General features: G+C 43.6%; 1 protein-coding gene across 2 annotated transcripts; it reads left to right on the forward strand.

The window, feature by feature from the left end:
* The first annotated feature begins 21,162 nt into the window (after positions 1-21,162).
* GNAO1 (G protein subunit alpha o1) lies at positions 21,163-227,467 on the forward strand. 2 transcript variants are annotated; one of them, XM_066583831.1, is made up of 8 exons: positions 21,163-21,539; positions 21,860-21,902; positions 114,936-115,077; positions 180,967-181,127; positions 192,425-192,553; positions 196,831-196,960; positions 216,375-216,528; positions 225,346-227,467. In XM_066583831.1, exons 1-8 carry the CDS (start codon positions 21,422-21,424, stop codon positions 225,531-225,533), a joined length of 1,065 nt encoding a protein of 354 aa, XP_066439928.1. In that variant the 5' UTR covers positions 21,163-21,421; the 3' UTR covers positions 225,534-227,467. The 2 variants fall into 2 exon arrangements, with proteins under 2 accessions (XP_066439928.1, XP_066439927.1); XM_066583830.1 differs by lacking the exons at positions 216,375-216,528; positions 225,346-227,467 and adding exons at positions 207,115-207,268; positions 210,072-211,316.
* The last annotated feature ends 37,719 nt before the right edge of the window (positions 227,468-265,186 follow it).

Below are 265,186 nucleotides of genomic sequence, written 5' to 3' on the forward strand. Positions count from 1 at the left end.
CCGCTGAGGTAACATGAAAGCTGTGCTGTGATTGGTTGCAATTTCTTATACTGCTGAGGTAACATGAAAGCTGCGCTGTGATTGGTTGCTATTTCTTATACTGCTGAGGTAAAATGAAAGCTGCGCTGTGATTGGTTGCTATTTCTTATACTGCTGAGGTAACATGAAACCTGTGCTGTGATTGGTTGCTATACATTATACTGCTGAGGTAATATGAAAGCTGCGCTGTGATTGGTTGCTATTTCTTATATTGCTGAGGCAGAATAAAAGCTGCGCTGTGATTGGTTGCTATTTCTTATACTGCTGAGATAACATAAGAGATGCGCTGTGATTGGTTGTTGTATATTATACTGCTGAGGTAAAATTTAAGCTGCGCTGTGATTGGTTGCTATATACTATACTGCTGAGATAAAATAAAAGCTGTGCTGTGATTAGTTGTTATATATTATACCGTTGAGGTAACATGAAAGCTGCGCTGTGATTGGTTGCTATATATTATACTGCAGAGGTAACATAAAAGCTGCGCTGTCATTGGTTGCTGTATATTATACCGCTAAGGTAAAATGAATGCTGTGCTGTGATTGGTTGCTGTTTCTTATATTGCTGAGGCAGAATAAAAGCTGTGCTGTGATTGGTTGCTATTTCTTATACTGCTGAGGTAACATGAAAGCTGCGCTGTGATTGGTTGTTATATATTATAAAGCTGAGGTAAAATGTAAGCTGCGCAGCGATTGGTTGTTATATATTATACCTCTGAGGAAACATGAAAGCTGCGCTGTGATTGGTTCTTATATATATATATATAAAAATGAATGTATGTCTGTCTGTCTGTCTTCGCAGCTACGCGCAACGGGTAAGCTAGTACTTGATATAAGACGTCTACTATTGATCGGTACCATTAAATATTAATAATCCCAATTGCTATAATAAATAATGGGTATGTCAGTGGCTTTCCTCAGCATCGGGTGACTAAACTCCCAGCAGCCTTTGCTGTCTTTCCTTAACCCTTTCCAATCCAATTTGGATCCTGGTTTCCTAGGGGGCTTGCTCTTTTTCTGCTGTTATACAATGGCGCTATCTGCTGGCTAAAGCCAGTACTGCAGGAGGTGACACGTTGGATAGGCTCCGACAGCAGAGAGGCTGGCAATATACAGTAAGAGAACCCCGACGGACGTCTTCCAATATCAGAGCTTAAATCATAATGTCTTTAGGCCTCATGTCCACGGGCAAAAGAAGAATTAAAATCCGCAGCGGATTTTAACTCTTCTCCTGCCCGCGGATCCGCATCCCATAGGGATGCATTGACCACCCGCGGGTAGATAAATACCCGCGGATGGTCAATAAAAGTGATTTTAAAAAAATGGAGCATGAAAAAATCTGGACCATGCTCCATTTTCGTGCGGGTCTCCCGCGGGGACGGCTCCCGCGGGCTTCTATTGAAGCCTATGGAAGCCGTCCGGATCCGCGGGAGACCAAAATAGGAATTTACTCACCTGCTCCGGATCTTCCCTTCGCCGCGGCTTCATCTTCTCTCCGTCGCAGCCGGATCTTTTTTCTTCGGGACGGCACATGCGCGGGGCACGTAACCGAAGAAAGAAGATTCGGCCGCGACGGAGAAAAGATGAAGCCGCGGCGAACGGAAGATCCGGAGCGTGCGAGAGGTGAGTAAATTCTTATTTTTATGTCTCATGTCCGCGGGGCAGGATGGACCCGCTACAGATTCTACATGGAGAATCCGTAGCGGGCCTGATTTTCCCCGTGGACATGAGACCTTAGAAGTCAAACAGTGGATTGGAAAGGGTTAATCCCATGATCTAGGTATGGCTCATGGGCTGCAGACATCATTATCTCTGTTATTGCCTGCTTTGGATAGCTAGGTCGCATACACTAGGTTGAAAACTTAGTCCGTAGAGCAAATGTTCTTAGAAACAATTCTCAGCACTGACTAACGGGTGAGGGTCCTGAACAGAAGATTCCACTTTAACTTAATGACCCCTTTTATTAAATACCAGTTTGCATGCTGTGGACACCAGTGGCTGGTAGTATGGAAACAGTTGAACTGGTAGTTCTACTTTGTTTTTGTCGGCCTCACAGAAGTGAATGGGAGTTATGTAAACAGCATAGCACCGGGAGCCACGCTATTTCTGGAACTTCTGAAATGAGGAAACAGTCACTGTCCTTGGCTGTTTACACTGCTGCTATAAACTTCTTCTGGAGTTATGGAAACAGCATAGAATGGCCAGTTCAGGTTTTTCCATAATCCCAGTTACCTCAGATAGTGGAGAGCAGACAGAGGTGAGCCGGGAAGGAGTAGTGGGGGGCACTTCTGGAGATCCAGTATGTATGGGCCTGATGTGGTCTGCATCTATGTGTATGGAAGGAATATATCACCTCTATCCCTTTAATTCGTAACAGATGCGTAGAGGTATTCAACATACGCCCATAGTTTGGAAAGCGCTTATTACACCTAGCACTGGTTAACACTTAAGAAAACATGTCTTAACCCCTTAAGGACATGGCCCTTCTTTTCCCATTTTCGTGTTTTCCGTCCCCCATTTTAAAAAAGCGCATTGCTGGCTTTTTTTTTTTAACGCAGAGTAAATAACGCGTTACTTTGATGGATGGACTTTCACGGATGCAGCAATACCAAATCTGTATTTTTGTTTTATTATTTAGATTGTTTTACTATAAATATGGCAAGAGGTTTTTTTTTTATTTTTGCATTTTTTTTAAATTATTTTTAATGTTTAGTAAAACTTTATTAAATGTTATTTTTACTTTTTTTTTCTTGCTACCCAGAGGGGACAACAACTTGCAATGCTTTGATCGCTCCTGCAGTATGATGGTATACTACGTTCGGGCAGGCATTCTATCAAGCCACCCCACGAGCATGGCTTGAGATAGGCATTCTGCCATGACAGCCCTGGGGCCTTTCAGAAGGCCCATGGCTGCCATGACACTCGCACGGCTCCCTGCGATCTCATCGCGGGTGGCCCTATATGGGACCCCTGAAAATTGGCTAGGGGGTTTAAATGCCACTGTCAGAATTGCCAGCGGCATTTAAATGGTTAACAGCTCCGATGAGCCACGCAGATGGCAGACTGAATGGCCATAAAATGTCTCATTGACTAATTTCATAGGCCCATGATAGAGAAAATCAATATTCAGGGAAACATTCATGCCCGATCATTGGCCCACGTAAAAGGGGCTTTAGACTAGAACAATCTCCAGTTATATATTTATCTGCCACAGTACTGTGCAAAAGTTTTAGACCTCCTGTCCACGGGCAATATCTTGCGGCAGATCTCCGCCACGGGAGCCGTCGCCGGAGAGCAGGGGAGAGCTGACGGATCTCCGCGGTGAGCCTATATGACAGATAATATGATAGATAGTGTGATCTTGGAGAATTGTGGCAAATTGCAGCATGCTGTGATTTAAATCCCGCGAGTGGAGAATCGCTACGATTGTCCGCTCGTGGACAGGGGGCTATGCTTTCCATAGTAACGCTATGGAAAGCATTCACTGCGTTTCTCGCAGCCGGATTATTGTCGAGGGAAACGCAGTGAAAAATCGCCCGTGCACAGGAGGCCTTAGGCAGGTGTGGAAAAAGGCTGCACAGTAAGAATGGTGTGACCGCACTTTGCCTTCAAAACAGCATCAATTCTTCTAGTTACGCTTATACAAAGTCAGGGATTTTGTAGTATTAGAGTCAGGTGTATAATTAACCCCTTAGTGACCAAGCCTGTTTGCGACTTAATGGCCAGGCCAAATTTTGGAAATCTGTTATGTGTCCCTTTAACCTAGAATAAATCCATAAAAGTTTTGCATATCCGAGTGATTGTGACGTTGTTTTTTCTCCACATATTGCACTTCATTTCTGTGGTAAAAATTGATCGATAGAATTTGTGTATATTTAATAAAAGCGCCAAAAATGGGAAAATCTTGAAAAAATTGTCATTTTTTGACATTTTCAACTGTAATATCTCAAATATGTGCAAACATACTGTATAAATTTTTGATGAGACATATATATTTCCATCTGTCTACTTTATTCTGGAAGCACATTGGAAAAAACTTATGTACACATTTAACATTGATTAACATTTTGAGGAAACTTTTGTTTTCCTACACCAAGTCAAGATTGCAAAGGCTCATAGGTATCAGACTGATACCCCCACAAATTAACCTATTTTTAAAAATACACATTTTAGTGTATTCACTGAGGGGTATCATGAGTGTTTTGACCCCACAGTTTTTTTTAGGAATTAATGCAATTTAGAGGAGAAAAAAATAAAATGTGATATTTTTGAAAATATGTAATTTTAAAGACAGGGCCCATAGCATACTGGTAGAGCCCTTGAGTGGCCAAAACAACAAAGAACCCCCACAAATGACCCCATTTTGACAACTAGACCCCTTAACAAATTAATCTAGGGGTGTACTGCGTATTTTGACCCCACAGTTTTTGAATGAACCTAAGAAAAGTGGAAGCAAAAATTACGATTTTCATTTTTTTTGGCAATTGTGTAATTTTAAAAACAGTTTTTTTTGTACAACACACATAGGAATGAAGACTGGCACCCCAAAATGGATACCCCTGTTTGTCCTGTGTTCAGAAACATACCCATTGTGGCCCTAATCTTATGTCCGTATGCACAACGAGGCCCAAACCTAAAGGAGCATTACACTACAACTGTTTAACTTTTACATTGGATAATGGCGATCATGTCTCTGGAGACTGCTCACCACGGCCACTGCTACAGGCTCTCGGCTACCTTTAGTAGCAAGGAGATTGTAAATTTTCTGGGCCCTCCCCAGCTTCTGCACTTGCACCCGCCATTTTGGCAATGGACCCATGCGCCGAAGCTGAGCAAAGGTCTGCGGATAAGGAACCCATCGAGGGACATTGCCAGAGCCCACAGGTAAGTAATTTCACTGCCCCTCACGGTTCGGATCCGTGACGGGAGGTGAAACTTTAGCTTTTTTTTAACTTTCACGTGATCACCGTTATACATTTGACAACGGCAACCACGTCACCAAGAACCGCGTATTACAGCCCCCTGTGAGATCTCCAGGCTCCCTCGGCTAGGTTTTGTAGCCAGGAGCAGGGAGATACAAATTACTCCGACAATCTGCGGCTTTTGCGCATGCGTCTACCACTTTGGCGACTGGCGCGTGCACAGAAGTCATGGTAAGGTCCATAGATAAATCCGGTGGCCTTAGGTATGCAATTTCATCTTCTGTCAAATGAAACATAAACTTTTTTTTAACACATTTTTAAACTTTATAATGATCGCTGTTATTCATTGGATAACAGCGATCATGTGACCGGAACTGCATACAGCGGTCCCCGGTGATATTTTTCTCCTCTCGGCCACACATGCTAGCCGGGAGCAATTTCACGGGGTACAAGTCCTTCTGTGCACGCACCTGCCAAATGACATCACAGGACATCGCGAGGACGGGGGTGAGAATTTTCCAATCTGATCCATGAGGCCAGCTGAATCTTTAACTTTTATTTACTTTTTTTATGCGATCGCCGGTACCTGGTGGATACATGCGATCGTGTGACCAGGGGTCCCCCCATCCACAGCCCACGTGACTTTAATCCCCAGAGCGAGCGTTTTTTTACGGCCCTGAAGATTAAAGCCCACTAAACCAGGATGTAAAAAGATTATGGTGTGATCACCAAAGCGTTACCAAACAGGTGATAATGATCATCATTTTCATATGTAAGTTGAAATACAGTCATTAACTGAAACAACTGTGTAGGAAGCTTCAAACTGGATGAGGAACAGTCAAACAGCTACAAAGGTGAGGTTGTGGAAGACAGTTTCATGTCACAGTTCATATACCATGGCACGAATGTGCACAGCAACAAGACACAAGGTAGTTCTACTGCATCATCAAGGTAAAGATTTCAAAGCAGACCAGGGTTTCAAAATGTGGTGTTCAAGCTCTTTCGAAGAAGCACAAAGAAATCAGCAATGCTGAGGACCATAGATGCAGAGATCGGACAAGAAAATGTAGTTCAGCAGATGAATTACACATCATGCTGACTTATCTTCAAAATTGGAGGATGTCTAGTAATATCATCAGTTCAGAACTGGCAGAAACCAGTGGGACCTGAGTACACCCATCTACTGTTTAGAAAAGTCTGTCAAGGAATGTTCTTCATGGAAAAATTGCAGGCAAAAAGCCACGGCTTCTACATAGTAACAAGGCCAAGTGTCTCAACTATGCATGAAAACAGGAACTGGGGTGCAGAAAAATGGCAGCAGGTGCTCTGGACTGATGAGTCAAAATATGGAATTTTTGGCTGTAATAGAAGGCAGCTTGAAGGACTGGAGAGCAGGACAATAATGAGTGTCTGCAGGCAGCAGTGAAGCAAGGTGGAGAGCAGAACAATAATGAGTGTTCTGCAGGCAGCAGTGAAGCAAGGTGGAGAGCTATACAATAATGAGTGCCTGCAGGCAGCAGTGAAGCAAGGTGGAGAGCGGTACAATAATGAGTGTCTGCAGGCAGCAGTGAACCCTGGTGGAGAGCGGTACAATAATGAGTGTCTGCAGGCAGCAGTGAACCCTGGTGGATGCTCCTTGTAAGTTTGGGGCTGCATTTCAGCAAATGCAGTTGGGGATTTGGTCAGGATTAATGGTGTCCTCGATGCTGAGAAATACCATGAGGAAGGCGTCTGATTGGCTCCAGATTTATTCTACAGCAGGACAACAACCCCAAGCATCCAGCCGATGTCATTAAGAACTAGCTTCTAAAAAAGAAGGAGTTCTGGAAGTGCTGATATGGCCTCCATAGAGCCCTGATCACAACATCTTTGAGTCTGTCTGAGATTACTGAAAAGATAGAAGAATTTGAGCTAGTCTACATCTACAGAAGATCTGTGGTTAGTTCCTCAAGATGTTTGGAACAACCTCCCTACCGAGTTCCTTTAAAAACTGTGTGCAAGTGTACCTAAGAGAATTGCTGCTGTTTATAAGGCAACAAGTAGTTACACCAAATAGTGATTGGATTTACATTTCTCTTTTGTTCTTTCACTTTGAATTTTGTTTACAAAATTAAACTACCGTATATTCCGGCATATAAAACGACCTTTTAACTCCGAAAAATCTGCTCTGCAGTCGGCAGTCATCTTATACGCCAGGTATACAATAAAAAAGTGTCAAAAAAATAAAAGCAGTGCTCATCTTCCACGTCATTCTGCGGCGCTGCTGCAGGCTGTCGCTCCCTCCTCTTCTCCGACAGAGCATTGCTTTCTGGATGCAGGGGTTGAAATCCCCGCCTCCAAAAAGCTAATGTTGTGATTGGCTAACTCATGCGGCGTCAGCCAATCACAGCCATTCAATGGCATCAATGAATGGCTGTGATTGGCTGATGCCGCGTGAGTTAGCCAATCACAGCCATTCAATGATGTCATTGAATGGCTGTGATTGGCTGATGCCGCGTGATTTAGCCAATCACAGCCATTCAATGATGTCATTGAATGGCTGTGATTGGCTGATGCCGCGTGAGTTAGCCAATCACAGCCATTCAATGATGTCATTGAATGGCTGTGATTGGCTGACGCCGCGTGAGTTAGCCAATCACAGCATTAGCTTTCTGGAGGCAGGGATTTAAATCCCCGCATGAAAAGCAATGCTCTGTCGGGGACAAGGAGGGAGCGACCGCCTGCAGCAGTGCCGCAGAACGCCGGCGGAGGTCAGTACTGCTTTTTTTTTTTTAACACCATATTCCGGGCGTATAAGGCGACAGTTGGGGGGTCATTTTATATGCCCAGTCGCCTTATACGCCGGAATATACGGTATTAACACTTCTATTTGTTAAAATGTTCTTACTTTGCAGCATTTTTTATACACCTGTCTAAAACTTCTGCCCAGTCCTGTATTTAAGCAATCTATCATCTAATGTTTAACAGGGAAACACTTTTATGTCAATTATGTAATTCCTAAGATCAATGGGATTCCATCATCTGGAACCCCACTGGCTCTAGGAACAAAGAACTCCCATTGACTATTATTAGTGGATAGGTGCCTTTTAATGCTTCGCTGCTCTGCTATGAGATGGAGAATCATGGGATCAGCTAGTTACATAACTGTAATCAGTCATGAGCACCATTATTATAAAACCATTAAAACACAAGTGTTACTGTTACAAAGTGAAGTGAGTGAGGTGGCTTCCTATCTAATCTACAGTAGTGCCTAATACAGAGGACTTCGCAGTTCTGCTCCTCATAAAGGCTTTCCTATCTCTGTATACCGGATGACAGTTCAGAGGACTCTGTCCATGGTACTGAATGCAGATAAAACCACAATATTGATTCCGATACAATAAGCGCGTGTTACACCCTAAACTGTACAGCCGGCCCTAAGGCTGTAGTTACACAGGTGAGAAACTCAAATAAGTTCCATCCGATGTGATATAGACGGAACTGGCATGGGTTTAAAAAACATTATTTTCAATGGGTTTGCACATATGGGCGATTATTTTCTCGGGATGAGAGTCTGAGATAGAGAAATCACTGCATGTCCTATTTTTTTCATGCGCGTGAAAATCGCCTACCCAGCGACGCTATGTGGTTTTAAAGCCAAAATGCATCGAAATCGCTGAAAAATTGCAGGTTTACAAGTTCGATGTCATTCTGATTTTCTCAGACCAATATCGTGCTCGCCCGTGTAAATACAGCCTAACACAACACTTTATTGCACAACCAGAAATTCCCTAATACACTTTTACTAGCAGAGACTATTGTATTGCTAGAAAAAGTCATTTTTTTCTGGTTAACCCTTAACTCACTTGGTGGGGGTCAAAAAGTACCAAAGTATAGTACCAAAAGATAAGGCTGATTCATGTAAGCTCCAGTTATCAGGTAGAGAAATGTCGGCTTTTTTGTGTAAGTTTATACATTTTGTTTAGATTTTTCTAGACAGATATAGGTAAAGATAAACTTCCCTGGTGCGAGCACCAAGTCGTGACTGACTTCTAAGGTGACGTCACATCATGACGTTTTCTTGGCAGACTGTTTTGCCATTGCCTTCCCCAGTCATCTTTACCCACCATCTTTATCTTTGGGATGGAAGGCTGAGTCAACCTTGAGCCGGCTACCTGAACCAAGCGGGAAAAGATAGATATAAGTATTGTTAAAGGTGGTTTCACACCAGTGTTGGGGATTCTGGCTTTCCTTCCCCATTCGGGGAGCAGAGAAGGGTAATCCCTGTAGCTGAATGGCTCTGTCTCTGGACAGAACCGAACAGCACCGGACAGACCCACTGACTACAATGGGGTCGCTCCGCTTTGCAACATGCAGCACTTTTTCTTCCGGTATTTTGAGCCATGACAAAATAGGCGGGCGGGAGCCATGGCGGGAGGTTCAGACGCAGATGTGCAACCGGCCTTATTTGGTGTAACCAATGTATACGCTATTTGATTATTTAGTGTTAAGATATTAGACCCCAAGTGCAATGCCTAAAAAAACTTTAGAAAATGTGATGTTCTGATTTTGAGACCGTTGTTGATTATGATTTCCTAACATATTAGAATTGTTATTTATGGAGAATGCAGGCATTTACTGAAAATAAGAATGTCCCGGAGAGCTGATAGGTCCCTATTGTTTTAAAGGGGGATTTCACCTTTAAGCATCTTATGCCACGAATGAGCAGGAGGTGACCATGCTATGACAAGGCACACCCGGTGGTTATAAGGGCTTGATAAATCAGGCCCACTGAATGTAAAACGACTGGAGGTAGTCTAATTATTCAGGTAAATAAAGGTAAAAGCAGACATGAACCTTATACAATATATCAGGTATAGAAAAGAGGATATACTCACCATAGGGCAGGTGTTTTAAAGGGTTATTCCAGGCATTGACTGCTGGTGACTTATCCTCAGGATAGGTCATTGATAGTTGATCGGTGGGGATGCACCACTCAGGATCGGCACTGATCAGATGATCCTCCAGTCTGCTGTTAGTGGAGGAGGGGCGGACATAGTCATCAGTGGTCCGGGTTGGAAGTGTAGTAGATGGCTTCACTCACATTGATATCAATAGGAGCAATGTCTTCTATTACACTTCTGGCTTCTCACTGCAATCAGAGCCAGAAGTGTATTAAAAGGCATCACTTCCATTGACTTTAATGGGAGTGAAGGCGCCTATTATACTTTCAGCACTGATCACTGATGTCTGGCCCTACTACAATGACAGCGGGCCAAATGATCAGCTGATTATCAGGGATTCTAAGCCGCGGATCCCTGCTGATCAATTATTGATACCTTATTCTAACGATAGGGCATCAATAGTAAGTGCTCAGAATACCTTTAAAGGGCTCAGTCAGATGAGCGTGTGTTTTGCGCGAGCCTAATGCACGGTTCAAAAAGAACCAATGGATTCTTATAGAAGCGTTTATATGCGAGGAATTAGTGGCGCAAAGCACCGCGCATCTAAAAAAGATAGAACATTTTCTATCTTTGGTGCGGGTTTTGCAGGAGTTTCCGTTGAATCCTATGGGAGGAGGAGTTAATGGAAACTCCTGCACTGGCAACAGATTCCCCGCTGCTTACAGCAGGGCATTTAAAAGGTGCTTCTGGCCGTCCCGCTGTTAAATCCTGTTAGTACCCGCGGGGATGAGGGGACTCCCCGAGGGTTCCGTCAATGATTGAATGGTTGTGATTGGTCCCTCTGCTCAGCCAATCAGAGGCAGCGCTTGCAGGAGGCAGCGATTTTTCAATCCCCGGCCGGAAGAAATGAAGAACAGTACTAGGTAGGGAACAAGCGCCGGAGCCAGACAGCGCTTTTAGGTGATGTTTTTTTTAAATTGTTTTTTTTCATGCAGCTAGGGCTTATTTTTGGGGTAGGGCTTGTATTTCAAGCGCTTCCCGAAAATCCCTGCAGGGGTTGCCTTCATCCCATTGCTGTCAATGGAGCAGCAGCAGTGCCTGTCCAATCGAAAGCAATGGTAGATGATCACAGCTGTGACAGCTGTGGCAGGGGATTCTTTTGTCCCCGTGGGGAGTCCTATCATCACTGAACACTGTGACAGTGCTGTCACAGTGTTCAGTGATGAGGGGACCTTCATGGAGCAGCTGTGCTTCTCCATGCAAAACTGCTCCAGTAAACGGGCAAAGTCTCATGCGCTGCGCAAATGAAACTTTGCCTGTTTCCTCATTTTCAACGAATGCAAGCAGCGCATTTTTTTCGTGCACATATGCGCGTTAAGAACACGCTCGTCTGACCTTGTAACAACACTTTAAACGTGTGAAAATACCACCCATGTCACACATTTCTATGCTATGATTAAAAATAGTTGTGTATGAAACGCAGAAGTTCTGTTGCCTTGCAACGTTATTCTAGATAAGAAATAAAGTTTTGGGGATTTCAGTTCTCATATGCCGGACCATTCATGTTTTATACTAGAAGTAGAGATGAGCGAGTATACTCGCTAAGGCACATTACTTGAGCGAGTAGTGCCTTAGTCGAGTATCTCTCCGCTCGTCTCTAAAGATTCGGGGGCCGGCGGGGGAGAGCGGGGAGGAATGGAGGGGAGATCTCTCACTCCCACTCCCCCCCCCCCCCCCCCCCCGCTCCCCGCCACAACTCGCCTGTCACCCGCGCTGGCCCCCAAATCTTTAGAGACGAGCGGGGAGACACTCGGGTAAGGCACTACTCGCTCAAGTAATGTGCCTTAGCGAGTATACTCGCTCATCTCTAATCATAAGCATAACTATAACATAAAGGAGGCAGCAATCACCTTTGTTAAAAGGTCTGTATAGAGGTCTATGGAATATACTAATACACTACTATACTGTACCTCTATTAACTGTATTGGCATGAGCAACGGCAATTTGATTTTCCGTAACAGTGACAAACTGTAACGGTGCATGCATAGCAACAACCGAACACGACACGGGGGACCAAAGGGCCAATAAAAGATTAATAACTTTATAATTCATCATTAAAAAGTACATATAAATAAATTAAAAACCACGTCTACACATAAAAAGAAGAAAAAGAGCGTCCAACCTGGTGAAAATAATGTATAAAGAATCGGGGCTCGTCTCTGGCAGAGAAATTGCCAGTGTAAGGGCTCCTGCACACCTGCGTTTTTTTAACACTGCGATATCGTTGTGTTTTTTTCACGCGATTGTCATTGGGACTTTCTAATATTAAAAACGCATCGCAAGTTTGTGCTTTTTTTGCGATGTGTTTTTAACATAAGAAAGTCCCATTGACAATCGCGTGAAAAAAACGCAAGTGGGTAAGAGCCCTAAAAGGGCCTCTACCCACTGGTTTTCTTTTTTTCTGTGTGCAGACTCAAGTTTTTATTACTTTATATGTACATTTTTAATGATCAATTAGTTTTCTTAACTTTTTAAAAGTTTTACATTGCATACTTTTTGCTGCGGTAGTGTATTGCATGAGATAGGCAACTGCTCATCATGTTCCCGGGGATAATTTAAAGGAGTAATCCTATGTGGAAAACTCTTTCCCTAAGCGAGGACCTAATGGAGCGAAGAAGCGGCAGTGGCCGCTGCAGGATAAATGTGGTAGTTTGTGGCATCCATTCACATAAATGAGTGCAAGAAGCTCTCTTTTGTGGTGGTTACCCACTGTTGCTAATAAGGAAAAACCCCGAGCATGTGACCCTTCTATGAGGCCTATGCGCTTCTAGGTTATGTGCAGACATTATGGATATTTTCTAAATCCACATTAAAATCTGTAAAGAAATCTGCTCGTCTTTACTCATTGCATTGCAAGTAATCAAATCTGAGGTGGAAATACACGGCATTTCCGTGACGGGGCGCGATGTGGATTTGAGTGAGTTAAAGGGCTTGTACCAGAATTTCAAGTTACCCCCTATTCCCAGGAGCAAGGTAACGTCCTATGGCGTTAAGTACCACGTGGCCATGATGTACCCTTATGTCCTGTGGCGTTGAGTACCATGTGGCCATGACGTAACCTTATGTCCTGTGGCGTTGAGTACCACGTGGCCATGACGTAACCTTATGTCCTGTGGCGTTGAGTACCATGTGGCCATGACGTAACCTTATGTCCTGTGGCGTTGAGTACCACGTGGCCATGACGTAACCTTATGTCCTGTGGCGTTGAGTACCACGTGGCCATGACGTAACCTTATGTCCTGTGGCGTTGAGTACCACGTGGCCATGACGTAACCTTATGTCCTGTGGCGTTGACTACCACGTGGCCATGACGTAACCTTATGTCCTGTGGCGTTGAGTACCACGTGGCCATGACGTAACCTTGTGTCCTGTGGCGTTGACTACCACGTGGCCATGATGTAACCTTATGTCCTGTGGCGTTGAGAGGTTAAGAGAGGCATAGGGGTGAGGGACGAGAACATTATCCTCCCACTATATAAGGCACTTGTCAGGCCTCACATAGAATAATGCATACAGTTCTGGTCACCGGTGCTCAGGAAGGATGTTACAGTGCTGGAGGGGGTTCAAAGAAGGGCAACTAAACTAATACATGGAATGACGGGACTGGAATACCCAGAGAGGCATCAAAATTGGGATTATTTACCCTGGAAAAAAGATGATCAAATAACCATGTATAAATACATGAGGGGACAATACAAGGATCTCTCCCAGGATCTGTTTATAAACAGGACTGCAACGGTACCGAGAGGGCATCCACTACGTCTAGAGGAAAGCAGGTTTCATCAACAACATAGAAGGGGGTTCTTTACTGTAAGAGCAGTGAGACTGTGGAACTCTCTGCCTGAGGATGTGGTGATGGCAAAATCGATAGAACATATCAAGAGGGAACTAGATGTCTTTCTAGAGCGCTACGATATTACAGGATATAGACATTAAGTAATCAGAAGGGTTGTTGATCCGGGGATCGTCTGACTGCCGGACTTGGAGTCCGGAAGAAAGCTTCTCTGAAGAATGATGATCCAGGGATTATTCTGTCATTATGGATTTGGGAAGGACTTCCCCCCCCCAGGAAGAGTAAATTGGCTTTTGTCTCATAGTTTTTTTTGCCTTGCTCTGGATCAACATGTGGGGGTGGAAACAGGCTGAACAAGATTGGACACTGTCCTTTTCGGCCTAACATACTATGTTACTATGTATGATATGACACTAACTGATGAACACGGATGGGTCACAGCAGGGATCACATGGTGACGGTACACCCTGAGAGGTCCTGGAGTATCTTCTGAATGGATTAATGTTCATGTGGGGCATTTCGTGCAACAGCACCTTTTTTGAAATGTATAAATGAGCTTCCTAAAATTTGACTTTGTGCCCTATTGGAAACAAATTTTTGGCTGACTCATCTGACTAGAAGGAGGGGAACATCCGCAGTTTCACAGTAGCAGTAAAGCAGGTGAGAGTTAAACAAATCGCATCCATAAACTACAGAAAACCTTTGCAGGAAATTCTCGCAGAAACTGTCCTGTGGTGCGGATAGAAAACCCAGAGCGTGTCAATTTATACTGCAGGTTTCATGGTGGATTTCGCCATCTGCAATAATACAGGCTGTCCTTACTTGTCGCGTACTGGTTTCACTTGTTGCGTACTGTCTTCTCTTGTTGCGTACTGGTTTCACTTGTTGCGCACTGATTTCTCTTGTCGCGTACTGGTTTCTCTTGTTGTGTACTGGTTACTCTTGTTGCTTACTGGTTTCTCTTGTTGTGTACTGGTTTCTCTTGTTGCGTACTGGTTTCTCTTGTCGCGTACTGTCTTCTCTTGTCGCGTACTGGTTTCTCTTGTCGCGTACTGTCTTCTCTTGTCGCGTACTGTCTTCTCTTGTCGCGCACTGTCTTCTCTTGTCGCGTACTGGTTTCTCTTGTCGCGTACTGGTTTCTCTTGTCGCGTACTGGTTTCTCTTGTCGCGTACTGGTTTCTCTTGTCGTGTACTGGTTTCACTTGTTGCGTACTGGTTTCTCTTGTTGCGTACTATTTTCACCTGTTGCGCACTGGTTTCTCTTGTTGCGCGCTGGTTTCTCTTGTTGCGTACTGGTTTCGCTTGTTGCGCACTGTCTTCTCTTGTTGCGTACTGGTTTCTCTTGTTGCGCACTGTCTTCTCTTGTTGCGTACTGGTTTCTCTTGTTGCGCACTGTCTTCTTTTGTCGCGTACTGGTTTCTCTTGTCGCGTACTGTCTTCTCTTGTCGCGTACTGTCTTCTCTTGTCGCGTACTGTCTTCTCTTGTCGCGTACTGTCTTCTCTTGTCGCGTACTGTCTTCTCTTGTCGCGCACTGGTTTCTCTTGTTGTGTACTGGTTTCTCTTGTTGCGCACTGGTTTCTCTTGTTGTGTACTGGTTTCTCTTGTTGCGTACTATTTTCACTTGTTGCGTACTGGTTTCTCTTGTTGCGTACTGTCTTCTCTTGTCGCGTACTGTCTTCTCTTGTCGCGCACTGTCTTCTCTTGTCGCGCACTGTCTTCTCTTGTCGCGTACTGGTTTCTCTTGTCGCGTACTGGTTTCTCTTGTCGCGTACTGGTTTCTCTTGTCGCGTACTGGTTTCTCTTGTCGTGTACTGGTTTCTCTTGTTGCGTACTGGTTTCTCTTGTTGCGTACTATTTTCACCTGTTGCGCACTGGTTTCTCTTGTTGCGCGCTGGTTTCGCTTGTTGCGCACTGTCTTCTCTTGTTGCGTACTGGTTTCTCTTGTTGCGCACTGTCTTCTTTTGTCGCGTACTGGTTTCTCTTGTCGCGTACTGTCTTCTCTTGTCGCGTACTGTCTTCTCTTGTCGCGTACTGTCTTCTCTTGTCGCGCACTGGTTTCTCTTGTTGTGTACTGGTTTCTCTTGTTGCGCACTGGTTTCTCTTGTTGTGTACTGGTTTCTCTTGTTGCGTACTATTTTCACTTGTTGCGTACTGGTTTCTCTTGTTGCGTACTGTCTTCTCTTGTTGCGTACTGTCTTCTCTTGTCGCGTACTGTCTTCTCTTGTTGCGTACTGTCTTCTCTTGTTGCGTACTGGTTTCTCTTGTTGCGTACTGGTTTCTCTTGTTGCGCACTGGTTTCTCTTGTTGCGTACTATTTTCACTTGTTGCGTACTGGTTTCTCTTGTTGCATACTGGTTTCTCTTGTTGCATACTGGTTTCTCTTGTTGCATACTGGTTTCTCTTGTTGCCTACTGGTTTCTCTTGTTGCCTACTGGTTTCTCTTGTTGCCTACTGGTTTCTCTTGTTGCCTACTGGTTTCTCTTGTTGCCTACTGGTTACTCTTGTTGCGCACTGGTTACTCTTGTTGCGCACTGGTTTCTCTTGTTGCGCACTGGTTTCTCTTGTTGCGTACTGGTTTCTCTTGTTGCGTACTATTTTCACTTGTTGCGTACTGGTTTCTCTTGTTGCGTACTGGTTTCTCTTGTTGCGCACTGGTTTCTCTTGTTGCGCACTAGTTTCTCTTGTTGTGTACTGGTTTCTCTTGTTGCATACTGGTTTCTCTTGTTGCATACTGGTTTCTCTTGTTGCCTACTGGTTTCTCTTGTTGCCTACTGGTTTCTCTTGTTGCCTACTGGTTTCTCTTGTTGCCTACTGGTTTCTCTTGTTGCCTACTGGTTTCTCTTGTTGCCTACTGGTTTCTCTTGTTGCCTACTGGTTACTCTTGTTGCTTACTGGTTTCTCTTGTTGTGTACTGGTTACTCTTGTTGCTTACTGGTTTCTCTTGTTGTGTACTGGTTTCTCTTGTTGCGTACTGGTTTCTCTTGTTGCGTACTGGTTTCTCTTGTTGCGTACTATTTTCACTTGTTGCGTACTGGTTTCTCTTGTTGCGTACTGGTTTCTCTTGTTGCGCACTGGTTTCTCTTGTTGCGCACTGGTTTCTCTTGTTGCGCACTGGTTTCTCTTGTTGTGTACTGTTTTCTCTTGTTGTGTACTGGTTTCTCTTGTTGCGTACTATTTTCACTTGTTGCGTACTGGTTTCTCTTGTTGCCCACTGGTTTCTCTTGTTGCCTACTGGTTTCTCTTGTTGCCTACTGGTTTCTCTTGTTGCCTACTGGTTTCTCTTGTTGCCTACTGGTTACTCTTGTTGCTTACTGGTTTCTCTTGTTGTGTACTGGTTACTCTTGTTGCTTACTGGTTTCTCTTGTTGTGTACTGGTTTCTCTTGTTGCGCACTGGTTTCTCTTGTTGCGTACTGGTTTCTCTTGTTGCGTACTATTTTCACTTGTTGCGTACTGGTTTCTCTTGTTGCGTACTGGTTTCTCTTGTTGCGCACTGGTTTCTCTTGTTGCGCACTGGTTTCTCTTGTTGCGCACTGGTTTCTCTTGTTGTGTACTGGTTTCTCTTGTTGTGTACTGGTTTCTCTTGTTGTGTACTGGTTTCTCTTGTTGTGTACTGGTTTCTCTTGTTGCGTACTATTTTCACTTGTTGCATACTGGTTTCTCTTGTTGCGCACTGGTTTCTCTTGTTGCGCACTGGTTTCTCTTGTTGCGCACTGGTTTCTCTTGTTGCGCACTGGTTTCTCTTGTTGCGCACTGGTTTCTCTTGTTGCGCACTGGTTTCTCTTGTTGCGCACTGGTTTCTCTTGTTGTGTACTGGTTTCTCTTGTTGCGCACTGGTTTCTCTTGTTGTGTACTGGTTTCTCTTGTTGCGTACTATTTTCACTTGTTGCGCACTGGTTTCTCTTGTTGCGTACTGGTTTCTCTTGTTGCGCACTGGTTTCTCTTGTTGCGCACTGGTTTCTCTTGTTGCGCACTGGTTTCTCTTGTTGTGTACTGGTTTCTCTTGTTGTGTACTGGTTTCTCTTGTTGCGTACTATTTTCACTTGTTGCATACTGGTTTCTCTTGTTGCTTACTGGTTTCTCTTGTTGCGCACTGGTTTCTCTTGTTGCGCACTGGTTTCTCTTGTTGCGCACTGGTTTCTCTTGTTGTGTACTGGTTTCTCTTGTTGCGCACTGGTTTCTCTTGTTGTGTACTGGTTTCTCTTGTTGCGTACTATTTTCACTTGTTGCGCACTGGTTTCTCTTGTTGCGCAGTGGTTTCTCTTGTTGCGCACTGGTTTCTCTTGTTGCGCACTGGTTTCTCTTGTTGCGTACTATTTTCACTTGTTGCATACTGGTTTCTCTTGTTGCTTACTGGTTTCACTTGTTGCGTACTGGTTTCTCTTGTTGCGCACTGGCTTCTCTTGTTGCGCACTGGTTTCTCTTGTTGCGCACTGGTTTCTCTTGTTGCGTACTGGTTTCTCTTGTTGCGCACTGGTTTCACTTGTTGCGTACTGGTTTCTCTTGTTGCTTACTGGTTTCACGTGTTGCGTACTGGTTTCACGTGTTGCGTACTGGTTTCACGTGTTGCGTACTGGTTTCACGTGTTGCGTACTGGTTTCACGTGTTGCGTACTGGTTTCACGTGTTGCGTACTGGTTTCAGTTGTTGCGCACCAGTTTCAGAATCCACACTGAAATGCAACAACACAATACCGTACAGTTAGCGAATGTCATATTAACAAACCCCATTCTCTCACATCGGAAAAAAATCCACAGCAGATACTCGGCGTGCCGCGCATTTTCCATTCCATGGCACTTCCTATATTTGCAGAAACGCTGCAGACTTTTACTGTGATGCAGTGAATGAAATCTGCAGCTAAATTTTGCATCAAGAGCGCAAACCTCCCCCGCATGGAGCACGGGATTTGGGTTTGGAAATTTAGTCCAGATTGATAGTGTCATTAAGCTGTATGTAAAGTAGACTGAGGGCTTCTCCCCGCCAGCGGTTTGTTTATCGCTGCGTGTTTTTAAAATGGGACTTTCTAATGTTAAAATCGCACAAAAATCGCAAAAGCACAAACTTGCGATTTTTGTGCAATGCGATTTTAACATTAGAAAGTCCCATTGAAAAAAATGCAGCGATATCACAGCGCTAAAAAACAAACACTAGTGGGTAAAAGCCCTGGGGGTACGTTTACACGGGGCGGAAATCCTGCGGGATGTTCGCAGCGAAATTCTGCAGCAAATTCCACAGCATTTCCGCATCCAAAACAGAGTCAACATCAGCATTGTTGGCGTGGATTTTGACTTGAAATCAACTGCGTCCCCGCAGCTGGTGTCAGGATACACTGCGCTCACATCTGAAGTCTGCCAGCACTTCCTTCATCTGGTACCCGGCGACCTCCAGTGAGCGCCGCTGGCCAGGTGAAGCGGAAGTGACCAGCGGTGCCGCGCTCAGTAGAGGCCACTGGGTAGAGGGTAAAGGAAGTGCTTATGCTATGCGGGCAACAGATCGCAGCATGTTCTATGTTGTGTGTGCCCCTGCTGATTTTGTGCGTAAGCAGGCAGCGAATACGCAGCTTTCAGGCATCTCCTGCATATTTATGCCCAACCATTGATTTCGGTGCACACTTCACACCAAGATAAGAAGGCGCGTGAAAGATACGATAAGGTGAACGAACCCAATCAATGGGCCTTATTCACTGCGGATTACGTGCACAGCGGCTTCCTCACACCACCGGATTTAGCGCATGGAAGATATAGACGCGCATCGTGCAGAGAAGAGAACCCATCGATGTCAATGGAGTCACTCTAATAATCGTGTCTCGCGGGCGGAAAAATGATTGCTGCTCTATTTTCCAGTGTATTTGTACACCATGGGCCCCATAGACGTCTATGGGAGGTGCGCAGATACGCAGTATGACCGCACATGCTCAGTATGCTGCACAATTCTGTGGAAAAAAAGAAAACCGTCTAGACATCATTAGGCTAAAAAGCCTTTTAATCCACGGAAGGGATGCGTGGCGCGTGCGGGTGACCTGGCGCTGCGTGAGCGAAAAGTACAGGACTATACGCAGATATGCGCAAATCTACCTCATCAACCTCAATTACTGCGCAGGTCCGTTGCGCTGAGGCGAGTGTATCTGTGCGTATACTCGTCTGAAGCTGCCCTGATATATATGCGCATAATACGCCACGCATGAAAGAGCCCTTAGGACTCATTCGCACGACGGTACGTGCGCAGCGTATTCCACGTGCAATGTTTGTGTAATACGCAGTGAATGGATTCCATGTATTTCAATGGGTTCGTTCGTCGGACGTATCGATGTGCGGCTGCGCTCGCTGTTACGGAGCGTAGTTGTGCACTCGGCGCCGTGCATATTTTCGCCCCTCCCATAGACTTCTATGGGACGTTTGCTGCATGAATGAGGCTAATGTCACACAGGCGAGCGTGATATTGGGACGTGAAACTCGGGCCGATATTTCGCTTGCCGACGTGCAATTTTCCCGCAGATGTAAAGCATTTTTGCGTCAGAAACGCCTTGCGTCACTTCGTAGCAGTAGCGATCCTCCGCCGCGGCTTTTAGTCACGTTGGAGAATCACGGAATGTTTCCCATTGTTGTCAGTGAGGTACCTGGCATCGCACTCGCGGGCACCGCATAGGCCATACGATGCTGCGCCATTCCCAATGAAGACAGCGGGCGATACGTTCCGAGGGAACGCCCAAAGATAGGCCGTGCGCCATTTTTCCCGCACTGTTGAATAAAATAAATACATTTTTAAAATAAATCGCTCGTGTGTGACCCTGTTCAAAAGAATGCGGTTCGTATGCGCTGTGCCTCTTGCAACACGCAAATCTTGCGCAATTTTCTAAGGTGTGCGAAAGCGGATGAAGATTTAAGCTGCTTTAGTATCCAGCGTATTTGCGCACCAAGGACCCCATAGAAGTCTATAGAAGCGCAAATACGCACTCAAATGCTCAACGCACTGCGCAATTCTGGGAAAAAAGACACATCCCGACCTCATAAGACTAGACGGGTGCGTCGCACGTGGGAACTGGCTCTGCGTGCGCAAAACGTATGCCGCTACACACAAACGTGCGCAAATCTACCTTATTGACTGCGCAAATACATTGCGCTGCGGCAAGCATATATTCACGCTCGTGTGGAGCCGCACGTAAGGCTTCTTCAGACGACCGTATTTGCGTGCGACGGCCCCACGCGAAAATATTAATGTCAACGAACCCATTAAAACCAATGGCTTCTATCCCCTGCGTCCGCCTGGGGGCGCCCTATTGGACTTGCTGCGTTTTGTCACGCCTGTAGCACACGTATGAAAAAACCGCGCCCGTCTGAACGGTACAGCGCCGCCGGCTTCTCCTTTCATCCCTCCCAGCATCCCCTCACGTGACGCGGGCTGGAGCGGTGGGCGTGGCCTCCCGTGGCTCCTGCGCGCTCCCGCCCTCTCCTGTGTCTGGCCGCTCCCGCGGACACGCGCCTTGTGACGTCAGAGCGGCAGCGGAGAGACAGAGCCGGGAGATAGCGGGAGGGATACACCGGACGGACCGACGGACAGAGAGATAACGGCGCCGTACGTAGCGGGATAGTCTCCCTGCCGCCGCCGCTGCTCCAAGGAACACTGACCCACCTCCTCCCGTCTCACTCATCATCCGCCGGGGGAAAAAAAAAAGGTACTCGGGACTCCTCCGCCCCGCTCCCGCCGGACCCGGGACCCCCCGAGCAGTCATGGGCTGCACCCTGAGCGCGGAGGAGAGAGCTGCGCTGGAGAGAAGCAAACAGATCGAGAAGAACCTGAAGGAGGACGGGATCAGCGCGGCCAAGGATGTCAAGCTGCTGCTGCTGGGTGAGCGCGACCCTCCTGTGCTGTGTGCGACCCCCGGCATGTGTGCTACATACATGTGCATGCCTGTCAACCTGCGATCCGGCCAGCCTGGATCCATAGCTGCAGATCTGACAGTGTACCCCCAGACAGATAGACTCCCCCCATTCTCTGCAAGCCCGGCTGCTGCCTGCTGATGCATCTGTGTGCAGCAGCGCCTGCATGCAATCATCTGTGTGCAGCAGCGCCTGCATGCAATCATCTGTGTGCAGCAGTCCTTGCATGCAATCAGCTGGCTGCCAGAGCTATTCATCCTCATAGAAAGTCTTTTTTTTCCTCTCCAGGGGCCGGGGAATCTGGGAAGAGCACCATTGTGAAGCAGATGAAGTAAGTGGCCTCCTCCTCCCTCCCCCCTCTCTAATGCTGTGCGAGCCGCCATGTTTGCCTGGCCCTGTGCACTGATTGCAGGGAGCTGTTCACAGCTTGTAGTGCTGAACCCAGTAATGCAGATGTCAAGTGATGATGATGATGGTGGTTGAACTTCTCTGATGTACTTTTATCTTTTTGCAACGTATCATTTGCCACTCTGTGACTCCTTTCTATGTCCTCAGTGATTTCTGTGCTACAATGTAGCTGATGAAATGATTCCTCCTCCCAGGGATTTCCAAGCAGTCTCCATCATTGATCCCGTGGGTGCCCAGCAGGGGGAGACAGTGCAGGGTGTGGATGCTTTGGAGTTCTAGTTTTATGGGTTGATCATCCTAAATAAATAATGCCTCCATGGTTACAGTCTGGGATGTGGAGGTTATGTGGCCTATATATTCATCTGTAGGCGAGATGGTGGAGCAGCTGCAGTGCCATCACTCATCTGCCCGGTTACTGCATGCACGTTGGCATCTAACAGTTATACATGGCTAGCAGCACGCCTGTTACAGCTGTATCTGCTCTATGTAGACCATACACCACTGTATGTGACCACTGCAAAGGACAGATCCTGCCTGCTGGTGTCCTACATGATGGGGCTCTATAGTATTAGCAGCTATGGGTGGGCGATCTGTATGCTGTGTATAGACACGAGTATACAGATATACATGTGCTTTGTAAGTGCATTGCAATCTAGCCCCCTAATTGCATTGTCATCTAGCCCCCAAATAGATGTCCATGTAGCCCCCGAATTGCATTCTAGCCCCCATATGCATTTCCATCTAGCTCCGCCCCCCAAGTGCATTGCACACCCAGCCCCCTAAGTGCATTGCAATATAGCTCCCCCATATGCATTTCCATCCAGCCCCCTTAGTGTACTGCAATCTAGCCTCCCAAATACATTCCATCCAGCCCCCTAATTACATTGCATTCTACCCCCCCCTTAATACATTTCCATCTAGCCCCCCAGGTGCATTGCACATCCAGCCCCCCAGATGCATTTCCATCCAGCCCCCTAATTGCATTGCAATCTACCCCCCCCCCATATGCATTTCCATCCAGCCCCCTTAGTGTACTGCAATCTAGCCTCCTAAATACATTCCATCCAGCCCCCTAATTACATTGCATTCTACCCCCCCCCTTAATACATTTCCATCTAGCCCCCCAGGTGCATTGCACATCCAGCCCCCCAGATGCATTTCCATCCAGCCCCCTAATTGCATTGCAATCTACCCCCCCCCATATGCATTTCCATCCAGCCCCCTTAGTGTACTGCAATCTAGCCTCCCAAATACATTTCCATCCAGCCCCCTAATTACATTGCATTCTACCCCCCCCCCCCCCCTAATACATTTCCATCTAGCCCCCCAGGTGCATTGCACACCCAGCCCCCCCTCCTCCTCCCCCGTGAATTGCAATCTCGCCCGCCCCAGTGCATGTATGTTTGCACTATGCTGATCTCTCTCCGCTCTGTGTTGCTGGCTGGGTTGACAGCTGAGCCGCTAAATCCCAGTAATTTGATGGCCTTATTAAAGATGGCTGCCCTATATGTCGCTCCATCCCTTCTCCTGCGCTCGTGTAGCAGGCATGGGATAATCCCGGTGCTGCAGGGATGATTGCACGGAGTGGGGGAGCCGGGAAGCGACGGTCTGATGATGTGATCACGCCCGATCTGCAACCCTCTCTATGAAGGTGTGCTGGCCGGTACACGGATGCCGGGTGTTTGCGCTGTCCTGCCGTTGCCGTCTTCCCCCGTTCCCACGCTCCGTGCTGAAGCGGTTCAGGAGGTGGACAGCGCCCAACAGGGATTCCGAAGTGTTGTGGGCGGGGCGGAGCGCTCGGCTGCGCTCGTGCATTTACGACAGACGCTTCGGGAGCAGCTGCTGCACTTCGGCTATTTCCGGCTACGATCGGAAAGACTCGGCACTGTAGCCCTGTCACTGTTGTACCCGGTAATTGTCGCATCTGGCACAGCATTTTTGGCAATTGTCGGACGTTTCTGCTGAGATGATTCTCTGATGAGCTGGGGTTCATAGAGATTTTTTTTTGCCTGTTTTTATTGTGATTATGTATATTTTTGCTGTTTCTTTATTAATTGGATGATTATTCAGTCGTTTGCATTGGATTTTTTTAGGGCTCTTTCTTTGCACTAAGCTAATTGGTGGGCGGAGGGATTTATTAATGCCCAACTTACGGATCCCCCCCAAATTTTTTTTATGGAAATAACGCCTATTATTTTGAATGGTAATGTTCACACATGCAATTTTTTAAAATGAGACAAATGTTCAGAGCATAAAATAATGGCGGCACGTCCTATTTTTTTGGTGAGATTTTTTTTTTTTTTTTTAAGAAAATTGGACATTCAAATCTGTGGGTGCGATTAATAAAGCGGACTGCACTTGTTTGATGCGATTGCAAAGTTTTTATCACACATAACTATGGCAACCATTAAAAAAAAAAAAAAAGAAAAAAAAAGTTCCATGCAGAACCACTAATTGTATTATTTGGTCTATCATGTGTTTTTTTTTTTCCTAAAAAAAATTTAGTTATGCACATAAAAATCAGATGCAAACTGGATGAAAATCACAGAAATGCTAAAAAGTCACCTGAAAAATTGGTCCCAATTTTTCACGTTTGGAAAAAAAAAAAGTGTGAATAAACCAGTCGGGTTCCTTCTCACGAGTGTAAGCGTGTTTGTTTGCACCTTAGCGCTGCGGTTTTTCTGTTGAACGAACAATGCATTTTTGGGCGCGTATTGGCTTTTCCCATCCGCAGGGCACATTCATTTACGTGCGGCAAACAAGACCCACTGCTTGAAATGGCTGCTGTGTTCCAGATGTGCTCGTTTCCCAGCGGAATTGCGCAGTGGTTCACATTTTTCTTTGCGTATTACGTGCGCTTTTGTGCAGCTCCCATTAGTTTCTTTAGTGCTCAAATGTGCAGAAAAGCCGAGCATGCTGCGTTTTTTTCCCCCTCTTTTATAACCAAAATGCACGTGGAAAATTTAAGGAAATGGGATCAAACCCATTAAAATTGACGGGTTCTATCCTCTGGGTATCGGATTGTAAAATTTACGCGCACAAATCCGCCCGTGTGAAGGAGTCTGTAGGCTGTGTTTACACGCAAGATTTCTGAGCTTTGTGATAATGGCGGCAAAATCTCATGTGAACACAAACCTCTATCCTCAGGGAGGGTATTTAGGCTTTCTGTCTCTTGCAGCGATTCTTTGGGATAGGAAAATCGTTGCACACCCCATTATTTTTATTTTTTTTGGGGGGGGGGTAATATTGCCCTTTATTATCGCTGAGAGAAAAAATTGCATCGCGCTCACATGCAGGTGCAGCTTCAATGTGAACGCGATGCAATTTACATGTCTAGGAGCACCATAGCCGTCAAAATTTCTCAGGCGGGGCGGAGGCGCAGGGGAGAGTGAGAGATCTCTCTCTCTTCCTCCCGATCCCCCCGCGGCCTCCCGGAATCTTCAGGGACGAGCCAGCAGTTACTTGAAAAAGGCGATGCTCTCTCGAGTAAATCACCTTACCGAGTATGCTCGCTCATCTCTAGTATGAACCCATTGAAATCAATGGGTTCTATTTTCTGCTTATCGCGCGCGCAAATTTTTTGTGTGGAAATAGGTTTGTGTGAATCCGGCCGTACCGCAAGGTCATCATAAAGTGCAAATGCTGCAATATTGGATATTGTCGTAGAAGTCATACAATAAAATCACCTGAACCTTCCATAAATATCCTATATTCATCCCCTCCCGCGTGGTGGTGGTATTCGCGCGCACTTGCAGTTTACCTAATATGTCATTGTTTTTTATTGTCATATTGTTCATGGAGTGGGTATTATTAACCCTTAAGGATGCCTTTTTACTAATTCGATTTTTGTTCTTTCCTCCCCACTTTCAACTTTTTTATGTTTCATTGCCGTAGATGTCTGAGGGATGTTTTTGGCGGGACGAGTCGTCCTTTTTAATGGGACGATTTCACATACCATATAATGGACTCAAAAAATTGTTCAGTAAAAAGGAAAAGAAAAACATAAATTTTGCCTGCTTTAGGGGGGCATGTATTGTCTTTATGGCATTCATACTGCAGCCAAATGATAAAAACGTTATTCTATAAATCAGTATGATCACGACAGTACCCAATTTTAGGGTTTTTTTTGCTAAAGGCCCAATGTACTGGTGGATTTCATATGCGAAATCCGTGTGGGGCACCCGCAAATCAAGCCACCAATGGACGTCCGCACTGGTATTAAAGCATGCGGATTTGTCTTGACGACCTTCTTGGTCCAGAAAACAAACCGCGGCATACTTCATTTTTGTGCAGTTCCCACATTAATGGCTTCCATTGAAGTCAATGGAAGCCGTATGATCCGCGGGAAAGCAGGAGATTAAAAAAACAAACAAACTGTACTGCGCATGTCTGATGGCGCACCGTGTGGACTATCTGCAGTACAGATAACCTGGAAGTGGAGAGGTCGGTGGGGCCGCCGCCTGCCCGTACAGGCACATAGGGCCCTTGGCCGCAGACAGGGTGGGACTCCGCTGCGGGCTCCGACACGCCCATGGGCACGAGGCCTTACTATTTAGAAACCCTTTTTTCTTTCCGTTAATGGTGCTACGTAAGGGCTTTTATTTATTTATTTTTTCGTGATGGTCTTTGGTCTCTATTGTTACCATTCTGGTACACACACATTTTTGATTGCCTTTTATCGAATTTCTTTTCTTACAGAATGACCAAAAAAAAGTGTAGTTCTGGCAGCCTGCATTTACTGTTTTTCTCACGGCGTTCACCATTTGTGATAAAGAGTTATTTTCATAGATCAGACTTTTATGGACGCAGCGATTTCAAATATGTCTTTTTTTGTTTGTTTTGATTTCTCTATTTTAATAAAGTATGGCATTTTTTAATTTTAATATCCTTTTATTTATTTTTAATTAAAAAGGCAAACATGTTAAAAAATTTTTTTTACTTCCCTAAGGGGACTTGAACTCGCAATCTGATGCAATACCGTAGCATTGTGTTATACTGTATTCTGACAGGCAAGATAAGTATTTGCACATTGCAGCTCTGGAGGCCTTCAAAAGGTCCTGTGCTGCCATGGTAACTGAATGGTACCCCGTAATCTCATCGCGAGGGGGCTGATCGGCGCATTTTAAGGTTTAACAGCCATTGGTTTGCATTTGTTGGTTTTTGGCTTATTACTTCTTTTTACGCATTGATCCTATGTATGACCAAAGTACGGGGTTTTATATTCTTCTTCAGTGTGTATAGTCCAGCCCTATTTCCTTTTGCCTGGTGGTTTAGTACTGTGTGCTGATGGATCTCTTATGGATTGGGAGAGTCGTCTTCTTGGGTTTGGTGTATATAGTGCATACATATTCACAGCGCTGTACACGAGTGACATTTGTGGGCCCACATGCCATATCTGGTAATGAGCACATGTGATGGATATCCAGTATGTCCCTCTTCTTGGCTAATGTACAACTCTGTGACTATGTGGGGGAATTGGCTATTCTTCCATCTTTGATAGGACTGGTTGTCACCGGTGAATTCTCCTGCAATACCTCTGGCATGGGTAGTTGGGGGAACATGATCACTATACATGATCTTGGCAATATGGCCGCATAACGGCTGCTTCGGGGCTGACGCTGTTTTGTTTTGGGGGGGGGTTGGACTCCTGCAAGCATTATTTTTATTGCTGTAATGTATATAAAACCACTGTGCGAATAGTCCTGGTATATCCTACGCTGTGTTTCCTGATATTCTGATCATATTCTTTTCCATATGACTCTCAGGCCAATTTCACACAGGTGAGTGCGTGAAAATTGGCAAAAACGCCTCCCATCACTACAGGAAAGAAGCGATCCTGGAAGCCGTGCCGGAAGATCGGCAAGTGTTTCCCATTGTTTTCAATGGGAAACCTCACGTCGCACTCGCGTGTACATCACACAGCGTGCAATGTTTACTCAGACCCCATTGAAAACAATGGGCGAGGCATTCCAAGGGAACGCCCAAAGATAGGACGCGCCTCAAATTTTTTCATGCAATGTGGAAAAAAACCCCACTTCTTTATATGACCCCATTCAAAAGAATGGGTTTTCATATTTGTGCGTCTCGCAACGCACAAATCTCCCACGATTCTTTCAGCCACGTGAAATCCGCCTTAGGGTAGTGGAAATTCTGTGGATTTTCTGCAAAAACATTCCCAGCATTTCTGCATAAGAAACAGTAAAAATCTGCACCGTCATATTTTAATTTCAGCAGCTTCAGCGCTCCGCCTCATCGCGCAATTCTTTGCACTGTCAGTGCATCCCCTTATCCGGCACCATCTAGTGAGTGCAGAACCGCTGGTCAGGTGATGCAGAAGTGGGATCCCCTTGACCAGCCGCACTGCTCTCACTAGAGGCCACCGGGTGAAGGGATGCGCTGACAATGAGGAGGAGCGCTGTACCTGCTGAAATCAAATCCCGATGCTGCGGATTTTGACTTGTTTCTTTAGTGTAAATGCTCTGGACATGAGGCCTTAGTCTGATCCCATGCAGATTCACAAGAGCTGGATACACAACAATTGGATAAGTTCAGTCAAGAATATTTGCAAAGTTGCTTCATTTTTTTAACACATTGACTGCTATGCGAATTGTATTTAACTTATGCTAGTTTTGCACCTGGGGCCTCGAGGAGAATATACCCAATTTCCCCCCAAAATTAACACAGGGTCTTATATTAATTTTTGCTCCAAAAGCTTTTACTTTTTTACATGTATAGCTGTCTGGATACGATTATATTGACTTTTTCTTATTGGCTGTCACTAGGACTTATTTTTGGAGTTGGGCATATATTTCAGGCATCCTCAAAAACCCTAAAAATCATGCTGCATCCTCAAAAATCCTGAAAAATCATGCTAGGGCTTATTTTCGGGGTAGGTCTTATTTTCAGGGAAACAGGGTAAACCTTCTTTTGACTTTGGGGGCTGCATGGTACGCAGGCAACTCGCACTACCATGGGGTAACATTCATGTTACCAGATGGGTGGTGCCTGAGCAACATTGATTACGTATTTTGCCTTGAACTTTTGCCTGACGGCTCTTCGAACAAAATGAATAGTATGCGGCAGCGTGAGGTTGTTGCACATACTTAGAGGTTGTCCTCAAGGTCCACCCCAGATACAACGAAATACTTGAATGACAAAAGACTCAATTCTCAGAAACACATTCGATAAGTATTTTGAGTCACCTGCAACTAATGTGGCTTGCAGTGTGAGAACTGATTGTAGCGCCATGTGAGCTGCATATAACTCACACACAGGTAACAAGAAAAAACTGCTCGGGGGAGGAGCGGGGGGAGAGAAAGATCTCTCTCACTCTATCCCTCGCTACCCCCTACTATACCCCCCCCCCCCCCCCCCGAGCACGCTCGGACAAGAATGCAGATACTCGAAAAGAGCGAGGCTCGCTCGAGTAACTGACTTATCCGAGCCTGCTCGCTCATCTCTACTCATGATGTTGATAAGTTTAAATTCCTTTTCCAAGAACTCTTACTTTGATGGATATCCATATAGGCATCTCTAAGAGAAAACGGATCCGTGTAGACTTATCCCAAAATGGGGAAGAATTGGCATTTAGGGCCATAATTGTGCAAAGTTTGAGCGCTTTGGGGCATATTTACTAATACTCTCTAAAAGTTCAACAGTCTTAAAATGTGCCACATTGATCACAGCTGGATGGGGAATCGATTGAAGTTCAAGACTGTCTAGTCGAAGTTTATACCAACTATTAGATGTCTTAGTTTACTGCAAAAATTAAGCCAAAATGTTGGCAGAATCGTTAAGACAAGTCGGAAAAAGCGTCTGAAAGTATCTAAAAGCACAAAACAAATGTGTGCGGCGCATGTAAGACCGTTTTTTATAGTGTATGTTGAATAGTAAGTCCCCCCCTACGTGTTCACCCCTCCAAAAACTTTTGTGGCTTTTTAAGTTGGACCGGCGCAAACCGTGAGATTGCTGTTACTTCTATTCTCATAACTTGTTGAAATTCATGAAATAGACGGGAACCGACACCCCTCCCCATTTGCTGGGTGTGCGAGCTGCAGTGGTCCAGGGTAATTGGGGAGGTGCTGCTTCTCTGGGGTATCTCATTACTCCTTTCACTCCGCTCTCACTGGATGGGGTTTGCATGTAATTATTCATCCATTTTTAAGCCTCAAATAGGAAATGTGAAAAGCAATTTTCTGTCTGTCCGGCTTGCAGGTGCCATGTAATGCACGGAGGCCTGCTAGCCGCCCTCTTCAGTATTAATAGAGGGGTTGATCTAAAGCCTGGTCTGCTTGCAGCCTGCTATGCCTTGTAAATATAATGGACATGCATTCTTCCTCTGGAGAATAATGCTTAATGGTCTAGAGAAGAACAAATGGAGGGATGTGGTTCAGCGGTGCTCCTAAAGGGAACGTGTCATCAGGAAATGATGACGCATAATAAAACTCAGGATTTCATATCCGCATATTTTTTTTTCATTAATTTTTGGTAATCTAGAATATATTTTTAATTTTCAATGTCAGTCTTTATTAAAAATCCTAATATCTTGCTTTTTTCACACTGACACTAAGCTTAATAATAGTCTGATACTTTCTGTTCTATAGAAAATACTTTTCAGCAGTCTTCTCTTTATTATCACTGGCAGGATTACCATGACAGGTAACACCTCTATATAGATAACACAGGATCCATCATCCTTAAATGGTGGTCACAGCTCACCTCCTCCTACTTTGTACACGGTGAATTCTGCACATGTCACAGATAATATCTATAATGCCTCTATATAGATAATACAGGATCCATCATTCATAATAGGTGGTGTTCACAGCTCACCTCCTCCTCTGCACATGTCACAGATCATATCTGTAACGCTTTTATATGAATAACACAGGATCCATCGTTCATAATAGGTGGTGGTCACAGCTCACCTCCTCCTCCTCTGCACATGTCACAGAGCATATCCATAACACACTCCCATAGCAGTCAGTGGGCCCCTTCCTGTCCATTGTGTCAATGGCCCATGATGCTGCTGTAAAGCTTACACTAACCTACTGAAAGTAACTGGACAACTGAGCAAGAATCAAAACTAGTATTTATTTACATGTTAATACTTCCTTGCTTTATCCTTTTGGCCCTAATGATGTTGGATACTCTCCGTGACATACAATACTTTCTACTAAAGCTTGATCCACTTTAGCCGGTATTTCTCTCCATTCATCCTGCAGGCATCTGCTGAGTTCTCTCATTGAAGATGGTTGCTATTCATATTTCCTGACCCAATGTTCCAGTTTGTCCCAAAGATGTTCAGTCGGGTTCAGGTTGGGACTCTGTGCGGCCGGTCCAATCGTGGGACATCAATGTTCTCAAACCAATGTAAAACAGTGTTGGATTTGTGACAAGGCACGTTGTCTTGTTGGAAGTATTGTCGGCAGCACATTATTGTCTAGAACGTCAGGGTACATACCCATGTTCGTGGTACAACCAATAGAACGAGACCATCATGCCACGTAAAACATCCCCAGTCCCTAACGGAACCTCCGCCATACTTAACCGTTGGCACAACACACTCGGGCAGAAGGTGTTCCTCAAGATCCTCCCCAACCAGAATCCTCCATCTGTTCCGACGATGGAGTAGTGTGATTCATCACTCCATATAACGTTCTTACATTACTCAACTGTCCAATGACGATGCTCCTTCCACCATTGTAGACTGGCCAATGCAAAGCGTTCCATGATGGCATAACCCGTAGATCCAATAGCGCGCCGTTCCCAAATTATAGCCAACTCCTCCAAGCGTCTGTATCTTATATGCATGGTTAAGGGCATGCAACAAGCTAATAAGACACAATACATCCTATTGGTAGGACTGTCCAAATATGTCTGGTAGGATAGAGTATCTGTAAACTGCAGCCAAGATGGCCGCCCCATGGTAATGTATAGACAACAGAATACAAGAAAATCTATAGTCAGACAATAAAAACATTAGAAAAAATTGAAAATATTTTCAGTACATGGTTTTAATTAAAAAAATCTATATAATCTGTAGGTGATACATTTCCTTTAACCACGGTCTTGTCTTTTATTGCGTTCCCTCGGAATGCATGTTATGCCCATCTATTTGTTCCTTTTATCAGATGTAGCCTTTCGTTTGCTCGCCAAAAAAACAGTTGGAGCCATATAGAAAGAAGAGTGTGGGATGTAGCAATGTACATTCCTAGTAGGACAGCTGATGCCGAGGCGCCATTTTCCTGCTATAATGGGTTATAACTCCCTTGTCTCTAATTTATAGTAAAACGCAATAACAACAGGAGATGCACTCCAATATGACTTTCATCTTAGGAGTTCCTGCTGTATAATGTCCTCCTTCCTCCGCCATTTCCTTCCCATGTTCTTGCTATGTAAACTCATATGTGTATTTTGCACCGTGTGTTCGTTGATTGGGTTTTCTCATAGGGATTCTCACTAAGGTCCAAACAAAGCAATCATCCTCAGAGATAAAATCATGTAAGGCCGGCTTCACACAACCGTCTGCAATATGGATCCGTATAATGGACCTGTTCCAGATGACATTACAACCGTACGTTCACCAGTACTCATATGCATATATATATATATATAATTAATTGGTTTTGGTTTGTGTTTTTTTTGTTTTTTTTTACTGAGCAAGTACTGATCAAAATTTCCCCAATAGAATTGAACAGTAAAGCGGAGTCAAAAACGCAGTTAAAATGTGACCATAAAAAATACGGCCCTGTGAATAGATACATAAATTTAGAGGCCCCCAAAACAGACCAAATACGGAGTTAGTCAGCCTAATGAGGACTAGCACTTTGTATTTTGCTGGGATGGGAAAAAGGTGTCTTGCCAAACATCTCCCCAGATCAGCTGTGACTACTTTCCCCCGGTTATGAATCATCTGGACGTTTGTAAAATTAGGCCCTTTGTTGCCAATCAGAAATTGGCTTCCACTTTCCTTAAGATTATAGGTAGCCATTTGGTGGGTAAGAGCGCCGCCGGAGCCGGCAGAACAGCTGTCTCCAGGGGGTTCAGACAACAGGTGCTCCTTTTACATGTAAATGGGATAGTGCCAAATATGTAATAACCGCTCAACTTCCACCGCGTGGAGAAGAATGTCACGCCTTGAGAAAATAACAGGGTCTTTAATGATAGGCTGGGGTTTTGTCGGCTGGAGTGTTAGATTTGCGTGGTAACGGAGAAGGTATTAAATGCCAGGGTTTAGAGCACAAACACGTCTACTGCCAGCTTCAGGGTATGGGCATTCTTGTTGCTTTTCTTTTTTTAGGCTGTCGTTTCTATAATGGTTGCAATACACAATATTTATGGAAAAACAAAAAAATGTGATTCTGAAAAGCACTGAAAAGTGTTAGAATAACTGATGCAAATAATAACACCCCTTTAGTATGTGATCACATGGTCTTAGGTGGGGTACCACCAGGCTCTGCCCTGGGCCCAGGGTTCAACATTTTTGTAAATGATCTAAATGAGAGAATTGAGGGACAACTGATCAACTTTGTAGGCGATACAAGGCTAGGAGGGATGGATAACCCGGGAGAAGAGAAAGAGAGGGTTCAAAAAGATAAGACGGCTTCACACGGGCGTATCGGTGCATTTATTTCAAGGCGTCCGTTCTCATTTCCTCCTTTTGCGCGGGCGCAGCATGCTCTACTTTTGTGCATGTTTGCGAACCACAGCTCCCCTTAGAAGTCTATGAGGGATATGCAAGTGCGCACACAATGTGCAGCGGGACGCTCGCTGTGAGACAAAATAACTCCTCCAGAACTCATTAGGCTAAAAAGACATTTAAATCAGGGCGTGATGGTGTCTCATGCCTTAAGAGCGCAAAAAGTGCAGCAAAAACCCTCAGTGCATGGCGCAAATGCGTTGGGCTGCATAAAAACACATGCCGTGTGAAGCCGCAACAATATGAAAGTGGTTTCTGAGAAAAAGCAGCCTTGTTGCCCGTAGCAAGCAGTTACCTTTCCCTGCAGAAATTGCAAATGAATGTTAAAAAAAAAAAAGTCATGTCCTACTTTGGAATAAACAGAGGGGAGATGAGCGACTGCCTGAGGGGTGACTATTGTCCAAAAAGTCGCTCAATAGATGAATGTAAATACTGTTCTGTGTAAACACGGCCACCAACCTGGTGACGACCCGGAATTCGTTTCATGAATCGCTTTGTTTTGGCTCACCTAAAAATAGTCGCTCGATGACTATCTGGGGTGGAACAGGAAATTGTTATCTCTCAAAAACCAGCCAGCAACTTTGCAGAGAGGCGTGTGCGTGTTCTGCATGCACCTCCTACCATTTAACGCTAGTTGGTTCCCAAAAAAAGTACCACTATTCGCAAGTGATTCTCAACTGAACAGTCCCTGCTGGACTTCAATGAAGCAGCCTCTGTTACCATCTCTGGCTGGTTTCAGCCCAGCGAAAGACTGCAGTGATGAGTATTCCCTCAAAGACCGCTCTCACGTATTTATGTGCTTTCATTGGACTCTGTAACCAATAATAATGCATCGGGGAGGGGTCAAAATTTCAAATACATGCCCGCCAAAGAATCTCACGCCCCCTAATTAGTCGTCTAACGATATTTTGGCCCATGGAAATACTTCCAACAATTCGTTCAGCAATCATAAGTGATCAAGAAGGGAACAGTCGATCTGTGTAGAGGCACAGAGGGGTTCATAAGCTATAGGAATTATTTGGACAATAGTTGACCCGTGGAAGTCACCCTAACCCATTCGTGCCACTTTTTTGCCAGGAATAATTCAACCACCTGAAATAATAATTTCCATGATTCCGGGCACCGGCGCTCCTATAGACACCGGTAAAACCTCTGTAGCATTGGCTCGGCGTGGTACAGGGCACATTATGCACTTATACAGTTATAAATGGCCCCTTTCTGTGTTTTGCAGCTCAGGTCCACCTGGTAGACAATTTGGTGTTGGGTGAATCTGCCGTCATCAATTCTCTCATGATCAACAGTGACAATTAAGTCCTCTAAGTGCAATTAGCGCAATTATCTAGTGGCAAGCCCGAACAAGATCATGGAAATCAATGTTAACATAATCAGGCGTTTTGTGGAAAGTAACGTTATCGTAAAATGTTTAGAGACCTCTTCACCAGCCGCCTGATTTCCAGGAGCATCTACTAGAGCGGGGGCTTCCTAAGCTCCAAGCCATGAGTCACCCTAATGATGATGTTGGCACGTAATGCCGCGTGTGCTTAGCCTGGCAGGTTGTACTGGGCGGCGCACCGTCCCTGAGCACCGGCACTTGGAAGTGTATTATTTAGTACTTTGGATTTGCCTGAAGGCACAACAGTACTTTGAAAAACAATGTATTTCTATTGATGTAATTGAAGGGTTAATAAGTGGTGTTTGTGACAGAAGGGGATGTGCCATTGATTTGTGTTCAGGATGTAGTTCAGCTATAGCGTGGAGGGCACTCGCTTTGATCTGTCATGTTCCTACTACGGCGGTCTATTGCAGGGGAGTCAGGAGAGTGCACTGCTGATGAGGCGGTTTTGGCAGTAGATTGGGCTCTAGTACATATATTAGCTTTAAATCGCCTGGCAAGGATGATGAATGATTTTATTAGAGGGAATTTCGCATTGCTGCACATTTTAGTATCTTCTTATAGAGTTCTTCGATGCTCATTACAAGTTTCCGCTGCTTTCTCTGCACATCCTGAAATGTACCTTATACAGACTGTAACTCCTATAACTTCTCAAACTATGCATGCACCGTATCTGGTCAAGCTTGTATCACTGATCAAGAAGGAATGCCGTATTGCATATCTAACCATATCCCTATTCGTGTCCCAGAAATTATGTAGTTTACTCCTAAATTGAAATTTTTGGCCAAAATAGTTCTACATGTGGACAATTAAAGGGGTATCAGTAGTCATAGTAACATAGTATTTAAGGCTGTAATAGACATGGGTCCATTCAGTTCAGCCTCTTAAGGTGGTTTTACATCTGCGCTTGGAATTCCGCTTTTCTGTTCCGTCCAGGGAGCAGAAAAGGGGAATCCCTGCGGCCGAACGGACGGAACCGAACAGCGCTTGACAGACCCCGTTGGCTATAATAGGTCTATCTGCTTTTCACCCAGCTCCTGAGCCAGATCTGCGACCGCAGGTTCCAACGCAGATGGTAAAACCAGCCCTATCTTGCAATGTTGATCCAGAAGAAAGCAAAAAAAAAAAACTCTTGAGGTAGAAGCCAATTTTCCTCAACTTAGGGGGAAAAAAAATTCCTTCCCAACTTCAAATCCAGCATTCAGAATAATTCCTGGGATTAACAACCCTTCTGAAGTAATTAGTGACTATAATATATAATATTGTAACGCTGAAGAAAGGCATCCAGGCCCCTCTTGTACTCTTTTAGTGAGTTCACCAACACAATTACATCCTCAGGCAGAGAGCTCCATTGTCTCACTGCTCTTACAGTAAAGAACCCCTTTCTAGGTTGGTTCAAAAATTGGCAAAGGCAGCGCTCCAAGGGTGAAGTGAAGGAAAGGAGTCATACATACATCATAGATATCCTATGAAGGGTGAGAAATATTAAATTATATAACTCGTTCTATCATGCCTGGGCCCCCTGGACAGGGAAGGTCCGGCACGCCTCAAATCCAAGTAAGCCGTATGGTCAGGGTATTTTAGTGTATCTGTCCCGGTCCGACGGACATCCACACAGGTAGAGCATCAAGGGGAGGCCCAGAATGAAAAGATCGGGGAATATATGTGAAACAACAATATCAGTCAAGCCGTAGAAAAATTTCCCCAGCACTCCCGGATATAAATACAGCCAGTACAAAGCATCCAATAAGAGCAAAATGGCAAAGAAGTAACTTACTTCACAGGGGGTGTCTCGATTAGAGAACACCCCTGATCCAGAATAGCAGTTTCTTGCCCCGTACAGGGTTTCCAGTATCCAGGGGTATCCCACATAAGATCCAAATGGTAGTGGTGGAAACAATCAATCTTCTTGTTTATTTATACTAAACAACAGATATATAACACTGCAACGCGTTTTGACCCTTCAAGGGTCTTTTTCTGGATATTGGAAACCCTGTAAGGGGCAAGAAACTGCTATTTAGGATCAGGGGTTTTCTCTAATCGAAGTAAGTTACTTCTTTGCTATTTTGCTTTTATTGGCTGCTTAGTACTGGCTGTATTTATATGCTGGAGCCCTGGGGAAATTTTTCTACGGCTTGACCGATATTGTTTTTTCCTTCTATGTCGGTGTAGAAACCTTTTTTTTTTCTAGACGTAGAGGGCGCCCCCTTGTAACCGTCACAGTCCTGGGTATAAATAGATGATGGGAGAGATCTCTGTATTGTCCTCTGATATTTTTATACATAGTTATTAGGTCGCCCCTCAACCGTCTTTTTTTCTAAACTAAATAACCCTAGTTTTGATAATCGCTCCATGTAGTCCACCCATTCCATTTATTACTTTAGTTGCCCACCTTTGAACCCCCTTATTCTCCAATGTCGGTCTTGAGTGCTGGTGCCCAAAATTGTTAACAGTATTGCATGTTAATGTAAGGCTGATCTCATTTTGACTCTTGTACTTTATCCCCAAGTCACCTCTATGTGCTGCTACTGCATATGCCCATTCATTTTGGACACTCGTGCATGAGCCAACAGGCAAGGAAATAGACTTTGAATGGACTACATCTAAGATGAACACTTTAAAGGGCCAGTCCAGTGTAAACACATTTTTCCACCCCTGCACCCCACACCTGATTACTTGTAACACTCCGGAGGTCTCCTTTTGTATATTGCGGTCACTTCTATGCTGTGCAGCCTCCTGTCTGATGCTTATCGGGCACCATCTTGATATTACTTTCACATCAATCCCCTGATGCCACTTCACAGCATTACATGATCTGTTTAGAGCTTATACTACCTCTGCAACACTACCATAACCTTATGTATTCTATATTCACCTAAATAATCTACAAACCATAAGTTTACAGTCAGAAGGATGAGCTATGATCTCCTCTATTACATTTGTGTGACAGGTGCTGTGTGATCATCATCATCGATACCTGTGATAGGAGTGTCTGTATTCCCCTCTAGACAGTTTCTGTGATGCACTGCATGTAATATCACATAGACTGAGAAAGTGACTAGAAACTGACCACATAACCCAAAGTAGATCTCAGCTGGTCACAATGAGATCACATGACCACCTGAGGAAAAGGACCAGAGATAGAAATGAGGAATAACCAAGGTAACACTTGCTGGCTTATATATGCTGGGGGACTAGCTACATAATGAGAAGAAAAAAAATCAGCGGTGTCCCTTTAAAGCACCTTTACATTGGAACTAAATCACAATGTAAATGATTGTCTGCAGTTATATGGACTGCGGGTACTCAACACTTACAGGGCCACATCTGAGCAGCTCAGCTAACTATGAAATAAAGATCAGAACACAAAATTACCATATGGGTTGAGGCCACAGCATTTATTTTGACCGAAGAGGACCTTGTATGTCATTAGATTAAAAAGACCTTAGCGTGTACCAGGACGCCAGACCACCGCTCCAGCTGCAGGCATGTGCTTGATTTTATGTCTTCATGACTCGACTGATGACTCCATCTTGCCAAGCCAGCTCCTTCCAGGCTCTGAGATTTCTACAATGAAATAACAATATTACAAAGAGTAATACAAATTAACATGTGCATAACATTAAAAACAATTGTGTAAGAGGCGGGTGTGAGGGGCACTAAAACTAAATCTCGGTCCACCAGGCTGGGCAAAGATCCGAATAGGAAGTGCCACACCATAGGCTGTTGGTTTTATAAACTCCTTAGCTCCTCCCCCTCACGTCTCTAAACCAATAGGAGTACTGTACTAAGGGCGGCTAGTGGCTATTATTAACCCCTACGCTTCCTTTTATAAAGCTCCGACTCTCCAGATATCTTTTTCTGGAGAGTTCCGCCTATTCACCAGCTTTTCCTTCTTTAGATTTTCGCACATGTGGCGTGCCCACCAGTGGTGGCTCTTCTGACTGGTAGCACCTCCACAGTTCATTCAATTTTTGCAGCCCTGTCTAATGCTTTTTGGTCTCTAGACATTCATCTGGAACCAAAGCTTTCTATACCACTGGGTTTGCTCCACCCCTCTTCCTTCCTACTTCTTTTTTAAAGTTCCCCCACTTCACCTTCCCATCCCCACCCAGGAGGCACACAAATGAGAGCGCAATTTGGACCCCCCCCCCTTTTTTTTTTAAGAGCGGTTACCTTTTTGTTAACCCTATGGAAGGCAGCTTGATCTCCGAGTTGGTTCAACTCTTCCTTGTTTGCCAAGATTGGGGTGCTTGTGAAGGCGAGGGGCCCCTTACAGGTTGACTCCAGACACATGAGGATATATGAGCTCCATGGCTGCCTCTATGCAGTTCTGTCTTTCTACTATTGTATAGCGTGTGAGCGGACCTTAATAGCAGTACTGGGGTGAGGCGATTATAGGAACACACGCTTCGGCTGGCTTAGATGGCAGTGCATTAGTTACCCTCTCTAATTGTAATCAGTGTGTGCATTAGGGTATGAAATACAGGCTTGGGGGTATGTGGTGAATATGTCCTAATGCAGTATAATACTTGCTGAGCGCTTTTGTGTAATGCAGCCATATTGTTCTAGCAGTTGGTGTATCCTTGTAATGCACACACATGGTAAGAGGATTACAGAGCGGTGTCTGATGGATGTCTGTGTTACTGCACATGTGCATTATGTGGATGCTATTGCTATCATGTAGACCGATGCAGTAACTTAGTGTACGTTCAGACGTCCCTGATTTCCTGCAGGTTTTGGTGCAAATCTGCAGCAGGTTTTACCTTTTCAATTTAAATGCATTTGAAAGGGTGAGACCTGCTGCAGATCCCCACCAAAATCTACAGTGAAGAGCCGAGCAGATTGATATATAGTTTTATGGGGGGAAAGACTCAGTATAACTTGTATTTTATTCATTTATATCTCTAAGCAGAATAGTCCAATGGGCGGAGCTATCAGTGATCGACAGCTACTCCTCTATGTACAGTCATACACAGCTGTCAATCACTGATAGCTCCGCCCACTGGACTGTTAAGCTCAGAATGTGCAGAGATATAAATGAATAAAATACAAGTTATACTGAGTCTTTCCCCATAAAACTATATATCGATCTGCTCAGCTCCTCCTGCTCTATTACATGATGCCTATAGTTTAGACAACATGTTTAAGCTGACAGATTCCCTGAAGGTAGGACATCAATAGAAATAGCCCAGAAACCCCCTTTAACAATACTTTGTGAATCCTTATGAATCTTAGCATCTCCGGTCCTGTTGAAATTTGAAAGTTTGGACTACTTTATATAACCAGTTGACCTCCAATAGGATTACCTTTGATGGTCTCAATTTTTATACTTTTTTTTTTAATATTGAAGCTTGCGTAGATCTGGATACACCTGCAGACACGATAAATTGTATATAACTAATATCAATAGATTGCAGAATTGGTCAAAATTTGTGCACATATAGTAATATTTTCCTTGGGAGACAGTGGAACTGAATGGGAAAATCTGTATGGTGCGGTTTTGCATAAACTGTCTGTGGAAGGAGTAGAGCCCCCTAAAATTGTGGAACCAATGTGGTCTTATAGACCCTACCCAGTTTTAAGCCCCCAAAGTCATTCGAGTTCAAGGGTCAAATGAAGCCCTTTATGCAGCCCCTGCGGTGGGTCTTGCTTTCTGTGGCGCTTAATAAGCACTTTCGGGCAGTTGTACTATACCTCTCTAGGTATATGGGGCATTCTATAAACTAGGAGAGGGACTCGGATAGGATGACAAGTTCCTGTTATTATTTTCATTAGCAGTTTATTTATTTATATATATATATATATATATATATATATATATATAATAGCTTCACAACTTTTTATCAGATTATTAATATAGGCCTGTAGACGTCTGCAAGAAAGACATCCAGATACGTCCAACAAATAAATTAAATGCAAAGACGCACATAAGCCCCGGCTGTGACAAATACAGTAACCGAAACACGTACTTTACCACTCATACACATGGGCAATTTTATTCAAATATTACAACTGTTTAGAATAACTCATTGAAAAAAGGATGGTTCTTAGGACACAATCTTGATCAAAACATGTGGGCACATCCACCACGTCCAGATGAGCTTTACTAGATGGGTTCCTAACTCTGTAGACATTTCTGTTTGGGCAAAAAGCCTCCAAATGAATGGTAAAGTTGGATACCTGACTATATGCTCTCTTTGACGCACCTAGGACAGATGGGTGATTGGAGTGCATGGCAAAAGTGTAGGCATCCACTCCCAACAGAAAGGCAGATGCAACAAAAAACAAAGTCAACACTTCAAACAAATAAATTAAATGTGAATGCGCAAATGAGCCATGGCTGTGGCAAATACAGTAGTAGCAAATAAACAACACGGGCGGGCACCACTCAATAAGCTAAAATGAGGTGCTAAACTACACAAAAAATGGAAATTCACACCCTTGTAAAAGACAAACTTATATAAGCTTTACAATTCTGTGACCATACATAGGGTCACGACCGGCCTCACAGCTGTAATCTACTGCGGGAGACCCACAACGCATTCCGCTTATGGCCGTGTGAGCCCGGCCTTAGGAACCCATCTAATAAGGTTTTCCTGGATGTGGTGGAAGGACCTACGTGCTTTGATAAAAGGTGGGCGCTAAGAATCTTGCATTTTTTTATGCAGTTAGTATAGACAATACTTGTGCAATTTTATTCAGATATTAAATGGGACCTATCATCAGGATAGGTCATCAATAGTTGATCAGCTGGGGTCCGTCACTCAGAACCCTGACCAATCAGCTGTGTGGATGCATGCTGTCTACACCGCAAATACAGAAATTGGAGGTGGAAGCCTCCACGCTGACCTCCTTATAGTGTCCGGCGCTTGTAACTGAAATCAATGGGAGCCGTGCCTGCAGTTACAAGCACCGACCACTATGAGGACCTCGGCTTGGAGGCTTTCACTCCGACCTATGTGTTATTGCAGCGCTAAAAGCATGCACCCGCTCAGCTGATCGGCCGGGGTCCCAAACGGCAGACCCCGGCCGATCAACTATTGATGACCTCTTCTGATGATAGGTCCTCAAGAGTATTTCACTGTTTCAGATACATCCAACCCGTCATCTTCAGCCTAGCCCTTTATCTTGCGTTTTTGATACTAACCACAGAATCTATGGCTCCATGACATGACTTTTAGAAAGGCTCTACAGAAGCGCTCTACATTCTGTATTTAGAAGTCGGTCTACAAAAGCACCACCATATATTTGTATCACTACAGAAGGGAAATCCCAACTCCCCAGAGCTAGGATCAATTCCAAGCATTAACAAAATATGTCTATTTGAAACACTATGGTCAATTAAAACGGATCGATACAACTAAATAAGGCCTGAACGTCAAAGATCGATGACCATTACATTTGCTCACTATTTGCTAATGATATGACTGATGCCACGCTGTAGAATGTAAGCACTCAGCTAGTTTTAGTAATGGTCCGCTTAACGGAGTCTACAGTCAGGTGAAGTTGTATACCAACAGTAAAGATGTCGTCCTATTAGCATTTTGCAAACTTATTTATATCAAGGTTAATTATTATTTGTGAGTAGGAAGACCACACCCTAAATTCATTCAGACCCGTGACCCCCAAACAAATACCTAAAATGTTATTCTGACCCTTGAGTAGACCCCTAAAATTAATTTGGACACCAGATACCATAAAATTAATTCAGCACCTCAGACCCAACATAAAGGTAAGACATCTATATGTACCACTCCTGGGTTGCCCCCGCAAAGAAGGTTCTGACATTGGCCTGCATCAAGAACTAGTATGGCAGGCCCTGTTGATAGTTGTGTTCCTTACGTCAGACCTGATCTCCAGGAGACCTTGCCTTACTCCAGTATGTTCCACCAGTTGAGGACCACTGCTGTTAGAAAATATCTTGCAACACTTTGATATGGTTTTATTATGTACTTTGTTAGTGGTCTTTCTTTTCTTAATAAATACGGTAATTAGATTGGAGAAGACCAGTTCTAAGGACTATAACTGCTGCCCTAATTATAGTAGGCCAAGGTCCTCACTCAAGCAGCTGCCTTGGACCTGGTTACAGGCAAGAAGTCTCCATGACCTCTTAGCAAGTATATGGACTTGGTAGTGATTGGCATAGTCCCTCATAGTACTATAGATCTCTCTATGATCAGTGGTTTGCAGTAGTTTCCAATTACATTTTATGGCTATATAAGGGTATATGTATTGATACTGATAGTTTCAAGCTCTAAATCTGTCGCAAGGCATACCTAACTTTTCAGGTAACTTTTCATTATAATCTTATTACATGAGAAATAACACAATTCTTGGCAATTACATCAGTGGGTACTTTGCACTTTTTTTGAGCTTTTTCCTCTGCAAACTCCTTCTCTAGTTCTCCGTTTTCCTTGAGCTCGAGGCAGTAGACTGGCTGCTATGATGTCCCACATAAGCAAGGAAGAAGTTCCAGTAACTCAAATGTAAGAAAATAACTTTATTCCAAGTGCATAATTAAAGAGTAAAACTGTGCGTTGCATATAAAGTTCTTGCGCATTTCGAGCAAAGCTCCTAATTATAGCATACCATGATTGATAGCTTTGCTCGAAACGTGTAGCGGTAATATTTCCTTGCACTGTTTTTGGTTACACAGCATATAGGGGAGCAGGATTTTCTCTCTGACTATATCTCACATGCAGAGAAGCAGCAGCTGTATGGATGGTATTATGTAGCAGTACTCAGTGGTGTAGATGTGAAGCCAGTAGCTGTGAGACAGTAAAACACTATTAGCTGAAAGCACCATCTCTCTGTGTATCTGTTGGTTTCCTTCTTTTGGCTCTTCCTCCCTCTGCCCACCTCCCCTCTCCATAGACTTTTATGGGTAGCACGTAACCTGATCTGTCAGTGCGCTGTTATTCATTCTTGTCCACCAAGACTGATTTTAATAGTATGTTAGAGTGAGTGAGCAGTTTAGGGGAGAATGGAGGAGAAAAGGAGCCTAACAAGTGGAGAAAGAAGCATTTTTCTCTCATAGGATATATTACAAATTTTCTTGTAATACTCAGTGACCATATTACTTTTATCCTGTACATAAACCCACCATTTTGCTGCCTATACCAATATATATTGCTCTGCACCATGTGACCTTCTAGCGTCCTGCTTTATCAGCTTCTGAATATTTATGATGATCTTTGTATATACTGCTGGTGGCATTACCCTTGCTATATTTGCAGGAAGGGTACGCTATACGTGTAATTCTATATCCATCCAGTAATTGGCTGGCAATTTACTGCATATTATAAACTTCTGATAATTTGGCATGCAGAAAAATAGTTCTGTGCCAGAGTAATCTGATACAACAGTACTCCGAGGGACCGCAGCGTGTATTTTGCTGGCTCACCATGTTGGTATATAGCGTCTGATTCTTCGGAACATCTAATAATTGGGCGCCTCAACAGTTCTGATCCTATCTAACATAAGTGTTTTAAATAGTTGAAGCAAATTATATTGCGCATATTATATATTATATTCCTAGTTTCTGTGCTTCAGTTAGCCATTCAATCCAATACATCTGATACATCTGATCTTAGCAATTATTGTAAATGTTTTCTATTGTTCTTGTTTGACGTATAGATGATACTTGTGGATAATATTCCCTTGGGGGCAGAAAAGCAGTTTTGACCAAAGCGTTCTGCACGTCTGTAAGGGAGTGTATAACAATGATGTACCCGCACCGTCAGCATATATGATTGGTGTCTGTAAGTATGTAGGTGTCATATTTGCTGCAGTGGTTCTATGTGTCACTTTGCATGTGTCAATGCTCTAGCACCAGACACCCACTCTGTGACTTGTCAATGGCAACCTGTAGGCGGTTCTTGCTTTTACTTCATCCTGTAGGAGTGATGTGATGATTGATAGCGCTGTTACGCTTCTACACATCTGTCAGTGACTACACAAATGGTCATTTTATTCCTATAGTATCATAGCATTAGTTCTACCATATTTAGAGATGTGTCATTACTTCCCTTAATGTTCAGTTCATGTTGTATGAATTATAGGGCTGGATAAAGGTGTAGTATCATCTCATGTAATAAGCTGCCATGTGTGTACATGAGGAATAGCACTAGATCTTGCTATTATATGACTTGGTATTTTTTACTAGTTTTCCCCTCTGCAGGCTACATCCCTAATTTTCAGTTTTCCCTCAGCTAGTGGATGCAGACTAGCTGCCATGATGTCTCCATGCACTGTATACATACAGAAGAGATTCCGCTCCCCTATTTCCCTGTATGACATCCTTAGAAGGACATTGTACAGCAGTACTAAGCATTGTAGTTGTGAATCAAGGACAGCGGTGAGATTATAAACTTTTTAGATGCTGCAGCAGCATCTCTTTGTGTAAAGGCTCTTTTACACACAACGATTATAGCTCAAAATTCATCCGAACGGCTGAAAATGAGCGATAATCGTTACATATAAACGCAGGCATCGGGCTCTTTTTGTTTCAGTGATTAGATTTGGTTACTTTAAAAAATAAATAAATAAATAAAAAATGTTTTTTTGCTGAAAGACTGAGCAAATACATTCCATTAATTTTGTGAATCATTTACCTTTTCCAAATATCGCCCGTTTGGCACTCTGGCAGCATGTCACATGACCCATGACGTCATTGGTTCTTCTAGCTTCAGTGATATCCTGTATATAGCAAATCCTACGGGCTGGCAGATATTAGGCCAAATATAGTATATGGGACGTCACTGATGACACTTTGGGGTATGCAGTTGGCAGGTCATTGGTTGCAGGAGGAGAGGAGAGGATTGTGTCGCTGAAGCAGCAGGCAGGATAAACCTGGTAAGTACTTCTTTATTTTTTATTTAATTTTTTCTCTTCATTTAGAACAGTCCGTCCCAGTGCCACAGTTTGTACAGAAATTGGGCAACTTCTTTAACTCTTTTCAATCTAGTGTCGGCCGTCATCCGACTTCAAGCTTTCCTTGCATAGCTCCCGTGTTCTGCATATGCATGCAACAATATACAGGAGAGATCTCTGACATCCGGAGCACTGTCCTGCATAATGTCAGAAATGCGTTGGCCCTCGTCGGACATCTGAACTATGCAGGCAAACCTTAATATCAGACAAGGGCAGACACTGGATATGAAAGGGTTAATTTTCATGAAATTGCTAATAAAATCATCATGACAATACATTTTTATGTGCTTCTATTGAGTATTCCAAGTAATCCACAATGCGCTTTCCCACCCAAAATACATAAGAGCTGGGGAGTGTGCAAGTGGCAGAGAAATTGGATTGGATAGGGATAAAACAACTGTCTGGCCAGAGACCAGAGATGAGGAGGTATATCACTTGGTTCAGTTGTTTTCCTCATGTGGCGCAGAGTGTCAACGCAGCAGAATGCAGTCCTTGGCTCTCACTCATGACCTGAAGGTTGTGAATTCAATCCTCGCTTGGTTCAGGTAGCCGGCTCAAGGTGGACTCAGCCTTCCATCCTTCCAAGGTCGGTAAAATGAGTACCCAGCTTGCTGGGGGGTAATAAGTAGGTAAGCAGCACTGGCCAATCAGGAAGCAGCATGCACTGTCTGACTACCAAGGAACAGTAGTAACATGAGCCATCTTGGTCATATGAACAGGGCTGCAGGAGCAGGTGAATCAACAGCAGAACTGGGAAAAGGGTGGCACCTATTGGCTTCTTCTCTTGGGGTTTTTTGCCTTCCTCTGGATCAACAAAACAGGAGGCTAGACAGGCTGGACTAGATGGACATTGTCTTCATTCAGCCATACGAACTATGTTACTATGTCACCTGGTAATATAACTTCCCCACTACAGTCCCTGAACAAATTTGATCCTGTTACCTGAGGGTCCTTTTAATGCATTAAACTGTTAAGGACCAAGCGCCATAAATATACGGCTCTTGGTCCTCGGTTTAATCCCCCACCATAGTAAAAATATGACAACAGATTAAAATTCCTGCAATCTAGCAGGAGCAGGTTGGGTACATGTCTGTCAGAGACAGCCGAGGACCCAGAGGACAAGACAGATGCGGTTTCTAACAGCTTCTGCCTTCTCATTTGCAGGCTACATAGTGCTCAACGAGTGCTATGTAGAAAATACAGGAAGCGGCAATGTCATCTCCTCTATGGGACCTGGTGATCACTTGATCGTTGGTGGCCCCTAACATGTCAGAGCTGTAGTGTCTTAGCAGACCCCAGCACAGCTCTGCAATAACTACTGTAACACTAAGGGGATGTTTCCCCCTGCAATTGGGGTTCCTATGGATGCCAAAGTTGTGAATGTCCCCCAGAGTTCTTATATAATGTTGTGGAGCATATAAATCTTTAAAAAAGTACCCCTAATGAAAGAGAAAAATGGGAAAAATTATTTGAAAAAAGGTGCTGTATGCAACGGGGAAAAAAAAAAAAACTCGACAAAAAGTTTTGGCAACCAAAGAAAAATAATAGGGCCATAAAACCACCACATACAAAAAATCACCAAAAAGTGTCGGGTTCTTGTAGGACCGGTACACTCTTGCCTTTAAGGGGTTGCAAATATAGTAATTAACGCAAAAAAACTGAAGAGAAGTAAACTCCCGTAATAAACCACTATGTCTGGTGTTCACCACTTCCAGAAACTACTGAAGAAATACCCTAGTTTTAGTTGTACAGCCTGAAATTAGAATGACAGGTCTTCTTCTCCGTTCACCACTAAAGCTGTTGCAGAGGCCTGCAGTTGAGAATCTCTGGTCTATAGGCATGAATGGGAGGTGCAGGAATAGCCGAGCACGGTCACTTGCTTGTTTCTGTATCTGTGAGTCATTTCAGCAAACTTGTCACCCACATAGTTATAGTAAACCTGACGGTGCGGTGGCATTTAGTGCCAATGAGGGTACCAGGCACATCCTTGCCCATACATTTGGCACTGCTGTTTCTGAGAGCAGATTGTTTCCGTCCACATTGCAGGTATCATCTATCAACAGAGAATAATAACCTTTTATGTAAATTTTGGTAATATAAACCCTCAGCAGTCTGTTAACCGCTGCCATTTGTCACATTGCGCCTGCTGTCAGCAGTTGTATGACGCACTATTGTCAAGGGTGAGGATTGATGGCTGTTTATATCAGTTCGATGAAAACGTACAATCACGCTCCACGTCAGAAGACTTCATGCTTCGGATCAATATATAAGATTCCCAAGGCCTATTTAACATTTACTGTTTATTAGAATTATAAAATTGGCTAGGTTTTTATTAAAAACGTATATTTATTTTCCAGACTAACTTGGGCCTGTAGAAGGCGATTGGCAATTCTGCCACTTCAAAATAACCCAAAAGTAGAAGGAATGCCTGAGGAAGACCCAGCTCCAGGGTTGAAACGTGTAGAATTATTTTTACTTTTTTAACCAATAAAAACAAACTTCTATTTGGAGTGAGTCTAGCATTACATCTGTCAATGCGTTGGGAGGGTAGTTTTGCTTTGGAGAATAAGGCTTCACAGAAGGGCTTCAGATACTTGGGTTTTCTTTACCTTTTGGCCCCAAGCTCTCCATCAGGAAAGCTGGATAAAGACTAAACGTGCCCATACAGTTTCAACAACTGTCAGACGAATGATCATTTAACAGCTGTACTCTCTAGCTCCCTTGTATATTTGAATGTATGGCTCAACTGAACATTCATGTATTTAGGGAGGTAAGCTGCAGCCCAATAGCTTATCTCTCAGGGAACAATAGGATTGGGCTTCCAAGTTAAACACCTCCAAGGCTTCTTTCCCTCAACATCATTTTTTGAGGGAAACAAGGCAGCAGTCTCCATACAGGAGATGGTTGTTCGGCTCCGCGGATTCGGGCAATTAAACTCTTAATGTGTATGTGGGTCGTAAATGAAGATGCAGATGAGCAAAGCTTTCACAGCTGTTTCCAGAACTTGCACACATTTTAAATGGCATCTGTCATCACCTTTTGAGCCCCATAAACTACGTAATGAGGGGATGGTGGGCTGCACTTGACCCTTTCCAGTGCGGTGTCCCCAAGAAATCAGTGCGCAGCATGTCTCTTTTTACAAGGCAGTGTGTGCGCAGTCTGCCATAGAGATGAATTGGAGAGTGTGCTCACACAGCCCTGTGAAAAGGGACAAGCTGATATTCTATTGGCACAGCACTAGAATGGCGGACCTAGTGAGTATAAGCAACATTACGGGTCTGGTGATTATAGATAACCCCTTCAGCGGCAGGTTTATTATTACCATGTCATGCCTCACAGGGCAGATTTTTTTAAATGATTCAACAATGCAATTAAAACCAGAAGATTTCAGATAACAGCTCAGTGCTCTGCACATTTCAGCACTAGAGCTGTCCACGGAAATCTTCTGCTGCTTAGGCCTCGTTCACACGGGCGACAAAGTCCTGCGATTTTGTAGCGTTGCTACAATGCTACAAATCGATCACAGAAAATGGCCGTTACTTACTGAGTGAGGAGTGCATATAGATGCATCCTCTCACCGTGCAGGTTGCTGACTACCAAATCGCATGTATGTGAAGCCCATGCTTTCTTATGGGTTCCTTCACACATGCGATGTTTTGTAGCATGCAGCAACCCGACACAAAAACCTCACGGGTCCCGCTATATGCATGCGACTCGTGAGGTTTTGTAGTCCATGTTTCTCTATGGAGCCTTCCTCCCTGTTGCATTTGCATCGCATCGCACGAAAACGCGATTTTCATGCGATGCAACTTTGACAGTAGAAAATCCTACTGTCAAAGCTAAAATTTAAGCCCTGGCTGCAGAATAAAGAACAAAAAACACACATACATCACCTCTCTCGCACTGTCATCCCGGCCGCATATTCTCCCAGGGTCCCCGGCAGTGATCTTCTCCTCTTCTGGACGGGGATTCAAAAATCCCGCCTTCTGGAAGCGCTGGCTGTGATTGGCTAAGCATCAGCCAATCACAGACAGCGCTCAATGAATGGCAGTGATTGAACCAATCACAGCCATTCATCGAGTGCTGGCTGTGATTGGCTGATGCTTTGCCAATCACAGCCAGCACTCGATGAATGGCTGTGATTGGTTCAATCATTGCCATTCATCGAGCGCTGGCTGTGATTGGCTAAGTGTCAGCCAATCACAGCCAGCGCTTCCAGGAGGCCGGGATTTTTGAATCCCCAGCCAGAAGAGAAGAAGATGATCTGTGCCCGGGACCTGGGAAGAAGATGTGGCGGGGCTGACAGCACGGGACATGTGATGTATGTGTGTTTTAGTTTTTTGTTTTTTTTCTTCTTCAGCTATGGTGTATTTTTAGGGAATGGCTTATATTTCAAGCCTCCCCTGAAAATCCTCTCATGTGGTGCTACAAAGTCGCGCGACTTTGTAGCACCACATGCGACTTTGTAGCGCTACAAAGTCGGGGTATCACCGCGAGAAATAGCGATATCGCACGGACCAGCAATGCAATATCGCTGCGATTTTTCTCGCAGCGATGCTGTGTCGCCTGTGTGAACGAGGCCTTAACTTCATGGTCAGTGCAGCAAGCCCCAGAGATTTTCCGGGTGTGCCACTAAAGAGGTTAATAGGGAGTGCTACATAGTCACCTCTACATTTAGTCTCTATGCATGTTTTTGCATAGTTGTTGGTAAATTCATTGTATCATGTCCTGATCCAGTGTGTCAGCTCTTATTATATTCCAGAGCTGCATTAACAAATCTGCTGATTCCAGAGCTGAAATCTCTGTGTGTCTGCACAGAGTTTGTTCTGGTGATTTGTATTCAGGAAACAGATTAATAATTGCTTTTATAGATGGGTGGCACAAAATCTTCAGCATGTTTTATCCTCCCTTTCTTGTTAGTACTGTGATATAAGCAAAGCATTTCCGTAATGAGAATAGAGAGAACGTGAGCCTGTCTCCTGCTCTCCACGGCATCACCATCCTTTGCAGAAGCCGCCTTAATGGCATGTATACCCTTACGTTGATCAGTACTGTCGGCAAAGACAGACAGAACAGACTCCATATTTCATGCAGCTTTTTAATTAGGACTCGTCCTTTGCAGATCTCCTTGATGTTTATACACATAAGCAATAAATTTGGCTTTCCTCCTCCCCGCTCTTCAGAACGTCTCCGTTTTCAGACACCTTTGCTTGCTTGAAATGCATTGCGAATGAAAGGAGAGTTGAAGGATGAGGACTTCACGTTTGCATTGTCCAGACATGGGCATTTGACATTCGCAATGTTCTTCTCCGTAGCCAATTAAGGCTTATGAAATTAATGTTGTTGGATATTGTGCAGCTCATTGTCCAACATGTATCTCCTCTGTGCTCGTCGGCTTTGCTACATTAGGATTATTGTTTCTTTGGCGTTTACTTATATCTGACACATGTCAATCATATATAAATGCACCTGGAAAACATGATAAAGTCTGAATGGTTTCAGCAGCTCAGTGTGAGTGACGGATACATTCCAAGTGGGCAAATCCTGTCACTAAAGTTAGGCATAGACATTAGGTTAGGTCATATATCCTTCAAAAAAAAAAAAAGGACACCTGAGTAGTATTTATTCACATATGTTAATACCTAGTGGGGCTGATTTGGCGCTAATAACATCAGATCCTATCCGTGACATACTTTATACTAATGTCTGATACACTTCAGCTCGTATTTCCCTCCAGTCATCCTGCAAACTTCTCTTAAACAATATCCAAGAGTGTCATTATTAGACAGTTGAGCAATGGAAGAACGTTCTATTGAGGGACAAATCTCACTACTTAATCTTTAAATCCGATGGAGATACCTGGGTGTGGAGGATGCAATGGGAGCACCTTTTACCTGAGTGTGTTATACCAAAATTTAAGTATGACAGAGGCTCCATTATGGTCTGGGGCTGTTTTGCGTGGAATGGTCTCAGTCCATTGATTGTAGTGGCAAGAACCATGAACATGGACGTGATCTTCTAGACAATAATTTGCTGTCAACAATGTGGCAATACTCTGGCAATGGCCAGCAATACTTCTAACAAGACCACGCACCTTGTCACAAATCCAGCGCTGTTTTATGTTGATTTGAGGATATGGATATACCACGATTGGACTGGCTGCACAGAGTCCCGTGCCTGAACCCTACTGAACATTTTTGGGATGAAGTGGAGTGTCTGGTCAAAAAACATACAGCGTCCATCTTGTTTGAGAGAACACACCAGATGTTTGCAGGATGACTGGAGGGAAATACCAGCTGAAGTGTGTCAGATGTTAGTAGAAAGTATTCCACAGAGCGTATCCAATGTCATTAGGGCTAAAAGAGCGCCAATAAGTATTAACACATGAACATAAACACTACTTTTGATTGACTCTTTTGTTCAATTACTTTTGGTAGGATAGTGTACATGGGCTTTTAGCGATCCAAATACTTATTTTGCCTGACATTACCTATCGGGCCAACGCCATACATATTAGATTTTCAAGGACTTCAGCTGACACTGAAGGGGTATTCCCAGATTTTACACTTATTAGATATCTGCAGCATAGGTGATAGAACTGATCAGTGGGGGTCTCATTGATAGGACTCCCACCAATCACAAGAACAGAGGTCCCATGTCTCCCTCCCTTCACCCCCTGCAGTAAGAAGGAACTTGAATGAAGCCGTGGGCTGAGCATGCACCATGCCACTCTGTTCAACTCTATGGGACTGCCAGATATAGCCAAACACTTGTATTCTGCTATCTCCAGAAGTCCCTTTGAAATGACTGCAGCGACAACAGGCATGCTCGGGTGCCGCACCATTTAAGCCCTCCCCATGCAGGGTTGCAGTGAGGGGGACACCCAAGATCCTTATTCTTATTATCAGTGGGGGTCCCAGCGGTGGGATTAACACTGATCAGACTTCTAGCACCGATCCAGCAGAGAGGTGATAAAAGTGGATACTGAGAATCCTCTTCTAATCACATATGTAGGATTGTCTGAAGGAACTGATGGTTGAAGGTGGTTGCACATTGCCGGTTAGACCAATAAAGGAGTTCCTCTATTCCTATGAGAACAAATGCCTCGAGTTCTGCCAGAGCGCCTGTAGACATTGCACATTGGCAGATTATGCCAGTTTTAAAGATCTAAGGGCATCTTTAACATAAGCAAGGAGCAAATGTAACAAATGCCCATTAGATTAGGTTGGGTTTGTAAGCATTGGGTTGGGTTAAGACACGGGTTGTGTTATGATGAAACAGTGATTGTTGTTGTCCTTTCATAAGATTACCTCCATGGCAACTAAATATGTGCCACGTCTGCTGAGGATGAGCAGCTGTCGCCATCATCCCCATACATGTTATAGTGCTAGCAGGTCTATTAAAAATGGCAGCATCCAGGATTTTTTGTGTTTGGGGTATTTCAAGTGTTTTTTCTTGCAGTCTTCAGTAAACATGAAATAGAACTTGTTATAGGAAATTGCATTCTATTGTGGCTAAAATATTGTGTAATATTCACCTGCAATGCAACATTGTAGTGCAGGTGACAGATGTGACCATGTAGCCCTTGACTTTATGCTATAGGTGCTACTACTTTACCAAACCCTTTATGCTCTTAGTAGAAAAAGTCAAGTCTGCCTCTTGACTACTGAAACTACGCTGCTGTCCACTAGCAATCCAGATTGTCTGAAGTATCGGAGCAGGAGGAAATGATGTACTCTCATATATTCTATCCAGCTATCTGATGAAGAGGTCTCCATTCCTCGAAACGACTTATGTGCAGCTTCTAAATAAAGTGTTCCTGCTTAGGTCAGCTTCTACAGTTTTTTTGTTTTATTTTTTTTAACTGTGGCCCATTTGCAATGTTAATAGTGTATGGGCTGCGGGTCGGACGGCCTCCATTGACTTCAATGTAGGCCATCTGCAGCAAAATAGAGCATGCTGTGATTTTCTTTTTTTCCTCCGCTTGCGGAATATGCAATTTGTATCCGCAGTAGTGAAGGAAAAATTGAAAATGCATGCTTTTCAATGTCCATGTTTTGCTGTGGATCTTCCCTGTGGATTCCGATCGTGGATTCCTCAGTTGGAATCATTCCCATGTGAAGCGGGCCTTAGACCCTTGTCATCAGTTTCACTCCTTCTTAAATAATTCTCAACAGACCCTGCCAGAACCTCAGATCCTGTTACAACCCTTTCCATCAGTACAGCGCTTTCACACTGCACACAAGCCTGGCAGTACGTGGCATGCAGTGGTGCTTGCCATAATACTTGCACAGGGAGGTAGATCAGGAACCCATGGAGTTAACACATGCAATGTCCGTTATTGTCTTGTCCTGGGATAAAGTCAGTAGGGCTGGCTCCATAGCCCTACAGTCACAACCCCACTGACTCTAACCATGTTCTCTCACCCCTTCTCCCATACTTGCATCCCTTTACCTGGCTGGGCTGCACTTGGTCTTGGCCCCTCGCGTGTGTCAGGTGGGTGCTCTCCACAACTCGCTATCAATGGATGACGCTGGATTTGCACCCAATGACAGTGAGTGGCGGGGACTAACCACTTGATGCAGTCAGCATCGGGAGCTGGACCCAAGAAGAGCCCATGCAGATAAATTGAAGTCAACCGAAAAAAAACAAACTGGAAGAGAGTCAACCAGGTCGTGATTGCAAAGCTATGCGGCCAACCCCGCTGACACTATGCTGTGACAGATCCTCTTTAAATGTGCATTTTTTTAACCCAGAAGCATTTACAATCCTATCCACTGGATACTTATTAAATGCTAGATTGTTGGGTGTCCAACTGCTGTGTCCTCCACTGATTACCCGGACAGAGGAGCTGCGTTCCCTATTCCCTGTGGCTAGGAGGAGTTTGGATGTAGCGGTAGCTGAGCATGCACAGTGACGGAACTGGATCAGCAGTCGGGCCCCCATCAATCAGTTATCCCTTTTTGTGCATGTACCATATACCTAACCATTTCAAGGCATTTCATGACGCTGTAAGTTTCCCACGATCATCTGGGTTAGCATGAAGAAAAAAAAATCCTGTATTTTATCAGACTCTGATTTTTTTTTTTTCTTCTTGTCAGCCATTGCAGTTACCATATTCTGCTACTGGTGATTGTGTGAGACGGAATAAAATTGAATCATTAACTCTCAATTCGTCTTCAGGGTATTATAAAATGATCCATTTCATTTCCATTTTTCCCACAGTTATCACATTGACAACACAGCCAAAACACTGAGGTCGTAGCCCTGCTTTGTCAAGATGTGTGTGGCGTGGCCATAAGCCAGAGGGCGGTAGAACTTGTTTTCATAGTGTAATCGCTGTAATGTATAATTAGAACCAACATACATACATGTGATCAGGCATTCCAGACTGTCATTGGTGTACTTTAAATTTAAAAAAAGATAAAAAGACACCTTGGACAGTCGTTTTAGATGCCCGTACACATTAGACTACATTTCATTAAAGAGATTCTGTCACCAGGTTCAATAATTTGACTCGGAGCTGAGGTCCGAGTCACGGAGGTAGGTCGTGCCAATACTCCGCGCCCACATCATGCGGGCTGACATCTCTCTTCCTTTTTTGGGTATAGGGAGATGGTTGTCACTCTGCAAAGTGCATACGGGGGAGAGGCCAACATGGCCCACCTCTGGGACTCAGAGTCAAGCTTCATGAACCTGGTGGCAGTAATTCCCTTTAAAAAAGAATATAGAATTTCAACCAAAACAGTCGTTTGACAGGTGAAATTTAACAATGAATAATTTGCTTCGGTCAACCAATGGCAATTGTCGCCAGGAAGGTAGTAGACCACGTTTGAAGTTTGGGACCTCTTGAGATAGTTGAGTTGGCTATCTATGGTGATCCCCATGATGTGAATAGAATAGTGGTGAGCATATGTGGCCACTTGCTGCCATTCACTGCGGAACTGAGCCACGGCTTGGGTGTTTGCATGAGCAGTTAAACCTGTTGTGCAATGCTTAAAAGAAGCCACAAGTCTCATTGAAATCAACGCGCTATCCACGTAAAGCAAAAATGCTTTTTTTTTTTTTTTTTTGGAGCTCCATCCCATGATGTACCACTGATGTTTTCTGGCCAAGAAGGCAGATCCTATAGGTCCGTAATTCATAGTGACTTCAGTGTGCCTCTGTACAGGATCTGTGTATGTTGCTTGCCATGTGCAACCACAACACTGGGATATGTACATTTTAGATTAAGTGCTCCAATCACACAGTGTAAAGGAAAAATAAAACTGGTTACCCGCCTGTGCTGGGATCACAGTATTAATGAACCGCGCACATGTTGCCTTCAACCAGAACAGTCGTTACTGATCAGCGGTACAGTCACTTTACCTTGGCACACGGTTTCAGGCCGTTGTAATATTTTCAGATACTTTGGCAATGCAGCCCGTAGACGATGGAATCTTGACAACTCTGTATCAGCATGCTGGCCCTTACAGAATCAAGGACAATTTCCTAACTGCGCAGGATTCTCCTGCTACACGAACACGGTCTCTAATACTTGTGGCACACACTCTGCTTTACTGCCCGCGTGGGATATGTCAGTCTCTTTATATTCTCAGTTCCTTAGTCACTTATCAGGCCATGCGTCACTGCATAGACCCTCAACAGATGACAATAGTTGGCGCTGAATGATGGTCTTCCTCTTTTACTGTTTCCGTAACACAGTAGGTCACCATCTGTATCTCTGGACGCTCCGTTCAGACCTCTTCCATAGTAGGTGTTCCAGAGCTCCTCTCTTGGCTTATGAGTGCAGGCTGAACCAAACTTCACCACTGCGCAAATACTTATACAACTTGCATCCCACATCCGGCTTTTTATACCTCAGGGACCACCCTACAGTGTGAAATGTGCCTTACCATTCATCCATCAAACACGTATGCCCTGCCCAGCACAATACCAAATTATGAACACCTTAGCCCCTTGAGGAAATGTCCATTTTTCAGTTTTTTTCTTTTTTTTTTTTAAGTGGAAAAAGCACAATTCCTCCATTTTTGTAGAAATGTGTTTTTACCAAGTACATTTTCAAAATGGCAATACCAAATTATATATATTTTTTTATTACTTTTAAAAACAAAATATCGTTAAAGTACTTTGTCAATATATTCTGACCACAACTTTATTTTTCCTGTCGACAGGGTTTTATGAAGGCTTATTTTTTGCAGGGCGACTTGTAGTTTCTATTGGTCATATTTTGGGATACATACAGCTTTTTTATAATTGCTTTTTCTAAAAGTTTTTCTTTATTGGAGACTGGGTCCTAAAAAAATGCAAATACCGGTAAGCACTTTTTTTTCTTCTCTTTTTGCCTTACAATGTTAACCCTGTGGCATAAATAATGTGTTATGCTATTGGATCAAACTTTAAAAGATGCAGCAATACCAAATATGGCTTTTCTTTGTTAAAAATGGGAAAAGGTGTGTTTTTGTTTTTTTTTTGTTTTTTTAATTACAATTTTCTTTGTATTTGTCATTTCACTTTTTTACATTTTTTTTTTTTTAATTCCCCATGCGGGTGTTGAACTAGCTATTGTTTGACCACTTGTACAATATACTACAATACTTCAGTATTGCAGTAAATTGCATTTTGCCTGGTGTCCTTTTACTCCATGCCACAGGCAGGACCTAATAGGCAAACAACCATGTCAGCTTTTACGAATCCCGAGCCTGCCATGATGTAGAAACTGTTACACTTGATCTCATCGTGGGCTAGCTGTTTGGGTGGGATGCCCCCTCCCTCTCTCGGGCCAGAGTTGACAGTGGTATGTATATGATTAATGGCTGTATTTACACAGAGCGATGATCGCTCAAATGACAGTTTGAGTGACAGCTTTGAGCGATCATTTTGTATAAACTATTAAGTAGCTACTCAGCTACTTAATAGCTTATTAGCGTGCAAATGAAGCCTTAGCTGAATGCTGGTAATAGCCGGAGGGCTCTTATCTGCATTCAGTTCCTTTGTTCTCCGATGGGGTAAATAGCTGAAACAATGCTATCAGCATTACCCATAGAGTTCTCAGCTGATTTTTAGGCTAGCTTGAATTTAACAGTGACCTAGCAGTACACGAAAAGTGCAGGATGGCCACACGTTTAGACGCAGCGATTATTGCTCAAAAGATCGCTTTTGAGCGATTTTTGAGCGATCATCGCTCCGTGTAAATGGGTCTTTACTGCCTATCACAGCTTCTGTGACCTGGTGTCAGCTGTGAAAAGCAGCCAACCCTCAATGTGTATGGAACCTCTCTATAGCAATCTCCCTCAATCAATACTTTTATACCACTTTGCCATTAAACTCTAGCATGGTATGACATTTCTCTATGTCATCTCTTCAAATATACCCCAGCACTACCGTGTTTCCCAGAGAATAAGACCTACCCCTAAAATAAGCCATGCACTGATTTCAAGAGTGGTGAGGCTTGAAATATAAGCCCTACCCCAAAAATAGGCCCTAGCTACACTACATTAAAAAAAAAGCAATACATTACCTAACAGGTGCCATCCGAGATCCCTCCCACACTTGCTTGCAGTCCTCAGCCACTGATAGAAGATTACGTGCTGGTAACTGGGTTCATTAACCCCGCCTCCAGCAAACGATGGCTCTGATTGGCTGTGCCGCAGCGCTCGAGAACCAATTAATGCAGCGCTTGATGAACCAATGTGATGGCTGTGATTGGTTCTTCGTGTACTACATTGTTTGGCTGGCTGAGCCGCGGCGCTCAAAAACCAATCAGAGCCGTCGCTTCTTGGACCCGGGGTTTACGAACCCCGTTTCCAGTAAGCGATCTACTGTCGGCGAATGAGGACTGCAAGCAAGCTTGGTGGAACTCTGGAGACCAGGAAAGTAGAAGACATCCCCCGAAAATAAAACCCTGAACCTCTTTTGGGGCAAAACGTATTATAAGACAGGTTCTTATTTTGGGGGAAACACGGTAGTAGCATTTGACTAGCTCCTTTTAGGTTAATTTTCTCGTCCCCTTGGATATTACCATATAGCCAGGGTCCAAGACAAAACCAAACATATATATTGCAGTATAGGCTAATCTCTACTACCCCATTGATAGTGTTCATTGCTTGCAGACATAATACCTCTACATACAGCATTTAGTCATTTACTGTTGAAGTAGGAAATAAAGCTATAATTTTTAGGCGTTTGCGACTTATATATGTATCCATTTTTTTTTTTTTTTTTTTTTTTTAAGCTTTGCAACTGCAACATTCTACAGACTGAACACTCCTGTTTGATGATATACCAACATTTCATTAATTATGCAAGCTGAGGAAGTGCAGTTATGAACCCGGCTGAAGTGCAGAATGATAACTCAGATTACTGTTCCTTTATAGAATCCCTCATGCCTCTTAGAAATGTCCTGGAAGACCTTGTGGATTTGTAATATCTTGATAATGGTTATCTTCCTGTGTATATATGAGAAGCATTCTCTAAAAGGGAGAGAGGGATAAGCTGCTGCCAGATTGCTGGCAGCAGCTTATCTCCCCTAAGAACAAATGGTCTGGCCTGTTGAAATCCAACATGATCCTTTTTGAACCCAACATCTGCTGTTGGGGAAGAAATAAGACACCTCCATCCACATTGTAGATAGGTGGGAGAAATTGGGGGGTTTGGCTGACTCACATGTAATGTTTATGGGCACCTTAACCCATTTCCTGACATGCACAGTACATGTTCCTGTGTATGGCCCAGAAGTTGAGCCTGCTCCACAGCAGATGTTGGCCATCTTGGACTGACAACACTGGCCGGCTACGTCACTGTGAATTCTGACAGTAGCATTTAAATGAGCCAGTCAGCGTTCATGTGTCCCGAATGCCCCCACCATAGATTATGGACAGCCATCTGAGTAATATGGCAGCCGGGGGGCCTTCTTAAGGCCTGCCATGAATAATTGCCTTGATAGACACCTTGAAGATTGCCTTAATATATTGCCAGTCAGAATACAGTACACTGCAATACTATAGCATTGCGTTACGCTGTATGGGTGATTAAACGACTGCAAGTTCACGTTCCCTTTGGGGACTCAAGAAAAATGTAAAAATAAATATAATACACTTTTTTTAATTATTAAATAATTAATGATATTAAAGAATTTTCCGGGGTTTGAAAAAATTACATAAATAAAGGCTTACAATTAAAAAAAGGTGAATGCCTGCCTAACCCAGTGGCTCCCCGTATAATCGGTGAGCTATCATGTGCCGTACATTGTGCACGTTACTACTCACCGGCTTCAGCGGCCATAGAGCCTGTGACTGCCTGAGTGGTCATGGGCACAGTGAACGGCATGTGACCATCTGTTGCTTCTTCAGGGATTCTATGTGCTGTGCACCATGGCTGCAGCACTGGACGGGGAGCTGCGGCATAGGTGAGTGTACGATTTTTTTTTCTCATTTGAAGTCCTTTTTAGCTTTTCTTTTTTTTCTTTTAAAGTCTCGAAAACCCCTTTAGGTGGTTCGTTCACGTATATTTTCACGCAATGTGCAATTGTGTGTAAAGTACGCAAAATCACTTACCTTGTGCGCATTGGCGCACCACAAGATCCCCTAAGACTTCTGATGACTCTCGTAACCTCGTACACGTACAGATATTCTGCTGTGCTTGGAACAGTTTTCTCCTGGAACATCACTTCATGCTCCTGAATTACCTCCTCGAGGGACGCTTTCTGTTAATTAACCATGAAATCCAATTACTGCTGCATCTGGGAATAAGGGACAAGTATACGTTTTTTTGACTGGGGTCGCATGTACCATAAAATCAGTGCTTGCAACTGCTATGGGGTCCCTCGCGGAGGGTCGGCTGCATCCTTGAGCTGGATATTCTCTACAGGTCCTTCAACCTTAACAAGCAATCGTGTTGGGAATTTACCCAAGGACGATGGAAAGAAGGTGGTGGTGGGGATACACGGATACCAAGTGCTCCTGGTTTATAACAGAAGACGAATCACTGAACATGTCTGCTTGCTCACGACCTGAAGGTTGCGGGTTCAGTTCCTCTATGGTTCAGGTAGCCGGCTAAAGGTTGACTCAGCTTTCCATCCTTCTGAGGTCGGTAAAATGAGTCCCCAGATTGCGTATAAAAAAATTTACCTGAAAACGCTCCGGAATAAGTTGGCGCTATACAGAGGCGTAACTAAAGGCTATGGGGGCCCTGATGCAAAACGTGAGCTGGGGCCCCTTCTCTATCTGTATCTGTACCCGTACCCATACCTAAACCATGCTGCACAAAGACATAACTTGAAGATTCTGGGCCCCAATGCACAAACTGTAACAGGGCCCCCAACTATAATGATTTATTCATAGTACTGGGCTCCCTATATGGAGAAGAGAGGTCTTATGGGCCCCCCAAGGCTCCTGGGCCCGGGTTAAACCGCATCCCCTGCACCCTCTATAGTTACGCCCTTGGCGCTATACAAATAACAAGCCCCTCTTCCTGTTTGTCTCTGTGTCCCATTTTTGTCCATCTAGGATGGCTGTCCTAATTTTCTATCCAGTGCACACTGCACTGCTATCTGATTAGCCAGCATTGATCATATGAGCAGCCCTGGTCAATCAGAGAGCAGGTATAGTTCATTGGTAGTCTAACACTACTACAAGTGCACTGTGGGGATTAGGTAGTCTGCAGATTGTGTTGCACATCTTAGATGGCCAAAAACAGGACCTAGGGCTGACCATAAAGAACAATTGCAAGTAATATACTCCCTTCTTCCTCCAGAATTTTGTTCTAAAGCCGGATGGTGACTTGAACAGCGAATGTGATCAACCTTTTAAATTTGATTGTGTAAGTCTAGGTATGCCAGGACTGGGCAACTCTTCAATGGGGTTTCCAGCTTTCAACCATTCAGGAGAGGTCAGTTAATAGTTGGTGGGGTCCGCCTTCCAGGATTCACCGGGCCGCTGCCCTAGTGTATGGAGCCGATATGTTGACAGAAACTCACAGCTCTGTACTCGCTGCAGTGACCAAGAATGGTATTGCAGGCAGAGTTCGCATTCACTTAAAGAGATTAGAAAAAAAGGTCAGTTTTTCTTTTTCCCCTCCAGAAACAGCGCCATTCTTGTCCTTCTGGATGTTACTGGTACTACAGTTCAGTCACATTGAAGTAATAAAAGTCACGTAGTGGTCTCATTGTCTCCTAAAACCTGCAGTATTTGGTCCAGACCTGTTATTTCGTATATTTTAATCCTTGGGGATATATTTATATCCTCTGTGTCCCAGTTTAGGGCTCGCTTTATATTCTACATGTATTTGAAGCAAAGTGAATAACCTTTTTTTCATCTTCTATGCCCCAGATGATTTCTTCTGAGGCCTCTGGCCCTGACATGCTATAAATGGTTTTCCTCTTCCTCAAGTCACACTGATTTTGCGTTTATCTCTGTCCTTATCAGGCTTGTCTTGCACAATGAATTGAAGTCATTAGCTAAACCAATTTGGTGTGAGTGGACTACCAGCCTCCTAGACTGATAACGGCGGCCGCTGCTTAGGTTGGCTTTCCTTTCATCGGCGTTCGAGATGATCTGTCAGACCAGTATTGCGAACTGAAAGAAATTGTTCTGTGTTCCTTACCATTCATAAAGATCGAGTCGCAGTTTCATTTGCTGCAGCATTTAGAAGTCCTATTTAAAGGGGCAGTTGGGGGGGAAACAAAAATGAAATTGAAAGCTTCTTAATGCTATAAAAAAAAACATAAGAAAAGTCATACCTGCCCCGATCCACCGCAGTTACTTTTCCGGTGGTGCCTGCTCATGTTTTTGCTCCAGCCATGACTTTTTCGTCACACGACATGTGACCGCTGCAGTTGTATCTAATTCAAAATCAGCTAGTAATTGGCTGCAGCGGTCACATGTCCCTGTGATGGGTCATCATCATTGGGGCCGTAAGAAGAGTGTAGTGGGGGATTAGTGAGCATGAATGTTTTGTACAGCACTAAGAAGATTATAATGTATTTTCTCCCCAGACTATACCTTTTAAATGTGTTAGAACATGGATATCTTAAAGGGGATGTCCATTTGGACAGTTGCTTTTTAATTAGAACAGTTGCCCAAGCATAAGCTAGTCAAAAGAGAGTCCTGTTGCCGGTATCACCCATGATCAGCGCTTATATGTGAAGGAACCCTGCAGCAAGTGTTCAAATTCCCTGCAGTGCCACCAACAGGGAAAATGAAGCATTACATAGTTCCCATTGATATTATTGGGCTGTCAGTGTCATGCATTAATGGACCTGCTCTGCAGAGGAAGAAACACTTTTTCTAGTTGATTGGAACTTTGGCTAAGTTTATTTCTTTTATTTTGTATAGCGCTCACATTCAATTATCACCTAACATCCCTCTCTGCAATATGATTGACGATCTAAGGCCGAATGCACGCGGCCGGGTTGGATCCCGCAGCGGAATCGGATTCTTTGCCGGCCGGTGATCCCCCTCGTACCTGCACAGATCGCTCTTCTGTGTGCTGCAGATGTCCCGGCCCGGCCTACATGCACAGTGCAGAAATGTCGTGCCGACGATAAAGCGGATTCGCAGCGATCTCGACATTTCAGAATCCCTGCGGATTGCACCGCTTCCATTGACGGCATTTGAAGCCGTCCATGCGTGTCCCATACGAAAATAGGGGTCAGAAACGCTATCTTTTCTCCTTAGGGAGAGCACCTAGACGGTGAGTGAGGAGACTCAAATGGCCATTCATGCTCCTCTGGGTAATACCTGGAGGAATCCCTACAAAGACGGGGAGAACATACAGTGTCCATGCAAATATTGTTCTAGGTTGGATTTAAAGGTTTTCCCACTATAAAACGTCTGGCGGCACGGTGCGCAGAATGTGAGCGCTGTTGTTAGGAGTTTGAATGGGGACGTTGCAGCCTCACATTGGCTGCAGTGGTCACCTGACTTCCGCCAGATGTATATACCAGGAGCCGGAGCCGCTTAGCTGTTTTCCACGGGGCTGAAGATAAACAAATATTGTCTCATATTTTATTTTATGCCATGCCCAGCTGTTAGAATTTTTTATAGTAGGACAACCCCTTTGAGCTCAGGACCACCACCTAATTCATCTGGAAACACTCTGGAACCCCAGTCTAGTGATTGGTGGGTTACCCAGCAGTCAGACCCCCCACACATCAGACTCTTATCCTCTAGTCTGTGGATAGGGAATAAGTACCTTTTGGTAGAGAACCCCTTTAAGGAAAACAGCATGTGTACAATAGAAAATACAACCAAAAACTTTTTTTAAAAAAGGACTTTTTAAAAGAAGCCTAATAATGGATATTTTTTGAGTCGAGGTGAAAATGTATTTGAACACCTTAAAGACCAAGGACAGTAAATTTACGGCACTTGGTCTTTAATCCTGACCCTTAGTAAAAATATGGCGTGGTATTAAAACTCCTGCAATATTGCTGGAGCAGACACAGCCAAGGGCCTGGAGGAGAAGACCGGAGCGGTTTTTAAACTACTTCTGCCTTCTCTCTTGCAGACTACATAGTGCTCAATGAGTGTTACTTCCAGTATTTGACCCGTCGATCACGTGACCGCTGGGTGCCCCTGTCACAGCAGAGCTGCAGGTGATATAAATGACCCCCAGAGATCTTATATGAGATCATGAGACACATAGATGTTAAGAAAACGGTTATAAAATAAGTAAAAAAAAAAATAAATGAATTAAAGAATAAAATAAAAATATATCTATTAAAAGAAAAAAAAAGACACGACACAAACCAAAACAATCACCATATGCGACCTGTAATCCGAGACTATCAAACCATCCGAAACTGTACTTTATTTTAGCGTTAATATGCAAATTTTAAAAATAAAATATAAATTTAAGAAAAAAGGTTGTTGTTTTTTTTACTAAATTAAACTAAAAAACTGAAAAAAAAGTCAGTGAGATAAAAAAAAAAAAACCTTTGTCATAGAATAAAAAATGTGACAAAAATAATTTTTGTAGTGAAGAAAAAAATAGGGCAGTAAAAGCACCACATGGGTAAAATCCCTAAAAAATGTCTGGTCCTTTTAGGACCAAAACCCCCTGGTCCTTAAGGGGTTAACCATAAAACATATGTTCGTAACTGTGTAACTTTGTCTGACACTTAAAAGTCTAGTTCCTTTCAGCAACTGCTACTCCTAAGGAAGACTTGATGAAAAGTTGTAGGGTTAGGAAAAACCGTTATCTGAGTCTCCAACGCCATCCATAAAAGGCCTGACAGTCTACAAGGAATCTCCGAGCTGCTTGGAGACCTTACAACGTTCTGTTGATATCTCGTAGTCTTAGAGCAACACATAATCAGCTCCCTGCCAGATATTGTGAGCAGAGAGTCCTGTCATGTGTTGATAAGTGGAGTGTGAATGAAGAGCACAGAGTTTGCTCCACAATCCACCATAAAGTCTCCATCGTACATGAATAATACTTAAAGGGAAACTCCAAGAATCACTAAAAGGTTCTCCCATAAGTGTATGTTCGCTGGGGGCTCCCAGCTATCTCAAGAACGGTGGTCCCCAAGTCTAATTTGCAACCATGACTCCATTTACCTCTATGGGACAGGTGGAGATGGCTATCTCTATAGACGGAGCATGCTGTGGATTTGGACATCTGCAGTATGTCTACTTTCTGCTGTAAGTGAATGGGGTCTGCACTAACATGGTACTGTACATTGCTGAAGAATTTTGACGCAGCACTTCTGCTGTGTGTGAACTTGCCCTTAAAATCCCATGATGCATTTCAGTAGCTTAAATCTTTCCTTTTAAATTAGGTACTGCTACATGACAATATCCACCCACATTAGATTTGCTTTGCATAACCCCTACTCATTAGAAAGGTCCCTCAACTATAAGCTGGATATAAAGAGTCCTCCTGCTTGAACCTCAAGTGAACCGCTCTAGTCTGGGAGGAAACCTGTCAGGAAGTGTTCAATTTTCCTGCAGCACCACCACAGGCGAAGAGAAGCATTACACAGTGCCCATTCACATCAATAGGTTGTCCATGTAATGCAGGACAGCACAGGTCTTCCAGAAGGTGAGACACTCTTGTGGCCAAGAGATGGACATCCTCATCAGAGGACCCCCACCACTATCCTTCTTAATCTGTCCGGATACTAGTGGTTTTCCAGTAGCATCCTAGTTTTTTTTGCTGAACATCAACTCCCATAAGCATCAATTGGCCCAACGTCTGCCGGCAGCGGGCAAGACATATGTATAATTTGTACTTCTCACAAGGGCACCACAATTGCAAACTCTGGGCGTAAATCATTATTTTACTCCGTGTCACGATGGGGGTAGACCTACTGATTAGAGGTCTTGGCAGGCTGGTGGTTTTCTTGCTTTTATATTATCATGATTGCTCAATAAATCTGCAGTAAAATGTAGATCATTTCCACATTAGGAATACATTGATTTGTGAGTTAAATTTCTTGCTGATGCAGCTCATGTAGAAGCAAACATCAGCTCAGGTCCAGCGGGTGAAACCACAGAGCCGACCAGAGACCTTGTTAATATTCATAGCGGAGCAGCAGTCGGCGGAGCTGCCTGTATAACGCTCTGCTGACTGATTGCATACCTTACAGACTTTGTACTGGTTTAACGGCTGAGAGATTATTCTTACTTTCTTAGTAGGCCTCTTTACTAAATAGCAAACCTTGAAGGCCATGCCTGGAACCGGTCATTCATGATAGAATTTAGGCTTCAGAAAAAACAAAATAAAAAAGGGCGAGCAACAAAGTAAATGGCGCCCTTAAGACTGCCGTATTCTGAGATTAGAGGGGAACATGGCTGCTTACTTTCTGTTACCTTGCCAGTCTGCTGTTGAAGTGAGGAACCGTGAATGCAGCTAAGTTGCGTAAGGGACTCCTCTAAAAGGTTGCTATGGAGGTGGACTGTAAAGTGCACCAAAAATCTGCATGCGCCAAATTTTAAATTCAGCAGAACTGAGCATGCTCAAAGGACACTTTCTGATTGGCTGAGATCTGGGGAGAAAAAAGAGACCATTTTTGCTGTGCAACAGGAGAGCACAGAGACTAAGAGTGGTGTAAAGGAGCTGCTGACTGCGAGGTGTGAAAGAAGAGACCATGTTAGACAACAGACAAGAGGCAACCAGGAGACTGCTGGCCACAAAATACAGAGACAGATGACCTGGGAGATAGTGACGGACCATCGCTGATGAGGAAACTGTCAGAGAGATGGAGAGGAGCGCTCCTGACCCCTAAATACACTCTAGGATTGCCTGGGTTGGTAGAAGCTGTAACTCCCATGCGTTAAACCATAAGTGAGGCCGACCTCACTAAAGATGCTAGGTATATACACTGATAAGAACAGGGATTGAGTACTTGGCAGGCCTGCTGCTGCATGTGTAGATAACAATAAGGATACCGGACTGAAAGAGAAATGCTTGTTGCTGCGCAAATTCTTTATTTGTGGACTGAGAAAATTAGAAACCGGTAATAGAGGTGAAGGAGTGTTAACATCAGGACGCTGCCTATTATATTCAGTGATCTGTATTCGTCCAACGTTCTCAATATTGTTTGAGGTATTCCAGTGATTACAGATTGCTCACAAGCCTACGGTTTAGAAGTAGTTAGTGCCCAGGCGCTCGAAGGTTAAAGTTCAGTTGCCTAATCTTTATTATTCCATTGTTCACTTTATTGCTGTGTTCTCAAATACTGTATATCTTTGTTACTCCATTAGCTACTTTGTGAGTTCTGTGTTGCTTCCCCGACAGTTGCAGTAGCACACGCGGCCTTTAGACAAGAGTGGCGCCGTTTCTTAAGAATGCTAAAAGACCTTTTTTTTTAAATGCCATAAACTCCTTTTTAAGATTGAAACCGTTTTTCCTACATACAAGACAGTGCTTACAGATCCTGATTTGTGCCTCATTTAAGGAAATTAGGGAAACACAGCTATGTAATAGGATATTCTGCTGTTGTCGAAACTCAAGCAAACTGAATGTTCACAGATTCACTCATCTCTGATCTTGTCATTGTTGTCTATGGGTTTAGTGGGTGCAGTTGGCAACTCTACCGCAGTGCCACTGGGTAATTGTAAAGTATCAGCTCAGACTTGGCTTCATGGCTTCCGTTTACATGTAATGAGGTCTGACAAGATTCTATTGGGGCAAGAGTAGCGCTGCAGAATATCCTAGAAATCCTAGGACCCCTGATAGAAAGGGGAGGGATGTAATGCGGACACAACTTTTTACTGGCTTAGGTAGGCATTGGCCTAGTTTTGCAGCAGGAAGAAGTCCATAGTTTTTTCATACTATTGCATCTGCACATGGGAAATTAAAGCTGAAAATGTTTTTAAAAGATGGCAGCAAATGTTTTTAAATAAAAAAACCTCTACTTGCCTCCTCTATTCTCTGGTGAACCAGTGCTGAAGTTTCGGTAGTGGCCCTGAGTTTTGTTTGCAGACTGCTAGCGCTTGGCCCTGGCAGTCATGTGCCAGACTACTGACATCACCACTATGCGATGGGCATCATGATGCCAATAGTACAGCACATGACCGCTGCAGCGTTCACAATCTAGCTCTAAACAAACCCCAGTAGGACCTCCAGAACTTCAGCGCTGGATCTCCGGGAAAAAAGGCATCAGTAGTGTTTATTTTTATTATTTTAGAACATTTGCAGCGGTTTATCACAACTTTTTCGCCATGCTTTTCATAAAGTAAGGCTGGGTCCACATGGGGCTGATTTGTAGCGGAATGTAAGCAGCGGGCATTACGCAGCAGCAGAAGACCTGCATCCAAGCCCGCACTATTTGAAGCTGATTTTATCACGTATTCTTATGTGGAATTCACCCCCTTTTTGAGAAGCCCCAATAGCAAAAAATGTGGGTTGTCGTTAGTTCCTGGCAGGAAATCCCCCATTGTAAAAAATCCTTAAAGGGGTTTTCTAAGACTACACTATTAATGACCTAACTTCAGGATAAGTCAATAGTTTGTTGGCGGGATCCACCGCTCCATATCGGGCATACCTGGTGTTCAATGGAAGCCGTTTGTGTGGGAAACCGCAGAAAATGGAGCATGTTGTGGGTGTTTTTCCACGCATGCAATCTGCGGACCTGTGGATGCCCAATGAGTGTCTACTGGCATATTGAACTGCGGATCATCCGCATGTTGCGGAAACGCTGCTGATTTGTTGCAAAATTTTCACAGACGATCCCCAGCAAATCCATCGGGCAATTTCTATACCGGGATAAAGCAGCAAAGTGGACAGGATTTGAAAAAAATCTCATCCACACGCTGCAGAGAAGCCGTTGCGGCCAAGCCGCGATTAAACTGACATGCCACACGGAATTCAAAGCCGCGGAATGTCAATTTTAGCGGCGTCTCTGCTGCGGTCATCTCTCCTTTCTAGGCGGAGAGATGGCTGCAGAGGAATGCAGGCGGCAAAGCCACCTCAAACCCTGCGCCGAATGGAGCGAGTTTTAAAGCTGCATTTCTACTGTGGAAATCTTGCAGTATTTCCATGCGGTCATTCCGCGAGATTTCCATGGGATTTCCACCCTGTGTGAACTGAGCCTTAAAGTTACACTACAATTACCGTAGAAAATCCACAGCAGTTTTAAAAAAAATTTTTTTACTCTACATGTGAAGAGGATTTGTTTTTAATTCTATTCACCTTGATAGTAAACATTCCCGCCACTGTTTTTTTTGCAGCCTTTCCGCAACCTGGGAATGCACCCTTAGGCCCCCTGCCAGCGGTCGAGGCGGAATAACGCTAGCGACACAAGTCTATAATGAGCTAGATTCAGACAGTACACTCACCTGTTTTGGGCGGATAGCCAGAAATCATGCGTGCCCTAGTCTGGTCCGTTATCATGGCTGAGCATATGACATGCAATGTGTGGAGCTCGGTGAACAGACAATGTTCGTCTGCGGTCCGATGTTTTTTTGCACACAGGCACTGCTGTCACTGTACAGTCTGTCATGGTTTTGCAGCAAATATTGGGATAAAACATGGCAAAATTTTGTTTTCTTAACCCTTTCCAATCCACTGTCTGACCTCTGAAGACATTATGATTTACGGCTGTACAGCTCTGATGTTGGAAGACGTCCGTCAGGATTCTCTTACTGTATATTGCCAGCCTCTCTTCTGTCAGAGCCTATCCAATGTGTCACCTCATGCAGTACTGGCTTTAGCCAGCATATAGCGCTGTTGTATAACAGCAGAAAAAGAGTAAGCCCCCCTAGGAAAACCAGGATACAAATTGGATTGGAAAGGGTTAATTTAAAAGAAATTAAGGAAAAATGCTGTGTAATGTTTAGTCTATTGTATTTACTGTTCGGAGAATTGGTTTATTATATTTATGTGGTTCTATCCATGAAAATGTAAGAGGCCAAAAATAAAATGGTCCTATAGCTATACTAGAAATTCTATCATTACATTGATGTGGATTTGCATTAATGCTTATTGCTCAGCCAGATGTAAAATATGAACAGACACAGAAAGCACCGGAGAAGAGTCCTACGTCGTCTTCTGAATTGACTTAACAATTGCCTATTGTTGGGTTGCTGCAGTGATCACGGTCCCTGTAGATCAGCATAGCTCCGTACCGCTGCACATCACATCCTGGCTCGTCTGCTGCGGCCTCTTTTTTTTTTTTTCCTCTTCTCTTTTGTCTGGATGTTGGGTGTGTCTCTTCTTTGTCCCTTCGTAGAAGCACAGATTGTTCTTGTCTCGTATGTCTCAGAGGTTGGCGCTGAAGGGCGCCGTTGGTGTCTCCCCGATACTAATCGGCCCCCTTCAGCCACATAGGAGCACATAGGCTTTGTGTTGGTTGCTGCTGTATTCTTGAATGGTCCTAGATTTAATACATGCAGAAGTAATAACCTATTTCCTTCTCTTACTTATTATATTAATGCAGAAATTAGGCCACATTGTTAGTGGTAATGTATTGGTTGTGATTATGACTTCATGTCCAGTCATGGCCTGCTGCGGTGACTTCACTACGAATACTACAGAGATTCGAGGAGCCATTTGTTAGGAACAGGTCCTCAAAGGGGTTTTCCAGGGAGATACTATTGATGACCTATCCTCAGAATAGGTCATCAATAGTTGATTGGCTGGGGTAGGCCACTTTAGAGTCCGGCCTATCAGCTTATCTGGCACCCGTTGCCATCAGCGCCACACAGAGAAGTACGAAGTGGAATTTGCTGCTTCGACCACTGTTGATCAACTATTGATGACCTATTCTAAGGATAGCTCAACAATAGTATTTCCCCAGTATACCCCCTTTAAATGTGATGTCCCAGAAGGAAATTAAAGGGGTTTACTGATATCCGTGGCAGAGGAGGGAATTATGAAGAATTTTTTAAAAGGGAAAAAAAATTACCTCCAGGAATCTTCTACATTGGTTCCCCCTCCCCCCTGGATTTTTGACAACCTCAAAATAAGCTCAGGTAGCAAAGAAAGCAAGTACGATGCTCCACTGTATAACTAGAGATATTACTAGTAGAAAGAAGGAGATTGTGATCCTGCTGTGTAATGCTATGGCGAGACCACATATGGAATACTATGTTCAGATCTGGAGACCGCAACTACAGAAAGACAGTGATAAAACAGAAGTACAAAGACTGGAGCAAAGAAGAGAGAGGGGGTGATTATGGAAACCTTTATATATGTTGTAAGAGGAAGGAATGGAGAAGGGGGACATGATGGAAACCATATGTTGTAGAAGGACAGAAGGGAGTCGGCAGACATGATGGAAACCTTTATTGTAGGAGGACTAAAGGCAGAGGGGGTCATGAAAGAAACTGTTATATGTTACTGGAGGAGAGAAAGGAGAGTGGGCACATGATGAAAGATTTTTAGGAGGAAGAAGAGAGCATAGAAGGAAGAGGATGACATGATATGTAACAGGAGGAAGGACAGGAGAGAGGAAGGACATGATGGAAACCTTTATATATGTTACAGGAGGAAGAAGAGCGAGGAAGGACATGATGGAAACCTTTATATATGTTACAGGATAAAAGAAGGGAGAGGAAGGACATGATGGTAACCTTTATATATGTTACAGGAGGAGAGAAGGGAGAGGAAGGACATGATGGAAACATTTATATATGTTACAGGAAGAGAGAAGGGAGAGGAGGACATGATGGAACCCTTTATATATGTTCCAGGAGGAGAGAAGAGAGATGGGAACATGGTGGAACCCTTTATATATGTTACAGGATAAGAGAAGGGAGAGGGGGACATGATGGAAACCTTTATATATATCTTACAGAAGGACAGAAAGAAGAGGGGAACATGATGGAAACCTTTATATATGTTACAGGAGGAGAGAAGGGAGAGGGAGACATGGTGGAACCCTTTATATATGTTTCAGGAGGAGAGAGGAGAGATGGGAACATGGTGGAACCCTTTATATATGTTACAGGATAAGAGAAGGGAGAGGGGGACATGATGGAAACCTTTATATATGTTAAAGGAGAAAAGAAGGGAGAGGGGGACATGGTGGAAACCTTTATATATGTTCCAGGAGGAGAGAAGAGAGATGGGAACATAGTGGAACCCTTTATATATGTTCCAGGAGGAGAAGGGAGAGGAGGGAAATGATGGAAACCTTTATATATGTTATAGGAGAAAAGAAAAGAGGGGGGGACATGATGGAACCCTTTTAGGAGGAAGAAGAGAGAAGGGGACATGGTGGGAACCTTTATATATGTTACAGGAGAGAAGGGAGAGGGAGACCTGATAGCCTTTACATATGCTACAGGAGGAGAGCAGAGAGATGGGAACATGGTGGAACCCTTTATATATGTTACAGAATAAGAGAAGGGAGAGGAGGACATGATGGAAACCTTTTTGTATGCTACAAGAGGAAAGAAGAGAGGGGAGATATGATGAAAACCTTTTATATATGTTACAGCAGGAGAGAGGGGAGACATGATGGAAACCTTTTATATATGGTAAAGGTGTAAACGAAGGTCAGGAGGGAAGTGTATTTATTAGGAAGCTAAACACTAGAACAAGAGGGCTCAATCTGAGTTTAGTTGGAAAACATAAGAAACAACGTCAGGAAATATTTTACTGAAAGAGTAGTAGATGCTTGGAACAAACTTCCAGCAGACGTGGTTGGAGAACCAATAATGGCTTCCAGCTGTCTGGGATAAGTATAGATCTATCCTAAGAGCGGAATAAAAGGGAACCAATACAAGGACAGATTAGATGGACTAGGGGGTCTTTTTCTGCCATCAATTTTCTGTTTCTGATGTTGTATGTTCTGATTTGACTTTACACAAGGTCTCCATGACAACTCTGCACCTGATCGAATTCAGAGCGGACATATTTTCATCCGACTCTCTCGGTAATGCAGTCTTTGGCCTTCAGTTTGTAGCTTCAGATATTTATTTCTCTGCATCGTTGTAAGATATTAACAAATAGGCTTCACATTTTTAATGCACATTGAAGGCTCTCTTTTCTTCTGGTATGTTTTTGCAATTCGCAGCCCTCTGTAGAGGTGGTACGGAGTTGCGGCACACATGTTGGGCTGCCGCTCCTTGCAAACTGCTCCTCACCCACAGTTATGAGAAAAAATAGACTGTCGTACAAGTGGTCGTACCACACAATAAAATTTATCTCCTAGTCAATGGTAGGTGATAAATGTTCCTTGCTGGAATGCCTCTTTAGGGGGTCTGTTCACACATAATGGAAAATACGCACCAAAATTGTCGTCATTTACATGTCAAAAACTACATTAATATCTGTACCACTGTTGCAGATCCGCGGAAGACTTCCTTGAAAGGGTTAAATCAGTTGCAGGTCCGCACCAAAATTCCATGGATTTTTCTGCTGTGTGGATTTTCATTCTTAGAATCATATCATAGAATCCTAGAATGGTAGAGTTGGAAGGGACATCCAGGGTCATCGGATCCAGCCCCCTGCTCAGTGCAGGGTTCACATTCGCAGCACCCCTTTTTCTTTTTCTATTGACAAACTATCCTAAGGATAGGTCCTCAATATCCAGTCGCTCACACCTTTTCAGCACATTTTTTTTTGTGCTGAAAAAGACCGCCTCGGCTTATACTTGAGTGAAGTTAAAAAACAAACAAAAAAAAACAAAAACGCAATACTGACCTCCCAGCTGACGTCTGTGTCCCCTGCCCGATACTCGCTGAATGGCTGTGACTGGTTTATCGAGCATCGGCTGTGATTGGATGGCGCTCGATCCAATCACAGCTCTTCCTCACACAGCACTGACAGTGGGGGAATTCAAAACCGAGCCAGGGAGATGACAGTGGGGAGAAGTCTGAAGCAGCTTGCTGTACTGCCGGGGAGAGTATCGCGCTGGGGACACAGAAACCGGCTGGGAGTTGAGTATAGCTAGGCTTATACTCGATTCAATAAGTTTTTACCAGTTTTTTGTGGTAAAACTTATTGACTCGACTTATACTTGGATCGGCTAATACACGAGTATATACGGTAATTTGTTAAAGTGCACCTGCACTTTTATTCTTCCTCATAATCTGACCATCCGGCATTGTTAGACTCCCAACTGTATCGGGCTGGGATAGTATCATGCATGGGTTTAATCCTAATTAATTGGACCTGTGCACTATGTTCTCCGAGTGTGGTACAACTGCCACAGCAACTTTAATCTATAGCCCAATGTGCAGTAATATCGAATCACACCTGATGGTCGGATCACTGAAAGTGTAGATGCACTTTAAATCTGACTGGTAAGAAACACAGAGCATGACAATCGGTGGATCTGCCGTGACAAAACCGTTCCAATAGTTAGAAATCTATGCAATTAGTTGGCAAAATTAAGTGCCTTCTACATTGGTCAATAATTATATAATCTCGGGACTCTGTAAAGTGTAAATGTGTGCAGCGAGCAAACGATCGGCAATAATTCGCTCTGTCGTCACTGACTGCATTTTTTTTTGCTGATCTGAAAATGATCATTTTTTTGCAGTACATCCTGTCATGTAAATGGGCATCTCTACCTGTCATTTGTGATGGAACCAGCATGAGCGGAGGAATGACAAGTGATTGCCGTTACGAAAAAAGAAATCACGATTTTTGTAGCGTTTTGGGAACATTGACGACTTGCAATCTGTCATCCTTTTAGCAGAATATTGGTCAGCTCAAAGTTACAGTTTTGGCAATATATTTGCAGAAAATTTATTAAAGATCAACTGAGATCTGTATCCTAATCCCTTCTCACTTGACTATAGATAAGCTGGGGTGGGATTTAGCTTGAAAGGTGGGGCTTAGTTTGTCATCCCATTTCTTCTCATTGCTCCTATTCTTCCTCCCATTTCTACCCATTGCTCCTATTCCTCCTCCCTTTTCTACCCATTGCTCCTATTCCTCCTCCCTTTTCTCCCCATTGCTCCTATTCCTCCTCCCTTTTCTCCCCATTGCTTCTATTCCTCCTCCCTTTTCTCCCCATTGCTCCTATTCCTCCTCCCTTTTCTCCCCATTGCTCCTATTCCTCCTCCCTTTTCTCCCCATTGCTCCTATTCCTCCTCCCTTTTCTCCCCATTGCTCCTATTCCTCCTCCCTTTTCTCCCCATTGCTCCTATTCCTCCTCCCTTTTCTCCCCATTGCTCCTATTCCTCCTCCCTTTTCTCCCCATTGCTCCTATTCCTCCTCCCTTTTCTCCCCATTGCTCCTATTCCTCCTCCCTTTTCTCCCCATTGCTCCTATTCCTCCTCCCTTTTCTCCCCATTGCTCCTATTCCTCCTCCCTTTTCTCCCCATTGCTCCTATTCCACTGCTTTCCAGATACTAGGCATATTAGAAGTAGGATGACTTTGGCACATATCTAGTTTAGTTTTTTTTTTTTTTTTCATCTTTTGGATTATAATTTGGCAAAACAACCAAATTTACCACAGTTCTACGGAATCAAACTTTACAGCTCTCTACATCGGTATGGGTGCTATAAGTTCAGTTCCATATGTTTCATCTGGAATACAGAATAGTACCGGTATAATGCAGCTGTCAGAATTGGCCGTGTTGCATGTATCATTTTTGTTTCTTGATTTATTTTATTTTTTTAGCTTTTGTTACATTTTGTTTTTGGATCTTATGTATATGTAGAACTTCCCCAGTGCACGGTTTCCATTTACAGACTTTTTTGTTTTTTTTTACGTCTATCACAGTGCTTTGTTCTGTACATCCACATCTGGCTGCAATATTTGAGCTTCTATACTTGCTAACTTCAATATTCCGGAGGGCTTCATCTTAGACATTTTCAGTTGAATCCCAGGCATAAATGTTTTTGTGCACACATGGCACATATTACATAGACCGTAGCTTAAAAACCATAAAACCCCCAATTTCTGTTGCGAATCAGAGTGGTAAAAAGAATTATTCGAATGTAAAACCCAGGCCAAAAAATTATATTCACCATGATGTGTAGAAATGCAAGCTTTGTGGCCATTTTGGCTATAACCCGTTTACATATTCCTATAACATACTACTTGCTCCAAAAAAATAGTGACCCCCACAGTGATACCACTAAAGGGCTGTTCCCATCTCAGCTTTTCATAGCCGAGATGGGAAACTCTTGTCAAGCTTCCCGCCACCTGACGTGAGTTGGTGAAAAAGGATTAGAGCGCTAAGAAAAGCGCAGTTTCCATAGCTCTCAGTGAAGTGAAGAGGAGCTTTGAAATAGAGTAGCACAACGCACCACACTGTTTCCAGAACTCCCGGAGTTACAATAATGGTTTCCATAGCTCCCATTCACTTCAATGAGAGATATGGAAAAACCGCCTGGCTGAAGCACGCGACTCTTTCCAACAGGTGGTTGGCATGGAGGGCTGGGTGTTCAACTTTTTGCCCATGAAAAGCCAAGATGGCAGATTTGGTATCTGAAAGGAATTTTTTTGCTTTTTAAATGAGAAAAATTGGCTTCTACCTCATTGGGTTTTTTTTTTTTGCCTTTCTCTGGATCAACATTGGGAGGAGTGAGAATAGGCTGAACGGGATGGACAAACGCCTGTCTTCGGCCTAACATATTATATTAAATACCCCTTTAAGTGGTTAGGTTATATAACAAGAATTTTACTAAACACCTTCGTTTTCTTCTAAATCTCACTCCCATCATTCCCCAGAACAGACCACAAATTTTTTCAGTTTCCACAGAACTCTAGTTGGACAAAACTGCCCTATCTGAGGCATGAATTGATGCTACTAGGTCCAAATGCGAAATATGTAGAAGATGCCCAAACTGTATTTATATGGCGCAAAGGCTTCTTAGAGCCCTGTGTAGGCTCCAGTGTCTAGGTGTGACCGCGGTCTGTCCATCCCATCTATGACCCTGCTGTCCTATTTAATAATGTCATAGGGACGTATCAGAAGATATATATGCAGTATATTTGCATCCTCCACCAATTGTTAAAACACAAGGCACACAGAAGTGAAAAATGCTACTTAAATTATTAAAGAGACAAAAAGCCCCGGGCTCAGAAGGCTGTACAGGGAACTTTTTGTTGAATATTAAAAAGTCAGATATCCCCTCACTTATTTATTTAACAGCTATCTGCAGGGAAAGGAGATACCAAGCCACACAAACACTGCATATATCAAAATGATTCCTAAACCAGGAAGAGACATTACCCAGGCCGCCTCGTTCAGGCCCATCTCTTTCATAAACCTCTGTCTGGAACTGATGTAGAAAATGATGGCAGACAGCGTTCCAGACATACATCCCCTAATTCTGTCTTCTTCTGGGGTGAGATTTGTTTAGGGCAGCTCAGCAGTGACCAATATGTGCAAAGATTCAGTAAAGACGCACCTTTTGGCAATGTCTTATGGAGATGGATGGTATAGTGCTCGAAAGATTTGGGGTGGTAGGCCCTTTTTGCACATAAATCAATTTGTTTTACAGGCAACCCGCAGCTCAAGTTCACACCCTGGGTTTTCTCTCCTCCCCATTATTATTGTAGAAGTGGGCTCGCTGTGGGCACCCTCTATCTCCCTTTCTCTTTAACCCTTTTCAATCCACTGTCTTACGTCAGAAGACATTGATTTAAGGCTGTACAGCTCCGATGTTGGAAGACGTCCGTCGGGTTTCTCTTATTGTATATTGCCAGCCTCTCTGCTGTCAGAGCCTATCCAACATGTCACCTCATGCAGTACTGGCTTTACCCAGCAGATAGTGCCGTTGTATGACGGCAGAAAAAGAGTAAGCCCCCTAGGAAAACCAGGATACAAATTGGATTGGACAGGGTTAATATTTTGATAGGACTTCTATTTAGAACTTTGGAGCTGAAACTAGAGGTGTAGAGCATCGGCATGGTCAACTGCCAGTTTAAAGGCACCCTTTTTTTTGCATGACTTATTACATTTTTGGACTAAACCCCAGAGAAATCTGCTATAGATATTGGACATTTTGTAGGCATTTGGATGTGAATCTGATTTCACGGTGAATATAACCAAATGTTCAATGTCCAATATAAGTGTATATATGCAATGTCCTATGTTGCCTCATCCAGCTCTTGACAAATAGAAATACCTAGCCATCCCGGTTGAAATTGCTCAATCTTCAGTAAAGTATCTTGGAATCCACATAGGGAAATACCCAGTATCCGTTTACTATCTGAATGCCCCCTCCCCGGGAACATAAAATTATATCTGAACTGAAAGGATGGAATCGCCTCCACTTATCATTGCTAGTTATCATTTTTATTAAAGCACGCTGATATAAATAACTGATATAGATCTTTTGGGAGATTTGTATGGAATATGGTCTCTTGACTGACCAATTTCTGTCATATGGCCAAGTTATGGGGGTTTTAAGATGAAGACTCTTGGATTTCCCTGGAGAGCATATGTCTAATGCCATGAATTTCTTAACCCTTTGCAATCCAATTTTGGATTCAGGGTTTCCTACGGGGCTTTCTCTTTCTGCCATTTTACAATGGCACCATCTGCTGGCTAAAGCCAGTACTGCAGTATGTGACATGCCGGAGAGGCCCCAGACAACAGAGCAGCCAGTAATCTACAGTAAGAATACCCTGCTGGACGTCTTTTGACATCGGAAGCTGTACAGCCTTCAATCAAAATGTCTTTAGACATCAGCCAGTGGATTGGAAAGGGTTAATATATCAGCTAGGCCTGCCAGGTAAGACTGAGAGGCATGACTTATTTCAAGTCATGGGAAAGGCAATATTACACTAAAATACTGGAGGGTGGACTTTTGAACATAAAGTAGTAATAAATGAAACATCGCAAACATCTCATTATAAGCTAATTTACAACGCAATGGGTTTAATATTCTGCAACACCCAGCGGCATCCGATAAGTTACTTGCCTGTACGATATGTCACACCCCAAGAACCAACCACTGCATTTTGGCTTGTAGAACAAGTCAGAATGTTTGGAGAACAGTAGTTTCTTTAGGGTGGCTTTACATGGGACAACTATGGCTCGTCCCATATAAAGACACCCTAAGGCTTCTTTCACACGAGCGCATAAACGGCGACGGCATTTTTACGTTTTAATGCCCGCTCCGTATCAGCACCTGAAAGGGCGTTTTTCCACAATCACAGCCAGTGTTTTCGCGTCCGTTCGCACGACTGTGAGCGTCGTTTTTAGCGAAAAAAATAAGCCGCACCCTGTAAACCCCTCGCTCTGCCATAATCTTTGGGATGCCTTCCAATGCCTATATAGAGGCACCTGTAAGCTTTTCGGAGCGTTGGACCCTGCATAAATGCCTCCCCCTCCCTTCTCTTTCCCTGCTCTCATAGGAGTCTACAGGACCCGCCAGCATATATTGGCCAAAGGATAGCTCCAGAACTATCTTTTGGCTGAGCGTATATGCGCCGGCAGCGTATATGTTCTATTTTTCATGCTGCTGGCGTATTTACGTGCCATATATTCGCCTGTGTGACCTAATGCATTGAAAATCAATGCCTCTCATGGGCACGTATATACGCCCCGGCGTAAAACCGCGCCGTTTATGCGCTCGTGTGAAAGAAGCCTAAGTCTGTCATACTTGGTGGATTACATTGCCTTTTGAACCCCAAACTCATCTGATTTTTGGGCAAGAGATGAAAAACTACCAGTAATTACCCATGCACTCCTGATGGCAAAGCGCTGCCCTCTCTTTGAGTGGACCCAACCAACATCGCCCTCCACTACTGAGTTAATTCAGCAACTAAACGTTGCCTCGGTATGGATAGGCTTGAGACCGAGAGAATCAAAAAAAGTGGGAAGTTAGTAGTCAATTCCTAAATAAAAGTGAGATAAAACGCCGACTGGCCCCCTTCCGCTACATCTCATGGTATTTAACATCTAATTTGGCAGGCTCTATGGGTAACCTACGGATATTGATGGAGCAACAAGTTATTAAGATATCCTATTGTTCCAATTCTCTTTTGATCAGCATTGGGATTGAAATTTAATTAATGTGGTATCCATGGGACCAGAGGAGGGGAGGGGGGATACTTCATTGAATTTCCTTTGCCTCATTCTGTTCAGATGTGATAAGTGTATGTATGCAAAACTCCTTTGACAATGTACTATAATTGTCGATTCTTTTATGTTTTAGAAGAAAATACAAATTCAGGGAAAAAAACGGGTTGCTCTGTGTCTTATTAACGCCAACCACCCCTACATTGTTGCTGTTTGTCATGAGTACCAATTATACATAGTACCCTGTTTCCCTGAAAATAAGACATACCCTGAAAATAAGACCTAGCATGATTTTCCAGAATTTTTGCGGATGCAAAATGATTTTTCAGGCTTTTTGAGGATGCTTGAAATATAAGCCCTACTCCAAAATTAAGCCCTGCTAACAGTTAATTAAAAAAGTCAATTTAAATAGTGTCCAGGCAGCTATACATGTAAAAAAGTGAAACCTTTTTGGACAAAAATTAATATAAGACACTGTCTTATTTTCGGGGAAACACGGTAGGTACTTCCATATCAATATGAATATTTTAGTAATGTGTTAATAAACATAAGATATCCAGGTGTTAATGGACCAATCTAACCTAGGTATTCAACAAGTCCTAATGATATCCTCTAGCAGCAGCCTGCTTGTTGATGGTTTCCAGCTCTTATCTACATTAGCTAAGATTAAAGACACACACACATATATATTATTAGCAATATGCTTGATTTTGCATGTAATATTTTACATAAAACAGACGTGTAAGTAGTGGTTAAAATTGACCTTAAAATGAATTGGATTCAATCGGGTGTAACTATAGAGGGTGCAGGGGATGCGGTTGCACCCAGGCCCAGGAGCCTTAGGGGGCCCATAAGGCCTCTCTTCTCCATATAGGGAACCCAGTACTATGAATAAAGCATTATAGTTGGGGGCCCTGTTACAGGTTTTGCATGGGGCCCAGAAGCTTCAAGTTATGTCTCTGTGCAGCATGGTTTAGGTATGGGTACGGGTACAGATAGAGGGGGGGCCCCAGCTCACGTTTTGCATCAGGGCCCCTGAGCCTTTAGTTACGCCCCTGGATTCAATGTATAGTGTTATAAATTATCCATTTTCCCCCTTTTAATATTTTCAGTATTTAGCAGCACAGCGTTCTCCCAGTGTAATGCGGCAATATCAGTCTGTAGTACGAAAGTGCTCACACAGCTGGGATGGTTTTTGCATCCAAGCGTATAAAGCTTCTGACCCCATAATTATGTTCTGGCAACCGCAGTCACATAGTATGAACGAATTCTATACATTCATCACCCTCCAGGCCACATTATAATGCCATTGTCATGGGTCAGTGATGCTTGAAATAAGGGGGTTTATAAGATGCCCATAAGGAATTAAACCAATATAGTATCCAGAAACCTAATAGTCCTGAAATTTCACTGCGTAATTGGACTTATAATTATAATTAGACTTTTGAATCCTTGATTTGTAACTGGGTTTACTCCGATCTGATCTAGGTAGCCAGTTACGGTCGTTGCAGAAAGCCGGATGTTTTAGATTTAGACTGTTACTGTTTGTTTTATCCATTATATAGTGCCAACATGTTCTGCAGCACTGACGAGATTGGCATCACTCACATTGGTCCCTGTCCCCTTGGGGCACACACTCTAAAGGTGCCCATGTGCATTAGACTAAAGTTGATGAAAATGGATGATTTCAACCAAAGTGCCCATTTATCTAAGAGCAAATGATGGTTTTAGCCAATTGATGATAGACCGTCATCATCTGGAAAGAAGTCGGTCGGGTTTTAAAACTGTGTAAACTGGCCATTGTTCATCTCTCATCGATGGCCTTTCTACTGTAAACGGAGGTGAGTAGGCTGGAACGATCTCTGGCCTGCTCTGCTTCCATTCAATCAACGGTCGTTGGTCCTGTGTGAAAGCGCAAAAGCAATTATCACTGCAATGATTGTCAAGCACTGAAGCGCGCCGCACGGTCGTCCTGTGCAAAAGAACTATGGTATATTCCTAGAAAGATCTTCGTCCATCTCCCATTGGTGTTAAACATGTTGGACCGGTTTAAATAACCGTGATGGCCAACATGGGCTAAAATTTGTATGGCTGGCACTGCAGAACAACTGTTTGTCAAATAACTGTTGAATAAATGATTGTCAGGTGATCAACCTACAGGGGGTGGACAGAAATATGGAAACCCCATACAAAATGCATGGGAGTTTAATCATTAGTTGCCCTTTTAACCCCTGCTTGGCTGTGAGCTTTCCCAACAAATTTGTGTTTACTTCACCTCTTGCCCTGCTCTGGGTGGTTTTGGGAGCCAGCTGGTAACAGTAGCTGAGTGGCTTAAACTCCTGACCAATTATTGCTCGGGCCAATGTTCACTTTTGCCCAGCAGCATCATATTTCCTCCACTTAAAATTGGTCTTCACATGTCTAATTGAATTATGATTCATAACCCATTGTAATTTAAGGCATGCATTTTGTATGGTGTTTCCATATTTTTGTCCACCGCCTGTGTATGGTCACTTTTTTTAATTCCAACTTACCATTTATGTTTTTTGAGTATCGGAGAAAATCCATGCAATCACTGTTGTTGGCATTTCCACATGTATCTTATAAATGGACCATTCGCACAGCGGTTGCGGCGTTTTCTATGACAATGACCCGAACTGGACCGTCAGTTTAATACATTTTCCTCGATGGGCTTTTTTTTAGATGAGTGCCATTTAACCTAGCTTTTCCTTCCCAGGTCCCCAGGCAGTGGTTTTATCTTCTGTTGTCACCTTTAGCATGTAAATGTATGACCTTTTTTAAAGGACGCAAGACGCGAACATGAATAATCCTGTGGATTCTGGTGTATTCCTACAATTGCAGATGGTATAGGCTGACCAGGGTAATATTACGAACCGCCAGGACGGACTCGTAGAATATAACGGCTCTCGTGTCATGTGAAACTCGATCCGGGCCTGGATTAGAACAGACTCTTGTTGAGATTGTCTCTGTGCAATATGTCTGCACTGACCTATTTTCCTCCTTCTCTTCCTCTCTCGGGAGCTATGGGAGGGGAATGTCCGCGCTAATGGCCGTGTTAACCCCTCGAGCTCTGGGCACAGCAGGTTCCTGGCAAAGACGATTGGCTTCTGTCCTTCTGGCTGGTGCAGGCTTAACAGATCGCAAACGAATTATCCAGAATTTATGTTGGCCAAGGTATTAAGAGGACAGCAGGGAAACTCATGTTTGAACATGCCACAGACGCATTCCAGGGAATGGCCGTCTCACTTCTGTCAAGCATCCAGGTCGCCCTGTAACACAAAGGAATTGTCCGGGAGCATGGAGGTTGTACTCAGAGAGATGTCCGGTTCTAGATATGTTCTATACAATGGAGGGGAGCACTACTATCTGTATAGCCGATGCCGATAGCCCATGGAATACATCTTAGGCCTCATGCACACGGGCGGATCTTTGCTGCAGAATCCGGAACGGCCAGCCACCTCCAGATTCCGCAGCAATAACCCTCTATAGCATGCAATGCAAAAAAGATTCTTCATGCACACGAGTGGAAACCGACTGCGCTTTCCACTCGCAGATGAAAAATCGCAGCATAGTCCATTTTGCACGCACGGCTTCCAGTGATGTCAATGAAAGCCATTCGACCCGCGGCCCATCTGCAATTGACATTGCAGACGGGCCGTCGATTCCACGGGAGTTTAAAAAATAATTATCTGTACTGCCCATGTCCGACAGCGAGCTGTGCGGACCATCCGCAGTACAGAGAACCCGGAAGGAGAGAGGTCCGTGTGGATGCCACCTGCACACACAGGTATGCAGGGTCACCCGCCACGGTCAGGGCCCGATTCCGTGCAGGATTCCGCAGGTGTAATCCGGACCTGCCATGTGCATGAAGCCTTGCTGATCAGAAGAAGTCAAGATGTAATGATTCAGAGACCACGATACAAAATGAGTGAGTCCGATATAGAACCGCCTGACAAGCACCTCTTGTTAGCTACTCTCCAACATTTTTAAAATGTAAAAATTGCCCCCTCTAAAACACAACAGTAAGGGCCCGTTCACATGAGCGGATTTATGCCGTGTATTATGCACGCAATTTTTGTGCACGGGATACGCAGTGATTTCAATGGGTTCGTTAACGTGAGCATATTTTTGCACAAAACCTATGCGCTTTTGCACGTTCTTTTTTTCCTGTGCAAATACGCAGTGCATAAAAACTATGCCAGAGTAGGCGGGATACTCGGGCAGCAGAAAATGTGCTCACGCCCCGTGTGAATGTGCCCTAGGTGCCCTTCTGCACTGTCTGATTTTCTGCTTGTAACTAGCGCTGATTGATGATATTAGCATGTCAATTGGCACTGCTTGTTTGCAATTACATGGAGCAACCATTGCAACCGACCAATCATTTGTATGATCGTTCTCATATAAAATCAGTAGCATATCCTTGTTTACACAGGAAGATGTGCTGCTGACCAACCAGCATTTACTTATGTTTACATGGGCCAAAGATCAGGCGTTAATGTCCATCCTGCAATCATGGATCTACATAAAAGGGCCTTAAGGGGTTGTCAGAGATGCAGCTTCTTTATAAAAACACAGGTCTCTCGTGTGCAAAACATAATGGAGCTCATATTCGCTGCCCCCTCCACTCATCCCCGCAGGCGGCTCCGGGTGTTCCTGCTGATGTTTTGTTTACAGGCTGCTGCAGCCAATGACAGAGCTCGGTAATCATCGCTGAGTCCTGTCATTGGCTGCAGCAGCAGGTCTATGTGACGTCACAGGCAGCCTGTAAACAATACTTCACCAGGAAGACCTGAAGCTGCTGAAGAAGCCGGAGCAGCGAGTATTATGTGTTGCATACACAGGGAATGCATTGTAATAAGGAAGCTGTATCTCAGGTAACCCCTTTTCAAAGCTCCAATCACATTTAGGCCATACATTTGATATATAAATTTGCACTAGTAGAAAGCCAGTCCCAGAATGATGACATATATAATTACAAACTCCAATGAAGTTTGTTGTACAGGGTGGGCCCCAGCATTATATGAAGTTTAAAGCTGTGCCGTGATTGGTTGCTACAGGGCAACAAAGACAGGTTTTCTCCTAGACAGTTTTTATAAGAGTGTGGTGGCAGCCTACTTTTCCGTGGCCCACCCGATAGATGCTATGGTGATGATGAGCGAGTGTGAGGCATAGCTTGTAGTTACATAATGCGCAGAGGAGTTTTGATAGCAGACCGCGCCACATCAGGCTAAGATGTGTATACATAAAGTTATTAACGGGTTATTCCCTTTTTGGCTTTTCATGGCAAAGATGGGAAAACCCGGCCACTCGGTTATGCTGTGCCAGGCCGGTTCCATAGCTCCCATTCACTTCAACGAGTGCTACAGGAACAGCTAAGCACTCCACTCTTTCCATAGGCTCCGGCTGGCTGGTGGGAGCCGTTTCCCATCTCAGATCCGAAAAGCTAAGCGGAGAATACCCCATACAGATGAACAACAAGTGAATCATTGCTAATTATTCGCTCGTCGCACGTGTTTACAATAGATAGTCGTTTGGAACTTCTGATCTATCTAATGATTTTTCAGATGACGATTCCCCATGTAGAAGGTCTTTTACAAGGAATTTCTAACTGTCTTATGTCCTTAGGGTTCACTCACACGAGTGTCTGTGTCACGTATATTATGCGTGTATCATTCATGTACGTACAAATATGCAATACACAGCAAATATGCATATACGTGCCTACATGCTACATTTATTATATCCCCATAGCTTATATTGGTGTGTAATGCGCACAAAATAGTTTTTTTCTTTCACGCATTTAAATAGCTAATTTAGACTAATAAGCGTTTTGCGCACCCCCATTGGGGTCTATGGGGACCTTTGGTGCGCAAATCCGCTGGAAAATGTAGCATGCTGCATTTTTTTCGTGCAATCAAAATGTGCAAGAAAAATACGTGTGTGTGAATGATCCCACTGAAGCGAATGGTTTCTATTCTCTGCTTATTGCGCGCGTCAGTTTTGTGTGTGCTAATATGTCCGTGTAAATCTAGCCTAAATTTTACAACTAGCAGTCACCAGCTTTCCTTTTCTGGCACCTGCCTGGTCTCTGCCAGCAGTCTACAGGGCGTACACATGCCCACACTAAAGCCAGAGCGCTCCTTGTAAATCTTCCCTAACCAGTCTTGCGGTACCCTTGTCTATACTGCCCCTTTTTCTAATAGTCCGGCTGCAGTTTGTTTTGAATGTTTTTGTAAAATCATCCTAAAGGCTAATGCCCACGGACGGATTATTGCTGCAAATTCCACAGCAATGTCTGTCCACAGACATGCTGTGTTAGATGATTCTCCCCTGTCCACGAGCGAAATCAACAGCGACGTTTCCCCCCCACCCCCCCGCTCACGGCAGAGGAATCGCAGCATGTTCTATTCTATGCGGAAAAACGCACTGATGGCTTCCATTGCAGTTAATTGAAGCAGTATGTCCCTCGATACTTCCACTGTGAACATAGTAGAAGAACTGCAACAATCCGTGTCGCCACCTAGCGCCGGCGCATCATGCACTGCGCATGTACGCTGGCTCACTGAACAGGACACTCGCGGCGGATCCGGACAGGTGACTATAGGGTCTCTGGGGGGCGCCGGGTCTGATTCTGCTGCGATATTTCGCAGGCGGAATCCGACCCGGCCTTGGGCATGAGCCCTAAATTTTTGTTCTCATGTTCGTCAGTTATGCAAACTTTTTATATTTTGTTTATCATTTTGGTTTTAATTGTATTATTTTTCAAACAAGGTAACTAAACAAGCTGATCCAATTGAAAGTTAGAGGGTAGCTGGACTATTATGAAAAGGGGTAGCATTGGACATCCTTTCCCTATGAAGAGTGTCCAAGTTTGTGGTCTGTGGTCCTGCTTAAAAGGAACTAGACCTCTATGGCCGTGTGTGTGTACAGCGGTCTGCGGTCTAAAAAAAGAGTGCGATTTTCAGACAGTGTGCGGACTTCTCCAGCGGGACAGCTCAGAAACTGGGAAGGAGGTGAGTTTAACCAATACATCCCCCAGCCCCCTGCGACTACCCCAAACAGTGCTATAGTTTATGATGCTGTTTGGTGGTGACAAGTTACTTTGAACTGCTATTCAAATGTATTTTGATTCTCCACTGCCTGACTTTGGCTATTCCTGACTTCTTCTTTCTCCACCACCAACCCTTTTGTTATACTGACCACGCTACTGTCTGCTGCCACCCCAACTTCTGGTTTTTGAACCATGCTGAACCGATTCTGTGTATCCTAACTGTGGTTTGTTCCTCGTTTTGAAATGACACTGTCTTCTTCAGCCCGGATTGTCTGACCGTGCTCCTGTCCACATCCTCAGGTACCACACCTTGGTCAACAGTAGTGTCAGCATAGTAATGGCGTGAGGACCCCGCAACGAAGTCCACATCGTACGTGGTGGGGTTAAAGGGTGAAAACCAGGGTTCCTCAGGTGTCTCCTCTAGATTTGGCCCTAATGTGTGGTAGAGTGGATCTACACTGAACCTGACCGTAAATGACACGGGAATCTCGGGACCTAATGGGGCTAACGAGTGCAACTCTGAAGTTTGTCAGTTGGTTGCAACTAATCTTGAATAGACATCTGTTTTTGTTTATAGGGATGCCTCTTGTTGTATATGGTGGTTTGTATTACTGGGGTGTAAGTACGTCAAATACAGTATGAGTGATGGCTCTGAGATCTAAGTCTAGGGCTAGGGTCACATGACTGTATTGGATTTGTGTATTACGTGGGCTTAGTACGCCCATGTGATATCTGGTAGCTCACAGGCAATCCATTACATTGCCTTATGCAGTTCCGCTTACATAGGTGTGTCAGAATTGCGTAATCCGTGAGCGCAAAATAGAACGCATCATGTTCTATTTTGCCGCATATATACACAAGATGGAGCCCATTGTTCTCTATTGGCACGTATATACCCGCAGTCCATACGCAATTACATTGTGGGTGGGCTATGGGTATACGCGTCATCCCTAAAGCTAAAGAATTCTGAATATTTTGACATGGAAGAATGTGCAACCCTCCATCACAGAAAACCTAGTTTTGTGGAGTGTACAGGAGTTTATGCTAAAGTAGAGTAAACCATAGAGATTAGCCGCATTTTCCTCAGTAACTCTTAACCCTTTGCAATCCAATTTTGGACACAGGGTTTCCTTGGGCGCTTTCTCTTTCTGCCACTATACAATGGTGCCATCTGCTGGCTAGAGCCAGTACTGCGGTATGGGACATGCTGGAGAGGCCCCCGACAACAGAGCGGCCAGTAATCTACAGTAGGAATACCCTGCCGGATGTCTTCCAACATTGGAGCTGTACAGCCTTCAATCAGAATGTCTTTAGACGTCAGACAATGGATTGGAAAGGGTTAATGGTCTTCTTGGCAAATCTAAGCATGCGGTGTTCCTACAACATGTATGTTGTTGATTTAAAAGTTACCGATCATGGTCTATTGTTGCCATGTAATTAGTTTTGCATTGTTATATTGGAGATCAGTTGTTGTCCCTACCATCCCTGCCCTTGGCAGTGAACTTTTGCAATCGTAGCTCTTGGGCATGTGCATTATTGTTTTATGAGACACCTGCCTAATTGTACCTGGGGAGCAACGATACGGATCCCAAGGTCCCTCTCTATCATGGGATGTGCCATTAGGGACTCTTATCTTCCCACGAGAGGCTCAAAAGGTGCCTGAGCCCGAGGTACAGAAGGTCTTGAGGGAGCTATAGGATGACATCAACAACACAAGCCTAGTCATGCAGCTACTGTACAAAACCATTATGGGGAGGGAGTTACTTACCTGTTAGAAGTGGAGGATACTGTGGGCATAAAATTCATGTAGACCACACACATGCCTCTCCATTTATTATTCAAAAACCTTATGATGATCAAGAAATAACTTGAGGCACTTCTGGTGGATGCATAGAAGCAAATTAGATTTTTTTTTTACGGGCACAATGCCACTGTATATGCATATATTGCCCATTGACTGCCATTGCAGAAAAATATATGTTGTGTAACATGTGGTCTTTTTGCAATGGCCATCTGTATAGTAAAGCAAAGTTAGCTGTGCTTTCCTACACAATTTAAAAAAAAAAGGAGGTATGCCAACATATTGCACCCTGATGGGCCAAAAGGGCACTCTTTTTACTTCCATTGGGTGAATCAGGGCCTATGGATTTAACATATACAACGGAAGCTTTTCCTGCCCTATACGCTAAGCATAGGGCTCAGATGCAATGTGAACTGTACAATGCTTGCCACATTCATTCATTCATTCATTCATTCATTCTATAGAAGAAATTGGCAAAGACTTAAAGGGGTGTTTTGGGCTTTTACTATTGATGATCTATGCTCAGGTTAGGTCATTAATAGTTGATCGGTAGGGATCCGGCGCTCGGGATCCCTGCCAATCAGCTGATTCTCCGGGGTGTTGTAATTTCAGCGGGCCTGGACGTTATGGATGGACAGTGTCGGATGTATAATAGACTGCTTCACGCCTATTAAAATCAAAGGGAGCGATGCCTCCTATTACACTTCTGGCTCCTCATTGCGATGAGAGCCGGGAATATAATGGAAGGAGCCATCTATTTCACTTCCATCCCTGACCTCTGATATCTGTGTCTGGCCTTGCTGCATCAACAGGGGACCAGAAGATAAGCTGAACAGCGGAGATTGTAAGCAGTAGACCCCCATCAATTAACTATTGATGACCTATCCTGCGGATACCCCTTTAATTAAACAGGGTATCCAGTTTATTAGCTACACCAACCTGGCATTGAATAGGTCTTCCATGTTTGTATGCCCCTATTATGGAATATTCCTGATGCAGAGAGTCAAGAAATATTTCAATGAAATACTCCCCCTTAACGTCCAGAACTAAAGCTGGTAAGGCACTAAGATGAGAGTTCATTCATCGTGACAAAGTGCTGACTGGTCTGTGACTAGATGGAACAAGAACATCATGAGGGCGAAGAGGGTATTAGTTTTACTCCATGACCAATACGTTTTAACCTGAATGTTGGGTAGCCAGATCATGATAAATATAGTTAGTCACCTTTCTGTAAGCTGTAGAACATCTCAGCTAACTTCTATGGACCATTAATTTCTGCATTACACCTCTGGGGTTTGTCTCATTGAGGCTGCTACTTCACAAATACAACCATAATCAGTAGATTGCCATGGATCAGTTTCTGGAACCACACAAATCAACTTCCATCACCAGAGAGCCCTGCTTTGTTATACAGAGATAGTCCTTTACTATATAGAGATTACTTTATGTGGCCTCTTCACTGAAGATATATAGTATTACATATCAGACATTTACATATATATTTTTCCAAATAAGCATCTATACTCGTGTTTAGTCAATAATGGTTGTCAGTCTTTGGAACTGGCCATAGATGTTCAATGATGGTGGACAACGGATGAAGGCTCTTTCATCTAAATATCAAATGCAAATTTCGAACGTGGTTGACTTCTTGCCGGACAATAATTGTCTGTCTCCGTCTGGCTGAACCTATCATTCGTTAAATTTCTCCTGAAGAACCATTGTTTAGGTTGAAACTGTCTAGTTTTATAATTTTTTGTTATTTTGTATGGGTACCTTCTATGGTGTTTTAATATAGAGCTCTGACCGACAATCTATAATGTCCAGGGTTGTATCTGGTATTTCATCTCAGCTCCCATTCACTTCAATGGAGTTGAACTGCAATACCACACACAAACCTATGGATAAGGGTGGCGCTGTGTTTGGGAAAAATGCGGCCATGTTTTTCTAACATGTTTGGACAACCCCTTTTAAGTGGTTCTTGCTTGGGCAGATGATCAAAAGTATGAAGATAAATGATTGTTACTGTGATCGTTGGTCCCCGTGCAGATTGCATTCGTAACAGCACATCTTTCTGTTTTATATGGATGGATATTCTGCCAAGGAGCAAGACTTTAGGAAAAAAGGTCCAATCAGATGACAAACAAGCAATTTACTTCCTCAATAGCTGATTCTGGGCATGTTCAGGTGGGCCAGTGATCAGTAATATGAACGTTTCTGCAAATGTTTATTCTTATTTTTAGTGTCTCCCCACTCTGGCACATAGAGATGCTTCTATCTTCTGTGATATTTATATGCTCATTTGTAAAGGGGTTGTCTTAAGTATATTCAAAATTTGAACTGGTTTCTTAATAATTACTACAGATGAACCAAGGTGACCTGTTGCTTATGAGTAGTACTCTAACTTCTATAGCACAATGCTGATGGACTTAGATGGTTAAGGGAACCTTTTGTGTGTGAAAAATCTAGACACATATATCTAACGAAGTCTCTGCAGAAAAAAATGATGCACTTTTATTTGTATTGAGTTTTCCTTCTTATGGATTTAGAAAGCCTTGAACTTGGTTTGCAGATTCTTCTACATTCTGGTTTTTGGCTCATGGGCATTCTCAGCACTGACTAGCTGGTCTCTCTCAGTGCTCAGTTCTTCCTCCCCTTCTCTCTTTCAGAGGCTGTGTAGCATAACCTCGCCCACTCAATACTACACAGATATTTCTCTGCCTTCTTTCTGAGTAACTGCTGGTATTTTCCCCCGCATTGCTTGTAAGAGCAGAGAATTCGCCCAGAGGGACTTACAGCCTTCTCTAATAGTAGTAGCTTTTTCTTCCCTGGCCTCCTGATCTCCTCTATTATTCCCCAAGCACTGTCATACAGCCATCTCTAATAGCTGAGTGGAAAGGCAGTGAATGTGCCTTTACAAGAGGGGAACCAGTATGGGAGGGCTGAGAAACAACCTGTCAGTTTAGTTACAGTTCAGAAACCATGTTCACCTTCACCACATTGCAGATTGTAGTAGTTGCTGCTGTAAAATACCAAAGTTGCATGGATAAACTACCGCTAGCTTAATGGCTTGTACACCGCTCCAGAAAGCAAAAAAACAAGCAACTTGACCATGAGATAAAATGTAAGACTTTTTTTCATTAGGTATCAAAAATATTTAAGAAAATATGTAGCCATGATCACTGTTTACCTACGTGTTTCTGATGGTACATCCTAGCTAGCCACAAGAAAGGGTCGCAGCCACAGCAGAAGATAGTGATCTTCTGCCGTTAATCTCAATGGGGCCGACAGCAGCAGCGCCAACCCCATTGAAATCAATGGGAGATGCTTGCGATCCTCTGCCACTGCTGTAACAGCAGTAGGGGGGGCTTGAAATATAAGCCGTACCCCGAAAACAATCAATAACTGTAGAAAAGAAAAAAAAATACATCACCTTAGTGACGGACCGGCACGTCTTCTTGCAGGTCCGCGGCACTCTTCTTCTGTGTCTCTGCTGCTCTTCTGGACAGGGATTGAAAATCCCCGCCTCCTGAAGCACTGTGTCTGATTGGTCACAGCGCTCATACAATCAGAGGCAGCGCTCAACTGTCATTCAAAGCTGAGCGCTGCCTCAGATTGGTCACAGCGCTCAGCCAATCAGAGGCAGCGCTTTCAGGAGGCGGGGATTTTCAATCCTCTGCCAGAAGAGAAGCAGAAGAGGCATGTCGTGGACCTGCAAGAAGCCGCACCAGAGATCACAGCGCTACTAAAGTGATGTAGTCTTTTTTCTACAGTTATTCATTATTTTGGGGTGTGGTCAGGTGGGGGTGGGTTCTTTTATTTCAAGCCTTTCCCCCCGAAAATCCTTGTCCAGAGGATCGCGACCCTCCTGCCGCTGGCCCCATTGGGAACAATGAGCGAGATCGCAAAAAGAATGGTACATTCTGCAATTTTGTTTTAACGCTGCATCACGTTAAAACATCGCAAATGTGCACAGAGCTTTAGAAAGCCATTGGCTTCATAATTTTATTATTTCTCGCAGTGCTGGGAAATCGTGAGATTCCCTTGCCAGCGTAAAGCCACCTTAAAGTCTTGAATTTTATTCCACTGTCAAGTTACTCGATTTTTCTTCTTTCTGGAACCTGTCCGCTTGCCTGACAGAATTTGTGAAGAATTCAGTTCTCCAGTCTGCAATGCCTTGGGAAACAATACAAGCATACAAAGCCATCAGAAAATTTTAATGAAAACCCACTTACAAAAATTCTCTGTTTTTAAAATAAGCAAGCAAAGGTGTACATGGCCTATGACCTACATGCAGAGCTGCATTACCGGGCCTGTTGAGGTGTTAGAAATATACCAACTTCTGCTTCAAAATAAACCAGAAATCTTTATATTCATATATAAAAATCCCAATATTACCATTTTACTACAGCAAAGTTGCAATTACTAGTTAGGATAAACAATTGATGAGGGAGTCAAAGTTGGAAGTTTGGTTTGCCGACTCCTCCAACCCTGATGATTCTAGTTGGGTTTTAGGCAATTTACCTTTGGGATTATCTATCAAAGCTGAGGAACAATTGTTCTAGTATCAAAACCCTATTCAGCATTTCTTGGTCTTATTCTAGACGACGTGTTGATGTTACAGTTCAAATTAATAGTGTTTTCCTGCTCGCTGGCACCTTGCCACAAAATGCTTCTGTTATCCCTCTGTAGGCCGTTGGCGTGTTGGTGATAATCACATGCCATAAACTGCCTGAATCCTAAAAGCTCCCATATAATGGCTGCCTGGAAGCTTTTGCGGTCTGCTCCGCTCGCTTAATGTCTCTTAGTATTACCGGGAAACTCTGAAATCAGCCTCCCAGCACTGACAAAATCTGTTCCTCTTTATGGATTTCTGTTTATGGGAGGAAGGCATTAAACACTTTTACTACCTCGCAGAATCAAAACAATGAGCTGTCCGCATGAGAGGGCTTTATATCTGGAAGTCTGGGAGTGCCCCGGCCTACGTGTCTTATAGACGCTGTATTTACATCAGCTTCCACCACATCATCTTACACAATACCCTTTAAAACCGTACAACGTGGGAGGGAGTTAAAGGTTCAGGATGGTATCGAGAGCCGACCGTGCACTGGATTAAAACAATTCTCTTTCCTTATAACTCAATTAAGTTTCATGTTGTATAGTTTACAGCATTCCCCAAATATTTCAGAAGACTTGTTTTTCATGCAGTTAACGAGGATTTCCATCCAAAACTTAAAATGGGGAATATTTTACTATATTAGGAGTTAGAGAGCTTTATGATATATTCTAATTTTTGTATCCTGTTACATTTTTATATACGTTTTTTAACAACTGATTGCAAACTGTTACTTCATCAGGATGTACTGATATAAAGGCCCATTTAGACACAACGATTATCGCTCAAAATTCGCTCAAAACCGCCTTTTGAGCGATAATCGTTGTGTGTAATTGCACTGACAACGTGCAGTTTTTGTTAAGCCGTCGCTCATCGTTGTCTTTCAGCGTGCTGTAAGACAACGATGAGGCTTATTAGGGATTCACAGCGGGATACAGCTGATACTATTATTTCAGCTGTATCCCGCTCTCTGATGACAGACTGGGTATGAAGAACAGAGCGGTCCAGCTCTGTTCTCCATCCCCCGCACGGAGCGCTCGGCTGTATGACAGCCGGGCGCTCCATGCAGAAAACAGCTGGATGCAGAAGAAAACAGCTTCTGCATCCTCCGCTCCCAGCGCTCGACTGTATAGCAGCCAGGCGCTCTGAGCGGGAAACAGCTTTATGCAGAAGGCAAGCGGGGACACCCTGCTTGTCTTCTGCATCCTCCGCTCCCAGCGCTCGACTGTATAACAGCCGGGCGCTCTGAGCGGGAAACAGCTTTATGCAGAAGAGAAGCAAGGACACCCCGCTTGTCTTCTGCATCCTCCGCTCCGAGCGCTTGGCTCTATAACAGCTGGGCGTTCAAAGCAGGGAACAGCTTTATGCAGAACAGAAGGCAAGCGGGGACATCCCGCTTGTCTTCTGCATCCTCCGCTCGCAGCGCAAGGTGATCGCTCATCTTGAGCGATCATGTTGCGCTGTAAATGACACAGCGATTATTGCTCAAAAGTAATTTAAAAGACCTCTTTTGAGCCATAATCATTGTGTCTAAATGGGCCTTAAGTGTTCTCCTCTTCAGACAATCCTTATACTTAGATGTGCCCCTTAATGATAGGCTGATCATCGGGCGTGCAGCTGCAGGGGGGCCTCCAGCAACCAGTTGTAATCCACTTCAAGGGGTTGTACCAAAATCAGCTCTTATTACCTATCCATAGGTGATAAAATTCTGATCGGTGGGGTTCTCACCACAGAGACCTCCACTGATCCCAAGAAAGGGGTCCTATGACCTCCTCTTCTCACTGCAGGCTTGTTCCATCCAATCTCTAATAAAAAGATTGGATGGAGCAGCGTTCGCACATGCACAGCCTCACTCCATTTCAGTAGGGCTGACGAAAATGGTGGAGTACAAGAGCTCGGCTTTCTCCAGCAGTTCCATTGACAATGAATACAGTGGCCCTGTGCATGCTCAATTGCCGCTCCATTCAATCTCCTCCTCTCTTTGCCTCATAAAGCACCCTCTGCTCCAGCACCACCGCTCAGTTCTTCCGCACCGGTCTGTTTACGTTGGCTGTAGCGGTGACGTGCCTGTATACCCATGTAACTACTGCAACCAATCTCCTGCTAAGTGGCAGAAAATGACCAGTGACATCCCGTATGCAATGCTGGGTTATCAATGCCAATAGCTCATTGATTTCTATAGGGCCATTCACAACAGCATTTTTTTCGCATGCCTCATAGCTCAAAAAAAATCTCAGCATACTCTATTACTCTATTTTGGCACATATTACACTTGCATACTTGCCAAGATAGTGCATGGGGATTGGCAGCACACAGTAAGTACACATGTCATTGAGTTGGATCACCCTTTTCAGGGTAGGAACCCTGCAGTTAAGCAGGTACAAGTAAAGGGTGTTATCAGGGATAGTGTGCCAATATTTTGTCCTGCCAGATTTTCTGCTTGATTATCATAAAGATCATTTTGATTTTTGTCAATTCCCTTGGATATTTTTTGGATTCTACTAATCGTGACTTACTGTTGGTATACCTTTATTTTTGTGGATCCATTGAAGGGCTATTATTTTTGTGACTAATTTAGTTAATATTGATTATATTCAATGCATTTGGAAAGTCCCCTTCACTTTCATTACATGTTGTGGCCTCGTGAAAATAAGAAAATCATGTTTTTCTCCTTCATTCTGCACTCAATACCCCTTAATGACAAAGTGAAACCAGAATGTTCAAAAGCCTAATACATTTTTCAAAAATGAAAAACTGACATTAGCATCACTTTTTGACATCAGGCAGTGACATAAGTATTCACACCCTGTACTCAGTACTTAGTTGAAGCACCTTTGGCAGCGATTACAGTCTTCTAGAGTATGATGCCACAAGGTTTGCACACCTGGATTTGGGGATTTTCTGCCATTCTTCTCTGCAGATCATCTAAAACTCTATCAGGTTGGATGGAGACGTCTGTGGACAGCCATTTTCAGGTCTCTCCAGTGATGTTCAATTAGGTTGAAGTCAAGTTCCTGGCTGGGCAACTAAAGGACATTCACAGAGTTGTCCCGCCAGCCGCTCTTGTCTTGGCTGTGTGCTTAGACTCATTGTCTTGTTGGAAGGTGAACCTTCTATCCAGTCTGGATCAGATTATCATTAAGAATATCTCTGTACTTTGCTCCATTCAGTTTTCCATCCACCCTGACCGGTCTCCCTGTTCCCCAGCATGAGGCTGCCACCACTATGCTTCAATGTACGAATGGTATTGGGCAGGTAATGAGCAGAGCCTGGTGTAAGGTCTTACCGGCACTGGATTGGAGTCCAGATGTAGTAGCCAAGCCAGACTGGAGAGTAGTCGGGAGGAAGCCGGGTCGTTAGCAGGTGGTCAAGGTTGCAGTACAGAGGATGAGGCAGGAATCGTAGTCAAGTGGAAGCCTGGTCGTTAGCAGGTGATCACAGGAAGCAGGAACTTGGTGGCTGGGGAATACAGAACAAGGCTAGGTTTTCTGCAAGGGATGTCCGTAGCCTAGTGGAGAGAGCTGCCGACTGGAATGCAAGTGGTTGTGGGTTTGAGCCCTGACACCTGGTTTCCTCCAGATATAATGCTTAGAATTGAGGCCAAAAAGTTTAATCTTGGTTTCACCAGACCAGAGAATCTTGTTTCTCACAGTCCAAGAGTCCTTTAGGTGCTTTTTAGAAAACTCCAAGTCAACTTTCATGTGTCTGCCTTCACATCTGTGCTGAAATCTGCGTCGGAGGTTTTGTCTCAAATCCTGCACAAAATACCAGAAGAAATAGCACGGCATGCAGCACCTTTTCTTTTAGTAAAATGCTGAGTACCTGAGCAGAAACCGAATAGTCAGTGGGGTCCGTTCAGCACTGTTCGGTTTTGTCATAAGACAGACTCATTCGGTCAGGGGATGTCCCTTTCCCGCTACCGGAACAGAGCAGGTAAACTGAACCCCGAGCGCAGATGTGAAAGCAGCCTTGCCAAGGAGAGGCTTCTTTCTAGTCACTCTGCCATTATGGCGGAGGGCTGTGGTGATGGTTGACCTTCTGGGTGTTTCTGCCATCTGCACACGGGATCTTTGACGCTCAGCCAGAGTGACCATTGGGTTCTTGGATCTCCTCTCTTACCACGGCCCTTCTCCCCCAATTACTTAGTTTGGTAGGTCAGCAGCTCTAGGATAAGTCCTGGTTGTTCCAAACTTCTTCCATGTAAGAATTATGGAGGCCACTGGGCTCTTGGGAACTTTCAGTGCAACAGAAACTTTTTGTAGCTTTTCCAGATCTTTACCTCCACACAATCGTGCTTCTGAGCTCTACAGGTAGTTCTTTCCTCCTCATGGATTGGTTTTGGCTCCGATATGCATTGTGAGCTGTGAGACCTTATATAAACTGAGTGGTGTCTTTTTAATATGATGTTCAATCATCCAAATTTACCTCAGGTGACTCAAATCATGGTGAAGAAACCTCTCAAAGATCATTATGAGAATCAAGAGGCCCCCAGAGGTAAATTTCAAGGGTAATGCCAAAGGGTCTGAAGACGTAAGTCAATACAAAATGTTAGTTTTTCATTTTTTTTAAACAATTGCAGATTTCTAATATTCTGTTTTTTACTTTCTTATTATGGGGTATTCAGTGAAGACTAAAGGGGAAAAGCATGATTTTTTTTTTAACATTTACACAAGGCCACAACACAATGTAAAAAAGTAAAAGGGTCTGAAGACTTTCAGAATGCATTATATATGCACTTTAATCCTTTGAGCCCGGTTATATTCGCCTTTGTATATTTGATGTATTTGTTTTGGGGTGTATTTAATGAAGTATTAATAAAATGTTTTAATATAGGGATATTTTGCAGTGATCTAATGTATCTCGTCATGTTGTTGGCCGTCACTGACATAGGAGCCATCATCTGAGTGTTACGGATGGCTCCCTGTGCTCCGGCCCTAAGTGATAGTTGTGCTCCCCTACATATCTAAGGTTCTGCACTCCCCTGAGCCGCCTCCACTACCCTTTCTACCTTGTCATATTTCAAAAAGCACCTAAATCTTTGCACTCACTCTACTGAAAATATTAGAAAATTGCAAGAATGGCAATTGCATAATATAATGCTATTAGGTGACTTACTCCTCTAAGCCATGAGAACAATCCAAATATAGAGCGCTGCAGCCATGGGAATGTCTGATTTCCCACAGTTACACTGTGTTTCCCTCTGCATGCTAGACTGTTTATAGCACATAGGACTCTCGTATAATGTGCTTTAGGCAGTCTTCACCGTCTTGTTTCATTGCGTTGATGAGATCCTTCATGTCCGGTTTGGTTCCGTAAATTTCTGCTCCCATGAATCCTTCATCTGCTGTTATCTGTGTCCTAGATAATCTTTTGACCATGTTATATGTGATTCACCATTGCCTTTGTTATCCCAGCATGTCTGCAATTATTTATGCTTCATATAACCTTGTAACCAAAATATGGTTCTCCTCATTGGCCTTGTGGTCTATGTATTCTTGGACGGCATTCTTGTGGCCGTGTCATATGCTTTATATCACTCTCTATTTGGCTTTAAGTCAGCATGCCTGTTTTAGTAAATACTTGTATTCCCCATAAAATTACTATTCAGAAGCATTTTGATGTAATTATGTGGCCATTGACAATCCGTTTGATAAGCACAATGACTGTATCACGGCCGCCATTGCTTATGGCTTTCCACTTATTTCCCCTGAAAAGGTTTGTATTAATTGAGACCGGGGTATTACCTGTCCCCTTGTTAATAGTGTGTCTCTATACTGTCCAATCAGTGCTGGCAATGCCAGATTGTGTTGGGACACACCTTATTGACAAGGGGAACAGTAACACCCTGTTGTTAATACATACGTTTCCAGGAAGAATAAAAGAGGATTGGTCATCAGTATCTGATTGGTTGGGGTTTGACTTCTGGAACTTATCCCGATTTAACGGTTTAAAGAGGCCCTGGTACTCTGGCAAGCACTGTGGCCTCTTTATTATGCTAGTATGCCAGACATGGCACCATACGTTGCATAGTGGCGGTGCCTGATATTGCAGCTTATTCCCATTCACTTGAATAGAACCGAGCTGCACAAAGCTTACATGGCTATGACTTCCATAAACCAACGTAGAGGCAGTGGACTGTGACAAGCGCCGCCTCTTCTACCCCACCTTGTTTCGTCATGTTCAAACATCTGATAAAAAATCTTGTTAAAATTAAAATAAATCTTGTTATTTGTATAGTGCCAAATTATTCCGCAGCGCTTTCAAGTAATTTATTTATTACTCCCCACCAAGCTGGGTACTCATTTTACCGACCACAGAGGGATGGAAGGCGGAGTCAACCTTGAGCCGGCTACCTGAACCAAGCAGGGATTGAACTTGCAACCTTCAGGTCGTGACTGAGAGCTTAGGACTGCATTTCTACTGCCTTAACACTCTGCGCCTGTGAGAGTGCCAGGAGTCGGACTTGTATCAGTCTGATATTAAGGATTTAGGATAGATCATCAAGCTATTTACACTATCCTACCAAAAGCATTGGACACCCATATCAGTAGACTGGATCTTGTCTTCTTAACATGTCACGTGTCCTAAACATATGATGCAGCCCCTTGGATGTGTTTTCCATAGTTGGTGACAGGAACTGCATGCTATTGGATTCACGGGTTATGTAGCTGCACACAATTTGGCCATCATGAAGTGCAATGCATCAGCCTATCTAAAGGTGTACAAGGTGCATTGTCATCGGACAGTTGAGCAATGGAAGAACATTCTATAGAGTGGTGGATCATACTACTCCATCTTCAGACCTGATGGATGTACCTGCGTGAGAAGGATGCCTGAGGAACACCTTTTACCTGAGTGTGTTGTGCCAACCGATAAGTACGCGGATGATCTGGGTATGTTTTACATGGCATGGCCTTGGTCCATTAGTTGTAGTTACAAGAACCATGAACATGAAGGTGTACCTTGATATTCTAGACAACAATGTGGCAATAATCTGGAAACTGTCAGCCATACTCCCAACAAGACAACATACCTTGTCACATATCCAACGCTGTTTTATGTTGGTTTGAGGACATTGATGTTCCACAATTGGACCGGCTTTACAGAGTCCCAACCTGAACCCGTCTGAACATCTGTGGAATGAACTGGAACGTTTGGTCAGGAAATATGAACTTGCCAGACATTTGCAGGATGACTAAAGGGAATTATCAGTTTAAGTGTACCAGACATAAGTAAAAAGTACGTCATGGAGACTACCCAACATCATTAAGGCCAAAGGAGGCCCCACTAAGTATTAATGCCACCAGTGTTCTCTTGCGCATGTACTGTGCTTCAGGTTTCTTACAGATCCCGTTCTATTTTGGGTGTGATTGTAGGAAATTTAGTAATTACTACGCAGCTATTGAATGTTTCCTGAAAGCCAGTCTATCTTCCTTATGTTACAATATATTTTTGTGTTTTATGAAAAAATCCAAACAGAAAAAAAATCTTCTTGCAGAGAATCTGTAAATGATGCAGCATAGCATTTAACAGTCGGAGTGGTTTAGCCTAATTCTTTTCAGCATTTCACTGATGATTTTGTTAATGTAGTGTTTGGCTGAATGTCAACTATCCTATTTGCAAAAAAAATACAAAGTTTCCATTATGACCTAAGATGGTAGAGAACTGCTTCGCTCATGAAATCTAGAAGCGTTGACCTGGCCTGCGGTCTGGGGTGGAGCATTAGTGACTAGTACAGTTTATGTTCACAGCAAGGGATGAAATACATCCTCCTCCTCCTTACCGTGAAGTCGGTGTCACTGATACTGTTGTGTCAGAGATCTGCATTTTAACCCAACTTGGAAACGGCTGATGATCTGAAACCTCGAGGCTTCAGTTCTGCAGACTCCTGCGGAAGTATCCGTATAATGTGTTTAAGGAGAAAACATTGCACTAGAGAATCTAATCTGCCTGTACTATATATATAGCGCGGAATATAAATAGCCCTGCGGAATTCCTCTGCAAAGTGCAAGTTTGATAAAGCCACCGCGTGCCGCTGGATCTTCCGTCCGCCACTGCAGCTATGCCTGGCGTTGCTGCGGGGACGTACCTAGAGAACACGTTACGTAACTTATTATTCAGTGCTACAGTATATATTTTTAAAGTGAACCTGTATCCATAAAAACATTAGTAAAATTCTGTTTATTATGTGTTTTTGGCTTCTTCTGGCTCTGTTACTGTTTGTAACACACAAAGACATAACAGCATCATAAAGGACATTGTACCCCAAGATTGAGCAGTAAAACTGTGAATAAGCAACAGCACATAGCTCACCATTAGCTCCAGCAGACATCTGTGTCTCTCCCTCCTCCTCCCTTTTGCTCTCATAGACTTAGTTCTCATTCACACCACCGTAGGCGTGAAACGCTACGGGTGGTTCCATGACGTTTTACTGATCTGTGTGATGCAACAGCGTGCTCTGCGCATGACCGCGTATCTTATGCGCAATATGACCTTTTTTTCCCTAATTTCTCGCCCTGTTTTATAGCGGGGGATGCGCATGTATCACCGCCCATACGCAATGTACTGCATATGGACAGCGTTACATACGATGCTCATAGAAAGGAATAGGGCTCCCACTACTTGGTATGTTGAGTAATAAAGCATGCTGCGATCTTTTTCTCGCATGTATCTACATGCTATTGTGAATGGATCAGTAAAAATCCATTTACCTTCGTTGATTCCAATCACCGCGTATCACGTGGCTGTACATCGGATGTGTAATATGTGCCAAAAACACAGTTATGTGAATGAGCCCTTAGGTGTGTACAATGACTCCTCCTCTTCCACCACTTTCTGTTCGGTGGTTCTGCCCACTCCAGTAACACCTATAGTTAGTAGGAAGGGAAGACAGCACTATAGAGCGTCTACAGAGTTTGTGGTTGCTCTCCTTAAGGAGAGACGACACCCCCTCTTGACCCACGTTACAGGCCTCTCACCAGTCAAGCCAGAAACCTACTGCACACTGATTGGGGCAAACTCCCCGAAACAGCTGTCTGTGTATGGTCTTCGGGCTTGGTCTTCTATCCGCAATCATTGTTTTACAGACTTGTTAAAGAGTCGTACATTGATTTGAAGGAATGCTGCTATCCAATAGGTGGCGCTGCAGAGGTATTGTTCCATCTTCCTTATTTGCATAAATTACCCAGGGGAGCATGCAGTGCCTTATAAGTCTCCTCACTCACCTGTTATTGGGGAGAGACGTTGCCCCCACCCCCTAGGTATCTCCACACACTTTTTGGGTGCTATCCTTAAGGAGAGACGATATCCCTCTTGACCCAGATTCGGCATAGAAATGTAATTTTAGGGAAAAATAAAAGTAAATAGCCAGTATAGTAGCTAGCAATACTGCTATCACATAAGAAAGCATTTGACAAGTTAATGACCATTTAAGCCCTGCCTGTTAATAAAATGGCAGTGGCAGGCAGAATGTGAATCTTGGAGGACATTTTCCTGCCATGTAGGGGTTCACTTAATCCTTTCTCATATTGTACCTAATTCAATCTTTTTTTTAACTTTTAACGCTTAATCCAATTTAATTAAAGGGCTTCACCAATTTAATGAATTCACTAACCCATATGCCAAACAGATTTTCAGAAGAACCATTGAGTATTTTGCAGATGATTCTGAATCTTTTGCATCCATGTATAGCTGCACCTCATCATCAAGTTGTGGTTTTATCAGATTGTTTCATCATTGCAATTGGTTTTCTAAGTACCGTATATACTCGAGTATTAGCCGATCCGAGTATAAGCCGAGACAATAAATTTCACCACCAAAAACTGGGAAAACTTATTGACGCGAGTATAAGCTGAGCTATACTCGAGTATATACTTGGTAAAAGAAAAACCCTCCATTCTCACCTCTGTCTGTGTTTGTGCAACAAGCTGCTTGAATTTTCCCCGCTGTCATCCCCCGCCATCCTCTCTGCTTGGCTCTGTCAGTGCTGTGTAAGTAAGCACTGTGATTGGATTGAGCGCCAGCCAATCACAGCTGGCGCTCGATCCAATCACAGCGCTTGCTTATGCAGCACTGACGGCAGAGGATTTGAAAGCCGTGCAGGGAGATGACAGCAGGGAGAATTCTAAAGCAGCTTGATTGGCTGTGAATTATCGAGCATCAGCTGTGATTGGCTGATGCTCGATCCAATCACAGCTCTTACTTACAAAGCGCTGACGGCGGGGGATGGCCGAGCAAAGAGGACGGTGGGGGATGACAGTGGAGAGAATTCAAGCAGCCTGCCGCACCGCCGCCGGAGACACAGACACCGGCTGGGAGGTTAGTATGGAGGGGGGGTTTTTAAGCCTTCCCTGACTCGAGTATAAGCCGAGGGGGGCTTTCAGCACAAAAAATGTACTAAAAACTAGGCTTATACTCGAGTATATACAGTACTTATTTGTAGACCACCTTGCTTGGGAAAGATGTGCAAAAGGATGCCCTGTGATTGGGCAGTGATAATGTTAATGAGTTCATGTTTCAAACCTGTTGATTACCTACAGAATGCATTCTGTGACCTTCATCGTCCTTCGGGTCAGGGTGAACTATCGATTGTCTGTATGATGAAACGTTTTATATGGATTCTTACTCTTTAGCCTAACGGTCTGCAGAGCTGTAGTAGGCTACCCCGACAAATCCTTAGGGTTACTGTAAGGAGACCTTACTTATGTAAAGAGCCACCTACAGTACTGTGCAGATGTTTTAGGCAAGTGTGGAAAAATGCTGCAACGTAAGAACGCTTTTACAAATACAAGTGTTAATAGTTTTTTCATCAAATAACAAAATACTAAGTGAATAAACAAAAACAAAATCTAAACCAAATCAATATTTGGTGTAACTCCCTTGCTTTCAAAACCACATCAATTTTTCTAGATACACTTGCACACAGTTTTTGAAGGAATGTGGCAGGGTATTATTTTTTTAGACCTCCTGGAGAACTGACCACAGACAAATCTTCTATAGATGTAGACTTGCTCAAATCTTTCTGATGATTAGATCAGGGCTCTCTGCAGCCATATCATCACTTCCGGGACCCCTTGTTCTTCTTTATGCTGCAGATACTTCTTAAAGACGGTATTAGTGTATCTTGACGTCACCTGAAGCTAGGGGTTTGACAGGAGGAACGCCCCTGACACACCCCCAGCTCACGATAGGCTCAAGACACTAAAATCCTAGCAGCGTGTAGATTGATTTTAGGTGTCCCTGCAGGTTTAGGATGAAGCTTACTTCTCCAGTTAGGCTTACATTATGAGCTGTAAATGCTGGCATGTTACCGGTGTAACATGGCCGCATGGTAAACGAATAATATAAGCCTAAGAAGAGAAACAACCCTCACCCTAAAGCAGCCGGGTCACCTAAAATCAATTCAGGCGCTGCAGTCCTCCCCGTCCCCCTCACTGTGACCCAGCGCTCCTACAGCCTTCCCCAGAACCTCCCGTCCCCTCTCTCTGTGGAACCCATCGCGGCAGTCGCTCCCTCACTGTCCACCGCCGTCGCTGTTCCGCTACGACGTTCTGGCAGTGCAGGGAGGTGGTTTAGCAGCTTTCTGTGTGTGCTCTCACCACTGTTGGCTCCCGGCCGCCGATGTTACAGTAACCAGGGGGGCGGCGCCCGGCCACTCCAACGGCAAGCCAACGTACAAGTGCCCTGGGGGTGCTGCGCCCCACCGATGTTCAGTCCTGCGCAAGTTTACTGTGACGGGGTAGTTTAAAGTCACTGGGTGGGGGGGCCGCCCATCTGCCAGGCCGCCACATGCTGCTGTGGAAGCCCTGCTGCATACCCCGACTCCGCTTCCCTTGCACATGGATTGCACATGGAGCTGCGTGGCTGCAGCTGGGTCCGCGGTCAGAAATTGGAAGGATACATTTCTTAGACTGCTGTCTGCAATTTCCATATAAACTTTAGTGGCTGTGCAACCAATGAGGTCTAGGGCGGGCGTCACCCCCTGTCAATCTTGACTCCAGCAGGAGTTCCTGGTGGTGTCAAGATACACTAATACCCTTAATGACATTGGCTCCAAATTTATTCTGAAGCAGGACACTGACCCCAAACATCCATCAAAGTGATGCCTTCTGTTTCTTTAAAAATCTTACTTTGCAGCATTCTGTCTACACCTGCCTAAAACTTTTGCACAGTACTGTACATAGATCAATGCAATGGTCATGGCTTGAATAGCTTGAATATGGAGTCTGAGAGAGAAACATTGTGGCATGCACAACTCAAGTCATATTAAGGAGGTATTGTCCCTAGAATCATTGCTTCTAGAGAATACAGTGCCTCCATGGGTCTTTAATATGTATGCCACCATACAGGATCCTCACATGTAGCAATGCTATATGCCTTTACTCTTAGGGATGATCTGCCCTTACTTCTATTAGGTAATTAAAGATGACCCTTCCACCAGATCCCCGTATGTCATAGAGTTTATATAGTTGCTCTGTTTAATTCATAGCTCTATTTCTGCATGCTTGGTTGCTATGTCACACATCGCCGGCCGTGTTGGATCAGAATTGGGGTAACGTTACGGTGTCCGCCTCAGTCAATGTGATTCACACACCAGTGCATGTTCAATGTCATTTACGTGTTAAACGTCAAACTGAGCACTTCTCTATTGGTGTGTGGATGGAGTGGTTGGCTAGGAGTTATGTGTCCCAACCGACCAATCAACACCTGTCTGTACACCTTTTTTCCGACCCCTCCTAATTGAGGATGCCGGTTATACTTCTGATCTAAAGGTGTTTCTGGTCTGGTCGGTGGCCCCTGTCTTGTTCTACAGTCTGTTTGGTGTTAAGGATATTGAAGGGTCTTGAAACGTCTATCTCCTGACTAGTTACTATTTCTGCCTTGGTATTTAATCTGGTTTGTTGCGTGATTATTTAACATCTGTACTACATATATTATTTATTGTAGTAACAGTAGCCCTGTTTTCCATACAGAGAGAGTTAAGCTTGCCTCAGGTTCCTGATGTGGGGTCGCACTCATCAGGGTGAGTGCGCCACTTTTAGGTATAGTGTCATTGTATTAGTAGGTTAGGGTCAGATTTCCGAATCCCCCACTTGTTTTTATTATAAATGTTTTGTGTTCTTCACGTTTTAGAAAATTGTTTGTATATCCATCCTTTCAGGACGACAAATCACGTGTGATCTGGGCAAGGCTTTTTGTGTCTGGCTAGGACGTTACAAGCCACTTACACCCTAAAAATTCAAACTTCCATGGCTAGGAAGCTTTAGAATATTTTGGGGTAGGACAGTTACATATTTTTTTGATTTTTATATTGTGGTCAGAATATAATCTCTGAGCTCCTTGGTTGAACAGGAAAAGGAAGTTCTATAGATATTGTACAGGAGCTTGCCTATAAACCGCTATGGTGTGCAGCTGGTTAGCATTGGAACGGGAGCAGGGGGGATCGGTAAGGTGAATAGGACTCTGTTTTTGCTTTTACACCAATCTAACACTGTGATCAACTGGACAAGCCCTTTAAGAAGACCACAGAAGAGGAAGTTTAATTTGATAGCTGCCGGCTCTCCTCATCAGTCTGTAACATATAGAAATAGGCCTTTTGTTTGATAAAATGTGTGCAGGTTTTGGGAAATAGCTACAGGGATGAGAAATGATCGTTCAGCAGGATCCGAGCCGCCTCTGTTCTCCGGCAATCATTTTATATTGTCTTAGTTGTGTGCAGCAAATCAGCTTTCAATTCATTGACTACAGAGTTCCCAGCTCTGAATAAAGAGACTTGTGAATTAAAATCTTGTTTGGGGTACAATAAAAAAATATACATTAGAAAACTGCTTTGTCCAATAGGATTTGAAGAGGGAATCGAGCCAGCTTTTTGTATTGATAGTCATGGGGGTGGTTGGATGATTGTAGGTTTGGAGGGAGTTTTATTTGGCTTCAGATAACCACTTGAGAACCTGCCTTTTGGCATTCATTCGATTTGTGTTTTGGTGCCATTCCATTCACACGTAGCAGATTTTGTACTTCTCTGCACCAAACAATGAAGCCCGCCGAGGAGCCGGGGCACAATCCATGTCAATGGTGTAGATTTTGCCTCAATTTTTTGCCACTAAATGTCATGTGGTTTTTTGGTGCATATTTTCCACTGTGCAAAATCGGAATCAATTACCCTACATGTGAATGTACCCTTAGGGGATTCTCGCACGATCCGATTTTGAATTGCAGATTCTGCGATTGCCATCCTTCTGAAAGATACGTTTTAAAACGTGGCGATTGAAAGGTATGTACTTTTAAATTTTCCTCCACACTCGCAGGTACGAATTGTGTTTTCTGTGAGTGATTAGAAAAATCGCAGCATGCTCTATTTTAGTGCGGATTCCGCACAGCAGCCTCAATAGATGTCTATGGATGCGAGCGATCCGCGCCCAATGCGAGCGATCTGCACCCATACGCAATTAACATTGCATATGAGCGGCGGAAACGCTTGCAACTTGATAGAAAACTAGAAAAGGGGGAGAGAGATCTTCCTCGTGGACGATACACTATGCATACGTGTGCATCTGAGATTTTCCACAATCATTTGTGGAATCACAGGTCTTCTGCTCAAGAAATCAGCATGCGGAATCCAACCTGTTCATGTGAGCCCGGCCTTACACTGGAAAATTGAAAGGTTTTTCCAGTACCATCCCTACTACTAGGATTCCTTAATTCAATGTTCATCAGTCACTTGGCCTTTCTGTAGCTAAGTTCCATTCAAGTGAATGGGATAGAGCTGAAATACAAGGCACAACTTCTATACTTTGTACATTGCTATGCCTAATATACAATGAAGAGGCTATAATGCTCACTCGCCCCATCAATTAGCTGATTAGTAGGGGTTGCATTAATTTTAACAATGCCTGTTTTAATAGCAGCCTTAAGGAAAATTACTCAACTTTTTTTAAATCCTGGAAAACCCCTTTTAATTTATAAAATTCTGGCAGCCCCCACTAGTTGGTGCCTATTAGAGATGAGCGAACTTACTCGTTTAGGGCGTTTTTGCACTCAAGCACCGCTTTTTCCGAGTAACTGACTACTCAAGCGAAAAGATTCGAGTGGCGTCGGGGGTGAGCGGGGGGTTGCAGAGGGGAGTGGGGGGGGGGGGGGAGAGCTCCCCCGTTCCCCACTGCTCCACCACGCCGCCCCCCCCCCTGAATCTTTTTGTCCGAGAAGCCAATTACTCGGAAAAAGCGGTGCTCGAGTGCAAAAACGCCCTAAACGAGTAAGTTTGCTCATCTCTAGTGCCTACTGCATACTTGTTTTTCATTGACCCCAATAATAAAATAGTATACAGCTAGCTCCCTCTAATGGTGGTTGCAGGCTACCAAAATTTTATCATTAATTCTGACTTCAAAAAAACCCTGAGTGTCAACTGCTGTAAAGGTATTAAGAAATAGAAAAGAATGTTGGGGCGAAAAATGATGCCACGGTGTTAAAAAGATTCCATTTTGGCAATTGAACAATCTGCCTAGCATATTGATGTTGGAATACTGCAAGCATTCCTCAACTGATACCCAAATACTAAAGTAATCACTAATGTCATAAGAAGTAATGAGCATCCGGTGTAGCGTCTGCAGCTTCCTAATTACTTAGACAGCAGCTTTTTCCATGCAGTTTATTTGCTGTAAACCCCCTGAGCTCGGTCTTTTATTTGCAGCGATAACTGCTTACCACAGATGCAGTAAAGCTGTTCATGTAGTATTTAAATCACACATACTGTTCATCATCCTTAAGTCGTATGTCCAGCGATGCCCCCGAAACGCGCCTTGGAAGAGCATCGTTTGTGTCACATTTGCATGATGCACACAAGAAGTGAGGCATTTTAGATTGCTGGATTAACATTTAGATTAAGGCAGTGTATGTTAATCGTTGTTTAATTATCTGAAATGCAGTCAATCCAGAATGATTACGTGCAGGTGCCGGTATACATTAGATTTCCAATGGCACATGTCGAATTTTTGCTCGTATTGTGGAGGCTCTGGCTAGAACTTTCCTGGTGACAGATGATTGGGAAAGCTTATCTATGTCTTTTCTGTAACAAAAACTAAAAGCCTATAAACCCAGCTCCCTTCTTACAGCGAGATTTCTATCCATGTCTGCTTAATCCAGCTCCCAATTTTCTGGCTGTATGCTATTCAAGCCCTATCAATCCTCTAAAGCCTTTTCCTCTATCAATCCCTCCCAGTTCTGCTATTATCCACAGCCTACTGCCCAAACCGCCATACTTTGCCGTTTTTCTCCCACCCCCAACTATAGAGCATATCCATTAACAACCTCCTCTGTGTACAGTAGTTTTTGTCACCACATTGAAGACACTTGCTTGCCTGGATTCATGACAAACTAGATTCCACTGGATTTGTGACTGGCTGGACTCGTGGCCGGCTGGATTCCGCTGGACTCGTGGCCGGCTGGATTCCGCTGGACTCGTGGCCGGCTGGATTCCGCTGGGCTCGTGGCCGGCTGGATTCCGCTGGGCTCGTGGCCGGCTGGATTCCGCTGGGCTCGTGGCCGGCTGGATTCCGCTGGGCTCGTGGCCGGCTGGATTCCGCTGGGCTCGTGGCCGGCTGGATTCCGCTGGGCTCGTGGCCGGCTGGATTCCGCTGGGCTCGTGGCCGGCTGGATTCCGCTGGGCTCGTGGCCGGCTGGATTCCGCTGGGCTCGTGGCCGGCTGGATTCCGCTGGGCTCGTGGCCGGCTGGATTCCGCTGGGCTCGTGGCCGGCTGGATTCCGCTGGGCTCGTGGCCGGCTGGATTCCGCTGGGCTCGTGGCCGGCTGGATTCCGCTGGGCTCGTGGCCGGCTGGATTCCGCTGGGCTCGTGGCCGGCTGGATTCCGCTGGGCTCGTGGCCGGCTGGATTCCGCTGGGCTCGTGGCCGGCTGGATTCCGCTGGGCTCGTGGCCGGCTGGATTCCGCTGGGCTCGTGGCCGGCTGGATTCCGCTGGGCTCGTGGCCGGCTGGATTCCGCTGGGCTCGTGGCCGGCTGGATTCCGCTGGGCTCGTGGCCGGCTGGATTCCGCTGGGCTCGTGGCCGGCTGGATTCCGCTGGGCTCGTGGCCGGCTGGATTCCGCTGGGCTCGTGGCCGGCTGGATCCCGCTGGGCTCGTGGCCGGCTGGATTCCACTTTGTTTTGCGATACAAAAGTGGCCAGATAATGGCTTTTTTTGGACCATTGCTGACCTGTGAGAATAGCTAGCATAAATGCATTGGTGAAGTCTGAGTAAAGTCACTGACCTTTATGCTTTTCTTTGATAAAAAGGCTTTACCTTGCTAACATGGTGTTGCATTCGCTATTGACATTTTTTGATAGGGGTATTGGCTGCATACATGTATTGTTTGACGTGGGAATGTGTTAGAGCTGGACTCCATTTCTTAACAGCTGGGAATTCCACTCAAAACATTCCATGAAAATTTAAACTTTTCAGCAATAATAATGAAGATTCAGCATTCACAGGGTTAATGCATTGCTAGGCAAAGCTGAGACATGCTTGTATAAGGTCGTATTTACACAACTGATAGCTAGTCACTATAGAGATTCTTGGGAGCAACCCGCATCGCACAGCACATGGACACGCCATCCATGTACGGTGCGATGTGTGGGACACTATACATTTACATGTACTACCCTCGTGCATGAAAATAGGACACGCTGCGATTGTTGTGTCTAGCAACATCACTGCAAGAGAAAAATTGCCCATGTAAACAGACCCATTGCAAACAATGGAGTCTCTTTTTGTGCAAATTTTGTTTGTCTCGCAACACACAAAACTGACTGGAGAATATCGGCCATATAAATACAGCCTAAGAGGCAGAAAGATGGATAGATGTTAATTTAATGCCATGTCTAACTGCCCAGACACTTGGCCAATTCCCAACTTACCGATCCCCACCACTTCCTCTCTGATGCTTAATGGGGCCCCCTAGTAGTTTCTGCACTTCTTAGTCCTTATTGACACAGACATGTGGCCACTACAGCCAGCCAAACAACCAATTACTGGTTGTAGCAAGTCACCATTGTGGTCAGTGATTGGCTGGAGCAGTCACATGTCCTTGTCAGCAGGAATCGAGAAGTAGAGAGATCAGTGGGGGACCTCAAGAAGCAACAGATTGGGAGTGTTGGGGAGATCAGTAAGGCCCAGTTCACCTGGCCATATATTTATACCACTTATTCCATGGACAGCACACAGCCCTATTATAGTCTACGAGGCGGTGTGGAAAATCGCTGCGTGTCCTGTTTTCATCCATTTTCACAGATAAGGATAAGATATGCTATATCCGTAGAGATCGGACAGTACTCAGACGAGTGTCGGTGTGCTGTCTGATGCTAGTTGCTTGCAATCTTCTTAGGCCCAACATGCCTATCCGCCCTAGGTGCATATTGCTACTTTTATCAATTTAAAGCATTCTAAGTGGTTTTATAAATATTTTAAGTGGCTGGACAACCCCTTTAAGCTCAATCACCATGTAGAGCCCCACTCTTATATCCACGCTGGTTCCTTCTTGTCTAAGACTTTACCCATAAGGACAACCAGCCCTTTTTTGAGTGATACTTCAGCCTATACACAGTGGACCTAGAAGCTGGGGCTTTCAGTTATCACCAGGATAGAATCCTTTATAATTGGGCATCTTTTGCAATTGCACCTACTTAATGGGCCACAAAAGTGTCCATCAGAAGGAAACTTTAGATATATAGATGAATATTTGTGGCGGCTCCTTTTCTTACAGGGATCCCTTCATTGATAGGACCTGCGTGAAATACAGCTGGACTCAGTTGTCATTTAAAGAGGGCCTACCATCTCTCCTGATTTGTCTATTTTAGTAAATACTCGTATTCATGAAATGACAATTCTGGAGCATCTTTTCTTAGAACTGTAGCTTGTGCCGTTCCCCTGTTAGGCGCACCAGATCTCTGAATCCAAGGTGGCATCGCTCCCTCTGCCAAGCGCTGGCCGCATCTGTCAAGGAAAGTGGAGAGCCGGTCCTGCATTAAGCAGGGGGTTGGACCAGATGACCCTGGAGGTCCCATCCAACTCTACCATTCTAGGATTCTGCGTTCGGACCTAATAAAGTGACTAGTAAAGGGCCGGATTGGCTTTTTTACGTCTTGGGCTACCTCGTTTTTTTTTTTTCTTTTTCTTCACCTTTATAAAATGACAGTAGTGCATTAAAAATGCAAAAGCTGAACAGAAACTGATCTAAAATTCATAAAGCATTTTTCACTGGCCGAAATTGTACTCGTCCATGTGATTAAGGCCTAAGGGCTCATTCACATGGGCACATGCAATTGTGTAGAAAATGCACCACTTTCATTGTGTGTGTGTGTGTGTGTTTTGGTGTGTGACTGTATTTTTTCTTAATGTCCTTGTTGCATCTAAATCTTCTAATTTTCACGCGCGTGCGAAAAAAAAATATGCAAGAATGTCCCAATCAGTTTGGTCACAACCCATAGAAAAAGGTTACGCCCCCAAAAATGGCAGTGAACAATGATGCAAATATGTCTTTGCCGCATTTTTTTTGTGTAGCTATAGATTTTAATGGCAATTTTGGTCTGTGAATATGGACCACAGTAGGACATACTGCGATTTGCTTTTTTTTTTTTTAATTAAAGGGGTTGTCCCGCGGCAGCAAGTGGGTCTATACACTTCTGTATGGCCATATTAATACACTTTGTAATGTACATTGTGCATTAATTATGAGCCATACAGAAGTTATAAAAAGTTTTATACTTACCTGCTCCGTTGCTGGCATCCTCGTTCCCATGGTGCCGACTAATTTTCGGCCTCCGATGGCCAAATTAGCCGCGCTTGCGCAGTCCGGGTCTTCTGCTGTCTTCAATGGGGCCGCTCGTGCAGAATGCCGGCTCCGTGTAGCTCCGCCCCGTCACGTGCCGATTCCAGCCAATCAGGAGGCTGGAATCGGCAATGGACCGCACAGAAGAGCTGCGGTCCACGGAGGAAGAGGATCCCGGCGGCCATCTTCAGCCGGTAAGTATAGAAGTCACCGGAGCGCGGGGATTAAGGTAAGCGCTGAGCGGTTTTTTTTTTTATGTCCCTGCATCGGGGTTGTCTCGCGCCGAACGGGGGGGGGGGGTTGAAAAAAAAAAAAAACCGTTTCGGCGCGGGACAACCCCTTTAATGCATAGCATCAGTCCATGTGAAAAAATATGCATGTCTGAATACGACAATTTACTTCAATGGGTCTGTGGGCTTTTCACATTCACTGAGTAAAAAAACAAGAACTGAATGCGGACAAAAAAATACGGCCGTGCGAATGGGCCCTTAGGCCGATAGATTGGGAATGGTGATGAAATCGAGCAATCTGCTGAAATGATTTATCAGGCTGCCGGTCTTCCCTTGTTTCTTCGTAACTTTCAATGCTACTCCTCATTTCTTGATCTGATTCTGTTGGCTTTCTTCGTTTGGCTCTTTCATTCCGTCTCTTGCTGGTGTCACCCCTATAACATCCTATAAGAGATTGGTCCATCAGTTTCCTGCCGTCTCCTCTGAGTATTGTCTGAACTCCACATATGATCGTATGATTTCTCCTACATCTCCAGATAGTTATAAATCAGAGATTGACGTTTTAAGTGGTTTCCGAGCACTTACACAGTGGCCATTAATCCATATTTATAAAACCTCTTAACCCATAATGTTGATGGACCCAGCTTCCTGTAATCCGAGCATCTTCATTCAAGCACTTGGTATAATGGGGTGTCTGCCACAATTAATAATTCATACAAAGCTTTATTATGGCTGCTGCAGAGAGGTAGCGCCGTGACTTCCACTCATCTCATTGGAAGCCTTTTCATTGCCTGTTTGTCTACAGCCTCTACAGTAAACAAATTGGATATTTTATGCTTGCTTTTGATACCGTTTGCTGGTAAGCCAGGCTTCTACTGCAGTAGATAATCCATTCTGTTCAAAAATGCTTGTTTTACACACTTAGTAATGTGTATTGTATTATATTACTATCTTATGCAATGTTGCATATTGTTTTTTACTGAAATGCTTTTTGTTACTTTTTTCTTTATAGAATCATCCATGAAGATGGCTTCTCAGGTGAAGATGTCAAGCAGTACAAGCCTGTGGTTTATAGTAACACAATCCAGTCCCTGGCAGCCATTGTTCGTGCCATGGACACCCTGGGTATAGAGTATGGTGATAAGGAGCGAAGGGTAAGTGTTTATACTCTTATACCTAATAATCTGCCCCTCTTATGTGTAGGCTGGTCATCCATTGGCTTGTGATAAGTAATTCCAGTCTGTCGTAAACGTTGTTAACTCGTAGAGAAAATAGTAAATTTTTATATTTGTCTTGTCGATAAAGTTTAGTTTACTTAAGTTTTTGAACTTTTTAAAGTGACATAGAAACATTTAGAAATTTTAGGTTGTTCACAATATAAAGTAAACTCAATAATGGTTAACACAATAGTACTGACTTTCTAATACTGGCTGCTAACCACGGGTGTTCCCATTGATAAGAAATTTGAAAAGTTGCCCAAATTTGTTTTTCGAGTGAAAAAAAGTTTGTGACCTGTCGGCTTATTACCTTTATTGTTGGTCATATGGACTAAGTTGACATTGCGCTCCTAGGATTTGCAGTTCTGTCTAGACTAACCACCAACTCAGGCCAACCACTAACTTCATTATATCTTTTTACAGGTAATTTTATTTTGTAAGCTGTTATTTTTTTATTACTTACAACAGTATAACTAATACTCTCAATTAAGACATTAACACAATCTAATATATACCATGTTTATGTCATATTTGTGAAGATAAACTTAATCTCTAACTTCAAGGAAGATATTTAATGCCCAGCATTTAATTACATACATGTTCATTAGCCACTCAGTTTTGCCTGTTGATTTATGTGGAATTGGAAGAAAGAGCTGAAAACCTGCAGATTTATAATGAAAAGCAAAGGTAAAAAAAGACGGGCATTAACAGTTCCCCAGAATAGTCAGCCATGTACAGTACAACCTGCTGAGTTTATTGAGCTTTTCTGTTGATCTGATGTGCATGGGGACTACTTCACAGTCCCTACATGCCAGGTATTGGGGAGAAGTAGGATTGGGAATACTGGATTTTAACATGCCCAATCCTTTGTTCCTGCATGACATTAAAGGGTCTTGGCTAGAGATGAGCGAGCATACTCGGTAAGGCGATATACTCGAGAGAGCATCGTCTTTTTCGAGTACCTGCTGGCTCGTCCCTGAAGATTTGGAGGGGTGAGCGGGGGGTTGCGGAGGGGATCGGGAGAGAGAGATATCTCTCTCACTCTCCCCCACGACCCCCCGAATCTTCAGGGACGAGCCAGCTGGTACTCGAAAAAGGCGATGCTCTCTCGAGTATATCACCTTACCAAGTATGCTCGCTCATCTCTAGTCTTGACAACACCTTATCTCCTTTTCGCTTTTGAAAAAAAAAATTCCATGCATGTTTGGCCATTCTGAGCACGCCTGTTTATGGGGTCAACGGATAGCTGCTGGCTAAACAAGCAGTTGTCAGAAAACTGTCGAATGGATATCATCGTCAAATAGTGTTAGATTACTAGTGACGGAGCAAAGATACAATTTGCGAGTCCTCTGTAATTTATACTTTTTAATGGCTAATTGGAAAAAATGACAGATTCAAGCTTTAGAGACTACTTCAGTTTCTTCTTCAAACCGAATCACAAACTAATGTTTCACAATAAAAATGGGATATGTAGGTCTGATGAGAGAATGAACTCAACCATTCTAGAGCAACGTTTCTCAACTCCAGTCCTCAAGTACACCCAACAGGGAATCTCCGAAACATGACCCACTCGGGCTACTTGAGGACTGAGAAACATTGCTCTGGATGGTTGTGTTCTCTCTTCAGACCTACAAATCTCATTTTCATTGTGAAACTGATAAATGGTACGTAGTTTGTAAGTAGCAAATGGCTACTTATCCATCATACTACAATACTGTGCACAGTGGCCTTTCAAGAACTAGAATCCACTTAGCAATTCCAGTACATCTCTTCTCTCTACATTACCTTTCATGCATTTACAATACCTGTTCTTAGACTGTGTGTCAGAACATCATGTTAGTATCATGAGTTCAAATTAATGGATTCAGATATGGATTGAGGAAACGGGTGTTTCTTCTTTCAATTGACGGCTTCTTAGGAGAAGAGCCATCATGAATATCTGTGGTTCATAGGTTAAATAAAAAACAAGTGTCACCACTTAAGTTGGCACTCATAAAAAACTGATTTGTTGTACATCTATGTTTATTGATGGGCAGTGAGTGATAAATCGCTGCCACACATCTCAGGCCCTGCCGATCTCCCATGAAAACTAGGGATTGGATAAATTATAATCCAGTATGCCAGGCCTTCCTTTTTCCGAACAGCTGACAATTTGATTAACCACAAATGTAAATTGTCATCCTGATTGAAAGTATGAGGTGCATTCAAGCTCTAAGGTCTTCTACACTGAAAAAGAAGAAAAAAATACCACTTCTCAAAATAATACCCCTCTTGACGACGTACTTCATAGTGTAATGTCATGATTGCATGGCTGCTGGAAATGCTTCCTTCAAGGTCTGTATTGCCCACGGGAAGATGTGTGACCACAACTTCATCCATTGTGATAATTGACGGAATTAAGGCACTATTCATGATCTAATCACGTGTCAAATTAGCCTGACATGTTGCCACGTGTGCCGTCCTGTGATCGTAGGTCAACATTCGTGGCACCTACGTGGGGTAAACTTTCTGCAGCTTCAGGTCTTCACGCAGGATGGTGTACACAGATCCTACGGAAATGCCAACTTTGCAGGCAATCTCTTCCGCCGTCAATCGGTAGTCCTCAATAACCACCCGCTCCACTCTAAGAGAATAGAAAGTTGTATGGATAAAAATAAAATGACAATGGCGGCTTCATGCTGCCTGCCCCTCTGACTCTATCCAGGGACAAGTCCTCTTTGAGAAAGTCATTTAAGGTCTTACTGAGAATTGCTAAACTATTTTATCTCATTCTGATTGAACTTATGAATAGACCCCATTGTTATTTATTTAGCGGAGTAGTAGAAATCAGCTATAGTACAGTCATGGAAATGTCGCCTTTTCCTGCTCTTCCTCACTTCTTGTTTCCATTCTTTACATTGCCCAATGCAGGCAGATGTTTGCCACAATAGATATCAATAAACAATGTGCTGGATTCCATCCCTCTTCCATCTTGGCACATGACAGAATGGTCTGGGATATAATAAACTGTCAGATAGAACAGAACTGTCTTAGTTCCATATTGTTCTAACTCCACGTTTAGCTAATTTTCTATTAAATTAACATGTGTTCTAACTCTCATCATGTACAAGGCGACAGTATTGCGTAAACTCAGATCGTATGTCTACAAGGGATATACCTATCATTCCACTTTATTCTGTTCTAACTGCCCAGGATACTGTATTGTCCGAGCCATAGTGTTCTAACTCCTCTGACCAGTGTCGGAGCCATAGTGTTCTAACTCTTCTGACCAATAGCCAGCTTGTATTTTGTCAGCTGACAGGGCTGGAAATGTAATGTCAATCCAAACAATTGCCTTTTCTCATGTACAAGACATCCCTACATGAAGGTTCGGAACTCCAGCAGGTCAGCTATGTGAATTAAATAAAAAATAAACGTGAAGTGATAGAAAACATTCTTCCAGTTGCAAAGGTGAACACTAACAAACCCAAAGTCAATAATCTAAAAGCGAGAGAAATTAAGAAGTCCGGAGTAAAAATATCATTAATTCTAGCAATCTTGAGTGTTTGTCACAAAGCCATTTTACTTTATAGGACTTGCAAATCCAGTCTCATATCTGTCATTTTGAGCTATTTAAATATCACAGGTTTCATTTCCTAGAGACCATCCCTTTTTTTAAGATCTATTCTCCTTCATACAAATATAATACTAGTAAGAGGCTGTTTTTCTTGTATAGAATTTATAGCCTTTTATGTTCATCCAATTTTCACAGCCACCCAAACCTCATTCAGTATAATGGAGCTCCAGGAAACCATCTACCCATTTGCTTTCTGTCTTATTTAAATTGGTTGGCCGAGACATGACCTCCATGAGTTCCCGATATTTCCTTCTGATGAAGTCGAATCCTCGATCCCACAATGTCCATTCTGCAATGAGATTTTCTAGGCTCTATGGCACATTGCCCATTTACCTCCTCATAAATCCATTTCATTCCTTTTTTCCTTGTGCTCTAGATTTCACAATTCGGCATGTGAATAACAATTTTGCTTCAGCTGTTGGCAGAGACTTTTTATTCCGAGTCCTCTGGTAATCTCAAAGATTGCTGAATATATTTAGCTTGAGCTCCGATATTTATAAACTGAGCTAATGCGAAAATAAGGCCCAGCCATCTCCACAATGAGAGGCACAAAAAAGAAAAAGAGCAATAAAGCTCTGTGACAAGTGGGTGAAACGATGCAGAAATTTGATGGACACTCGAGCCGAGGTCTGCCATGTAATGTTCTATATGGTGATGCCTCACATTACTTTATTTCTGATTTTTTTGTTTTTGTTTTAAGGATAGTCATTCAATCATGTATAGAACCATTCTTTAGAAGCCATTCAAAAATACAAATTACTATTGAACATAGCAGGGTAATTGTAAAGGCCTTCAGTCAACCAATGTTCTGCAGCCATAAGTCTCCTAGATGGGCACCACTATTGCCAGTCGTATTTGTACCTGATGGAATGGCGGAGAACAGGACGCTAAGAGACATCATCGTTACACGAACGGCAAAGCTCACTTCCTTTTTGCTTCATGATACAGATTATGATTAGAGATGAGCGAGCACGCTCGGATAAGTCAGTTTACTCGAGCAAGCATCGCTCTTCTCGAGTAACTGCATTCTCGTCCGAGCAGGCTCGGGGGAAAGCGGGTGGGAGCGGGAAGGGGGGAGGATTTCTCTCTCCCCCGCCGCTCCGACGAGCCTGCTCGGACGAGAATGCAGTTACTTGAGAACAGTGATGCTCTCTCGAGTAACTGCCTTATCCAAGCATGCTCGCTCATCTCTAATTATGATGACTATACCTCCTACAACATAAGAGTATTGTCCTGGTCGATTCAATCAATTAACCGCCATATGGTTGTCCATAGAAATATAATCCACTCAGACTGTGTGGTGGGTGTAGTATTAGTTAGCAACTGTGATAATAAAACTAGGAGGAAATAATAGATATATTGCACCTGAAGTGACCCAACTTCCCAATATTATAGCCTCGCTACCTTGGCTAACGCGATTAGGTTAGTGGCACGTTAGCGTAACCGCAAGTTGTGCCGGAGAGACTTGGGTACAACTTGCATCAGACAGCTCACGGCACACTTGCATGCATTGGCATGTCCTATTTCTCATCCATGGAAAGGAATAGGATATGCCATGAGTCTTTTCATGCGGATCATGGGTGACGAAATGCCCATGTGTATAGCTGTATAAGCTCTAATGGTCCAAGGAATTAAGCAGACTGCGCACAGCTTGAAAATGAACTTGTGTGCCTTTAGCCTTCAATCAAGTTTCTGTGTGCCGTCTAATCCAAGTTGTACCCACGGACGGCCTTTTGAATAAGGTCTTAATCTTGCTCTTCTGATTGATCTGGTACAGTGTTGTCAATGTGATTGTTTCTGTTTTGCACAACCAGTCCTGTTCTTTTTTAAAAAGTTTATCCAGCCGAATACAAATTTTTGAAAGCTGCTTCGCCTGCTGTATAAACATAAAAGATCACTCGCTCTCCTCGCCTGATTCCCCACTACTCCCGTTCTGATGGGACTGATCCCCGCTGCCTTCTACTACCTGCTGCAGTGGTGATGTCACTAAGACAGGGACATGTGACTGCTGCAGCCGTCACGTGACGTCATTACTTCTGCAGCAGGATGTAGGGAGCAGTGTGGCACTGGGCACTGTTGATTAGGTGAGGGTAGTTTTTTTTTTTTGTTTTCACGACACGCTAAGCACCTAACAACACTTCACTAACGCTGATCATTCCTGTGTAAAAGTACAGGAGCGATTATTGCTGGGACTACTTGTCGGGCATCCATCATCCCATGTAAAAGAGCCGTAATTTGTTTTCCATAGCAGTCCAATATAAATGTTTCCATAGTAAAAACAATTACATGCATTCAGAGGTGTAACATGAAGCTGCTTCATGGCCTAAATGCAAAATCCGTGTCAAGACCCCCAACTATTACATGTAGTTTCTGTTACCCCTATGGGCCAGAGGGATCTCTTGGCTGTCTAGGAAGCCGAATCTGAAGTGCGATTGCGCGAGCGCTGCATGCATTTCATAATTTTTTACCTATGGATTTGTGAGTACAGATATCAGCCAGCTTGTAGCCGCAAATGACTTTTTTCAGAAACTCATTACCTGCTCTGAAAAGTAGTCCTACATTTTCATAGCTAATCATTGTTACTTATTGAAGCGGAGCCGGCATCTTCTTGTACAAGGCTGCTTGATTGACAAGAAAAAACCCAGGCATTTCACCAAGGCTGCTTTCATATATTATAACGTCCAAGGCCAACATGCCCTATTTTTAATCTATGGTATACAACTGTTTCCTCATTTTTTATTTTTTTTTTGGAGTATAGTTGAAAAGATAAATTTTAAAATATACATAGTTAAAAATGTCAAATATTTGAATCAGACTGATCATACACATGAAATAACACAAAAGATGGAAGTGAGGAGCATTAGTGTTACTTAAATGTCTGTGTCTTATGTATTTAAGGGCCACACCAGTGAAAAAACACATTTTCCATTCCTGCCTCCCTCACCTGATTGCCTATGCAGCTTTCCGTCTTGATAGATATCAGGCACCATCTTGATGGTGACATTTTCGCATCAGCACAGCATATGGCACCATCTCTGCCTGCTGGGTGGGCAGTTTAATTATCATTGCCTTCTATATTCTTCTAGACAAGCTACAGACCATATATATGCAGTCAGGAGGATGAGCTGTGATCTCCTCTTTTATAACTGTGTGACAGGAGCTGTGTACGCATCATCAGTAACTGTTATAGGCGTTCCTGTATCCCCCTCTAGGCAGTTTCTGTAATGGGGTCCATGTGGTAACATCACACAAACTGAGAAACCAACTAGAAACTGAACACATAAACCTAAGTAAATCTGAGCTGGTCAGAATGGAGATCACATGATCATCCGAGGAAAAGGGGGACCAGGTGTTTCCAATAAAAAGGAATAACTAACCAAGGAAGTACTAGCTGACTTGTATATACTGGGGGCTACCTATATAATGAATGAAATTTAAACTTAACTGGAGTGGCCTTTTAAATAAACTTACATTTGTGTTTACGCAGTTTTCAATTTCGACGCTTGTGTGCATTAATTGGCATTTATTTTCCTGAATTTGGTTACATTCCAATTCATACAGCTAAAATTTTACTAATTTATACAGCTATACAAAGACAAATGCTATTAACTCCGTATGTTAATGAATATTTGGCATCAAAATTAGGTGAAGTATGTAACTGTGATCTTGTTCACAATGCTAAGGCTACATGGCAAATTTGGGCATGAAAGATGTTACATGGCCAAAGATGGCAGTGCCACACTGTCTGCATTGCAGGTAGTGAAAGTGAATGTAGGATGTGTTGTGACCTGCAATTTATAGCGACATGACAGATGCAGGAAATCGGTATCTGCTGGATTTCATTTGACTGTTGTGTTGTAATCACGCATATTGTGGGTCGCAAATCAACCATATTAACGTGGGATGCAGGCGAGGTGACTGCCATCTTTAGCTGTGTAATGTATGTAGAATTAGCCTAAGAAACCTTTTGTCTATGCATACTGTTTAAACAATGAGTAATATTTCTAGCCTGCTCATTCACATGACATAGCGGTCCATCGAACATTCGTTTGGCCAACAGCTACGTCTTCCAATCCCCCCCACACAGATGCATGCTCTGTCTTGTATTTTGCGAGCGGAGAAAATCGCTGTCAGATATTCTCCTGAGAACAAAAGGTTCAGACCATTAAAATCCAACTGCCCAACCCCTTATATCCCTGACATCTGCCATTGGAGGAGAGTCAGGAGGCCACCATAAACCTTAGATGATCTTCCAGTTTTACCTAAATTGGTGGATTCAGCCAATCTATATCCAGTATGTATGATGACCCTTACACTGAGAGCCTAGCAAAAGGAGATATTTTCACAGCTAGCACTTCCAACTCGATCTAGGATTGGCGCCCCCTGTACTCTCATAGGAGGATCTTTCAACAGCGTATTATGGCCATTTGAGATGCTAAAAGGTTCCCATACACCTTCCATAAACGTTGACTAAACACATGTTCTGCAAAGAGCTATTCTTCTCAACTCACCCATTCACACTGAACTCGTTCACCCCTGGCATTGGCTTTTCTCCCGTAGGAACAAAACGTTGAAACCCAACTTTATTTCCCAATGATCTAATGTGTGACACTTCCCCCAACAACAGATTGTCAGCTGGTCCAACCAAGATTGCAGAGTTCAAATACTCTTTCTTTCATGTGTATGGGCGCTATAAGCAGGGCGACAGTCGGGCATTAAGGGGATATATAGTGGATTAGGTCAGAGCTCGACCTTTCCCAATGCCCATAGACATTTCTTGATGTGTATGGGAGGTCTCATTGTTTGGTTACTAAAAAATGAAAATTAAATTAGCCACCAGGGTGGTCTAACAAAGTCTTGAAGTCTACAGTAAGCAGTATCTTTCTTTCCCCTAAGTTAGGGTGCTTTTAGATGGAACCATTATCGTTCAGACGAGCAAAAGTGAACAATATCGTTCAGTCATTAGCTCGTGCTTAGACCGAGCGTCGAACGAGAATTGTTCTGTTTTCGTTCATCATTCATTTTATGCAGGCATAGACCCTTCCTTGGCTCTTTCACTCGTTGTTTGGGTTAAACCGCAATTATTCAGGTCCCCTCATTCACTTATACATCGATGTGAAAGACTGAACGATTCTCATTTAAACGAACCAACGATACATCTGTCCATCTAGACAGGCTGCCGGAGAGTGAACGAGCTAGCGGATGACGTCACTCGCTCGTTCAAAGGAGAATCTGCTCGTCTAAAAGAACCCTTCATGATATGAATCTAGTGAATTTAGTAAAGCAGAAATATTTTTTATGGGTGGTGGTCACCATGGGGCCGTGAACTGTCAGACAATTGGTGTTAGATTCTTTCCTTGCTTCCATAAGAGGACATTGTTCAGATCACTGTTACTTGTAAATAAGTGCGAAGACCCATGTGTGATATCACTCAGCAGTTACTTCGCTCTTGTACTTGGGTCACATGAAGGCTTTTCAGTTATCTATCAGAACAGAGATATGGACGATAGGTCATCAACTTTTTTTTGAAGGCATATTTTTTCCATTTGGTTATATCAGTTGCCCCTTACTAGTACATGGGTCACAAGCAGACCTTGTATTTGAACCGAACGGAAGCTCCAACGCTGATGTGCATGAGCCCTTAATTGATTAATAATGATTCAATAGAGATGAGAGAGCCTGCTCGGATAAGACAGTTTCTCGAGCGAGCCTCGTTCTTCTTGAGTAACTGCATCCTCATCCAAGCAGGCTCGGAGGGGTGGGTGGGCGGCGGGGGGGAGAGAAAGATCTCTCTCTCCCCACCCCCCCGCCGTGCCACCCGAGCCTGCTCGCTCATCTCTATGATTCAATCAAACATCGATCAGCCATGACATTTAAGGGATTCTGTCATCAGATTTTTTGATCATAAGTTGTCACCACATTGCTACCTGATACATGTAACACATTCTGGACATTATGCGTAAAAAAAAAAAAAATATATATATATATATATATGTGTGTGTATGTATATGTATATATATATATGTATATGTAAAAACTGTGGATAATGTACATTATATCAAAGATTTTATTTTCTGGTGCCTTGCATGCTAATCGACCCACCTCAAGTCGCGGAGGCGAGCTACTGGATACGTGAGTCATGTCTTTTTATTATGCAAGCTCTCTCTACAGTTCGGCCAGTCTCCCCTGTCCCCTGCTCTGATGTTGGCATAAACCATGGTGAAATCCAGTATTTGCACTGTGCAGCCCTGTCCCAGCAGGAAATGGACATGCGCACTGAAGTTGAGGTATCTAGACCTTGACATTAATGCACATTGTGCATGCGCGGGAAGCCAGTGCAGTAGTGTATCGTGCCCCTCCACTCACTGGTCTAGTATTCTTTCCCGAGGGATGCAGCATAAATTGCTTCAGGGTAAAAGTGTATGTCCATTTCCTGCTGGGAAGGAGCCCAGCACACTCGCGGGATATCACCACAGCTTGTACTGACGTCACTGCCAGAGGGAGGTGGCTAACCTATGCATGGAGCATGCATAATAAGAGGAATGCGTGACTCGGGACACAGCGGACCACCTCTGTAATTTAAGATGTCTCTCTGAGAGGGGTGAGGGTATGTAGTAAGTGAACAGACAGTTCCTGAAGTTGATATGTTGGAAGCAGGGAAAATGGTCAAGTTTAAGGATGTGAGCGATTTTGAACAGTGCCTAATTGTGATGGCTAGACGATTGGGTCAGAGCACCACCTAAATGGCAGGTTTTAAGGAGTGTTCTCGGGATGCAGTGATTTTAGTACTTACCAAAAGAGGTTGAAGTAAGTAGAACCACTGACGGGGTCATGGGCATAAAAAGTTCATTAATTTGTGCGAGGTGCAAAGGCTAGCCTTTGTGGTCCGATCCTACAGAAGCGCTACTCTGGTACAAATTGCTGAAAATGTTAATAGCCCATGTGATAACCAGCAACAGTGCAAATCACTTTATCTACCTATAATTACACGTTTATGTTGAAAAATACACATAAGTGATGGTCACTAGGTATCCTGCTTCCTACTCATTTGCTGTCCACTACCTGTTGTCTAGTGATGCCTGTCTCTGGTAACAGGTCATGTTTTCAGGATTTCCTCAGTATTGCACAGGTGATGTAACACTTGTGAATGCCTCAGACATTGCCACAGGTGTTCTTACTATAGAACATCCTGAAACCATGACCTGTTGGGGTGCCTTGAGGAACGGAGTTGGGAAACATTGCTCTATAGGATATACACAAGGATGCAATATGCGATCACATGCTGTTTAGCAGCCATTTCTACTCACAATAAAATTATTAATATTAGGTCAAGTTGCTCTCCGATGTGTCTATGAATCCATAAATATCAGTTGGTTCAGAAATGAGGTGGTAAGTACCCCTACCCTGGAATACCCTGCCTGACTGCGGGGCGATCGCCCTGAAAAGAGCGTCCCCACTCAATGGTGGCTCACCCGGGGTTGCCAGCCTACAACACCCTATACATATACAAAACTACGACATAACTTCACTCCCAACGTCATTCTTCCAGGTGAATAAGTGCTGGAGTCATCAGCAAAATAACAAGAAGGAAGGGGAACTAAGAGACACCAGATAACGTTCCTCTGTCTGATATGGACAGCCAGATAGTGAGTGCCATGTAAAGTTCTGCTGTATAATGTGCCTTCCTGATTTAGTTATGTATGTACGGGTAACACAATGTGCGGTTTTCTTTGTGAGCGGTATATAACATCTAAACCTCTCCCATTAGCTCAAAGGGAACTGAAAACTAAAGCTACAGCCTGCAGAGGGGAAGACTGGTAATGCGTGCCGGCAAGGCTGTATCTACAGTTAGTTGCCTTAGGCAATTTTAGTGCTCACAAGCCCCTATTGGTAACTCAAGCTAAAGCTGCCAATTCAATTTAAATAGCTGTCGACCAACTGCTCATTAGGTCAACAGCTACTATATCCTTCCCAGCCCTCCCATATACCTGAAGGCTCAGATGAGAGTGTATGGGTTTTCAATGTGAAACTGGAAATAAGCCACTGTCAGGGGCCTCTTTTTTATGTTCTACAACTTTTGGACGCTTAGGAAAAAAAAAAAAAAATCATGTCACCATATTCTATTCTATTCTATTCTATTTGGAGTGACCTTTATTTAAGGCCAAGAGGCCACATCCACACATTAGATTTTCTGCAGTGGATTTCAGTGTGGATCCGTGTCAAAATCCACATCAAAATCTACATGCGAAGAGATGAAACCTGCAGCATTAATTAACATGCTGCAGATTTTAAATTTGCACCGCTGGTCAATTTGCTCAGTGGATTTTTTACGCAGCCTGTGGATGAGGTTTAGCTTTTCTTTGAAGCCATGTCCATCCTACCATATGGTACTGTAAAATGCTATGACATTTTCACAGCCAGTTCTGCTATGTAACACCCACAGTGTTTCTGTTACGTGTGAACGCTGGAGCTTTTACTTCATGTTTATTGATCTAATATGTAAATAGTGTAAAGCTCTTTTATGGTCCCGCTAATCTATAATGCAGCAGGCCTGGCGTAAGTAACTCTCCCCCCCTGCCCAGGAAAGAGCAGATCTTGTCCATGCCCCCCTCTCCAGGAATGTGCCTGCTGCCACGCCATGCGTGTGAGAGGTTGCGGCAGCGTGTGAGAGGTTGCGGCAGCGTGTGAGAGGTTGCGGCAGCGTGTGAGAGGTTGCGGCAGCGTGTGAGCGGTTGCGGCAGCGTGTGAGCGGAGTGTGAACAAGTCTATCTTCACTACTTCCACAAGTAAATTGTAAATCCCCATTAGGATAAGCTCCATGCCTGGCAATGTCATCCAGTGTGCTACTTGTGCAATGTATACAGTCCTTGATCAGCCGATCGAGGGTGCATACTGTTGCGCAAGATGCGTGCACGTCGCACATTTAGAATTCTGGATCTAAATCAGCAACTGGCAACACTGAGAGCCATTGACATCATGGAAAGGAGTTTGGTGCTCACTGAGCAGACACTCGCTGGGGTAGAGGTTGGGGCGGATGGTGCTACGGAAGAGCAGGGGGAGCAGGCAGTCAGCTGGGTGTCAGATAGAAGGAGGCGTAGAGGGAATAGATCCAGGGAGGCTGGTCCTGAACTGGCACAACCCAACATGTCTGCAACGTTGGCAGATGAGGGCGATGCCATTACAGAGCCAGCACCGCTGCAGCACGACATGCCCTCTGAACGCCAGGGGAATGACTGCTCCAGTGAGACGGGGACGGGGAGTGCAGGGCAGGCTAGACAGGTTCTAGTGGTGGGGGATTCAATTATTAGGGGGACAGAGAGGGCAATCTGCCATAAAGACCGGGATCGTCGAACAGTGTGTTGTCTTCCTGGCGCTCGAGTTCGACACATCGCGGATCGGATTGACAGATTACTGGGAGGCGCTGGTGAGGATCCAGCGGTCATGGTGCACGTTGGCACCAATGAACAAGTTAGAGGTCAATGGAGGGCCCTCAAAAATGATTTCAGGGACCTAGGGTCCAAGCTCAGGGCGCGGACCTCCAGGGTAGTTTTCTCGGAAATACTACCTGTACCTAAAGCCACACTAGAAAGGCAGCAGGATCTTAGGGAGGTAAACAAGTGGCTCCGGAGTTGGTGTAAGAAGGAGGGATTTGGGTTCCTGGAGAACTGGGCTGACTTTGCGGTCGGCTACAGGCTCTACCGTAGGGACGGGCTGCATCTTAATGGGGAGGATGCAGCTGTGCTGGGGAATAAGATGGCTAGAAGGCTGGAGGAGTGTTTAAACTAGGGACTGGGGGGAGGGCAAAAAGAGAAATAGTGGGGTAGCCAGTGTAACTAGCGACCCGGGTCCAAGCAAAGGGAATGGGGGTCGAGTAGGGGGTGGGGTTAGTACAGTTAGAAGTGATAGATCAGCCATTAGTACGAATAGCAACAAAACAAATTTAAAAAACGATATAAATTGTATGACCACGAATGCAAGAAGTCTGATCGGTAAAGTGGGTGAGCTTGAAGCGAGAATGACTGATGAAAATTATGATATAGTCGGAATTACGGAAACATGGCTTGATGATAAGTGCGATTGGGCGGTGAATTTGCAGGGGTACAATCTCTTCAGAAGGGACCAAAGGAACCAGAAAGGGGGAGGGGTATGTCTGTACGTCAATTCGAACTTGAAGCCGAGGCTACGGGAGGATATAGGGGTAGGAGAAGAACAGGTGGAATCTCTGTGGGTAGAAATACAGGGAGGAAAAAATAACAAAATCCTGATAGGGGTCTTCTATAGACCACCAAAAGCAACAGAAGAAACTGATAACTTACTATTAAGGCAGATAGAAGAGGTGTCAAACCGCAATGAAGTAATTATCATGGGGGACTTTAATTATCCAGATATAACATGAGAAAACGAAACCTGCAAATCACACAGGGGTGATAAGTTCTTGAGAGTAATTAAAGACAATTACCTGAACCAACTGGTACAGGAACCAACAAGAGGGAGGGCCATTCTGGACCTAGTACTAACTAACAAACCAGAACGTATAAAGGGGGTGCAGGTTGAGGGACATTTGGGGAACAGTGACCACAATATAATCAACTTCCAGCTGTCATTCAATAAGAAGCCTTATCAAGGAGCGACAAAGAAACTAAACTTTAGTAAAGCAAAATTTGATGAGCTTAGAACTACTATCGGTAACATTAATTGGGACAACACCCTCAAAAATGACGGTACAGAGGACAAATGGGAAAAGTTTAAAAGGATCCTAATCACCTCATGTGAGCAGTTCATTCCCTTTAAAAATAAAAGAAACTCAACTAAAAGGAAACCAATGTGGCTCGACAAGACGGTAAGAGGGGCAATAAACGAAAAAAAAAAAGCGTTCAAACTACTAAAGCAAGAAGGCAGCGAAGAAACGCTAAAATCGTACAGGGAAAAAAACAAAATATGCAAAGATAAGATCAAAAATGCCAAGGAGGAAGCAGAAAGACGGATCGCAAAAGAGAGCAAAAACAACCCAAAGCTATTTTTCAACTATATTAACAGCAAAAGGATTTGCAGGGAGAGCACTGGCCCTTTAAAAAATAATGCAGGAGAGATCATTGATGATGACGGAGGGAAAGCAAATCGAAACCGTTTCTTCTCAAGTGTATTCACAAACGAAAAGGAAATGCCACACGAGATGCAGGGGAATAAAATGAACCCATCACAAAATATCTCATACCTAACGCAGGAGGAGGTGCGGAAGCGAATAAAGAAGATTAAAATTGATAAATCGCGGGGCCCAGATGGATTACATCCAAGGATACTAAGGGAACTAAGTGACGAGATAGCTAGGCCACTATATCTAATATTTCTAGACACTATCAAGACCGGTGTAGTACCATTGGATTGGCGCATTGCCAACGTGGTTCCAATTTACAAAAAAGGGAACAAAAGTGAGCCTGGTAACTACAGGCCAGTAAGTCTCACTTCAGTAACGGGAAAAATTTTCGAGGGGATTCTGAGAGACGCCATCGATGAGTACCTCAAGGAGAACAAGGGAATAACTCCTCACCAGCATGGATTCTTGAAGGGTCGCTAATGTCAGACAAATCTGATTAGTTTCTACGATGAAGTAAGCTCTAAGCTGGGCCAGGGAGAATCTATTGATCTCGTATATCTGGACTTCTCTAAAGCCTTTGACACCGTGCCACATAATAGGCTGATATACAAAATGAGGCAGCTCGGATTGGGTGAAAACATGTGTAAGTGGGTAAAAAATTGGCTCAGAGATAGAAAGCAGAGGGTGGTAATAAATGGTTCGTACTCTGATTGGACCACAGTCGCTAGCGGGGTGCCACAGGGTTCAGTATTAGGACCCACTCTGTTCAACATATTTATCAATGACCTGATAGAGGGGCTGCACAGCAAAATATCAATATTTGCAGATGACACAAAATTATACAATATAATTAATGCAACGGAGGACAACGTGCGGCTACAAACGGACCTAGATAAGCTAGGGGCTTGGGCAGAAAAATGGCAAATGAAGTTCAATGTTGAAAAATGTAAGACTATGCACATGGGCAGGAGAAACGGATGTCACCAATATTCACTTAATGGGGTACTACTAGGGAAGAGTGATATGGAAAAGGATCTGGGGGTACTAGAGGATTATAGACTGAACTGGAGTAACCAATGCCAGTCAGCTGCTGCAAAGGCAAATAAAGTCTTGGGGTGCATTAAAAGAGGTATAGGGGCGAAGGACGAGAACATTATCCTCCCACTGTATAAGGCACTTGTCAGGCCTCACATGGAATACTGCGTACAGTTCTGGTCACCGGTGCTCAGGAAAGATGTCACAGTGCTTGAAGGGATTCAAAGAAGGACAACTAAACTAATACATGGAATGAAGCGACTGGAATACCCAGAGAGGCTATCCAAATTGGGATTATTCACCCTGGAAAAAAGACGGCTAAGAGGTGATCAAATAACCATGTATAAGTCCCCATGAGGGGACAATACAAGGATCTCTGCCAAGATCTGTTTACACCCAGGACCGCGACGGTAACAAGAGGACATCTGCTACGATTAGAGGAAAGTAGGTTTCATCACCAACATAGAAGGGGATTCTTTACTGTAAGAGCAGTTAGACTGTGGAACTCTCTGCCGGAGGAAGTGGTGATGGCAAAATCCATAGAGGAGTTTAAAAGGGGACTTGATATCTTTCTGGAGAGGAAGGACATTATAGGATACAAGTCTTAGGTTAATTGTCAATCCGGGTATACAGGCAGGTAGGAACTGTTAGGGGTTGATCCAGGGAACAGTCTGATTGCCATTAGGGAGTCGGGAAGGAATTTTTTCCCCAAAAGGGCTAAATTGGTTTCTGCCCTTGGGGTTTTTTGCCTTCCTCTGGATCAACACAGTAGTATAGACAGGCTGGACTAGATGGACATCGTCTTCATTCAGCCTTACATACTATGTTACTATGCCCTCCCTGTCCTTTAGGTCAAAACTATCTACATTCTGCCTAACCCGAAGATCATCAGACAGTGGAAGTAGCCTTGCAAAAGTTACTGTTGCTGAGGTGTAGAGCTCATCCACAGACCTCAGCAACAGAGCCAAGTGGGCAGTGCTTCCCCTGCACCCTCTGATCTGTGAAGCCTGCTGATTGCCACTCCACCAGTCAACACTGACAGTTTCTCTCTCATGGTTTCCTATGCCCTCCATGCTCTGGCTGAATGTATATCTCCCACCCTACCCCATCCCTTCCTCCCAAAAAGGCAGGTTTAGCCATACAGTCCAGTCCACTAGGCGGCAGGGAAGAGCATTTAAAAAATAAAGAAAATTAACTTTTCCTTGCCCACTGGTGCCGCCTCCAGCAAGGTGCCACCCTAGGCACTGGACCACCACTGCCTAGTGGCAAAAATTAGCCTGAACTGAGGATGCAAGTCATACAATGGACAGATACCATGTTATACCTCATATACACACACAACAGCTTATTCCAAAAAGTTGGGTATGCTTCAAAGGGTCGGCTGCAAACATCCTGAAGTCAGATACTACAGGGCACCCCTAGGTCTTGTGGAGTCCATACCTTGCTTGGTTATTACTGTTTTGGTGGCACAAGAGAAACCTGCTCAATATTCGTTTTAATCTTATATCTGACAGGTCTTTATAAAAGTGATATAATATACAGGGCACTAGTTATATTAGAGCTTAAGGGCTTCTCCACCACTGTGCCAAAAATATGTAACACAAGGCTGGTTTAAGGAGCGCTTCATGCCCAAACTCTTCCCAGCCTTCCCATGTGTGTAAATTCCTATCATTTACTCTCTGAAATAATCCATTTGTTGTTAAAAAACCAAAGTGCAAACTAGAAATATTTTACGGGGCATATCCAAAGATGAAACAATAGAACAAACTATTGAGTACTTCGCCACGTACAAAACAGGAACTTGGTGAATGCCAACAGATCCTGTTTTGACAAAAGGAATCATTCCTATGTTATATCCTGCTTTTTTTTCTTCCTGTTATTTTCTATTTCACGTCCATATTTTTACCTTGATATATTTGTTTCTTAGTAAAGTTTAAATTTTTTTTCTTATGCTACCCCCAAGAGAAATGCGCATATTTGAAATGGAATTAAGAATTATTCCTGATAACCGCATCTGACATCAATCATCATCTGCTGGTAGAGGATATTTTATTAGGCTTGGGTGGTTGAAACTAAAGGAAAAGAATTGGAGAAGTCGTGAATGTCTTGGAAGGATTTGACCTCTTTAGGCAATGTCTTTATGTTAGAAACTTGGCTGATGACAATGTCTGCTCTCCGTGAAGTGACTTGTATCATCTGTTAGAAATGGAGCATGTGATGTGGAAGTATATTGTCTAAAGATCTTCTGATTATAGTCTTGATAATTTTTGTAAAGTTGATTGTAAGTAATGTTTTTGCTACAGTAACTGAGGCATGCTGGCTTTTTGTAACCACAGGAAACATATGTACAAACGGTCGGTTGATAAGACAATGTATCTATATCCTACTGTGAATATATATATGAATGACTATATAAACTTTTTCTGATAGGTTACCAATACAATGGCTGCCCAATGCAACAAGAAGGGCTGAAGTCACCTCCATATATTTGGCGGCATTGTTTAACTCCATAAGCATCATATGTGAGTTAGCATTGCTACTTAGTTTTTATAGTGATTTGTATATGGGTTACCAAGAAGAGTCTAGTGTTGGAATTCAGCTGATTTAGAAGAGGGATTTATTTGTAATAAATCCCCTGCTCACCCCTGCTGCCCCCCCCCCTTCCCCGAGCATGCTCGGACGAGAAGGCAGTTACTTGAGATGAGTGATGCTCGCTGGAGTAACTGACCTTACCGAGAGTGCTCGCTCATCTCTATTTGTAATGTATTCCCATGGTTTATTAATATGAGCGAGTGTACTTGCTAAGGCAAACTATTCGAGCAAGTAGTGCCTTATACGAGTACCTGCCCACTCATCTCTAAAGATTCGGGTGCCGGCGCGGGAGAGTGGTGAGTTGCGGGAGTGAGCAGGGGGGAGCGGGGGGCGAGAGTGAGAAAGAGATCTCCCCGCCCCCCGCCGGCACCCGAATCTTTAGAGACGAGCGGGCAGGTACTCGCATAAGGCTTTGACTTAGCGAGTACGCTCCCTCATCTCTATTTATTAAGACTAAGAGCTGTGCCTGATTCTGCCTATTTTTATAAGGCTATTTTGTTCTAATAAGTTTTAATATAGGTTAGGGTTGACCAATTCTATACCGTAGTATCTCAATTATGGTGTAGTGAAAGCTGTGTGATCCAAGGCAGAAGTCTCTAACCTTTTTTTTTTTTTAAAGCTCATGAGCAACTTTCAAATGTGACATAATGTTGGTATAATTTTATTGATGTAATATTAAAAGATATGAGCAATTTATAGGAAACTTATCCATGTGTTGACTATCGATTTCACTGACGTAGGGGTGTAGTTATAGCCAAAGGTGATAGTCAGGGCCAGGCTCTGGGTATCAGGATCCATCGTCTACTTAAGAAGACACTAGTATTATAAATGACACATTCGTGGCCTTGTTACTGATTTTGCTTTGGTGCCTAGTAGTGTGTTACACTTCTGAACTATAATGCAAAGCTCTGGTAATGCTACTTGGTGCCACTCATGCTCAAATCGGTTTGCAGCCGCCAGAAGCTGGATATGCAAATTTAGAGGACGAGTGAGCCACATGTGGCTTTTTAGCCACTTGTTGCAGACCACTTGCCTAAGGCCTCTCTGGAATGCAATTCCTGTTGAGTGTCTGTATTTGGCAGGAACCAGATTGAAATTTTGGCCTTAAAAGCTATTTAAACCTTGTACATAAAAATCAATACAAATAGCTTACTAAATCAGCAACTATCTTTTTTTTTGCATTGAGTTTTCCTTCTCATGCCTTTAAAAAGCCTCATACTTGGTCTCTTGTGGTCAGGTTTCTGGCTGGGGAGAAGTCCCTGCATTGATCAGCTGGTTTCTCTCATGAATGTGCACAGGCTCAGCTACCCCTCCCCTTTCTGTACTACACAGCTATTTCATCTTCAATCACATCCTCTGTGTCAGTAGCTGCTTGTCATTCCGCTCACTGCTGACCACAGCAGAAACTTCATTAGGAGTGAATTACAGCCCTCTGTAATAATAGCTTTCTCTGCTCTGCTCTCTATAGTCCTGATTTCCTCCACCATCTCTCCAGCCCCCTGTAATAGCTCATTCACAGTAGGGGAACAGGCTAGGGGAGGAGCTGACAATTTGTGAAGGGTTTCACTCTTCTGGTCTCCATTGTCTTAGAAAACAATATAAGTATAGGAATCAAACAATCTGAAATTTTTAATGAAAGCCATTTTCAAAAAAATGTAATTTCCAAAAACACTAATTAAAAGGAAAAAAATAGAAAAATTGTGCAAAAATGTACGTGACCTTTAAGATGCCACCCATTCCTTTCTGTATTGTTAATGCGTGTGCCTCAAATTAAGTTGATTTGTGCACTTTATCTATAGAAACTATGGCAGATATATGTGAATTGTTTGGAAATATTATACTGTATACTGAGTGTACTACTTTGCAAAAAAAGCCTAGAAGTAACATTAATCTTCGGAGATCTGCGAGAGTAGAGGCTTTGTCTCCGATTTTGGTTAACACAAGGCCATTCTTAATTTGAAGACTCACCGCTGTTATGGCCATATACCTGGAAGGGGTTTGTTTCCATGAGGCATCCCGTCTAACACAGACCTGTCAGAGGAGCATAACAAATGTCATGTTTATATTGTGCAATATGTGCCACTTCATCCTGTTAATAGCGCTCTTCTACAATGTACACCAACTAAGGCTTTGTCTAGATAATTTTGCGCAAGGTTTATGCATTAGGCTCACGTCTGCATTATTAGCACCCATCTAAACAGAAAACTACTGAACGAATAGTGGAAACAAACTGGCAACAATATCTATACCCTTTTTTAAAAGAAATACCCCCCCCCCCCCCCTCCCATATTGCGTTTTAATCAGAAATCATTAGAAATGCTTGGTAATTTTATTGAATATTAACACACCAGCTGTGTCCGTATCTTTCAGACTTGAAATTAAACGGTTATAGCTAAAAACAAAGAAATCTGATGGGCTTCTGTCCAGGAAAAAGCAGCCTGCGCTCATATGACACTACTATGTTCTATTGAGTGCATGTTGTATTGCAGTGGATTGAAACAGCTTTCAGTCCCAATTATGGTTTTTCAGCCACATTACCAGTGAGGGGGCCTGTATACTGAATAGTAGAGTGTAATTTATATACACTTTGTCAAAAACAAAATCAAGCACTTAGAAGTTGTCATTTTACTGCAAAACTCAGCATGCAGTTCCGTCTCAGGTAGATCTACAAATGATTAGAGTTGTGGCTCTCAGAGGCTACTTGTGTGCAGGGGCCTCTTTTTTTTTTCTCCACTTGTGTAGAGGTAGTTGACCACTAGACATCTCTATGAAGAGTTTTGGCCCAGTTGACAGAGTTTGAGAAGGGGCACATTAATGGAAAGCGAGAAGCTGGACGGTGGTATCGTTGAATTGCTCGCCACCTGGGCCGTTCCGACCAGACTGTTAGATGTTGGGACCAGTGGATACGGGAGGGCACACAAGGAGACCATACCCTCGACAGACCACCGGAAGAGAGGATCATCTGTTTGTCCGACAAGCACGAGCAACTCCAACTGCTTTGGTTGTCCACCATGCAGAGACAGGTGGCACCATTGTTACAGGCCCCTGTGTCTGATGGAACCATTACTAGGCGTTTTAGTTGAAGGACATTTCGTCTCCCTGTGCCCATTACATGTACTGCCTTTGACACCCATCCACCATTATCTCCATTTGCAGTGGTGTCGTGAACGACAAAACTTGATGCTACGGAGTGGAACCGGGTTGTCCACAGCGATTTAATCCATGATTAGTTTGAACACTGACAATGCGGTGTTTGTGTCTGGTGAGCTAAAGGTGAGTGCCTCAGGCCTAATTCCCACGGGTGGATTTCCCCGCAGCTATAGAACCTAATAGTGCAATGCTCACTGTGTAGAATTCCACCGTGGGATTCTGCCCCGTGAAATCACCCGTAACCACCCGCGGTATGTTTGTTGCCGCGGGCGTACACACGGACGGCTTCCATTGCAGTCAATGGAAGCCATCCGTCACGCTATCTTCTGCTGTAGCACAACAGAAGATAACGTGAAAACGCTTCCCCGCCCACCGACGCCCGCGTCATATGATGCTGTCTGACACGTCATATGACGCAGACGGCGCGTCATGTGACGCTGTGGGCGTGTCATGTGACGCTGTGGGCGTGTCATATGACACTGCCGGCGTGTCATATGACACTGCCGGCACGTCATGCGCTGTACTGCGCATGCACCCCGGCACGGGATGCGGGACATCGGGCAGCGGAATCCCGCTTGCGGAGCCTGTCACGGCCGTGGGCACTAGGCCTCAATCCTGCTTTTGCTGTGGAGCAGCACACTGCCCCACTTTTGGTGTGATGGTCTGGGGAGCCATCACATACAACAGTTGGTCACCCCTAGTAGTGGTACGAGGCACAATGGCAGCTCAGTGATCTGTTCAGGACATCCTGCAGCCACATGTGTTCCTCTCATGGGGGCTTCCAAGTGGCAGCAGGATAATGCTCTGCTGAACACAAGGGGGTCACAGGAAACCTCCACAACATTGTCACACTTCTGTGGTTGCCTGGTGGTCAGATTTATCGCCAATAAAACATGTATGGGATCATCTTGGACGCCAACTTCGACAGCCCACGAGTTTGCACGATTTGGAGGCTCAGTAACCGCAAATGTGGACCAATATGCAGCAGGATACCATAAAAAACTGTATGCCTTCATGCCCGTCCATATCACATTTTGTATCCAAGCTAGAGGCTGTACAACAGGGTACTAGAGCCTACATGCCCACCTGTATCACATCTTGTATCCAAGCTAGAAGTGAAACAGGGTACTAGAGCCTCTTTGCCCCCCCAATTCACATCTTGTATCCAAGCTAGTGGTGTTACAACAGAGTACTAGAGCCTCCATGCCTGACTGTATCGCATCTTGTATCCAAGCTAGAAGTGGTACAACAAGGTACTAGAGCCTCTATGCTCCCCAATTCACATCTTGTATCCAAGCTAGACGTAATACAACACGGTACTAGAGCCTCCATGCCCATTTGTATTGCATCTTGTATCCAAGCTAGAGGTGGTACAACAGGGTACTAGAGCCTTCATGCCCGCTTGCATCACATCTTGTATCCAAGCTAGAAGTAGTACAACAGGGTACTAGAGTCTCTATGCCCCCCATATCACATCTTGTATCCAAGCTAGAGGTGGAACAAGGTACTAGAGCCTCCCTTCAAGGGGTCAGTTTATCACAATAAATAATCCTTTTGCTCTTTACATTGTAATCCCTTACTTATGTCAATGTTACAATCGCACAGAGACGACTCCTGTTCTGACAACTCCTTCTAGGTGCTTTATTTATTTATTTTTTTACAATGAGTGTGTACTAGAAGATTGGACCAGGCAGTTCTATTTCTATAATAAACTCCGATAAGAAGTAAATTCTTGAAACCTGAGAGCATGAAAATTAAATTATTTTCCCTTTTAGCATCTCACATTGGCAACTGCTAATGAACTTCTATTTTTATCTGGTTGAAATTGGATGACTGTTGAGTATTTCATCGCTGTACTTTGATCAGAACTGTAGAAATTAGTCCAGCGATCTGACACTCTAGAACACATATGGACGGACTGTGCTTTACTAGTCAAAGATGGTGGAAAGATAAGGTACTCATCTCGGAAAGTGTATTCTTCCTTGCAAGAGTTTGGACACCAGGCCAAAATACTGCATGTAGTACATGAGAATTAAATATCTAATATGGAATGACTTTATTATACCTTCTTCTTATACACTGAACAATCACTGCATTAGGAACACCTACTCAGTAACGAGTCAGTCTGCCTTTTTGGGCAGTCACAGCTTTAAGACGTTGGGGAACAGATTCTAGAAGGTGGAGAACAATCTTCATGCTTGGCTTGACCCATGCCTGCTGCAGCAGCTCTATCAGTTGTTGCACATTTTGTGGGAGCAGATCTCTCAGCCCTTTCCATTATATCCCAAACCTCTTCAATGGGGTCATAGTCTGGTGAGTTTGGGGACCCAAGACAGTGTGGAGAATTCATTGTTGTGTTCCTCCAACCACTTTACCACTGCATAGTGATCAGAGCTTGATGACAGAGTGTTGTCCTGTTGAAAGATGGCTTTGTGGTCAGGAAAGGCTTTCTGATGATATGGGTGCAGATCGTCAGCTAATAGGTCCCTGTAGTGTTCAACATTCAACGACTGTGAAATAATAACCAATGATCCAAGGTCATACCAAAACAACTGTCCCCAGACTATGACACCTTCTCTGTTAAGCCCCAGCTGTGCACCCATGGGATACAGCTTAAATCTAGATGTGGATTGACCATGTATACGATTCAACGGGAAATGGGACTCGTCACTCTAGATGGCCTTTTGCCAGGTAGCCAAGGTTCATTGACTTCTTTTCTGTGCCCATGCAAGGTGGTGTTGGTGATGATGTGGGGTTATCAGGGGCATCCTTGTTGGTCATAATAACATAGTATGTAAAGCTGAAGAAAGACATATGCCCATCCAGTTCAGCCTATTACCCCCCAGTGTTGATCCAGAGGAGTTTTGGCTGTTGAACCACAGTCAACTCAAGGTATGCTGTATGGTCATTGTGGAAATTTGTCTAACTTCCCCACTGTTGTATTGTTGGGTCAGTTGGTCCAATGTGGAACATCGTTGCTGAGATACCAGATGTACCACCTGACGCTCTTCTCTAGGATCAAATGCACATGGCCTGCTGCTGTGTGATCTGCTGGATGTCTGTCCATGGTCCAGCCAGTCTTGATACACTCTTGATTCTATGGCTCAAAAACAGCCAACAAGTGTGACTGTACTGTCACCACCATTCTCGGCACCAACAATCTGCCTACGCTCAAAGTCGCGCAATTTACCATGTTTACCCATGACTGCCAAATGCTGTGCAGAGGAGAGGTTAGCATATTACCTGAGAACAAATTGTGATGCAGCCATCACGTGTTACTGTATTACTAGTCAGAGGTCACATGCCAGCTGTTCATAATGCAGTGATCCTTCAGTGTATATGACAGTGTCTTATGTAATGCTTTACAAGGTTCAACATACAGAATATATTTGGCCCCACCCTTTTATTTAAGCAACACCATTTGGAAAGACCACTTCCATTTTGGTCTTCTGCTTAAGAATCACCCTGTGCAGGGTTCTCTCAGAATGATATCTCTAGTAGAACCGCCCACTGAACTCCTACGCCCAAAATGAGCAGAGATTTACATTACTAAATTACTAGTTATACAGAATCTTTCCCCACTACATAACATTCTGCTCGGCTCCTCCTGCTCTTTAGGGCTGATGGGGCAGCAACTTCGATGTGACCGGTTCCCTTTACAAAGCTTGTTTAGACTTGTTTCAACTGTTGTCCTATCCTCTAGATAGGTCATCAGTAGTTGATAGACAGTGGTTTGCCGTTTGGGACCCCTGTCCATCTGATGAAGCAGGCCAGACATTGTCATCGTGGGTCAGTGGAGGAAGTGCAGACGCCGGCTTCACTCCCATTGAAATCAATGGGAGAGCCGCTCTGCTACTGTGCTTTCCTGCATCTGTTATGGACATCCTGTCCTGAGCGAGATGAGCAGCAGTAGGCCGGACAATCAGCTGATGAACAGGGACCTGAGTGGTGGACCCCCTATCTATTAACGTCTGATGATGTATCCAGAGGATAGGTCATCAGTTGAAATGAGCCCAAGCTGCTCCTTTAAGCTTTGGATATCCATTTGAGTTTCATTGATTCAATACTTAAGTGATTGGGGGAAAAAACTACAATAAAATTAGTATGTTGTGACTGTAATGTATGTCTAATCCTATATGATGAGCATATTGAAGCACCCACATTTACCACCACCAGGTACATTTTGAATTCTTTGCCTTAGTTCTTTGCCATAGATGAAGCATTTTTGAGATATTTCAGATGCAAAAACCCCACGAATCTTATACAGACCACCAAGACCTCTAATCCTTTGGTGAAGCCATACACCCTGTAGTTGTACTTTCCATGTTATACAATATGCATTTTGTGTGCTGTAGATCCTGTCCACAAGTTTAGTACTTGGTGACAAACTCTCTATGGATGCTGTATTAGAAAGGTAGAGCACTACATGTACACTATGTTATGACCTTCATTTCTAGAAGCATTCACAGCCCTTTTAAGCAGGTATCTTGCATTTGACGTTGGGGATCAAAGGGTGAATAGAACAGCTGGGTAAGCGTTTTTTTTTCTTCTTTTTTTACCAATTTATTTTCAATATGTCCTCTGAGCTGTCAGGAGGGGTGCATCATAGGACGGCAATGGCTGAACTGTATGTGTCACTGACATCAGATCCTATTCACCTTAACACGTCTCCGTTTCTTGGTCAGATGGACTCGGAGATACCCAGCTGTGTCCGGTAATGAGGTGTCATTCTGATGAGGGAGCTAAGATTGGGTTGCATTCTTTATTAGATTTCTGCTAGACTTTCCCAGTGCCATTATTTTCTTCGTCTGCTGACAGGTCTGAATACTTTTCTGAAGCTCAAAGTCATCTATAAGGTTTTGAGTAGCCATGCACTACAGTACTTGGGTATACTGCAGTGTAGTTGAGATGCTCGTACCTACAGAGATTTTCCAAGCCACAAGAATATATCTTTTTATCAAAAACTTGTATTATGGAAGTGGGTATTTTGCTTATTTTCCTTCAGAGTTGGAGGATTCCTGTTTGTATTATTTAAGCTTTTCCATATTATTGTATTACGCTTGTTTTGTTTTGCGTAGTCTGACTTTACATAACTCCTGCAGATTTCTCATATAGCTATTTTTTTGTATTTCGCTTGCTTGTTGCCTGCAGCAGTACATCCTCTTCCCTTTCTGTAGACCTTCGGCTCATGGTCATGTTCACGTTCTATTTTTGCACCTCCCATTCTCATGATTTTCGTGTTCATATGCCTCCCTCCCCTCCAGCTGTCATGCCTGAATTCTCCTTGTCATAGTGCCATCTGCCAGATGAGCACTGCGTTGTCGTAGGTGAGGATGAGGAGACGATTGCTCCCCTGTCTTCTGCCCTCAGCAGGAGAAGGTACATATGTAGCACTGCCTCCCAATGTTGATGGCTCCCTTTATAAAAGAGTAGGTCGTTATAAGCAATTCACACATGCTTAAACTTTGGGAAGGGCCTTGGATACACGAGGCGGTCTGTCCACGATGGACATTTTAGGCAATTTTTTTTTAACCTCTTGAGTGCTGGTTTTAGGTGAAGTAAGCACGCTTGCTTCGTGACCTCACCCGTGACCTTGAATGGGGTCTGAGAGTGTGCTGCATCTACTCACTGAATCATTATCAGCCATCTGCGATTTAATCACTAGTCAAAACCCATTAGGTCAAATCACGCCTGATGCTCTAATGTTGAAGCGGTTAAACCTTTCGTGGCTGTCGTAGCTTCAGACTCCTCCCTGTTAGCAACCCTTATGTAAACTCCCAGCCGTGGCCCTGTATCACCTCCTTCCAAAGCAGGTTATAAATATATGGCAAGAATGAGACCGTCTGTGTGTTTTAGTTTCCTATGAACTCCTTTAATACACCAACAGCCAATCTGATGGTTAGTATCCTAAATCAGATACTTTGTGGAAGCATCATGATGCCATACTCTTATGTAAGTGCAGTAATGGAGAGTGGGCGCTGCAGCAGATGTCACAGGTCCTCTTCATAGAACGGATAGACCTGGAGATTGTTCTTTAATCGAAAAGCCCCACACTGGTTCACATTCCCCATTAGGAAGGTAGATAGGCCATACCCAAGTCAGGCCAACCCCTCCATAAGTATGAAGAAGCCTGTCTGGTATCTACATCTGAAAGCCACCTTAAGTATTAGTGATTTTTATGAAAATGAATTTTGCAGATTGTCTCCTATTTCTGTTAGGAAAGACCATCCATACTACTTTGCTACTGCCATGTGTCACAATAGGCCCTGGCAAATTTGGATCCTGGGTAAAGATGGGTATTAAAGGGTTATGCCAGTATCTCAAGCTATTCCCTATCCACATCTTGCTGATTGGGGATCTCACAGCTGAGACCCTACTGATCTTCAGAGCGGGGGATTTTCTGTGTCCCCATCCTCCTCACTGGATTTACTGCACCCCCTACAGTGAGGAGGAGACTGAATGGGAGCGCTGGTCGTGCAAGTGCGCTGCTACTCCATTCACTTTCAATGGGAGTACTGGAGATAGCCAAGCGGCAAACGCTTAGGTATTTCTGTCAGCCCCATTGAAATGAATGGAACTGTGGCTGCGCACACTCGGGCAGCGCTCCATTCATTCTGACGTAACTGTGGGGAGGTGAAGCGACCCTGCAGTGACGGACAGAGGGTGATACGGGAGTCCCCTTCTCAGGATTGGTGGGGGTCTTGGCAGGAGACCCCCACCAATCAGCAAGTGATCACCTATCCTTGATTATGGATTATGATCCTGGTGTAACCCCTTTAATTATGCTGTGCAGATGAGTGGGAACCACAAGTTTGGTTTAAGAACTTGGGTAGGAGAATATGGCCGCAACCCAGTTTTGTCATCTGGGATCCCTGGTACTTTTTTTAATCTTAATTCTTTTTATCATGTTTTTCATAGCATAATGGTTTGAATGCAGACATACAGGTCTAGCAAACTTTTAACAGAAGACTTAACTCAAATATGCCGTTTCAACAAATTTTAACCACTTTTTCAGTGGCTTTTGTGGTGTTAAGGGACAACGTACAATTTGATGGACTATGTATTTAAAGGGGTTGTCTCACGAAAGCAAGTGGGTCTATACACTTCTGTATGGCCATATTAATGCACTTTGTAATATACATCGTGCATTAAATATGAGCCATACAGAAGTTATTCACTTACCTGCTCCGTTGCTAGCATCCCCGTTGCCATAGTTCCGTCTAACTTCGGTGTCTTCTTGCTTTTTTAGACGCGCTTGCGCAGATGGATCTTCTCCCTTCGGCTGGTCTTGGAAGCATCGGCGTTTTGGCTCCGCCCCCTTGGACGCGTCATCGCGTAGCTCCGCCCCATGACGTGTGCCGGTTCCAGCCTCCTGATTGGCTGGAATCGGCACGTGACGGGGGCGGAGCTACGCGATGACGCGTACAAGGGGGCGGAGCCAAAACGCCGATGCTTCCAAGACCAGCTGAAGGGAGAAGATCCATCTGCGCAAGCGCGTCTAAAAAAGCAAGAAGACACCGAAGTTAGACGGCACCATGGCAACGGGGACGCTAGCAACGGAGCAGGTAAGTGAATAACTTCTGTATGGCTCATATTTAATGCACGATGTATATTACAAAGTGCATTAATATGGCCATACAGAAGTGCATAGACCCACTTGCTTTCGTGAGACAACCCCTTTAATGCATCGTGTCAAGTTAACATTTGCTTCATCTGTAGTCGCCCTTGCTAATTAATGTGTAGACCACAAAATAAAAAGGCGTAACTAACTAAAAAGGTACGTTTTTTTTTTCTTCCCATTACTGAAAAAATAAAATGGGTTACCCTCTTTACAGTTAATACTTATGTATATTATTAAGTGCAATAATAAATCAAGCACTTTAAAACTGAATCGCGGATTTAACCAAATCAGCACAATAATACAGGAATGGGTTTAAAGGTAATAAGGACCCGAGGGTAGATATTACCATAGGTACTTTAGATCCATTGTCAGAAGTAGGTTTTCTTCTGTCCTTGTTGTGGCACTTGATATTTTGCGTGAGTGTATCCATTCTTGTCAAAAGTGCTTTATTCCAGGAAAATGTATAAGCTTTCATAGAGCATTTGTCCATTTAACTCATGGCTGTAAGGCTTGAAATTCTCTTTGGGAAGCATCTAGCTGTGTTTCCTTCTTCTTGATTAAAACTGTCTTCACATTTAATTCCTAAAAATGAAACAATTAATCCATTTTTAATGTAGTCCAAATAATGACAATCGGCTTCACTTTTCCTTCGTTTACCCAGAAGATATACACGGAACGATCACTGCATTAGGCAGTCTGTTAAAATGCAACATAGTTGTGGTGGTTCCATATTGGTGTGGGGTGTGTTCCCATGGGTTGGGTCCAGTGGCCCTCCAACACATCACTGACCGGTGCCGGCTACATTTTACTGCTTGATGACCATATGCAGCCCTTCATGGACTTCATGTACCCCCATAACAATGGGATATTCCAGCAGGTAATACCGTACCATCAGGACCAAGTAAACAATGGCTAGAGAGAAAAGAAGGAGCTGCGCTCATAAGCATTGTATACTGATGAATGGAGCTGACTTTGAATGAAGTCCACGTTGGACTTTTTTTGATGCAGGCAAGAATATATGGTGCAACGCGTTTCGGCGCTTGTAAGCTCCTTTTTCAAGCATGAAATGACAGACAATAAGTACACATTTATATGCATTAATAGAAATCCAAATGCAGATAGAAACCTAAAAAGCAAGAGTTGCAATCAGTATATAAAAGATACAGGTGCAATAGATAGAATCATAGTAATAAAATATCACAAGACAAGGAGAGGAAGTGGTGGGATACTCAGACGGGAATTTCGCTTTCTCTAAAACCTCAGATGGGAATTACCCACCACTTCCTCTCCTTGTTTTGTGATATTTTATTACTGCATAGTGGAATGGTTCATCTGTAATTTTGTTGTATAAAATTAAATATAAATACACATACATTTTAATAGTACTCTCCCCTACAAACCTTGTGAGGAATGGAATGGTTGTGTCTTCAGGCTCTAAATCCCATTTATTTATATACATCTGAAATTTTTCAGAAAGTTGTTTTTTTTTTTTTTGCTTGAAAGTACTTTCATGCCATGATGCAGCACCGTGATGACATCACAGTGTGCACCGTATCACTGTGATGACATCACCACTGTTTGTGGCTGCACACGCCAGCAGAGGATGCCAGCCCCCACCCCTCATGACAGACTGGAACATTGTAATGGGAATTCGCCAATTTAAAATTAGTATAGGCACTCGTGGACCTTTTCTTCTGGTTGTCCTTGCAACCCATGTCCTTATAGGGAGCCATAATGACGTCACTTCCTGGGACATCCCCTATTTGGTAAGTCCTTTGATTGAGATTACATATAAATATGTACTAGTTTTCTGTCATTTCATGCTTCAAGAAGGCGCTTATAAGCGCCGAAATGGGTTGCACCTTGTATTTTTGCCTGTATCAGAAAAAGTCCAACGTGGACTCCATTCAAAGTCAGCTCCACTCATCAGTTTACAATGTTTGAGTGCAGCCCCTTTTTTCTATCTATCAATGTTTTTTTCTTTCATGTCTGTGGATTAAAAACCTTTCAAAACAGTCCAACATGGACTCCATTTGTAGTCGGCTCTACTCACCGGTTTACAACGCTTATGAGCGCAAACCCTTTTTTTCAATCAATCCATTGTTTGCATCTATACCAAATTTCTGTTGATGTTTGTGTTGGTCTGCGGCTCTCCATTTCTCCATTGGATGCCCCAGGGGGCATAAGAAGTTGGGATGGCGTGTTGCTGCTAACCAGGACAGGAGGTGCTGGTGGGTGGGCGTTCCTCTTCTGGGGTACCTGCCCGCCAGCGCCAGGTAAGTCCTTTGTCGTCATACTTTTTACTTTACTAGCCTACTTATTTCTGAGGCGCTATCCTATTCATATTTTAGTATTGGCCCCAAGTGGCATTGAATAAGATTTCTGCCACAGTTGCTTGTGTGTACAGACGGACAATTCTAGCCAGGATCCACCATTCATCATCATTAAGCACCTAGGAGGAATGTTAAATGTCCACAACCCAGAAATGAAACGTCCCATCTGTATGTCACCCACTAACACGACTTGTTCCAACTCCGATAATTCACATTGTCTTGCCATGACCACACTGGCTGGTGTTTAGCCTCACTCACATGACAACACCCCATAACTTATATAAGTGAGGGTGTTCCCAAGCCGTCCCCTGAGGTAACGCCACTTAATACTCTATATACATACTGGTATCACAGGACTTTTGGCATATCTGTGTAACAAATATAAATGTAAATAAGGGAGATGGAACAATACCTCTACAGCGCCTCCTATTGAATAGCAGCATTCCTTCAAATCAATGCTTGACCCTTTGTACAGGTCTGTAGAGCAATGATTGGGAATTGAAAGCCAAGCCAGAATCCATACACAGACAGCTGTTTCTGGGTTTTGTGCCCCTCCTCAGTGTGCAGTACGTTTCTGGCTTGGCTGGTGCCAGGCCTCTGATGTGGGTCAGAAGGGTAACATCACTCCTTAGGGAGAGCACCAAGAATGTGAGTGAGGAGACTTTATAAGGCCAATGGGTAGCCCATTCAATCTTCACTGCGAGGGGTGCAGTGAACCCGGATAAGGAGAACACAAGACAGAGGCAGACAGATACAGGAGATACAGGTAGATAGACCTGAAAATTCAATATATTGTGGCAAGTTGGGGTTACTTTCCCGGGATCTCCTGCTTATTTTCCCCTGCCCAGGGGTGGCAGCACCGCAATGATGTCCAGAAACAAGGTAAAGTCCAAATGCTGGTTCCTCCAGCGTTTATTTCAGCATAGGCATTCAGTTTACAAACAGTCCAGCATATCATGTGCAACATGTAACTGTACACTGTTGTCCACCACAGTGCTCACAGCAACACATACCGCTTCTTCCAGCGAACCTTCCAAGAAGGTGACTTCGCCCCGACAGGTGATGAGCAAGGGACCGACTACCCCCCTGTCCACTCGTGCTTCCAGGTCCCTCACAGACCAGCACCAGGTCTACATAGACCTCAGGCCCCACAGGCCTCCATGGACCTGAGCTCCACAGGCTTCAAGGACCCTGAGTTTGTGAGGGAGGGGAAATTTAACCTGTGTTGCCACACCCTTGCAGGTGCAGGTTAACTAAACCAAACACAGTGACTGTGCTCAGAAGTCCCCTACAGGCCACTCTTGCTACTGCACTGTCACAATATATTTACCATTCCTTATTAAATACAGGTTTCTCACAGTTCCAAAGTTGCTGCAACTTTTCATTCTCTTCCATCACGTCTTTAACTCTCGCTTCAAATGTTTTCAGTTCCTCCTAATTATGAAAGAGACAAAAGAAGTAAGAAAATAAACTAAAACTGAAGTAACCCACAATTCTCAATTCTGAAGAGAACGTACTTCCCTAAGGGCGCTTTTACATGGCAGAGAAACTTGTGTGAGATTTATGCGTTGTGAGACACACAAGTCTTGTGGGAATATAAACCCCATTCTGAAGTCATATACAAGAGTAATATTTTCCCGCATCGCTCTGCAGAAAATAAATCGCTGCAGGTCCAATCTTTGGGCGTTCCCTTGGAATACTTCACCTATTGTTTTGAATGGGGCTAGAAAACGCATTGCACAGCATGTGAGATGCACAAGAGTGCAATACGAGCTTTACCATTGTCAACAATTGCACCGGAGTATCGATAGTTCTTAGAAGTGATGGGAGGCGTTTTTGCCCAAAAAAACTCCTTACATCCACAGAAAAATCACATGTACATGAGTACAATATCGAGCCGTGATTCTCAGCCTGAGATTGCGCCTGCCCGTGTGAAATTAGCCTAAGGGTATACTCGGATAGTACGGTTGTTTCCACGTGGCATAAACTGCCATGGTTTAGCAGCTAGCACAGATGTTGCTTATTAGAGCCTCAAAACAGCAAATCGCGGTAAAATCGCATGTGGCTTTTGCTGCTCACTTCTGTGATGAGCGGCTGCAACTTGACCGTCTGAATATATCTTAAGGGTTAAGTTTAACATGGCGGTCTAGTACTGCAAATCTATTAGAAAATTTGCAGGTACAAAAATTTTCCCATTGCACGCCTGTGAAAAATGCATGTCTGAATACGCCAATGCAAATCAATGGGATTTCTGCCCTTCGTATTACGTGAGTAAAAAATACAAGTGTGATACGGATTGCAAGTATGCCCATATAAGCCTGCTCTTTGGGCATCCTAAGTGTTGTCCGGTACTAGTGTATCTTTTCACCACCACAATAATGGGTGGAGATCTACACTGAGAGCTATGGGCTAGGGTACGCCCCCAAAAGCCCTCATTGGCTGCCTGCAGGAAGGTCCTAGCAGCTTGGGGATGTAGCTATGGCTGGGATGGAGGGTTATGGTTAGTTTCAATGTTAGGTTTACATTATTAGCTGTACGGCCACAGTAACATCAAAGTATTCACAGCAAATAATGTAAGCCTTACACAGAAACTAACCATAATCCTCCATCCCAGCAATAAATCATTGGCCACGCTGGGAGCGGAGGTGGGAGACTGCCGCCGGGATGAGAGTGACAGCGGGGTGGCTGGTAAGAGGAGCGGAGGTGGGAGAATGCCGCTGGGACAAGAGTGACAGTGGGGCCGGTAAGGGTAGCAGAGGTAGGAGACTGCTGCCGGGAAACACAAGAGTGACAGTGAAGCAGGTAAAGGGAGCAGAGGAGGGAGACTGCCGCTAGGACGAGAGTGACAGCCTAGCCGGTAAGGGCAGAGGCAGTCACAACAGCCGGCAGCTACAGTTAGAGTGGGGGCAGGAGCAGCCCTGCTGCTGCAGTAGCAGATTGCAGCGGCACGCTCACATCTGCGGCTTGTGTGAAAGGCAGTGGAACACTCTCATCGGACACCGGAGTGGTGAGTGCCAGGACCTGTAAGGCGGAGGAAATGGGAGCCAGCCGTGCAGCCAATCAGGAACAGGGGGCGTCACCAGCCTGTCAATCTTGTCTCCACCACTACTTCCGGTGGTGACCAAGATGCAATAGTACCGTGTTGTCCTAAGAACAGTCTGCGTCATAGTGATGCACATCATAATGTATTAGTCTATAGGAGCACACCAAATACATTAATAAAGATAGATAATTAAGAACTTGGGCTCTGTTCACACCTGCGCTGCGGAGTCTCTGCCACAGATTCTAGAAAAACAACTAGAAAAGAATATCAATTTTTTTTTTCTGGTAAGTGGCATAATTTTAGTCTGTCATTATATAGTACATTAAATGAAACCATTGAAAAATACAACTTATGCAAGAAAACAAGCCATTATATAGATATGTCACCTGAAAAATAAAAAAAAGTTTATAATTTTATTGAAAGTGGGAATACCAGACAAGCAAAATGCGGCCTGGACGCAGGCGCATCAATGATGTTTGGTCATTTAATGGTTAATTATTGTCTGGTGTAAACAATTGTTTGTCTTTTAATGACTAGCCAATAATTTTGCAGGGATTTTGCATTTCACCATAAACAACCAACGCAACAAACACAGAAACAGTTCATGTTCTAAAAACCCGCTCTTTCATGGACAGCAGTTGTCCCATGTAAAGTCACCATAACTATTGTCACTGATGTCACTTTGCCCTAACAACTTTATTTTTCAGCTGTTAAGATTAGGGAACTTTAAAGTTCTGCGTTTCACTTGGAATCCCCTTTAACACATCTCCAGCCATTTTACCTTCTGTATCACCTCATTACTTGTAGTATGTAAGCTCGTTGGAGCAGGACCCTCACCCCTATTATTTCCATCAGCTGATTACTATGTAACCGTGGTTCTGTAATTTTTGTACTTTTGTCTTTCTGTATTCCCCCTGTCTATGTAAGTGCTGCGGAATATGTTGGCGCTATACAAATAAAGATTATTATTATTATTATTAACACTTCCTCTAATACTGCCTGATGCTGTTTCTAGCTTCCACGTTGCACATATTGCTCTCAGTTCTCCGTGTTCTCATCCTACTGCTTTTAGGTTTTGAACTTTTGAATTCCAGATGGACTGTATTTCAGGGTTATCCATACATCTGTCACACACCGAGCGTTAACGTATGCCGGGAAGCCATACTGCAACAAACAGTTTGCGGCTAATTTCAAAGCATCTTTTTTTTATTCTTGACAGTTGTAGAATTCCTCTTTTTGTACAGATTAGAACAAATCCAGCATTTTATTGGTGCTTCTGTACAGAAGGCTTCCTTTTAAACCTCTGCGTATCCAGACACGGAGGATTAAGGAGGTTTAACAAGATTTGCCTAGAGTAAAAGGTTTACCCACAGTGCTTGTTTTCTGAGCAGGGAGATCTCCCCACCCCACCCCTTAGCGTGTGACATAGTTGCTGTTCCTCTTGGCCAATGGGCAACAAGCTTCACTGTGCCCTTTCCAAATACAGATTTGGCATAAGAAGCTGGTAAGGAATCTGTGCTTTTTAGATTAGAAGGAAAGACAACATTCTTAGGAGTTCTATGTGGAACAGGGCTCCTTCGGAACGTTTGAGCAATGTGCAGAACCCCATGGAAAGCTTGTGGCACTGCCATCTTATGTGCCAACCAAATTACTAAGTAATGGGTAACATTTCCACAACAGTGAAGCACTCACATGAGCTTTTACAGACGCAATTAAATTATACAGAGTATGCATTCCACGAATAGCATTCGTTATTCAATGAGAAATGATATTTTGTGGTGAAGAACCGGGGACTTTGGTGAACGTTTTATTTAGATTAAAAAAAACAAAAAAGCAAGAATTAAATTATTTTCATGAAATACCATTTATGGGTAGCATAATAAAAGTTGGAGCTTACAGAGGGATGGAGCCAAAAGTAGCAGGTGGTGAAAAGAAATTAAGAAATGACACTGGATCATATACACAAAATGATGGTAGTGTATGATGAAACCCTTTGACTGCAGAGGATTCGTGTAATAGTCATGTTACATGCCTACAAAGCCCAACTATATCATGGGTTTTGTGGTCATAGAACTTCTTGTACGATTACTGAGTACTACTAGCAGGCCCGTAACTATGACAGATAATGTAACTTCCTTGTGGCCCACTTACTAAAGCCTTCTTGTCCCAAAGTAATATGAGCCCAATTATGTGAAGAGATGGAGCCTCAATATGGTGGCCTGTTTTGCCACGGAGGACAGGAGGACCAGGTAAGGTGTTTGTTTTCCAATCCATGGCCTTTCAAATTACCCTGGAGCCAGTTCTCCACCTACTTGTTTGCTAACAATGCAGTTCCTCTTTGGAGGAAGGTCCTACATATGATCTCACTACCTTGTCTCCAAGGTTCTTATAGCAGTTGCATGGTATGTCTACTCTTGTGTGAGCACTGTTGGACTAAATACTGTAGAATTTGGAAGCCACTCTAAATTCTTTGGTCTTACAATAAGAACTTCCATAGACCTTAAAGGGGTTTTCCAGGCAAAAACTATTGAAGAACTATCCTCAGTGAAGGTAATCAATAGTTAATTGCCAGTGCTTAGCTGATCGCCCGGCTCACTGCCGATACAATGGGCTGAACATTGTCATCGGGGTCACTATGAAGAAGTGTCATAGCTGGCTTTACTCCTATAGACGTCAATGGGAGCTGAAATGGCTACTATTACACTTTCACATCCGATCCCGGGATCGGAGGAGGAAGTGCCAGAAGTGTAATAGCTGGGTTCATACAGTATTAAAGATAATAATATAATATGATATATGTGATTTTAGGGTCCTTTTCTGCGAATAGGCTATAGGAACTAGGTTCCCTCTGCCTCGGTGAATTAATAGCTGGGTTCAGATCACATTGATTTCAATTACAGTGAAGCCAACTATCGTACTCCCCTAAGACTATGTCCGTCCCCAATTTACTGACAGGGCCTGGTGATCAGTGTATTGCTGAAAGCTCCTCAGCAGTTACCTGTGACCGATCCTGAGGATAAGTCAACAATAGTTTTTGCCTCGAAACCTTCTTTAATAGATATGAAATCCAAAAATGTAGGGACCCGCTGCATTTTTACAGGCAAATTGTCTACTGGAATTTTTCAGTTCTTGCCTTGGAGCACCACTTAAACCACAGTTTATACAAGTGTAGGATATAATATTAAATGTGGAACATTGTCTTTCCTTTGACATATGCAATCTACAAGAAGAGGAATAACTACATATACACTACATTACTAATCTTATTACAGTCTGTTATAGTCCAAAGTTCCATTCACAATTCTGCACGCTTCATAGCTCAACTCTCTTACTATCCATTGTCTTTTACAAAGACCTTCCTCTGGTCAGTTACCTTCTAGAAAGGGTAGTCTTTATTTATTACAAGCAGTCTACAGTTATATGATGGGTAAAAGCTTACACTCCTACTGCATTATAGGACTTCAGCTGAGCTGTTTGTAGTGTGTCTGACATCAAGCTTATGAACTGTCTTCAACGACGATCAGCAGATAGATGTATATGTAGTGAATTAGTCTTTAAGGGTGGACATAGCCTTTAATTTGAAAATAGAAATGCATAATTTTCCTGTGATCAGCTAGGGTCACCTTTTTCTTAAGGAGATGTATTTGGCTGTGCAGCATTTAGTGCCACAGCCAATAATGTGAAGTGCTCCAGACTGTATAGACTTAAAGCGTACCTAAGTTTTCGAATAGGTCATAGGTTCTCCTTATTTGCTGTTATTTTCACCCTGTTTTATGTCTGTAAGTTCTGATTTTCAGGTGTTATTCCACACTTTTCTGTTGCTCTGTTGTTTGCAATCCATTTTTAGCAAACCTAACATTCTACCAGTAGTTCACTGTCCTGCACTTCCTTGCTCTGTCTTCCCATGCTGCAATGCACATTCTGTGGGTCCAAACAATTGTGGGTAGTATCTGAATGCTCACCCCTCTGCTTTCAGGATATTTCAGACAGTCTGGTCAAAAGGTGAACGAACCCAATTTATGGGTTCTGCGCACACCCGGATATTTGTTGTGGAATCCGCAGCGGGCGTCCTCACCGCTAATCCACAGCAAATAGCGCCCATAGCATGCTATGGGAAATCGATTCTTTCTCCATACTTGCAGAAACCAATTGTGGTTCCTGGAAGCGCAGGAAAAAATCGCTGTATGCTCCATTTTTTTCATGGAATCCACGAGGCCGGCTTCCATTTAAGTCAAGGATTCCGCATCATCGCTAGGCGATCACGCGGGAAAAGCAGTAGTTTAAAAAAAGCTGTACTGCCTATATCTGACAACTCACCGTGCGGACCATCCACAGTACAGAAGGAAAGAAAGCGACCAGGTACGCGCGGATGCCGCTGCTACCAGAGCCGGATTCCGCATCCAGAATCCGGCTCTGCAGTGTGCAGGGGGCCTCAATGTGTGTACCCCCTTCCCCAGGAGAAGCAGAGATTGTAGAGATTGTTATTACAGTGTTTGAAGATGTGACAGCAGGTGCAAAATTGTAATCTTTTTTTTACCTCTCTAAGGATATAACAGCAGCAACGTTTCGAACAAAAGGTCTTTGTTAAGCATGCTTGACAAAGACCTTCTGGTCGAGACGTTGCTGCTATGTCATGTCCTTGGAAGAATAAGACTTTTTTTAATTTTGTGCCTTAAGGCTGGGGTTCACACAGGGCGGCATTGCCGTGAAATTCTGCATGCATTCTTAAACCTGAGACTAAGCAGCGAAGTGGATGAGATTTGAAATCACGTTCACACACTGCTGACAGTCCACTGTGGACAAGCCACTCAGAAACTGACATGCGGTGCAGAATTCAAATCCGTGACCCGTCAGTTGTTTCGCCGTTTTTGCTGCGGGCTCTCTTCTCTCTATGGGAAGAGACTTCTGCAGTAGAATACAGGTGGAAATGCCACCTTCAAACCCGCGCCAAATGGTGCAGGTTTTGGAGCAGCCTTTCTGCTGCGGAAATCTCGTTGCATTTCCGTGTGGTCAAGATTTCCGCCCTGCGGGAACTCAGCCTAAATGCTGTCACTTCTTTTTTTTCTATGATTCTGGATTGCATCCATGGATTCTGGCTCCAAGTGACTAAAAGTGGGGCAACTGATGCATAAAGTGTTCTGGATTGTGCTGCTGGCACCAGATCTACTTCTACTAGAGTGTCTGCAGATTTGTCAGCCTGCAGCCTCTGAGTGTCTGGCAGCACTCATGTGAAGATAGCGCCTCCCTCATTGCAAAAAGAAAAAAAAAATCCTTGTCTTCTTGTTATTAAGGAAGATCTTACCTAATGACAGACAGTGGGTTGCAGAGAAGTTGGAAGGGAGACTCCTAATGGTAGCTATTTCAAGCGGGATTTACAATGGTAAAGCAACAACATTTTCAATGCAAGTATATTACGAAAATGTTGAAACTAACACAAGATGAGCAGAAGTTGTTTGAAAAGTTACTGGCCCTTTAAAACAATTACCAGCCCTACTAATCCTTTTTTTCTTTCTGATAGGATCCAAAAAGATACAAATCACTCAACTTTTTATGTATTCTTCGTTTTGCTGTTTGTTGGCATTAACTCCTTATTAGTATTTTACATGATCAGCCATGGACGAATGATCCATGGTGGCCAAATAATTAATCTCTGGCCACACCCTGTTGATAACTAGAGCGTAGTAGTGACTGTTGTCAGACACTGTCTTTGCACCGACTTTAGAGGGATCAAGCCAGTGTGGGAGCATAAACCTGGCCGTTAATATCTGATGTGTGACAAGAGATTATCGTGTCCATCTGGCTCTTCCATTTGTCTGTCTGAATTATTTTGTGTGTGTTTGACTAAAATGAGGGTTTCTCCATAAACGATAGATAAGAGGTACATTGAGAAGGACTTGTCGGAGATTAGGAGCGTTTACAAGTTGATTACCCGTGTTTTCATATAGGCTTGTTTGTGGCTCGATGTTGGATCATAGAATACAATGTCTGTGCATAAATGTTAAGCTTTCACAAAAGCTTCCTGTGGATTCTGCAGTCTGTAGCAAGGCTCATCTGACATTTTGTTGCTTCAAGGATGTAGAAAATTGGCTGGTAGGGAAAAAATAGCTGCTTATTTAAAATGTCTGCCTGCCTTTCATCCCCAGAGGTCCAGCTGATTGTGCTGGTTTCAAAGCTGTTGGCTGGGTGTGACTGACATGTCATGTTCTGAGCGGAAAGTCTTCGATTCCTCGTTATTCTGCGTCACTTATGTGGCTTCAGAAGAAAGGTGGCCCTCTGCTGCGTCGCCCTCTGCTGCGTCGCCCTCTGCTGCGTCGCCCTCTGCTGCGTCGCCCTCTGCTGCGTCGCCCTCTGCTGCGTCGCCCTCTGCTGCGTCGTCCTGTCGAGTTTTGTTTGAATGATGACATGGTTAGTTCCTCCATACACCAATTTGTTTTTCTTAGGATGCATTCACACAGGCGACAGCGAGTCGTGCCTGACGTTATCGCATCGCATCGCACAGCACATGGACACCCTATCTGTACGCTGTGCAGGAGGCCGCACATCTGCGTTCAAGACTCGCATGAAGATGGGACATGCTGCGATTGTCCATCACTGTGAAAGAAAAATCACCCGTGTAGATGCACCCATTGCAGATAATGGGTTGTATTGTCCTACTAGTTTCCTGCATCTCGGCCGTGTGAATGCACCCTTAGGAACCTGTAGTCTGGGCCAGGAATGTGCAAAATGTCATTACATCCATAACATTGCATGCCTAGGAGTTTTGGTAGAAAGAGGCATGTTTTAGAGGCGATTTCTTCATGATGCTTGATTAGTAATCACTTTATGATCGGTGGGAGACCAGCTTCTGGTCATCTTGAGAATGACGGGGATACAACATTGGGTTTGGCACTGCGGCCCATTCTAAGTTTTCCCTCCCGGCCATCTGGCTGTGCAGCCTTGTTGAACTGAATGGAGTCGCAATGCAATTCCCTTCATAAGAGTAGGCCTGCACGTGTTCTGTTTAGATAGAGGGTGGGCCATCAGACTAATTTCTCTGGTGGCGACTAAGAAATCGCAGTCGCATACCGCGATATAAGACCACAAGTACTCCGAATAGTTGATTACAATGTTCACTGAAATATCCATTTTTGTTAAAGTGACTCTCAGATCCCAGGAAAACTGAGATGGCTGCGCAACTTCTCTGACTATCCGATGCACACTGTGTATTGGTAGTGCATCGTATAAGACACTACACGTTGCTTTGATTTTATGGCATAAACACACGATATGCCAGAAAGTCCGATATTTCTTTGTCCCACCTCTTGGACCCACAGCTATGTGTAACTAGTTGTCTCCCCCACCACCTCTGGCCCACTTGAACGAGACTGCTGGGGGTGGTTGGGATTATGAAACAGGCGAGCATGTTATGCTTCATTGTTTCCGTAACTTCCGTAATGTCAGCGAGGAGTCCCGTAGCCGCCGGCAGGGGACTTACAGGGAGAGGCAAGTTTTGAGCTCTTTATTATTATGTTTTTATTACTTATTAATTATGTTTTTACCATGGGGAAGCTGTTTTCACATAAACCTTTTAACTCGGACAATCTCTTTAACTTTTTTGAGAATGACTTGAGGGCTCAGAGATTTGCCTTCTTAAGTCTAAATTGTTTGACCCAGTCTTATGCTCTAAAGAGATACGAGACATTTACCAACTCTTGGTTTAATGAAGTTTACAAATTAGAATTTATTACGTACACCAAATTGTGAACAACTCTACAACATATCGAGAATTGGATTACAACGGAAGGTTGTGTCCTACTAAAATATGGATTTCTGACATTCTGGTTTTCATATGCGCACATGCTGGGAGTGCTTCCCTTCTTTTCCCCTAGGAGCAGAGATTTGGTTAAGCACCAGATGACCTCTTGGGCAGAGTAGGAAGGTTAATCACCAAAGTAAAATTGCAAAAATTAATTACAAAAGGAGCGTATGCTGATTAATCTGGAGACCTTACATCTGTTCCATAAGTCTGACACCCCTCGGGCAGCATGTTTATCCTCAAGACCAACAGAACGCAGACTGTGAATTGTATTACCTTCCAACATGTAAATGAGGCATTTCTTATGAATAGCAATATTGGATTTTATCCCATGATGGAGTTCTTTCTGTGATAAGGGATTTTTTCCATTTTAGTTGTATATATTAGATTTTTTTCTTAATTGTCTATAGGTTTTCTCACATATGGCGCAGGGAGTGCCGTGTTCAAAAATGCTTGACCTTTTCTTTCAAACTTTCTTTTTTTTGTAGTTTCTTCCCCGCTGATGGAATTACATATTAGGAAATACAGCTGCAGTAAAGCAAACCAGAGCATTGATGGGGGGACATCTCCATAAACGAAACCTCAACTGCTAAATCTGTCTAATAGCAAGCTTCTGTCATGCCATAGAAGCTGCACCACTTCACCAGTCCTGTCAACCCTCACAGAAAATCTGTGGTAAATTAGTGCTAGTTGCTTGTAATTAGCATAAGTGATTGGCATGTGAGGACGTTGGAGGAACGGTTAATTATGGTTATTATCTGTTTTTTATTTAGCGCCAACATACTATGCAGCTCTTTGTAAAGAAGACGTCATTCCAGATCATCGCCTACCCCGGTAGAGCTTACAATCTAAATTCTGTTGCCCTACCTCTACGTATTAGTTTGGCTTTCATCAAAATCCCATTATTTCATTTATTTGTTCTTAAACAAAACCCCAAAGTGGACTGTTCCGTATGGTACTGTACCTAAGTTTGATGGGGTTCACCTCTTCATTGTGTCACTAGTAGAGATGAGCGAGCATACTCGCTAAGGGCAATTACTCGAGCGAGTATTGTCCTTAGCGAGTACCTGCCCACTCGGAAGAAAAGATTCGGGTGCCGGCAGGGAGCGGCGGGGGAGAGCGAGGGGCAACGGAGGGGAGATCTCTCTCTCTCTCCCTCTCTCTCTCCTGCGGCAACACCCGAATCTTTTCTTCCGAGCGGGCAGGTACTCGCTAAGGACAATACTCGCTCGAGTAATTGCCCTTAGCGAGTATGCTCGCTCATATCTAGTCACTAGTACATTGTATTGTAAGTGGGTTGGGTTAGCCATTGTCTTGTATTCTCGCTGCCAAGAGCCCTTCCATGAGTTGTGCTGGTCAATGCATGAAAGTGAACTCTGTTGAAGGACATCTCAAATGAAAAATGATGTTTTAGGTACGGTAAACGAGAAAGCACAACCGGATATCTCCTAAGGAAGAATAACTACAGTGTAGATCTGTAGACATGAAGAACCTCCTTAGAGTTTGTGATGAGACTCTTAAAACGACTGCCGATCAAGCTTCTCAATGGGTAATGTCCTGTAGGTTAGTTGCCAAGCCTAGCATTCAGCGTTCTCTTCTCCGGACCTTCAAACGTTCATGAGCTTGGTGAAACTTGGTGGCAAATGTATCCATATGGCAATGAATAAAGTGTTATGTTACCAGTACCTCAGTATATCCACTTCAGTATTAGGGCCATTATCAATCATTCATGTTCCTCAAGTAAGTCATATTAATTCTTCTTACTTCTTTCTTCTGTTTCTAGATAGAGCTCAAATGTCTGTAGTCGTCCATCCAGGAGCGCATTTATAGACTAACACTGCATTTGTCATATATTCGTTTTCTCTGCTCCGGGAGGTTTTACCATCGTCTCATTATAGACATTTTGTCTTTGACTCCAATTACCAAAACTGCTGCACTCACAGATCACTGTTCCAACATAAGTGACGTAGTATGATGTGATTTTAATTCTTCTTCTAGTTCCCTAGCAACTGACTGTCCTTACGCTGGCTCCCGTGGGTTTAACTCAGAATAGCAGTCTTATCCAGTGATGGCATGTGGATACAAGTCTTCAGGCCCCGCTCCTAGATTCTGTTTCTGCATGATATTCTTTTCTCCCTATTTTACCCAAAAATTGCGGCGTCCTCGTCACAACTGTAAACTGCTCAGCATATGACACGGCCTCATTTCACAGCAAAAAAAGGAAAAATAGAAATGATATATATTTGCTTCCCTCCAATCTACTGCTCCCCAAGACAAATACACAGTAGTTTAGGATTGAGGTTGAAGCCTGCGTCACACGCATTTACGCAATGATGGTTGCATATTTGCGTGTTTCATTGTACTTTTTGCATGCACAAAGAAACACACAACCATGTTCCCATTCAATGAAATTAGTTCAATATGTGCTCTTTGCCTGAATAGATAGAGCATACTGCGTATGTTTTTGTGCAAAATCCGCTTATGTGAATGAACCCATTAAAATCAATGGGTTCTATTCACTGTATATCGCGTGCACAAATTTTTCGGGACTAATACGCAGTTTGTGTTAATCTGGCCTTAGATTGCTTTCTGGTGGGCTTCTAGCTATGGTGGGATTCTTATTATAGTCTTCCTATAAGGTGAAAACAAGTACATTTATACTCTGACTCTGTAAGGTTCAGAAATCAAAATGGGTTTGCTGACCCTTCTGAACCATTCATCATTGCCAAAATAAATAGACTAGTAACCGCTGTAGCTCCGAATATCTCAGTTCTGTAAACCGGGACAGCAGGAGTCGGGAAGGAATTTTTTTTCCCCCAAAGGGCTAATTGGCTTCTGCCTCATTGTTTTTTTGGGGTTTTTTTTTGCCTTCCTCTGGATCAACAAGTGGGGGTGGACACAGGCTGAACTGGATGGACATTGTCTCCCTTCAGCCCAATATCCTATGTTAGCTCTCCGTTGTGAGGACCCAGCAAACTACATGGTGATTCAAAAAGAATGCCGCAAAAATAAAACTGATTTGGGCTACAAGCATGATATTGATTTTGCGCTTGCCAGCGTGCGTTTTTTACGGCGATGCAAAGCGTTGTTGATAAATGTATCGCATCACTACTGTGAAATTGCAATCCTCAGGTATGTAAGCATCGCAAGTGTTTCCTATTGACTTCAAGGGAAAACATCACATCGCACTTATATGTACATCGCACGGCATGTGATGGCTTTTAAGGTCCCGTTGAAAACAATGGGCAAAGCGTTCTGTAGGAACGCCAGAAGACAGAACATGCTGCAATTCTTTTTTTTCCTTGCAGCATCGAGGATTTCATATTTGTGCGAGTTTTCTGCGTATCGCACTGCACAATACTTGTGTGAGCACATCGCTTGAGTGAATAATCCCTTATTCTACATGGATTGACTCAACAGTCAGAATGACAAGACTAGATAGAAGAACTCCACGTTTTTAATGCACCTTACAGATGTTTGATATTGGCGCCATTAGTGACAGTAGACGACAGAAAAAACCACGCATCTCCGCTGCAGTGGAATCGATAACAGACTATACACCGGGTCATGTGTTGGTAGAACTGCACTACTGACTTGGCATCTGGTGTCACAAACACGCCCACATCGAACATCTGTAAGTTGCGTTAAAAACCAGAAGAGTTTTTCTATCTTTCCATGTCATTTTGGTCATTGTATGTCACTTCCTGTATAAATAAATTAGCTACAGGCTGGGTTCCCACAGGAGGGAAATCCTGCAGTTTGGCCGAACCGGAAAGCCACAGCTTCAAAACCGATGGCATATCGCCGCTGGTTTTGGAGTGGTTCGACTGCCGGCATTCTGTTACGGCCTTCTCTCCCCATAGAGAGGAGTGAGGCCGCAATGGAAAAAAAAAAGAATGGACATGCTGCGGCTGTCAATTCCGCACAGCACCGCTGATTCCGCCCAGCTTTGCCGCAACGGATTGACCGCCCCGTGTGGACGAGATTTTTGCAAAATCTTGTCCACATGGCTGGCTAATCTCGGAACTAGGAGCCATGGGCGGATTTGCCGCACAGAATTTCCGCGGCAAGTCCATCCTGTGTGAACCCAGCCTTAGGGTACCTTTACACCAAGCAACTACGGTTCAGATAGTCGTGAGTGATTTATCGTTTAGTGGCCATGTTTACATGGAACCACTGTCAAATGTGTTTGTTCTTTTGAGCAATTATTCGGACGATGGACATCCCGTGTTTAGCCACCCTTACTTTTGCGCTATACTTTTTGAATCACTCTGTACACCAGTCCAGATATTCCCAGGCTTCTTTAATGCATGTAGTCTACAGTCCATATCATCATTTTCAAGTTTTGAGTGGAGCCAAGATCCAAGGCCTGGAAACCTGCTGCACACTAATGAGAGGCAAAAACCCCGAAACAGCTGTCTGTGTATGGCCTTCAATAGCCAATAATTGTTTTAAAGGTTTTTACATTGAATGCTGCCCTCCAATAGGTGGCGCTGCAGAAGTATTGTCCCATCTTCCTTATTTGCATATTTCCCAAAGGAGCAACATGGCCTTATAAGTCTCCTCACACACCTTTTAGGTGGTGTCCTTAAGGAGAAGATGGTACCCTTTCCGACCCATGTCTTAGACTAATGATGCATACTAATGCACCGTGTGCTTCAGGTAATCAGAGAAGTGGTGCAGCCATCTTTGTTTGTCCAGGCCGGAGGAGCGCTTTAAGATTTGAAAGACAAAGGTAATTATTTTCCAAGGAAAAAAAATATGACGTTCCACGGAATTTTTCCTGCAAAAGAAAAATTAAAATGGGGTCCTGTTTCAGGTGTTATTTCCCTTATAGCAAACCCAAAAATGTATCCTTTGTACAAGAGACAGGCAGCAAGCGTGCCTCTGACTACGTATGTGGTAGTGCCTGTGGGGACGGAGAGTCCTATGTAGGGTCACACTTTCCCTGGTAATGGAGCTGCCGATGTGATTATCTCCGCCCTACAGTTTGCTGGTGTAATTGAGGGAGGAGGTTATATGCAATGTAGCGCATTACACTTCTGAATATCTCTTAGATCATATATTCTGCTATGGGGACAACGCCGTATATAGTGATTTGGAGCATCCTCAGCAAGGCCTACTATTGAAAGGGTTACTATGTGTCCTTGACGTGGCTGAAGGAGAGGCTCGGCGCTGCAAGGTTTTCACTGACTCTTTCAAATAAAGGTTTGATTGGCACACGGGGTCCGAACCTTAAGGGATCGTTCTACAGCACCAAGATCAATTACAAAACACTGCTGCACACACAGAACAGAACTGCCGCCTAAACAAATCTCTGCATTCGTTATACGTTGTAATATATTTTGTTAAGACTTGTGAAATGTACCCGTCATTGGCAAATCGTTTCATTATCCGGTTCAAAATATTTGGCAAGAGGATCTGCACATCAGCACTTCTTATTTACAAAGTCATTTCAGGAGGTTTTTTTTATGTAAGGAGATGTTCCAATACTGCCACTCCAGCTTTAGATCTATTGTAAGGAATGTACTAGAAAACTACATATAGACTATCCTAACAAAAGTAATTGGGCGTCTGAGCAAGGATCAAAAGATGTATTTATTTCCATATATTAATACTTAGTGGGGCTCCTTTGGCCCTAATGACATCGGATATTCTCAGTGGCATATGTTCTACTAATGTCTGATGCACTGGTATTTCCCTCCATTCATCCAGCAAATGCCTGACAAGTTCTCTCAAGGAAGATAGACGACATTCCAGTTTGTCCGAAGATGTTCAGGTTGGGACTTTGTGCAGGCCGGTCCAATTGTGGAACATCCATCTCTTCAGAGCAATTGGACTTGTAACGAGGTGCGCTGTCTTGTTGGAAGTATTACTGATCATTGCCAGAGTATTACCACATTGTTGGCAGCACATTATTGTCTGGATTGTCAAGGTACACCTCCGTGTTCATGGTTCTTGTCACTACAACCAACAGACCGAAGCCATGCCACATAAAATGTTCCCAGACCACAATGGAACCTTGTTTGTACTTAACTGTTGGCACAACACACTCAGGCAAGAGGCGTTCCCCAGTCATCCTTCACACCCACGTATGTCCATCTGATGTGAAGATGGACAACTGTGATTCTTCCACTGCTTGACTGTCCAATGAGGGCACTCCTTGCAGAATTCTAGAGCTAATGCATCTTTGACAGAACTTGCTAGACGTTTGCAGGATGGATGGAGGGAAATAGCAGCCCAATGTTAGTAGAATGGATACTCTCTGTGATATACTATGTTAACAAGGCGAAATAAGGCCCTAATAACTTTCAACATATGGAAATAGATAAACTTTTGATTCTTGCTCAGGTCCAATTAATTTTTGTAGGGTAGTATATAAAATTCCTGCCTCTGTTTATGGCAGCCTGTAGTTTCTCTATGAGCTGCAATATACAGGTTATTATAAAACAGATGGGTTTATAAGGCATCTACTAGGAATGTAAATTTCATTGCCAGCAATTTTTTGAACACTCACAGAATATCCCATTTGCTAGCAATAATGTTATTGTGGGATTGTTTAAGGCCATTGCCCAAGGATATTCTTTAAAATGGCTTCAGAGACAAGGCTTCACTTTAAAATGGGCATCCAGGGTTTGCTTTTTTTCCAGGAACAGCGCCACTCTTGCGCCTAGGCTGTATTGGGTATTGCAGCTGATCACCATTCAGTGAATTAGGCTGAGCTGCAATACCAGACTCCGTCCGTGGACACAAACGGTGCTGTCTCTGTTAAAAAAAAAAATATCCCTTTTTCTAATTCTGGACACCCCCTTAAGGATAATTTAAAAATACATTAACATTGCATTCCAGTGGTGCACACACAGTGGATATTTGTCTGCGTTTCCATCTCTGAAACCTAATGGTATGTAACACACAGCATCGCATGTTCAAGGTTTGCAAATGGTAAGAAAAAGTGTGGAAAAGCAGAATTTTATTTAGAGATGTGTAAACTTTGTATGAGTAATCAGTATGTCATTCACAAAGAATTACTATGTGCCCATCAAACAGGGCAACCATTCATCTGCCAGTGTACTGAATGTCCTCTCCTGGGGCCTCTCGACTAGTACAAGCTTCTCACTCTGTTGCCAAGTATACATCCTGACAACATCCTTGTAAAGGATATGCCTCACCCTCTACAGACCCACTAGGGCGCCTGAATCACGTCAGTGCTCTTTAAACAAAGGGGTATATCCTGTTTAATGCCAGTGAACGTAGCATCCTGTCACTAGCTGTCATTCCTTGCCCTCTGCCAGCTTATCTTAAGGAGGTTGATTGATGTGGTATACGTCCGTGTATATCGTAGAAGGTTGTGGTCCGTGATGGTATTGTGGTTTTTTGGTGTCATTCCCACTTCGAATAGTCCATATAAAATCCCATAGTAGCCAAGAGAATGGTTACATGGTGGTGTAGTAGTAGAGGTGGTGTGCTGCAACCTAGAGTCATTTTGTGATGGTCTTTCATTGCTCCTCTTCTCCATCTTCCCCAGTCAAGGATACCCTTGCTCATCTCTGTCCCATTTTGTCTTTTAGCTCTGCACTCGCAAGTACAGTAAATGGGAAATTCAGTATGTGGTAAGGTGATATACAAAGCCTGGTGCCCAAGCTGCCCCGACCACAGGGCAGTAGTTAGTTCCAGATATTAGTCATTAGGTCCATCCTGTACATCCCCTTCCTTGCCCTCCCTGCTTCTTCACCCATGCATATGTTGTAGTCTAGCCTTCCATGTTCATAAATGTTTGTTGTTTCTGACGAAAACTAATAAAACTAGGTCATCAGGTGCAGCGGTCTCTTCAGTCTTCAGCCAACTGAGCAAATGCATAGTGACGAGCATCTGCATGAGTAGGCCGAGCTTCAAAATAGCAAGAGGCGCTGCCTTTGTGTTTTCATTCAAGACCTCCCTTTCAGGTTGATGGTAGAGCGTTGCCTTCAGGGTTGTAGAATAAAGGTTGCAATGATGAGGCGAAACTTGGCATTTCGTTATGATATTAAAGAGCATTTTCTGATCGCAGCCGTTGAGCCGTCTTCTGTGAAATTCTTAACATGTCTGTTAAGCGGTTTCCTAGTTATATCTGTTTCTAAGAAAGCTGATAGTCAGCCAATAAGGTTGTCACGACTTCTCAATGTCAAATTTGCATCCCTACCCCCTATTGATGCAGCCGGACGACAAATCGTAACTATACTCTTTGTCCAAGAAAATGAAGCACCTGGAAGGAGTTGTAGTTTTGCTGCAAAACCTGGCATGCAGTTCCATCTCAGGCAGATATACAAGTGATTAGAGTTGTTGGTGATTAGATGAACCGTTTTGTCACCTGAGGCCCTAAAAGTAGTTCCCCCTTGGCCTATAAAAGGCTCTGAGTGGCTCCTTGTGTGTAGTGACCTCTTCTTCCGCTTGTGTGGAGCTTGTTGGCCCCTAGATGTCTCTAGGGCACAGAGAAGAGATTTCACCCCGTTACCAGAGTCTGAGAGGGGCGCATTATTGGGATGTGAGAAGCTGGATGGTCAAAGTGATGAATTGTCCCCACCTGGACCGTACTGACCAACTGTTAGGTGTTGAACCCAGCATATACGTGTGAGGGCACTCTTACAAGATGATCGGACTTAAAACGCCCTCCACAGACCACCAGTAGAGAGGATCGTCTCTGATTGTCTGCCAAGCATAAGAAGCTTGAACTGTTCCATTGTCCACCATCCAGAGACAAGTGGTGCCATTTTTCCACCCCTATGTAACTATTTCCAGGCACTTGGCTAAAAGACATTTGGTCTCACCGCGCCCATTACATGTACAGCCTTTGACACCCATCCACCATTGTCTCCATTTGCAGTGGTGTCATGAGTGATAAAACTGGATGCTACGGAGTGGAACTGGATTGTCTTCCGCGACGAATCTAGGTGTATTTTGGGCACTGACAACGGCGGTGTTTGTGTCCAGAAACCTAGAGGTGAGCGCCTCAATCCTTCCTTTGCTGTGGAGTAGCAGATTGTCCCCACTGCTGGTGTGATGGTCTGGGGGGGGGGGGGGGCGGCGGGCGATGGCATATGACAGTCACCCCTAGTATGAGGGACAATGACAGCTCAGTGATATGTTCAGGACATCCTGCAGCCACATGTGTTCCTCTCATGGCTGCTCCCAAGAGGCAGCAGGATAATGCTCAGCCCCGCACACACAATGGGGTCACAGGAATGTCTTCACAACATTGCCCCTCTTCCCTGGCTACCCGTTCACCAGATTTATCACCAATAGAACATGTATGGGCCCATCTGGGACACCAACTTCTACAGCCGACCAGTTTGCCCGATCTAGAAGCTCAGTTACAGCAAATGTGGAGTGATACGCTGCAGGATACCATCAAACTACTAACAACCACTTCTCTGTTTGTATGTGATTGTCTCATAGCCCCGCCCCTGGCGCCATCACAGCCCCGCCCCTGGCGCCATTATGGCAGGTCCTAACACACTGAGAATACAACCTAGCCGTTATTATGTCAGACACAACTCAGCTGTCCTGACAGGAGACACTGACCTACCGTCACCACAAAGGTCCAGCGGGCTGAAGGACCTGTGGTGACGTCACTGCTGTGGAAGGAGCCATTCTGGAGTTTGGTAGTACCGTATACTGGATAAGCCAACAAAGTACCAGGATGTGATGATGTCACCGTCATGTGATCACCTGTGTGGGTGGAGTCAGGGATCACATGATCAGTGGCTCATCACTGTATCCAAGAGCTGTGTGTGTCATGTGTGCAGTCAGCATAAATGTAGTAGAGCTGCGAGTGGCTGTTTGTCTAATGTGCTGTGTGTGTAGTGTGTATAGTCAGCATGGATGTATGTCATGTAGCACAGTTTTGTTTGTTATGCACATATTATGTAGCAGAGCTGAGTTTGCAACATGCGCATGTACTGTGGCACAGCTGTGTCTGTCACGAGCATATAATGTAGCAGAGCTGTGTTTGTACCATGCGCATGTCATATCTCTCAGGCGCATGTCATGTACTAAAGCTGTGTCTGTGACGCCCATGTCATGTAGCAGAGAGCTGAGTTTGCAACATGCGCATGTACTGTGGCACAGCTGTGTATGTCACACACACATAATGTAGCAGAGCTGTGTTTTGTACCATGCGCATGTCATGTACTAAAGCTGTGTCTGTGACGCCCATGACATGTAACAGAGCTGAGTTTAGAACGTGTGCATGTCATGTCTGTCAAGCGCATTTCATATACCAAAGCTGTGTCTGTGACGGGCATGTAATGTAGCAGAACTGTGTCCGTCAGGCGCATGGCATGTAGCACAGCTGTGTGTGGCTGTCACACGCCCATGTACCACAGCTGTGTGTGTGAACTGCATGTAGTAAAGCTGTGTGGTGCCTTGCGCCACAAGAAACGCTAGTACTATAATTTCCTTATAATTACTAGTACAGAACCTGTATGCCTCCATGCCCGCCGTATCACATCTTGTATCCAAGCTTGAGGCGGCACAACAGGGTACTAGAGCCTCCATGCCTGCCCGTATCATATCTTGTATCCAAGCTAGAAGTGGTACAACAGGGTATTAGAGCCTTCATGCCCACCGCATCACATCTTGTATCCAAGCTAGAGGCGGTACAACAAGGTACTATAGCCTCCATGGCTGCCGTATCACATCTTGTATCCAAGCTAGAGGTGGTACAACAAGGTACTAGAGCATCCATGGCTGCTGTATCACATCTTGTATCCAAACTAGAGGTGGTACAACAGGGTACTGGAGCCTCCCTACAAGGGGTCAGTTTTCTGCAATAAATAATCCTTTTGCTCTGATATTGTAATCACTTACTCATACCAACGTTACAATCACACAGAGAAAGTTTCGTTCACTTCCAACAATTCCTCCTAGGAGTTTACAATCAGTAAATGGTAGATAACATGAACAGAATATAGACTTTTGATACAAATGTAAGGACTTCTATTTACTGCTGGTTTTAGGGCTGTTTATGTGGTCCTTGCACACATTCATATGTGTCTATGTAATATTTTGCTAAAAATGAAGGAAGAATGAATACAGTTGTAAACATGAAGCACACGTTAGGCCACTAACATAAGTCATATGCTGAATTATGAAATGGAGTTGTATTGACATAAAAAATGTAGAAAACCTACTTTTTTAGAAGTGTGCTCAAGTTTTGCTGCTTGATCATCAGGCCTTCTGTAAATCAGGACAACAACGTAAAGCAGTTAGCGCTTAGGTTAGATACTGCAGGCACAGCCCCCATTGAATTCATTGGGAGCTGTGCCTGCAGTACTAAAACAGCCCAGTGCAATATGGGCAGCGCTATCTGCTTCCAGCTCTGTCTGCACTGATAGCAGTCCAGGTGAACAGCTGATTGGTGGGGATTCTAAGCAGTGAACCCCCTCCTGAATAACTATTCATGACCTATCCCGACGATAGGTCAACAATAGTAAGATTGCTGAGCAATCCCTATAAGGATAGTTTCACAGGCAGGTTTTTGAAACCACCCTAAATGGGTTTTCCAACCCCAAATATTTATGGCATGTTGACTGAATATACACTATCCTGCCAAAAGTAATTGGACACTTGAGCAAATATCTAAAGTAGTATTGATTTACATATCTTAATACTTAGGGGGCTCCCTTGTCCCTGATGACATCAGATACTCTCCATCACACACTTTCTACTAACATTTGATACACTTCAACTGGGATTTCCCTCCATTCATCCTGTGAATGTCTGAGGAGTTCTCCCACACATGGATACTATTCATATGTCCTGACTCAACGTTCCAGTTCATCCAAAAGATGTTCAATAGGTTCAGGTCGGGGCTCTGTGCAACCAGTCCAATCATGGAAGATCCATATCCTCAAACCAACATAAAATAGATTTGTTACAATCATTGTCTAGAATGCCAAGCTACACCTCCGTGTTCACAGTTCTTGTCACTGCAACCAATGGACCAAGACCATGCCAAGTAAAACATCCCCAGACAATAATGGAACCAACCTCTGCCATACTTAACTCTTGGTTCAACACACTCAAGTAAAAGGCATTCCCCAGGCATCCTCCACACTCAGGTCTATCTGAGTTGAAGATAGAGTAGTAATTCGTCACTCCATGCAACATTCTTCCGTTGCTCAACTGTCCAATGATCACCCTCCTTACACCATTGTAGATGGGCTGATAAATGTTCTTTGCGAGAACTTGCCAGACATTTGCATGGTGAATTGAGGGAAATACCAGCTGAAGTGTTGTTAGAGCCCAAGGAGGCACCATTAAGTGTTAACATATGGGAGTAAATACTACTTTTGAATCTTGCTCAGGTGTCCAATTACTTTTGGTAGCATACATATATAATTAGTGAGGGGGAAGAGGGAGTCAGTTGGCTGAGAATAGTGCAGAAGCGGATACACATGTAAGGTCACTTTCCATTGCAATCAGTGCTACATATCGAAATGGCTAAGTGGGAGTAGCCCCTTTAAATAATAGAATAGTGGAGATGAGGCTTTGCAAGAGGTTAATGTGAATAAACGCTAATAACGGAGACAGATAGGGTCTTGCATGTATCACCATATTCTGAGTTCCTGGAACACACCCTTCTTGGGGTTTTCATTTGATGCTGTTTCTCTTATGCATCATTCTTCCTCGCTCTTTTTTTTCCCCTCCCTTTCCTATTCATTTTTCACACATATCTTCCGCCGGGTTCAGGCGGCTGGGAGATGAAATAGAAATGTTACCATGGTAACGAAGCTCATTAATGGAGCCTCTCTTGAGTCTGCACCCAAGTGCTTTCTGGTGATGAGGACAGAGAGGCCTGGTATTCAGCCCCTTGTAATGTGTGCACTGTGAATCTGTGAGACCAGTCGTAACCCGCAACTCTAAAAGCAATTATATAAATATCATTTTATGCTAGACTTCCACATACAGGAATTCCCAGAGAGACACCTTCCCAAATGTGGCAACGTGTCGTCGATATGGAACTAGAAATGTAAGCGGGGCGGCTTAAACAACCTGAGATGTTCTTATTTATTTAGAATTTACATGTTAAAATAGGGCAGAACTCAACGGAGAAAACAGAAGAGCAACAGGACAACACTGCCTCTAGTGGAGAGACCTGTTATTATTCTTACCGAATTACCTGCCCAGATATAGATGACGCCTGCAGCCCAGATAAGCTGCAAGGATGCTACCCTTCGGCAGAACTCCTCGCTGCAACTGAGTATTAGGAGTTCTGGCTACAACAACATAGGGGTTGGGTTACAATATATACTTTTTTCTGTTTCATGTAAATAAGACCTAATCATTGTATAATGAAAAGTTAGGAAACTTTCTAATTGGCTTTGTGTTTCAGTTCATCACCATTTGTAAGATCTCTGCTTGCATTCAATGAAAGCAAATATTGAGAAGCGAAAAGCAGTCCTGATAAGACGCACCCAGGTTTTAGTGGAGGAAAATAGGAAAAAGATCTTAAGTAACCAGGGATTTTAGTTGCCAGTGCCGGTGATACCGTAGTATCGGGCGACGGAGGGCCACTTCTATGCCTTTCCTTTCTCTTTTCTCTGAGACAGCGGAGCTCCGTAACAGCGGTGCTCCGTAACAGCGGTGCTCATGTAGGACGGGAGGAATGGAAGAAGCCAATTGGTGGAGGCAGGGGAGCAACAGCAGTTCCCGCCAGTGCTCCCCACCAGTCAGCAGTATGTACGGGCAGCAGTGCAGAGGAGAGAGAACTGCTAATTAATCGCGTGTATGTTCGCGAGATCGCGCTGCCGCGATTTAGTTCGCACGATCGTGTGTTAAACTCGCGGTCGTGCTGACAAACACCTGATCGCAACGGACAGCTTGTACTTCGGCACGTTCGCTTTATAGGACGCACTGAGTTTTTGCTCCCACTTTGGGGGGAAGAAAAGTGCGTCTTATAAAGCAAAAAATACGGTATTTGTCATTAGCGCATATGGTCATCATAGCGGGTTTTATTCTGTTTGGACCCCCCCCCCCCCCCTATGAGCCAGGACAGAGTGCTGTAAAAACAGCTACCATTCTGGTGGAGTTGAGTCATCCTTGTATTATATGGATGGCCATCATGAATGCATCTTTTACTGCCACGGGCTGCACAGGTAATGCAGCGGGTTGGCTGGAGATGATTTCTCTCCTCGCTATCCCCAGCCCCTCTCCATTCACTTAACACAGCGGCCGTTCAGTATACGGTTATCAATAGCTGATCGGCTGGGGTCCACCTCTTTGGATCAATGGGAGCAGTGCCTTCCATTACACTTACAGCTCCTCGTTGTGATCAAAACTGGAAGTGTAATAGAAGGCTTCGCTCCCATTGATTTCAGTGGAAGTGAAGCCACTTATTACTTTTGTGGCCCGGACCACAGGTGACACCATTTGGCCCTGCTGCACTGATAGCAGGCCAGACGATCAGTTGATCAGTGGGGATCCATAGCAGTGGACCCCTCACAATCAACTATTTATGACCTATCCTGAGGAAACGTCCCTGAATACTCCTTTAATATAGAATCCCTTTAGTGCAACTCACTTTTTTGGTACATATTAGAATAGAGACCACCTTTGGTATTTAACTCTCTATAATAGTTCTTGGTCTTGAAGGCGTGTGGTATGAAATAGTCACTGAACTCTACAAATGGCTATTCTTCCCCTCATTAGTTCTTATTGATTAAATCAATTCATTAATCATTATGAATTGTATGTACTATATGGAATAATACGCCCCCTACTGCTCATACTAAGTATATGAGATATCAGGGAAGAACTCCATGCTGGGCATTGAAGTACTCTGCGCTCCTGTGGCCTTTTGCCATCCTATGGTGATGTAACCATGTTCATTATTTTGCTTTCCGTTATGTTAGTTAGCACTTACTTTCTTTTAGTCTTAGTCACGCCACTTTCTATCTTCCTCTCTTTTTTTATTGCACTGCACCTCATTTCTATGTCTAGCTATATAATGGATACCTTGGCCTATTTCCAGGAATGCATTCCTTGATGGCCTTCTTAAAGGGCCACTCCAATTACTTTTCTTCATTCATTATGTAAATCAGTTAGGTTGGTTCATGTGATCTCAATTCTGATCTGCGGAGATTTACTTGGGTTTATGTATTCTCAGATTAGTCAGTTTTTTAGTCAGCATAATTGCTGTGCCATGGACCCTACCACACAAGCTGGGGGACACAGAAACTTGTATTACAGATATTAATGATGAGTAGAGGCTCCTATCAGTTATAATGAAGGAGATGATAGTTCAGCCTCCTGCCTTGTATGCTTATGGTCTATAGCTTAGATGAATATACTGTAGAATACAGAAGGTAATAATTGTGTACTCCCAGCAGGCGGAGATGATACTGGCTCTAGATGCTTATGTGTTGCTGTGCTGATTAGAGATGAGCGAACACCAAAATGCTCGGGTGCTCGTTACTCGGCACGAAATTTTCGCAATGCTCGAGGGTTCGTTTTGAGTAACGAACCCCATTGAAGTCAATGGGCGACCGGAGCATTTTAGTATTTCGCCGATGCTCGCTAAGGTTTTCATGTGTGAAAATCTGGGCAATTCAAGAAAGTGATGGGAACGACACAGCAACGGATAGGGCAGGCGAGGGGCTACATGTTGGGCTGCATCTCAAGTTCACAGGTCCCACTATTAAGCCACAATAGCGGCAAGAGTGGGCCCCCCCCCCCCCCCCCCGCACTGTCAGCGTAAAGATCGTTCTCCTCTGGCACAGCTGTAACAGCTGTAGCAGAGAAGAACGATGTTAGCCCATTGAATTCAATGGAACCAGCAATACAGCAGGTTCCACTGAATGCAATGGGCTGCCGGCGATCGCAGGATGAATGGTCGGGAAGGGGTTAAATATATAACCCCTTCCCTGCAATTCATCCAGAAATGTGATACACTAAAAATATATACCGGTGTATAAGGCGACGGGGCGTATAAGACGACCCCCCAACTGTCACCTTATACGCCGGCAATACAGTGGAGCAAAGAATAAAAAGCATTACTTACTTCTTCAGATGATCTGCGCCGCTCCTGCAGACTGTCACTCCTTCCTGGTGTTCTGCGCCGCTCCTGCAGACTGTCACTCCTTCCTGGTCCACGGACTAAAGCTTTCTCTATGAAAGGCTTGAAATCCCCGCCTCCAGAAACACAGCCAATCACAGCAATTCAATGACATCACTGTCATTGGCTGTGATTGGCTGAAGGCACGTGTGTTTCTGGAGACGTGGATTTAAAGCCTTTCGTAGAGAAAGCAATGCTCTGCCGGGAACCAGGAGGGAGCGACAGCCTGCAGGAGCACCGCAGAACACCAGGAAGGAGTGACAGTCTACAGGAGCGGCGCAGATCGTCTGAAGAAGTGAGTAATGCTTTTTATTCTTTGCTCCACTGTATTGCCGGCGTATAAGGTGACAGTTGGGGGGTCGTCTTATACGCCCCGTCGCCTTATACGCCGGTATATATTTTTAGTGTAACACATTTCTGGATGAATTGCAGGGAAGGGGTTATATGTTTAAGCCCTTCCCGACAATTCATCCTGCGATCGCCGGCAGCCCATTGCTTTCAGTGGAACCTGCTGTATTGCTGGTTCCATTGAATTCAATGGGCAAACATCGTTCTTCTCTGCCACAGCTGTTACAGCTGTGGCAGAAAAGAAGGATTTGTCTTCTATATGTTCTCAATGGGGTCGGCGCTGCTGCCGCCGGCCCCACTGAGCGCATATAGAGACGATTTATGGCCTTTAGAAGGACCGTTGGGGTTCTTGAAGCCTACAATACACCTAACACTCTCCCTATAGCAGCTCCAACACGATACCACTTTCCCTGAACTAATGTCAGAATATATCTGTAGCGAGCCGCGGGAAGGGCAGATTTCAATACTCGGGTGACACCTTATCTCCCCAGCCACTCACAGCAGGGGGGTGGTATAGGGCTTGAACGTCGCAGGGGGAAGTTGTAATGCCTTCCCTGTCTTTCAATTGGCCAGAAAAGCGCGCTAACGTCTCACAGAGGAAAGTGAAAGTAACCAGAACACCGCGTGGTGCTCGTTACGAGTAACGAGCATCCCGAACACCCTAATATTCGCACGAATATCAAGCTCGGACGAGTACGTTCGCTCATCTCTAGTGCTGATGCATCATAGGAGTGCTAGCATAGCATAGAGAAAGTGAGCAGGAATCAATCTCTGCATCAAGATGGTGCCTGATAAGTATTAGACAGGAGACTGCACTGCATGGAAGTGACCGCAATATACATAGGAGACATTCAGAGTGGAACAATCAAGTGAAGGGTGCAGGGATAGAAAACCGTTTATTTAGCTGGAGTGAGTCCTTAAACTGGGCCTCATGTCCACGGGCATAATACGGCCCGCGCGGATATTTGATGCGGATATCCGCAGCGAATGCAGTGCGGATGATCTTTAAATTGTATTTTTTTGGCTTGCAGGAGATCATGGATTATGGATTTTTCATCATCCGCGAGTGGAAAAAAATGCAATTGCACCTCCTAGCTTTTTCCCCACCTTCCTAATTGAATTTAACCTTCATATCCGCAGTGCATCCACAAATGTATTTGGGTCTCCTCCGTCGTGGCCAGATCTTCTTTCTTCTGCACGGCGGATGCGTCAAGGCAGCGTCCTTTTTTTTTTTTTTTTTTTAAATCTACTGCTTTCTTGCGGATCCGCTGCACAGCCACAGTGTCATCCACGGCTGTGTCGCAGATCGGAACGGCTTCTATTGACTTCAATGGAAGCCGTCTGTGCGTGAAAACCGCAGAAAATGGAGCATGCTGCGGGTGTTTTCCTGCACATGTGATTCGCACGTTGGGAAAAAATAATGTCCGCAGGTATTTAATGACCTGCGGGTGCCCAATAATTCACTATGTGGCGCGGATCGCACGCGCAAGAGACCCGCACAGATTCTTAAAATTCAGTTCTACCGTGGACATGAGGCCTAAAATGGAGCATGCTGCATTTTTTTTCCCCACGCGTGAAATCCGCAAATGGAAATCCCATCCGCTGCTGTTACATTAACCACAGATGGTCAATGATTCCCAATGGGAAAGTAGATCTGCGGATTTCACGCGTGGGAGACATGCATGAATAGGCCCAACGTCCATGGGGAAAATAGATTTATTAAATCTGCGTAGGTCTCCCGCACGCATGATCTGCACCCTTAGGGAATCATTGGGCACTCGCAGGTAATCAAATACCTGCGGATGTCATTTTCCTTCGGCGTGCAGATCACACGTGCGGGAAACAACCGCAGCATGCTCCATTTTTGTGCGGTTCTCCCACACATACGGCTCCCGTGGCTTCCATTGAAGCCAATGCAAGCCATCCAGATCCGCGACACAGAGCTTAAAAAAAAAGACAGTTTCTTACCTCGCTACGCAGGAAAATGGAGCATGCTGCGATCACATCCGCATGCTTTTACTTGCCGTGCGAATGCTAATGCATCCCTATGGGCGGCAAGAGGTGCAGATCTCCCGCTCAGGCGACACACTCGGATTTAATAATTAAATATCCGGCAGTGGACATTGGGCCTAAATCAGTTCTGTGATTGTCCACTTCATTCACTAAATGAGGCTTAGCGCCAGGCTAGTTGCAGGTTTTGGATAAAATCAGCACTATTTTAGATTAATAGTGGTATGTAGCAATAAATGATTAACATTAAGCTCTGAATGCTAAGCACAAAACTTTTAAGAAAACAGCCCAGTTAGTCTAATTCCCAGCAAGGTAGAAGATTTAATGTTACAGATTATTTTTTTTTAGAGCAGGCGTTCTGTGCCATCAGCAGAATCTAAATACTGTTCATAAGACTAATTACCCTTGTGTTGTTTCTTCTCCACGTTCCTCCAGTTCACATCTCCTTACATTCCCTGTTGTAAGTTTGCTGCCTCTCAGCTTTTCATTAAATGGGCCCCCATGTCCATATTTGTAGAGACTGGCAGACAGATGGCGAGGGCATAGTCTAAGGCAGTAGGGGCTGCTTGGCGGCACACCGGGGACAGGAAGCTAGAAATGAGGTCCAATGCAAGATATATATTTCAAATGTAAATTATGCCTACTGTGCTCAGGCAGAGGGATTTGTGTTAAAGGTTAGACCCAGCGTGGAATCCGCCCTGCAGAGAGAAGAATTTGTGCTGTGCCGCTTACACACAACTAATTGGACTCTGGGATCTAATGAAGCCACTCATTGAGGTGTCCGTGCAGGGAATTGAGGCTGGTGTTGCATCATTTAACTCCCCTCGCTGACACACAGGTTCTGTCCGTTATATAGAATGATGCATGAATGGTGTACCCCAATTAAGTGTCTACAGAAATGCATATATTTAAAGCAACCGTCCGTTTTTGGGACATACTTCCATCCCAATAGTGAGGGGGATATTGCACGCTGCAGTTCTCCGCCGATGTCTTTCCAATCTACCTGCTTGGGATCCAATTTTTAACCATCCAAGATGGCAACTAGAGTTTTCTAGCTTCCTAATGCAAACTGGTACACTGCTGCCTGATTGGCCAACACTGATCATGTGAGCAGTGCTGGCCAAACAGAGAGGAGGTATATTTGATTGGTATTCTGACACTACCAATGTCTGAAGATTGCGTTGGCTATCTTGGATGATTGAAGATGGGACTAAGAGCCAGCAGATCAGAGTGGCATCAGCACAGAAGACCAACAGCAGGCAGTATAGGTGCCTCTTCCAGTCCCAACACAACTGGAAGGTTGCATTAAATCTATGTATTTAACTCCACTGTATGGTACTCTGTGGTCTAGTCCATTGTCGGTCCATCAAGCTTTTTCTTCCTTACTGTGATATATAATGCTATTGAACTTTGGAGATACATACCCAGTACATGTTGATCATCAACTGTATGGTGTACAATGCCTACTATTATACTGGTGCCATTTTCAACTATAAGGTTTCCTAAACCTCCTATTTGAATTTTCTGTTTTTGAAACCTATTATCATAGATTTTCATCTCCAGCTTTCGATTTTAATGTAATTTGAGGACATGCTTGACATGAAGGTTGCCAACTCATCACATGCATGAAAAATTAGGTCATTACGAGCTTGTCTATGATGGGCAGGCTGTGAAAAATAAGGTCATTTGGGGTTTTTCCATCATAAGCATGTAAACAGCTAGACATTTTGGACAGGACCCTAAATCTTATTTTTTGACTCTGTCCTCTTGCCAGTCTTACTTGATCTTTTGTATAGTATTAGCTGTGGTCACTGTAATCATCTAGTGTCAGGTGGTCAAATTTGATATAAAATGAAATAGATTAATGGCCAAGGAGTAGATGGTGGCTGGTGTCACGGCAGGAGGTATATCTGATGTGTAGAACTGGTGAACTCTGCTTGCCTAGTTTCCGAGTTTCACTGTTTGAGAAGAAGTATTTGAGAGAGAGTATACTAGAAAAAAGTCCAACATTATATGGTTATATATACGAGTACCAAATCTCAAAGCAGTCCGTCCATTCCTTAAATCACAACTTCTATAAGGATAGAATTGTAGCTAAAGTATGATGTCACTTGAGCATATTTCTAGTCCATAGCAGTTTAAGGTCATGTGCCTTGTTTGCTACCTCAATCCAGGGGTATAGGGTGTTTCTTAATGTGGAAGACAACTCTCATGTGTGCTATGTGCAAGTATAGTGTTAGGGTTTGTTTACATGGAGTAACTATTCAGAAAGTCACTCTGAAAAGTTTTTGAAGTGAAGAAACGTCAGCTTTTACACAGAGCGATGATTGTTCATTAGTTTGCTGATATAGCATTCATAGATATGGTGGGATCTCCATGCAAATGTATTCGCAAGTCATTCAAGTAGGAAAAACTTTGACTTTACACTGGATGACTTGTAATCAACCAGCGATTAGTTATTTTGGTAAGCTAAAGCTAAATGATTAGCGACTTGTTGCTCATTACCCTGTCGGTGGCCGTATTTACACTAAACGACTATCATTTGAATTTGTTCTCCCAAATGATTACTCGACGGATAGTTGCCCCATGTAAAGGTTCTCTCGCAGATGCTCCGCTGTCTGTTAGCTCAGTGATTGCTGCAAGTCTTCCAGGTTTAGCGTAAAAAGGGCCCAGTAGTAGAGATGAGCGAGCATGCTCGTTTAAGGCAGTCCTATCAGTAACTGTGTACTCGCCCGAGCAGGATGCGGGGGGCGGCGGGGGAAGAGAGAAAGATCTCTCCCCCCCCCCCCCGATGGCTCCCGCCCCCCCCCCTCCTCCCACATGCTGCTCGGGCGAGTACACAGTTACTCGATAAGACTGCTACTTGATCGAGTAGCAGCCTTAAACAAGCGTGCTCGCTCATCTCTACCCAGTAGTCGATTTAATATAGTGTTAAATATGGACCCCAAATCATCTCGGAAACCAAGAAACTAAACTTCACATTGTGTCATGTCTAGAAGAAAGACAACTTTTTCATAAACGTTCTAAGAAATCTCATTATATGTGGAATTCTATATGGATGGAACATTCCGAAGGGCGATGCATGGAAGAAGTGTTGTACGAATGTCTCCTGAGCGGTATTTTGTTGTACACTGAACCCGACCAGTAAGGTTTCTGCCATTTCCGACATATAGCTTGACGAGACTTGAATATTACACATACAAGACTTTTGTAATGTACCACGTAGTTGTCCCGCAGTATGACTGCTGCACTGATGAATGTCACACTGTGCGTAAAGTACAAGTTGCCAGTCTAATTACACAGACTACAATACACATGGTGTAATGCAATATCTGTATTTCAGATACTTTATTATACTCATGGATTAATGTGCTGCCGGAAGATTTGATTGTTTAAATCAATTGATTATTTTTTCCGTGTGTGCATCCGTTTGAAATTCTGTAATTGCATTTACGAGGTGCCAATGTTCAAGTGTAGACAATCATTTTTCTTGCTAATGATTCTCTCAAGCCAATGGCCCATGTCATCTAAATCAGTTGGGAGGTTGGCCTGCTGGGCTTCTCAGCTTGACAGGCCTTGGGATCCTGCATTCAGTGTACTCCTGCTGTATAGGATGGCATTTCCTTGAAGTGAACCTCCGTCTTTGGAGGTATTTCAATATAGAAATGTTAGTTACATAGAATGTTGTTCTCAGAATTACTTTCTTTAGCTGTGACAAATTTATTATGACTGCTTTCAGTGTCTTTAGCTCCACCTCCAATTGGTGGTGCTGCATCTCCTTCCATGTGCAGGTTGAAGGAGAGATAAGACACATCATAAAACCGTCCTGAGCTCAGTGGACTGATTTGGGATTTATGTCTCAGCTCAGTTTGTCTGTTTTAAGTTTTGAGTGCAAAACGGTCTCAAATTTCTGTGTGTGAACATTTATTTAGATCAAGAAGAGTGTGTTCCCCTCCCTTCTACATCTGCATGTTATAATTATGTGCCATCCCAACTAGTTTCATTCATTAGCCTGACGAAGGGGGCGAGATATCCTCGAAAGCTTGTTGTAACATCATGTATTTTTGTTAGACATTAAAAAGTATCATATCTACAAGATTACTTGGTTTCTCTCAATGAGAACCATCACACTTTAGCTCCACCTTGATTAGTGTTGAGTAAACCAAAATAGTCAAACCCTGTTTCGGGTCGAACTTTAACAGTTTGGTTTGGTGAACTACCCGAGCTTTGGGTTAGCGTTTCAGCTAAACCCACGACAAGAAGAGAAGGAGGAGGAAGAAAACTTCTTTCTTTTCCTTTCCTTCTCTTCCTGTCATGCAGGGCTTTTATGGGACTTAGACAGTATTGTACACCAGCTTTAGGGGTACTGGTGAAGTTCAGGTTTTGTTCGAACCACTTTGGCCCAAACCAAACTTTTTGCCCAAATCTGGTGAACTAGCCGAATCAAACTTAAGAAAAATTCTCTCATCACTAACCTTGATGTATAATGTATTGACCACCCCCTTGACCAAAATTTGACTTTGGCTCAAAAATAATCACATTTCTTGTCTTTTCTAAGAGGAATAGTTCAAGTAAGTATTTTTTAGAATACAAATATCCTTGCTATTGGAGGCAGAAGATTGAATTTACTGGATACAAAATTACTTCTCCGAATGCCGCACGGTGGTAGCGGTTTACAGCCAATTCATTTGGAGAATTAAGTCTAATTATCCGACTTCTGTGGAATCTCTGTACACTTTCCATCTTCAGTTTTCCCAGCTGAATTTTGATAAATGATCAACATTTTTCAGGCTGCATCTCTTACAAACATGTTTGCATGAAGGTAATTTAATGATGGAAAAACCATACAATGGTTTGTTGCCAGCCAATTTTATTTTTTCCAATCTGTCAAGATGGATGCTTACTATATTGTCAATTATAATGCTTATCTAGTATTTCTTCATGTTTTCAGCTTGTTTGCTGCTTGCTGTAGATGGTTACTCCCATACTTTGCTAGACCTATAAGCTATACATTTTTTCCCCTTTGCAGTGGATTCATGAATTTTGTTTCAATGGTTGTTTATTTTAATGGTGTTTTTTTCCTTTTTTGTCATAGGCTGATGCCAAGATGGTCTGTGATGTGGTGAGTCGCATGGAAGATACGGAACCTTTCTCTCCTGAGCTGCTTTCAGCCATGATGAGACTGTGGGCAGATTCTGGAATCCAGGAGTGCTTTAACCGATCCAGGGAATATCAACTTAATGACTCTGCTAAATAGTACGTGACCTGTTCTTTTTATAGAGCAAATGTTTTTCTTTTTAATAACGCCTTGTGCTTTTAAAATGGCTTGCCCAATTCATGACAAATTTCACACCGTTAAATTCTTTTTGCATGGGTCCTGTGATGCCGTCCGGGACCCCTGCCAATCTGCTGTTCTCTGTGGCGGTGCGCTTGTGCATGGAGTTGATTTCTACAGGAAGCAGACCGCTTCTTTTCCACTGCAGTGGCCAGGCTTGGTATTACAGGCAAAGCTAAAGTCAATAGGAACTTGGTCTGCAATGGCAAGTCTGACTAATGATGTGGAAATGGATTTGTCTGCTTCCTGCAGAAATCTGCTTAGTAAATGAGTGCAATGCCACAGCAAACAGCTGATTATTGGAAGTCCCAGGCGGCAGACTCTAACAACTTACTACTGATGGCCTATCCTGCTGGTGGACTATCAATAGTTGACAACTGGACTACCTCTTTAAGAGGTTAATATCATGTTATATGTCCTAATTTACTAGAGAGGTCATGATCCCAGAATGTATACTGATTGCTTTCCTTTAGATCAGCACTGTAGGATAATAGGTTGAAGTTGATGGACTTTGAACTTCGTAGTTTCTGTCCGTTTTATAGGCATTGAATCGAGAAACAACGTAGAGTAGATCGGTGGAAGTTTGGTCACTGGGAACTCCTCTGATTCAAGTGAAATTGGTTCTCTGATCTCAGAGGAGAGGTGGAAAAGCGCATAAAGTTACTCTTGATATGAAAAAGAGGATTTTGACTTTGCGCTGGTATCATCTATACTTCACATTTGCTGTGAAGCAAGGTGACATAGTAAAGTGATGTGTATTTCCTGTCAGCAGGGTCATTGTCAGTAGGAATAGATTAAATAGCGGATTACTGTACTCTGATAGTAGCATCTGTGATGAATTGATACTGGTAGATTGTAACCCATCTTTGAATGTTAATCTGTCACCTTCCTGGTCTGGGAAAAGTTGAGTGGATATAGGCAGATGTTTAAGTGTATTTCCTACCAAGCAGAGCTCATCCATATTCATTCCACTGCCTTTCACACCTGTACCAGAGGGGCCTTTGATCCCATTTGCTCCTTCTGAGACCAGCAAGGAAGCCCTGTGTTGTAGTGATAACGAAATTAGCCATTTGCAGGAGATCTCATTGTCTCCCTGTTCCTCAAATACTCATCCCCCAGACTTGCTGACTGCAATTCCCTACCCACTGAGATGAGGCAAAGAAAAAATAACTGGGATTATGGGTCATTTGAAGGTCCCAGCTCCACTACAATTATATTTTTGAAACTGGGAGAATACCACGGACACAGTGCATTCACTCCTGTCGCTGTGCGACCCCAGGAACTCACAGAATCACATTACTATGAAGCTAATCATCTGTCACATATCATGTTTGGTATCTACTTTAGGAAAATTCATGATATGAAACATAGCGGCCATAGCTCCTCCTCTATTGGAGTGCCACCTAGGGAAATATAGCCAAAATGTTAAAATGGGTTTCCATCTGGAAGATCTTCAAATCTACTTAGCCAGCCTTCGATGAGGTCATATGGTGGAGGTGGACTCAGAGAGACTCTAAAAACTTAAGGGTGCTCGTCCCCCCCCCCCCTTTCTCAGACCCAGGAGTTGCATCTAAATGTAGGACTGTCCACTTTTCCACATGCTCCTCGCCCCAGGACTATTTGAGACAACTTCATAGACTGGTATCTACTACCGGTATTACTTTATTCCTTCCTATTTTGTGTATTTGTATGCTCCTTACCCTGTTAATCTAAGCACTGCTAACTCTTTTTAGAATACAGCTTTAAACTTTATTTAGTCGTCCTTGAACAGTTTAAGCAACCCACAACCCCAAAATGTGTTAATTGTGTAGTGGCTGGTGGAATCTGAGGTAGTTGACCTACCTGTCGGAAACTGTCAATGGTAGTAGTCAACCCTGTGGGCTACTCCTGAGTGCTATACGTCACAGGTTGGTGTCTCTCAGACCTGTAAAGCCTGTTACCCTGACAGCATCGATAAAAATAGTTAAAGGGGTTTTCCAGGGAAATATTATTGAAGACCTATCATCAGGATGTGTCATCAATAGTTGATCAGCTGGGGTCCGTCGCTCAGAAACCTAACCGATCAGCTGAGTGGGCGCAAGCTATCAGCACCGCAATAACACAGAGGTCAGAGCAGTAGCCTCCGCGCTGACCCCCTGTGTAGTGGCCGGAGCTTGTAACTGCAACCACGACTCATTGAAATCAATGGGAGCTGTGCCTGCAGTTGCAAGCGCCGGCCACTACATGAGAAGTCGGCGCGGAGACTTCCACACCACATACACAGAGGGTGGAGCAGAAGCCTCTGCGCCGGCCTCCTTATAGTTGCTGGCGCTTGTAACTGTAGGCACGGCTCCCATTGATGTCACTGAGAGCTGTATCTGCAGTTACAAGCGCCGGCCACTACGCAAAAGTTGGCGTAGAGGTTCCGCTCCGACCTCTGTGTTATTGCGGCACTGACTGCATGTGCCCACTCAGCTGATCAGCCGGGGTCCCGAGCAACGGACCCTGGCGGATCAACTATTGATGACCTATCCTGAGGTATCCTCAATAGTATTTCCCTGGAAAACCCCTTTAAATATTAAACGGTCAAGATATCAGTTTTGTTATATTCCGACCGATACAGCTTGAGTGTGGTGGCAATGCAAGGCACTCATGGCAGGGATTTATGCCCATTTACACTGACAGTAGCAGGAAGTGATCAGGGAATTTATTGTAGATTTCTTGTATATGGCCTTTCTAATTCTTGATAAATATTATAATGCATCTGCAAGATTTTGGTGTGCGCACACAGAATATTTTGTTTGTTTCTTCTGCAGCTTTGTTTCATTCTGCACAAGTGATGACTTTGCAAGCGGCTATTATTGTTAGGATAGTGGTTTTCTCTTGACAACCAATTGCAGTAAATGGGCGTTAGACCACGTAATATTGTCTATTTATATATACATGACAAAACTGGCTATAATTTGCTTCATTTTCTGCTGCGGTGCAGACCAGGCACACACAAGTTGCTTCGAAAAAAAAGAAAAATGGAGGTATTTGGATGCAGATTGCATTATTTATTGTAGCGGCACAGGAACAGAACCCTGCTGTAATCCTTCCATAGTGAAGAGAACAGCTCCTCCATCACCCAACCACTCCCCTCATCACCACCCACGACTCCTCGTGAATCCCTCCGCTGCCGCCACCTCCTCTCTCCTCCATTCTCCTGCCCTTTCCTCCTCGCTCTCCTCTCTAGTACAGGCAGGGGTTGTTTAGCAGCGTTCACTGTGTAGAGGAGGGGTAGGGGCTCATGTTCTCATACTCCCCCCTCCTGAGATCCAAATAACATGGAGAAAGGCAATGGCTGCCCAGCTGTAATATTTCCATGTTAGAGGCTGCCCCATTGCTCCGAGCCAATCCCTCAGCATCTGAATAAATCCCTGGTTTCCATAGCAACCCTGAGATCTCTCGATGGCCGTGCTGCCGAGAGATGAAGATCATATGAAAAGATGGGAATCTGTGTGCACATATGTTGGCGAGCGGCATCTCCCCGTGTCATCGGCCCGCACACACAAATAATGCATCGCTAGACGTGTCCCTGCGGACATTAACTAGTTAAGGCATCTATCTGTAAGCGTGCCGAACACACTAGTAGAATAATAAGTGCGAGGATTCTCTTCTCCGTTAATATAGGTTACGATGTAGCAAAATGGGAAACTCTTATTAGCGACGTCTGCCCCGCACTTCTTGGCGTTTGATTCTGAATGGTTAAAACAACACAATCCCCGTTTCGTACGGTCAGAAACCTACAGAAACCAAAGCAATCCGTTTTAATACCTCATCATTTACGTTGCATCATACTTGGGGCCTATTCACACGGGCGTGTTTACTGTTCATGTTTTTTGACTGACTGACCGCACACAGAACCATTAAAATATATTGGAGTATTCAGATGTGCCGTTTTTATACAAACCAATGCTGTGCATAAAAAAAAAAAAGATCACGGACTAAAACCGCCCATTAACACGCGAGCATGTTTCTACGTGTAGACTTTGCGTATGTAATAATAGAGAATAGAACCCATTGATTTCAGTGGCTGCGGTGACATGTAACACATTTTTTGCCTGCATTTCGGTCATGCAAAAAAACCAGCATGCTCCTTTTTCCTGCATATTTGCGCACAAAAGATCACTGGGGGGTGTGCAAATGCATGCAATACACAAGAAGATGCGTGATATGCTGCGGAATTCCGCTGGAAAAAGAATACATCTGGGACTAATTAGCCATTTCTTGTTTGCACGCAAATGAACGTGTCCTGCGGGCAGAAAATATACCGTAAAATATGCAGATATGCATGCAAAAAGCATTGTCCATTCCGCAAAAAAGCAGCGCTGAGGCGCATACGCTTATGGGAAGGAGCCCTAAAGGCTGTGGGTACATAAAGAACACAATGAACGGACAGTAGTGTCCCTGTTTACTTCAGGGGTCTTTTTTGCGTATTTTGTTGTGGGTTGTAAAAAAAACTGATATTACTTGGGATTTCTTCCAATTTTTATATTTAATTTTTTGGTGGGGGTGGGGGGGTTGTAAATGTTTTTGATACACGGATGCAAAACGGATGTAAAAGCCCTCACATATGCAGCAAAATCGCACGTAACATGAGCAGACACACCTGGCCTTTTTTTATAGTCTGAATCGGCATACATCTATGTGAATGAGCTCTTAGGTTGGGATGGATGTGGTCAGAATGTACCGCAGCCGTACGGCTCTGTTCACATCAACACTGGACAGAGCAGAGAAATGGAACCCGCGCAGCAGATGTGAAAGCGGCCTTAGGCCAGACTCGCACAAATGGGTCGGATTTCGCTTGCGGACATCCGCAGCGGAAGACCTACACGGGATCGCGGAAATTAATTGTGAAAGATCGCTTATGCGTGCGGTTTTTCACGCATATAGACAGTGTATCGTCCCCACTGAGGAAAGCTCGCAAGCAGGGCATGACATCAGAACATTGCGCAGGCAACCAGCCAGGCAATCACATATTCTCTCTATCAAGTTGCGAGCGAATATGCGCCCATACGCAATGTTAATTGCTTATGCACTACAGATCGCTCACATCCATAGACATCAATGGAGCCCATACACGCGGAATCCACGCTAGAATAGGACATGCTGTGATTTTTCTTCCGCTCGTGGAAATCACAATTCCTACGCGCATGTCTGAGTGAACCGTAGAAAGTCTATGCCTTTCAATGCCCGTGTATTGCTACGTATCATCTGCGCAGACAGTGATCGCGGAATCCGCAATTCAAATCCGGTCGTGTGAGACTGGCCTTACCTAATCAATTATGCCTTTTAATAAGATGCATATAGTGTATAGATATATAATCTACGGTGTTCGGCAATAATAAGTGTATGAACGTGTGAAAGTGTGGCCACATATATCAGTGTGCCAACCGAACAAAAGCCCCAAACAGTACTAATCAGCACTCCTCCCCCAAAATCATATGCATCAGTCATATCTTTCGCCCTCCAAGGTTTTCTCCCTGTCAATTTTCATTATGGAATATTTAATGTCCTCGATGTCTGCTATAAGCAGTGAGGAGGACTGCACCATGTCCACAGCAACCAATCAGATTCCTTGTCTCATTTCTCCAGTGCAGGTTAGGAACTGAGAGATGAATTCTGATTGGTTGCTACGGGCAACAAGGCCTGTCTCCCTCAGTGAGGCCCTGTGGTGTTTTTTAGGCCTGCACTACAGTGAATAAAATGCCTGTTCTCTGAAGAGCGCGGTCTCTATAATCCGCAGCGTGTCGTAACTCTGACAAGCAGCTCTGTCATCTGATTTACGGGATTAGGGCTTTTATGAGTGAATATTCTGAATAGCTAAAGACAAACTATGTCTGGCCTGTAGCAAATGTACGTGCCGGATCCAGCGAAGATGTAGCAGAGCTGTGCGTTTATATGTGTGTGAAGATTACCAGCAGTCCTCAGAAATCACTGACAGCACCTTGTACCTAATATCAGGTTGAGCTCTGCTACATCTATGTACGTACCTGGGCCTTATTTATAATGCCAGGGCAACACTGAGGCCGCTGGGGCATTATTGTTGCACTTAAAGGCAACCTGTCATCACCCAGCTTGCTGGGGGTAAAGATGTCTGGGGAAGGCAATGGCAAACCACCCCGCAAAAACAGTCTGCCAAGAAAACGTCACGATGTGACGTCACCCTAGGAGTCGGTCATGTATCGGTGCTTGCACCAGGGGGCTTTACTTTACCATCACCGATAAGAACCATAAACCAAGTTTATGAGCTTACAGGACGGGCGAGGGGTCTGGGGGATCTGCCTTTTATTATTATTGTTTTAAAGGAACGTTTATTGGGCACTTTTATATAATACAGTACAAATACGAAAAGGAAAGAAACATCCGCAGCATTATATACATTTTAGTCATCCAATCTCTTAAACTCTTTCTGCCCTTTATAGTTGCAGATTCCCTTTTTTCTCCCCCACCCCTCCCAAGATTTCCAATTTGGGAAATTAAAGTAACATAGAAACAAGAACTTTACGCACGACACGACTGTCATTACAGTAAGTATTCAGCGTCCTCGGAGTGAGGGAGGAGAGACCTTATATAGAGGTATAACCCCCTTTACTTCACACTGCCAGGCAGCTCTAGTAGGTTTCCTTAGGTGTTTCCAGTTGATCAGTATTACTTTTTTTGCAGAAAAAAACATGCGATTTTTATAAAATATGCGCCGCTGCATCAACCGGAATGTCCTCTACAAGGCCAGAGAGACTGATTTTATGATGCAGGATACGTGGGACCGCTAGGTGTGTCTCCATCAACTCAAGGTTATCTGTTCAATAGGTCTGTAGAACATGGCATTCCCAAAACATACGCATGATGGTGCCCCGCACTCATCAGGCATCTTAGACAGTCTGCCCATGGTACACAACCGGGTGGGAGTGCCGTTCATTTTTACCTGGCTCCCCGCTCCCTCATTGTCAGCGGTTAGCCTGTGCATTGGACTCCTCTTTGCCATGATTGCACATGCTTTCCCATCAGGAACAGCGTGTGTGCGCACGAACTGACAGCAGAAGATAAGACCAATCCAAGGACAGAGCGCCGGTTCCCAGGGCTGACCGCGAAGGAATGATGAGCCAGGTAAGTATAAAAAGCACCCCCCCCCCCCCCCCTGACTACTCTGTCCTTGTTCGATGAGCCCGTAAACTTTGTTTATGGTGCTTATAGGTGATGATCGGTTCCTTTTAACCTTCCCCCCCAGCAGTCATCTGAACCTAACAATTTTGGCAGGCCTGGTTGACTCTTGTATATGTACGGAGGCCTCCTGACATTCCCTAATAGATGATATCAGCCACATTGAATTCCAATACCTGATCCTTGATCCCCAGGACATAAGATGCTGCAAGACCTGGTTGGCTGCGGCTTTCTCCACTATCCGTATAGATAGTACATGAACATTCGCCAAGCGTCCAGTAGTATGCGGGAATTGTAAGAAATGGTGGTCAGCCACATCAGCGAAGGTCATTGAAGGCGTATGAGGACCAGTGGTCCAGTAGTCGTGCCCAGCACAGCACAAAATGACGGCGATTGTCCTGTCATTCTAATAGGTTCTCCAGTCCCAAAAGATTTAGCAAAAACTTTCTTGCTGTAGGTGCCTAGTGCCGCCTTAGCTTAGTGGTGGCTGACAACACCTTATCCTACATCCACATTACAATAAACATGCCCATTCACTAGGCAGACCTTTTTATATTCTAACATCTATAAGGGTGGACACCCACTGGCGATATTTTCTCGCCTCGCAGCGCTGGACCGCGGGGATGAAAGAATCCTCTGCCACAGCTGTGGCAGCAGTGCAGAATGATATCCCATTGCCCCGCAGTATGATTATCGGGGAAGGGCTTAAAATATAAGCCCTTCCCTGAAAATCATCAATAAGTTAAAAAAAAAAAGTTTTTTAATTTACTCACCTCTCCGCTGCTCAGACGCGTCCTCCGGCTGGCTCCCCTGCACTGCTGTCAAGCACTTTCAGCATGCGGGGATTTAAAAATTGACGCCTCTTGAAAGGGCTGTGCTGATTGGCTGAGGGCTCATCCAATAGCAGCTAGTGCTTAGTGCTAAGATAGTGCTATTCATGAATGAATAGCTAAGGACTATCTGTAATTGGCTGAACACTCAGCCAATAGCTAAGCACTAGCTGCTATTGGATGAGCCCTCAGCCAATCAGCACAGCCCTTTTAGGAGGTGGGGAGCCAGCTGGAGGACGTGTCTGAGCGGCGGAGAGGTGAGTAATTTTTTTTTTTTTTTTAACACTTATTGATGATTTTTAGGGAAGGGCTTATATTTCAAGCCCTTCCCTGATAATCATACCACGGGGCTTGCAAGAAAGCACTGCTTTCAAGGGGATCGGCAGCAGTGCCAATCCCATTGAAAGCAATGGGATAGCATGCCGCGGACTTCTGTCACAGCTGTGGCAGAGGATTCCTTCATCCCCGCGGTCCCCGCCGCTGGCCCCATTGAACAGACTGGCGATATCCCGGCGTGATGCCGGTTTTTTTCTCGCACTGCACTGCGAGACTTTTCCTTTACTCTCGCAGCGCAGTGGAGAATAAAACGCCAGTGGGTGTCCACCCTAATATTCTCTAAAAGTGCTGATCTAATGGGTCCAACAACGCCCAATGAATGGCCGGGCAGATGGGAAACCCTGTGCTTTATGCAAAACAACACATCTGTTCTGGCTGATTGGCCAAGAGGGATCACCTGACCTCTGCTCTGACTACTGCTTTGCAAAGCAATTCGTGGTTTAAAAAATGAAACCCGTTTTGTTATTTTATTTAATAATCACCCATTTTGTTTCCAGTGTCAGAGTGCCAGTTATTTCTTTATGAGTGTCACTGGCATCTTGCTGACACTTGACAAAGTAGATTGTAAATGGAAGCATTTTTCTGCCTCTGACCTTGTGTTCACGTTAGAATTGACATCACAGAATAACGGCAAAGGCAATTTTCAGTCAAGAAGACGAGTTACTATTGAGAGTATCCTTACTGGCATACTGATACAAAATACAAGGGCCGCCGATATAGACCCCACATCCCTCGGCATGCAGATGGGCAAACTGCTATATGAAGGAGCATTACATAGGTGCAATATAGTGATGAGCAACCAATTACACACATATCACATGGAATATTGTGGAAAAGTTTTGGTCATCAGTACTCAAGGAGGACATATCAGAGCCTCAACGGGTACAAAGGCGGGTAACTAAAGTAAAAAATGGAATAGGCGGACTACAATGCCCAGAGAGGTTTTCCAAATTGGGCTTATTTAGTTTAGAAAAAAGACGGCTGAGGGGCGACCTAATAACCATGTATAAATATATCTCTCCCAATATCTATTTATAGATTATGGGACTGTAACAAGGGGGCATCCTCTACACCTAGAGGAAATGAGGTTTCTGCACAGACCTAGAAAGGGGTTCTTTACTGTAAGAGCAGTAAGACTATGGAACTCTCTGCCTGAGGACGCAGTGGTGCTGAACTCGATAAGACTTCAAAAGAGGCCTAGACGCCTTTCGTGGGCAATACAATATTATGTTATAATCAGCAATTACTTCAGAAGGGTTGTTGATCCAGATTGGAGTCAGGAAGGAATTTTTTTTCCCTTTTAAATGAGGAAAATTTGTTTCTACCTCGTTGTTTTTTTCTGTTTTGCCTTCCTCTGGATCAACATTGGTTAGTAATAGGCTGAACTAGATAGACATACCGTATGTCTTTTTTCAGCCTAAAATACTATGTTATCACATATTGGGGAGAGTGGCTGCTTAATATTATACCTGCACATAGATAAGGCATACAATGGGTGCCAGACCCACTAATATGTGTAGTGCACCATACAGGCTTACAGCCTATTAATGATACCTATACGATGGCCTGCATGGTGCCCTACACATATCAGTGGGGCTGCTCCCATTGTATTCAAGTATAACTCTAAGCAACCCCTCACCCCAATTTAAAGTGAGTGCATGAGTGGTTGCTTATCACTATATTGCACCTGTGTAATGTTCCTGCATATAGCAGTTTGCCCATCTGCATGCCGAGGGATGTGGTGTCTATACCAGCTCTTGTATTTTTCGTTAGTATACCAATAAGTATGGCCGCCTTCTGGGATGTATTTATATCTCCTTTTTATGTTATTTGTAAGTTACTATTGAAAGTAGTTGTCACAGGAATTTAATGGGGGACATTGATAAAAACAGGAACAGATTATATTTTGCTGTACATTTTGACGTAGAACGTGTGCCTGTTTACTGTATATGGTGCTTGGCTATCAGTTTCTTAATTTTCTTTTGTGAGCTGCAATAACCAGCACAACCTGCCGACATGAGTGGCGCTGTTTCTGCATGATGGATGCCGACAGTGCCTAATGGACCCTGTTAATATAATTCAGTCGGTTGGATTTATATCATGCTGTCCATCATTTTACCGAAAAATAGTGCTGCATGTTTTTTTTTCACATTATCACGGAATCTGCAATGGATGCCCCTAACGGATCCTCCAACGCAGATGTGAATACAGCCTGAGGGTAAAATAGTATATTAATGATGCAGTTATATAGGATGTACACTTACCTGTCATACGCATTCAAAAAGCTATTTCATGCATGTTGCTGCGGGCCTTCTAGAAGACTGTTTGGCTTTAGGCTATGGACAAAAGTAGTAAGAGTGCCATCTAGAGATAATTTGGATATTGGTGGATCCAAGCTGAGGAAATCCACTCTGTGCGCTGCAGACATTTATTAGTGCTGTCTGATACATAATCCTAGCTGAGATGTCATACCCTGTCATCTGGGGACCTGTCATCTGCTGTATATTTAATTCCTGATGCTAAGTCTAAAGGTGACTTTAACCCTTTCCAAATCCACTGCCTGACATCTTCCTACATTTTGATTGAAGCTTGTATGGCTCCAATGTCAGAAGACGTCCGACAGGGTATTCTTACCGTCTATTGCCAGCCATTTCACTGTCAGAGCCTCTCCTGGTGCACACACACTGGCTTTAGCCAGCAGATGGCACCGTTGTATAACAGCAAAAAGAGCCTTTTAGGAAACCCTGAATGCAAAATTAGATAGGAAAGGGTTAATGTGTTCATATGATGTTCTGTCATCCGGTTTTTCATGTAATGTATTATACACCAATGAATCACGTCTGATTAGAAATGTACTTTTATCATTGTAGCTACCTAGACAGCTTAGATCGGATTGGAGCAGCTGACTACCAACCTACAGAGCAAGACATTCTGCGGACCAGAGTCAAGACCACTGGCATTGTAGAAACCCACTTCACCTTCAAAAATCTTCACTTCAGGTTAGTGGTGTGAATGGAGGTTTATATCTCAACAAACACTTTGTCCAAGTGAAAGCCAGAAACTGGTCGGTCTTCTTCGAGGACCACCATCATTTTAAGGTAAATCTTTGTTTATACTCTAAAAGATTTGGATTCTTCGCCTTTCTGGTAGGGCTACCAGGAAACTAAAAGATGATGTTGATAGCGGTACCAGAGGAGGATCCCCACCCAGCTGCTATTGGCCTTATTCATACATGCAAGTGCGATTGCAGTGTGTGAAAAGCAGACTAATTTTTGGGGTGGGGGAGATTTCCATGCGTTTTTGCTTTTCGCACGCATGGGTGTCAACGAAGTGCAATCTGTTTTTCACATACATGATGTAAAAGAAAGGTGGCCAAATTGATGATAATTAAAACTTCCATTGATGTTAATGGGTGCGTGAAAAACAATGGAATGCACTTGCTTTCCATGTGAGTGCAATTTTATTGCACCCATTGGCTTCAATGGACTATTCCAGTCCTAAAATTTGAGATCGGACATGCTGCGTTTTTTTTTGTTGTTTTTTACTCGGACTGTCCATCCATGAATAGAACCTTTGAAATCAATATGTTCTATTTCCATGTGATTTCGGTCCAATTAAGAATTGGACTGTGCTTACGTTAAAGAAAAAAATAAATGCCCCCGGTATAGCAGGCGGCAATCTATTAACTGATTTGTGCTAGAATTCTAAAGTAAAAAAGTTGCAGTTTTGGCGCCAATGAGTTTCTTTGCAAAAAATTTCAACTTTTTTTTTTTTATGCCAGCCTTGCCACTTTTTTAAATACATCTTTGTTAAAAAGAAGGATTTCTTTCTTTTTTTTGTGCTTGGACACCTGGAGATGTGCCTAATATATTAGAGGGAGCCTGTTATCACCTTCTAAGCCCCATAAACTACTTAAAGGTGAGGAAATGGTATTCTGTTTGATACACATTGGGGGGGCCCTGTTCCTGCACTGTGTGTCTGCGAAGCTTGACTTTTTTCAGCCAGCTCTGTGTGCGTGCTATCATAGAAATAAATGGGAGAGTGCATGCACAGAATCAGCTGCAAGGAGTCACGCTGTGTGCGCACACTAACTTCATGGGGACACAACACTAGAATGGCGGACCTGGTGAGTATGAAACTCTGCTCCCCTGACTCCTCTTTCCCTTGCCTTTTAGCCCCATAACATAGTTTGTAGGGCACAAAGGTGATTGCAGGTTCCCTCTAAGATGCTTGCTCCTCTTAAGATCTAAAAAAAGCCACATCTTCGACAGCGGGCTGCACATTAAGACCATTATTCGAAGACCAGTCTCAAAGCATCAGACAATTAAACTTTAGGAAAAACACCATGGAGAAATTCATGCAGAAGTTTACAGGTTTACATCTTGGGAATTTTGCTTCATTGTGTTTAAAATCAATGCACTCACCCATAAGTTTATTTCCAAAATGCTCCGTTCTCCAGATATTGCCGATATTGATTCCTCTGCCCTCTGGTTGTTTACTGCTCGTTGCCAGGGAAACAGAACATCTGTTGTATGAAAATAGATAGAGTACAACTGTAGCCGGTGGCTGGGCCAAAAGCTAGTGCACACACGCTCCTGAGATCCCGGCCATCAGAGGAAAGACCTGCCCAAGTGCCCGCCTCTTCTGCTATTTTTTTTCTATAGAAGAAGATCTGGAGAACGGAGAATTTTGGAAAGAAACATCTTATAAATGAATGTATTGTTTTGCGATTTTGAATGCATTGAAATAGTATTCCTGAGAAGGAAGGACTCCTTTAACCCTTTCCAATCCACTGTCTGACCTCTGAAGACATTATGATTTACAGCTGTACAGCTCCGATCTTGGAAGACGTCCGTCTGGGTTCTCTTACTGTATATTGCCAGCCTCTCTGTTGTCGGAGCCTATCCAACGTGTCACCTCATGCAGTACTGGCTTTAGCCAGCATATAGCGCTGTTGTATAATGGCAGAAAAAGAGTAAGCCCCCTAGGAAAACCAGGATACAAATTGGATCTGAAAGGGTTAAATGAAAATGTAAATTGAACAGGAATAGTACTACCACGATAAAATCAGTATTCTCACTAGAGGAGGTTGCGAAAAATGACAGTTAGATCTGAGAAGCACATTTCGTGGATGTATTCTCTGGTGCAAGTGACTTCTATATACTCTGAACTGCAGACCTTTCCAGTCAGGAGATAGAAGGAACCATGCATCAGTGCAGAGTAATGCAGGAATTCAGCAGGCCCTGCTGCCATTCATTTAAAGGGCTTTTCCAAGTAGTTCTTATTTTTTTTTATTAAAACCCTCTTCCCCCTATACAGTAAAATAACTAACATTGATATACTTGCCTCTCCTCGCTCTGACACGGGCTGCTCAGTCCTCCACTTCTGGTTTATGGGGTGTCACAGGCCCTACAGCCAATAGCAGAGCTCAGCAATTAGGCACTGAACTCTGTCATTGGCTGCAGAACCTGTGGTGTCCCGTAAACAGGTTGGGGTAGCCAGTAAGCATGCCGTCAGAGGGGAAACTCAGAACCAGCGTGGGACACAACGGGGCAAGTTGAGTATATGACTGTTAGTTATTTTACTGCATGGGGAACAGTAAAAACAAAAAAAATTACTAGGAAAACCCCTTTAAGAGCAGGATCACTAAAAACAAATGTTAAACCATTAATCCAAAGCATACTATGCGTTTCAAGGCTGGCCAATCATTTCCTCTGAAGAAGAGGTCTGACCGAACTTCATGCGCACAGTATATGGCCTCATGTCCACGGGGAAAATCAGGGCCGCCGCGGATTCTCCATGCAGAATCCAGCAGCGGGTCCCTCCTTTCCCGCGGACATGAGGCCTAAAAAAAAAAGAGTAAACTTACCTGTCCGGACGCTTCGGATCTTCCCTCCGTCTTCGGCCGGGCGGATGTGCTCGGCACGCCGGCAGCATGCCGTGCGCATGCGCCGGGCACTCCACTTTTATTTTAACTCCTGCTCTCCCGAGCTACCGCGACGGAGAGCAGAAATTCAGGTACGGGTGTTCCGCGGATCCGGACGGCTTCCATAGGCTTCAAAAGAAGCCTGCAGGAGCCATCCCCGCGGGAGACTTGCACTACAAATGGAGCATGCCGCGGGTGTTTTCCCGCAGACGCAATCCGTGCCTGAAGGGAATATGACATCCACAGATATTTAACTACCTGCGGGTGTCCAATGCATCCCTATGGGTGCGGATCACGCTGCGGGAAAAACGCTGTGGATTTAAAATCTCATTTTACCAGTGGACATGAGGCCTATATATTTTTTTTACATTGCATTTTTTGGGGTGGTGCCAGCGCCTGCTGAAGTCCTGCACTACTACTGTAGGTGGTTTCTTATATTGATGGTTCTGCTATGTAAAAAGTAAGAAGTTATTACTGACTCCCTAACCCCGCAGTGTCACCCTCATTAACCTTTTCTCTCCATAAGAAGAAACCCAACTCCCTGGGGATAACTTGACTTGTAGGGATCCACAGAGGCTGTCAGAACATAACAACTCTAATAATTGCAGCCTTTGCGGACTAGAGGCTATGCCTTTCAAACAGGATTTCTGCTATCGGACATTGTTATAAATGTCATTAGATGGATGTAATCTTCTTTGCCTGGCACATTAACTGATCTTAATGTTCTCCTTAAAAGTCTTCTAAATAATCTTCACTTCAGCACATTGTAGAAAAAAAAGACTTTAGAGGATGGATTAATGCATCAAAGTTAATCATAGAACAAAGTATGATGTGTGATTGTTTCTTGACCTTCACTGGACAGAAGTGCTTCTGCCCTCTAGTGGCCGAAAGTTGTTTTTTTTCCAATGGATTTTTTAAATAGATTTTCAGGGCTTTAACATTTATGGGCAATCCCTGGGATAGATAATTTTAGTGTGATTATTAGGGGTCTGATCCCTGGAGCTCCAACAACTAGCACTTGCACACAGCTCTATCCATTAAGCTGCTATTACAAGAGCGCTGGCACTCGTGTTTTCTTGACAAATGCCGGGTGGCACCTGCGCTCACCTGGCCAGTAAATGCAAGCGCTAACCGCTCATGCTGACGCTTGTGTAATAGCACCCGTACGCCATTCAAGTGGTTGTGTTAATTAAAATAAATTACATTAATGGATTTTAGGTGTTTAATTCTAATTTGCATTTGCCAGTTTGTATCTACTAAATGAACAGCGATAGAATTCAAAGCCGACGCAGACAAAGTGCTTTGTGACTTCATTTGAGGTAACTGGGAACCTGTTGATCTTCTCTTAAGGCTGTTTGATGTCGGGGGACAGCGATCAGAAAGGAAGAAGTGGATTCACTGTTTTGAAGATGTGACAGCGATCATCTTTTGTGTGGCCCTCAGTGGGTACGATCAGGTCCTTCATGAAGATGAGACCACGGTGAGTCTTAGAATTAACAAAAGTTCCATTGAATATATTTTTTTTTTGACTCATGTTAGTGACCTAAGAATTAACTTATACAAAGTTATTCACATTTTCACATTTGTAAATCTAATGGATTTGCTTCTGAATATAAGAATCAGAGGGAGTCAAATTTTTGTTTTTTATGTATTTAATCTGTATGTATATTGTGTGTTGGCTTTTCTTTCCTCTCCTCTTCGTGTACCTGGAGTCTTTTAGATTTCTTTTGGGTCATACAGGGATGCTGGTCTTCTTTTACTTTTGATTACTTCAATGCCATCTGGATGACCTCTGATTTAACAGTGTGTTGGAATTGACCAAACTAATTAATCTTTTGGGGTATTTTTGTTTGGATGCCCATTGGTAAGTCTCCTAGTTCTTTTTTGCGATGTGCAAAAAAATAGTCATAGTTTTCAAAGGCTATGGACACCTTTTTTGGCCTTTTTTTTTTTTAACTTAACACCCCAGCAGTTTTGGATGAGTTCTGTTGATTCTGCAGGAAAAGGACATTACACTTTTGGATGAACAGAGCTCGTTCTACTATAAAAGGCTGCTTCTCTGGTTCTGTAAGGGCTATAAAAATAGTTGGCTTTAAAATGACTCCAGAAGCATGTTGCTAGCCCATACAGATGCAGAGCTGTAGTTGTTTGAAGTGGGTCTGGCATGCTAAACTTACAGCTGTCATTTCAGCGCTGTGTGTAGAGGAGAGTGGGAGGGGGGACAAGCGGGAAGAGGAAGTCTACGATTCTCCTGTCTCTCACCTGTCCTAGGGAAGGGGAACATGCATTTTTATCACCCCACCTCCCATCAATCCGTCAGCATATTTGCCCTCTGATTGTCGCACATATTTTTTCCCCCAGAAAAGGAGTGAAATGATGAGGATTCGTTTCATCACTTTTCTACGACGTTTAACCTCACAGATGCTGCAGTCATTGGTGACTGCGCCATCTAAATGTTTTTACAGGGAAAAAAAATCGCAACTATTTTCCCCTTGTATAAGGCTTTAAATATTGGGGGAAAAAGAGGATAAAAAAATACACATAACTGGTATCGCCATATTCACAGCAACACGTACTATAAAAGAATCTATTACAGTATTTATTCTGCATGGTAAATCCTGTAAAAAAAAAAAAGCCCAAATTGCCATTCTCTGATCCTCTCACTACCCTGGAACTCTGAAATAAAAAATAATGTTAAAAACCAATAAAAACTACAAGTTGTGCCACATAAATCAGGCCAAATACAGCTGTGCCGAATGAAAAATAAATTTAACGGCAGTGAAAAAAAAAAAAAAATGAACATTTTTGAATACATTATATGTACTCCAAATTGGTTTCTTTAAAGACTAAAACAACTGCAAAATACGAGCTGCCATACAGCTACATTGACGAAAAAATTATAAAGTACTGACCGCTGGAACACAAGGGGAAACGATTTACTAGTTTTTTTAGGCTAAAATTAGTTAAGTCACTAAGGGGTTAAAAATGCACTGAATGCTACTAAGTTCTGTTTAAAATATATTTTCATGAGACATAAGTTCACAATCTACAATTTAAAAAAATTACATTTTCAGAAGGGTTTTTCTAATTTTCGTGTGACTGTTGGCAAGGTTAAAGGGGTTGTCCCGCGAAAGAAAGTGGGGGTATACACTTCTGTATGGCCATATTAATGCACTTTGTAATGTACATTGTGCATTAATTATGAGCCATACAGAAGTTATTCACTTACCTGTTCCATTGCTAGCGTCCCCGTTGCCATGGTGCTGTCTAATTTCAGCGTCTAATCGCCCGATTAGACGCGCTTGCGCAGTCTGGTCTTCTCCCTGGTGAATGGGCCCGCTCATGCCGGAGAGCTGGTCCTCGTAGCTCCGCCCCGTCACATGTGCCGATTCCAGCCAATCAGGAGGCTGGAATCGGCAATGGACCGCACAGAGCCCACGGTGCACCATGGGAGAAGACCCGCGGTGCATCGTGGGTGAAGATCCCGGCGGCCATCTTGCTAAGGTAAGAAAGAAGTCGCCGCAGCGCGGGGATTCGGGTAAGTACTAAACTGTTTTGTTTTTTTAACCCATCCCTTGTGTTTGTCTCGCGCCGAACGGGGGGCCTATTGGAAAAAAAAACCCCGTTTCGGCGCGGGACAACCCCTTTAAGTGCATGTATTTTAGACCGACAATCATTTTTGCATAGGGGTTTAGGTAAAACTTTTGCACCATTTGTCTCCTGCATCTTCTACATATCACTGTTTATAGATACTGCAGTCTCAGTAGGTGGTCTATTAGTGAAGCTGGACTGATGGCTTAAGTTTTTTCTCCTCAGAGAGGAGAGATAAGGGCTGAAAACTAAAGCCCCATTTACACGCAAAGATGATCACTCAAAATTCCTTCAAAAGGTAGGGAGAATTACAGTTTGAGCGATCATTTTGCATAAGCTGCTAATGGGCATTAATGCCTACTAGTAGCTTCTTAGCTTCATTTGCATGTAAATGAGGCTCCCTGCGCTGTATGCAGATAACAGCAGGTGGTCTGTTATCTGCATACAGACCTTTTGTTCTGCCATGGGACAGCAGCTGAAAACAATGTTATCAGCGCTTCCATAAAGAAAGATGGATTTTAAACTCAACATAAAATCATCTTTCGTCCAAAAAGCTAACGATGGTAGCATTTACATGCAATGATTATCGCTCAAAGGACATCGTTTGAGCGATAATCTGCCCATGTAAATGGGGCTTTAGACAACAGACTGGCCTCACTGACCGATCTCCTATTGAGACTTGCTAAGTAGCAAATGGAGAAGATAAAATGTTAGATTTTTACGTAAAGCCTATTGTAAAAGTGGTTGTCAGCTCAAAATAAAGGTAGTTAAAGGAACCCCATTCCCCCGAAGGTGTCCATAGCTAAACGGAGCTCCCATCCTCCACAGTATTAATTATTTTGTTTGTGTCGTCTTCCATTGATTCAGTATACCATTATTGGCTCAGCTGATTCAGTGTCCTGAATTACCTGCTCATCTTTATAAGGAAACCTTTCCCTGTGCTGGTGATGCCCATTTTTCCAGTCGCTTAAAGGGGTTGTTCAAGATTTTCTTTTTCAAAAACATGTTCCCCATGCAATGACATAACACACACACATATATTTTCCTCTCCTGGCTCCCTGCATCGCCGCTCCAGGTTTTCCCTGTAAAGTCATGTATACAGGCTACAGTTATCTGTTTGCAGCAGCTTGTGACGTCCTGTAACCAATGACAGAGCTCAGTGCTCAATCACTGAACTCTGTCATTGGCTGCAAGAGCCTGTAACTTCCTCTACACAGGCTGACTTAAGCCTGAAAACAAACACCAGGCAAGGAGGACCAAGCAAAAGCACGGGAGATGCAGGGAGCCTGGAGAGGTCCGTATATGTCTGTTTATGTTGTTGCATTGGGAAACATGTTTCTGGAGAAAAGAAAAAAACTTAAACAACAATTTTTAAAAAAAATTTTTTTTAAGTGTAGCTGTACCTTTAAAAAAAAACAAAAAACAACTTTTGCAGCGTCATGAAGACATCATCCAAGCAGTGTATCTGCTTGCTAGTTGAAAATGGTCTCAGATAAGTGCTTCTTCTGCTTTCTAGTGATCGTGGGGGTCTCAGCACCCAGACACCAACTGATCAAAACTTTTGACATGTTACTATGACAAGTCAAAACTTTTTTAAAGGTACAGTGACATTTTAATAATGCAGTGACTATCTGATCCAGACTTCATGGATTTTATTCTTCCTGTTCCTTCAGTTGTTGGGGTTGCCTTCTTATATCCTTTCTGCACCAGTTGGTCTATATATACATTAAGTTGTAGATTGTTATATATACTCCCTACCAATTGCATTAGTTCAGCAGCCACATTAACATCGACTGGATAACGCCAAAGTACTGAGAGGTCTACAATTGGAACAACTGTAACCCAATGACCACCTCACCATGTTTTATCTGTTTGTACACGCAGTCCGTTTCCCTTGGAGGAAGAGCTGCCCTTCAGTTGCGTCAAGTGCCCCTTTGTCTCCACTTTTTATTTTTTTGGGCCACATGGTTAGCCATTGAGTATAATGAGACAGTAATAGGGCCTTCGAAAAAAATGAAGGCGCCAAAGTGGAACTTTAATTTCCTATTTCTCTGGTCTCCCAATTGGCTGCAGTCACAGCAGCCAGACCCCCATTAATTGGACATAGATGGCATAGTCTAATGTACTGAAACATTACATGGTGCCCATTGAATGCTACGGACCCCCTCCAAGTAATGCACAGACGGGCCAGGTCCTACAGAAAGAGAAACTTTGCTAATGCTCTCCACTCTGAAGTAGAAATGTCCTTTTCTCTTCCTCAGAATTCCCTCATTGAATATCTGAAATATGAGTTTTCTAAACTGGACAACGCCTTTGAAGATGAGTGTTCACCTTTTTTAATCCAATATGCTACTAAGCTCCCTCTAGTGGCGGCTGCAGGAAATCAGAATTTCATCAATTACCTGTATGGCTATACGTGGCATTTGTAATTATTGAATAGAAAGTTGGAGCTATGAGTGCTATAGAGATACATTATGGAATTAATTGGCACTGACGTTGGGACTCCATAATGAAATGATGGACATTCCCATTAAGAATGACCCAGATCTGACAATAGTATGTAGGACAATCATAGTGATGTATAAAATGTGGCCACTGTCAGTCATATTGCCAGATTAATAAAGCAAATATGTTTGTTCCAAATTACTTTTAAATTGTCCTTTGAAAATGGCCCGGCCGCTGAGAACCAAGAGAAAGGGGTTTTGTATTCCCTCGAAAGACTACGCCAATCCCTGAAACTGAGTAGTAGATGAGCGCTGCATACTGATGTGTGACAGAGTAAAGGAGGACTTGGAAGTGAGCACAGAGCGGTATGTGGCCACCTTCCAATTCTGGATCTGATTCATACAGTTCACCCCGTTGTTCTTCCATTTCCACTGCGTCGACCTTGTATGCCCAGGACTGCGCTGGCACGCATTGTCTCACACTCTGTACATTTGCGTGTCACAGGCCTTATTACTTTTGCTTTAAAAAAAAAAAATGCGGCACTTTCCCAGCGTCTGTACACTCTGTACTTGTGTTGCGGTTGATGTTAAAGGTAGAAGCTAACCGGAGCGAAGCACTCGTAACACTTGGTATTTTATAATGCATACATTACTGTAATCACTGCAGAGCTAGAATACGGCATCTATAGAACCTGTAGGGTCCTGCTGTGGCTCTAATTACATACAATGACATATAGAGTATCAGGTTCCGGAAACACAGATTCTGCACCGATATGAGATTAATTATGCCGGGTAATTACTACTGTACAGATTGTATAAAACCGCAAATGCTGGAAATAGAATTCCTATGAGGCCGGGCCCACACAACCATGTTTGTATAGTGAATTCTGCATGCAGTTTTGCGCACAGAATACACTGTTTCAATCTCCCACAAGTGGCCATGTTGCCACTCACGTGAAATACGAATGCAAGAAAAATCGCAGCATGTTCTATCTTGGCGCATATTATGCGCGCAGACACGCCAAGATAGTACATGGCGATGGGTAGCACGCAGCAAGTACATACCGTAATGTCACGTGTGAGTGCCTCCCTCAGCTGTCTGAGCCCAGCCTTATCTATATAGGTTTCTCTGAACTGGAGATATGCGATATAAACCAGTGATCACGGAGGCAGGGATGTTTATTGGATCTGTAGGAATATTACAGGTAGGGCCGGACAATTAATCACCTAGATGCATGTAATTGCCATTTTGCTGAGGCCTAATTCTAACTTTCATCAGTATTATGATTTAAGGTGACTGTGGGGAGGGCCGTATATGGAGGCTGGGATATGGCGAGTCCATAGGGGCTGGGATGACTCGGGGAAGTCATGTATAACGTTCATACTGATGCTGATAATTCATGGCTGATAATCAGTATATTTTAAGGAATTGTTGTGTGTGGGAATCCTTTATTTGAAAAATAAATATCTTGGTTTTTCCAGCTTGTTTAGCAACCCAAAAAATAGAGATGAAAATTGAGAAGGGATTTAAAAAAAAAAAAAAAAAAATCATAGTTTTTGGCTAAATTGCTCAGACCGTAGTACAGGCTTACAGAGGTGGTCTGCTTTATACCGCCCTTTACTAGTAATTGTGACTTTTCTTCCACTAAATACATTCACAGGATAGCTGGTATGTGTTACATTACTACTATAGGCGTGTCGGACGTTCCTGTGGATGGAACATAAATTAATTAATAAAAACCCTGCTTAGTATCGGCTCTTATGGGAGTTCCAGTCTGCGTTCAATATTATTTTAAACTAATACTTTTCTGACAGCAAGATGTCCTGACGATAACCTGATCTGCTGTCATTTGTTGTAGAACCTGACAAGATGTGGTCAGTTCTCCTACAGCGCCATCACAGGGCAAACAGAGTATCACAAAGTGTCAGTGGGCTGTCCATGTAATGAATGGCCAGGCTGGCTGCTCCAGAACAAGAGGTGCTCGTTGTAGCCTTGGGTTAAATAGAGGAGGGTCTCCCTAATATGGTATTTGTTCATGGGCTCTCTCAAACCTACAACCTTCTTAAGGGTGCGTTCACATGTAGTAATAATAATAATAATAATAATCTTTATTTGTATAGCGCCAACATATTCCGCAGCGCTTACATAGACAAGGGGAATACAGAAAGACAAAAGTACAAAAATTACAGAACCACGGTTACATAGTAATCAGTTGATGGAGACAGTAGGGGTGAGGGTCCTGCTCCAACGAGCTTACATACTACAGATAATGGGGTGATACAGAAGGTAAAGGGCAGGAGATGTGCACCGTATGGCGGAGATGTACACGGTATGGCGAGGTGGAGAGTGAGGGATTCTATACACAGACAATGGTCAGACATTTGGCCGTGTAACGGCAGAATCGCTATGACTGCAGGAACGGTTTATGATGGCTAGCAGGGATTGCAGTCAGTAGGTCAGGGAGCATGTTATCAGGTGGAGTACAGAGGGGTTTGGTTTAGGGGATGTGGTATCCCTCCCTGAAGAGGTGCGTTTTTTAGAGCACGCCTGAAGCTTTGTGAGTCCTTGATTGCCTTTGGTAGTGTGTTCCAGAGGACTGGTGCTGCTCTGGAGAAGTCTTGGAGGAAGAAATGGGAGCGGAAATGATGCAGCAAAATAGGGTCAGAAACCACATGGCGCAGATTTTGACACTGTTTTTAATGCAGATCTGCAGCAGATTTCAGCTTTTCTGTTGAACATGTGAAATCTGCTGAACATCCATATCGATGCACAAATGAGGCAGATTTTGAAGCAGTTTTTAATGTGGCTTTAATACGAATTTTCCATTGCATGTGAAAGTACCCTAAAGGAGGGATTGTCTGAGAGGAGGAGGGGGGGTTTGCCGTTCCCGCTCTTTGAAAAAAGAATAACCTAAGAAAACAAAATGATACACACCCCTTCAGTCTTCTGTTGATCCAGTGGAAGGGCTGTGGTGGTCCTCAACTGGTCGTTCTTTACAGGCTGCCAGCGATAGTAAAGCAGATTTACAGTGCAAAAGACAGCAAATTGCACCAGAAAACTATCTTGCATGATTAGCACCACATTTACAATATGTTTTATGGACATTTTTAAAAAAAAAAGGTGCGTGGATTAAATTGCACCAATTTTTTGACGTAAACTAAGTTTACTAATAGGTGGTCTTAACTTAGACTAGAGAGTCTTAATATTTAACAGCTTTATCATTCATCAAAGCTACTGTGATAAATCTGGTACATTTTAAGACTGTGTAATCTAAGTTTATACCGTCTAACTGTTAAATAGTTCTAGTAACTAAGCCCAATATGCTGCATCGGTCTAGTGCGGTACTATTAGCACTACAGCCCAAGGTGCGTACTGTTCTCTATATTACACCATTAGAACATTACTGCTCCCTTTTTTAATATTCACAGGCTGATCTATTCTACTGGTGGGCTCGAGGCATTAAAAAATGAATGAATTGTAGACCTAATATGAAAACCCTTTTTCTAAGCGGACATCTCTTACCTCCATGTGTCCATGCAGTTTACCTTGGTTGTGCATATTCTAACAAAGTGTAAGCTCTATCTCCATACCTGAAAATATATGCTGGTCACCCAGTTAGTGGACTGCCACCTGGTGGTGAATAGTCTGTGTCTAATCTGTACTGCCGTTGTGGGAGCGACAACCAGTTCTTCATTTGATAGTCGAAATTCTGCTTCCTTTCATATAAAATGGTAACCTAAGATTTAGCCCAAAGTCCTGTGTTGTATATGTGACATCCTGTAATAATCTGTATTACTAGTGCTTTGCTGTGTTCTCATGTTTTGTATTAACACACATTTTGTAGATGTTGCTTTTTCTATATTCTATAAAGAGCTATTTTAACATTTGCAGAAGAACATGGCTTTTTCTTGATACGGGTTCCTTCTTCCCTTCTACTTTCTCCTATGTATCTTGGGTAAAGTTGACGTGCGTCTTCCCTAATGTCAAATATTAGGTAAAGCAGTCCTTTGGTCACTAACCGCACGCTATAACTCTTCCCAGTGTCCTCCTGATTTGTGGTTGCTCTGTTCACTTGCTTTCTGTTCTCATGGTCCTGCTGGGGAGTAACTCGCACCGCCTGCACGGTTCTCTTTCTCCAATCACCTCTGCGTCTTCAGCGCTTTTCTTCCTCTGCCGGCCAGCCCTTTCTAACACCGCTACTTATCCTGCAGACATTGAGAGACCCTTCAGATTCCGCAGGTATGAAGCTTCATGTTTAGTTAGCTGTACATTAGAAGTCACAGTGGAGAATGTCCTGTCTTGAAGGACCTTGTCTTGTGCTCATAGCATTAACCCTTTCCAATCCAATTTGTATCCTGGTTTGCCTAGGGGGCTTACTCTTTTTCTGCCGTTATACAATGGCGCTATATGCTGGCTAAAGCCAGTACTGCATGAGGTGACACATTGGATAGGCTCCGACTGCAGAGAGGCTGGCAATATATACAGTAAGAGAACCCAGACGGACGTCTTCCAACATCGGAGCTGTACAGCCTTAAATCATAATGTCTTCAGAGGTCAGACTGTGGATTGGAAAGGGTTAATATCAATCTGCTTCTTTCTCGGCTTTTCATCATGTGAGCTGTAATCTTATGCCCATGCTCGATCTACGGGTTCTATCAAAACTTGGATGAGCTGTCCCAGTCTAATCCATTAGACAGTAGAAATTTTAAGACAAGGTTTTTCTCAGGCCACTCGACACCTGTCCCATTCTCCATTAATTCCAGGGCCCAAAATGTCCAGAATTAATGTTATCCTTCAATATTAAGGATTCTACATGGCGTTTGCATCCTTTAGAAAACTTCCAGTGTGTTGCAACGCATGATGCATGCATTAATCCTGGAAGAACCATGGCTCCATAACATTACGTGTCATCCTCTATACTGCTCCTGCTTTTATAAACCACTTCTGAGATTGGGAATATCACATGCCAAATACCGAAATATGGAACATTTGAAGAGCCAGAATGTACAAGTGTGAATAGGTGCGGAGTAAGGGGAAGCAAAGGGAGACAGGGTAGCATAGAGTTGACAAAATGGCTAAAGGCATACATTGAGGATAAGTGTTGATGGACAATGAGAAGAACATGAAATGAGGAGCCGCAGAAGTTTTAGAGAAAGCATGGTAAGGACTCGCCACCAGATAGGTGCATGTCTACGATGGAATGGACATTGTACAGTGTGCGAAAGATGGGAAGGGGCAGTGTGAGCAGCCTGGAAAGGGGAATAGTCACAAGTGTGCAAGAGTGAGCAAATGTGCATGAGTGTCTGTACACACTGGTAAGCATGAGCACAAGAAGACGAGCAAGAATAAGCATGATGGGGTCCATAAGAAGGAAGCATGTGCATGCAAAAAGAAGCAAGAGGGAACACAAATCAGAGTAGAAGGGGATAGACCATTACGGAGCCCGATAGATGTGCGGATGACACTACATTGCATGTGCCTCACATATCAGTCCTTGCAAAGGAGCAGATACTTCATACCGTGTAGCCATAGCCGTCATCTCTGTGTGCACCCGGTGTACTCGGCCCGCGTGACGTGCAGCTCTTGTTTGTGTTACAGAACAGAATGCATGAATCCCTCAAACTGTTTGACTCCATCTGTAACAACAAGTGGTTCACTGACACTTCCATCATCCTGTTCCTGAATAAGAAAGATATCTTCCAGGACAAAATCCGAAAATCTCCACTTACTATCTGCTTTCCGGAATACAAAGGTACACACGCTCCCACAGAAATGTCAGCTTACATCACATTAATCATCATGGCCGACGCGCTACAGCCTTTACTGCCTGCAAAATGAATAAGAATTGGCTAGAAATGGGGAACATAAATCTAGGTCACCTATTCCGTTACTGCGCACCTACCTCTAGGGCATAGTGAAGACAGCCATCTTGTAACCTTAGCCTAAGAATGCTTTCATTGGCAGCATTCTTCTAAACATTGGTTCTGTGATTGCTTCTAATCCTTGTGCCTCCAAATTTGCTGACCAGACAAAATTCAATACAGCGAGGGTTAGTGTGTACAAACTCCGCGTGCAGTATATGTATATAGCATGCATATTAGTTCTAGTGGATCTTAAAGGGAATCTGTCACCATCTTTTTGCACACTCACTGAAAGCACCATAAGATAGAGCCTGTCACACTGATTGCAGTGATATGTCTGTTGTGTGGATCTGTGCAGTAGTTTGGGAGAAACTTGTATTTTATTAGTAGAAGCCAGACACAGAACTAGTCCAGCATATTCATGAGCTGCAGCTCGCCACACCCACCCCACCCTTCAGCCAATCAGTGGCAGCTCTCTCTTCATGCACAGTAATAGGCAGAGAGCTGTCAATCAATGAATCGAGGGTGGGTGGAGCTAACCTGCAGCTCATGAATATCCAGGACTACTTTAAGTAGTCATCTATGCGTGAGCTGCTGCTGATTAAGTGCAGATTTCTCCAAAACTACTGCACAGATCCACACAGCAGACATATCACTGTAATCAGTATGACTGACACTACCTTATGTTGCCCTCAGAGAGGGGTGCAAAAAGATGGTGGCAGAGTCTCTTTAAGATCATCATCCATTTCACCTTACAATGAAATGGCTCCAGTGTGATTGAGAATATATTTATCACCTTACGTCAAGACTAAAATGTAATCCAAAGTATAGTAGAAAGTTCTTTCCATTGGTATGAAAGCTACCATGCAATGTAAAAGGAAAATAGAAACAACAGCGCTCAGGGGGCAGTGAAGAGACAATGGGGTGTTTTTAATATCAAGAAACGTAGAAAAAAAGGCCTTAATAATTTGAGGGGATGCACCAACCCCCTCGCAGAATCCACAGGCGATGGATCATCAATCCAAGTATTCACAACCTTCCAGCAGTAGATACTCCAAGGGCAGCATAGGTATTGGGTATGATTATGTGTGTGGAATCAGCCCCGTAATAGTCAACATCCACATACATAGTGAAACATTTTTTTTATTTGGACGTACCACTCCTGCTTGGTTAGAGGGCTAGCTCCAGGTGTATAAATTATCTTATCAAAAGTAACTGGATACCTGAGCAAGAATCTGTAGTAGTATTTATTTCCATATGTTAATACATATTGTGGCCTATTTAGCCCTAATGATATCTGGTACTCTCCATGGCACAATTTCTACTGATTCCTGATACACTTTTAGCTCGTATTTCCCTCGATTCATCCTGCGAACATCTGGCAAGTCCTTTCAGAGAAGATGTATCAGCCCATTTACAGTGATGCATGGAGCGTGGTCATTGGATAGTTGACCAATGGAAGAATGTTTTATGGAATGATGAATCACACTACTCCATCTTCAAATTAGATGGACATACCTGATTGTGGAGGATCCTGGAGAACGCCTTTTGCCTGAGTGTGTTGTGCCAACAGTTAAGTACGACGGAGGTTCTGTTATGGTCTGGAGATGTTTTAAGTGGCATGGTCTCGGTCTGTTGGTTGTATTGGCAAAAACCATGAACATGGAGGTGTAACCTGACAATCTAGACAATAATGTGCCGACAATGTGAGAATACTTTGAGAATGGTCAGCAGTGCTTCCAACAAGAAAACGTGCCTCTATCGCAAATCCATTGTTTTACGCTGGTTTGAAGATAAGGATGTTCCATAATTCGATTGGCCTGCACCCTACTGAACATTTTTGGGACGAACTGAGACATCAGGTCAGGAAATGTGAACAGTGTCTATTTTCTTTGTGACAACTCACCAGATGTTTAGAGGATGAATGGAGGGAAATACCAACTGAAGTGTATCAGACATTAGAAAGTATGCCACAATGAATATCCAATGCCATGAGGACCAAAGGAGTCTCCACTCAGTATTAACATATGTAAAAAAAAAAATTAAAAAAAATTCTACTCTTGATTGTTGCCCAGATGTCTTCTTACATTTGGTAAGAGTGTATGTGGCCCTTGTGCGTCAGTCAATGTGTCCCTGTCTACATTACTGTCTGCTCCATAAACCTGGAGCATGTTTACCCATATCACCATGGACCAACCAATCCCAGTAGGCCCTGGCGTCTGCCAAGGATATCCTAAGGCTGGCACTGGTCTTGCTGGGGTTCAGATGTAGATTCCCCTAAATGATGGCTAGGTCGCACAAAAAACATTAACGTTTTGCTAACCCAGAATTTACAATTATTCTATGTAGTAGACCATTAAGCCCCATCGATATAACCTCTCCAACTGCAGACCTTGATATAGATTTAGGTGCCCCTGCATAATCATAGTAATGTGGCAGTACAAGCATGTGCTCTACAAGTTGGAACATGTCATGTATGAACCCAAGTAAAACATAAGCTGCTTATTTTGGGACAAGATGATTTGACCATCTATGTACATTCACACCGAAGACTTACACTGGGATGCCTAGTGACATACCCTTCATACGCCCCGCTAATCCTAGATATGCACTATATACTATTCTCTAACTCCCCTATATATGTGTGATGGAACATATGTATGAAGAAACCTGCTGCTGTCTCCTCTCTTGCAGGTCCCAATTCATTCACTGAGGGTGTAGCTCACATTCAGCACCAATACGAGAGCCGGAACAAGTCTCAGAAGAAGCAGATATACACACACATCACCTGCGCTACCGATACCAACAACATCCAGTTTGTGTTTGATGCCGTTACAGATGTCATCATTGCCAATAACCTGCGTGGTTGTGGCTTGTACTAATCTGCTGTTTCTATGAAATAATTGCCTAGTGGGCACTCAGATGGAGATATTTTTTGACCACCTCCGGCAGCACCTTGTTCTTTTTTTGACTCCGTGCCATATTTGTTCGTGCCTTAGATGCCTATAGTGTTTTGATGGCTTGATGCGCAAAACACCTTTGCTGAGGGCATGCGTCACGCACCTACCGTGTGCAGCTCCGATATCTTCATTCAAAGCCTACATTGTGCCTTATTTTTAGATGTTCTCTATTCAAGTCTAAAGGCCTGTTTACATGATGTGCAGATCTGAATTAGTAAAAGTGTCAGGAGAAATGATCACCTGTAAAGTAACATAGTATGTAAGACCGAAAAAAGACATGTCCATCCAGTTCAGCCCATAACAACCCCCCCCCCCCCTCCAATGTTGATCCAGAGAAAGGCAAGAAAAAACAATGAGGTAGAAGCCAGTTTTCCCCATTTAAGCTAAAAAAATTCCTTCCTGGCTCCAGTCTGGCAATTGGAATAACCCCGGATCAACAACCCTATGAAGGTTTTTTTATCTGATCGGTCCTACTTCAATATGTCAAAAAGCGGCTCCGCCTGTAGCGTGTGAAGTATTACCGATCAGAACAATATGGCTGCTCTGTATCCTCTTCATGTAAATGGGCCTTTAGTGAGATGAGTATTTACACAGTTGTATTATATATTGTGAGGGTAAACCGGTTAGCTGTGGTGTCTGCCTACATGTGCCTCAGCAGTGCCAATCTGATTTCCATATACTGTAATTAAGTGCCAAATTATAAGTTGGGTCTTGTTCTACTGATTCATAGGTTCTTGCTCCAACGAGCTGTGATCTAATAAATTTAGTGGTTCGTATCGATACCTGCGCTTGCACAAATCCCCTTCCCGTTTCCTACACATTTGCAGGGGAGTAAACTGGGATGTTCCCGTCTCTCCCCTCAGATATCGCTGCCAATTTATGAATTTATTGTAACTCGTTTTTTGGAATTTGTGTGGAATTTCATGACGCTCGTGACATTCCGGCCTTGTGCATGTTAATAAAGTTTTAAAACACTAAAGTGTGACGAGTTTGATCTGTGTGATCGTCGCGGCCTCCAGCGTTATCTGCTAACGGATTAGTGTTCTGCATAAAGTAGTGGTTTTTCTTCAACTGTAAGTATGAGGCACGTCAATGTGCAGAATGTAGAGGGGGGGGGGATTTGTAATACTGTATTTTCTAACAATTTTCTTTTCATTTAATTGTTCTGTAAGTGATTGTGAGGCCTCTGTATTAACAGATGTACATTGAGGCTGCCAGGGCTTCTTCACAGCAGCGTTTTGCTTTCCGTTTTAATGGCTCAGTTTTTTAAAAAAAATGAAATTGAGAGGAAAATTGATTTTAGACTGAGCCAAATGGACACCATTGTATATTTTTTAACGGATCCGGTAGACAGACCTGTAAAAAAAACAAAAAACATTTCTATCAGTTTGTTTCAATTTCATTCCATTCGCATCCATTTTTTTCAGCTGCGTTAAAGGATCAGCAAGTGTTTCCCGTTTGTTTTTAATGGTAAACCTCGCACCGCACGCCGTGTAATGTGCTTTACTGTCCCATTGAAAAGAAAGGGCAATGTGTTCTTAGGAACGTTAAAAGATAGGACATGCTAAGATTTTTACATGCACAACAATGCTCATGTATATCACTCCATTCAAAAGAATAGGGTTCACGTTCATGCGAGTTTGGAACCGGCCTAAGGATGCTTTCCCACACGCGGGATATTTCCGCAAGATTTGGCTTCATCGTCCGCTACGGAATTGTGTTCCAAAACTTGCATATCTGCATACAGATATGATGGGGAATTACTTGTCCTATGTAGGGTAGAGTGTTAAGGCAGCAGAAATGCAGTCCTAAGCGCTCGCTCATGACCTGAAGGTTGTGGGTTCAATCCCCGTGTGGTTCAGGAAGCCGGCTCAAGGTTGCCTCAGCCATCCATCCTTCTGAGGTCGGTAAAAGATAACTGGGGAAGGCAACGGCAAACCACCCCGCATAAACATTCTTTCAAGAAAACGTCTCAACGTGACCTCACCCTAGGAGTCAGTTATGACTCGGTGCTTGCACCAGAGGACTTTACTATTACCTACTAGCAAAATTTTTAATTCCGCATCAAAATCCGCACTGAGGCATGCAGAATTTTTTATGCCTTGCAGTGTGTATTGCGGAATAATACCGCTTGTCAGGCCCGCTACGGATTCTCCATGGAGAATCCGTAGCGGGTCCCTCCTGCCCCGCGGACATCAGGCATAAATAAAAATAAGATTTAACTCACCTCTCGCAAGCTCCGGATCTTCCCTTCGCCGCAGCTTCATCTTCTCTCCATAGCGGCCGGATCTTCTTTGTTCGGCCCGGCGGATGCGCAGGGCACGTCAGTTGCGTGCCCCGCGCATCCGCCGGCCCGAAGAAAAAAGATCCGGCCGCGATGGAGAGAAGATGAAGCCGTGGCGAACGGAAGATCCGGAGGAGGTAAGTAAATTCCGATTTTGGTTTCCCGCGGATCCGGACGGCTTCCATAGGCTTCAATAGAAGCCTGCGGGAGCCGTCCCCGCGGGAGACACGCACGAAAATGGAGCATGGCCCAGATTTTTTCATGCTCCATTTTTTAAAAAAAATCACTTTTATTGACCATCCGCGGGTATTTATCTACCCGCGGGTGGTCAATGCATCCCTATGGGATGCGGATCCGCGGGCAGGAGAAGAGTTAAAATCCGCTGCGGATTTTAATTCTTCTTTTGCCCGTGGACATGAGGCCTAAGGAGGACTTTAAATAGAGCTGCTACACTGCTTTGTCCAGTATAGTCTGTAACAGATTCATAGAGCACCAAAGATAACACCCCGCTACCCCATGTGTCCATGAACACCGGGACACCTGCATATTTGCGCATCTAAACAATGGACCCTTCTGTGTATTTTTTTTTCGCACGTAAATACACAGTGTATCTAGCCATATAAAAACCCAGCGGAAGGGCCAAAATATGCAGGGAATAGTCAAATTCTGTGAATACACTGCGTATGCCCTTGTGAATGAGCCCTTGGTTTGGGTGTATCTGCAGTTACTGCATTGAAGCTGGGCAGCTGGTCAAGATGCTGACAATGTCCTAAGCTGCAGAATGCTGCATATTGATCAATCAGCAATGTCTCAGCTCGCATAGTAATCTAAATGATCCAGCCATACCAGACTAGAATAACTGTGGTTCAAAAACAGCCCTGAGAAGGAAAAAAGTTCTGTTTCAGGGGTAATTTCAAAGTAGACTTTTGTTGAGAGCTCCCTCACAGAGGCTTGCGTTGCCCACGTATTATTCAGTGCTAAAAGCCCATTGATTTCTATTGGGCCACTCACATCTGCGTTTTTTTTCACGCATGTATAAAAAAAATGGCGCATGTCGTATTTTGGGGCGTATTACACACTAATATAGGCTATGGGAGTTTTAAAAATACTCTGTAGTACATAATTTCGCATGCGGAAAATGCGCATGTAATCCGCTGGATATATACGCACGCATGAGTGAGTCCTTAAAGGGCTTGTGTCTCATCAGAAAAGAATGCAGCACCCATGGGATGAGGGGCTAGCCCCAGCACACAGCTGATATTGCCTGGGGAAGCCATGGCCAGCCGGATATTTCTCTTGCAACGACCACCATAGGGAAAATTTAGAATTACATGACAGCCATTCAGTAATATAAGGAATGCTCAAAATCTGCCAGAATGGCAGCCGCTCTGTGTCCTGGGTCAGATAGGGGTCCTGGGTGACAGGACTTCTCTGTGATGTTGTTATGCCAGGCATTGTGATCTTGGCACAACTTTTTTAGGGCCACTTTCAGACTAACATATTTTAACTTTATATTTGGCCCGTGTTTTACGTGTTGTAATACACAGCTGATAGATTTCTACATACATGTAGAAGATAAAAGCAATACGGTTGTAATATCATCTGTAAACAGCCTTAATACGGATGCATATTACGGACGTGTTACAATACGCTCATTTGAAACCGGCCTTAAAACCAAGTTAAGGATGGTTTTACACAGCGGTTTGCATTAAAGCATTGTTTTTAGCTGGGGTTTTGTCCTGTGGTTTCTTAGGGAAAAATGTTGCAGCCGGGTGTTACCTGGAAGTCATAGGGAAATATTAAAAGCTGCAAACAGTGACATAGTAACAGTGTGTGGCTAAAAAAAAGATATGTCCTTCTAGTAGTCTAGCCTATAAACCCCCCCCCCCCCCCCCCCCCTCTCCCCTATCCCCAGTGTTGATCCAGGGAAGGGCGAAAAACGCCATAAGGTAGAAACCAATTTTCCCCATTAAAGGGAAAAATAATCCTTCCTCGCTCCAATCTGGCAATCGGAATAATCCCTGGATCACCGACCCTTCTGAAGTAATCAGTGACTATAACACATCAGGTAGAGAGTTCCATAGTCTCGCTGCTCTTACAGTAAAGAACCCCATTCTATGTCGGTGGAGAAACCTTCTTTCCTCTAGACGCAGAGGGCGCCCCCTTGTCACAGTCCTGGGTATACATAGGTGATGGTAGAGATCTCTGTATTGCCCCCTGATATATTTATACATAGTTATTCACCCCCTCAGTCGGTTTTCTTTCTAAACTAAATAACCCCAGTTTTGATAACCATTCTAGGTATTGTAGTCCACCCATTCCATTTACTTTTTAAGTTGCATGCTTTTGAACTCGCTCAGGCTCTGATATGTCCTTCTTGGGTAGCGGTCCCAAAACTGTCCACAATATTCCATGTGTGGTCTGACCAGTGACTTGTAAAGAGTAAGAACAATGCTCTCGTCATGTGACCCTAGACCTCTTTTGATGCACCCCATGATCCTATTTGCCTTGACAGCACCTACCTAACACTGGTTGCTCCAGTTAGGCTTACAGTTACCTAAAATCCCCAAGTCCTTTTTCATGTCAGTGTTTCCCATTTAGTGTGTAATGGTGACATGTATTTCCCTGCCCATGTTCATAATCTTACATTAAACCTCATCTGCCCCAACCTCTCCAGATCCTCTTGCAACTGCATTCTCTCCTCTCTTGTGTTAAATATTTTACATAATTTTGTATCATCTGCAAATATTGATATTTTACTACACAATCCTTCCACCAGGTCATTAATAAATATATTAAAAAGAACAGGACCCAGTACCGACCCCTGCTGTACCCCACTAGTTAACTGTGACCAATCAGAGTATATACCATTAATAACCACCCTCTGCGTTCGATCACTGACCAGTTCTTTTACTTTTTTGTGGCATTTTCCACATTTATAGTCCCGTCATTCTAAGAGTATAAGAATCACATCATTTGAAATGTGAAAAAAGCCAGTAGAAATGCAAGTATTACACCACAACGAAAGGTTCATGACTGCAATCATGGTGAAATCAAATGTAATATCTGACGTGTCCAAGACAGTTCTGAGTTGCAGCCGTACCCATCACTACATACCAAAGGTTGTATTCTCACTGGTCCTACGCTCATGTTACTGTCTGTCCGTATGTTATCATCAAACTGTACTGTTCATAACTTCAATATTTCACTATAGGAATTGCACATGTAAAATCTGACTGTATGGCGTGATGAGCCGTTAACTACTGTAACCAGAATCGCTGATAATGACATTATTGCTATCGCGTGCTGTCCGCCATCGCTTTCATCTGCCATACTATCATGTTAACATTGACCTGGTTTACTTACACCTTTTTCACATAACTAATACTTGCTGGTGGTGTTAATGTGCTGTTGAATCTATGAAAGCCATAAACTTTTTAGTTTTTTTGTTCCACCTTCAAAAAACTTTGGGAAAGTATCTCATCCTTGGGTTGTACTTCTCTGCTGCTATTCCATTATATATGATTACTACCTAACTCTACTGTTGGCTCTCAGTGTATTGGCTTGTCTCCAGGCCTCTGGAAACTTATGTATGCTTAGAGCAATATTCTTCTGCGAAACTCGAGATTCTAATAATGATGTTTTCTTTTTCTTTGTTTTACACTGGTAACCATTCCTCTCTCCTCAGCCTAACTCCTTTTCTCCTTTTCTTTCTGTCTTCCACCTCCTGTCTCTCCTCCCTCCTTGCCGCAGAACCGAATGCACGAGTCTCTAATGCTCTTCGACTCCATTTGTAACAACAAGTTCTTCATTGACACATCGATCATCCTCTTCCTCAACAAGAAGGACCTGTTTGCCGAGAAGATCAAGAAATCTCCTCTGACCATCTGCTTCCCAGAGTACACAGGTGAGGAGTGTACACTGTTTTTGGAAGACTACAACATCTACTATCACTTTTACTGCTTTAGGCAATCACTTTTTTGCTAGAACTCTATGAAAAGGTTGCCGAGACGTGTCCTTCTGCTGGGACCCCTAGTCACCAGCTGTAATTGGTGGGGAGCCCTCAGAGAGTTGATGTTTGTAGCTCTGGCTGATGAACAACCGCTTTATAGTGTTCTAGGTTACTTTATATAAAACAAAAGGTATAAACAACAATTCTCTAATATTCTTAAAAGAGGATATCCAACCTTTAAAAAAGATGCCCTATCCTCAAGCTAAGCTACTGGTAGATTTGACCAGTTAGGGTTCACCGCTCCGGACTCCTGGCAATCGGCTAATTAAAGGGGTCACAGTGCTCTTGCCAGCATTGTAGCCTCTTTGAGGTTTATGTCAGTGCTCAGAGCACTGTTTTATTTATAGTGGCCATTCTGAGTATTACAGTCTTGTTCCTTTCACTTCAATAGGACAAACCTGTAGTATTGGAACAGCCACTATAAAACAAATACAGGATTTTGAGTAAAAACAATGAATTAACATTTCTATCAAGGCCTAAAAATAATAATTTCATAAAACCTAATATGCAAACTGATTTTAATTGGCCTTTGATAGCCTAGTTGTATAACTTACATGCTACATTGTAACCAGCCATCTGCAGAAAACAATTTTTAGAGTGAATATCTCATTCACATACATGTATGATTTGTGTCCTACTTGTATGAAAATGGGAGAGGAGCACCCATCAGACACTTGGTTCTATCCATTTTGGAAAAACAGCAGGAAAATTGAAGTCAATGGAAGACGTCCGATCCAATTGACATTGCAGGTGGGCCGCGGATTCTGCGGCACAACAAGCTGAATACAACCCACCCATGGACATGAGGCCAAAATGTCTTCCTTCAACTATAGACTGACTTTTCTAGAATTTGGGTGGAGTTCTATACAGATTCTAGGTCCTCCCATGAGCATAGAGCCCTGGGAATAGATGGGGGCCTAGTCAATCCTCTAATTGGGAGCTGTTGGTCCTCCAATCACCAAACCTGTTCTAGAACAAATGTGAATTAAAGTGACATGATGATGATTTATCCGTTCAGTCGTTGCCGACTTTTGGTCACCTTGTGGATCAGCATACGCCATGCTTCCCTGGCTTTGGCCGCTTCTGTTGGATTTTCAACAGTCATGTTCATGTCAAACTTGATTGTGTCTAGCTAAGGTGACATACATATATTTAAATAAAATATATGCACAGAATCTTATGCTCCATTTAAAACCTCGTTAAATTATACCTAAAATAAACAACACAGACTCCTTTTATGGATTTTAATGGCCGCGGCATTTATTTTTAAAATCTCTCCAGCAACCTTCAGCACCTAAGCCTGCTCACAGCTGACCCTGCAGTGAACTTGATAGACATTAATTAAGCAGCCCTGTAACCTCCATTAACTTTACATTAAAATGACCTTAATCCATTCACACTCACATTCCATGAGACCTAAAGGCCCATTTAGACACAACGATTATCGCTCAAAAGATGTCGCTCAAGCGACTTTTGAGCGATAATCGTTGTGTTATTTACAGTGCAAGATGAGTGATCACCTTGCGCTGTCAGTGGAGGATGCAGAAGACAAGCGGCATGTCCCTGCTTGTCTTCTGCATCCAGCTGTTCTCCGCTCCAAGCTCCCAGCTGTTATACAGCCGAGCGCTCGGAGCGGAGGATGCAGAAGACAAGCAGGTTGTCCCTGCTTGTTTTCTGCATGGAACGCTCAGCTGTATGACAGCCGGGCGCTCCGTGCAGAGGATGCAGAAGACAAGCAGGGTGTCCCCGCATGTCTTCTGCATCCAGCTGTTCTCTGCACGGAGCGCCCGGCTGTTATACAGCCGAGCGCTCCGTGCTGGGTATGGAGAAAAGAGCTGGACCGCTCTGTTCTTCATACCCCACATGTCATGAGGGAGCGGGATACAGCTGAAACAATAGTATCAGCTGTATTCCGCTGTGAATCCCTGATAAGGCACATCGTTGTCTTTCAGCACGCTGAAAGACAACAATGAGTGATGGGAGAACGAAAACTGCACGATGTAAGTGCAGTTACACACAACGATTAATGCTCAAAAGACGAATTTTGAGCAATAATCATCGAGTCTAAATGGGCCTTTAGTCCCTAAGCGTCCCTTGGCCGTACATTGTTTTTGTAGTGACAAGTCTGGATACATACATTTTCCTGGCGCAATTATTTTACGTGGCAAAAAATCATTCATCTGAAAAACGTAATTGAAATCCAGTGCTTCTCATAGTCGTGGTTTTTTGCCATTTTTTTTAATACCGAAGTAAAGACGTCTGAATAAGCCCTTAGGGAGAGTTTATGGCCCTTTTTAGAACGGGGTTGGAAGCATGTACTCTGTGGGCTGTGGAAACAAAGCATGGAGTGGACAGAGCCCGGTATGCAGGGCAAGGGGAACAATGGCGCTTGACTGCTCCTCCAGTGATGGGAGAGCTGCGGCGGTAGCATGCCGTGACGTAAGGGTCACATTTCTGACAGCAGCAGCTTGATCTAGAGATTAACATCAGGATAAATGTAGTTTGTGCATTTTAAGTGGTCACAGAGCGAAATGCGTGTTGTTGGATTTCAGAGAATAGCTGCTTGTCTTGTAAGCATTACTGGTGTACAAAAGCAAACCGCCGGTAGATAGATGTACCCACACAGATCAGGTTATTATGGGAGGAATCTCCTTCACTCACTTCAAGGGATTATTTTCCTTCCTCCATACACATTATCCTGTGAAATATTCTTAAATTCAGAAAAGGATTAGGCTTTCTGCTAACTGAAGGCAACACGCTTAATAGTGACCCAAGTTCAAGTCTTTCACTAGAAGCCCCACGGACAAAGTGCTAGCGAGAGGCTTATATCTTCATGTACATAAAATAGTGTCTCCTAGGTAGCAATATCTACCAATACTATGACCGAGCCTATCTGTGTTAGACCCCATTTACACTTAAAGATAAAAGCTCAAAACTCACTCAAACGATATTTGAGTGACAGTTTTGAGCGATCATCTTTGAATACTTTATAGTAGCTAAGTAACTACTATTGAGTTATGCAGGCAGAGCGGGACGCAGCCACTAAGGGAAGAATACAGCTGTTTTGTAAAAGCAAACACATGTATTCTTCTCAGGGCTGACAGCTAGTGTGCGCGCTGTGAATTCACAGCAGGACACAGGCACAGAGAATCTTATCAGCGCAGCCGGCTGATAACAGCCTGCTCTGCTAATAACAGCTGATCGCTCAATTCTAGCAAGCTAGAATTCAGCGATTAGCGACTCGTGAACGAAAACTGCACGATGTCAGTGCATTTAGACAGAACGAGAATTGCTCAAAAGATGGCTTTGAGCGATTCTTGTTGTGTCTAAATGGGCCTTAAGAAGCTCCTCTCTGCCCTTACATGCTCATAAATGTCCCTCTGGTCTTAGTCTTCAGTCTATCACTTATTACAGAAGCAGTTTGTGTTTCAGAGCCTTTTTTCCTATAGTAAGCTAGGACAGGAAGTTGTGAACGCTGTCAGCCATTATCAAGGCTGTAGAAATCTTTATACACACAGACTATCCCCTCCAATACAAACTAACAAAATGGCACTTAATTTTCTTCTTTAACCCTTTCATGATCAAGAGTCATTGATGCTCCAAGTCACATTCTGCAGTTCTGGTATTCCCACTTTTTTATTTTCCAGGTGACATATCTACGTGACGGCTTTTTTTTTCGCTGGAGGAGTTGTCATTTTCAATAGCACCATTTAACATACTATATAATGTATTGGAAGACTTTACAATGGGGAAGTAAACACAATTGCATTTTTATTTGGTAGGAGGGTATTTTTATGGCATTCACAGTGTAGTAAAAGTGACTTATTCCATCGGTCAGTACGATGATAGCGATAACATCTACATAGTGTCAAAGTAGATAAATTATTGCCCACTAACACTGGCTGCACATGAGCATATTTGCATTGCGGAATCCGGAGCATGCATCCGCCTCCGGATACCGCAGCAAATACTGTCCATAGCATGCTATGGAAAAATGCTTTCTCCAGCACACGAGTGGAAATCGATTGTGATTTTCTGCTTGCGGTGGAAAAACCGCAGCGTTCTCTATTTTTAAGTGGAGACTGGCGGTATTCTATCCTCCCCTACTCCCTTTACCTACAACAAAGAAAAAACTCAAACTCCGTTTGGCTTTTTAGTGGGATGGCCACAGCTTTATTAAAACTTTATAAAATTTGACAACTTAAAACTTGTATAACCAACCCCTTCCCATGTTTCTCAACCCCTTTTAAGTCATTAGCCCCCAAAGGTGTGTGTTAGCCCCGCTGGAGTCAGGCTGTGAACTGCCTTGCTCCTCCTACATGGGAAGTCCTTCTGCCTACCCGCTGTGACAACTTCCAAACCTTACCCTACCCCACCCCTTTTCTCGCCCGACTTACCTTCCTTCCCCAGAGAGGGTGGGCGGGCACCTTCACCGATGCACCTTCTTTCTCTCTCTTCTTTCTTCTCACACTCCTCCTCATCCTCTTTTCTTGACTCCTCCCTATCCCCTACCATGGTCGTCCCCTTTCTTTAACCCCTCCTCTTCCAAAACCCCACCTCCAGTCCCTGGCAGCTTCCTTAGACAGTTTGCTGCCTGCGATTCTGTGCGGACGGCTTCCATAGAACTCAATGAAAGACGATCGACCCGCAGCCCTTCCGCATTGGCATTGTGGAAAGGTCACGGGTACCCGGATCATCGCCTAGCAATGCGTGGGAAAAGCAGGGATTAAAAAAAACTGTACTGCAGATGTCAGACGGCTTGCCACAGTACAGAAAAGAAAAAAAGATAGGTGCATGCAGATGCCAGCTGGGTACAGGGTCCGATTCCGCTGCTGGTCCCCGCATTCGGATTCTGACCCGGTTGTGTGCAGCCGGCCTACTAATAACCACTACACACACACACGGTCAGTTCAAAAGCATTCCTTTATTGCGCTTATCATATTTAGTCTCTTTTATGAACTTCCCGGCATTGCGCTTTCGCACAGATTGTACGTTTTACATTACACAGGAATTTTCCTAATTGGTTACATTCTACGTAACTCACATCTGCAAGTTCTAATTGGCATGTAAAAATAACTTTCGGAGAGAACAATAACATCTTGGTAAAAAGATCAGAAACAAACACCTGCGATTCCTAATTAAAACTACTGGAAATTCTGCCGAGCTCAAATATTTGTTTAGCTATAAATCAAGAATATTCTCTGTCCAGTCATAATTAGCATTAGAAATCGTGAATACGCTTAGCAAAATCAAGTGCATCCTTATCTACATGCCCTGTGTCTGGAATGTATTGCCAACAGCTCAGAAGTACCTTCTAATTAAGAATCACAAGATATAAAGAATATCTGAATGTAAGTTATGGCTAATTGGCTGAGAGAGAAATAAGATGTCAGCATAAACATTCAAAGCCGGTGTACTTCATGAATCACATTAACAACTACTTCTGGGGTCTTCATCAAAGAAATACATCAGGACTTTAAAATACAGAGGTTTAAATATATTACTGATCATACTGAATGAAGCCTAGTTTACAAATTATAGGGATCGATTGAATTAAGAAACAAATCACATATAAACTCGGACAATAGGGTTTTTTCAGAATACTTGGGGAAAAAAAAAAAAACATAAATAAATTGCTTTCTGCAGACATATTTTGACCACCATAACTTTTTAAATTTTTCCCTCGATGGGGCTGTGTGACAGCTTGGTTTTTGTGGAGTGACTTCCCCCTCCTCTCCTTATGGCACCGCCCGCAGTGAGGATTGGTGTTTGAGCATGCACAGCATCACTCCATTCATTTCAATAAGGCTGACCGAAATAGGCAAGTACAAATGTTATCTCTGGCAGTCCGGTTGAAGATGAATGGAGGCAGCACCACACATGTGTGAACACCGTTCTATTCAATCTCCTTCTCACTGTGGGGGATGCACTGTTCTGTTCAGGATCGGTGGGGTTCTCAATAGTGGGGCGCCCACTCATCAGACCTTTATCAGCTATTCTATGGATAGATGATAAGTCAACTTTGGTACAACCCCTTTAAATGCTATAGTCCCCTTCCAACCACTGTTTATAGCACCTATATTTCTACCATAATAAACCAAGCAATTTAGGAAATAGTCTAGATTTTCAATCTACCAATGTGTCCACAGCTCCATGGTGCGTAGTCGGATCTTATTGTCAAATTCTCTTCCATCTGCCCCGTATTTCTGGTAAAACTACAGGCTGTGAGTTAGTAAAAAGCAGGTAAAAGGTGGAACAAAGAATGGCTGCGGGATCCAACTACAAAGAAATTATATGTAATGTTGGTGAAAGTAGGTATAGCAATTAAGATAGAAAATGCCAATGAATGAACTGCTCAAATGCTTGCTTGTTTTTTTGGAAATAAGGCCACTTTCACACCTGCGGTAGGGTCTGTTTAGAGTTTTCGTCTCTCTGCTCTGTTTTCAGAGGAGAGAAACTGGAGAAACATCAAACTTTTTTTGCCCATTGATTTCAATGGGGTTTCCAAAGAAATGGAAAGCAAACAGAATGGCTTCGGTTTACTTCCAGTCCGCCAGGTTTCTGTATTTTTAGATGGAAAACTAGTGCAGTCTGAAGCATTATTTTTCCATTTTAAAAAAACTGATCCGTTTTATTTTAGTTTCTGGCCCCCAAAAATGGAGCCAAGAAAAGGAAAACGTGGGCTGACCCTAACGCAGATGTGACAGCAGCCTGACATCATCACACCAGCATCACAGTCATCACTGTCAGAATTTATGAACACACATCAAAAGTCTAGCGTGTGACTCCAGGTTTCTTCACAAATTCTTACCTTGGTCCTCTGACTGAGAGTTGATGTGTTCTGACTGCCTTCCCTCTATTACACCCGAGTGACAACATGACTAAATAATGACTCAGTCGCTGCTAAACATGGCTGCTGTAGCTCGGCTTGCTTCTACACTCCGTTCCTAGAGGAAAGGGAGGTCTGAAGGCTGCGGTCACTCTACATTTTTTCATCCTGAGGTTCTGTCTGTTCTTTCATTAGTCCAATTGGCGGGTAATAGGCTGAACTGGATGGACATGAGTCTTTTCGACCTTATATACTATGTTACTATAAATGGAGACCAAAGGTGCAAACTTTGGTCTGTGTTTCCTTTATTGGTGCGGACAGAATAGGGTGGGTCGAATACACTATTTTGTATGGCAAAAATGCCTGAAACTAATAGAATCCTGGTCAAGAGCAAACCTTAGTGGTTTTTGCGTGACTATTGTAGACCTATGGTTTTGTTAAAAGGTGCACAGAACTCCGGTACAGGAAGACTTGGCCGCAGACTTAAACGGAGGTGAACCCAGCCAGCCCTAGAAGAAATACAGCACATTGTGATATAGTTTAATAGGTTCTCAGGGCAACATTAAAGTGACAAACAAAGATGGTCAAACAGTTTCTCTGACTGTCAGATCAGCATGTAGTGTCTTACACTAGTATGCATTTGTAGTCTATCAGGTAGTTGGAGAAGCAGTGCGGCCATCTTTGTCCAGGAGCGGAGGGTCACATCAATGTTTGAGAAAAGCAGTGGTGTCTTGACAAACTATCTCTGCTTCTCTTAAACTTATACTAGGATTCCAATTACTCAGCATTGTAATTAATCTTAATTTATTAATGTCACAGTTTAATGCTTATTAATCATCTGATGATGAATGCCTTGATAAGATGTTGATCGTCCTTGAAAATGACCAAGCTGCAGCAGCATTTATCACAGAACTTTCAGATTTCTTTATGGTGTTTTTCCAAAGTTTCTTTTTAACAGAGACTCTAATTCTACTCCCAAGATCCCACGTGTGTGAGCCTTTCTGTGTACCTGCAGATACTGCTGGTGTTACTTTATATCAAGGCCAGAATCATATATGCAGGTTTTTAAACCAAACACAGGAGTGAAGCTAAAAAAAAGAAAAAGTATAAATAAAAGACTGATACCTACTTGTAGTCTTTTTTTTTTTTTTTTTCTATTCGTTCCGGTCTTGGACTCAAAAACTGCACGTGTGATTCTGGCCTTGCCCATCTTTTTTTTTCCTACACAGCAGTATTCTTGGTTCATGATTTACTTGGCTGTCTGCAGTCAACATGAGGGAAAGTTTACTGCTTGAAAGGGTATTCTAGAGACCGAGAGTTTCTACCCATCTGCTGGATGGGAGAAAACTGTTAGATCAGTGGGAGTCCCATCGGTGGAAATTCTTATTGATCCTGACAATTGGAGTCCGGTTGGTCTTAAAACACAGGTACACCGCCACTCCATTGTGCTTGGCAATCTCTGGCACTATCATTGAAATGGAGTGGTAGTGGGCCTGCATGACCACTACTTTGTTCCTTTGGAGATTAACCTGGCCCCCATATTCTGGAATGGTGAGGGTCCCCACCGATCTTTCAGTTTTCATCCATCCAGCAGATGGGTGAAAACGTGAAAAAACTTCCGGTCTCCGGAATACCCCTTTAAGAATTTATTATTGAGTTCAATGAGAGCTATATAAATCTATGTGCTGTAAGCTCCCTCTAGTGGTGGCTAAAGGCAGCCATAATCATTTTATTGTACTCAGACTATAGTGCAGCATGTACAGCTGATTGGCCTGTAAGTTGACTATGGATCCACCCCCCACCCCCAAAAAAAAGTCATAGTTTATGTAGGAAATAATGACTACATTTCTTATTTTAATCTTTGTGTTTCCTCTATTGTGCAGGCCCCAACACATATGACGATGCAGCCGCTTATATACAAGCACAATTTGAGAGCAAGAACCGCTCACCTAATAAGGAGATCTACTGCCACATGACCTGCGCCACAGATACGAATAACATCCAGGTGGTATTTGACGCCGTCACTGATATCATCATTGCCAACAACCTCAGAGGCTGCGGCTTGTACTGATTCCACTGTATAGCAATTTATCTGCTGGTGAAACGAAAATAAATGCAAGTTGGTTAACTAAGAAGGCAACATGACAAAGATATATATATATATATAAATATATATATAAAACCAATCTTTTTAGTTTGTCTCAAAGAGCTGTCAACAGAACGGATCTCCCGACAGCTCTGCACACCCTGTCCCCCCCACCCCCACCCAAAAAAAAAAAAAGATTAGTCTTAATTTGTAAGACACTCTAAGGCCCAATAAAACCCAAAAACCCCTCGGTTCTGGGAGAGTCTGAGTTGCAACCTCAACCTCTCTCCAGAACTGATGCGGTTTGAAGGAGATCATTGATGAAGGGAAGTTGATCTCTTTTAATCTTTGGAAGGATTAGTGTGTTGCTGTAAGGTCACACCTCCATTAAGTAAAACATCACAGGTTTATCCTTTCTGTTCAGCTCTTGGATAACAAAATGGCAAAAATGAAAAAAAAAATCTAAAAAAAAAAAAGAAAGAAAAATCAAGATTTTCCAAACCAGGTAGAAGTGTTTGTGACACTTGCAGGACAATGCGCTCAGCTTTTCTTTTCTCTTTTTTTTTTTTTTGTGGGTGCTGTAACTGTATGAGGGTCTGTGAGGGATCAGGGATTGCCCCTCTAGTCTGTACAAAGCAAAGTATCGGGCCCCTACTTGTCTTGAAAAGGTTTCAGTGCCAACCCAAACTGCGGAGTAGGGGGGAACAATCTGCAATTTTTCGAGAGGGGACTATACCCCACCGTCCCTCCTTTCTCCGCATTGCTCTACGGACCCTCAAATTGACGTTCTGCTGGTAGCATGACCTTTGGCCTTTGTAAAAAAAAAAGACAAAAAAAACAAAAATATATATCTATACAAAAAAACACAGCCTTCCTTAAAGTTGATGTGTAATGTTATCACTGAATTAGTGGCTGCATAGGATGCTGTAAATCTGGTTTAGCTAAGTCTGTACATTTAGAAGAAACTAAACTGTTCTTTTTTTCCCACGTGCTTGTAGCTTAATGACACCCCCCTTATCTTATCGATCTTTTTTTTTTTTTTCTTGCACCAATTGTAAAGAGGCATCTTTTTAACTCGTCTACGACCCCTTCACTGCCAGAGAGGTCAGCTCAGCCTCCTGCAAAGAATGGGATCATGGAATCCATGTTGTTTTGGGTGAATTAGGTTGATTTCTCTTGGACTTTGAAGCCCTACGTAGAAAAATTTTTAAAAAAATGTACCCGAAAAATGAAGAACTTTCCGGGGTAATAGAAATGTACAGATTTGATGTCTGTGAAAGTTTCCTTGCTCTGGACTGTGTACCATGCACTCTCTGGGTTTGTATAGAAAAAGCACAGCTCTCACTAAACCTCCAGCTGCCGAAATAGGAATTTTTGCTCTCAATTCCATGTATAACAAATAGGCTTCTTTACTTTAAATCTCCTTTATGTTCCCAAGTGAATGCTTAGTGCTGCTTCTCTCGCCCCCCTTCCCTTATTATCTTTCCTTGCCCCCCCCCCCACCCTCCCCCCTTTTTAGTGAATGGTGTTTTCCTCTCATGTGGGATGTTTGTGCTGCGAAAAAAAAACGGAAAAAAAAGTGGAAAAAAAAACCAAAACAACAAAAAAAACAAATTTAATCGAATGTAGTGTTTACATTAAATCCACAGTTTTCATGACCAAACCTTTGTCATTTCTACTTTGATTAGAAGTCAGACTTCTTCACCATTTCACTTGCGAACTGAAGAAGAGCGGTCACAAATGTTAAAGAAAATCAAAAAACAACGAAAAAAATACTTAAATGATTCAATAAATGAGCGAGAAACGAAGCTGGAGTGTGTTCTTTGTATTGACGAGCGCTCAGTTTGGTGCTGCCAGCCACTCTCGTTAACTAATGGAAACTCGTATGTAGCTTAATAAAGAGAATGTTTGTCTGTACAGATTTGTCTCCAAAACTCTGCTCTTTTACCAACCTGCGCCATTCTAGGACTGAAAAGCCGTATAAGGCATTGAGCTCAAATGGGAACTCCCAACGTACAATGTATACATTACTGGTACAAGGCTGGCAGATCTTACTGGGAATTAGGTGATCGAGTATCCTGAAGATGTCCTATCTGGCACTGAGCAGTTTGCCCAGTATGGCTGTATTTGTAGGGCTCATCAAACTGAACTGGTCTCAGAGTATGAATGGTGCCACAATGTGCATTCTTGAAAAACGCTCCATTCAAATGAAGGACTTGAAACTCCCATTTCAGCATTTGGCTGGGGGTACCAACGCTCAGACATTCTCCAATCTAGCAGAGTTCGCCAAGCTGGTGAATATTATGCTTGAGTTATGTTGGATTGGCAGGGATCTTGCAAGTCAGACTACCACCAATCAAAACAAGTGAGGAGCAGCGACCCTGTCTCCTTTATTATTTGCAGAGGCACAGTGGCTCCTCTATAAGGGTGGTTATGGTTGGTATAATCGCTCATCTCATTCACTTGAATTGAAAGAACTTTAGGCCCATTTGCACGCAACAATTATCGCTCAAAATTCATTTAAATGATGGCAAATGAGCAATAACCATTGCGTGTAAACGCTGCTATCGTTCAGCTTTTGTCTGAAGGATGATTTTACAGTGAGCTTAAAATCCATCAGCCAGAGAGAGACAACATAGACCGCACGCTGTGTTCTCCGTGGGTGCCGGAGATTACATTGTATTCTGCTGATAACTACATTTTTCTCGCATGGGCTATGTGCAGAGCCCAGCCCAGATGCTGGGCTCTGCAAACAGCTCCTGGAGACCCTTTAACATATAAATGAAAGTGATAAAGTGTTAATGTGCATTAGTGTTTCCACTAACACTTTATGCAAGATGATCGCTAAAACTGTCAATCTTTCCATCGTTTGAAAGGTTGTCTTTGCATGTAAATGGGCCTTAAGCTGTTTTTGCTCCCTTATTGCACTGGGCCATCTAAAACTAGTCAACTAGATTCAGTATAATTTAGCCACCCGAGCTTAGATACAAGTTCTACGACAACATCCACCTCTTAGGCCTCCAATACACTAGTTTTTTTTTTAAATCTGTCTCTGTGTCATCAGTCTTTTCACATCAGACAATATATGGATGCAGAGGTGTAACTTGAAGCTTCTGGGCCCCCATGCAAAACCTGTAACAGGGCCCCCAACTATAATGCTTTATTCATAGTACTGGGCTCCCTTTATGGAGAAGAAAGGCTTATGGGCCCCCTGAGGCTCCTGGGCCCGGGTGCAACTGCATCCCCTGTGGTTACGCCAGTGTATGGACCCATATTATTCAACGACGCGGCACACACTGCAGAGTATTTTTTATGCAGAGATGAACTTCGTTAAAATAACTCATTCCATGTCCTATTGTCCATATCACAGGTGAGAATTAGGACATGCAAATGCATGTCAATGTGGTGTCCTATGTGTGTTGTGCTCAAAGCTCTCGAATGCAGCTGAGACCTTAGGGTATTCCCACATATGCCAGTTTTGCTAACTTTTTTTTTTTGACTAGTTATTACTAAATTGTGGCAAAAAACACTGTTTTTGAGAACGATTAATTTATTTTGTGTGTTCTTGATAAATGTCGCATAGAAACCCCCTACAAAGTAGCATGTGACAATACATCTCTGGACTTACCAAGATTACAGTTAAAGGTTTTAAGGGGTTGCCCACTTTATCATTCATCCCTAGACATGTACAAAACATATAGAGTTGAGACAAAAACTAAGTACACCCTTGTTGAAAGCTGTGGTTTTATATATCTGGATGTAAATAAAAAAAAGCATCTGGTCCTTAGAAGGTCTTAAAATTAAGGTCCATTTACAGAGGACTAATGTCGGGTAAACGATGCCCAATACTCGTCCCTGTGTCTCCACACTCCCTTGCTCCTGCGCGGTAGCTAGCAGATCTGGCTCGCACATGGAGCGGCCAGCAGGGGGGCGGGGCAGTGCAGGAGATTTCCCTCCTCTCGCTCCCCCGCCCCCCTCCATTCACATAACACAGCGGCCGTTGACTAGCTGATCTTTTATGCTGAATAAACAATGGACGATGAGCTCATTGTTCCGTTTAAACAGTTGTTGTCCGGTAGTGAATGGTCGCTGTGTTATCTCAATGGAGAGGAGCAATTTTTTTCGGTGCGGCATTTTTCGCGCCATGTGAATGAATGCATTGGAAGCCAATGCCTCAGATGGTCGCATATATCGGTTGGCAGTAAAAATGCGTCTTATAAGCGCTTGTGTGAATGAAGCCTTAGGCTACTTTCACACAGCTGAGCGTGATAACGTGGGATAATTCCGCACATGCAAGGCGTTTTTGTGTCAAAAACATCTCCCATCACTCCAGTACAGTCCTCCGCAACAACCGAAAGGATCGACAAGTGTTTCCCAGCCCCATTGAAAACAATGAGTGAGGTGTTCCAAGGAAACGCCCAAAGATAGGACATGCCTCGATTTGTTTCAAAAGAATGGGTTCATATCTGTGCCAGATTTGTGCATCTTGCAACGCACAAATCTAGCGCAATTTTCTCGGCCGTGTGAAAACGGCCATACTGCTTCCATGGGAATTAAAAGGGTGACTTGCAGCCAGGTGCTGCTAATCAAATACACTTGATAAATTGGTCATCAGCAAGTGTGACCGCCTCTATAAAAGCAGAAGTTTTGGCACTTTGCTGCTTTGGAGCATTCAGGCATGTGTTAAGATAATGCCAATTCCTGGGCGCAGTGAGTGTGTGATTAATTTCTCCATACACTGCTTCTGCATTTTGGCCTAGTTTTTGTTAAATAATAACATGGTATACGTTTTAGGTGTTTGTCTGAGGTTGTATTTGTCTAATTTTAAGACCTTCTTGGGACCAGATTTTTTTGATGTCCTGATACATAAAACTATAGAATTCAAAGAGGGTGTGCTTAGTTTTTCTCATGACTGTATAGTAGCACTTTATACCACATGTATCCTGGTGTCATTATTGAAGTCACATGCCCTCATGGACAATCCGGATGATACTCCCATCTATAAATTGGTATGTGACCAACACATCATTATGTCTCCTTCATAGATACACAATGCTTATACCATGTGCACAAGTCTTGCTCATCAGCCCTCGAGCGCACTGAGCACCTACAGAGGAGGCACAATGACATGTTGGTCACATACCCCTCTGTCTGCAGTCATCTTATGGATGGGAAATCCAGAAGTCAGTAAGTTGGTCATTCGAAGGGAGTATAATAATAAGGACATCGGGAAACATCTGGAACAGGTGCCATACATATATTTTTCACATGTTTCTACTGACATGATAGTTACCAACTAGAGATGAGCGAACGTGCTCGGCCCCGCCCCTTTTTCGCCCGAATACCGCGATTTTCGAGTACTTCACTACTCGGGTGAAAAGTACTCGGGTGCGCCGGGGGGCGGGGAGAGGCGTGGCGGCGTGGGGGTAGCAGCGGGGAACAGAGCGGAGCCCTCTCTCCCTCTCCCCCCCACTCCCCGCTGCAACCCCCCGCGCCGCCACGGCGACCCCCGAATTTTTTCGCCCGAGTACGGAAGTACTCGAAAATCGCGGTATTCGGGCGAAAAAGTGGCGTGGCCGAGCACATTCGCTCATCTCTATTACCAACCCTTGTAATTCTTCACTTCTAAAGACTTATGTAATTACTGTTTAAAGGGGTGGTCTCGCGAAAGCAAGTGGGTCTATACACTTCTGTATGGCCATATTAATGCACTTTGTAATATACATCGTGCATTAAATATGAGCCATACAGAAGTTATTCACTTACCTGCTCCGTTGCTAGCGTCCCCGTTGCCATGGTTCCGTCTAATTTCGGTGTCTTCTTGCCTTTTTAGACGCGCTTGCGCAGATCCGTCTTCTCCCTTCTTCTCCCTTCGGCTCCGCTCGGCAGCATCGGCATTTTGGCTCCGCCCCCTTGTACGCATCATTGCGTAGCTCCGCCCCATGACGTGTGCCGGTTCCAGCCTCCTGATTGGCTGGAATCGGCACATGACGGGGGCGGAGCTACGCGATGACGCGAAAAGGGGGCGGAGCCAAAACGCCGATGCTTCCAAGACCAGCCGAAGGGAGAAGATGCATCTGCGCAAGCGCGTCTAAAAAAGCAAGAAGACACCGAAGTTAGACGGAACCATGGCGACGGGGACGCTAGCAACGGAGCAGGTAAGTGAATAACTTCTGTATGGCTCATATTTAATGCACGATGTATATTACAAAGTGCATTAATATGGCCATACAGAAGTGTATAGACCCACTTGCTTTCGCGAGACCACCCCTTTAACTGTTCATGGAGACATGCACTAAAACACTATCGCTACATTTCCTCTATACCAAACCACTACGTAGAAGTTAATGACTGCATATAATGGCTGTCTCTTCTCACATTACAATCTTTTTTTATTTTTTTACATTTTACAAATTATGGACACCACAATGTATGTTCTCTTCTCCACCATTATTTATGCCAGTTATTAAAGGAGTAGACAAACATGGCTGCCTTCTTCTAATAACAGTACCACACATGTCCATAGTTTGTGTATTATATTGCAACTCATTTAAATGAAGCGGAGCTGCAATACCAGCCATAGCCTGCTGACACGTGTGGCACTTTTTTTTTTTATATGTAAGAATGTAACTATATTTTTCTAACTTGGAACATCCCCTTTAAGAGCAAACAGGCATTGTGTTTGCCCTGTACATCAGCCGTGTACACGAAGAAATACTTCCAATATATATCTTTTGACAGAGGCCAACTATGTATAACAATCTATAGGCATACAGTCACAATAGGCTCTAAATATAAACACCTATACTGCAGGTATACACTATCCTACCAAAAGTAATTGGACACCTGAGTAAAATTAAATCAAAATTTGTGTTTATTTCCATATGTTAATACTTAGTGGGGCTCCTATGGCCCTAATGACATGGGATAATCTCCGTGGCATACTATCTACTAACATCTGATACACATCAGCTGGTATTTCCCTCCATTCAGCCTGCAAACATCTGGTGTATTCTCTCAAAGGTGATGCATTAGCCTACTACCTATAATGATGTAAGGAGCTTCATCATTGGACAACGGAGGAATGGAAGAATGTTCTATGGAATGAGGAATCGCACTACTACATCTTCAAATCAGATGGATGTTTCAGAACACCTGTGGAACACTTCTTACCCAAGTGCGTTGTGCCAACAGTTGAGTATGGCGAAGGTTCCATTATGGTCTGGGGATGTTTTACGTGGCATGGTCTCGGTCCATTGGTTTGTAGTGGCAAGAACCATGAACATGGAGGTGTACCATGACAGTCTAGACAATAATGTGCTGCTGACAATGTGGCAATAATCTGGGAATGGTCAGTAATACTCCCAAAATACTTTGTCATAAATCCTATTGTGTTTTATGTTGGTTTAGGGATATGGATTTTCCATGATTGGACTGGCTGCAGAGTCCCAACCTGAACCCTACTGAACTTTTTTTTGGATAGACAATAACTTTGGGTCCGGAAAGATGAGTGTTTTCCTTCTTCTTTGCAAAAACTCGCCACACATTTGCAGGATGAATGGAGGGAAATACCAGCTAAAGTGTATCAGACCTTAGTAGAAAATTTGCCGCTGAGAGTATCCGATATCATTAGGGCCAAAGAAGGCACCACTAAGTATTATCATATGTAACTACTACTTTTAATTCTTTCTTAGGTGTGCAGTTACTTATGGTAGTATAGTTTTTGTGTTTTGGGAGATGCACTGAACACTTTGGTCAACTACATTATTCTTCAGAGATTGAAAAAACAAAAGGATACTGAGGTGTCCCAAAAGGACACACTTGGCATATATCAAGTCAGTTGGGCCCTATGCTGAAGGTACACTGTAAGCACAGTCTGAATACACTCACGAGGGGAAGCAGGTGTAAAATGTTTTTAGCAAATGTACCTGTTCTGTGCACATACCGTTGGTTCTGTGCTTGCTGGGTCAGTTCAGGATTCGTTGGTTTGCTTGAATGGGCCAGAAAGAAAACAAAGTGCTGATAGTGTTTTAAAAAGCAATTTCTAAATTTTAGACGAGTGTGAGAATCGTAATGCTTGATAAGCAGTCTGCAGCCCAGATACCAGGCCTTACTACACCTGGGTCAGCAGTCTTCCACAGTCGGTGACAGCACAGGATCTTCACTTAGCGCTGAGGCCTTAGTCAGACGGGCGTTTTTTCGCGCGATTTGCGGATCGCATGACGGATGCGCATCCGCAAATCGCATGACCGGTGCCCGAAAATCGCCCGAAAATCTGCTCCTAGCCGCGTTTCATTAGAAACGGGCCGGAGCTGTCCAGCGCATTGCATTCAATGGAGCCGGCAATACAGCCCGCTCCATTGAAAGCAATGCGCTGCGGGCGAGTGTGGGATGAATTGTCGGGAAGGGCTTAAATATATAAGCCCTTCCCTGCAATTCATCCAGAAAAGTGTTAAAATAAAAAATATATATATACTTACCTGCTCCCGGCAGTCGGAGTTCCCCGCGGCCGGCCTGCAGTGGGTGTGAAGGGGGTGTGAGTCAGGCCCTGCCCCCTGATTGGCTCAGCGCTGAGCCAATCAGGGGGCAGGTTTGACTCTCACCCCCTTCACACCCACTGCAGGCCGGCCGCACAGAAGTCCGGCTGCCGGGAGCAGGTGAGTGTGTGTGTATATATATATATATATATATATTTTATTTTAACACATTTCTGGATGAATTGCAGGGAAGGGCTTATATATTTAAGCCCTTCCTGACAATTCATCCCGCGCACGCCGGCAGCCCATTGCTTTCAATGGAGTCGGCTGTATTGCCGGCTCCATTGAATTCAATGGGCAAACATCGTTCTTCTCTGTCACAGCTGTTACAGCTGTGGCAGAGAAGAATGATTTGTCTTCTATATGTTCTCAATGCGGTCGGCGCTGCTGCCGCCGGCCCCATTGAGCGCATATAGAGAAGAGAACAGGAATCGCAGATCGCAGATAGGTGCGATCTGCGATTTCTGTTCTATAATTTATCGGACGAGCGCATAAAAAGCGCTCATGTGTCCGATACCATTGCAAAGCAATGGTTTTATAAAATCGCCGGACGCATGCGCAAATCGCGGCAAAAAACGCCCGTCTGACTAAGGCCTGAGCAAACAAGAATGCATCTAACTTACCATGCAGAGCATCAGCTCCAGTCTGTGTGCCTGAGACTCTCTTACTTGGACCAGCGTGAGAACCTGGATAATCTTAAAATACATTCCTCATCCACTTTCTTGATGCTTGGACCCCCGGCACACTAATCAATCTCAAGCTTCAAACCAAAATAAAATCCAAAATTTTATGTGGGTTGGAAATGTGAATTGTTAAATCTCCTGCTCTATCAAGTTGATGGATATCACAGCAAGGTAAGTTGTAGAATATTGGGCTAGGTGCAGACTATCCAGAATACAAGAATGTACCCAAGAGTCTCGGGTGCAACTTGCCATGAGATAGTGCACAGACTGCATATAGACATGCATTGGCATGTCCTCTTCTTATCTGTCAAATTAGTTTTTTTTTTTCACGCAGAATATTGGAATGTGTGAAAAAACATCCATGTATATATCCTCACAGGCTATAATGGGGTAGTGTGCTGTCCGTGGATTATCACAGGGCGCACACAGTCCAAAATACACAAGTATGTCAGAGGCCATTGAAGAACATGGATGCTTTCTTTTTTAAAAGTGCCAATACGTGTGGTATTGCAGCTCAACTCTGTTAAACTGAATGGGGCAGAGCTGTAATACTAGGGAACAGGTGTCTTGGCTTTCTACTGCTTCGCAACCTACACTATCCTACTGAAAGTAATTAGACATCTGAGCAAGAATTAAAAGTAATATTTAATTCCATATGGTATACTTATTGAGGCTCTTTTGGCCCTAATGACATTGGATACTCTCTATGGCATACTTTCTACTAAAGTCTGATACACTTCAGCTGGTATTTCCCTTCATTCATCCTGCAAATATCTGACGAGTTCTTTCAAAGAAGATGCATAGGTCACTCTAGACAATTGAGCAAGGGAAGAACATTTTATGGAGTAATGAATCACACTACTGCATCTGCAAATCAGATGGGTTGTGTCAACAGTTAAGTACAGGGGACGCTGCATTATGGCCTGAGAATGTGTTATGTGGCATGGTCTCAGTCTTTTGGTTTCAGTGACAAGAACCATGAACATGGAGGTGGACCTTTAACATTCTAGACAATAATCTGTTGCTGACAATGTGGCAATACGCTGGGAATGGTCAGTAATACTTTCAACAAGACAACGCACCTTGTCACAAATCCAACACTGTTTTACGTTAGTTTGAGGATATGGATGTTATACAATTGGACCGGCTGCATGGAGTACCTGAACCCTACTGAACATCTTTGGCATGAACTAAAACGTTGTGTCAGAAAATATGAACCGTGTCCATCATCTTTGAGAGAACGCACTAGGCATTTGCAGGGTGAATGGAGGGAAATACCAGCTGCAGTGTATCAGATGAAGTTAAAAAAAAAGTATGCCACAGAGTGTATCCAATGTCCTTAAAGGGGTTGTCCCGCGCCGAAACGGGTTTTTTTTTTTTTCAACAGCCCCCCCGTTCGGCGCGAGACAAACCCGATGCAGGGACCTAAAAAAAATCCGCACAGCGCTTACCTGAATCCCCGCGCTCCGGTGACTTCTTACTTACCGGTTGAAGATGGCCGCCGGGATCTTCTCCCTCAGTGGACCGCAGGGCTTCTGTGCGGTCCATTGCCGATTCCAGCCTCCTGGTTGGCTGGAATCGGCACGTGACGGGGCGAAGCTACACGGAGCCGCTCTCCGGCACGAGCGGCCCCATTGAGAAAAGAAGAAGACCGGACTGCGCAAGCGCGTCTAATCCGGTGATTAGACGCTGAAAATTAGACGGCACCATGGAAACGAGGACGCTAGCAACGGAACAGGTAAGTGAATAATTTCTGATAACTTCTGTATGGCTCATAATGCACAATGCACAATGTACATTACAAAGTGCATTAATATGGCCATACAGAAGTGTATAGACCCACTTGCTTTCGCGGGACAACCCCTTTAAGGCTAAAGGAGCCCCAAAAGTATGGAAAGGGGTATTTCTATCCTGGGAATCTCATGTAAATGTGAAAATAAATCCTTTATTCTTCTTTCCAGTTGTCTACTGCTCATTATTAGGGGAACCGACCAACTGGGACTTGCTTGCACTGCCCAGAAGCCCTTCTATGGGGACAAACCGCAGACTGCAGTGGTAGCTGGTGACGGAGCTAGGGTGCATGAGCTCCAAAGATCCCGGCCGCTCTGAGTGTGCAGGCTCTATAGCGGGGTTGGTAGATTCCCCTTGCAACAAGCCGTAAACAACTAGAAAGTAAAATAAAGGATTCAAAGAGAATAGAACATTTTTTAAATAGGAATGTAAGCGGTGAGTGGTTTATTTTCACATTTGCAGCACACTGGAATTGGATTCTGAGACAGGAATACCCCTTTAACATATGCAAACATTTATTACTTCTGATTGTTGTTGAGATGTCTAATACACTATCCTACCAAAAGTAATTGAACATCAAATTCTTTTCCAGACATAGTCATCAGAGGCAGAAGGTTTATGGAGGACTTCACTTCCATTGAAGTCAATGGGAGCTCTGCCTCCTATTACACCTTTGCATCCGGTGTCGAAGGTGGAAGTGTAAAAGGAGTCTTCAGCTGCCATTGATTTCTGTGGGAGTGAAGCACGGTATGACACTTCCACCTTCGACCCTCATGACTACATCTTGCCCCACTTTGCTGAGAGCTGGCCGGACGATCAGCTGATCGTCAGGGATCCCGTGTGGCGGGTTCCCAACGATTAACTATTGATGACCTCTCCTGATGATAGATCACTTGTCCAGAAAACCTGTTAAGGTTTTATTCACCTGGCTATACATTCTGATCTTCTGCTAAAATCCAGCCATGTGGAAACCGGCCCTGAACCTCATTCTGATGGGTGTTTTTGTATTTATGTTTAACCATCTGGTAGTGTGGTGGTAACATCCAGGCCTTGCTGAACTGAGTCTATTACACATGTGGAAAGATGGTAAGCATACCCTATTTCTGAACAATCTTAGTTCACCGTTTGGATTTTGTTGGAATATCTCATACCACATTAGAATCGCATTTTAGTACCTGTGTGGTGGAAACAAACATTTAACACAATGCAGTTTGGCAGGAACCTACTTTGTTCAAAACATGATGATCAAAGATCACGAGAGTCCAGAGGCCATTAGTTACTTTCAGGCTGGATTAACAAGATCGTATTTGCGCACAAGGAGATGCGTGAAACACTGTGTAATTCCGCTAAAAAAGAACACATCTGTAAAGTCGATGAATCAGCCATTTCAATTGGTGCACCTTTGTTTCTCACGCACAAATGAACAAGTCCTATGGCTAGAAAGAATGTACAGAATGCCCATGTGCACAAGAAAAATCCTTGAATCGGTGCACGAATATGTTGCACTGAGGAACGCAACTGCACATACGCCCGTTTGAAGCCGGCCTTAGGCCGCCTGCAGATGCGCGGGTCGGATCCAGCGGCGAGGATTCTCTGCAAGCCCCGCACAGAAATCGAACACGCCGTGGTTTGTTTGCCGCGCGAGATTTCGCACGGCCAAACCGCGGCCGTCTGCATAGGATTGCAGGCTTCCAGCGGCGGAAACTCTACGCGAAATCCTGCCGTGGAATTTCCACTCGTGTGCAGGCAGCCTTAGGCTGGAAACACACAATTTTGGTTTTTTTTTTAGGCTAAGCCAGAAGTGGATCCAGCAGGATGGAGAAAATTGCCACAAAAGCTGCATGTGTGATTCAAGCCTTAACTCTTGTTCAAACAGCGGATTTTAACCCACATTTTGCTCTGATTCCAGGGCAAAATCCGCACCATTCTAATCGATACTATGAAAATCCACGTTGTAGCTCAAAAGGGAGGGATTATTCTGCGCACAGGTTTTCAAACCCCCCTTGTGGTATAAAAAAATTGAGATGTCAGTTATTGGTGCAGAAACTGCGGCAGGAGGCTGCACGGCGTTTTGTCCCACTAAGGCTAAATCCGCATAAGAAGCTCTGGCAGAACTTCATGGCTCAGCCTCAGACTTCAGCTGACGATTAGAAAGTGTCAGATCCACAACGAAAAAAATCCAACATGAATCAGGACAGTAATTCAATACTGAGTGTGACATGTGCCTACAAAGACTAAGACCGCTGTCACATGGCTGAGAAAATCATGCAAGATTTGTGCGTTGCGAGGAACACAAATTTTACCCAAATATGAACCCCATTCTTCTGAATGAGGTCATACGCGTGAATAATTCTTGCAAAAAAGCGTGCCATGTCCTATTTTTGGGCGTTCCCTCAGAATGCCTCACTCATTGTCTTCAATGTGACTCTTTTCAGAATCCCATGCACAGGCTCTCCCATAGACTTGTATAGGAAAGTGCGCACATGGCATTCTGAAAAAAGTCGGATTTTCACATAAAAATCACAGACTTCAGCGCCAGACACCGCGAGAACCAGAAAGCGGGGGAGAATGAAAAATGCATCACCCAGCTCCCTATCACCTGTTCTATAAGCACCATAACTTAGTTTATAGAGCTTTAGGCAGACAATGGATTGTTCCCTTTAAGTGCCTGACAGCCACCCCAATGATTATTGCTCAGGCCCTTTCACACAGATTCGCTCACTGAATGGAGGCAGAGCAAGATAAATAAATGAATAACTTCGAGTTTAAACGGGCCGATAGTCACTGGGTTTTCAGGGGAGCTAAAAAACAAGTGACAACAACAAGTAAGCAATTCTCAATCACTTGCCCTGTTGGGACACAAGATGACAGTCACCCGTAATTGCTTGTTTGAGTGAATAATTGGGCACCTATCGGCCCAGGTAAAGTTAACCTAATGTGTATGGCCATCCTTAAAATGCAGCATTGAAAAAGGTGAAATTTGGCTCTGAGCATAATCAAAAATTAATGGTACAGTGAAGTGGCTGAGGCGCAAAGCACACGACTGAGGAGATGGCGGGGCAGTTGTTCAGGATTGTCACGGTGGCACTACCAACTCCTCCCCTGAAGGATGCGTGTGACCCTTGGCCAAGGCCCTGACAGCCCTCTCTAGGCAACGCTGGTGCAGCTGTTATCTGAATAAGTTGTGTCGTGGACTTGTAGAGTTTCGTCACGCATGATACCGCCGTTCTTATTTCCCATTGGAGCAAGTTAAGTCCACACACAGATTAACTTGATAACACTCAGTTGTTGGGAAATGTCAACAACAGGAAATTTATTTGCAATGAGGTTCTTGACTCCGCTCCTGAACACACACACTCTGGAAGAGGACTAGAGGACTCCACTGAACACTCACTTTCTGAAGGCTTCTAGACACTGCTCGGCGGACTCCTTTCTCTTCTCCACGCTCACTTTCTTGGGGTAGGGGTCCTGGGAACAGACCTATAGCGAACCTCTCTTTCTCCTCCATACTTCACCACATGAGGGTTGAAGGTACTCCCATGTGGCCGGCACTCACTTCTTCTCTCTCTTTCTCTTTCTTTTTTCTCTTTCACAAAACCCCAAAATCCACCATATATATCAATCATACTCACATGACATCACAAACTGTTACATTTCCAGACATAACCCAGACATTCATAGACATTTACCTCTTACACGCTGCAGCTGTACAATACACATAACTAGTGACAATACAATTTGCACAGAGCATTCACATTTAGGACAGTTGCGGACAATTATGGAGGGGCCAGATATATGCATTTCGGGCCACTACAACAGGGTGGGCGATGTAAAAGTAGGCCAATACCCCAATCTTATGATAGTCTTCTAAGGCTAATTTCACACAGGTGAGTGCGGTATCGGGCCAAGAAACTTGGCCTGATATTGCGCTCGTTAACGTGCATTGTCCTAGCGTATCCAAGGCGTTTTTGTGTTAAAAAAGGCTTGGATAATTTCAGGGAAGTAGTGATCATCTGCCGTAGCAAAGAATGTGGAGTTTTTCCTATTTTAAATAGGAAAAATGGCATCGTACTTGCGTGCACCTAATGGGCCGAGCAATGCTTTGCCATCCCCATTGAAAACAATAGGTAAGGTGTTCCGATAGGACATTCAGGAAAAAAGTCACATGTCACAAGAGAATGGCGTTCATATACGTACAAGATTTGTGAATCTCGCAGTGTAGAAATCTCTCGCGACTTTGTCGTCTGTGTAAAAGCAGCTTAACCCATTAAGGACCAAGCACAGTAAAGTTATGACTCTTGGTCCAGGGCTTTAAACCCAGCCGATAGTAAAAAAAATATGGCGAGGGTTTAAAGCCCCTGTTTCTGCAATAAATCAGAAGCATGTCAGATTGTCAGCTGTAGTCACAGAAGGACTTAATGAGCACTATGTACTAAACAGTGAAAGTGGAAGTATAACTTCCACGATGTGAGCCGGCAGTCACGTGACTGCCGGGATTCCCTGCTACAGCAGAGCTTCAGGGTTGTAGCAGACCCTGGCCAGCTCTGCTAGTAAATAATGTCACTACAGGGGATGTTTTCCCTGTAACTGGGGCTCCTATGGATGCCTCAGCTACAGTAGGAAAGTGTCAAATACAAAAAAAAACATGTGAATGTCCCCCAAAGGTCTTATATGACGTCATGGGGGACATAGAAAGTAAAAAACATACTTACATAAATAAGTATAACAAAATTACAAAATCAAATAAAAATATGTACGTAAAAAAGAAAATAACTCAAAGTCGACGCCAACTAAAACCGCTGCTGTATGCGCCCTGTAATCCAAAACCATACATACTATACATCACATGTCCAAAACAAAATGAGGAATCCATTCCCATACTTTATTTTAGCGTACATATACTAATTTAAAAAAATCACTATAAATGTTAAAGAATATATATTTTTTAGCTTTTCACCCCCAATAAAACTAAAAAACGGAAGATAAAGTCAGTGAAAAACATATTAAAAATATAGCCCTATATGTCACGGAAAGCAAAAAAAAAAACGCAGCAAAAATAATTTTGGTAGCTGAAGGAAAAAATATAGGGCAGAAACCACCACATGGTTAAAATCCCTAAAAAGTGTCTGGTCCTTAAGGGGTTAAAGAAAATCTCCCTGTTGCCAACACTTTAATTTCACCTCCACAGCATAAGAAATGAAAGCTGCGCTATGATTAGTTGCTACCAACAACAGAGACATTTTCTTTCAGATGACTTTCATAAGAGTGTGATTTCGGGCTACATCTCCATCGCCCACCTTGTATTATTGGATAGAATCAATGACTGGCATACAAATCACAATGTGATATTAAAGAAGAGCTAAAATCGGTGTAAGGCTACCTACACACGGCGAGCGTGTTATCGGGCCGAGAAACTCACAATGCTCAAATCTTGCGCAAGTTTCTCTGTATAGGAAGCCTAAGGGAGTGAAGACTAAATCCACCAACATCATCAAGTGGGTTGCCTGTTATGGACAGTGCCTTATTATAAGCTGATCAAAGGGTGTTCCACTACTAGATACCCAATGACCAACAGAAGTCTGTGAGAAAATCTATCAGCAAGTGTTCAATTAGCCATAGCACCACCACAGGGCAAATGAAAAATTGCAGACATTGTCAATATCAGAACAAAAGGGTCATTTACAATGGAAAACTGACCCCTTGTAGGGAGGCTCTAGAATCCTGTTGTACTGCCTCTAGCTTGGATGCTAGATATGATACGGGCAGGCATGAAGGCTTTAGTACCCTGTTATACCGCCTCTAGCTTGGATACAAGATATGATACAGGTGGCCATGGAGGCTCTAGTACCCTGTTGTACCGCCTCTAGCTTGGATACAAGAAGTAATACAGGTGGGCATGGAGGCACTAGTACCCTGTTGTAACGCCTCTAGCTTGGATACAAGAAGTAATACAGGCGGGCATGGAGGCTCTAGTACCCTGTTGTACCACCTCTAGCCTTGATACAAGAAGCAATACGGACGGGCATGGAGGCTCTAGTACCCTGTTGTACTGCCTCTAGCTTGGATACCCGAAGTAATACGAGCGGGCATGGAGACTCTAGTGCCCTCTTGTACTGCCTCTAGCTTGGATACACGATGTGATACAGGCGGGCATGGAGGCTCTAGAATCCTGTTGTAACGCTTCTAGCTTGGATGCAAGAAGTAATACGAGCGGGCATGGAGGCTTTAGTACTCTGTTGTACCGCCTCTAGCTTACATGCAAGATGTGATGCAAGCAGGTATGGAAGCTTTAGTACCTTGTACCACCTCTAGCTTGGATACAAGATGTCATACGGGCGGGCATGGAGGCTCTAGTACCCTGTTGTACAACCTCTAGCTTGGATATAAGATGCAATATGGGCGGGCTTGGAGGCTCTAGTACCCTGTTGTACCACATCTAGCTTGGATACAAGATGTGATATGGGGAAGCATGGAGGCATACAGGTTCTGTATGTTATCTGACAACATATTGGTCCACATTTGCTGCAACTGAGCTTCTAGATCATGCAAACTTATAGGCTGACAAAGTTGGCATCCCAGATGGTCCCATACATGTTCTATTGGTGGTAAATCTGGTGACCGGGCAGCCACGGAAGTGTGACAATGTTGTGGGGGTTTCCTGTGACCCCCTTGTGTGTGCAGCAGAGCATTATCCTGCTGGAAAATGCCTCTTGGAAGCTGCCATGAGAGGGACAAATGTGACTGCAGGATGCCCTGAACATATCGCTGAGTGGTCATTGTTCCTCGTACCACTACTAGAGGTGACTGACTGTTGTATGCGATGGCCCCCCAGACCCTCACATTAGTAGTAGGGGCAATGTGCTGCTCCACAGCAAAAGCAGAAATGGGGTGCATACCCCTAGATCTCCAGACACAAACATGGCCACCATCATAAATGCTCAAACTAAACCTGGATTAGTCGCTGAAGGTAATCCAGTTCCACTCCATAACGATCAGTTGACTCATTCACTACATCAATGCAAATAGAGGCGACAGTGGGTGTCAAAGGCCGTACATGTAATGGGCGCTGTGAGACCAAATGCCCTTCAGTCAAGCACCTGGAAACGGTTCAACAATGGCGTCACCTGCCTCTGGATGGTGAAGGACAAAAGAGTTTGAGCTGCTTGTGCTCGTAGGACAATCAGACGATCCTCTCTACTGGCGGTCTGTAGGGGGCATTCTGAGCCCGGTTGCCTTGAGTGAGTGTCCTCATGCATCCACTGGTCCCAACACCTCCTAACACAAATAGTGCCACGTGTCTCAGGCTGGTGGGCAACGAAACACTTGGAACTGTTTGTGCGTGTCTGAGGATCAGTTGTCTGTGAGACAATCAATAACTCTGCAGCACCACCACAGGAGAAATGAAAAGTTACACTTAGTCAAAAAAAACCTAAGGAGTTGTCGAAATCAAATGAAACTACATATGTGTGATTGTAATGTTGATATAAGTAAGTCATTACAATATCAGAGGTGATGGGCAATTCACCGATACGACCATCCAGCTTCTCGCATTGCAATACTGCGTCCCCTCAGGTCACTACACACAAGGGGACTCCAAGAGCCTTTTATAGGCCAAGGGGAACCACTTTTAGGGTATCAGGTGGCAAGAATGTTACTCTAATCACCCTACAACTCTCATAGGAGGCAGTATTATAGTAGTTATACTCTTGTACATAGAGGGCAGTATTATAGTAGTTACATACTTGTACATAGGAGGCAGTATTATAGTAGTTATATTCTTGTACATAGGGGCAGTATAATAGTAGTTATATTTTTGTACATATGGAAAAGTATTATAGTAGTTATATTCTTGTACATAGGGGGCAGTATTATAGTAGTTATACTCTTGTACATAGGGGGCAGTATTAGAGTAGTTATATTCCTGTACATTGGGAACAGTATTATAGCAGTTATATTCTTGTACATAGAAGACAGTATTACAGTAGTTATATTTTTGTACATATGGGAAGTATTATAGTAGTTATATTCTTGTACATGGGGGCAGTATTATAGTAGTTATATTCTTGTACATGGGGGCAGTATTATAGTAGTTATATTCTTGTACATAGTGGGCAGTATTACAGTAGTTCTATTCTTGTACATCGGGTACAATATTATAGTAGTTATATTCTTGTACATAGGGGGCAGTATTATAGTAGATATATTCCTGTACATAGGGGGCAGTATTACAGTAGTTATAATACTGTACATAGGGGCAGTATTACAGTAGTTATATTTTTGTACATATGGGAAGTATTATAGTAGTTATATTCTTGTACATAGGGGACAGTACTATAGTAGTTATATTCTTGTACATATGGGGGGCAGTATTACAGTAGTTATATTCCTGTACATAGGGGCAGTATTACAGTAGTTGTATTTTTGTACATATGGGAAGTATTATAGTAGTTATATTCTTGTACATAGGGGGCAGTATTGTAGTTATATTCTTGTACATAGGGGGCAGTATTATAGTAGTTATATTCTCGTACATTGGGGACAGTATTATAGTAGTTATATTCTTGTACATATGGGGCAGTATTATAGTAGTTATATTCTTGTACATAGGGGACAGTATTATAGTAGTTATATTCTTGTACATAGGGAGCACTATTATAGTAGTTATATTCTTGTGCATCGGGGACAGTATTCTAGTAGTTATATTCTTCTACATAGGAGTCAGTATTATAATAGTTATATTCTTGTACATAGGGGGCAGTATTATAGTAAATATATTCTTGCACATGGGGCAGTATTATAGTAGTTATATTCTTCTACATAGAGAGCAGTATTATAGTACTTATATTCTTATACATAGGAGACAGTATTATAGTAGGTATATCCTTGTACATCAGGGACAGTATTATAGTGGTTATATTCTTGTACATAGGGAGCACTATTATAGTACTTATATTCCTGTACATAGGGGTGGTATTATAGCAGTTATATTCCTGTACATAGAAGCAGTATTATAGTAGTTATATTCCTGTACATAGGAGCAGTATTATAGTAGTTATATTCCTGCACATAGGGCCAGTATTATAATTATATTCTTGTACATCGGGGACAGTATTATAGTATTTATATTCTTGTACATAGAGGGTAGTATTATCGCAGTTATATTCTTGTACATGGGGGGGGGCAGTACTATGGTAGTTATATTCTTGTACATAGGGGGCAGTATTATAGTAGTTATATTCTTATACATAGAAGACAGTATTATAGTAATTATATTCTTGTACATTGGGAGGCAGTATTATTGTAGTTATATTCTAGTACATAGGGGGCAGCATTATAGTAGTTATATTCTTGTACAGAGGGGGCAGTATTATAATAGTTATTTTGTTGTACATTGGGGACAGTATTATAGTAGTTATATTCTTGTACATGGGAGCAGTATTATAGTAGTTTATAATCTTGTACATAGGGGGCAGTATTACAGTAGTTATATTCTTGTAAATAGGGGCAGTATTATAGTAGGTATATTCTTATAAATAGGGGTAGTTATATTCTTGTACATAGGGGGCAGTCTTATAGTAGTTATATTCTTGTACATAGAGGGCAGTATTATAGTAGTTATATTCTTGTACATAAGATGCAGTATTATAGTAATTATATTCTTGTACATCGGGGAAAGGATTATTGTAGTTATATTCTTGTACATGGGGGGGCAGTATTATTGTAGTTATATTCTTGTACATAGGGGGCAGTATTATGGTAGTTATATTCTTTTACATAGGATTTAATATTGTAGTTATTTTGTTGTACATTAGGGACAGTATTATAGTAGTTATATTCTTGTACATTGGGGACAGTATTATAGTAGTTATATTCTTGCACATAGGGGGCAGTATTATGGTAGTTATATTCTTGTACATAGGGGGCAGTATTATAGTAGTTATATTCTTATACATAGAAGACAGTATTATAGTAGTTATATTCTTGTACATAGGGAGGCAGTATTATTGTAGTTATATTCTAGTACATAGGGGGCAGCATTATAGTAGTTATATTCTTGTACATAGGGGGCAGTATTATAATAGTTATTTTGTTGTACATAGGGGGCAGTATTATAGTAGTTATATTCTTATACATAGAAGACCGTATTATAGTAGTTATATTCTTGTACATAGGGAGGCAGTATTATTGTACTTATATTCTAGTACATAGGGGGCAGCATTATAGTAGTTATATTCTTGTACATAGGGGGCAGTAATATAGTCTTTATATTCTTGTACATAGGGGGGCAGTATTATAGTAGATATATATACTTGTATATAGGGGGCAGTATTATGGTAGTTATATTCTTGTACATAGGGGGCAGTATTATAGTAGTTATATTCTTATACATAGAAGACAGTATTATAGTAGTTATATTCTTGTACATTGGGAGGCAGTATTATTGTAGTTATATTCTAGTACATAGGGGGCAGCATTATAGTAGTTATATTCTTGTGCATAGGGGGCAGTATTATAATAGTTATTTTGTTGTACATTGGGGACAGTATTATAGTAGTTATATTCTTGTACATGGGAGCAGTATTATAGTAGTTTATAATCTTGTACATAGGGGGCAGTATTACAGTAGTTATATTCTTGTAAATAGGGTCAGTATTATAGTAGGTATATTCTTATAAATAGGGGTAGTTATATTCTTGTACATAGAGGGCAGTATTATAGTAGTTATATTCTTGGACATAGGGGGCACTAATATAGTTTTTATATTCTTGTACATAGGGGGCAGTATTATAGTAGATATATACTTGTACATAGGGGGCAGTATTATAGTAGTCAATGAAAGCCACCTGTCACGTGATACTTCCGCTCTGAGCACAGTGGAGGTATCGTGGAAATACACATCCCCACCCACCCCTGGTGCGCCATCAACTGCGCATGGACGCCGGCTAGCCAGACAGGACAGTCGTGGCAGATCCGTAGAGGTGAGTATAAGGTCTCTGGGGGTTGCCATGTCAGATTACGCTGCGATAATCCGCAGGCGGAATCTGACACGGCCGTGGGCATAAGGCCTTAGGTATCTGCAGAGTTTGGGCAAAAGGGGAAGGAAGAGGATGCATGTTGGTCCTGTGTGATTCATGAACACAACTGTCTGTGGTTCAGATAGAAATTAGGGGGGCCCTCCGATACAAATCACAGACAAGATTGTACAAGACCTGAAGAGCTACCTCCTCCTGTCCCCTTTACTCAAACCCTGTGGACAAGTCCAGCATTGGCAGGGTGGGGATGAGGGAAAAGCGGGCAATTGCCCAGGGATCCCATCCACAAAGGGGCCCCCTTGCCTTAAGTGCTGCCATTGTTTTTCGGCTGTGGTGCTGCCGATCCTTATGAAGAGGGTCTCCGGATCGATAGAAGAGATAGACGGGTTCCTACAGGTTACTCGGTGGAATAGGATCAATGGCATCCTGATGGTTGCTGAACAGCTCTTTCTCCGGGGTTCGTTGAAAGAAGGCTACTGGTGGCCTTTACGTGGCTGTAAGTATGCCCACTCCGGCTTGTGATGGATAAACATTCTCCATTTTAACGTTTTGACACAAGCTTATCCTTCTCTAGAAAATACATTTTTAAACAATCTCACAGCGAGGGGCGCAGTCCTTGAACGTAGCTCTCAAAAGTTGTAGGAACTAACTCGCCACAGCGAGAATGAGTAGCTACCCTGGTCTTAGTAATCCCCAGGAGGACAGCAGTATTATGCAAGTGAAGCGAGTCTCAAAAGTCGTGCTGCGACTGTTTGAAATTTCTCTCATATTCCCAGCTGTGAGCCGGGAACTTTCGCCATCTCCGGAACCCCAAGTATTCCCAGTGACCGAAAACACTTCCTCCATCCAGTGGCCTGGTTCAGGGATCCACACGTACAAGGGAGGCACTTTGTCTTGTTTCTCTGACTCACTTTGGCTCGTGCAGCCCACCTAAAACATCACTTTTCCCTACAAACCTGCAACCAGATCAGCCAATAGGGTGCAGTACACCATTTCACATAAACGAGTTACTGGAACAATTTTAATGGACATACGCACACCCCTGGAAGAGAGCGGTCGGGCAGCGCAGCTGCTAGAAAGCACAATAGGAGGCATGCAAATAAGATGCTGGGACCACAACTTGAAGCATGAGTGCTATTATTACAAGGGCTCTCAGTGGGCCGGGACCACCCAGATTCCAACTGCAGCAGCTACTGACAATCACTGCCATGTAGCAGGCTGCAATAACAGCTGGGAATAGAGGGGTGCATGTGCCCAGCAGAAATGGCTTCTTCCCAATCAAGATGCCTCTGCTTTCCTCCCCCTGCAACTCCTGCACATTGAGGTTGGATGATCTCTCCACAGGCGGCGGTGCAAGTATGCATTTATGTGTTAAAATGTAATATCTCTGTGTATGCCCCTGTGATTGTATATGAAATATATGTGTAAAAGATGTGCTTGTATGTGTTGAAATAACTTGGGGGCTGATAGCCCATCAGATCGCCATCTTTCCTCCAACCAGATGGATGGTCGCACGCCAGTGAACCATGTCCAGGCAAGAAATTTAGTACAAACTTACTAAATCCATCCTTTATTGTAATAAATCAACAGAAGTCATAACACAATCTTCACACTGTTACCATTCATCACAGTGTACACAAATACATATAATTCCCTGGCCAGCTGGCCACTACATAACATAGTTTTTCCTCCCTATCATATAGGCCTAGTGCCTCTATACAACATTACGATGTGCATATCTCATACCCATCCAGAATGTCAGTCTAGGGGGCGTCCTTCCCTGTCAGACTCATGGTATTAAGCCAGCAGTAGCTAGGTTTGTAATAGACCACTTCCAGGGACACTGAGTTCTGTTGATCTGGAGGTTTTCTCCAGACATACTCAAATAGGTGTTCCCTGACTATTTATCAGACTGGAAAGGGAACACTTTCCCCAAAAGCCTGCTCTCAAGCGCCCAACTGACGTTTGGCACTGCACTCCTGCAGGGTGCATATGTTTGTTATGGTAAGCCGGTGTTACTCGCTGATGTCCAGACCAAGTGAGAATAAAGGCCTCAGGAGACTTGCCTTCTTTAAAAATGGCGCCTGACAGCATTTATTGCACACAGCAAAGCAAACTTGTATAGTACACAACAGCATACAAATGTCCAGGGTTCATAACACACAGCGTCATCGTCACTAACCCCCTCCCGGGGCATCTAGAGGGCATCCTCCATGTACAGACAAAGTGACAGGCCCAAACTGGTCAGCATAGACTTCAGGCTCCCAGTTCCTGATGTGGCATCTTCACACCACCTCTCACTGGTCGACACTGGACCTCAGGCTTGAAGCCCTTCCAGCTTTGCTAAGCTGCCACTTTCCCCTGAATGAGGCAGGAACTTTTCCTTTTATCTTAGTTAACGCCACACCTGTAGGTGTTTCCTCTCTCTGCAGGTATCAGAATGGCTGTCTAACACCCTCTGCAGGCCATCCTGTACACTGCACCCCCACAATGTGCAAGAGTATGTGCACATGGGCTATATCTGCTGCAGATTTACACATTGGAAAATCTACTGTGAATATGCAGTTACAAAATCTGCAGCAAATCTACACCGTTGGAAGCCCTACCCCGAAAATCAGTCCCAGCTAGGCTAAATAGAGAAAAAAAGAAAGTAATACTCACCTAGCCGCTGCCATCCAGGTCGCGGCCGCTGGTCTCTGCCAATGATCCGGGCTTCCCCTGCACTCCCAAGTCTATTGCCGCAGGCCAGGTTGGAGAACCCCGCCTCCAGCAATGGAGTGCTGTGATTGGTTCTCGGCGCTGGCTCGATGCCCAATCATAGCCCTTCATTGACTGTCTCAGCCAAAAAGAGCTTTCCGGCGCTGATTGGCTGAGACAGTCAATTAAGGACTGTGAATTGCTGGAGGTGGGGTTCTCAAACCTGGCCTACGGCAATAGACTTGGGGGTGCAGGGGAAGCCCGGATCAGTGGCAGAGACCAGCGACCCGGACTGCAGCAGCTAGGTGAGTATTGCTTTTTGTTTCTTTTCAGCATCCTTGGCTGCATTTTCAGCTGTGCTGAAAACGAAGCCAAAACGCTGGCATAAAGTATGCCAGCGCTGCTGAAACTGGGTGTAATCTGCAGTAAACGCAGTGTTGAAAAACTGTGTGAGGGAGGCCTAAGGGTTTGTTTCTATGTAGTGGAAATGCTGCTGAAAATTCAGTGGGAAATTCTTCAGGATTTCTGCATACAAACCTGCGTCAAAATACACACCATAGGTATCCACAGGTGATTTTAGTAGCTACATCGCTGCCCCTCACCTGAGAATACATGGCACTGCCAATGCAGCCTGCAGCCCGACAGCCTCTAGTGAGCGCCAAGCCACTGATAAGGTGATGAGGAAGCAGAGTCACCTGACAAGCTGCTCATAATCCAAAAAGCAGAAAATTTCCGCACTCTCAAGGACAGACTTCCGAAAATCCTCAGTAGTAATAAAAGTAGTCTTTTTAAATCAAGTGCAACGCGTTTTGTCGCCAGCAATACAACTTTCTCAAGCACATTTAAAAGCATTACAAATCACTCTTTATATAATTAATTAAAATTACAATTAAAAACATTCACTTACATCCCATATGCCCATGTGTAAAGCGTACATCGGTTTCTACTTCCGGGTTGACGGGGTAGCGCAATCACGTCATGATGTTCTCCGAGTAATGTGTACACATCATTCCATATGGAACACAGCGTTCTGGTACTGTATTTATGTTATTGGTTCTGCAATCTTATCTACCAATGTAAAATCAATCTTATACATATAAACATGTCTATACATGTTCTAGAATGTTCCTAAAGGCAGTTGATGACATCATAATGGTGAGATGACATCACAATGGTGACAATGGGATATTACAACAGCAGTTAGGACATCACAATGGTTAGATGACATCACAATGGGATATTACAACATCAGTTATGACATCACAATGGCACGAGCCTTCTTATACAGATGCACGGGTCAGAATCCTTGCATTCACTTGCTGCAGCTAGCAGAGAACATAGTGAGAGCGACGATCCGAACGGATTTCTATATTTTCTATATTTTGTGCCTTTGTGATAAAATGAAGGCAAAAAAGACCAACCTTTTACAGGAAGAAGCTGATAAGATCGAGCACATTCCTGAAGAGAAGAACAATGGCCATGATGGCCAGGACAAGCCAATTAAATCTAAGAAACCAAGAAAGAACAGGTTCTTAGTGGGCTTGCGAAACACCTGGGCGAGGATTACTGGGTGCATCAGGAGCTGCACTTCTATCCAAGTAGAGAGAAGTGCTGAAGAATTCCCAACACCCAACGGGCTAAACATGGAGGAGAAACTCCCAAAACCCAGCGGGATAATCATGGAGGAGAAACTCCCAACACCCAGCAAGATAATCATGGAGGAACTCCCAGAACATATTGGCATCAATATGGAGGAGGAACTCCTAGAGCCCAGTGGTACCAATATGGGGGAGGAACTCCAATTGTCCAGGATTAATATGGAGGAGGAACTCCAAGGGCCCAATGACATAAATATGGAGGAGAAACTCCCAGAACCTATTGGCATCAATATGGAGGGGGAACTCCTAGAGCCTAGTGGTACCAATATGGAGGAGGAACTCACAGTATCCAGCATCAATATGAAAGACAGCAAAGGTAGGATACATGTAACTTCTAATATAAAAATAGATTATGGTTATAGTTACAACCCCCCATTCTTACTGCCAAAAATACCGCAATAATATAGGAAGTATAACTGCAAGAGATGTTGGGGGAGTGGGTGCAAAGGGAAAGTGCAGTAAGGAAAGTGCTTGGGATTCTCCAGGTGTCATGATGAAAGTTATAGTCATTAACTTTTATAATGTAACTAGCGTACCCGTCGCGCGTTGCTGCGAAGACAGACATACATACATACATTCGTTTTTATATATCTAGATGACGGCAGCAGCGACCACTGAGGTTTTGTAGGCCGCTGCTTCCCCCTTGCAGGCTGAATAAAATAGCCGTTGTGTGGAACATCCAATTTATCCGGCTGCTGTGGCTTCTTGGGAAGATAGCCTAGTACATGTTTGCCCACTTCCAACTCCAATGGAGACTGACTGTAAATGGCTGGCGTGCTCTAGTATTTATGGTTTCAAGCTGTACATGTCATTGCATACAGTCTATCTATCTATCTATCTATCTATCTATCTATCTATCTATCTATCAGGGTTATTGCATACAGTCTATCTATCTATCTATCTATCTAGGTTATTGCATACAGTCTATCTATCTATCTATCTATCTATCTATCTATCTATCTATCAGGGTTATTGCATACAGTCTATCTATCTATCTATCTATCTATCTATCTATCAGGGTTATTGCATACAGTCTATCTATCTATCTATGACATCAGGAAATGAGAGAATTAGATTCCGTACGTAAAATTTGAACGCTAATTCTTTTGCGCATACAATTGAATAATGGAGTTGGGACCCATTAACTTTTCCTATTTATGACATAATCAATGCTCGTGCCAAATTTCAAGTTTATATGACATTGGGAAGTAAGAGAATTAAGTTGGGATGAGACATAAGGCCTTGCCCATAAGCATTCCCCAACCTCCAAGAACTGAACCTACCTACCTGCGAAGACAGACAGACAGACATACATACATTCGTTTTTATATATCTAGATGACGGCAGCAGCGACCACTGAGGTTTTGTAGGCCGCTGCTTCCCCCTTGCAGGCTGAATAAAATAGCCGTTGTGTGGAACATACAATTTATCCGGCTGCTGTGGCTTCTTGGGAAGATAGCCTAGTACATGTTTGCCCACTTCCAACTCCAATGGAGACTGACTGTAAATGGCTGGCGTGCTCTAGTATTTATGGTTCCAAGCTGTACGTGTCATTGCATACAGTCTATCTGTCTGTCTGTCTATCTGGGTTATTGCATACAGTCTATCTATCTATCTATCTATCTATCTATCTATCTATGACATCAGGAAATGAGAGAATTAGATTCCGTACGTAAAATTTGAACGCTAATTCTTTGGCGCTTTGAATTGAATAATCGAGTTGGGACCCATTAACTTTTCCTATTTATGACATAATCAATGCTCGAGCCAAATTTCAAGTTTCTATGACATTGGGAAGTGAGAGAATTAAATTCCGTACATAAAATTTGGACGCTAATTCTTTTGCGCTTAGAATTGAATAATCGAGTTGGGATGAGACATAAGGCCTTGCCCATAAGCATTCCCCAACCTCCAAGAACTGAACCTACCTACCTGAATGAGATTTTGTAGGCCGCTGCTTCCCCCTTGCGGGCTGAATAAAATAGCCATTGGGTGGAACATACAATTTATCCGGCTGCTGTGGCTTCTTAGGAAGATATCCTAGTACTTGTTTATCCACTTCCAACTCCAATGGTAATTGGCTGGCGTGCTCTAGTGGTTCCAAGCTGTACGTGTCATAATAGAGCCTTAATGACATCACAATGCAGCTTTATAGAACATGTTGGGGCATGTTCAAGGGCGTCCGATGTTGATGACATCAGTGATGACATCACAATAGCAGGTGGCTTACTTATTCGATCTACGTGGGGGGGGGGGGCGTAACTTTCGACGACGCTCGCGAGCCATTTATCGTAGGATATTTGTACTATGCCTATAATCTTCCCAGGAGTGTACTTAACAACTTCCCAAAGTTTCATGGCGATCGGATGAATGGTGTAGTAGCGCATAAAGGACAAACAGACACGCACGCAGACACGCACGCACGCACGCAGACAGACATACATTCAATTTTATATATATAGATGTATAATATGCTGCTGCAAGGGAAAAGTGGATGAGCCACCCAAAACAATCCAGCAGATTTCAGTAAAAATGTGATCTGATTGGTTGCTATGGGCAACTGCTCCATTCTTCCTTTGTAGACTTTCTATGGATAGTGAAGAGCAATTATGACATCATAGTAAATATGGAATGCTGCATAGCACCCCGGGATAGAGTTAATTAGCGTTGGTATAAAACAACTGCCCCAATATGCACATGTGCGGTTCTCTACCAATGTGGGTGATAGGGGGCACCATAGAGCTTATTTCCCTTTAGGGAATCTGAGCCTGCAGTATTATGATCGCTCAGATAATACACTGAATTATTTCTTTACTACAGTGTATTCTGGTTATTGATTTACATTGACAATCATAGTGGCCTCCAGTTGCCAAGGCAATCCATTGTCCCTTAGCCTCGACATCACAGAGGACGCTCCCTTGCTCTGTTAACTCCATACATGCTGTAATCAATAGTGCAGCAGGAGGTCTGTTGTCAGTCACAACCAGCTCCCACTGCTGATGGTGTGGGCTCAGCTTCTGGGCCAGCACCATCCATATGATGTAAATATATGTAATTTCACATGAACCCCTTCCCACCCAGGATGTACATATCCCCCCTGCGGCAGTGAGCAGTTAAAGTTAAATCATCACCACTAGGACAACTATTTTTAGATTTGATCACTAAGGGTTTTGCTACTGGCACATATGAAAATTAAATGTAATATTATGTACCAGCCATTAAGATGTATGGCCCTGTCCATAATTCTTGGACATTTGGGTCCCCTGGGGCATGAATTGTTCTTATTGTGTGGGACCCCCTCTATAATGTCCATGAGCCCTAATAGGACATATGGACAGGGGTGACTTCATGAGGCAATGCTATGAAATACAAGTCCTTGGGAGAGGTCTTTTGGAAAGTTCTCTAAACATCTACTTAATCATTCCTTAGTTATATCTCCTTTATCCTTCATTTTGTAAAAAGCAGGCTTCAGATTTCCTGATTTGCATCCTTATGCTATAACTATACATTTTTTTCTTTATAGCCAACGGGTCATCCAAAGAGCAGGAAAAAGAGGACGATGTGGCGGAAAACCAAAACATCGAGACCAACAACAAGGAGGCACAACTGGTGCCAGACCGCTTTGTGGAACGGGAAATACAAGCAGAACACCAATGTCTTAACGACCTGATCCACAGCCTGCAAGATAAACTGGCAGAGTACAGTCACATTAATGACCAAATCCAGAGCCTAGAAGACCTGTACATCCAGCACTATAATGCTGAGAATGAACAACAGGCTGGAGAAGAACAGCAAAGTAAAGCAGAAGATAATGAAGTAAAGATCAAGGAAGTTGGAGAGGATAGAGAGAGCATCAAAGATAGCCAAAGAGCTTCTTGTGAGATGCCAGGGCCCAGTGACATCAATAATACAGGTAGGAGATCGGGAAGTAACTGGGAATGTTCATGGGAATTGTTCATAATCCTTTCAAATGATATAGTCTATAACCATAGATACACATAGATCAGCACAAGAGCTACAGACACAACACAGTATTTAGGTCCTTGTTTACGGCTTTACACTTTAGTGAATATAATGTTGGTTTTATGTTCCATGATCTGATTACATATGAATATGTGTTGCTGTGGGATAGCAATGAAGACTGTAATAATTGTTATACATATTAACACGCGTTTCTTTGTTTCTTATAAACAGACAATGAATCATCTAAAGGGAAGGGAAAGGATGATGATAAAGGGGAAAATGCAAGCATTTGCATCAATACAGAGAGAGAAGAATGTAGATCTGAGGAGCTCCACAAATCTACCTTTCAGAGCGGCAGTAGCTATGATAAGAAACCCACACCAAGCAACATCTGTATTGAGAAACCTGAACAAACTGGCGAGGAAACACCTGCCACAGTACCCCTAACAATACAGTCCTTTACTGTCCATCAAATACTGGGAGAAGGAGGCTTTGGAGATGTCTATTTGGCAAGAGATATCATTCGCAAGGAATGTGTTGCCATTAAAGCGATAAGCAAATGGTATTTCACAAATTACGGGGGCAGTTTTGTAGAGCGCAATATATTAGAACTATCCTACGAGAGCCCTCACCTGATTCACGGCCTGGCTGCCTTTCACACAAAAAAATTTATCTTTTATGTGATGGAATTGGCCCCCAGAGGGGACCTGCATCATTTTCTGCAGAAGAACCGTGAGCTTGATCACCCCACAATACAATTCATCATAGCAGAGGTGATCTGTGGCACACAGTTCCTGCACAAAAAAGGCATCATACACCGGGACCTGAAGCCAGAAAACATCCTTCTGTCCGCAGACGGCCATGTAAAAATAACCGACTTCGGTCTTGCTGCAATGAGTGTGTATGAGAGGACCAAAGGAGGGTGTGTAGGTACAGTCAATTATATGGCCCCAGAAATGGTGAGGCGCCAGGAACATGGCGAAGGGGTAGATTATTTTGCCATAGGTGTGATACTGTATAAGATGCACACATCTAGGTCTCCTTTTAGTGGACAAACACCCAAAGAAGTTAAGCTTGCCATCCTACGCTATGAACCAAAATACCCAGAATACCTGACTCCTGACACACTGAACATCTTACAAGGACTGCTGCATAAAAAGCAGCACCATCGGCTAGGAGTAGAAGGAGATGTGAGGAACCATCCATATTTTTCCAACATCAATTGGGAAGATATGGAAGCTGGGAGAGTCATACCACCGGAAATCATGACAGAAGCTTCTGTTGACCAGAATATGAACCAAACTCTGTCCTATACAGAAAGAGCCAACAAAATAAGTTCTAAAGACCAGAAGATCTTCAAAGAATTTAATTTTATATGTCCAGAGTGGTCTCAACATTATCATCCTGCTGAGACCATTGAGACCAAATCTTGGATGGCTAATCTGTTTGCCAGGAGGCCATTCAAAAAGGAAGCAAACTAAGTGGTCAACAAAGCTGGTGGACGACCAACTCAAACCAGCTAAACTAATGATATCCAACCATGTTCCCCATCTATGAACTCCTACCGCTTTCCACAACCTACTTGATACCATGTACAGACTCATGTAAAAGGCAGCTTTGCCACCACTAAAACTACAGTATGGCTCAATGCCAACTGAACACCCACCACTTAACATCCATGTAGATTTGAGCTCTGACGACCCAGGGAGTCATTCCGATCGCCATATTTGGGGTCAGGGAGGAATTTTCTCCCCTAATATGAGGACAAACTAACAATCTTCAGGGTTTTTTTTGCCTCCCTCTGGGTCAATATAGCAAGTAATTACTAATTTTAACCTTACTTGCTATGTAACCATCTGGACATCTCATCTACAATGTGGTGATGATGACAGAAGGAAGCTGCTAATGAAGAAAGCAGCTCCTTCTTCATTAACCGGACTTGACAAATAGAAGGCCCAAAGGCTGAATGTGGCGTGTTGTAGGAATCCAGGAAAGCGTCACCTATGTGTGATCCCAACCTGCATTTCCAAAAACACCATAAGAGTAAGCCAAGGCCTGAAGAGCGGAATGATCATCATCTGCTCCAATCTATTCACTGTATGATAAAATCTTTCATGCATAACCATCTGGACATCTCATCTACAATGTGGTGATGATGACAGAAGGAAGCTGCTAATGAAGAAAGCAGCTCCTTCTTCATTAACCGGACTTGACAAATAGAAGGCCCAAAGGCTGAATGTGGCGTGTTGTAGGAATCCAGGAAAGCGTCACCTATGTGTGATCCCAACCTGCATTTCCAAAAACACCATAAGAGTAAGCCAAGGCCTGAAGAGCGGAATGATCATCATCTGCTCCAATCTATTCACTGTATGATAAAATCTTTCATGCATAACCATCTGGACATCTCATCTACAATGTGGTGATGATGACAGAAGGAAGCTGCTAATGAAGAAAGCAGCTCCTTCTTCATTAACCGGACTTGACAAATAGAAGGCCCAAAGGCTGAATGTGGCATGTTGTAGGAATCCAGGATAGCGTCACCTATGTGTGATCTGAACCTGCATTTCCAAAAACACCATAAGAGTAAGCCAAGGCCTGAAGAGCGGAATGATCATCATCTGCTCCAATCTATTCACTGTATGATAACATCTTTCATGCATTAATAATAAATATATTAGAACATCTATAGAGAATTTGCATTCATTATTCCCCCATACAGTACAAGACATTTGATTGGAATTACTGCCAGGTAGATATATAACTTATACCAACTGTACATATATAATTATACACAGAGAATACCCAGGTTCTACCAGCATGCTCCATATCACACAACTCTACTGTGGTTCCAATAGTAACTACAGGACTTCCTGCAAAAAATGACCCCCACACAACGATCTCTAGTAAAAATAGAATAGTTCTGTCTTTCAGAAGATAAGAAAGGGAAAAGGGACTTGTTATTTGTATAGCACCAACTTAAGGCCCATTATCGCTCAAAATTCGCTCAAAAACCATCTTTTCTGCGATAATCATTGTGTCTAAATGTGCCCATCTTTCAGTTTTATGCTGAACAACTATTTTGCCTTCAACCCATGTATGATCCTTTCTTATTTCGGTAAAACTCTTTCTCCCAAATATGGTAACAGTTATTAACATATTGAAACACACATTGAAATTCAATGCTAATATTAACCATCAACTATCTAATCTAATCCGCGAACTAAATCCCGGCGAGCATGTTCCTTTCAGATCAGTCACGATATTTTCAGTGATCCCAGACTGTTCAAATCGTTTTGACTGTAGTACCATGTTGTGTTAGCAAATTGCGTCATACATTCTTTGATTTCGCTGGGGTTAAGACATTTTTCTATAAATTCCCTCCATTTTTTGAAGAATTTTGAGGTTTGGGATTCCAATCTCCGTTCTATCTCAATTTTTTCCATTTTTGAGAGATGTTTTAGCTGGTGTATCACCTCTTCTATCCCTGGGGGTTTGGCTTGTAGGCAGTTATTTAGAAGGCACCTTTTACTAATTAGAAGTATGGTATGGGTCATTGTGGTTTTTCTTACCTGTTCTGGCAGTTAGTGGAGTACGAATGTCTGTGGTGATAGCTGCAGGAATTGGCCTCCAATGTGGGTCATTGTGGTTTTTCTTACCTGTTCTGGCAGTTAGTGGAGTACGAATGTCTGTGGTGATAGCTGCAGGAATTGGCCTCCAATGTCTTGTATTATTTTTTGGGTCCCCACCCAAAATGATTTGTTTTTAGGGCAGTGCCAAATGCCGTGTAAAAAATCTGAGTTGGGTAATGCACATTTTGGGCATGCTTGTAGTCTTGCTGGACCATTTGGGTTCTGAGGTATGTTGAACCCATAAATCGCTCTGTGGATTATCTTAAAATATGTTTCCCGCCATCTTTCGTTTGATACCGCCCTTCTCACAGAGTTCCAGCTCTTGATTATGCCCTCAGATATCTCTGGATCCTGTAGGTCACTTATCCATCTTTTAAACAAGTTCGAGCCATTCTCTTTCACCCATGCTTCCCTGAACTTAGTATATAATACTGAAATTGATTGTTTATAGGTACAGTTTTGGATTAGGATATCTATAGAGTTGAGTATTGCCTCTTTTGAAATGTCAGTTAGCCTATTCCGTAGGAAGTTTCTCATTTGTGCATATGGGAGAAAATGGGTTGTAGGTAGGTTATATTTTTCACCCAATTCCTTGAAGCTCATATATCTAGGAGTTTCTGGGTGTATAAGATGTTGGACTTTTAAAATGCCCCTCTGCTGCCAAACTTTAAACATTTTGTTTTCTCGCCCTTCTTTGAATTCAGGATGGTTCCATAGGTCCATAGGTTTGGATATTTTGAATGGTAAGGCGTACATCTTACGGACTATCTTCCATGCTGCTATGGTATCTCTAGCCATGATCGAATGTTTACTCTCTTTAGGAAGGTTGGAGAAGCTTGTATGCAAGAGGGCATTTAGGCTCCATGGGCTGAGTAGTTCTGTCTCCAGATCGATATTGGAGAAATTATTAGATCCCCTTATCCAATCTATAGAGTGTCTCATGAGGCTGGCTACATTGTACATGTGGATATCTGGGAAGTTTAAGCCACCTTCACCCTTAGGAAGCATCAGTTTTTTTAGGGCGATACGCGGTCGTTTCCTTGACCATATAAAGGATGTGAGTGCTGTGTATAGTTTTCCTAAATCCCGTCTTTGTAGCAGAAGGGGGATTGTCTGTAGTGGGTATAGCAACATCAGCTCCTGTTCTTCATGATTTTTATCATCAGTGATGGCGGCCTTATTGTTATTGGTGGCGGCTTGTATGCAGTATATACTAATATGTCATGTATGAAGTGTCCCTGTATGCAGCGCCCGTGCATGAAGTGTCCATGGATGTGGTGGATATGGCGTCCTTGTATGTAGCATCCTTGTATGTGCCGCTCCAAATCACAATGCGCAGTTTGTGAATGTTCACTAGAACGTAATTGAACGGCTCCGCCCCCCAGTGATTTTAACAGGTATTTAAAAAACAGAAAACAAATTGTAAGTTTTCCGTTCAATTGAGCTTTTGTTTATTTTTTTTTCTTAAAGGGGACAAATACCGCTGCAGGCTGCGCACTTTGTTCTGCTAAAAAACGGAAACCTAACACAACGAAAGCAAATAGAAAGTTTTGCATTAGGTTTTTTTTTTTTTTAAACTATTTTAATCAAAGGGGTAAAAAAACTGAAGCGTTCAGATGTTTACATCTGCGTTAGGCTAACTTCAAACAGGCGTGTGCGATATCAGACCCTGAAACTCATCCCGATATCGCATTCTGCAACGTGCGATTTTCCTGTGAATGAGAGGCGTTTTTGTGGGAACTAGCGATCCCCGGCAAGTATTTTGCATTACTTTTGATTGGGAACTTCGCATCGCGTTCCCATAGGATGTTTTTACTGGCCTTATTTTAAAAAATGGCCGAGGCATTGCCGGTTTTCTCCTGCTGCAGCTCGCCTCCGTTCCCAGGTACTGGCCGTTGCTAGATTTGGCTTCTGGTGCTGAAAATGTGTAACGTGAATATTTACGACTCGCTCTCAATCTGATCTACTGTCACTCGTTGACAGTGAATGAGGAGGACCGCCCACTAGACACATTGAGGGTGTGTTCCCACGAGGTGGAAATGCTGCGGTTTTATTTCCAGTAAGAACTATGACGACGGGATGTGGAGGAATTCCGATCAAAGTCTACAGAGAATTGATGCGCCGTGTGAATTTTAAATCTACGTCCCCCGTGATGTCAGATAAGACCTCTGGTGGTCATTCACATGGTCTTTTTTTATTTTTATTTCATACTAGCGTACCCGTCGCGCGTTGCTGCGAAGACAGACATACATAAATTAGTTGCTGCGAAGACAGACAGACATAGCTATCCAATCCAGTTATTTACACTTTGCTTGTCTGCCTGCGTGCCGTGGATTATTCTAGGGGTTTTCCCCAGCTCACAACATTGTATCCAATAAGCGAGTTCTCCACTAAACATTGTTCTCCATGAAAGAACTGAGCGTACCTTTTTTAAAAATGACGGCAGCAGCGACCAATGAGATTTTGTAGGCCGCTGCTTCCCCCTTGCAGGCTGAATAAAATAGCCGTTGTGTGGAACATCCAATTTATCCGGCTGCTGTGGCTTCTTGGGAAGATAGCCTAGTACATGTTTGCCCACTTCCAACTCCAATGGAGACTGACTGTAAATGGCTGGCGTGCTCTAGTATTTATGGTTCCAAGCTGTACGTGTCATTGCATACAGTCTATCTATCTGGGTTATTGCATACAGTCTATCTATCTATCTATCTATCTATCTATCTATCTATCTATCTATGACATCAGGAAATGAGAGAATTAGATTCCGTACGTAAAATTTGGACACTAATTCTTTGTCGCTTTGAATTGAATAATCAAGTTGGGACCCATTAGCTTTTCCCATTTATGACATAATCAATGCTCGTGCCAAATTTCAAGTTTCTATGACATTGGGAAGTGAGAGAATTAAATTCCGTACATAAAATTTGGACGCTAATTCTTTTGCACTTAGAATTGAATAATCGAGTTGGGATGAGACGTAAGGCCTTGCCCATAAGCATTCCCCAACCTCCAAGAACTGAACCTACCTACCTGAATGAGATTTTGTAGGCCGCTGCTTCCCCCTTGCGGGCTGAATAAAATAGCCGTTGGGTGGAACATACAATTTATCCGGCTGCTGTGGCTTCTTAGGAAGATATCCTAGTACTTGTTTACCCACTTCCAACTCCAATGGTAATTGGCTGGCGTGCTCTAGTCGTTCCAAGCTGTACGTGTCATAATAGAGCCTTAATGACATCACAATGCAGCTTTATAGAACATGTTGGGGCATGTTCAAGGGCATCCGATGTTGATGACATCAGTGATGACATCATAATAGCAGGTGGCTTACTTATTCGATCTACGTGGGGGGGTGGTAACTTTCGACGACGCTCGCGCGCGTGCCATTTATCGTAGGATAGTTGTACTATGCCTATAATCTTCCCAGGAGTGTACTCAACAACTTCCCAAAGTTTCATGGCGATCGGATGAATGGTGTAGTAGCGCATAAAGGACAAACAGACACGCACGCATACAGACAGACATTCAATTTTATATATATAGATTTTCCACTGTAGCTGTGGCACCAATAGGAGTTCCAGTTACAGGGAAATACAATCCCATGTGGTGACATCATAGCTGATCGGGGTCTGCAAGGATCCTACAGCTCTGCTGTAACAGGGGGCACCCGTCGGTCACTTGATCACTGGGTCACCTAGTGGAAAAATCACTTCCACTCTAGTACATAATGCTCATTGAGCGCTATGTAGCCGGGAAAGGAGAAGCAAGAAGTGGTTAAAAAATGCTTCACCTTCACCTCCAGGTCCTCTGCTGTGTATGACAGCTGAGGACTAGAGATGAGCGAGTGTACTCAGTTTGGGTGTTTTTGCAATCGAGCACCGCTTTCTCCAAGTAACTGACTACTCGGACAAAAAGATTCGGGGGGCGCCGGGGTTGCAGAGGGGAAGTGGGGGAGAGAGCTCCTCCCTGTTCCCCACTTCTACCCCCGCTCCACCACGCCGCCCCCCCCGAATCTTTTCGTCCGAGTTGTCAGTTACTTGGAGAAAGTGGTACTCGAGTGCAAAAACACCCGAACTGAGTACGCTCGCTCATCTCTACTGAGGACTCTACCTGATGCTGGATGCACACGAACGTATATCGGCTCGGTTTTCACACCCAGCCGATATACGTCGACTCTCTCTGCAGGGGGGAAGGGGGGGGAGGATGGAAGAGCCAGGAGCAGTGCTCCCTCTCTGCCTCCTCTCCGCCCCTCTGCACTATTTGCAATGAGAGGTGGCATGGGGGTGGGGCTATTTCTCGGAACTTAGCCCCACCCTCATCCCACCTCCTTTCATTGCAAATAGTGCAGAGGGGTGGAGAGAGGCAGAGAGGGGGTGGGAGCTCAGTTCCTGCTCCTGGCTCTTCCATCCCCCCCCCCCCCCCCCCTGCAGATGAGGACGACGTATATCGGCTCGGCGTGAAAACCGAGCCGATATACGTTCGTGTGAATCCAGCCTGATTCTGCTTGATTGCAGGAGAAGAGGCTTTAATCCCACGACTATTAGTCAGGATTAAAGCCAGGACAAAGCCCAGTACTTTACTGCACTTGGTCATTAATGGGTTAAAGTCTACACTGATTGGAAAATCCGCAGCCCTTCCGGGGCTCGTGGAGATCCCCTAAGGCCCAATGTCCACAGGCAGATTTGATTTGTGCACAAATTGACATGCAGTGCAGAATTTAAATCCACAGCATTTAAATTGGCCGCAGCAGATTCCACCTCTTCAAATGAGGGAGTAAAATCTGCGCCAAAATCCACAGCAAATAGTGTAGATTTAGTGCTGCGACAGTCCCCAGACTCGTAAAGTGTTATGATGCAGTGATCCACCAAAAATATATATTTTTAAAAACATTAGTTGGTCATTATGGCCTAAAATGGACTGCTCATGAAGGGGTTCGTAAAGGGCCTTTTACATTGTAAGATTTGTCACAGACAATTGATTAGCGCTCCTCTGCTGGGTCTTCACAGCGGCCACTTCAGTCTCTGTTAGAGGATGAATGAAAGTTTGTATGTTGCTATTAAAGCCGCCTCCCATAAATATGGCACCCGGGACCTGTGACAGTTTCCTAATAACACCTTACAAGACTTGTTGCCGACTTCTTACTATAAATGGCCTCAGAGGGGGGTTATGTGATGTCATCAGTGTTCATCATCCCATCTGCATTTAAAGGGTTACTGACAATTATGTGCGATGACAGCTGTGGGAACTTAGTAAGCGGCGTATTGTGATCATTATAACTCCAAAGTTCTCCTCTGAAAACAGATTAGTAATGTTGGATATAACATGAGTCCGGGCATCTGTCACCAGTATCTGCACAACATGTTCTACTAGCGGGTAAACTTGTAATTGGGATTTGCACACATCTTCGGTATCGGGGTTGTCCAGCTGACAGTTTTCCAAAGAATTCTGTGCTCAAAGTTTCCAAGGAAGCCGCATGTTGTGTGGGGTGATCGCCGAGTTTGATTGCGAACTTGCAAATTTAGAAAACAAGTCTCGCTGGTACATATTCTTCATCTTCAAGTAACGCAACCCTCTGGGCCTGAACAAACAAGGATGCCAGCACCGATCCTCTGACTATATGGTGCATTAGTAGTCTAAGACATTACTTGCTGCC

Source organism: Eleutherodactylus coqui, chromosome 11 (assembly GCF_035609145.1).
Source record: "Eleutherodactylus coqui strain aEleCoq1 chromosome 11, aEleCoq1.hap1, whole genome shotgun sequence".
Classification (NCBI taxonomy): Eukaryota; Metazoa; Chordata; class Amphibia; order Anura; family Eleutherodactylidae; genus Eleutherodactylus; species Eleutherodactylus coqui.

What these genes read in the sequence shown, in the direction of transcription:
- GNAO1 (XM_066583831.1), top strand. Translation starts at nt 21,422, where the DNA reads ATGGGCTGCACCCTGAGCGCGGAGGAGAGAGCTGCGCTGGAGAGAAGC. An exon ending in ACCATTGTGAAGCAGATGAA is followed by an intron (nt 21,903 to 114,935) that starts GTAAGTGGCCTC and finishes TTTTCTTTATAG; the next exon opens with AATCATCCATGAAGATGGCT. An exon ending in TTCATGAAGATGAGACCACG is followed by an intron (nt 196,961 to 216,374) that starts GTGAGTCTTAGA and finishes TCCTTGCCGCAG; the next exon opens with AACCGAATGCACGAGTCTCT.